This window comes from Phyllobates terribilis, unplaced genomic scaffold (genome assembly GCF_046119375.1).
Source record: "Phyllobates terribilis strain yellow unplaced genomic scaffold, ASM4611937v1 Scaffold_5__5_contigs__length_657084704, whole genome shotgun sequence".
NCBI lineage: Eukaryota > Metazoa > Chordata > Amphibia > Anura > Dendrobatidae > Phyllobates > Phyllobates terribilis.
Genome location: NW_027362765.1, coordinates 139,080,226 through 139,368,583, shown reverse-complemented (window position 1 = coordinate 139,368,583; position 288,358 = coordinate 139,080,226). Strand labels below are relative to the sequence as shown.

General features: G+C 49.0%; 1 long non-coding RNA gene across 1 annotated transcript; it reads left to right on the top strand.

The window, feature by feature from the left end:
• The first annotated feature begins 102,115 nt into the window (after positions 1 to 102,115).
• On the top strand, positions 102,116 to 267,175 carry LOC141270958 (uncharacterized). Its single transcript, XR_012321781.1, has 3 exons — positions 102,116 to 102,251; positions 106,832 to 106,921; positions 266,430 to 267,175. It is a non-coding gene; the product is annotated as an uncharacterized lncRNA (long non-coding RNA).
• The last annotated feature ends 21,183 nt before the right edge of the window (positions 267,176 to 288,358 follow it).

Sequence of the window (288,358 nt, the reverse complement as noted above, 5' to 3'; positions counted from 1 at the left end):
CCATTGATAGTGCAAGTGTAAGCTATTTTACTTCATTTACAATGGGCAAGGCGCGTGGCAAGGGACGTGGAACTGGATGTTCTGGTGATGGTGTGTGCAGAGGATGGGGCCGTGACCAAGGTAAAAATGTGCCACAACCAACAGACACATCTTCTCGCTTCCAGTTCTTGACCGAATTACTAGGGAAGCACACAACAACACCACTATTGCTAACTGATTAGTGTGAACAGGTTATTAATTGGATAGCAGATAATACTTCCAGTCACCTGGGCCCCACCACCTCCGGTCTGTCTTCCACACGGTCAAGTCTTAGTAGCCATGAGTCTCGACCGCATACTCCTCCTCACTCTGATGCTCCTTCCTCCCACCATGTCGATTGTCGTCAGACAGCAACTGATCCCACAGTTGGACACTCTGAAGAGCTGTTCACTGGTCCATTTCCATACTTGGGCCCCTCACCTGCTCCGCTTGAAGTGGTGGAAGAGGTGATCCCATGTAGCGATGGCCAAATATTTGAACAGCCATGGCCACAGGAAGGCGACGCTGGCAATTTGTCACAAGAGGTGGACGATGACGAGACACAATTGCCACGAAGTGAGGAGGAGGACCGTGGCACGGAAGTGGAAGAGGAGGAGGTGGTGGATGAGCTAGTAACTGACCCAACATGGCAGGAGGACACACAGAGCGAGGCCAGCAGCACACAGGGGGGGGGGAGGCAGAGTACCCCAACAGGCAGGAAGAAGCAGTGTGGTGGCCGCAGACAGAAGGCGAGCAACCGTTCCCCGTAACACCAACATGAGGGACGTTGCCAGTACAACCGGTAGGTCTTCCAGAGTCTGGAATTTTTTTAAAGACTCTGCTGATAACCCCAAAAAGGCCATTTGTACCACCTGCCAGGCCAGCATCAGCAGGGGTGACAAAACTACCAGCCTGACCACCACCAGCATGATCAGGCACATGTCAGCAAAGCACCCGACTTTGTGGGGCGAACCCCAGGGTCCACGACCAGTGTCAGCAGGTGTCACTACTGCTTCTTCCACTGTTGTGCGTGTAAGAGAACCCCCTGTTGTGTGTGCAACGCAATCCCCTGTTCATACTGCATGCAAAGATGCCCTCTCCTCTCAGTCTTCACTTGTTATGGCAGTTTCTCAAGAAACAGCATCAACGTCCACGTCCACGTCCCACCGCAGCGTTCAATTGTCCATATCCCAGACCTTTGAACGAAAGCGCAAATTCGCAGACAATGCCCCACAGGCCACAGTCCTAAATTGGCACATTTCACGACTGCTTGCGTTGGAAATGCTGCCTTTTAGGCTGGTGGAGACGGAAACCTTCCACAACCTTATGGCGGTGGCCGTCCCTCGGTACTCGGTCCCCAGCCGACAATATTTTGCCCGGTGTGCCATCCCCGCACTACACAAGCACGTGTCCCAAAACATCTGACGTGCCCTCAATAACGCAGTTACTGGGAGAGTCCACCTGACAACGGACACATGGACAAGTGCTTGTGGCCAGGGACGGTACAACTCGCTGACGGCACACTGGGTAAACATAGTGGAAGCCGGGACCCAGTCGGACCTTGGGACGGAACACATCCTCCCCACACCGAGGATTGCGAGCCCTATGTCAGTCAGAGTTGCCCCCACAGTGTACAGCTCCTGCGGATCATCCTCCTCCTCCTCCTCATGTTCAGCCTCCATCTCAGATATCACCACATCAGATACAAGCTGGAAGCACTGCAGTACTGCTTCAGCCAAGCGGCAACAGGCTGTGCTGAAACTCATAAGCTTAGGTGATAAACCTCACACTGCTTGTGAGTTGTGGACAGCTTTGAAAGAGCACGCAGATCTGTGGCTGAGACCGCTGAACCTACATCCAGGCATGGTCGTGTGTGACAATGGCCGTTACCTGGTGGCGGCTCTGAGGTGAGGCGAGATCACACACGTACCATGCCTGGCTCATGTGCTTAACCTCGTGGTTCAGCAGTTTCTTAAATCGTACCCCGAGTTGCCAGATCTTCTCATCAAAGTACGTGTTATGATCTGCAACATAAACTAAGGAAAGAATGGGAAAAGCTGTCCCTGCAATAAGACTAAGCTGAATCCCTACGATGTAGCGGGCAGCCTGTTCCTTGTGAACAGACCCGCCTTCGTCCTCGGCTAGTCTGAACAGAGACCTATAGAATAAAGGGAGGGGTCCCTAAAAGAACTAAGGACTGGGACAAAATTGGGACACCTCCTAACAGAAGTTGTTGCAGAGCAAAAAGACAAACTGACAAAAGTACTAGAGGTCCAGAGGACCAAGCAAACTAGACAGAGATAGGCACCGAAGCACCTGGCTAGAGAGACAGGCAAAAAACACTGAAGACCAGCAAAGCCAGAAGGGCGGAGCTGGAATATATAGGCAGCTGGTCACGTGACCGCAAAACACAAGATAGCAAAAACTAACAGGAGGGTTCTAACAGTACCCCCTCTTCTATGAGGATCCTCCGGATCCTCCAGGCCCAGGCCTATCAGGAAACCTCCTGTGGAAAGCTTTAACAAGTCTAGGAGCAGAGACATCATCCGTCCTTACCCAGGAGTTGTCTTCGGGACCGAAGCCCTTCCAGGAGACAAGATACTGTAATATCCCTCTATGCCATCTGGAATTAATTTCACGAAAATCCAGACATGGACGTAAACCGCCGTCCTTTTTTTTAACAAAGAAGAATCCAACTGCCACAGGCGACTTAGAAGGTCTAATGTGACCAGCAGCCAGGCTAGTCTCTATGTACTCCTCCAAAGCCTTTCTTTCAGGGATAGTAAGATTAAACAAGCGACTTTTGGGAAGAGTAGCACCTGGAACAAACTCAATGGCGCAATCATAATCCCTATGAGGAGGTAAAACTTGCGACTCCTCCTCCGAAAAAAACCTCCAAAAATCTTGAATAGGTACTGGTAATTCCCCTTTTTCCACAGCCGCAATGCGACCATTACAACATTTATCATAGCACTTAGGACTCCAAGACTTAATCACATTAGTAGACCAGTCCAACAAAGGATTGTGCAGTTTTAACCAAGGAAATCCTAGAACAACTGGAGAAGGCAAATTATCCAAAACAACCAAGCCCAAAATTTCTTGGTGAACACCATTGATAGTGAGAGGAAATACAGCAGTCTTGTGAGTAATACATTTCAAAGGAGTGTTATCAATTGCAACCACAGAAATAGGAGATGACCAAGGTTTGGATTTCAATTTAGGTTTTTCCAAAAACCCTTTATCAATCACATTAAGTGTTGAACCACAATCAACAAATACCTGAAATTCAATCAAATCTCCCTGCAGAGTAGTACACCCAGAAAGGAACACTCCTGCAGAGCATAAACAAGCTATACGGGCGTAACTGACCTTTTTTTTTTCTTTACTTAAACGACGCTCACAATACTTAATCAAATGATCATCTTTACCACAATAAAGACACAAACCTTCGGCGAATCTCCGATCTATTTCTTGAGAGCTGAGTGACATCGCCCCAACCTCCATTGGTTCTCCGCTATCAGAGCAGATTTTCTGGAAACTAGGACCTGAAGTTACAGGAGTTTTTACATCATTGACCCTGGACCTTATTCTCCTGTCCACACGAACAGCTAACTGCATAGCTTCATGCAGAGTCTCAGGTGCAGGGAATGCAATTAGCAAATCCTTAACCCTTTCACTCAGACCAGCAAGAAATAAACTTTTCATCGTCGAATCATTCCACTTAACTTCTGAAGCCCATCGCCTGAAGTGTGTACAATAAATTTCAATATGATCTGACCCCTGATTCAAACGTCTAAGTTCTGATTCAGCAGATGAGATTCGATCAGGATCATCATATAATAGCCCCATAGCAGAAAAAAATTCCTCAACAGAACTTAAACACAGATCATTAGGTTGGAGAGAAAAGGCCCACCCCTGTGGTTCTTTGCGCAAAAGTGACATAATAAAAGCAATGCGCTGTGATTCATTCCCAGAGGACCTCGGTCTCAAACGAAAATATAACAAACAAGCATTTTTAAAGGAAAAAAAATCTTGCTGTTTACCATAAAAAATATCGGGCAGTCCTACCTTCGGTTCCACAAAATGCACTCCAGGACAGTTATTCACGTGTTGCTGAAGCTCGGCCACCTCCAGAGACAATCCCTGCAGGTGTTGAGCCAACTCCTGGACGGAAACCATACTAATCCCCGAATTTCTCTCCTTTTAGGTTTTTTTTTGGGCTGGACTTACTGTTATGATCTGCAACATAAACTAAGGAAAGAATGGGAAAAGCTGTTCCTACAATAAGACTAAGCTGAATCCCTACGATGTAGCGGGCAGCCTGTTCCTTATGAACAGACCCGCCTTCATCCTCGGCTAGTCTGAACGGAGACCTATAGAATAAAGGGAGGGGTCCCTAAAAGAACTATGGACTGGGACAAAAATGGGACACCTCCTAACAGAAGTTGTTGCAGAGCAAAAAGACAAACTGACAAAAGTACTAGAGGTCCAGAGGACCAAGCAAACTAGACAGAGATAGGCACCGAAGCACCTGGCTAGAGAAACAGGCAAAAAACACTGAAGTCCAGCAAAGCCAGAAGAGCGGAGCTGGAATATATAGGCAGCTGGTCACGTGACCGCAAAACACAAGATAGCAAAAACTAACAGGAGGGATCTAACAGTACGCCGCCTGTCAGCTAATTTTCGCAAGTCGGCTACAGCTTCCACCGCCCTTGCTCTGTTGCAGCAGCGTTTGCAGCTTCCGGCACACCGACTGGTGTGTGATGTCCCCACATGTTGGAATGCTACCCTCCACATATTGCAAAGGATTTGTGAGCAGAAGAGAGCAGTTGTGGAGTACCAGCTGCAACAAGGCCGTCGATATTCAGGTCAGATTAAACACATAAGACCTCAGGAGTGGACCTGGATGTCTGACATATGTACCATCCTGACAAACTTTGAGGAGTCCACCAAGATGGCGAGTGGCGATGACGCCATCATTAGAGTCAGCATCCCACTTGTCTGTCTTTTGCAACGCTCTCTGCAGAGAATTAAAGAGGAGGCATTGCAGCCAGAGTATGATGAGATGGATCAAGAAGCCATAGCGGGCGATTACACACAGCCTAGCCTCATCTCATCCCAACGTGCATTGTGGGACAATGAGGGAGAGGAGGAGGAGGAAGAAAAGGAGCTGGTATCATGCGCTGTAGACGGTAGTACCTGTAAAACTGTCATACCGTCGGTTCAGCGTGGGTGGCCTGAGGACAGGGGGGAGGAGGAGGAGGAGAGCATGGTCAGTCATCATCTTGGTGAGGACACGGAAGTCTTGCCCGTTACCAGTCTGGCACGCATGGCTGACTTTATGTTACACTGCCTTAACTGTGACCCTCGCGTTGTCAAAATGTTGGGTGACAGTCATTACTGGTTGGTGACACTTTTAGACCCCCGCTACAAGGAGAACTTTCACTCTCTTATTCCTGAGGCGGAGAGGTCTACAAAAATGGGGCAGTACCAGAAGGCCCTTGCTGCAGAACTGTTAAAAAAATTCCCATCTGAACACGCAAGCGGCAGAGGTCACAGTTCGTTGCCCAACCAAGGCGTACAGGCGAGAGAGACGCAACTTCAATCCAGCAGAGGCAGGGGAACACTGTCAATGTTCTGGGACAGTTTTCAGAGACCCGCCCAGCTTACAGGCCCTGAGGCGTGGGGTACTCTCACAAGGAGTGGAAAGTTTCAAAAGATGGTGAGGGAGTACCTTGCCGACCGTACTAGCATCCTCTGTGATTCCTCTGTGCCTTTTAATTATTGGGTATCCAAGCTGGACACTTGGAATGAACTCGCTCTGTATGCCTTGGAGGTCCTGGCCTGCCCTGCCGCTAGCGTGTTATCGGAGCGTGTTTTTAGTGCCGCTGGGGGAATTATAACTGATAAGCGCACTCGCCTGTCAACTGACAATGCTGACAAGCTGACCCTTATCAAAATGAATAAGGGCTGGATTGGGCCAGACTTCTCATCACCACCAAATGAAAGCAGAGTAATATAAAGTCAAATCCACTGTGTCATTTTTGGAGGTGTATTCCCATGCACCGCTTCACACCCACACATGGGTATACGCTTCCTCATTTCAGCTGTTTTTTGCTCTTCTCCTTATCCTCAGCCTCCACCACCACTATACCACCAGGATGACCGTGGTCCGTGTTGCCTGCATTGCAAGTTTCTCCGTCCTAATTTTTGGCAGCTTTTAATTGGAAGGCATAGGCAAATACATGGTAGACCCACTCCCCAATAATGGGAATAATGTTTTTAATATGCTATACTGCATGGCTCTTGTAAGGGGCATTGCAAGTTCCTCCGTCCTAATTTTTGGCAGCTTTTGCTTGTAAGGCATAGGCAAATACATGGTAGACCCACTCCCCAATAATGGGAATAATGTTTTTAATATGCTGTACTGCATGGCTCTTGTAAGGGGCATTGCAATTTCTTCCGTCCTAATTTTTGGCAGCTTTTGCTTGGAAGGCTTAGGCAAAGACTATGGGAGACCCACTCCCCAATAATGGGAATAATGTTTTTAATATGCTGTACTGCATGGCTCTTGTAAGGGGCATTGCAAGTTCCTCCGTCCTAATTTTTGGCAGCTTTTGCTTGAAAGGCATAGGTAAAGACTATGGGAGACCCACTCCCCAATAATGGGAATAATGTTTTTAATATGCTGTACTGCATGGCTCTTGTAAGGGGCATTGCAAGTTCCTCCGTCCTAATTTTTGGCAGCTTTTGCTTAGAAGGCATAGGCAAAGACTATGGGAGACCCACTCCCCAATAATGGGAATAATGTTTTTAATATGCTGTACTGCATGGCTCTTGTAAGGGGCATTGCAAGTTCCTCCGTTCTAATTTTTGGCAGCTTTTGCTTGGAAGGCATAGGCAAAGACTATGGGAGACCCACTCCCCAATAATGGGAATAATTTTTTTACAATTCTGTACTGCATGGCTCTTGTAAGGGGCATTAAAATCATCTTGTTAAGCTACTGTGACCTCCATGTCTCTTCCAATGGTCATTGATATTGTCTTTTTATTCCACTGTGACCTCCACGTCTCTTCCAAGGGCATTGATATTGTCTTTTTATTCCACTGCGACCTCGACCACTTTTCCAAGGGGCAATAAAACCGTCTTGTTTAGCTACTGTGACCTCCACGTCTCTTCCACAGGGCATTGATATTGTCTTTTTATTCCACTGTAACCTCCACCACTCTTCCAAGGGGCATTAAAACCGTCTTGTTAAGCTACTGTGACCTCTACGTCTCTTCCAATGGGCATTAAAACCGTCTTGTTAAACCACTCTGAACTCCACAGCTCTTCCAAGGGGCATTGAAATGTTGTTTTTAATTACCTCTAACCTCCACGACTCTTCCAACGGGCATTGAATTTCCTCCTAATTTTAGTCAGCTTTTGCTTTTCAATGCATAGGCGAACACTAAGGGAGACCCACTCCCCAATAATGGGTAGAAGGTTTTAGTACGCTGTAATGCACGTCTATTTCAAGGGGCATTGCAGTTCCTCATAATTTTTGGAAAGCCTTCCATTCATTGCTTAGGCCAACAGTGTACAGGAGACCCAGTTGCTATAAATGGAAAAAACGGTTTAGTTAAGGCCCTCTGACGTCCACGTCACTTCCAAGGGGCATTGGAGTGCCTCGAAATTTTTGGTAGGCATTGCACTCACAGTATGCCTTATAACTGTGTAGTTGAACCACTCCTTTTGGTACAGAAACATATCCTACAAGACATGTGTGGTTGACTGGCCTGATATTGATGTGAATGGTCCCACTTCCTCCTCTTTCTCCTTTGCCACCACCTCATCCATCATTCATCACCTGAAGCTTTGTTTTAACGGGAGTCATAGAACTGGGATAGTAGCAGGAAAACATCCAGCAATCCTCGGAGGAGGACCACCTCAGGCCTAGCCGCTACTACATACATGCGCTTGCATTCCAAGGAACAGAAAGCTAAGGAGATGGATGGCCTCATGATCATGAATAATTTACTCGTTGTGTAGGAGGCCGACCACTGCTGCTGTCTACCTTCTGAACTTTGTGTTGAAGCCTGATTGACCCACGACCCGCAATCCTCTATGTCTGGAGGACGTGTTGCATCCCAGTGCACAACTGTGTCCCGGCTTCCACAATATTAACCCAGTGTGAAGGCGTAAGTGAGATGGACCATCCCTGGCCACATTCACTTGTCCACGTGTTTGTGGTTAGGCTGTCCTTCCCACTAAATGCATAATGGAGGGCACATGTAATGTTTTGGTATGCGCACTTGTGTATAAGGCGCACCGGGACAAATAGGGGCGGCTAGGGACTGAGTATGGATACCAGGCCGCCGACGCAGCCATGACATGGTGGCCGGCGTCTGCCTCCACAAGCCTAAAAGGCCTCATTTCAAGTGCAAGCAAGCTAGCAGTATGGTATTACAGCTTGGGGGTGGGTGGGTGGCAGGCTGCACACTTACGTTTGCATTTCAAGAAAACAAAGCAGATGCTAACTTCTATCATCATCATCATGCTCCTCACCTTGGCACTTTCAACTCCCTTGATGGAGAAGCCAGGGCCCACCGGAGGAGTCTGGTTGTCTGGTGGGCTCGTCCAATGCTGCCCTAAATCAGGACAGGCTAAGAAAAGTGTGGGGAAGGTTACCGGGACAAATAGTGGTGGCTGGGGACTGAGTATGGAGACCTCGCTGCCAAAGCAGCCATGAGGTAGTGGCCAGCTTCGGCCTCCTCCAAACTAAAAGGCCCCATTTCAAGTGCAAGCTAGCAGTATGGTATTGCAGCCTGGGGGTGGGTGGATGGCAGGCTGCACACTTACGCTTGCATTTCAAGAAAACAAAGCAGATGCTAAATTCTATCATCATCATCATGCTCCTCACCTTGGCACTCTCAACTCCCCTGATGGAGAAGCCAGGGCCCACCGGAGGAGTCTCTGGTTGTCTGCTGGGCTCGTCCAATGCTGCCCTAATGCAGGCCAGGCTAAGAAAAGTGTGGGGAAGGTTACCGGAACAAATAGTGGCGGCTGGGGACTGAGTATGGAGACCTCGCAGCCCACGCAGCCATGAGGTAGTGGCCAGCTTCGGTCTCCTCCAAACTAAAAGGCCCCATTTCAAGTGCAAGCTAGCAGTATAGTATTGCAGCCTGCGGGTGGGTGGGTGGTTGGCTGCATATTTGTGCTTGCATTGCAAGGAATGGGGGAGGTACAATTGAACACTGCCCGGGACAAGGACTTGCACGGGGATAGTTGCAAGTCTGCATCTTCTGATGCGGCAAGGATCAATTCTGATGGGCACACTTTTAGGCAGTGACCTGGGTGTCAGAGATGCTTCCAGGGGTCTTCCCCATGCTGTTCCCATGTCTTTTCAGCACTGTATGCATGTGTCACACAGCACATGGCCAGATAAGGTTGTAAAATGTTAAAATGACATTTCTCGGTGAATGCATTTGTCACAGTTGAAAGCAATACAAAAGTGCAAAAACGCATAAAAAATGCTACTTGTGAACATAGCCCAAGGTGTGGAGGAGTAATTTTGTTTTTGGTTATTTATTTTACCTTATACACAAGTCTTTACCCTGGAAAGGAAGTTCCTTAACATATTTCACAGGAAAACAGTTTCAGTTTTGTTTTTGTATGTTTTATTGTAAGCCCGTAAAAGTGGCTTAATACCTCTGACCACGTTGTTAACAGCAGTGACCTGGGGGTCAGAAATGCTTCCTGGGGCGATGCCCATGCTGTCCCCATGTCATTTGAGCACTGTCACTATCGTTTTGGGCACTTTTTAGGCTTTCTACATACTGCCGGGGGTGCCGCCGCAAAAATGCTCGGGTCTCCCATAGACTAACATTAGGCTCGTTGCTCAGGTCGAGCACCCGAGTATCACGGTGAGCTCGGCCCAAGCTTCGAGCACCCGAGCATTTTAGTGCTCGCTCAACACTAATTCTGATTCAAATGGTGGATCCTGCTTTTTCAGCTGTGTACAGAGGTATTATCTGCCATTATGATCCTGCCTCTGATAAGGAGCCTTCTATAAACTCTTCCTGGAAGGACAGGAAGTACAAGTCAAAAAAGCCTGTTTGAAAATTGCAATATTACTATTTTTTTTAATAAAGATTGGTTGGAAATGTATAAAAATAATAAAATAAGCATTACAAATTTATTCAATCTAGCGCTGCTACTCTGGTAGCGCACATCAATCCTGCAGCGATGACATCACATCATAATTAACAAGATCCCTGCTAAAAATTACTGACTTCAGCATTCCCATGTCAGACGTCATCGCTGAGGCCAGTAATTGGCTGCAGTGGTCACAAGATCAATGGACTGTAAGGCCAGGAGGGACCATAAGAGTGTCAGTGTTAGAGCAGAATTAAAACATTTAGGCTTCCTTTAGTGGTGGCTGCAGACTATCACACTTGAACATGTGATTGTATATCAGTAAAACCAAGTTCAATTATATTGGTACATTACAATGATATATTGAGACATAAATAATCAAAGAATTTGGATTTATTCAGGCCCCATTGATTTCCAATGCAAAGTCCTAATCTACCAAGTTATCTGTAAACAGAGAGATTGTGAGGGAATATTTAGCTAACATAAGTGAGTTCAAGTCTCCAGGTCCAGATGAATTACACCCCAGAGTACTGAAGGAGATCGTAGAAGAAATTTTAGAACCACTCTCCATAATTTTTGAAAATTCTTGGAGAACAGGAGAAGTCCCAGAAGACTGGAGAAGAGCAAATGTTGTTCCTATCTTCAAAAAGGGGAAGAAGGTGGACCAAGGGAACTATAGGCCGGTGAGTCTGACTTCTATACCAGGAAAGATCTTTGAACAAATTATTAAACAACATGTATGTAAGTACCTGGATAAGAATGAAGTGATTAACCAGAGTCAGCATGGGTTTGTAACAAACAAGTCATGTCAAACTAACTTAATTTCCTTCTATGACAGAATCACTGACTGGGTGGATCAGGGAAATGCATAGATATAGTATATCTTGACTTCAGCAAAGCATTTGACAAAGTATCTCACACCATCCTTATTGAAAAAATGACCAAGTATGGAATGGACAAGGCAACTGTTAGGTGGATTCATAACTGGCTTAGTGATCGGACTCAAAGAGTGGTCGTAAATGGCTTCACATCCAGCTGGATGAATGTCTCAAGTGGGGTACCACAGGGCTCTGTCCTGGGACCTGTATTGTTCAACATCTTTATCAATGATTTAGATGAAGGAATTGAGGGTAAACTGATTAAATTTGCTGATGACACAAAGCTAAGAGGGATAGCTAATACTAGAGAAGAGAGAGAGAGGATTCAAAAAGACCTAAATAAACTGGAGCAGTGGGCAGTAACTAACAGAATGGTTTTTAACAGGGAAAAATGCAAAGTACTACATCTGGGCAATAAAAATGAAAAAAACATATACAAAATGGGAGGAATAGAGCTAAGCAACAGTACATGTGAAAAAGACTTAGGTATACTAATTAGATCATAGTCTGAACATGAGTCAACAGTGTGATGCAGCAGCAAAAAAGGCAAATACAATTCTGGGATGTATTAACAGAAGCATACAGTCTAGATCACGTGAAGTCATTATTGGACTTTACTCCTCTTTGGTCAGACCTCATCTGACCGGATCCCAAGTTGGTGGAGGAGAAACTACCCTCAGCCAAAGACCGGACGTCGTGATCATTTATTGGTGCGACACCTCATCAAACCTGCTAGGAAGGCACCATATAGGACAGCGGGGAACGGGGCCCACGTTTACCCGCGCAGATCCGCGGCAGCTGGACAAAAGTGGGTCACTGGTGAGGCAGGCCAGAGAAAGGACAAAAGGGGGTCCTGAGCCAGACTTCTGAACTGCCTGGGAGTTGACCGAGCCCCACACCTGGTGGACGCAGCACGGCTCGGGCGGTCACTACCTGTACAGAAGTGACCCGGAGCACATGAACTGTGAGTAAAAGACATTGGATTGCAGTACGTTGTCTGTGTACTTTCTCGCTTCTCCAGCACTACCGGTACTGGTACTCCCTGCACCATCACCCCCATCATCCATTGCACAACCCTGGGGCTACACTCTTCCCGTGGGGAGTTAAACAACCTCAGCTGCGTACACCATCAGCCTCAGGGGATTACCTTGCAGCGGCGGTTCATAATAGCCGCAATCCACGGGTGGCGTAGTCGGACAACAAGAACAGCACATAGCAGTCTACCATTGGTCTGACCACCCTGAGTCACGGAACAGGGTTGCCACCTCTACCCCCATCGTTCCCCTATTGCCCGGATCCGAGTGCCCCACGGCCCAGGGGGCGAGTCACTAACACCCTACAGTGGATAGAGAGAAAAAGGACCCTGCTAACCATAAGAACTTACACCCTACAAGAGATAGAGAGAGAGGACCATGCTGACCATAAGAGCTATAAGAGCTTACACCCTACGGGAGAGAGAGAGGACCAACTGACCATAAGAGCTTACACCCTACAGGAAATTGAGAGGACCCCGCTGATCATAATAGCTTACACCCTTCAGGTGATAGAGAGAGACAGGACCCTGCTAACCATAAGAGCTTATACCCTACAGGAGATAGAGAGAGAGGACCCTGCTGACCATAAGAGCCATAAGAGCTTACATCCTACAGGAGATAGAGAGAGATGACACCGCTGACCATAAGAGCTATAAGAGCTTACACCATACAGGAGATAGAGAGGACCCAATGACCATAAGATCTTACACCCTACGTGGGATAGAGAGAGAGAGGACCCTCTCTGACCATAAAAGCTTACACCCTACAGGAGATAGAGAGAGGACCCTGCTATCCATAAGAGCTTATACCCTACAGGAGATAGAGAGGACCCACTGACCATAAGAGCTTAGACGCTACAGGAAATAGAGAGGACCTTGCTGACCATAAGAGCTTATACCTACAGGAGATAGAGAGAGAGGACCATGCTGACCATAAGATCTTACACCATGGAGGTGATAGAGAGAGAGAGGACCCTGCTAACCATAAGAGCTTGTACTCTATAGGAGAAAGGGAGAGAGAGGGAACCCTGATTATAAGAGCTTATAATATTCAGGCGAGAGAGGACCCTGCTGACCATAAACGCTTACACTCTACAGGCGAGAGGAGATGGAAAATGACTCTACTGTTCAAACTGTGCTCCACTGGGAACAGTTGATCTGTGATGGCCCTAGTAATGACCACCGCTATACAAGGTATGATAATCCATAAAATGTTATAGCTGCATGGCCACACAAAATGACATTAGCCCTCTCTGTTATGCTTCAAGGTTTTGGGAAATGATGTCTGGCAAGGGTATTTTTGGCAAACATGAATTGAATCTCTAAGTGTTCGATTTTGTGTGAAACTGCGAATTTCAGGAAATTCATTGGAGCTCTATCCTCCTCTGATCGATCCGCTCATCTCTACCCATTTGATCTAATGACCATATTTTCGATCCAAGTGTAATCCCATAAAATACCGTATTGCACTTGGACCAATGTTATTCTATAGGCCCTTGCAAATGTCTGATTTTTTTCCTCAGACTGAGCATGTCTGAGGAAAAAATTGCGGCATGCTCAATTTGCAGCCGATATTTGGATCACACTCGGCCATGCAAGTCCATGGCAGAAATCGGACTGCACTTGGATGACATCTGAGTGCAGTTCAATTTCCACGGACTGACAGAATGGAGAAGAAGGAGAATTTTTTTTTTACATCTTCTCCTTTTCCGAGAAAATTGGATCACATTATGCTGACACTCTGATCAAACTCTGATCAGAGTGTCATGAGCATAATTAACGCAGTTCTCTCCGATGAGAGAGAGTACTGTCTTGGACCACGGCCTCAGGCTCAGCTTATCAAGGTTTTTACTTCACACTTTCATCCGCCAGTCTAAATCTAAACACCCTGACTAAGGCCTCATTCAAACGTCCGTACTTCAATTATGTATTCTATCCATGTTTTTCATGGAAGCAACACGTACCTGTGGCGCCCTGCTGCGCATTGGTGCCACAGAACCCAGAAGGGTGCATGGATGGACTTCTCCACAAGAGGCCCTCACACATTCACACACCTCCACCCTACCACCTCAGACTAGCAGAGGGAGCCCGTTAGGGATATATAAAGGGAGGGTGGAGCCAGGCAGCTCAGTGAAGTGTTTAGACACAGAAAGGGATAGAGCTCAGAGGTGAGCTGAGAGCGTGCTGACGCTCAGAGAGCAGCGAAGAGGCAGCACGCTGGCTGCCGTGCTTAGGCGAGCCAAGGCCTACAGCACAAGTGAAAGCCTAGTGAGGGCCTTTAGTGTGGCCTGAAGGCAAGAGGAGAAGGAAGAAGTAACAAGGGGGCAGAGGAGCATACCAGGTTCACCCCGAGATATATACCGGACACCGGGTCCGCGCCTACAGGGACTCTTTACACCCAGTAGGGACCACCGGAACCCCTGGAGGACTACAGGTCCCAGGTTTACCAAACGCTGACTACTGTACCAGGGCTAGGAATCACGGAGGCCCCAGCGACCAGGGAGAGTGATCTCCAAAGAGAAGGCCCTACCACCAGGTCAGCAGGTGCAAGGGAGAGAGAGACAGTAACCAAGCTAGGCCTAGTTCCAGGCAGGCCAGAAGCTTAACGAGAAAAGCCACGGATCAGGAGGCCCTATACCCGCTCACTGGGGAGAGTCCAAAAGTGCACCCTTCGCCCGGAGTACCCTGGACCGTGCCTGCAACATCACCAGTAAAGGTACTGAAGCTTACCCCCGTATGAGTGTCCGTCTTTCCTCTGAGACCGTCCTGCCATCTCTCCCCTGCACCACCATCTACCCCTACACTGCCCTGGAGCTAGCTCTACCTATGGAGAGCCACACCATCCCTGCTGCCGTAATACCCGCTCCAGAGGACTGCTCCGCAGCGGCGGCTCCCTTTAGCCGCATTCCACAGGTGGCATCACAAACTTTCCAAATCCCCTATAAATATTCCCCTTTTCACTGACCGCCCTGGGTCACGGACCGGGCCAGCCACCGTGATACTCCCCCACCGGCATACGCAGAGGCCTAGACTCCGAGTACCCCACGGCCCTGGGGGCGAGTCAGCTTTGGAGTCACGAACAGGATTGCGTGCCCGTTGCCACCGGGTACTGTGCGCCTTTAAAAGACTGTGATACTCACTGTGGTGAAGGTTTCCCGCCATTCCCGAGATTTCCCACCATTGTCTGCCATTTTCCTGTCGCCGCGCGGGAAGAGGAGGGGCGTAACCGCGGGAATCGGAGAGGCGTAAGTCTAAGACACGCCCCGCCCCTGACGTCGAACCAGGAAGCATCAGGTCCTGGAAGGAGTACAGAGGACGCTCTGACGTCAGACGCAAGCGACGCAAGGTCCTAGAAGAAGACCGTCGCCCGCTGAACTGCGGCCTACCTGAAAAAGAAAGTGAAGAACGTAGGCTCTGGTTCACTAGGGGGGCGCAACCATGGCCGACGACCAGCAAGCCGCCGGAGCATCAGTTAACGCTCCTGATGCCCAACTTGCGCCCGGCGCTGCACAGGCCGGAGCGGCCGCTCCACCAGCAGGGGTCATGACTCCGTTGATACCCATGGCCCTGCCGTATATCCCTGGAGCGAAATGGCTACCCCAGTATAATGGCAAACCAGACACCCTGTCCGGATTCAAGAGAAAAATATGCGGTGTGCTAGACATGTATTCTATCACTGGTAAGCAGAGAGCTGCTGTTGTGCTGGGACAATTGACTGGTGCCGCAGAGCGGGAAGTTGAAACCTGGCCAGCCGCAGACCAGGAATCAGTATCCATCATCTTTAAGAGACTGCAAACTGTGTTTGAAAACCGCACTGAGACAGATCTCCGGATGAGGTTCTACCACTGTGTCCAGAAACCTGAGGACAGCGTCCGGGACTACGCCTGGCGCTTACAGGAAGCCCTGCGGGCCCTGAAACAGGTTCATCCAGCCAGCATACAAAATGAAAATAAAATGCTGACGGAACAGTTCATCCGGGGGTTGAGGTCCCAGGAGGAGAGCAGAACTGTACGGAGGTGGGCCTTAGATCATCCAGATGCCACCTTTGACACCCTTAAGGACATGGCTATAAAGGGTCTGCAGCCCCTGGAAACAACAGATACGGCTATCCAACGTTACCAGGGTGGGGCGACCCCAGTGCCCACAGCACCCACTGCTCCTTCATTAACGGCTGAAACAAAGATGCAAACAGTGCCTCCTAGCGAGCTGGACAGCCTACGCTCTGAAGTGCGCCAGTTAAGTAAAAACCTGGCCACTATCCTGAGCACCCTGCAGCTACAGACGGAGCCTGAGCCGGAAGAAAGGATCCTACTGGCCGACAGCCCTGAGGACGTCCCCTGGATGAGGAGAAAAAGGAGGACAACGCAACCCCGTAGGAGGAAAACGCCGCCCCGGAGGAGGACAACGCCACCCCGTGGGAGGACCAACAACCAACGTCACCCTCCAGGAGAGTTCATCTGCTACCGCTGCCAGAAAGCAGGCCACACAGCGCGGAACTGTCCTTTAAACGAGCAAACCCTGGGGCCGAGGGCCGACACCCAGGAGTAGATCAAGCAGGCCCATCAGGCTGGTACCATCGGTTCGTGGGAGGAAGACCTTTCCTGTCCATTGTGCTGGATGGCATCGCGACACCTGCCCTGCTGGACACTGGATCTCAGGTAACCATCATGCCTGATGTCCTCTACAAAAGGTTCTGGTCCATAGACGAACTTCACCCGCCAGCTCCACATCTTTCCGTGTATGCCTCCAATGGCTTTCCCCTTAACCTAGAGGTGGGAAGAGTGGAACTGAAGGACCAGGGACTAATTGTGGTAGAGACTAATCCTGATGATACAGACTTGTACATGATACTTGGTACTAATGTTGTTGGTAACTGTTTGGGATAAGTGTTGTTCTTGCTCCAACAGATGGCTGACACTGCCAAGCCAGGGCAGAGGAGGATGCTCCAGAAAGAGATCCGAGCCCTTATCTACCAGCAACAGGTAAAGCTAACAGGTGGTGAGATTGGTAATGTACGGGTGACAGATCCGATACCCATTGTGATTCCCCCGATGAGTGAAATGCTGATTTGGTGTAGAGCAGCAATAGGTCTCAGAGGACAGAGCTACCAGGCGGTAGTAGAGCCCCTTAGCTCGGAACTAGAGATGAGCGTTGTTCTACTCGAACTGTTCGCCAATCTCAAATTCGAGCTGTTTTGGGCGGTGTTCGAGCCGTTCGGCGAACACGAACAATTTGAGAAAAATTCGGCTGTTCGAGGTTATGTTCGATAACTGTTCGTGCACCAAAATCATAACTGGATTTTTTCTCAGTAATGATGAAAATTAATGTTAATACGCAGTTTGAGTGTACAGCGGGGTGGGGGGAGGGGCAGGGGATGGATCTCTGCAGGAACAATGAAGATCTCCATTTTTTTTTCTCTTTCCCGCATTTACAGTGGGGAGGTGCAATCTGTCAGCCTATCAGCAGCGCACACACGGAGCGAAGTGCTTTTTTTCACACAAGCAAGGGCATGTGTCATTGGCAGTGTATGTCACATGTCCTTGCCCTATAAGACCAAGCCATTTTCCCCGTCGCCACCATTTTCTCACTGCTGCAGCTGCGTGTTAGACGGCACCGCTGTTGCTGTGTGCGCTATACCTTGTTAATTTCAAGCCAATTTTCGCACAAATATACAGATAGCTTGGGAGTAGGGAATAGTTGTGATTGCAGTCCTTTTAAGGACTAGGTTACAGCATTTCCTACGACTTTTATCAGGCAGGTGTGTGCTCTTAAATAGATAGGTTGTGGGAGTAAAGACTAATTGTAATTTGAGTCCTTTTCAGGACTAGGTTACATCAGTTCCTATCAGTTTTTGCCAGGCAGGTCTGTGCCAGTGCTGTGCAAGTTTTTTTCACAGCATTTGGCTGAATCTAGCAAAGCTAATCCTTTTTGGCCTATTGCAGAGTGTGTTAGTCAGTGGAGTAGCCTATCTGTGTTGCAAGATATACCACCTGTGTATAGAATACCAATTTTTTTACTGCACCTAGTGAAGTAAAATCTTTTGGGCATAGCATCATTCTATTAGTCCATCTATACTGACCTCCATCAGGTTGCAAACTGAATCTAATTTTTTTCTGCATCTAGCTCTGAAAAAATATTGGGCTTCTAGCTGTGTGTGGGTCTTGTTCTATTAATCCATCTATACTGACCTCCATCAGGTTGCAAACTGAATATAATTTTTTTCTGCATCTAGCTCTGAAAAAATATTGGGCTTCTAGCTGTGTGTGGGTCTTGTTCTATTAATCCATCTATACTGACCTCCATCAGGTTGCAAACTGAATATAATTTTTTTCTGCATCTAGCTCTGAAAAAATATTGGGCTTCTAGCTGTGTGTGGGTCTTGTTCTATTAATCCATCTATACTGACCTCCATCAGGTTGCAAACTGAATATAATTTTTTTCTGCATCTAGCTCTGAAAAAATATTGGGCTTCTAGCTGTGTGTGGGTCTTGTTCTATTAATCCATCTATACTGACCTCCATCAGGTTGCAAACTGAATATAATTTTTTCTGCATCTAGCTCTGAAAAAATATTGGCCTTCTATCAGTGTCTGGGACTTGTTCTATTAGTCCACCTATACTGACCTCCATCAGGTTGCAAACTGAATATATTTTTTTCTGCATCTACCTCTGAAAAAATATTGGGCTTCTAGCTGTGTGTGGGACTTGTTGTATTAGTCCATCTATACTGACCTCCATCAGGTTGCAAACTGAATATATTTTTTTCTGCATCTACCTCTGAAAAAATATTGGGCTTCTAGCTGTGTGTGGGACTTGTTGTATTAGTCCATCTATACTGACCTCCATCAGGTTGCAAATTGAATATAATTTTTTTCTGCATCTAACCCAGCCAATAGTTTTGGCCTAATACCACAGTTTGGCCACTCAGCTCTGCTCGGTTACCATCCATTGTTTTTTTGTGCAAACAACTCCAGAGTTGTGAATTAGTTAACCACCAAAATGAGTGGAAAAAGGCCTGCTGCTGGTGGAAAGGGGAATAGGCGTGTTGGGAAGGGGAAAAAAGGTTGTGTCCGTGGGGTAGGTGTTAAAGCAACAGTAACATCTGCAGAAGAAAGACCATCTTCCAGCCAAACTAAAATGTCTACTTCTTTTAGCGGACAATGTGATAAGATCCCTTTCTTACGGCCACGCCAATCGCTACAAATTCCAGATGAGGTACAAAAACAGCAGGTGCTTCAACGGATATCAAGTGCTCCTTTAAGTGGGCTCTCCTCCACATCAACTTCAACATCACAAATACTCCAGTCCTCAAAGGTGTCACCCAAATCGCACTTGCTTCCTCACAGCTCCCAAATCTCCAGCTGCCCGTCTGAGTATGAGGTAGAACAGATGGTTGAGTCTGCAGAGCTGTTTACTCATACTATAGCCTGGGAATCAGAGGTCGACTCCAGCGCTTCTGTGAATCCAGACGAGGAAATGATCTGCACTGATGCCCAGAATCTTTATGAGTCGGATCCAGGACCAGACGCAGAAGGTTCTGACCATAATGTAGACCCTCATTCCCAAACTGTAACTCCTGTTGGTGGAGACAATGAGGAAGACGATGATAAGACTCAAATACCTGATTGGAGCGACAACTTTAGTTTTTTGTCAGGGCAGGAACAGGTTGGCTCTGAGGACGACGGGTGTGATAACACACAGGGTGATGATGATGAGGTTGGAGATCCCACTTACTGTCAACCCACAGTCAGCCAAGAGATGAGGTCAGCAGAGGAGGTGGAGGAAGATGCTAGTGACGACGAGGTCAGGTTGCGCCTTCCTGGACAGAGACGTAGTACTGGAAGCACGTCAACAACTGCATCCTCAAACACAACTCTGCCTCTCACCACAAGTCGTGGTGGCTCTTCAGGTCGCATGGGTGCTAAGCCTTGCATAGCCTGGGCATTTTTTCAGATCGATAAAGATGACCCAACTCGTGTTATCTGTAACATTTGTCAGCAAAAGCTAAGTAGAGGCCAAAAAATACATAGTTTGAGTACTTCATGCATGAACCGGCACATGGACATGAAGCATAAGTTGCAGTGGGAAGCTCAGTGTGCTACAATGCGGCCTAGCCGGCCGGGCCAACCACCGTCTGCCATATCTTGTGCATCCGCGGCCTCTTCATCCTCTGTGACTGGGGGGACAGCAGTCACACCTGTTTTGGGGCGCAGACCTGCCAAATCTTTACCCGCAACAGCCAGCGTGATTGGCAGGTCATCATTTTCTTTGGAGGTGGGAACACCAGCTGGTGTTGAGCGCTGTCCGACATCGATAGCACCACCTTTGGATCAAGGCAACCTAACATGTCCGCCTGCATCTTCCTCACAGACCGGCAGTTTGCCGGGGACACCCTTATCAACCCCGTCTAAGCACAATAGCCAGCCCTCGGTCCCTCAGATGTGGACAAGTAAAAGACCATTTCCTCCTAGCCATGAGAAAGCTAAGAGGTTGAATTTCACCATCTGCAAGCTCTTGGCTACAGAAATGCTGCCTTTCCGCCTGGTGGACACAAAGGATTTTCGAGACCTTATGTCCGTCGCAGTGCCCCAGTACCAGATGCCCAGTCGGCACTACTTCTCAAAGAAAGGTGTGCCTGCGCTCCACCAGCATGTCGCACACAACATCACCGCTTCTTTGAGAAACTCTGTGTGTGACAGGGTGCATTTCACCACAGACACTTGGACGAGTAGGCATGGACAGGGGCGTTACATGTCGCTGACTGGGCACTGGGTAACTATGGTGACAGCAGGACAAGGGGCTGCTGTCCAAGTCTTGCCGTCCCCACGAGTTGTGCGTCAATCCTCTTTATGTCAAAGTTCCCCCACTGCTTCTGCCTCCTCAACCTCTCTCGGTCTTCCACCTGCACCCAAAGCCTGTCTGGTCATGCCACAAGCTTTCTAACTGCGCAGAAGGGATCCTGCACACCTCCTTACTATGCTGGCAGTAGGGCTCAACGTCATCAGGCGGTTTTTACATTGAAATGTCTGGGAAATGTGAGTCACACAGCTGAGGAGTTGTGGTCAGCTCTGGAGAACCAATTTCATGAATGGTTGTCTCCACTGGACCTGAAACCAGGGAAGGCCGTGTGCGACAATGCTGCAAACCTGGGTGCGGCCCTTCGCCGGGGCAATGTCACACACGTGCCTTGTATGGCTCACGTGTTGAACCTGGTTGTCCAGCAATTTTTAGCCCACTATCCCAGACTAGATGGCCTTCTGCAGAGGGCACGGTCGCTGTGTGCTCACTTCCGCCGTTCGCATCCCGCAGCTCAGCGACTTACATCTCTACAGAAGTCGTTGGGCCTGCCACTTCACCGGCTAAAATGCGATGTGCCTACCCGGTGGAATTCAACTCTGCACATGTTGCAGCGACTGTGGCAGCACCAACAAGCCCTGGTGCAATACGTTCTGACGTATAGCCTGGGCCAACGAGATTCAGAGGTGGGGCAAATCACGCTGGAGGAGTGGTCTCAGATCAGGGACCTATGCACCCTTCTGCACAGTTTTGAAATGGCGACGAAGATGTTTAGTGCTGACGATGCCATTATCAGCATGACTATTCCGGTGATTTACATGCTGGAGCACATGTTAAACAGAATTCGGAGTCAGGTGGTGGCACAAGAGGAGGTGGAGGAAGTAGAGGAGGAGGAGTTGTATGTGGAAGGGCTAACATCTGCAAGGTCCAGACGGTCGGCAGCACCAAGGCGGCAGGCATGTGAGGGTGGGGGAGATGGTTTTACCAGGGCGCATGGTAGCAGCCAAACTAGTGAGGAAGGTGCAGGAGCCCAGGAAGAAGTGGAGGACGAACTGATGGAAGACTCATCAGATGAGGGAGACCTTGATCACATTTCTGTTGTGCGAGGTTGGGGGGAGAGGACAGAGGAAGGAAGCATGATTGTTACCTCGCCACCAACACAACAGGGACTTAGTGCTCCTGGATGCGCAACACACATGAGTGCCTTCTTGCTGCACTACCTGCAACATGACCCTCGAATTGTGAGAATTAGAAATAATCCTGACTACTGGGTTGCCACACTGTTAGATCCCCGGTACAAAAGTAAATTTGCAGAAATTATTCCTGCCATAGAAAGGGATGCACGCATGCAGGAGTATCAGCAGAGACGGTTGCAGAATCTTACATGTGCTTTTCCACAAAATACCAGTGGTGCACGTAGTGAATCTCACAGTTCCAACTTGCCAACCGTGGGACCGTCAAGTGTTCAGCACTCAAACCGTAACAGAACCACAGTATCTGCTGGTAACATCAATTTTGCGGAATCATTTCACCACTTTTTTAGCCCATCCTTTGCAAGGCCACAGGAGACAAGAAGTCTGACACATAGTCAACGCCTAGAGACGATGGTACAGGAGTATCTCCAAGTAAACATTGAAGCCACGACTGTGTCACTGGACCCTTGCTCTTTTTGGGCTTCCAATCTGGATAAATGGCCGGAGCTAGCCACTTACGCCTTGGAGATCTTGTCATGCCCCGCAGCCAGCGTTCTGTCTGAACGTGTGTTCAGCGCTGCTGGTGGTGTGCTGACAGATAAGCGCACGCGGCTCTCCACTGATAATGTAGACAGACTCACGTTCATAAAGATGAACAAATCATGGATCCGAAACGACTTTTCTACCCCTGTGTCATCCTGGGGAGAGTAAAAGCTTGATGATTGGTTAAAATCACCCTACCAACCGTTTTAAGCTTTCAAATTACTAATCATGTTTATCTGTATCTTGACTGGAAAATAATTTGGGCTTTGTAGCAGTGTGCAGCACTGATCCTATTAGGCCATCTATACTAAAGCTTCACCAGATTTAAAATTTAAAATAATTTTTAGCTGCATCTAGCCCGGAAAATAATTTTGGGGCTCCGAGATGCGCAAGACACATAAGTGCCTTCTTGCTGCACTACCTGCAGCATGACCCTCATATTGTCAGAATTCGAAGTAATCATGACTACTGGGTTGCCACACTCTTAGATCCCCCAAACTTTTCGATCAACCTTTTCATTTTAATAAAGACCAAAAAAATGGTCATTTTTGAAATTATAAGCATTAGCAGGTTGTTAGAAACTGAAATCAAACAGTTTTCAACTCAAAACTTTATTGTAGGTGATGTTACATTTTCACATAGGACCCCTTGTTCGAAAGGAGCTTCTGAACTCTCTCGTCCATTGAATTTGTCAGGTTTTGGATGGTTTCTGCTTCAATTGTTTTGCATGAGGACAGAATACCCTCCCAGAGCTGTTGCTTAGATGTGAACTGCCTCCCGCCATCATAGACACTCCTTTTAATGATGCTCCAAAGATTCTGAATGGGGTAGAGGTCAGGGGAGCATGGGGGTCACACCATAAGTTTGTCCCCTTTTATGCCCATATCAGCCAGAGATGCAGATGTTTTATGTGCAGCATGAGATGGTGCATTATCATGCAGAAAAATGATCTTGCTGTGAAATACACGGTTCTTCTTCTTGAACCATGGCAGGAAGTGCTGTTTGAGAAAATCCACATACATTATGGAGTTCATCTTTAGCGCCTTCAGGGATCCTAAAGGGGCCGACAATCTCTCTCCCCATGATTCCAGCCCAAAACATTACTCCACCTCCTCCTTGTTGGCGCTGTAGCCGTGTTTGCGTGGGGTGTCCATCAACCAGCCATCCTCCACTCCATCCATCTGGACCATCGAGCGCTGCACGGCACTCATCCGTGAACAAAACTGTTTTGAAATCAGTCTTCATGTAATGTTTGGCCCACTGGAGCCGTTTATGCTTGTGTGAAGTGGATAGAGGAGGTCGACAGGATGGCGTATGCACAGCTGCAAACCTCTGAAGGACCCTGCATCTTGTTGTTCGGGGGACGCTGGAGGCACAAGCAGCTTCAAAAACTTGTCTGCTGCTATGACAAGGCTTTTTGGCCGCTGCTCTTTCAACCTGACGTAATTGCCTGTAGGAAAGAGTCCTCAATTTGCCCTTATCAGCACGCACACGTGTGTACTGTGAATCAGCTACATACTTCTTGATTGCCAAGACACTTCATCCTGATCATCGCACAATGTTGATTGTAGTCATGCCTTGACCTAAACACTCCACAATTTGTTGCTTCTCAGCAGCCGACACATCCTTTTTCTTTCCCATTTTGGCAGAAAATGTAGGCTGCTTAATAATGTGAGAGAGCCTTCTTAAGTAGTCTTGCCTTTCATTGGACACACCTGCCAAACTAATTAGCACACGTGTCTGCAATTGCTTACAGTGATATAAAGAGCCCTGACACACATCACCATCAATGAGTTTAACTGACAAACAAACAAATTCTTCCCTTATCACTCCTAAACACTTTTTGCATAATAATTTGGAACGCAGTGTACATGTGCTTTTCCACAAAACACCAGCGGTTCACGTAGTGAATCTTACAGTTCTAACTTGCCAACCGTGGTCTGTATGGAGTTGTTCAATAAAGGGCCCAAAATTAAGATAACATAGATGGGAGAGGTCTCTATGAATAGGAATTCCTAAGTATTTGATACCCTGTGAGGGACAGGCAAAGGGAAAGTTGGACTGGATGGAATCCTATATGGATTTGGGGAGGGAGACATCGAGGGCCTCAGACTTCGCTGCATTGATTTTAAAATTTGACCATGTAACAAAGTGATCTATTTCAGCCATAACAGCAGGGATGGATATATGTGATTGAGTGATATATACTAGGACATCATCAGCAAATAGAGAGCACTTGTACTCGGTGCCTCCCACCTCAATCCACCTAATATTGGGGTTATGGCGAATTGATGAGAGCAGGTGCTCCGTCACTAGGATGTATAAGAGAGGGGACAGAGAACATCCCTGCCTTGTCCCATTGGTGATTGTGAAAGGTGATGAAAATGTTCTGACGCGCCCCCTGGGCCTTGGGACACCCGGAGCCGGACCCTTTTTGGTGGATGCTGGTGGTTGTAGTCTCCGTGGCGGCAACCTGGTTCCGTGGCTCAGGGCGGTCAAACCAGTGGCGGAACTATTTATGTGGTTTTGATGTTTAAATGTCCGACTACGCCACCCGTGGATTGCGGTCAGAGTGAACCGCCGCTCCAGGGCAGACCGCTGAGGCTGGTGTTGTGGGTGCAGCAGAGCGTAGCATAACTCCCCACGGGAGGAGTATAGCCTCAGGGCAGTGTATGCGGAGGATGGGGGTGATGGTGCAGGGCAGCAGCAGTAACGACACGGAGTCAGTGATGCAGTCCAGGGCCTTTACTCACAGTTCTTATTATCCAGACCACGTCTGCAGGTAACGGCTGCCCACGTCGTACTGTGCTCACCAGGTGAGGGGCTCAGACAACTCCCAGATAACTTTGGAGCACTTCACAGGACCCCCTTTGTGTGTCCTTTGTCTGGCCTTTCTTACCAACACTTCTGTCCGGCTGCCTCGGGCCTCCTCTTGGTAAACTTGGCGCCAGTTTCCCTGACCCTATGTGGTGCCTTCCTAGTGGGTGTAGCGAGGGGCTGCGCCACATAAAATGTCAGAGCCTCCGGTTTCTAGCTGAGGGTCGTTTCCTGCCTCCACTAGTTCAGGGACCGGTCTCCCCCTTTGGTCTGACCCCTCCACGCAGGTGGATTCGGGCGTGCGGTGGCGACTCGCCCGTCCGCACCCCTGGGATCCCTTCATTCCTCGTTCCTGGAGCCTTCTCCGCTCCTCTTCCTTCCTTCTCCCTCTTCCAGGCCTGGGCCTCTGTTACTAGGCCCGCCTCCGGAGCAGAGCTCATGCAGAGCCCCTGCTCCCTGCCACTTCTGCTCAGACTTCTCTGCACTGAACTAAGATGGTGCCCACCTTTTATACTCCCTTCTCAATGCACCCAGGAACTGCTTCCTCCCTGCTCCTGCACTACAGGGTTCCCCTTCCTCAGTGTTCCCTCCCCCCACTCCAGCCAGGGACAGGGACTGTCGTGCCCATCTCAGGGGCATATTGGTCGCCCTGCCCCACGGCAATGTGGTGTAATGCATGCAGGTGTCGGGTCCTGATCCACACTCCATCCTTACCTGAGAGTGAGATATCACACCTCTGGGTGAGGTGCAATACGTCTGTAGCAACCGAGCCCTCAGGGTGCTACAGTTCCATTTATCTTCAGCCTAGGTGACGTATTGCGATACAGGGCCGTGATTTTGGCTATAAAAGGGTCCCCTAGACCCCTACCCCAAGCTTTTTAAGAGAATCATATATGGCGTGCCAGGAGACTCTATGGAATGCTTTCTCAGCATCCAACGAGAGTATCTAATTACAAATTTTTAACTGCATCTAGCCCAGAAAATACTTTGTGCCTAGTAGCAGTGTCTGCTAGTCAGCGGATTATCCCGGCTGTTAAGCAAGCTACACCACCTGTAGTTTAGACACTTAATTTTTTCAAAGGAAATGATTCGGGACCATGGGATACTTAGTGAAGAGCATCAGGAGGCACCCCAAGGCATAGGGGCTGGGACTGGCATTAGGATGCCTTGCGGTGGACAGCCGAGCTCGATCCTTATAAAAGCTTTTTAACTGCAGCAGCTTTAGTGGACGCTACTGGAGCTGGAATTACGCGGCTGCTGGCATGAGACTTGCCCTCCAATAGATCCTTGTAAATGGATTTAAAGTGTATTCATTCAAATTAGAGAGACAATTTAAATTAAAAAGCTTAGAGCTGCCTCCACCACAGGGGGGCTCGCTCGACCCACCAGCGGACAGGCACCAGTATTGGGAGAGGGGGGCTGGCCGTCAGGGTTCACCGCGGCTCTGGCACAAACCCGGCGACACGGAGGTGGCACGGGCAGGAGCGGACTGGCCGTGTCGGCTTCTCACTTTTTGGATTTTAGAAGGGCATGACATGCCTATATCTGTGTCTCCCCCTCCTTTTACTCCTCCACCTCTTTTATTTTCGCATGACTATATGTACTTGTCACTTTTCCATGTGTTAGTTATGTCTTCTGAGCAGTTTGTCAGCTTTTGGACACCTTTGAAGGTGTTTTCTATGTGTTTCTATGTGTTTTTGTTTGCCTGCCATTGTTTTTAACAGTGTTCGAAGGTGTTCGACGAACAGTTCGACGAACAGTTCGGCGAACACACGGGTGTTCGACGAACCGAACCGAACTCGAACACTACGGGGGTGGCTCAACACTACTCGGAACATATACCTACACTAACATGTTTAGGCAAATAAATTTAATGGAAGGGTGAAATATGCCAGAGGGGTAGTGGATGTACGCAATGGGAGGGTGCCCGTACGCCTCCTAAACTATGGAGAGGATGAAGTCAAATTACCACGATATGCCACTGTTGCCAGATTGTACACTGTAAATAACAACGCTATCCACACAGTGGAGTCCTTAACCTCACCAGACAGAGTGGAGGATAACGACTCGGAAACCCAGATGGGGGATTGGTGTCAACAGCTCCATGTTGGGACTGACGCCACTCCTGTGCATCAGAAACAGGGTGTACACCGGGTGGTTCAGGAATACGAGGGAGTATTCAGCAAACACCCACTTGATTTTGGGAGGATTAAAGGGGTACAACACCATATACCCACAGGTGACCATCCACCCATCAAAGAACGTTACAGGCCCATACCACCCGCACACTACCAGAAAGCGAAGGAAATGTTGCATGACATGAAGAAGGCAGGGGTAATAAGAGATAGCTGTAGCCCCTGGGCAGCTCCCCTGGTCCTGGTCAGGAAAAAGGATGGAAGCATGAGGATGTGTGTAGATTACAGACAAGTAAATCGCATAACACACAAGGATGCATACCCTTTGCCCCGTATAGAGGAATCCCTGGCTGCACTAAAGTCTGCAAGTAGCAGTTGCTGAGGAGGACCGGGAGAAAACTGCCTTCACTACCCGGATGGGACTCTGCGAGTTCAACAGTATGCCGTTCGGACTCTGCAATGCCGCTGGAACATTCCAGAGATTGATGGAGTGCTGTTTGGGACACCGTAACTTCGAAACCATGCTGCTATACCTGGATGACGTTATAGTGTACTCCAAGACGTATGAGGACCATTTGAAGCACCTGGCGGAGGTATTTGAGTCGTTATCCCGGTATGGGATGAAATTGAAGCCTTCCAAGTGCCACCTGCTCAAAAGGAAGGTTCAGTACCTGGGGCACATCGTCAGTCCAGAAGGAGTAGCACCAGACCCGGAGAAGGTCACTGCCATCCAGAAATGGCCGGAACCGAAGAATCTCAAGGAGGTACGTCAGTTCCTGGGACTGGTCGGATATTACCAGAGATTTGTGAAGGACTACACCAAGAAGGCCGCGCCTTTGCAAGATCTCCTGGTAGGACAGTCCAACAGAGGCAAGAACCCCCCCTTCCAGTGGGGTAAAGAGCAGGCTGAGTCCTTTGCAGTGATGAAAGAGATCCTGACCGGCGAAGAAATCCTGGCCTACCCTGACTACAGCCAACCTTTCCTGCTGTACACTGATGCCAGCAACGAGGGACTAGGAGCTGTGTTGAGTCAGAAGCAGTATGGCAAGGAGAAGGTGATTGCCTATGCTAGCAGGAAGCTTCGTCCAACCGAGAGGAATCCGGAAAACTATAGCTCCTTCAAGTTAGAGTTCCTGGCCTTGGTCTGGGCCATCACTGAACGATTCAAGCACTACTTGGCCTCCAGTAAGTTCACGGCCTATACTGACAACAACCCCTTGACACATCTAGAGACAGCCAAGTTGGGAGCCATGGAACAGCGTTGGATGGCCCGGCTGTCAAACCATCAGTTCACCATCAAGTACCGGGCAGGCCACAAGAACGCCAATGCCGATGCCCTATCCAGAAAGCCTCACCAGTCGGACACTGAAGAAGAAGTGGATGACCTGGAAGAAATTGAACTACCTGCCTTCCACAAGAATGGGATGGTCCACGAGCAGCGCACCTCCAGGAGGTATCGTGGTAAGACATTAAACCCTTTACCTCATCACAGTTGGAAGGAGACCCAGGACAGCGACCCGGTTGTCAGCCATATCAAAGAACTGATAACCCAGGAAGGCTCCTCCCTGGAGAAGGACACTCCTCCCCAAGCCGGCTGTTCATCTATAGAGAGAAGCTGTGCCAAAGGTATGTGTAATGCACACGCCCGGACTGACTGGCGTGTGCGTGTTTAGTGGTTCCACTGTGCCATGAACCGGAGAGTGCCTAGAGGGGCGTAACTAAGTATCTGCTCGATCCGACCAAGGTCGCACGACGGCATATGACGCCAGTGCACCAGGGAGGAACCGAGCAGAGGGACCAGGGTCTACTCCAGGTCAGACTCCGGACACGGCTGTTGACCCACACCGGGGAATACAGGAACAGGCAGGCTAGAGCGCAAGCTGGGTAGGGTCCAGTACAGACTGGGAGACGAGTTCAGAGCCGCAGATGCGGTAATCAAACAGAGCAGAGCGAAACCACAGACGCGGTAGACAAGGCTGAGCAGAGCGAAACTGCAGACAAAGCTGAGCAGAGCAAAACCGCAGACGCGGTAGACAAGGCTGAGCAAAGTGAAACCACAGACGCGGTGGACAAGGCTGAGCAAAGCGAAACCGCAGACGCGGTGGACAGGGCTGAGCAAAGCGAAACCGCAGACGCGGTAGACAAGGCTGAGCAGAGCGAAACCGCAGACGCGGTGGACAAAGCTGAGCAGAGCGAAACCGCAGACGCGGTGGACAATGCAGAGCAGAGCGAAACCGCAGACGCGGTGGACAAGGCTGAGCAGAGCGAAACCGCAGACGCGGTGGACAAGGCTGAGCAGAGCGAAACCGCAGATGCGGTGGACAAGGCTGAGCAAAGCGAAACCGCAGACACGGTGGACAGGGCTGAGATAAATCGCCGAAGGGGTAAACAAAGACAAAGCAAAGGGGATAGGGCTATGTTCACAAGGAACAGAAAGAAAGGCAGAACCAGATACACACTAGATACTTGCAAAGAAGTAGCGAGAGGACTCCAAATCACAAACGGAAGTACAGCGACAATGAGAAGGAGTTAGGTGCAGGTTCAGACAACGCAGGAAAAGGGAAGGGACGGACATAGAGACGAAACAGGTAAAAGGTAAGGAGACAGTTCAGACAGGAACTGCAACAAAATACAGGAACGAGCCAAGGCAAAGCCAAGTGCTGGTTTAGACAAAGCAGGAGAAAGGGAAGGTACATACATAGAAAGAAACAGGAAGCAGGTTAGGAGACAGTTCAGACAGGAACTGTACTGCAACAAATACAGGAGCGAGTCTGGGTATGAGGCCCCCAGAGGGCAAGACGAACAGGCTAAGAGCGTGTTCAGACTGGTCTGGAAATACAGCCTCCAAGAAGGCAGACTGACAACAGGTTAGAGTGCACAGATAGGACACAGTTCAGACACGGGAACTGATACTGATAGACAGGACCTGGCATGTCAGCGACCAGAAGCCAACTGACAGAACAAGATGCTCAGGCAAGGATTCCAAGGAGGAGCTGGGTTAAATACCAGGTGACAGACAGTAATAGGCTGAGGACGCATCAGGGGAGTGTCAGCAGCAGCTACAAGAAACAGGAAGTTCAGCGGGCGTCGTCCTAAGCAGCAAGAGCAAAGCAAAGCAGACAACATGGAAAGAAGCCAGAGCGGCAGTCTGGACTGGAGATCAAGTGCGCGCTCTTGCACAGTGGGAGATGGACCACTATGCAAGGACGTCGCCAGGTATGTTACAGTATGTCAACCCTAGGACCCATGAGATGGTATGGCAGATCGTAGTGCCCAGGACAGACATCCAGATGGTATTGGAGGCCTACCATGATCAAGCAGGGCACTTTGGCTGGAAGAAGCTGGAAACCCTCCTGAAGAATTGGTTTTATTGGATTGGAATGCGGAGTTCCATAGAGAGGTGGTGACGGAATTGTGGACCCTGTAGCCTCAGAAGAAAAGACTACAGCAGCCAGAAGGCACCCCTGCACTCCATCAAGACAACCCAGCCCCTGTAGATCGTCGCTCTGGACCACATCAAGCTGTCACCTAGCAGGTCAGGCTACTCGTATGCCCTGACCATGGTGGATCACTACTCCCGGTTCCTGGTGGTAGCCCCCGACAAGGATCTGACGGCAGAAACTGCAGCAAGGACCTTTCAAGCATACTTCTGCAGGCCCCATGGATACCCGGATAAGGTGCTGACGGATCAAGGCCCTGCCTTTGAAGCCGAGTTGTTCAAAGAGTTTTGCTATCTGTACGGGTGTAAGAAGATCCGGACTACAACGTACCACCCCCAAACCAATGGGTTATGTGAACAGATGAATAACATAGTCATCGACCTGTTGAAGACCTTACCTCTAGAAGAAAGAAACCAGTGGCCAGACAAACTACCTGACCTGGTAGATCTGTACAATCACATACCTGTGAGTTCCACCAATTGTACTCCAGCATACCTCATGAGAGCAAGACCCGGAAAGTTGCCCATGGACCTGGAGCTTGGATTGGTAGAGCCAGAAGCAGATATGTCCACTGAAGACTTGGATGCGATTCGACAGGAGCAGTACAAGAGAGTACAGGCCTGTGTCGAAGACAGTCTAAGTAGGGTGAGAGATAAGCAGGAAGCACAGTACAACAAGAGTGCACCAGCCGAACCCTTGACACCTGGAGAAGTTGTGCTGAAACGAAAGAGAAGGAGCCATAAACTTAACGACCAGTGGGAAAGAGAACCTTACACCGTGTTGAATTCCAGATTCGATAATACGAAAACCTGTCTAATTAGCAAAGATGGAGGAAGAACAACTGCAACGGTATCAAGAGACCATCTAAAGTTGTGCCCAAGTCTGTTGGAGCCCCAGGAGGAAGTGCCTCTCACTGTACCGGAGGAGCCTAAAGAAGAAGTACTCCACACTGACTTAGGAGATTTCCCGGCAGATTGGCCTCAACTAGGTGGAGCAGTAATAATATCTGTGATACACTTCTACCAACAGCCAGAAGACTCTCCACTGCAAGTAAGACCTGTAAGTGCCCCGGAAGAGCTTGCTCAGGAAGAATCCCCGGAAGAAGGATCACCGGTAGAAGCAGAGCCAGTAGGCCCAGTAACCAGTGTACTTGCCAGTCCCGTAGAGAGATTAGGGCAATTTTGCAGTCCACCAACACATAGAGCTGATAGAGCGGAAAATAGCGCAAGCATCCACACTACACGCATCCCCGTACTACTTAGGTCATCGCGTAGCACAAAAGGCCAGACCCCTGTCAGGTATAAGGAGTAAGTTAAAAATACCTGCAGTATAAAAAGTTACCCAGTAGGGTATTGCATAATGTTTATTGTATAAACTGAAATATATGTGTTTATTTAGGAACCCGTAAGGGTACAAGGACTCGGTGGCTGAGGACTGTGAGCAGCCCAAACACTGTTCATGTACATAGTTGCACTCCCTGGAGTGCCCCTTAAGTGACCACGGAACAAAAACCCGTTTGGCGTGGCCGAAGACGTGGTCCAGCACCTGGCTCACCTATGACCTGTAGCCACGCCCAGGGCCTACGTTGAGGGTTTTCAGGCGGGTCCCTCATGTTCCTTCATCGGTGAAATGGACACCATTTACTTGAAAAACTCTGAACTTGTTTCATATATATATTTATTGTGTTAATAATGTTCCTGTAACGTTCAAGAAAAGTGCCTCCCATAAAGGGAAGAAATGTTATTGTTAACCTGTTTTGAAAAAAAATGCTTCAGTCCAGGAGTACTGAGTTTTACTAGGGGGGAATGTGGCGCCCTGCTGCGCATTGGTGCCACAGAACCCAGAAGGGTGCATGGATGGACTTCTCCACAAGAGGCCCTCACACATTCACACACCTCCACCCTACCACCTCAGACCAGCAGAGGGAGCCTGTTAGGGATATATAAAGGGAGGGTGGAGCCAGGCAGCTCAGTGAAGTGTTTAGACACAGAAAGGGACAGAGCTCAGAGGTGAGCAGAGAGCGTGCTGATGTTCAGAGAGCAGCGAAGAGGCAGCACGCTGGCTGCCGTGCTTAGGCGAGCCAAGGCCTACAGCACAAGTCAAAGCCTAGTGAGGGCCTTGAGTGTGGCCGAAGGCGAGAGGAGAAGGAAGAAGTAACAAGGGGGCAGAGGAGCATACCAGGCTCACCCCGAGATATATATCGGACACCGGGTCCGCTCCTACAGGGACTCTTTACACCCAGTAGGGACCACCGGAGCCCCTGGAGGACTACAGGTCCCAGGTTTACCAAACGCTGACTACTGTACCAGGGCTAGGAATCACGGAGGCCCCAGCGACCAGGGAGAGTGATCTCCAAAGAGAAGGCCCTACCACCAGGTCAGCAGGTGCAAGGGAGAGAGAGACAGTAACCAAGCTAGGCCTAGTTCCAGGCAGGCCAGAAGCTTAACGAGAAAAGCCCTGGATCAGGAGGCCCTATACCAGCTCACTGGGGAGAGTCCAAAAGTGCACCCTTCACCCGGAGTACCCTGGACCGTGCCTGCAACATCACCAGTAAAGATACTGAAGCTTACCCCCGTTTGAGTGTCCGTCTTTCCTCTGGGACCGTGCTGCCGTCTTTCCCCTGCACCACCATCTACCCCTACACTGCCCTGGAGCTAGCTCTACCTATGGAGAGCCACACCATCCCTGCTGCCATAATACCCGCTCCAGAGGACTGCTCCTCAGCGGCGGCACCCCTTAGCCGCATTCCACAGGTGGCGTCACGAACTTTCCAAATGCCCTATAAATATCCCCCTTTTCACTGACCGCGGTGGGTCACAGACCGGGCCAGCCACCGTGATACTCCCCCACCGGCATACGCAGAGGCCCGGACTCCGAGTACCCCACAGCCCTGGGGGCGAGTCATACCCATTACAATGTATTGGGATGTTTAAATGTCCATTTTTTTTTATTGTGTGTCCATGCAAAAATCACGCCAACATGTCCATTTTTTACCTGCAGCAAGGATGAAAAATGCCAGTACAAGTCTATGGGTCTATGAAAAATACAGACAGCTGACGGATAGCATCCGTTTGTGATCCATGCATAGTATAGGAGATGTTTTGTAATTTGGTTATTTATTTATCGATCCATGAAAAAAACTGATGACACCAATACCCTTTTTTTGCGCATGTGAAAAATAATGATGTCTGAATGAAACATACAGTGGACCATATGATATTTCAGTTTTTATTTTTTAATAAATTTGCAAAAATTTCTACATTTCTGTTTTTTTTCAGTCAAGATGGGGTGCAGTGTGTACATTAATGAGGAAAAAAATTAACTTTTTAGAATTTACCAAATGGCTGCAATGAAACAAAGAGTGAAACATTTAAAGGGGTCTGAATACTTTCCGTACCCATTGTAAGTAAGGCCACGTGCACACGTTGGGTATTTGGTGAGTTTTTTTACCTCAGAATTTATAAGCCAAAATCAGGAGTGGAACAGTGAGAGGAAAAGTATAATAGAAACACGTCACCACTTCTGTATTTATCACCTACTCCTGGTTTTGGCTTACAGATACTGAGGTAAAATACTGACCAAATACTGAACGTGTGAACATGGCCTTAGAGTAGGTTATTGCTTCACTCCCTCTTTCCCGGGCACATAGCCCAACAACCTCCCATTCCCAGATAAATCATCCGATGACAGAGAGACTAAAAATGACAACGAAAACCCCTTCAACACCCTAGACCTGGAGGAATATTTCAATGAATCCCCTTAATAGTAACTGTCGTTTTAGTTTTTTCTTCATAACTCAATATTACATGTAAAAATAAGAAACTTTGTAATATATTGTATTATCGAAATCCACTGCTTTCTCCTCCTGGACTGATCATTCATTCTCAAAATGTTCAATTCACAGGTAAAATCTGTATTCAATGAAGATTGATTTTCCCATTACTTAGATAGGAGATGGCAGTTGATTCTCATAAAGTTCTATGGAGGAATATTAAAATTCATTTCTGAACCACACTAGGTCATCAACTAGATCACCTTAGACAATTAGAGCTCATACACTGCTCAAAAAAATAAAGTCAACACTTAAACAACAGAATATAACTCAAAGTACATCAAACTTCTGTGAAATCAAACTGTCCACTTAGGAAGCAACACTGATTGACAATCAATTTCACATGCTGTTGTGCAAATGGAATAGACAATAGATGGAAATTATTGGAAATTATCAAGACACACTCAATAAAGGAGTGGTTCTGCAGGTGGGGACCACAGACCACATCTCATTACTGTAACGGGTCTGGGAGGTGGAACCTCTGAGCAACTATACAAGGGGGCAGTCCTTGTAAGGAAGCGGGTGGCTCCCAGGGAAGGCGGGCAGGTAGTCACGGCTAGTTACGGGGACAGTCTCTGGGTAGAAGGGCAGGAGGTCACGGCAAGTGACGGCAGAGCCTCCAGGTAGGCTAGCAGGCAGGTATCAGGTGGACGCTCCCAGGTGAGCGGGCAAGAGTCTCTGGACAGGCAGGTGGTCACAGCACGTGACGGCGGAGCCTCCAGGTAGGCTAGCAGACAGGTAGTAGGTGAGTGCTCCCAGGTGAGCGGGCAGGCTGGTCCATAGACAGACTGACAGGTGTCGGAAGGCAGACCGTCGGACCGCAGGCTTGCAAGCAGGAAAGCGGATATCAGGCAGGTATCAAGCAGGAATCTGGCAGGTGACTGGCAGGTAACAGGCAGGAATCTGGCAGGTGACTGGCAGGTAACTGGTAACGGGACCTGAGGGCTGAAGCAGAGTGAAGGCTTTGCAACAACATTGCTCGGGCACCTCCATTTTGGAGGAGGTGCCTTATATATGGGAGGTCCTCCGGCAATTGGCCGGGGACTCCTTAGGACGGCGCGCGCGGTCCCTTTAAGAGAGGGGGAGCGCGCGCGCCTTAAGCACACTGCCGGGAAGGAGCGCGTGCCGGAAGCAGCGGGGAGAGAAGCGCTGGAGGACGCCGCGCCAGGAACGGGGAGGTGAGAGGGACGGCGTCTCTGCCTAGTACGGGGCAGAGACGCCGATGCTACAATTACCAATGCTTTCCGGCTGATGTTTTGGTCACTTTTGAATGTTGGTTGTGCTTTCACACTCATGGTAGCATGAGACGGACTCTACAGAACCTCAGGTAGTGCAGCTCATTCAGGTTGGCACATCAATGCGAGCTATGGCAAGAAGGTTAGCTGTGTCTGTCAGCGTAGTGTCCAGAGGCTGGAGGCGCTACAAGGAGACAGGCCAGTACACCAGGAGACATGGAGGGGACCGTAGGAGGGCAACAACCCAGCAGCAGGATCGCTACCTCCACCTTTGTGCAAAGAGGAACAGGAGGAGCACTGCCAGAGCCCTGCAAAATTACCTCCAGCAGGCCACAAATGTGCATATGTCTGCACAAACGGTTAGAAACAGACTCCATGAGGGTAGTATGAGGGCTCTATATCCACAGATGGGGGTTGTGCTCACAGCCCAACACTGTGCATGATGCTTGGCATTTGCCACAGAACACCAGGATTGGCAAAGTCGCCACTGGCGCCCTGTGCTCTTCACAGATTAAAGCAGGTTCACACTGAGCACATGTGACAGACGTGACAGTCTGGAGATGCCATGGAGAGCGATCTGCTGCCTGCAACATCCTTCAGCATGACCGGTTTGGTAGTGGGTCAGTAATGGTGTGGGGTGGCATTTCTTTGGAGGGCCGCACAGCCCTCCATGTGCTCGCCAGAGGTAGCCTGACTGCCATTAGGTACCGAGATGAGATCCTCAGACCCCTTGTGAGAGCATATGCTGGTGCGGTTGGCCCTGGGTTCCTCCTAATGCAGGACAATGCCAGACCTCATGTGGCTGGAGTGTGTCAGCAGTTCCTGCAAGATGAAGGCATTGAAGCTATGGACTGGCCCGCCCATTCCCCAGACCTGAATCCGATTGAGCACATCTGGGACATCATGTCTCGCTCCATCCACCAACGTCTCGTTGCACCACAGACTGTCCAGGAGTTGGCGGATTCTTTAGTCCAGGTCTGGGAGGAGATCCCACAGGAGACCATCCACAACCTCATCAGGAGCATGCCCAGGCGTTGTAGGGAGGTCATACAGGCACGTGGAGGCCACACACAATACTGAGCCTCATTTTGACTTGTTTTAAGGACATTACATCAAAGTTGGATCAGCCTGTAGTGTGTTTTTCCACTTTAATTTTGGGGGTGACTCCAAATCCAGGCCTCCATTGGTTAATAAATTTGATTTCCATTGATGATTTTTGTGTGATTTTGTTGTCAGCACATTCAACTTTGTACAGAACAAAGTATTCAATGAGAATATTTCATTCATTCAGATCTAGGATGTGTTATTTGAGTGTTCCCTTTATTTTTTTGAACAGTGTATATACTAACCCCTAAACCACCGCCTATCACCAGGAAAATTCAGTACCATCTATTTATTCAGCCTTTAGATATTTTAGGCATTAATGTTGTTTCGTCAAATGTTTACTGTAAATGCGTCATGATAGATTCCTACTATCTTTTATCCTAAGCACTGCAGGTAAAACAATATTACCTGCTCATCTCCCCGCAGGCAGACACATTACAGCAATCACTTTATATAAACCTTTTATGACATATTTTACAGATTAACGCAGAGATGTGGATTTACTATATTTGCTTCCAATAACTGTAAAAAGCAGGTATAATTGGAGATGGCTTATTATAGACTTCATATAGCAAAGCTGTGCAAATTTACACAACCTCAGGAATGTCATTATTTCCGGCTGTTGGGAAAAGCACATCTGCTCAATGTTTGGTTTGGAATTATCTGGAAATAGATCTGGATGAAAATGAATAATCAAATACCATAAATGTTTCTGTGTAGTTGGCACTGAGCTAGCTGGTCCCATGGTTGTGCCCCTCCTCAGTAAAAACTTCATGACCCCGATTCATCAAGACGGCCTATTTTCACCCCAATATTGATGAGGGGCATGCTGGAGTCAGACTCTCCTATTCCATTTAGAAGTACACACCTCTTAATGAACCAGGAGCATCTGATAAATGGCGAGCAACTCCGTGTGCCTTGCCACAAATCTTACTCCAGTCAGGGACCAGAGTAAGAATTCTGGTGTAAGGAATGCCATAGCTCATCATGAATTAGATGAGCTGTGGCATCACGCCCCTAATGCTCCCCCCATCCCGCACCAGCTCTTCCTATTTTACTGGAGCTTGGAGAAACTGGCATGACAATGGCAAACAACGAAAAATGTTTGCGCCAATCCCAGGTGTGCAAAGACTTTGTGACTTTTCAAAGAAATTTATTCTAAAATTGCTTTAATAGGAACTATTGTCTCAAAGATTAAGAGGTTTTCCACACCTTAAAAGTTAAACTAAGGGTATGTGCACATAATGTCTTTTCAGGTGGATTCTGCTCCAAAAACCACTTGAAAAAGTGCTGGAAAAAACACCAAAAGGAATGAACATATGCACAGCAATGCAAAAACATTTTGCTGTGCACATGTTCTTAAGTAAATTATTTTAACTGTTTCAGGCTCTGAAAGCCGTAAGCGACTAAAAGAGATGACCAATTCATTCTTCTGGTGGATTCCAAGCCGCTACCACTATGTTATATATGGAATTAAAAAAAAAAAGGCACCACAAAAGACCACAAAGATGTCAGAAAGAACGCTTCACCGTGTTCTGCTTCAAAAACGATGCGCGTATGCCAGACTCTAAAACATGTCGTGGGCAAATTCCCACAATGATTCCAAGTGAAGCAGGAAAAAAACTTTTCCCATCTCCATCACTGCTCTTCTGCACTCAGTAATGAATCCCCAGTCTGCTGGCATCAATGACTGGTGGCGAATATCAAGTGACCACTGCAGTCAATCAGCATCCATTGATTATCTTCAGCCTTCAAATCTCATCCAAATAGTAAGAAACATCTCGCTTCCTGGACGAACGGAAAGCCTTATCCAGATGGGATTATCCCTTTTGAAGCGCAGTAAAGAAATATTCTGCATGTAAAGAAATATTTATAAAAGTATGTTCGCACAGAGCTTTTTTTTCTGAGGCTGCAAAATCTGATGTGGTTTTCAAGATAAATCTACATCATGAATAAATAGGTGTTTTGATGTGGCTTTCAGCTCTGACGCAGTATTTGAAGCCCCACGGAAGAGATTTTTGAAAGTTATGGAATTGTTTTTTTTTTTTAACCAGACACTGTCAACTTTGGTGCTGATTTCACAAGGATTCTGCATCAAAGAAGTAACAAATTGCTTCTATTTTTTTCCACTGCTGGCTTCTCAAAAACTCAGCAGAAAAACTCACAAAAAAACTCACTGTACAAACAGCAGTGCAGATTTCAAGAGTATTTGAAAGGATTTTTCATGTGGATTATGTGGTGGATCTGCTTTGAAATCCACCCTAGTAAACTATATTTGCACGCAAGTTAACACAGAATTTTATTTATTTGGATTATTCTGTCTAATAAAAAGTTTTTTTGTGCAGGTTTTGACATTTTTTTTTCTACTCAAAAGTGTATTTTTTTCCAGGCAGAAATGAATTAAGAATTTGTTTATATACCATCCTGAAAACAAAGTGGAAAAAGCATCATGTGAACTATAGGCAATTTCTTACAGTGAAGTCAATCAGAATTCTAATACAATGTGTTTTTTTATGTGGATTTTGAAGCAAAGCCGTCTCTAAAATGTATGTAAAAACGTGGTGTGAACATCCCCTAAGATGAGCTCGTGATATTATACACATGCATGTATGTAAGTGTGGCGCCCCTGAGGGTTCGGTCGCCACAAGGGGGGATACTGCAGCCTGTCAGCAGGTGTAGTGTCTCCTCACCCAGGTAAGGAAGGTGCACTGGTTCAGGACCCTGAATCTACATTCAACACTACACATTCCTGACCTATGGGAGGCAAGTATGCACCATAGTGCTGCCTCAGCAGGATCACAAGTGAGGAGAACCAAAAGTTAGAGGAACCATGTAGTGGGTGAAGGGTAGAACCAGGGCCGGCGTCAGCACCCGGCGCACCCGGGCAAATGCCGGGGCCCTGAGCAGGCAGAGGGGCCCACTGGCGGTCGCGCACCCCGCTGGGCTATGGGCGGAGGAGAGCGGTGTCAGCGTCCGCCCTTCTCCGCCGCTTGCTCAGGGCCCCGGCAGCCCGATACTTACCTCTCCCCGTGCCTCCGCAGATCCGCTGTCTTCCTGCTCTGCGCTCCCTGTGACGTCACCGCGCCCTCCCCTGAGCCGTCACAGGGAGCGCTGAGCGGGAAGACGCCGACAACGCTGGAGTTCGGAGCCGAGCAGCGAGCAGCGAGCGGAGGGCAGCGGGCAGCAGGCAGCGGGCAGCAGGCAGCAGGTGAGGAGAAGGGAGGTGAGTATTTGATTTTTTTTTTTTAATGTATGGAGGCATGGGGCAGTATAAAGAGGGGGGGGGACATCCTGCATGGGGCATTATATAGAGGGGGGGGCAGCCTGCATGGGGCATTATAAAGGGGGGGACGACATCCTGCATGGGGCATTATAAAGGGGGGGCAGCCTGCATAGTGCATTATGTGGGGGTGAACAGCCTGCATGGAGCATTATAAGGGGGGGCAGCCTGTATGGGGCATTATGTGGGGGGTATCAGCCTGCATGGAGCATTAAAAGGGGAGGGCCTGTATGGGGCATTATGTGGGGGGTAACAGCCTGCATGGAGCATTAAAAGGGGGGGGCCTGTATGGGGCATTATGTGGGGGGTAACAGCCTGCATGGAGCATTATAAGGGGGGGACAGCCTGTATGGGGCATTATGTGGGGGGTAACAGCCTGCATGCAGCATTATATGGGGGCCAGTATCCTGTATGGAGAGTTGTAAGGGGACCGGTATCCTGTATGGAGCGTTATAAGGGGACCGGTATCCTGTATGGAGCGTTATATGGGGGCCAGTATCCTGTATGGAGTTTTATAAGGGGACCAGTATCCTGTATGGAGCGTTATATGGGGGCCAGTATCCTGTATGGAGCTTTATAAGGGGACCAGTATCCTGTATGGAGCGTTATATGGGGGCCAGTATTCCGTATGGAGCCTTATATGGGGGCCAGTATTCCATATGGAGCCTTATATGGAGGCCAGTATTCCGTATGGAGCCTTATATGGGGGCCAGTATTCCGTATGAAGCGTTATATGGGGGCCAGTATTCCGTATGGAGCCTTATATGGGGGCCAGTATTCTGTGTGGAGCGTTATATGGGGGCCAGTATCCTCTATGGAGCGTTATATGGGGGCCAGTATTCTGTGTGGAGCGTTATATGGGGGCCAGTATCCTGTATGAAGCGTTATATGGGGGTCAGTATTCCGTATGGAGCCTTATATGGGGGCCAGTATTCTGTGTGGAGCGTTATATGGGGGCCAGTATCCTGTATGGAGCGTTATATGGGGGCCAGTATTCTGTGTGGAGCGTTATATGGGGGCCAGTATCCTGTATGAAGCGTTATATGGGGGCCAGTATTCCGTATGGAGCCTTATATGGGGGCCAGTATTCTGTGTGGAGCGATTCACCGGTTTCTGAGCTATTGTGGAATTTACAATAGATATCACTCATGTAATGTAAGAAGTGAAATCTTTGCATTGTACTATATATATATATATATATATATATATATATATATATATATATATATATATATATATATATATATATATTCCTCCGCTGTATCTCTGCATCATGAATCGTGGTATGTGTTAAAGGGGCCCACTGAGACTCTTTCGCCCGGGGCCCAGAAAAACCTGGAGCCGGCCCTGGGTAGAACACAGTTTTAGTTTACACACATAATTTAATCTACTATATAATTGTCTTATCCCGTCTGTCTGTCTGTCTGTCTTTCTGTCTGTCTGTCCTGGAAATCCCGGGTCGCTGATTGGTCCGGCCGCGGCCAATCAGCAATGCGGCATTTCTGAAAAACATGGCGGCCGTTAGCGGCTCATGTGTGGCACGGAGGTCAGCGGCGATGCAGCCGGGAGATGCAACCGGCTACTCGCAGCATAAGTCCCCTGACCGCAGGCGCCGCTGACCTACATGCGGCTATCGTCGGGAGATCAGCGGCTACGGCTGCTTATCTCCCGAGGACAAGTGTGACGCCCCTCTCCTCTCCTCCCGTCCCTCCCCCCGCTCGATCAGGACCCCGGCACCGGCGCCATACTTACCCCTCCCCGTGCCTCCGCAGCAGCTCCTGTGTCTTCCGCTGATGCTCTGTGACGTCTCAGGTCAGAGGGCGCGGTGACGTCTTTACACCGCGCTCTCTCCTGACCGGTCACAGCGCACAGCGTCAACATGCGGGCTACGCAGGAGTCCAGAGAAGCAGCTGAGAAGGGAGGTGAGTATTGGATTTTTTTTTTTTGTATGGGGCCATAGGGGAACTGCATGGGGCACTATGGGGGGATGGATATACAGGGGATATGACTTCCTGCATGGGGCATTATATGGGGGGGAGAGGTGACATCCTACATGGGGCATTATATGGGGGGGAGAGGTGACATCCTACATGGGGCATTATATGGGGGATAGGTGACATCCTACATGGGTCATTATATGGGGGGAGAGGTCACATCCTGCATGGGGCATTATATGGGGGAGAGGTGACATCCTGCATGGGACATTATATGGGGGGGAGAGGTCACATCCTGCATGGGGCATTATATGGGGGGAGAGGTCACATCCTACATGGGGCATTATATGGGGGAGAGGTGATATCCTGCATGGGGCATTATATACGGGGGATGTGACTTCCTGCATGGGGCATTATAAAGGAGGGTCGGGAGACATATGCTAGAATACCCGATGCGTTAGAATCGGGCCACCATCTAGTATATAATAGCCAGCCATCTTGAGCACAAGGTTCTTGGTTCTTGATTCTCAGTTCTTTGATTGGGATCTTCACAGCTGGCAGCGGCCTTGTGTAGGAGCCTGCAGTGTGCTGAAGATGTACAGTCCTCGTGCTCTGACCTTGACACGAGGAGCGGGTATGAGTTAACAGTGTCTCTACCCCGGTCAAGTTCCCTTGCTTAAGAAGGTCGGGAGCTATAGTGACAGCTCCACAAGCAAAAGGATCCCAGGGAGCACGGACGGAGCGGCGTACGCCACCTGTACTCTCCATTCTGGCCTGGCCAGAGGGACTCCTGCTGCAAGAGGGGTACCGGCCCCCGATATCTGACTTTGCCACTTCACGTCTCTGTCAGAGAAGCCCGGTAGGCTACAGTGGATCCCGTCGGGTGACGGGCGGAACGGAATTGCCGCCTTACCCTATATCTGTGCATAGTCCAGAGGGAGACCCAGCCTTTGCATGTACACGGACAGGAGAGGTTGAGAGGGACAGTTTAGGTCCTGATCGATGTGCCTGAATTTCCTGGGTGTGCTGAGCCCTCGTCTCTGGTGGCCGCAGAGCGCCGTGAGGAGCAGGGAGAAGCCTTGCTGCTGCTTACCAAAACCGTGAGTAAAGATGTGGAAGACTATCCCTAAGGCCTCCGGACTCTTATTATTACACCGCACCGCACAGCACCAGAACTTTCTCACTACTACCTCCTCCATCCGCACCTCTGCCCTGAGGCCCAGCTCCGCCTGTGGGGAGTTATACCATCGCCTGCTGCCACAACAACCAGCCTCAGAGGACTGCTAGCAGCGCTGGTGGCGCATCACCAGGCACCACAGGTGGCGTAGTCGATAAATACCACTCAACCCTGAAAGCCCTTACATCCTTTTTAATGTGACGGCCGTCCCGTCCCGTGTCCAGGCAACGACTGCATCCCCTTGACATCTGACCCGGCTCCGAGTACCCCCATCTTCCCAGGGCAGGGCTGTGAGCGTCACATAAGTTTCTGAAGATTTTTTTAATCTAATTTAAGCTAAATACTTGTGCGATAAAGATATGGTTATTGGAGTAGCCAACGGTGTACATGGGTGCAACAGTTAGCACAGTAATTACTGTGGGGCAGGGAAGCAACGGCCTGGTATTACTGTCACTCAGAATCAGTTTATTTAACCGTAATTCCAGTTACATAAATTAAAATGTTTCCATTACTCCACTCCTCCTTCTCACACGCGGCAGAGTATTAGGGCATCATTACAAAGTGGACACTTTAAGAAGAAATCATTACTGAGTGAGGGCACAAAGGGTATGTGCACACGGTGTGGATTTGCTGCGGTTTTGACGCTGCAGAATTTCTGCACCATTTCAGCACCTAATATGCAAATTAGGCTTCTTGCGTTTTTTGATGCGCTTTTTATGCATGCGTTTTTCATGTCTTCATGTTGAAATTAGAGAATACGTTTTTTTTAAACAAACTTTATTGATCATCATGTAGCGGAAAGGCACACAAAACACACATGCGGTTTTTACGCATGTGGATTTTCCTCATCTAATGCAAGTCTATGGGGAAAATCCGCATGCGTTTCCGCAAAAGAAATAGACATGCTGCGGATCTGAAAAACGCACCTCATGTCAGTTTCCGCAGGTGCACAAAAAATCTAGAAATCCCATCCACTATGCTGTAACATCTGGCCGCTGCGGTTTTGACGCTGCATAAAAACTCAGCAAATCCGCACCGTGTGCACATACCCTAGGGGGCCTAATTACTGAGCAGTGGGAACAAAGGAGCATCCTGAGTGGGGATACACTATTAATGAGTTGTGGAAACTATTACACTGTGGAGGGCACTATGTTGGCACCAATACTGTAGGAAAGGGCACTTTTACTGTGTGGGAGCATTATTACTGCAGGGGGGCGCACCATTACTGTGTGGATGGCATCATTATCGCGTAGAGATAACAGGGGCTGCCATTAATATGTGAGAGGGTATTATAACTGTGTGCAAGGTACTTAAGGGCCCATTGACAAAAAAAGGAGCAGAGGCCGAACATGCACATGGTATTATACTGCATATTAACCATTCTTCCAAAAACCTATTATTACCATAACTCAATAAACATAACACACGTAAATTTGGTTGGAAAAATTTTATGGTCACGGCCTTTATTAAAATCTTTACATCTTAAAAAAACATAACTCTAATAAAACTCTTATAACACCGCAGCATAGCCATAAACTCAAGCCCGTTTACCTTACTAACCTGCTGTCCATCCAGTCTCCTGAACGACTAACCCCAAGGCTGTGACGAATATATGCACATTGTGAGGCAGTGACTGGGATCATATACGAGTGATGTTATATATCCCCAGAATGTGTACAGAGACCTATTAAACCCGTTGGAGTGCATTGCAGTCACAGACACACCTGCGGCTGCAATGCAGGAATGAAGGTGAGCATTGACCTGGTCAGGCTATCTGGCTAAGGCAGATTAGTAAAACCGGCAGGGCCTTCATTTCTTGGAGGAGGCTACAGGAAGGCAGTGGGGTGGCCTCCTCCTCCAACCCGGGTTTTCCAGTGGCACTTGCCACAGGTCCTTTAAAAAACCCTGTATTAAGGATTAGCGTTGTTGAGTGTTGGGACCTGCTAGAAGCATAGCAGGAAAGCTTGGCGGGCCTGTGTGTAGCTGAACCTACGTCTGGGAAGGCTCTGCACCCATCTGGCTCTGAGCGGTCCGGCGCGGCTGTTGCCCACGGCAACCGTTGTTTATGGACTTATGTTAACCCGGCTGCGAACCGGAGTGTAACATCCCTGGCGGCATGCTTGCATAGTGCACCATCTCCCACTATGCAAGATCACAATCTTACCTTTCAGTCCAGCTTGCAAATCTTGCTCCTGTTCATATTGTGTGTATGCCTCTGTTCTTACTGCTTAGGGCGGAGGCCCGGTTACTTCCTGATTCTTGTAGCTGCTGTGGGCACACCCCTAATGCGTCCCCAGCCTATTGCTGTGGTTTACTGGATATTTAAACCTCCTTCTCCCAGAAGAAGGTGCCTGAGCAACTCTTACCTTCAGGGGGCTCCTTGCCTCTGATGTGCCAGGTCCCGTTCTATCTCCTAGCCTGTTTGTCCGCCTCTCTGGGGGCCGTATACCCAGACTCGCTCCTGTATCTTGTTGCAGTGTCAGTTCCTGTCTGAACACTCTCCTAGCCTGTTTGTCCGCCTCTCTGGGGGCCGTATACCCAGACTCGCTCCTGTATCTTGTAGCAGTGTCAGTTCCTGTCTGAACACTCTCCTAGCCTGTTTGTCCGCCTCTCTGGGGCCGTATACCCAGACTCGCTCCTGTATCTTGTTGCAGTGTCTGTTCCTGTCTGAACACTCTCCTAGCCTGTTTGTCTCTGTGTCCGTACCTTCCCTTTTCCTGCAGTCCCTGAACCTGCACCTAACTCCTACTCAATGTCTCTGTACTTCTGTTGTGAGTTTAGAGTCCACTCGCTACTTCATTACAAGTACCTTGTGTGTATCTGGTTCTGCTTGTCCCTTCCAGTCTGTTCAGTGTGAACAGAGCCCTGTCCTCCTGCTCTGCCTTGCTCACCGCTCCGGCGGTTCCTTCCTGCTCTGCCTTGCTCACCGCTCTGGCGGTTCCTTCCTGCTCTGCCTTGCTCACCGCTCCGGTGGTTCCTCTCTGCTTTGCCTTGCTCACCACTCCGGCGGTTCCTCTCTGCTCTGCCTTGCTCACCGCTCCGGCGGTTCCTCTCTGCTCTGCCTTGTTCACCACTCTGGCGGTTCCTCTCTGCTCTGCCTTGCCCACCGCTTCAGCAGTTCCTCTCTGCTCTGCTTGTCTACCGCATCTGTTCCTGAATCCCAGTCTGTACTGGACCCTATCCAGCCTGCGCTCCAACCTGCTAGTGCCCCCCTGTCTGCACTCCAGCCGTGCTTGCCAGTATCCTCCTGCTTGCTCTCCAGCCGTGCCTGCCAATACCCACCTGTCTGTATGCCAGCCTAACATGCTTGTTCCTGCATTCCCCGGTGTGGGTCAACAGCTGTGACCGGGGTCAGACCTGGAGTAGCACCTGGTCCCTCTGCTCGGTTCCTCCTTGGTTCACGGAGTCGTTAGCCGCCGTGCGACCTTTGTCGGATCGGGTAGATACTTAGTTACGCCCCTCCAGGCACTCCTCGGTTCATGGTACAGTGGGATCACTTATCACGCTGACACCAGTCAGTCCGGGCGCGAGCGTAACACGGAGGACTTTCTGTTTACCCGTAAGTTGCTGAATAAAAGCTGTTTATGTTGGACTTGCTTGGGTCACTGCCTCAGTTACTGCACGGTGTGAACACCGCCACCTTACAGCTTGGTGGAGGTTGCGGGCAATGTGACTGAGGCATACCTCACCGGCGGCTGCATGACCACAATCCGGCCTGCCACCTTTCAGCCCAAACCTGTGGACAAAAAGGAGGAGCTGTTAAGGCAATTGGTCCACACGCAGCAGCAGCAACAGCAAACCAATGAGCCCCGGAACGTCGAGAGGCCCGGGACAAGGTTCGCTCCGCGTTGAGGAAGATGGGACTGGAGGACGACGAGGAAGCCTTCCTGACCATTTATGAGCGCACAGCGGGAAAACCTACCAGCCGGCCAGTGGGCAGAAGTGGTGGCTCCGTTTTTGGTTGGCGATGCCCAGAAGGCCTACTTTGACCTTAGTCGGGAGGACACCCAGGACTACCAGAGGCTCAAAGGTGAGATCCTTGCCCAGCTGGGGTTCAATATGTATGTGAGGGCTCAGCGCGTGTTTTCATGGGCCTTTGTGGAGATCCGACCCGCCCGGTCTCAGGCTTATGACCTTTTGCAGCTGGTCAAGAGGTGGCTCCAGCCTGAGTCTTTGACTCCAACCCAGATGGTGGAGAGGGTGGTGGTCAACCGACTGGTGAGGACTCTGCCGGCCACTATCAAATGTTGGGTGGAGCAAGGGGACCCCAGCACCCTCGACCAAGCGGTTGGACTGATCGAGCGGTACTCGGCCACTCAGGACTTTATACAGGACTCTGCCCCCTCGCGGCTGTCACGCCGGACCCTGCCAGCCCAGGAACTGGGAAAGGGTTCGCGACCCTCTGCTGAGGACAGTCAGCACTGTACCCAGGCTGAAGGGGAACCCCGGAGTGAGAGTGGCAAGAGACCGGTTCCCTCCCAAAAAGTCACAAGATATAACAGTACCTTCGTCATTAGGAACACAGAACGATAACTGTTAAATACAATTAAACAGGAGAAAAGGCAAGTATATTGGCATACAAAAGTTTATTATAATTTCATGTTAAAAAATCCATATATAGATGGTAAAACAGTAAGATGCAGACAAACAGATCCAAAAGAAAAATAATAATCCAGATAATCAAAAAGAAATAGAGATAACAGTAGAGTGGAGCAGAGTAAGAAATAATGTGACACTTAGTATATGGGGATCACATATACCGTAGTCCTGTACAGTAACTCCATTGCTACAGTGCATATCATGTACATGGTATAGGTAACTCACCCCAGAGTGTCACACGTAGCTAGGGACAGGTAAGGGCCGGTGTCTGTCAGGGAGGGCAGCCTCGACGTGCATTTCGCGGGTGCTTTTTCGAGAGGCGTAAATGGCAAGGGCACAAGGACCTTTTTTAAATGTATAGCTCCGCCCCCTATAGGCATCACGTGTAAGGTCATGTGATAATTCAGGATGGCCGTCAGCGGAGAGGTACAGGCGGCGCATACATTGGGAGAGTCAGCGCCCCCCGGAGTCCCGCACCGCCCATCATGACGCGGGCGCGACCCGGAAGTGTCAAGGGAACAACATTCGGGAAGAGCGCCAGCGCCATGGAGATGGGCGACGCGAGAGCAGGGGGAGCGAGTCGCCCAGCGCATGCGTACAGTAGAACCCCAAAGACGGTTCCCTATATGACGCTGCAGAGAAATACAGCTCCGTGCTGATAGGGGCTGTCATGCAGTGTAAAGATATAGGGGGATATGAATAGACAGGGGAATACAGCAGAATAATTGGGGACAAGAAATAATGAAGACAAGAAATAATGAATAATAATAGCAAAAATATATATATATATATATATATATATATATATATATATATATATATATATATATATAAACATAAGAGAAGGGGAATAGAAAAAGGGGCAGGGGGCAAAGAGAAAAGATGGTGCAATACATACATATAAATAAGACACATGAAACAAAGACAAATAACAACAACACCATGGTGAACAGACAGATATATTGTTGCTAATCACTCCTCCAAGAGATATATATATTAATTAATCGTTGTTGGGAGAGTTCTGACACATCTGGTATCTGGACATCAGGGAAGAAATCCAATAAGGTCCTTTGAGAATAAATCACAAAGAAGAAGAAAATTGTTAAATACAATGCAGTAAAACAAATGTAAAAATACATTTCTACCCATATAAATGACAGGAGTTGTCAGGGAGTGGAACGCCATCCTGACCACCCTCATAGCTACATTTAGGATGAGACTACAGAGAGTCTCAGTCTTGGGATCACTGGGGGGTCCCAGTGGTTGGAACTCCAGTGTTCAGCAAGTTATCCCCACCCTATAGCTAGCAGATAACTTACTTTTGTTTTTTTGGGGGAATAACCCTTTAAGTGCTAAAAGACAACGCCTTTATTCTAGTCACAGTTGTGAACATTAAAAATACAATAAACTTATAGACTCGGTTATGGTTCATTTGCACTATGGTAGTAATTGCACCCTTTATATCAAGAATTCATGTAATATTCATTGTACATCACAAATGAAAACAGAAATATTAATTCTATTACTCTGCACTCTTCTATGTTTTGTTTTCGGGCACTTGCATAATTCAGCAGTGGTCTGAAGCGTGTCGCTTTTACAAGCCAATGCTCAGTTCTCATTGTCTTCTCCTTTGATTAGAAGAATATTTAGCATCGTTTGCGGAAGGTTTTCAAGAAAAGAAGCGTACGTGATGAAGCACAACCTTCATGCATACAGTCAGTTGTACAGGGTATACGATAACAAACTGTTGGCAGCAGATCATTCAGGATACTCTCAAAGCGTGTTGACAACAGAACAAAGCTTTAATTAGCTATAAACAGGTACAGATATGATAGGCTTTGTGGAATCAGGAATATACATGTCTTAAGTGTCTCTGCAGCATCAGCAGCTGCTTCTCCTCTCATGCACAGACACAGGAAATTGAACACAGTCACATGGTCTTTTCTGTGTGTGAGCCTCTGGGAGTTTTTTTTTTAAAACTTTATAGACAATACACAAACCTAGCAATAGAACACTTACATACACAGGAATGGAGTTGTTGCGCTAAACATATTCCAACACCCCCACTCAACAACTACTTATCCTGTTAGTCCCATTGCGGTTCTGAAATCCTCAAACTTGGCTTTTAGCAATGGTTTTGTCATACCATCAGCTAACATCTTGTCAGACTCGCAATAAACAAACTCTAGTACACCACATTCTACTAAGTCACGTAAGTGGTGATGTTTAACGTCGATGTGTTTAGTCCTTGCACTAATCTTCTCACTGCTGGCAAGTTTAATACATCCTTGGTTGTCCTCATAGTTAACTGTTGGCTGAGCTAGTGGCTTTCCGAAATCTTCCAAAAGTTGTTTCAACCAAATAACTTATTGACTTGCATAAGCAGCTGACACATATTCTGCTTCTTGTGGACAGGCAGTTTTTGCATCTCTTGCCATGACTGTGGCTCTGGCTCAGGAAGTGTTCTGACCATATAAGAAAGGCGTCGAGCTGGGATACCTTTGTTTAGTCTTTCTGATCTCCTGAGGTTGACTTGGTTCTTCTGTTTCTTGCTGGCTTCAGAGCTTATCCAGACTTCAGTGTTTTTCTTTTTCAGTGTCTGGGTTTGGTGATTGAGATTCTTGTTTCTTGGCTTGAATGACTGGTGTAACTTCATGGAATTTGAGTGAAACTGAGTTCTCATCAATCACTAAGTCTCTGCTGATTGTTGCTGTGTTGGTCTCTGGGTGCAAGATTCTGTATCCCTTTTGAGTTTCGCTATAGCCCACCAGAACTCCTTGCTTTGCATGTGATTCCCACTTGGAACGTTTTTCTTTGGGAACATACACAAACGTTTTGCTTCCAAATATCCTTAGGTGCTTCAGGTTAGGCTAATAATAATAATAATAATCATTTTTATTTATATAGCGCCAACATATTCCGCAGCACTTTACAATTAAGCGGGGACATGTACAGACAATAAATTCAATACAAGGTAAGACAGTCTAAACAGTTACATCAGGAGTGAGGTCCCTGCTCGCAAGCTTTCAATCTACAAGGAAAAGGGGGGACACAATAGGTGAAAAGTGCTTGTTCTCACAATTCCATAGCTCATATGGAGTTTTATTTGGGGCTTTACCTGGCAGTCTGTTTTGAAGATAGCAAGCTGTCGTGATGGCTTCTCCCCAATACGTTGTAGGTAGATTCACATCAAACAACATACTTCTTTCACTTTCACAGAGAGTGCAGTTCTTTCTCTCTGCAATGCCATTCTGTTCTGGGTTGCAAAATGGTTTGCACCTTACCACTTGTATATTCAGTCCCATTATCTGCACGCAGGGCTTTTGGCATTCTTCCAAATTTGTTAAATACTACGGCAAGATATTCTTCAAGTTTCTGTGGAACTTCATCCTTACTGTGAAGCAGGTAGGCGACTGTATATCTGCAGTACTAGTCATCAATAAATGTGAGAAAGTATCTCTTCTTGCTTGGAGTTTGAACACTCATTGAACCGCTAACATCTGTGTATCAAATCCAGTGGCTGTGCAGATCTAGTGGTACTTACTTTAGGAAAGGATTTTCTGGACATTTTCCCTTTAAGACAGCTAGTGCACTTCACCATTTGACTACATTGCTTGATTTCCACACCATTTGCAAGTTGACCTAGCTTCCTTATTGCTTCTGGGTCTCTGTGCCCAAGACGACTGTGCCATATATGGATACAGTTCTTTGTTTGATATAATGCAGCTGTTTTCTTTAAAGGTAACTACATTCCCTTTTTGCGTAAGCTTCTTTACTGATAGAAGATTGCTTTCAAGACTGGGAACATAAAGAACATCCTTTACTGGGATCTTTCTGCTTTGTGCTGAGGAAACTGGACAGTGGAGGTAGCCGTCTCCTACTCTTTCTGAAGTCATATATTGACCATTAGCTAAGATGACCTTTTCTGACTTGCTTTCATCAAGGTCAGTGAAGAAATCCTTGTTATTCGTCATATAGCTGCTAGCACCAGAGTCTATACACCACATATGCTTTGCAGATAAGCCTGTACTGGTATTAAATGCAGTTTCAACACATGCAGATGTGGCACCCCAGGGGTCTGGTTGCCACAGTAATAGAAATATTATGTCTGAGAGCAAGTGGGAGGTTTCTCTGGTCAGGAGCCCAAAGCATGCAACACTGCCCGCCCAGACCTGGGAGGGGAGGAATCAGCCCTTATAAACTGGGTCTGGGGCGGGATTAGGTGAGTCAGAGCTTGGAGAGGGAAAGATACAGCAGGAGCTCTGTAGGAGCAGGAGTGAGTGCCAGAGGCTGGAAGCTAGATAGCTCGCCTTGGCTGAAGACACTAAACCCGGACACGGAGTCCGAGGCTGTGGGGACATCCAGGTCCAGCAGCAGAATCCACGGTCACAAGCAAGGGACCAGCACTGCCGTCGTGGAGCGGAGGCTAACAGAAGGCCCCAAGTCTCCGGCCATACGGGTGAGCACCACACGGTATACTCAGGGACGTGGGCTACTTCTACCCACATAGAGCAAGGTAGCCAAGAAAGAGTGCAGATAGACGGGGAGGCCTACAACTCCACCTGGCCAGGGGGAGATCCTGCTTGCTCACAGACTGACCAGGCCTCTACTGCTAAACAGTACTCCCAGGAGGGTCTGCTTTAGACCATCAGTAAAGACCCTGAACTGCACCACACGTCTCTGTGTTTCATCGCTGCACCAGCACCATTAGTACTGGGACGCTCACACCATCACTCCCATCATCCACACTAGCAGCCCTGAGGCAATACTTCTCCCGTGGGGAGTTATCCCATACTTGGCTGCGCTTACAACATCAGCCTCAGCGGCCTGCAGCGCAGCGGCGGTCCCCACTGACCGCAATCCACGGGTGGCGCAGTCGGACAGTTGTTATTACACTAAGAGTGCCACTGGTTTGACCACCCTGAGCCACGGACTGGGTCGCCGCCACACTGAGACTACCACCCCCAGCATCCCACCAGAGGCCCGGTTCCGGGTTCCCCACGCTACCCAGGGGGCGAGTCAACCTTGGCGTAGTCGGCAGGATTTCGTGCCCGCAACCACCGGGTACTGCGTGCCTGAAAAAGACTTTCGTACTTACCTGTGGCGAAGTTTCCCGCCGTCCGGAGTCGTTTCCCGCCATCGGACGCCATCTTGGGTCGTTTCCCGCCATCTTCTGCCGTCTTCCCGCCATCTGCAGCCGCTTTCCGCCATCGGACGCCATCTTCGGGACGCCGCACGGGAAGAAGAGGGGCGTGGACGCCGAAAGCGCGCGAGATCCGAAGCTCCACCCCACGCACTGACGCTGCGCAAGGTCCTGGAAGGGAGGAAGAGCGACGCTGACGTCATCGGAGCGCGACGCCAGGTCCTCTACCCCGACGATTGACTGCGGAGCCGCGGCCTACGGAAGAAGAGCATCGCAAGGTAGGCCACGGTCCACTAGGGGGGTAGAAGGATGTCGGATACCTAGGGGAGCTCCACCGCCACACCGGCCGCCAGCGCAACCACGGGGGAGTCACATACCCTAAGTGATTTCAGGGAAAGATTGGATAGCCTCTTCCAGGTATACCCCCTCACAGAAGAGCAAAAAGTAAGCATCCTGGTGGCCCAGTTAATCGGGGCAGCCCAAAGGGAGGTAAAGTCCTGGTCACCTGGGAAGAAGAGGACTGTCAGAGAAATACTAGCCCGGCTGAAAGACACATTTGATACCCGAACCTCAGCCCAAATAAAGCTCAGATTTTACGGGTGCAAACAACGGGCACATGAAAGTATAAGAGACTATGCTCTAAACCTACAAGAGGCCCTGAGAGCCATTAAGCAGGCAGACCCTGACAGCGTGGGAAATGAAGACAAGCTGTTGACCGAACAATTTATTGAGGGTCTACTGTGCAATGCCCACCGAACCCAGTTGCGGGCAATGGCCTTACAGGACCCTGACCTGGACTTTGCACAGTTCAAGGACAGAGCCATCCGGGTGCTCCGAGAACCGGCGCCAGGTGGCGCTGTGACCCACAGGCGCCCTGCTATCACTTATCACCAGGACGCGGCACCCTTGTCTGCAGGGCCTGTGGGAGCTGATGCGCAGGCTTTGAACAATAACCCGGCTACAGACCTGCACCATCAGGTCCAAGAGCTGACTAAGAGCGTTGCCGCGCTAACCAGAACTGTGCAGTCTTTACAGGTCTCTTCTCCAGGAAAGATCCAGCTGGCATCCGGACTGGAGGACGTCCCATGGCGCCGACTGAGGAGGACCCCACCGACCAGAGGAAGACCCAGCGACAGGTACAACGAGGACGGACGACCCATCTGCCACCGCTGCAATCAACCCGGACATATGGCAAGGTACTGTCATTTAAATGGGCACAACCTGGGGTAGAGGGCCAACCCCCAGGCCTAAGATCATCAGGCCCATCGAACTGGCGTGACAAGTATGTAGGGGGATGTCCGGTCTTGCCTGTGGTACTGGACAACATTCCTATGAGTGCCCTACTGGACACCGGGTCACAGGTCACCACCATCCCGTACGTGCTCTTCAAGCGGTACTGGAATGACTCGGACATAATCCGCTACCCAGATGATGACCTGAGCATTATCGCCAGCAATGGTCAGCCCGTGCCACAGATAGGATTTAGAGAAGTGACCATCAAGGTCGGTAAACATGAACTGCCGGCACAAGGACTGATCATTGTGGACATTGACTGTCGCGAGAGTCACCCAAAAATAACTCTAGGTACTAAAGTAATTGAAAACTGTCTTGCAGAGGTGATTCTTATTTTGCAGCAGGTTGCCAAGAACGCCAGTTCCAGCCAGCAGCGTGTGCTCCAAAAAGAGATCCGGGCAATGATGAAGCGGCAACAAGTGGAACTATCTGGTGGTGAGATAGGTAGCGTGAGAATGTGTGACCCGTTCCCTATTGCCATGCCCCCAAAAAGTGAGATGATGATTTGGAGCCGGGCAGCTATTGGTCTAAGAGGAAGAGACTACCAAGCAATGGTAGAACCCGTCTACTCAGACAGTAGGCCCACCATTTTGACAGCACGGGGGGTGGTCGATGTACGTCATGGGAGGGTGCCCGTCCGCATCATAAATATCGGGGAGAGAGAAGTATACCTGCCCCGGTATGCCACGCTAGCCAAATTGTTCACCATAAACCAGAACTCTGTACAGGCCGTGGAACCCTTGCCTCCATCTCAACCAGAGGAAGGTAACGGCTCTAAGAAACCAATGGAGGACTGGTGTCAGCAACTGCATTTGGGTACTGACTCCACTCCCTCACACCAAAAACAGGGAGTCTACCGGGTGGTTCAGGAGTACGAGAGAGTGTTTAGCAAACACCCGCTAGACTTTGGGCGAGTGAAGGGGGTGGAACATCACATCCCAACGGGAGACCATCCTCCCATAAAGGAGAGATACCAACCCGTACCCCCTGCACACTATCAGCACGCCAAGGGGATGTTAAAGGACATGAAGGAGGCTGGGGTAATTAGGGACAGCTGTAGCCCCTGGGCAGCTCCACTAGTCTTAGTGAAAAAGAAAGACAACACCATGAGAATGTGTGTAGACTACAGGAAGGTCAACCGTATCACACACAAAGATGCGTACCCGTTACCAAGGATATAAGAGTCCCTAGCTGCATTAAAATCTGCTAACTTCTTCTCTACTGTGGACCTCACTAGCGGGTACTGGCAGGTTCCTGTAGCAGAGGCGGACCGGGAGAAGACCGCATTCACCACCCCGATGGGTCTCAGTGAATTTAACTGTATGCCGTTCGGGCTCTGCAACGCACCAGGAACCTTCCAACGGTTGACGGAATGCTTTCTGGGACACCGGAATTTCGAGACGGTCCTGTTATACCTGGACGATGTCATCGTTTATTCCAAGACTTACGAGGACCACCTGAAACACCTGGCAGAAGTGTTTGACGCCCTGGCAAGCTACGGCCTAAAGGTGAAACCCTTCAAGTGTCTCCTCCTGAAACCAAAGGTGCAATACCTGGGACACGTAGTGAGTGCTGACGGAGTGGCTCCCGACCCCGATAAGATCACCGTGATCAAAGACTGGCCAAGACCCTCCAGCATAAAGGAAGTGAGGCAGTTCCTCGGGTTGGTAGGCTACTACCGAAGATTCATTCCCGGTTTCACCAAAATGGCAGCCCCTATGCAGGACCTCCTGATAGGTCAATCTCGGAAAGCTAAAAATCAGAAGCCGCCCTTCAGGTGGGAAAAGCTGGAAGAGGAGTCCTTCTGCCAGCTGAAGATGGCCCTCACGGGGGATGAAATCCTGGCGTACCCTGATTACAGCCAGCCCTTTATCCTCCACACGGACGCAAGCAACATCGGGCTAGGAGCCGTACTGTCCCAGATCCAGCAGGGGAAAGAACAGGTAATCGCTTACGCCAGCCGAAAGCTACGGCCCACGGAGAGGAACCCTGAGAATTATAGCTCATTCAAGCTGGAGTTCCTGGCAGTGGTGTGGGCAGTGACCGAACGTTTCAAGCATTACTTTGCCTCTTCCAAGTTCACCGTGTACACGGATAACAACCCGTTGACACACCTGGACACTGCAAGGCTCGGTGCCCTGGAGCAGAGATGGATGGCCCGCCTGTCCAACTATGAATTCACCATCAAATACCGGGCGGGACGCTCAAATGCCAACGCGGATGCCCTGTCTAGAATGCCAAACTTACCGGACGTAGGGGAAGATCCAGAAGATCTGGAAGAAGTTGAGCTCCCTGCGTTCCACCGTCATGGGAGTACCCTGTATTCCCACCGTGTGAAGGACAGGCGCTCTGTGACGTTCAATCCCTTGCCCCACTACAGCTGGGCGGAAACGCAAGACAGTGATCCCGCAGTCCGTCTGGTGAAGGAAATGCTGACATAGGCCGATGCCCGTCTTGACCCAGACGCTCCGGAGGAGACCAAGCAACTGTGGAAGGAGAAAAGTAAACTGTTCCTCTACAGGGAGAAGCTGTGCCGGAGAATGGTTAACTCTCGAACTCATGAGTTGACCTGGCAGGTAGTGGTCCCAAGACGAGACGCAGCTATGGTTCTGGAGGTATACCACAACGGAGCAGGACATTTTGGATGGAAGAAGCTGGAGTACTTGTTGCGTGAACGGTTCTACTGGGTAGGCATGAGAGGAGCCATCGAGAGGTGGTGCAGAGACTGTGGCCCGTGCAACCTAAGAAGAAAGGACCGTGCCAGCCAGAAGACTCCCCTGCAGCCCATCATCACCAGACAGCCACTGGAACTGGTAGCCCTGGACCATGTGAAACTGGCTCCGAGCAGATCTGGGTATGTCTACGCCCTTACAATCGTAGATCACTAATCCCGGTTCCTGGTGGTGGTTCCCGTCAAGGACTTAACGGCTCAAACAGCAGCTAGAGCCTTCCAGCAGCACTTCTGCCGTCCACATGGGTACCCGGAGCAAGTGTTGACAGACCAAGGACCAGCCTTCGAAGCAGAGGTCTTCCAGGAGTTCTGCAACCTGTATGGCTGCAAGAAGATAAGAACAACGCCCTATCACCCGCAGACCAACGGACTCTGCGAAAAGATGAACCAGGTGGTGATAGATCTGCTAAAAACATTGCCCCTGGAAGAACGCAGCCTGTGGCCTGAGAAACTGCCCGATCTGGTGGACCTGTGCAACCACATCCCGGTAGGTTCCACCAACTGTACCCCGGCTTACCTAATGAGAGCAAGACCTGGTAAGCTGCCTATCGACCTGGATATGGGAGTCCTGACACCTGAGGACACCTCGCCAGAGGCAGACTGGGATACAGAACGGCAGCAGCAGTACCGGAAAGTACAGGAGAGCATCAAGCGAAGTCTCTGTCAATCAAAAGAAAGGCAGGAGAGGACTTATAACCAACATGCTCCCGCTGTTCCCCTGGTACCTGGAGAGCAGGTCTTGAAAAGAAAAAGGCGGCTCCATAAGTTGGACGACCAGTGGGAAAAGGACCCGTACACCGTACTGCCCTCAAGCCACAATAATCCAAAGGTGTACGTCATCAGCAAGGATGGAGGAGAGACCACAGCCACTGTCTCCAGAGACCACCTGAAAAAGTGCCCCGAGAAGTTGCAAAGCACGGATGAAGATCAGGAAGACCCTCAACCCGTAGAAGAAAAGGAGGAAATGATCAGCACCGTACTCGGAGACTTTCCCCGGTCCTGGACACAAGTAAACAACGCTATCGTGGTGCCCGTCCTCACCTTTCTCTAGCCAGCCCCTCAAGTGCCTACAGAAGACCAGGTAGAGCTGGAAGAGCAGCCGGCCCAGGAGGCAGAAGAGTCCACACCAGCAGCGCAGGAGGATCAACCCTCTGCTAGTAGTGAGCCTGCCGTGCCCCTAGTGAGCCAAAGAGTGCGCAGACAGCTGCCCAGCTTACCCATAACACCTCCTACACCCTGTAGTGCAGGACCAGTTAGTGAGCTCCGTAGGTCCACTAGAGTCACTAGAGGTCAGATGCCCGCTCGCTGGAGAATATAAAGTGATGCACTGTAAATTTACCTGTTTCTTGAAAATGTTTATGTTTTTTTGTTGTTGCCTGTTATTAATTATGTTTCTCAGTTACCCTTCAGGTTTATTTGGACTAACAGGTTATGGACGCTGGATAACCGGAACAATCTTGTAGATAGTTACACATTGTGCCTCTTGTGAAGATGGCCGTGGAAGAGAAAACCTGTCTGGCGTGGCCTCCTTGCGGCCCAAAGTAGATAGCTTCAGCCTTGCAGCCACGCCCAAGGCCAACGCAAGGGGTTTGCTTTGGACAGGTCCCCTACTTCGCTTAAAGCTTCACTTTGGGTGACATGGACACCCTCTTGTTTCACAAACTTCACCTTGGGTGATATGGACACCCGGTTGCGGACACGCCGTGACCTTTAAAGAACTAAAGCTTCTTGTAAATATGTTATTGTATTATCGTTTATACTCTTGTATTTATGTTTCTTTAAAAATGTGTTTAGTCCCGGAGTACTAAAATTTACTAGGGGGGAATGGGACACCCCAGGGGTCTGGTTGCCACAGTAATAGAAATATTATGTCTGAGAGCAAGTGGGAGGTTTCTCTGGTCAGGAGCCCTAAGCATGCAACACTGCCCGCCCAGACCTGGGAGGGGAGGTATCAGCCCTTATAAACTGGGTCTGGGGCGGGATTAGGTGAGTCAGAGCTTGGAGAGGGAAAGATACAGTAGGAGCTCTGTAGGAGCAGGAGTGAGTGCCAGAGGCTGGAAGCTAGATAGCTCGCCTTGGCTGAAGACACTAAACCCGGACACGGAGTCCGAGGCTGTGGGGACATCCAGGTCCAGCAGCAGAATCCAACCGGCAGGGGATTCCAGGTCCTCTGGCCTTAGAAGCCCGGAGGCACGGTCACAAGCAAAGGACCAGCACTGCCGTCGTGGAGCGGAGGCTAACAGAAGGCCCCAAGTCACCGGCCATACGGGTGAGCACCACACGGTATACTCAGGGACGTGGGCTACTTCTACTCGCATAGAGCAAGGTAGCCAAGAAAGAGTGCAGATAGACGGGGAGGCCTACAACTCCACCTGGCCAGGGGGAGATCCTGCTTGCTCACAGACTGACCAGGCCTCTACTGCTAAACAGTACTCCCGGGAGGGTCTGCTTTAGACCATCAGTAAAGACCCTGAACTGCACCACACGTCTCTGTGTTTCATCGCCGCACCAGCACCATTAGTACTGGGATGCTCACACCATCACTCCCATCATCCACACTAGCTGCCCTGAAGCAATACTTCTCCCGTGGGGAGTTATCCCATACTTGGCTGCGCTTACAACATCAGCCTCAGCGGCCTGCAGCGCAGCGGCGTTCCCCACTGACCGCAATCCATGGGTGGCGTAGTCGGACATTTGTTATTCCACTAAGACAGCCACTAGTTTGACCACCCTGAGCCACGGACTGGGTCGCCGCCACACTGAGACTACCACCCCCAGCATCCCACCATAGGCCCGGTTCCGGGTTCCCCACGCGGCCCAGGGGGCGAGTCACAGACTTTTCCTCTACAGCTGTTTTCACATTTTGATCACTGTTCTGCTTTCTAAGCTGACTCATTCTTGCTTTCCAAATTTTGCAGTCGGCTTTATGGTGGCTGGGCTTTCTACAGACAAAACATTCACGAGTTTCCCTTAGATCGCTCTTATTTTTTAGGAAAGTCCTGTGTCTTTAATGCTGTTTCTGTTCTAGATTCATTACAGCTGCTTACATTGTGTTTTTTTTTTCTTGAATTCATCTACAAGCTTGCCTTTGACATATTCTAGTGTGAGCTCATCATCTGGCCGTGCATCTAGTGCAGTGACAAGTGTGTCATAATTTTCTGGAAGACCACTTAATAGTAGTGCAGCAACATGAAAGTCTTTAATTTCTTCTCCAATGCCCCTCTCCACAATCTCTAGGGTGTTTCTTATAGAGTCTTACATATTCTGTCCATCACTTAGCTTAGACTGATACAGTTTTCTCATGAGATAAAGCTTATTGGTGAGATTTGATCTTTAATGCACTTTCTGTAATTCATCCCACATCTCTTTTGCAGTTGCACATTTGCATATATGCACAATCTGATCATCATCTACACTGAGGGAGATCATCTGGTAATGGATGAGGCACTTGTTCCTGTGTATATTTCCACGTACCTTCTCTTATAAGCAGCATTGTCACCTTAAATTTCCAAGATTGATAATTCTGATTGGTGAGACTTTGCACTGAGAACTTGCAGTGATCCCTGCTTGTGGACATCTTCTCTGTTGCTCTGTGCGGCTTTTGCTTTGGACTTCTGTTGCTGTATTACTCTTCTGCGTCACTCATGGGGTTCTGTGTCACGCTGGGGTTCTGTGTCACGCTGGGCCCATAACCTGTTGTCAGCGGATAATTCAGGATACTCTCAAAGCGTGTTGACAACAGAACAAAGCTTTAATTAGCTATAAACAGGTACAGATATGATAGGCTTTGTGGAATCAGGAATATACATATCTTAAGTGTATCTGTGCAGCATCAGCAGGCTGCTTCTCCTCTCATGCACAGACACAGGAAACTGAACACAGTCACATGGTCTTTTCTGTGTGTGAGCCTCTGGGAGTTTTTTTTTTTTTTTAAACTTTATAGACAATACACAAACCTAGCAATAGAACATTTACATACACAAGAATGGAGTTGTTGCACTAAACATATTCCATCACAAACACTGCACTTCCGGGTATACTTCGGTGCACAAGTAGAACCCCAATCCTTTAGACAGTATAAGAAAGATTTGGCACTCGTTTCTTCAAACAAACTGTATTATTTTATTGTTCATAGAAATACCAGATTTAATAAAGACGTTTTGGTCAGTCAGACCTTCATCAGTCTATCTGGCAAGAAAAAACAAAATTGAATACAAAATATACAGTACATTCAGTGGTTACAGAAAGTATTCAGACCCCTTTAAATTTTTTCACTCTTTGTTTCATTGCATCCATTTGGTAAATTCTAAAAAGTTAATTTTTTTTTCTCATTAAAGTACACTCTGCACCCCATGTTGACTTAAAAAAGCAGAAATGTAGAAATTTTTGCAAATTTATTAAAAAAGAAAAACTGAAATATCACATAATCATAAGTATTCAGACCCTTTGCTCAGACACTCATATTTAAGTCACATGCTGTCCATTTCCTTGTGATCCTCCTTGAGATGGTTCTACTCCTTCATTGGAGTCCAGCTGTGTTTAATTAAACTGATAGGACTTGATTTGGAAAGGCACACACCTGTCTATATAAGACCTAACAGCTCACAGTGCATGTCAGACCAAATGAGAATCATGAGCTCAAAGGAACTGCCCAAGGACCTCAGAGACAGAATTTCTACATTTCTTTTTTTTTTTCAGTCAAGATGGGGTGCAGAGTTAATTCGAAAAAAAATTAACTTTTTAGAATTTACCAAATGCCTGCAATGAAACAAAGAGTGAAAAATTTAAAGGGGTCTGAATACTTTCTGTACCCACTGTATTTGTAAAATCAGAATTATACAGACAAATATAAAAATTGGAAGTCGTCATATAGAACCATTGTAAGAGGAGACACCTTATGATACCAAGGTCCGACCAGGAGGAGCTCCTCTTCATTATAGCCCATCCAAATAGAATAATCAGGAAGGAAAAAAAGAATAAAGGAAAGGGAAAGAAAAAGAAGGGTAAAAGAACTGAGAAGAAGGGGAGAAAGAGAGGGAAGGAGGCAGGGGAGAGGACGGAAAAGAAAAGATGGAAAGAAACAGTAAGAAAAACCAGAATGAAATGGGAAAACAAGAGGGGAGAGAAAGAAGAGGAAATGAGAGGAGAGGAGAAAAAGAAAAAAAGAAAAGATGGAGGAGGAAAGAGGGAAAAGGAATAAAAAGAGGATGAGAGGGTTCCTCTCTTTCACTGTCTAACAGGTAGAGGCATGAAATCTGAAGGGAAAATAGCAATAACTTTCAGACAGACACCAGGGAAGTATCAGGTGACCCAGTAGGGGAAGGAGACACATAAAGCATGATGTAAATATGTCAGTGGAGATAGCCACTAACATAGAGTGAAAACAAAATCGTGTGCTATATCAGACAGGTGACAGCGTTCAGTCAAAACAAGAAACAAATGAGCACAATAAGGAAACATAGGGATAAAAATCCCAGGTGCATACCATCTGGAAGGTGATTACACTGCAGCAGGCAGCGCTAAAAAGGTGTCTGTGGTATCCACCGCTCAGACATGTGGCACTGCTGCAAATGAGGAAGCCCCGGTTTAAAAAGACCGGGCAAGTGAAGGGGTGTGCGGTCCGCCATCCAATCAGACACTCTTGAGCGTGCCTAAGTGGGAGCATGAAGGAGAGAGGTGTGTAGATAGCCGAACTAAGCTGAATTAGTCTGGTTCTGTCTCCAGACCAGTCACACATAATTATATTTATGGCTCTCCCCCTGACCTGGTGTCATGACTCCATGCTTTTTGCATATAAGATCAAGATTTTTTATGTAATCTTGATGACTTTGTCCCGACACTTGACCAGGTGTATTGAAAATTACACAAGTGTCTTCAGTGCTCCATAATGACATTGGTGACATTTCTGGCCTTTGTATACTAATAACAAGGCAATTATAAGTTTCCAAGAGACAACACAGGATATTAAGACAAATCCCTGGATATATATTTGCCTGTAAGTTAAAAAATCAGACACATAACGATGGGGTAAATCATGAGGACTTAATCTAGATGCCATCTATTTAGCTTCCCATGTGTAGGTTTCTGAACAGTCAGACTTCTGCTCTGCTCTGCCCTTATCTACATTGAGGCCAGCTAACACAAGGTAAGGTTTTAATACTAGAGGCAGGATAGGACCTTGTGACTGTGGGATGTTTTTTTTTACACATTTTTGATCAAAATAGTGTTAACTAAGTGACCTATGTTATTTATATGTACTATTACTATTTACTTATAAACTTACTACAGGGTATATGCTTATTTTGTTTTTTTTCTTGGTTTTAGTCTGAAATGACCACAATGTGACGTGCTCTTACTAGTGTTGAGCATTCCGATACTGTAATATCGGGTATCGGCCGATATTCGCGGTATCGGAATTCCGATACTTAATTCCGATACTTTTACAATATCGGATACCGGAATCGGAAGTTCCCATAATGCCTGCGCTCTGTAGTGTCTGTGAAGGATGACAAGTTGGATGGCAGCGCGATCCAGCCTGTCATCAGAATGCCATCCCAGCGGGGGAGAATTCTCCTGATTGTTTAAAAGCCGGCGGGCGGTATAAAGCCGCCGGCTTTTAAACAATCACACAGCCCCATACTGCTTCCCCGCAGCCTCCCACCCCGATCCTCCGCTCCCCTCGCCACCTCCCATCCCGATCGTAAGTTAGGACCGGGCGGGGAGCGCAGCTCCAAGGAGCGGGGAGTGAAGGACCCGGGCGGGGAAGCCGGCAGTGAAAAGACTTCACCGCCGGCTTTCCCGTTCTGTGCTTTCCCGCCGGTTATTTCAAATGAACAGCTGAGGTATCAGGTGATGCCGATCAGCTGTTCATTTGAAGTCGCCGCGGTGCCCTCAGAGGGTTCATGTGAGTTCATGCTTGACTGCATGAACTCACATGAACTTTCCCACGGCCGCACAGGTCAGCCTCACCTCCCAGACCCGTCATGATTAGTGTGTGTGCGGGGTGTGTGCGCGATGTTTGTGCGGGTGTGCGCGGTGTCTGTGCGATGTGTGCGGGGTGTGTGTGCGGGGTGTCTGTGCGATGTGTGCGGGTGTGTGCGGTGTCTGTGCGTGCAGGCAGACATAGGCCGATGTGACACTACTACTCCCATCGGCCTATGTCTGTCCCCCGTCCACTCCTGCCAGCAGGATCAGCTCAATGGGAGCAGTAGTTCCCATCAGACTGATCCTGCTATTTAAATTGCCCTACTGTGTCCCCAATAAATGTTAAATACACGTCATTGGTGGCCAGTGGTTACCTAAAAGAAATTAGTTCATACATTACCTGTCCCCGCCGATCGCCACCTAAAATAAAGTAAAAAATAAAAAACTACACCTATACTCACCAAGACACCTAATTCCCCGAAGCCATCGATCTCCTGTAATAAAATATAAAATAATAAACCACAACCTTATCCTTACCCCTCCGTAGTAGTCCACGAGTGTCCCACGAAGATCTCCAGTTCAGAGCAGCCACATAGAATGTGACCGCTCTGAACCGCTGCCGCCGCTAGAATGACAGCATAAGCGGGTTCACCGGAGTTCAGGCAGCGCTGCTCCGGTTAGCTGCTTTACGGCCCTGCTGTATAGTGAGAAATTCCCACGGTACAGCAGTGCCGTAAAGGAGGTCTCCGGAGCTGCGCTGACTGAATGCACTCCGGTGACCTCAGTCAGTGGCTCCCGCTGCCGGGAGCGGACGTGTTCCCGGCAGCGTGAGCTTACAGCAGCCATGCACAGCTGTCACCATCTCCAGATGTGACAGCTGTGCATGGGAGATCAGCGCAGGAACGTGGACAGGTAACTATTATTTTTAGTAAACTAAGAATTAAATAAAATTGTGTGTTTTATTTCAAATAAATTATTTTTTTCTGGGTGTAGTGTGTGTTTTTTCTTTTTAACACTTTGTAGGTTAGTAATGGGGGTGTCTTATAGACGCCCATCATTACTAACCTGGGCTTCATGGCAGCTGGCGCTGACATGAACCCCACCACTATTACCCCCTGCCACCGCACCAGGGCAGCGTGGAAGAGCGAGGCTAAGTGCCAGAGTTGGCGCATCCTATGGATGCGCCATTTCTGGGGCGGCTGACGACTGGTGTTTCTAGCCTGGGAGGGGGCCAATATTCATGGCACCCTTCCTGGGCTATTAATATCAGCCCCCAGCTGTCTGCCTAGCCTTTGCTAGCTATTAAAATAGGGGGGACCCCACGTCATTTTTTTTGGGGGGGTCCCCCATTTTAATAGCTAGTAAAGGCTAGGTATTCAGCTGGGGGCTGATATTAGTAGCCTGGGAAGCTCCGTGGGTTTTACCCCCTTCCCAGGCTTCAAACATCTGCCCCAGCCGTCTGCTTAACCTCCGCTAGAGACTAAAATTATGGGGGATCCCACGCCATTTTTTTTTTAAATAAATCCATTATTTTAACACTAAATGACATTTGAGGAGTTAATAAAGATGCAGTCCCTAAATTATTATTTATTTTTTAATTAATTTTTCCCAAAACTTTTGACGTGGGCTTCGCCATATTTTTGTATGCCAGCCAGGTACAGCATCCAGCTTCTATGAACGCGCCATTTTCCGGGGCGGCTGCGGACTGCAATTTTCAGCGGGGGGCAGAAAGCTTGGGCCTCCCTGCGCTGCAGATTCCATCCCCCAGCTGCCTAGTTGTACCTGGCTGGACACAAAAATAGGGAGAAGCTCCACGTTTTTTTTTTTTTAATTATTTCATGAAATTCATGGAATAATTAAGAAAAAAAGGGCTTCCCTATATTGTTGTGTCCAACCAGGTATAAATAGGCAGCTGGTGGTTGGGGGCAGCCCGTTCATGCCTGCTGTACCTGGCTGGACCCAAATATAGTGCAAAGCCCCACGTCAATTTTTTTTAAATTATTTCAGGAAATTCATGAAATAATTAAAAAAAAATTATGTGGGGCTTCGCCCTATATTTGTGTCCAGTCAGGTACAGCAGGCAGGAAAGGGCTGCCCCCAACCACCAGCTGCCTATTTGTACCTAGCCGGACACAACAATATAGGGAAGCCCTTTTTTTCTTAATTATTCCATGAATTTCATGAAATAATTAAAAAAAAAAAATACGTGGGGCTTCGCCCTATTTTTGTGTCCAGCCGGGTACAACAAGGCAGCTGGGGGCTGGAATCCGCAGCGCAGGGAGGCCCAAGCTTTCCGGGCCCCACCCGCTGCAAATTGCAGTCCGCAGCCGCCCCGGAAAATGGCGCGTTCATAGAAGCGCCATCTTCTGGCGCTGTACCCAACTCATCCAGGGCCCTGGTGCGGTGGCTCACTGGGTAATAAAGGGGTTAAGGCCAGCTTGGCATTATCAGCTGGCCCTAAGCCCGAAATTCATGGGGTCACGCCAATATTAGACATGACCACCATGAATTTCTAGTAAAGTATTTAAAAAAAACACAAACACCCAGAAAAAAGTCCTTTAATTGAAATAAAGACACAATTCTTTATTGTTCTAAATTAAACCATACTTACAGTCACGCCCATTCCAGCTGAAGCCAACGATCTCCTGCAATAAAAGTAAAATAATAAAGCAACCTCATCCTTACCTTTCCATGGTTCCCAGGACAGCTTCAGCTCTGCTACATCGAGATGACAGGCTGGACCGCAGCAGAACGCTGCCATCCAGCCTGTCATCCCGCAGACACTGAGAAGCGCAGGCATGCTTGCGCTCCTCAGTGTCTCGCTGTGACGGCATCCAGATGAGCGGAGGTCATGTCCAATGAACTCAGCTCACCTCATGCACGTCACTGACAGCGTGGGAAAATTCTCCTGCACTCAGCGCTTCAGCGTGAGAATTTTCCCACGCTGTCAGTGACGTGCATGAGGTGCGCCGAGTTCATTGGACATGACCTCACCTCATGCACGTCACTGACAGCGTGGGAAAATTCTCACGCTGAAGCGCTGAGTGCAGGAGAATTCTCCCACGCTGTCAGTGACGTACATGAGGTGAGCCGAGTTCATTGTCGGCTCATCTGGATGCCGTCACAGCCAGACACTGAGGAGTGGAAGTATGCCTGCGCTTCTCAGTGTCTGCGGGATGACAGGCTGGATGGCAGCGTTCTGCTGCGGTCCAGCCTGTCATCTCGATGTAGCAGAGCTGGAGCCGTCGTGGGAGCCATGGAAAGGTAAGGATGAGGTTGGTTTATTATTTTTCTTTTATTGCAGGAGATCGTTGGCTTCAGCTGGAATGGGCGTGATGGTAAGTATGGTTTAATTTAGAACAATAAAGAATTGTGTGTTTATTTCAATTAAAGGACTTTTTTCTGGGTGTTTGTGTTTTTTTTAAATACTTTACTAGAAATTCATGGTGGTCATGTCTAATATTGGCGTGACCCCATGAATTTCGGGCTTAGGGCCAGCTGATAATGCCAAGCTGGCCTTAACCCCTTTATTACCCAGTGAGCCACCGCACCAGGGCCCTGGATGAGTTGGGTACAGCGCCAGAAGATGGCGCTTCTATGAACGCGCCATTTTCCGGGGCGGCTGCGGACTGCAATTTGCAGCGGGTGGGGCCCAGAAAGCTTGGGCCTCCCTGCGCTGCAGATTCCAGCCCCCAGCTGCCTAGTTGTACCTGGCTGGACACAAAAATAGGGCGAAGCTCCACGTTTTTTTTTTTAAATTCATGAAATTCATGGAATAATTAAGAAAAAAAGGGCTTCCCTATATTGTTGTGTCCGGCTAGGTACAAATAGGCAGCTGGTGGTTGGGGGCAGCCCGTTCCTGCCTGCTGTACCTGACTGGACACAAATATAGGGCGAAGCCCCACATCAATTTTTTTTAATTATTTCATGAATTTCCTGAAATGATTTAAAAAAAATTGACGTGGGGCTTCGCACTATATTTGTGTCCAGCCAGGTACAGCAGGCAGGAACGGGCTGCCCCCAACCACCAGCTGCCTATTTGTACCTGGTTGGACACAACAATATAGGGAAGCCCTTTTTTTCTTAATTATTTCATGAATTTCATGAAATAATTAAAAAAAAAAATACTTGAAGCTTCTCCCTATTTTTGTGTCCAGCCAGGTACAACTAGGCAGCTGGGGGATGGAATCTGCAGCGCAGGGAGGCCCAAGCTTTCTGCCCCCCCCCCCCCCGCTGAAAATTGCAGTCCGCAGCCACCCCGGAAAATGGCGCGTTCATAGAAGCTGGATGCTGTACCTGGCTGGCATACAAAAATATGGCGAAGCCCACGTCAAAAGTTTTGGGAAAAATTAATTAAAAAATAAATAATAATTTAGGGACTGCATCTTTATTAACTCCTCAAATGTCATTTAGTGTTAAAATAAAGGATTTATTTTAAAAAAAATTGACGTGGGGCTTCGCCCTATATTTGTGTCCAGCCAGGTACAGCAGGCAGGAACAGGCTGCCCCCAACCACCAGCTGCCTATTTGTACCTGGCCGGACACAACAATATAGGGAAGCCCTTTTTTAAAAAAATTATTTCATGAAATAATTAAAAAAAAATTGACGTGGGGCTTCGCACTATATTTGTGTCCAGCCAGGTACAGCAGGCAGGAATGGGCTGCCCCCAACCACCAGCTGCCTATTTGTACCTGGTTGGACACAACAATATAGGGAAGCCCTTTTTTTCTTAATTATTCCATGAATTTCATGAAATAATTTAAAAAAAAAATGCGTGGGGCTTCGCCCTATTTTTGTGCCCAGCCAGATACAACTAGGCAGCTGGGGGCTGGAATCCGCAGCGCAGGGAGACCCAAGCTTTCTGGGCCACCCCCGCTGCAAATTACAGTCCGCAGCCGCCCCAGAAAATGGCGCGTTCATAGAAGCGCCATCTTCTGGCGCTGTACCCAACTCATCCAGGGCCCTGGTGCGGTGGCTCACTGGGTAATAAAGGGGTTAAGGCCAGCTTGGCATTATCAGCTGGCCCTAAGCCCGAAATTCATGGGGTCACGCCAATATTAGACATGACCACCATGAATTTCTAGTAAAGTATTTAAAAAAACACAACACCCAGAAAAAAGTCCTTTAATTGAAATAAAGACACAATTCTTTATTGTTCTAAATTAAACCATACTTACCATCACGCCCATTCCAGCTGAAGCCAACGATCTCCTGCAATAAAAGTAAAATAATAAAGCAACATCATCCTTACCTTTCCATGGCTCCCACGACAGCTTCAGCTCTGCTACATTGAGATGACAGGCTGGACCGCAGCAGAACGCTGCCATCCATCCTGTCATCCCGCAGACACTGAGAAGCGCAGGCATACTTCCACTCCTCAGTGTCTGGCTGTGACGGCATCCAGATGAGCCGAGGTCATGTCCAATGAACTCAGCTCACCTCATGTACGTCACTGACAGCGTGGGAAAATTCTCCTGCACTCAGCACTTCAGCATGAGAATTTTCCCACGCTGTCAGTGACGTGCATGAGGTGAGCTGAGTTCATTGGACATGAACTCGTCTCATCTTTATGCCGTCACAGCCAGACACTGCAGAGCGCAAGCATGCCTGCGCTTCTCAGTGTCTGCGGGATGACAGGCTGGATGGCAGCGTTCTGCTGCGGTCCAGCCTGTCATCTCGATGTAGCAGAGCTGAAGCTGTCGTGGGAACCATGGAAAGGTAAGGATGAGGTTGCTTTATTATTTTACTTTTATTGCAGGAGATCGTTGGCTTCAGCTGGAATGGGCGTGATGGTAAGTATGGTTTAATTTAGAACAATAAAGGATTGTGTCTTTATTTCAATTAAAGGACTTTATTCTGGGTGTTGTGTTTTCTTTTAACTTTGACTATGGGGTTAGTAATGGGGGTGTCTTATAGACGCCTCTCCATTAGTAACCTGGGCTTGATGTCAGCTGGCATTATAAGCTGACATCAACCCCAGCCCTATTACCCCCTGCCACCGCACCAGGGCAGCGTGGAAGAGCGAGGCTAAGTGCCAGAATTGGCGCATCCTATGGATGCGCCATTTCTGGGGCGGCTGACGGCTGGTGTTTCTAGCCTGGGAGGGGGCCAATATTCATGGCACCCTTCCTGGGCTATTAATATCAGCCCCCAGCTGTCTGCCTAGCCTGTGCTAGCTATTAAATTAGGGGGGACCCCACGTTATTTTTTTTGGGGGGTTCCCCCATTTTAATAGCTAGTAAAGGCTAGGTATTCAGCTGGGGGCTGATATTAGTAGCCTGGGAAGCTCCGTGGGTATTACCCCCTTCCCAGGCTTCAAACATTTGCCCCAGCTGTCTGCTTAACCTCCGCTAGAGCCTAAAATTAAGGGGAACCCCACGCCAATTTTTTTTTAAATAAATCCTTTATTTTAACACTAAATGACAAGTACAGTAATCAACACTATCACTGTACTTCATATATATGTGACTGACATGTTTCTATCTATCTAATCTATGTGTGATTCTCTATTCTTTCTATTCTAAATTGTCGGGTACAGATGCTGAATTGCCGGCCGGCTTTCTTAAAGAGACGGTGCATGAAAACACTATTATTTTTTTAAATAAATCCTTTACACTAAATGACAAGTACAGTAAGCAACACTGTCACTGTACTTCTTATATATGTGGCTGACATGTTTCTATCTATCTAATCTATGTGTGAAGCTATATTCTGTCTGTTATAAATTGTCGGGTACCGCTGCTGAATTGCCGGCCGGCTTTTTTAAAGAGACGGTGCACGAAAACACTAATATTTTTTTAAATAAATCCTTTACACTAAATGACAAGTACAGTAAGCAGCACTGTCACTGTACTTCATATATATGTGACTGACATGTTTCTATCTATCTAATCTATGTGTGATGCTCTATTCTTTCTGTTGTAAATTGTCGGGTACCGGTGTATGCCGCTGATGAATTGCCGGCTTTTCATGTCATTCTACATTATTCTTAGTTGTTTTACTTCATGTAGAATTAACCTACAAGGAAAGAAAGGGTTTATTTTCATTCCGATATTTGTGTCCCATTGACTTGCATTGGTTTCCGGTATCGGAATCGGCGATATCCGATACTTTTTGGGTATCGGCCCGATCCAATCCGATACGATATTTCCTGATATCGGAAGGTATCGCTCAACACTAGCTCTTACACATTGCACATATACCAACTTATGCTCCGGCTCATTTCTTTGGTTTAGCTTGAGTATTGAGATAGAAATGTTCTCTGCTACCGGTACTTTCCAGGAGTTGAGCTACACTTCCACTTGGCTCTGCTCAAGCTAGGTGTCTGATTATCTGCAATCTTGCAACCCACTTACAATCATAGAATGCTATAGTTGGAAAAGACTTCCAGGGTCATTGTATCTGCCCCCACTGCTCAATGCAGGATACACTAAACCATCTCAGACAGATGTCTGTCTGGCCTCAGTTTGAAGACTTCCATTGAAGAACTCACCACCTCTCATGGCAGCCTGTTCCACTCATGGATCACCCTCATTGTCAAAAAGTTTTTTCGAATATCTAATCTATATCTTCTTCCTTTCAGTTTAATTCCATTGCTGGTCTTGTTTCAATTTGCAAATGAGAATAAGGATGATCCCTCTACACTGTGACATCCAATCAGATATTTGTAGGCAGCTATTAAGTCTCCTCTTAGCCTTCTTTTTTGCAACCTAAACATTCCCAGATCCTTTAACCGTTACTCATAGGACATAGTTTGCAGTCAGCTCATCATCCTTGTAGCTCTTCTGAACTTGCTCCAGTTTTTCAATGTCTTTTTTTAAAATGTGGTGCCCAAAACTGGACACACTATTCCAGGTGAGGTCTGACCCATATACTGTACATCCCAAACCTGTGTTTGCCTTTTTTGCTGCTGCATCACAATGTTGACTCATGTGTAGTCTGTGATCTATTGGGTATACTAAGTCTTTTTCACAAGTACTGTTGCTTAGTTCTGTGCCTCCCATTCTGTAGATGTAATTTTTGTTTTTCTTGCCCAGATGTAGAATCTTGCATTTCTACTACTGTGCTGCCTAATAACAAACTCATCTCCGCTATACTGGTTGTACCGCATCTGCAATTTAGCTTCACTTAACAAATCTTAATGGTTATCCTTATGAGAGCAAGATTTATATTTTATCTATCTTGACTTTATTTTAGATATTCTTTCCTGCTTTCCAAGGTGGAGTTTGAGCCAATATGTGTGTTTTGTGATAGGGAGTCCCTTAGGAATGTCTAACGGACTTAGGTTTCATTTCCCAATTATGTCTTCTCTAAGTGAGAGGCACACCTAGACAGTTCAGCAGGGTGTAGACAGAATTACCTTTAGCCATTGAGATGTATGTATACTAATGCCAGTACATATTTAGAGAGCAGTTGAGCCAATTATATTGTTACCATGTATGACTATTAAATACTAGTGATGAGCGAGCACTAAAGTGCTCGGATACTCGTTGCTCGGGCTGAGCAAATTGGAATACTCAAGTGCTCGACCCGAGCAACGAGCCCAATGTAAGTCTATGGGAAGCCCGAGCATTTTTCAGGCGGCTCCCCCCGGTGGTCTGCAGAGGGCCTAAAAATTGCCCAAATCAATGGGAACAGTGTTCAAATGACATGGGAACAGCATGGGGAAGAACCCTGGAAAAATTTCTGACTCCAAGGTCACTGCTGTCAACAACGTTGTCAGAGTATTATGCCACTTTTACTGTTTCACAATAAAGCATAGAAAAATAAAACCAAAATGGATTTTCCTGGGAAATATATTAAGGAACATCCTTTCCAGGGTAATGACTTGTATATAAGGTAAAATAAATAACCAAAACCAAAAATACTCCTCCACACTTTGGGCTATGTTCACATTTAGCGTTTTTGATGTGTTTTTGCACTTTTGCATTGCTTTCAGCAAAGACAAATGCATTCACTGGGAAATGTAATTTTAACATTTTACAACCTTACCTGGCCATGTGGTGTGTGACACATCATCAGACACATGTATACAGTGCTGAAAAGACATGGGAACAGCATGGGGAAGACCTCTGGAAGCATTTCTGACTCCCAGGTCACTGCCTAAAAGTGTGCCCATCATAAGTGATCCTTGGCACATGCGAAGATGCCTCCCGCTATGCACCTGTCGCTGCAGACTTGCAACAATCACCATTCACGTCCTTGTCCCAGTGCAGCTTTCATTTGTCCCTACCCCATTCCTTGGAATGCAAGCGCAAGTATGCAGCCAGCCACCCATCCACCCACAGGCTGCAATACTATACTGCCAATTTTTTGACAGCTGCTTGCACTTGAAATGTGGCCTTTTAGGCTTGTGGAGGTGGAAGCTTTTCATAACCTCATGCCGGCGGTGGCCGGGTGCCCATACTCGGTCCCCAGCAGCCACTGTTTCTCCCGTGTCTGCCTTCCACAAGCACGGGTCCCACAACATTACCCGTGCCCTCCCCAGTGCACTTACTGGGAAGGACCACCTAACCACAAACACGTGGAGAGGTGAATGTGGCCAGGGACGGTACGGAGCCAGTCCACAGCTTTTTTTTCTGAGTTGTATTGCACCACAGCTATATTCTTTAGCTTGGTGAAAGGACTTGGGAAACCATATCTACCCAGCTGTCATATCTCCCAGGAAGTCCTCTAAAGCTTCTTTCACTTGATATGTGGACTTTTAGGCTCGTGGAGGCGGAAGCTTTTCATAACCTCATGCCGGCGCCGGCCGGATGAAATGCAAACGCAAGTATGCAGCCAGCCACCTACCCACAGGCCGCAATAGTAAACTGCCAGATTTCTGGGCAGCTGGTCGCACTTGAAATATGGCCTCTTAGGCTCGTGGAGGCGGAAGCTTTTCACAACCTCATGCAGGCGGCCGGGTGTCCATACTCTGTCCCCAGCCACCACTATTTCTCCCGGTATCGTCTCCACCTTCCACAAACACGGGTCCCACAACATTACCTGTGCCCTCCCCAGTGCACTTACTGGGAAGGACCGCCTAACCACAAACACGTGGACAGGTGAATGTAGCCAGGGACGGTACGGAGCCAGTCCACAGCTTTTTTTTGCTGAGAGTTGTATTTAGCTCAGTGAAAGGACTGGCATAGAGGGAAACTGTATCTACCCTGAGTGTCATTTCTCTCAGGAAGTCCTCTAATGCAGCTTGTTGCAGAAGCAATGGCAGCCCGTCCAACATCAACTCGCACTTGTCGGTGGTGTTTTGACAGACACATATCTTTCTTTGCGCATTTAATGTCATGAATACAGAGTTGGACAATGGCCTGATCTGCAATGCGGTTTAAGAAATAACATGCATAAGCATGTCCAATCCACATTAAAAAAGCAGCCATAGAGTGTCCAGGAACCTTTCCCCACACTTTTCTTAGCCAGGGCTGCTTCTCAGCAGGGTTGTATGGACCCACCAGAGAACTGGAGACTCCTCCGGTGGGCCCTGGCTTCTCCTTCAGGAGAGTTCATAGTGCCGAGGTGAGGCCATGATGATGATAGAGGCCACCATCTGCTTAGTTTTCTGTTACTTGGAATGCAAGCACAAGTATGCAGCCACCCACCCACCCACAGGCTGCAACACTAAACTGCCAGATTTCTGGGCAGCTGCTTGCACTTGAAATGTGGCCTTTTAGGCTCGAGGAGGCGGAAGCTGTCCACAATCTTATGGCGGCAATGACCCGGTATCATTACTCGGTCCCAAGCCGCCATTATTTTTCCCGGTATCGTCTCTGCCTTCCACAAGCACGGTCCCACAACATTACCCATGCCCTCCCCAGTGCACTTACTGGGAAGGACCGCCTACCCACAAAAATGTGGACAGGTGAATGTGGCCAGGGACGGTACGGAGCCAGTCCACAGCTTTTTTTGCTGAGAGTTGTATTTAGCTTGGTGAAAGGACTGGCATAGAGGGAAACCGTATCTACTCCAGCTGTCATTTCTCCGTCACCAGGTTCCGCCCATTGTCACACACGACCATGCCTGGCTGTATGTTCAGCTGTGAGAGTCACAGATCAGACTGCTGTGTTACAGCTTTCAACAACTCTGCAGCACTGGGCGGTTTGTCAATTAAGCATTAAGCATGTTATCTTCAGCAAAGCCTGTTGCCGCTTGGCCAAAGGAGTGCTGCAGTGCTGTCAGCTTGTGACTGATGTGGTCATTTCGGAGATGGAGGAGGAGGTGCAGGAGCTGAACAATGTGATTACATTGAGGTTAAATTGATGACACTGTTTTTTATACTAAAGAAAGATCCTATTGTTTTGTTTTTTTCACATTATTTTTTAAGACAAATGCATTCACCGGGAAATGTCATTTTAACATTTTACAACCTTATCTGGCAATGTGGTGTGTGACACATCATCAGAAACATCCTGTTTTATTTATGATGGAGGGACTCTAAAAGTAATAAAGCCTATTTTTATAGGGCCATAAGACAGCCCTTACTATTCTTAAAAGGCCAGCAGTCGGCCCTCGCTATTGTTAGAGAGCCATCAGCCGACTATGCTTTGTTGTTCCCATTATTAAAAAGTGTATCTCCTATACTGTTATTGCGTATCCAGTGACTGCAAGGGCTGCCAAAAATTTGGACGCCACCCAATACCCCTTTGAAGAGACATAGAGGAGGGTCTCAGTAAAAAAAAATGATCCCATTATAAAGGAGCAGGTCTCCTATAGTGGTAATGCCCATGCTTTGACTGCAAGGGCTGCCAAAATTTGGGAAAAACCCCACTAAGAATTTAAAGACACATAGAGCAAGGCCACAGTAACGACAAATTCCATTTAGAAAGGAGAGAGTCTGCTATACAGTTATAGGGATGCAGGGAGTCCAACAGCTGACCAATTTTAGGAAAAACCCCACTAAGAATTTAACCCCTTTACAGCCTGGGACGTATTAGTACGCACCAGGCTGTAACCCCCGGTTCAGTGAGGGCTACGGCGCTGAGCCCGCACTGAACCGGGCACATGTCAGCTGATTATTACAGCTGACATGTGCCCGCAACAGCCGAGGGCGGAATTGCGATCCACCCGCGGCTTTTAACATGAAGCGCGTCACTTACCCCGCCCATCGGTGACCCCATCACGTGATCGCGGGTCACCGATGGGTGGTCATGACAACCCTGGGTCTGCAGCAGACTCCAGTGGTTGTCATGAGCTGATCGCTATGAGCGCCACCTAGTGGTCGGCGCTCATAGCGCAGGAGCATTTCTGCTGCATACAGGGGATCTACTCGTCCCCTGTATGTAGCAGAGACGATCAGACAAGTGCTGCTTCTAGTCTCCTATGGAGACTATAGAAGCAAGCAAAAAGTGAAAAAAAAATGGTTTTAAAAATATTAAAAAAATTAAAAAAATATAAAAGTTTAAATCACCCCCCTTTCGCCCCATTCAAAATAAAAAAATACTAAAAAAAACCACATACACATATTTGATATCGCCGCATTCAGAATCGCCCTATCTATCAATATAAAAAAGAATTAATCCGATCGGTAAACGGCGTAATGAGAAAAAAATTCTAAACGTCAGAATTACGTTTTTTGGTCGCCGCAAAATTGCAATAACGGGCGATCAAACATCGAATCTATCCCAAAATTATATCAATAAAAACTTCAGCTCGGAACGCAAAAAATAAACCCTCACCCGGCCCCAGATCCCGAAAAATGGAGACGCTACTTGGAAAATGGTGCCATTTTTTTTTTTTTTTTAAGCAAACTTTGGAATTGTTTTTCACCACTTAAATAACAAAGAACCTATACATGTTTGGTATCTACAAGCTCATAATGACCTGGAGAATAATAATGGCACGTCAGTTTTAGTAGCATTCAGTGAACGTGGTAAAAAAAAATAAAAAAAAAACATCTGTGGTATTGCACTTTTTTTGCAATTTCACCGCACTTGGAATTTTTTTCTCGTACACGATATGGTAAAGCCAGTAATGTCATTCCAAAGTACAACTCGTCCCGCAAAAAATAAGCCCTCACACGGCCATATTGACCAAAAAATAAAAACGCTATGGCTCTGGGAACATAGGGAGCAAAAAACGAAAATGCAAAAACGGAAAATCCCAGGGTTGCGAAAGGGTTAAAGACACATAGAGCAGGGTGACAGTAACAAGGTACGACATGTTCCCATTAGAAAGGAGAGAGTCGGCTGTACAGTTATAGGGTATGTGGTGAGTCCAACGGCTGACCAATTTTAGGAAAAACCCCACTAAGGCTATGTGCCCACTATGCAAAAATGAAGCTGAAAATTTCTGCTTCATTTCTGCATCTCCTTGCCCGGAAAAACGCGTGCGGAATTTGACACGCGTTTTTCGCGCATTTTGCAAAAGCGGAATTGCCATGCGTTTTCTAATGTATTGTAGATGGCAATTCCGCATGCATAAACGCACAAATAATGGACATGCTGCGGATTTTTGAGCGCATCAAAAACGCTGCGGAAAAATCCGCAGCATGGGCATTAAAAGTGTGGAATTTCATTGGGGACCATGAAGGAAGGATTACCAAGTGTTTCCCAAGCGTTTACTCTGCAAAAATTCCGCAGCATGAACGCTTGAAAAACGCATCGTGGTCACGGACCCTAAGAATTTAAAGACACATAGAGCAGAGCCACAGTAACAAGGTACGACCTGTTCCCATTAGAAAGGAGAGGGTCTGCTATACAGTTATAGGGTATGCAGTGAGTCCAACGGCTGACCAATTTTAGGAAAAACCCCACTAAGAATTTAAAGACACACAGAGCAGGGCCACAGTAACAAGGTACGACATGTTCTCATAAGAAAGGAGAGAGTTTGCTATACAGTTATAGGGTATGCAGTGAGTCCAACAGCTGACCAATTTTAGGAAAAACCCCACTAACAATTTAAAGAGACATAGAGCAGGGCCACAGTAACGACAAATTCCCATTAGAAAGAAGAGAGTCTCCCATAGTGTTGGCCTATGCAGTGAATGCAAGGGCTGCCAAAAATTTGGAGGCATTTCAATGCCCGTTGGAAGAGACGTGGAGGAGGGCCTCATAAAAAATGTTCCCATTAGAAAGGAGCGGCCCTCCTATACTTGTAATGCCCATGCACTAAGTGTATGGGCTGACAAACATTTACCCCTGGGGGGTACACATGAACATACTGTATAAAAAAAATTTTTTACGGGCATCATAAACACCCTTAAAAAAATTAGGTGGGTCTTGCATCACGGACCACAGCAGCCCTGGTGATATGGTGGTGGAGGAGGATGAGGAGAAGGAGGAGGACAAGAGCAAATAGCCAAAATCAGGAAGCGTATACCCATGTGTGGGTGTGAAAAGGTGCATGGGAATACACCTCCCAAGAAAAGAGACTGGATTGGAGTTTGTTACGCTGCTATCATTCGGTAGTGTTGAGAAGTCTGGCCCAATTCAGCCCTTGTTCATTTTAATAAGAGTCAGCCAGTCAGCATTTTCAGTTGACAGGCGGATGCGCTTATCAGTTATAATTCCACCAGCGGCACTAAAAACCCGCTCTAATAAAACGCAGGCCAGGACCTCCAAGGCATAGAGAGGCAGTTCATTCTACGTATCCAGCTTGGATACCAAATAATTATAAAGCACAGAGGAATCACGGAGGACGTTGGTACGGTCGGCAAGGTACTCCCTCAGCATCTTCCCAAACTTTGCACTCCTTGTGAGAGTACCCCGCGCCTCAGGGCCTGTGTGATGGGAGGGTCTGAGAAAACTCTCCCAGAACTTTGACAATGTTCCCCTGCCTCTGCTGGATTGAACTTGTGTCTCTCTCACCTGTACTCCTTGGTTGTCCAATGAAGTGTGTCCTCTGCCGCCAGCGTTTTAAGATGGGAATTTTTTTAATAGTTCCTCAACAAGGGCCTTCTGGTACAGCCCCATTTTTGTAGACCTGTCCGCCTCAGGAATAAGAGATATAAAGTTCTTCTTGTAGCATGGGTCTAGAAGTGTCACCAACCAGTAATGACTGTCAACCAAAATTTTGAGAACACTAGGGTCATGAGAAAGGCAGCGTAACATAAACTCAGCCATGCGTGCCAGACTACTAACAGGCAAGACTTCAGTGTCCTCACCAAGAGGATGACTGACCATGCTCTCCTCCTCCTCCTCTCTGTCCTCTGGCCATCCACGCTGAACAGACGGTATGACAGCTGTGCAGGTAGTACCGTCTATAGTGCATGAAACTAGCTCCTGTCCTTCCTCCTCCTCCTCATTGTCACCCAATCCACATTGGGATGAGATGAGGCTTGGCTGTGTGTAATCACGTTGGGATGAGATGAGGCTTGGCTGTGTATAATCTCCCTGTATGGTTCCTTGCTCCATCTCATCGAGCTCCGCTTGCAATGCATCCTCTTTGATTGTGAGCAGAATGCGTTTCAGAAGACAGAGAAGCAGAATGGTGGCGCTAATTATGGCGTCATCGCCGCTCACCATCTTGGTGGAGCCCTCAAAGTTTTGGAGGATGGTACATGTCTGACATCCATGTCCACTCCTGAGGTCTTATGTGTGGAGTCTGAACTGAATACCGACAGCCTTGTTGATGCTGGTACTCAACAACTGCCCTCTTCTGCTCACAAATCCTTCCCAACATCTGCAGTGTAGAGTTCCAATGCGTGGGGACATCACACACCAGTCTGTGAGCCGGAAGCTGCAAACGTTGCTGAAACACGGCAAGGGCGGCGGAAGCTGTAGCTGACTTTCTAAAATGGGCACACAGGCGGCGTACTTTAACAAGCAGATCCGGCAGCTCCTGGTAGGATTTGAGAAACCGCTGAACCACGAGGTTAAGCACATGGGCCAGGCATGGTACGTGTGTGAGCTCGCCTCGCCTCAGAGCCGCCACCAGGTTCCGGCCATTGTCACACATGACCATGCCTGGCTGTAGGTTCAGCGGTGTGAGCCACAGATCTCCCTGCTCTTTCAGAGCTGTCCACAACTCTTCAGCATTGTGCGGTTTGTCACCTAAGCATATTAGCTTCAGCACAGCCTATTGGCGCTTGGCTGAGGCAGTGCTGCAGTGCTTCCAACATGTGACTGATGTGGTCATTTCGGAGATGGAGGCTGAAGAGGAGGAGGAGGCTGAGGAGGATGAGGTGCAGATGCTGTAGACCGCAGGGGCAACCCTGATTGACCTAGGGCCTGCAATCCTTAGCGTCGGAAGGACGTGTTCCATCCCAAGGTCCGACTGGGTCCCGGCTTCCACTATGTTAACCGTCAGCGAGATGTACCGTGCCTGCCCACAAGCACTTGTCCACGTGTCCGTGGTTAGGTGGACTTTCCCGGTAACTGCATTGTTGAGGGCACAGCTAATGTTTTGGGACACGTGCTTGTGTAATGCGGGGACGGCACACCAGGAGAAATAGTGGCGGCTGGGGACTGAGTACCGAGGGACGGCCGCCGCCATCAGGTTGCGGAATGCTTCCGTCTCCCCGAGCCTAAAAGGCAACATTTCGAGCGCAAGCAGTCATGAAATGTAAGAATTTAGTAGTGTGGCCTGTAAGGCGTTGACTGCATATTTGAACTTGCGTTAAAAGGACTGGGGTATGGACAACTTAACGCTGCACTGGGACAAGGACATGGACGTGTTTCCTGATGCTGCTACTTGAGAGTGCGCGACGACAGGTGCAGGGCAGGAGGCATCTTTGCATCCACCATGGACAGGGGATTGGCTTGCATGCACAACAGCGGAAGAAGCAATGGTGCCACCTGCAGACACTGTTCCTGGACCCTGGGGTTCGGCCCACAAAGTCGGATGCTTTGCTGCCATGTTCCGGATCATGCTGGTGGTGGTCAGGCTGCTATTTTTGCCACCCTTGCTGATGCTGGCCTGGCAGGTGGTTCAAATGGCTTTTTTGGGGTTATCGGCAGAGTCTTTAAAAAACAACCAGACTCGGGAAGACCTAACAGTTGTACTGGCAACTTCCTTCGTGTTGGTGTTACGGGGAACGGTTGCCTGCCTTCTGTCTGCGGCCACCACACTGCTTCTTCCTGCTTGTTGGGTTGCTCTGCCTCCCTCAAATATTTGGGCATCGCTACACGCGATCTCCTCTTGGCCCGCTTCAAGTGGACTGGGCGAGAGGCCCGAATCTATAAATGGAAAAGTGAACAGCTCTTCAGAGTGTCCAAGTGTGGGATCAGTTGTCTCTGGGTACTTGGCATGGTGAGAGGAAGGAGAATCAGGGTGAGGAATATGCAGTCCAGACTCACGGCTACTGAGATTTGACCGTGTGAAAGACAGGGTGGTGGTGGTGGCTAAGTGACTGGAAGCAACCAACAACCTTTTGACACTGCTCTTGGTTCAATAGTGGTGTGCTGCGGTCCCCTAGGAATTGGGACAGGAAGGTCAAGCGAGAAGATGTGGGTGTTTGTTGTGGCACAATTTCAGCTTGCCCACGGCCTTGTCCTCTACCTCTGTATGCACCATCACCATCACGTCCAGTTCCCCGTCCCTTGCCATGTGCCTTGCCCATTTTAAATGGAGGACAGTATCTTCCACGCTCACTACAAATGACTGAGTTTGGAGTGAACTTATATGTGATCAGTGTGACGGAGAAAGCAGAGTTTTAAATACCTGGCCTGTAGGTAAGTAGTTTGAACAGCAAACTGCGGTGAATTGCTTCATTGACACACTAAAGGAAATTTTTAATGGAGGCCAGAAATGGCAGTATTTTCTGACAACGTATATGTGACCCTTTTTACGGAGAAAACACAGTTTTCAATAGCTGGATTTCTAGCGCTGTAATATGAAAAGGACCTGGCTGTATTCTGCAGTGCCAACAAGCAAATGGCGCAGAAAAACCATGTTCTCTGGATTGCTTTTTAAGCAAATAATGAGGATTAAGATCCAAAAAAAGTATTCCTGGCCCCTGAGACCTGGGCCTTTGTATAGAAATGTCTAACAGCAGCAGAAGGCAGAATTGGAAAGGAGCCTCTTGTGCTATATGCACTGCAGTCTGCTATATACCCTGCCTGCCTGCCTATATACACTGCCTGCCTGATATCTCTGCAGATGGATTAGTTAGTCCTCAAAAGAACTGTTTGTTAAGATGGATATGTGTAATGTACGGTTTTTCTCCCTACACTACCTAATACCCAAGCAAATCTCTCCCTGACGCAGCAGCACCTCTCCCTACACTGTCTGATTCTGGAGTGACTGTGACGAGCATGGTGGCACCAAGTCTGATATAGACATGATGACGCTGTGCGGCCAGCCAATCACTGTAATGCCACAACCAACATGGCTACGGCATTACAGTGAGTGGCAGGCAACTAGTGATGAACGAGTATGCTTTGTTAACCCTTTCGCCGAGTATGGTCGGCCTTGATCACTGAGTATTTATAGCGTGCTCGGTGATATGTTTGAATCACTCCCGTGTGCATGATTTGCGACGGTTTGACAGTTTTAACACATGTGAGGAATGTGTAAGAAGCAGAAATTCCTCACATGTATCAAGGCTGTCAAATAGTCGCAAATCATGCACACGGGAGTGATTCAAATACATCACCGAGCAGCTGTAACTACCTTGTGCTCGGCCGAGTATACTCGGCGAAAGGGTTAACAAAATATACTCGCTCATCACTACAGGCAATCCCTGCATGTTGATTGGCGCTCTAAAGAGCGCCAAAAATGCAGGGAGGGGACCCGAGCTCCCGACGAGCAACCCCGGAAATACTCGGCGAGCGCCGAGCATCTTGAGCAGTGAGATGCTTGGACGAGCACCGAGCAGTAGCGAGCATGCTCACTCGTCACTCTTAAATACCTATATAAGATAATACCATGCTGAAAAATAAAGAGACCTGCCCTGATGCTCAATGTATCAGCATAGTTCTACCGTGCATGCATTTGGATTTTACTATTTATTTTGGAGCAGGCTGTCACGCTAGGTGTTAGTGCAACACAGAGGAAAAAGGAAAGGGAGCCCAGACTCTAGGGAAAAGGGGAAATGGAGACCTCCTAGTTTGGTCTAGCGTCACCCTGTCTCAACTACTGTCCCTATATTGCCTCTTCAGCAATCGCCGCATACGTGCCTCGCCCAACTTTCCCTGGCGTATGGCTACGGCTAGGGATGGAAGGACATGAGCACTAGTCAACCTCCACTAAACACTATAGACAACAAGGGAAGACAAAACAGGGGGAAATTGCATACCTTTAGATGACTCCAAATATGCACACGGCCTCAAGCTCCAGAGAGGACGAAGTATTGCTCCTGCTAAGCCTCTCAAGTAGAAATTAATGTAGCCGGCAACTCCCTCTCAGACACACCAGGTATATATACACCCAGGCCAGAGAGCTAATTAGCAAGAAAGAGGTATCCGCTCGGTCCTAAAGACAGCCTCTTATCTAAGAAGCTGTCTGCAATGCCAAATGTAGAGATTTCCTGCAACCAACTGCAGGGCGACTCTCTGTCACCTCTGATACACCCGTGACAGTACCCCCCACCTCTACGAGTGGCCTCGAAACACTCAGGACCGGGTTTCTCAGGAAAAGAGGTGTGGAATGAGCAAACCAATCTGGGAGCGTTCACCTCTGACGCTGAAACCCACATCCTCTACTCTGGACCGTAGCCTTTCCAGTGCACCAAGTATTGTAGAGAACGACGTTGGAGTTGAGAATCTACAATCCTCGAAATCTGGGACTCCAGATTACCATCAACCATTACTGGGGGCGGTGGTAGAGGTAAGGGCTCAAGAGGTTCCACATACTTTTTGAGTAAGGACCTGTGGAACACATTGTGGACCTTAAGGGCCTGAGGAAGTTCAAGACGAAACGCTGTTGGGTTAATGATGGCGGTTATTTTATAGGGACCAATAAACCCAGGTGCCAGCTTCCAAGAAGGAACTTTCAATCTTATATTTCTGGTAGACAACCACACAAAGTCATTCACATTTAGGTCCGGACCTGGCAAGCGTTTTATGTAAGCCATATGTTTATACCTGTCTCCCATGGTCTTTAAATTACACAGAACACCCTGCCATACCCAGGAGAGAGATGAAGCAAACCATTCCTCCTCAGGAACTCCTGAAGATCCTCCCCACTGAAGGTATGAAACTGTGGATGATAACCATATGCACCTGAAGAACGGTGACCTGCCAGTGGATTCTTGACGATGATTATTGATGGAAAATTCTGCCAGCGGTAAGTAGGATGCCCAATCCTCCTGATTTTCGGAGATGAAACACCTGAGGTATATCTCCAAGTTCTGATTGACACGCTCAGTCTGACCATTCGACTGAGGGTGGAAGGCAGAAGAAAATGACAGCTTCACTCCCAGTCAAGAACAGAATGCCTTCCAGAGCTTGGAAACAAACTGGGTCCCCCAATCAGACACCACATTGGAGGAAACCCCGTGAAGCTTCACAATCTCATTTATGAACACCTGAGCAAGTGTCTTGGCATTGGGAAGTGCAGGTAATGCGAATAAGTGAACCATTTTACTGAACCTATCTACTACCACCAAAACAACCATTTTTCCTGCAGAAACCGGTAGGTCAGTAATAAAATCCATGGACAAGTGTGTCCATGGCCTACTAGGGATAGGTAGTGGAAGAAGAGTACCAGACGGACAGATATGCGAAACCTTAGAACGCGTGCAAAGACTACAAGCAGCTACATCCCGATGCAACCCCGGCCACCAAAAATGACGAGAGAGGAGGTCCGCGGTTGCCTTACCACCTGAATGCCCAGCAAGTACAGAGTTATGATGTTCCTTGATTACTTTGCGGCACAGATCAGATGGTACAAATAACTTTACTGAAGGGCAGGGGGCAGGGGCGTCCCCTTGAGCCTCCAACATCTCACCCTCCAGTTCAGGATAAAAAGCCAAAATGACTACCCCTTTCTGTAATATCGGGGCAGGGTTCTGATGGTCACCACCACCAGGTAAGCTCCTTTACAAAGCATCAGCCTTGACATTTTTGACTCCTGGACGAAAAGTGACAACAAAATTGAATCTATTAAAAAACAGGGACCATCTGGCTTGCCTAGGGTTGAGACATGTAGCTGAATGGAGATATGACAAGTTCTTATGGTCAGTAATAACAGTAATAGGATGGATAGCCCACTCCAACCAATGTCGCCATTGCTCAAATGCCAATTTGATCGCCAAAAGTTCCCTATTACCCACGTCATAATTTCTCTCAGCCGAAGACAATTTTTTAGAAAAGAAGGCGCATGGATGCCATTTACCAGGGGACGAACCCTGAGACAACACAGTCCCAACCCCGACATCCGAAACATCGACCTCCACAATAAAGGGTTGAGAAACATTGGGTTGACTGAGTATAGGTGCAGTGGCAAAATGATTCTATAAGGAAGAAAAAGCCTGGAGGGAAGCATCCAACCATTTGGAAAAATCAGACCCCTTCTTAGTCATGTCAGTAAAGGATTTCACTATAACAGAGTAATTTTGGATGAATTTCCTGTAAAAATTAGTAAAGCACAGAAAACGTTGTAGAGCCTTTAGGTTCTCAGGACGCTCCCAGTCAAGAACTGCATGGATCTTCTCCGGATCCATCCGAAAACCTGAAGATGATGTTATAGCAGAAGATGAGGTCCCCATCTATGCTGTATAAGTCTGACGGTTACCTTAGGTCAAAAACAACAACAACTAAATGTTCCTTCCTTGTATCAATAGAAACTAACATGTCCTTGCTAGTCATCAGAAGTGTCTGATTAAATGTGTCTGATTAAATGTGTCTGAATAAATGTTTCAACTACAAACCTAGGTGTCATGAGAACAGAAACCAGCTTTTGTTTGCACAGCTAAATTGTATGATCGGACCATATATGGTAAATCCGTTTCTGCCTCCAGGGTGTATATAAACCCTATGCTTTGTAATAAAGTTAGAGTCGATTGACACATACTACCTGTCTTGTGTCTTATTCTCTCCAGGCCTGTATACTAAAGGATAGAAGAACCAGAAAGCAGTGACCACAGCCGGCGCCTCGAACAGGGACCTGAGTTAATCTGCCCAGGGGTGCTCGACCGGTCCGAGATGTGGGACGAGTGAAGCTCTCTGTTGGTGATATATACAGCGCTGAGGTAAGAATAACTGTTATATTCTACCTAAATTATATCACTACATAGAAGAGACTCCCTCACCCCCGAGCGGTCGGCTCCCAGGTAATTCACAGATTGTTGTCTGGCTCAGGTCCCTTTGAACCAGTAGAATCCCCTCAGATAAATTGTCAGTCCTGCCTTCTATCCTTTGGAAAAACTTAAGAATGAAAGTATGGATCCGATGATTGTGTTGTGGGTGTGTCTCGGGATCGGTGTTTTTGGTCTGTTTTTCTGGTTGGCGTATAAGTCCTAGAGGGCAAGTAGTGGCGTGGCTCAGAAATCTTTGTGGCCCATTGTCTAAGTGATTAAGGAGTCTACTCTGAGTGAGGAGAACCGAAAAAAATGGGGAACCAAAATGACAAAGAAGGCGTTACAGCCAAAGACTTAGTAGTACGCAGAGAAGGGAAACAGGCGCTGATTGGAATTGACAAAATATTGTGTAAGGCGGGAATGAATGAAAATGGAGAGATAAACGGAGAGAAATGGAAATCCTTCTTTAACTCCTATCATGGATGGCTGAAAGATAAGGGTCTGTTGGAGACAGTGGATGTATGGATGAATGCATGCGCTCATTTTGAAGGAAGAATTGAAGAATTAGGAAACGGATGTTACAGACTGACAAAAACCGGAATGACAGATTTTCCTCCCTATCTGCCCCTGACGTCACTCCCACCCCAGTACCAGAATTCCCAGGAACCCAATTACTGGGTTTGCCCCAGATGTGGGCAGCAGAATCCCTTGACTGTAGATATCTGTGTGGCATGCGGAGGACCAAGACCCCACCCAGCTAGACTATTCCCAATGAGGACGGTAGTTGTGCCAGGAGCACCGGGTGCAGCAGCAGCAGCAGTAGGGGACACAGTTGTTCCAGGTCAAGAAGCCCGTACAATGTTAATATATAGACCATGGAGTCCTGTTCACAACAGCATTGGTAAAAGCATGTAAAGACAGGCAGGGAGAAAGGCAGGTTACACTAGAAGACCGAGTTCAGGGTAAGGAAGAGGACCCCAGAGATTACTTTTGGGCTCTAAGGAGGACTTGGTCGGAAATGGGGTTCGTTCCTGAAAATAAGACTAGTGAGAGGGTATTAGCAAGTGCTTTCATGAACGAACTAAAGAAAGAGATTGCAGAAAAGGTAAAAGCAAGTAGACCAGAGTGGAGGTCAGTAAAGGCAGAGGATTTGGCCAGGATAGCTCAAGGGGCACAGCATGACATAGTACAGGCAAAGAGAGCTGCCAGAATACATATAGTAGAGATGACCCCCAGAAACAACAGAGGCAGAGGACGGACTACAGGAGGGGGACAGAGACTATGTTACGGATGTAGAAAGCCAGGACATTTTAGAAAGGACTGTAGGACCAACCCGTATCCAGATCCTTACCCCCAACTCCCAGTTGTATAGTGCAGGTGAACCTACCAGGGGGACATGAAATCGATTTCCAAGTAGATACGGGGGCCGACAATTCAGGTGATTGGCCATACACTGACACTGATTTTTCACATCATGTCATTGCCACCCCTTTCAATTCCCCGTCTGTCCTGCTCCCTGTCACTAAAAAAATTCCCCTGCAAATTCAAGGAGCTACTGTACATAGCCAGCTCATGGTATCGCCCCGAGGCCAATGTAACCTTTTGGGAAACGATGTATTGTCTCAATTACAAGCACATATCGAATATCATCCTGATGGCACCGTCACCATGACTCCAGGTTTAAAACCAAGCACCCTTTGCAAAATTATGTCACTAGATATTGCCAGCATAGAAGAGACAAACGATTTTCCCCTGATATTGGAGCAGGCTGTACCCTACAACTTTTGGGCCTCAGATAACACAGATGTTGGTAGGTTAAGAGTTCAACCAGTAATGGTGAATCGAAAACCAGGAGCCATCTTGCCTCAACAGAAGCAGTATCCCCTTAGCTCGGCTCAGGAGAATGCCATAGCCCAGCAAGTCCAAAAATTACTACACAGGGGAGTCCTAGTCAAAACCCAGTCCCCTTGCAACACTCCCCTGTTCCCAGTAAAGAAAAAGAGCGTGCCAGGACAACCAGCCGCATATAGAGTGGTCCATGACCTCCGGTTGGTTAACAAAGCCACAAAACTTCTAACACCAGTTGTGCCCAACCCGCATACTCTTCTGTCACAGATACCTTCTAACTCTCTTTGTTTTTCAGTGGTCGATTTGGCAAATGCATTTTTCAGTGTACCATTACATCCTGACTGCCAGTACCTGTTTGCTTTCACATTCCAGGGCAGTCAATATACATGGACAGTGTTGCCACAGGGTGCCCTGAATTCACCCACAATGTACACTGCAAGTCTGCAGGAAATACTGGAGGGATGGTCTGAACCACATATCGTTGCTCTGCAATATGTCGATGACTTGCTCATTTGTGCCCCCTCCAGGAAACAATGTCATAATGCAACTATATCGCTTACGTTGTTTCTCTATCACGCTGGCTGCAAGGCGTCGAAAGATAAGCTTCAGTTTTGTAAATCTTCAGTCACCTTTTTGGGACATTGCATTACACCAGGAGCCCGCCATTTGACAAATGCACGTAAACTAGCAGTACAGGCATTCATCGTCCCCATTAATGTTGCAGCCCTCAGAACTTTTCTTGGACTTGTTTCCTATTGCAGACAGTGGATTCATTCCGTCTCTGTTTTAATGCAGCCCCTCTATGACTCTCTTACCCCAACACCTTTTGTACTAACACCAGAGGCAATAGACTGTTTTTATTCTCTCAAAAACCGTATTTTGGCCGCTCCAGCTTTGGGTACACCTAATTATGAGCTCCCATTTACTCTGTACCTTCACGAGCAAGCTGGACATGCAGCAGGAGTTTTAACTCAATCACATGGTGACAATCAGAGACCTGTTGCCTATTTTATTGGCAGATTGGATGCGGTAGCCAGAGGTGCACCACTGTGTACGTGCTCTGCATGCTGTTGGACTGCTACTCCACAAATCTGCAGACATTGTTCTAGATCATCCGCTCACCGTGCTAACACCTCATGATGTCTATACTATATTGAATCAAGTGCAACCCGCTCACCTCTCAGCAGCACGTCATCTCAGGTTACAATGTGCACTGTTAATGCCTCCCAATGTTTCTTTACAGAGGTGTACTACTTTGAACCCAGCAACTTTGTTACCTCTCTCGGATCTGAAGGAGGGGTCAGGTACTGTGCTTTTTAAGGAAGATCCAAGAGAGGATGTTCCTCATGACTGTGTACAAATGATGGCACAAGAAACGGCAGGTTTACCTACTGCATTTGAACATGAATTAGAAAATGCAGATTTTGAATTTTTTGTAGATGGATCCCGTCATCAGGACGATTCAGGTACTTTCCATACTGGATATGCAGTTGTCTCCCTCAATGCAGTAATCAAGGCAGAACCAATGCTCCCACACCAATCGGCTCAAGAGGCCGAACTTAGGGCCCTAACCGAGGCCTGTAAATTAGCAGAAGGTAGTGTTGTTAACATTTACACGGATTCTAGATACGCATTCGGTATAGCGCATGATTTTGGACCAATGTGGAAATCAAGAGGTTTCCTGACGGCAGCAGGACACCCCATAAAGAATGCTGATGCGGTCCAGCAGTTAATTGATGCGCTACAATTACCCAAACAAGTAGCTGTCATAAAGGTAAGAGCACATACCAGACGCACCGACCAGGTAAGCAGAGGTAATGCGATGGCAGATGCAGCAGCAAAAACAGCAGCCTGCAAGCCGCAACAAGGGTCAACAGTACGTCAGATAAGTGCCCCTAAAAACCCCTTTGTGTCGAAGGACATCTTATCCCAAATGCAAGCTCAGGCTCTGAAGGAGGAGGTTGATAAGTGGTTGAAGGAAGGTGCATGCCTGAATGAAGCAAATGGGGTATGGGGGAAAGGGACACGATGATGCCTTCCAAGGGCACTGTACCCAGCGGCTGCCCAGATGCTACATGGGCCGGTACACCAATCTAAAACGGCTATGATGAATGTGATGCAGAAACATTGGGTGGCACCAGGATTTTCCACCTGTATTGAACGACTGATAAAAGGGTGCATGATATGTGCTACACATAATCAGGGTAGAGTAGTTAAAACACCCCCCAAACACACCCCCCGGCCCCTCTATCCATTCCAGAGACTGCAAATTGATTATATTCAGCTGCCGAAGTCAGGATCATGGGAATACGTGTTGGTCTGTATTGATTTGTTCTCAGGATGGCCAGAGGCTTTCCCGATTGCCAAAGCCACGGCTGCGGCAACCGCAAAGAAACTGCTTGCGGAGGTGGTCTGCAGGTATGGGGTATCAGAGGTAATTGAGAGTGACAGAGGTACACACTTCACAGGTGAAATAATGAATGAAGTCATGTCAGCTCTAGGAATTCAACAAGCATTCCATACCCCATATCACCCACAAAGTAGTGGTAAAGTGGAAAGACTGAATGGGACATTGAAATTAAAAATTCAGAAAGCCATGGCTGAGACAGGAAAATCATGGCCGGATTGTTTACCGCTTGCTCTGTTTTCAGTAAGATTCACGCCCAATAAAAAGACTGGACTCTCTCCATATGAGATATTGTTTGGCAACGTACCCAGCCTAGGGTGTTTCTATCCGCAAGCATTAGAAATGAACAACCATGTGCTAAGTTCCTACATAAGGGCTTTACACAAAAAGATCAAGCAAATACATGATAATGTTTTCAGTTCTCTTCCAGATCCAGATCAAGACTCTAGCAGCCATACACTGTAACCTGGAGACTGGGTGGTTATAAAAAGACACTTGAGGAAAAGCCTAGATCCACGGTTTGACGGACCCTTTCAAGTTCTGCTGACCACAAGCACAGCCGTTAAGCTAGAGGGAAAAGAGGCCTGGATCCACGCATCCCATTGCAAAAAGATACTAAGAGACCTAGCGGACAAAGAATGAAGACATTGTTTATACTTACCTGCATCCTTGCGACCACAGGTGCATGGACTACGTTAGGCACCACAGATGGAGATGACAATAGATTCATTAAACACCATCTTGCTCTAATCGATGGACTAAAGGATAGAAGAACCAGAAAGCAGTGACCACAATGACAACAAGTACCCCAAAAACTGCTTCTCCTGAACAGCGAAAACATATTTTTCTAGTTTGGCATGAAGCTTGTTATTCCTTTAGTATCTGGAGCACCTGCTTAACATGCCCCCGATGAGTCTTAAAATCAGGTGAATAAACCAAAATATCATCCAGATAGACCACCACAAACCTCCCCACCAAATGATGGAAAATATAATTTATGAAATGCTGGAATACCGCAGGTGCTTTGGCCAAACCAAAAGGCGTAACCAGACTCTAGAAATGTCATTCCGGGGTACTAAACGCTGTCTTCCATTCGTCCCCTTCTCTGATTCTAACCAGATTGTAGGCTCCCCTTAAATCCAAATTGGAGAATACCTTAGCTCCTACAACCTGGCTGAACAAATCAGGAATCAGAGGAAGAGGGTATGGATCACGGATGGTAATTTGATTTAATTCATGGAAATCTAAATAGGGACGTAGACCACCATCTTTTTTCTTCACAAAGAAGAACCCTGCCACCACGGGCGAAGATGAGGGTCTGATATGTCCCGTCTCCAGACTTTCCGCAATTAAATCCTTCATGGCTTGTCTCTCAGGGCCAGAAAGATTATATAGTCTGGACTTCGCTAGTTTAGCTCTGAGGGTCAGGTTAATTGAACAGTTATAAGCATGATAAGGAGACAAATCCTGACACCCCTTCTCAGAAAAAGCATCCTCAAAATCAGACAGAAAAGCAGATAATATTTCTGTAGAGACAGTAGCTATGGAAATATCTAGACAGTCCTCATGGCAGTAATCTCCCCATTCAATAATCTCCCCAGCTTGCCAATCCACCAACAGATTATGTTTAACAAGCCAAGGTATACCCAAGACAATCGGAGTGGGAAGATTGTCCAGAACATAGCAAGGAATGATTTCACAATGAACTGACCCCACCCTCAGTTTTACCTTATGAGTAAATTCTTTCTGTGCAAGTGGTGCTGAGTCAATGGCAAAGATGGAAATAGGTTCAGCTAAAGCACAGCAAGCAAGATCATGAGTTTTCACAAACTCGGCATCAACCATGCTGACTCCGGCTCTACTGTCAACAAACAGAAATTTTTTCGGTCTTGCCCTCTACCACCACTTCTGCTGTCAAGACAAAGCAGGAACTGCAGTTTGGCCACAAATGCACCCCTTGTTTTTCCAACTCCAGACTACCAAGAGTTAATCGAGTCTCCTTTTGTTTAGGAATTGAAGGACAGGTCCCAACAAAATGTCCCTTTTTCCCACAAAAAAACATGCGCCTTTTTTCTTGAGAATCTCTGGGGAGATGTATGATGTAGAGCCACCTTCTAACTGCATGGGTTCCTCCACCTCCCCCAGTACTGATTCACCCCCAGACCGCTGCCCTGGCAGAGGTACAGAACCCCGACAAGAAGGCCCCAGAGAAGGTGGTTGCACTCGTCTATCCCGAAGGCGTCTATCAAGACGTATGGCCAAAAACATGGCAGCGTCCAAGGAGTGAGGGGTTTCATATACAGCTAAGGCATCTTTCAACCTTTCAGTAAGCCCCTCACAAAATTTACTTCTTAGGGCCGAGTCATTCCATTTGGAATCCGTTACCCATCTATGGAATTCCGAACTGTATGTTTCCACTGACCAAATCCCCTGCGGAAGGTGATGCAGCCTAGACTCAGCCAAGGCGACTCGGTCAGGGTCATCATAGATGAGGGCCAGAGCTCCCAAAAAAAACTCCTCAGACTGGAGACAAACCGAGTCCTGCGATAACGAAAATGCCCAAGACTGTGGATCGCCCTGCAACAGAGAGATCACAATACCAACCCATTGCTCCTCATTAGGAGGAGTAGGGACGAAGTTTGAAATACAATTTGCATACCTCCTTAAATACAAAAAACTTGTCCCTACCTCCTAAAAACCTGTCCGGGAGGGCAACCTTGTGTTCAGGCTCGACAGGCCTACTTGCAGAGACCCCCGTATTGGCGACCTGTAGCTATTGATGCTGCTGCTGTACCCCACCACGGAGGTCAGTCACCTTCAGAGACAGCCTGTGTAGCCGCTCTGCAACTGATACCAAAGGGAGAAAGGGAAAAAAAAAGGTGCACGCCCAAAAACACACAAAGAAAAAAAAAAAGCCAGCTTTTTTTTTTTTTTTTTTCCTTTTCAAAACGTGCTCGGCCAGCTATAATGTCACGCCAGGTGTTAGTGCAACACAGAGGGAAAAGGGAAAGGGAGCCCAGACACTAGGGAAAGGGGGAAGTGGAAACCTCCTAGTCTGGTCTAGCGTCACTCTGTTTCAGCTACCATTCCTATATTGCCTCTTCAGCAATCGCCGCACGCGTGCCTCGCCCTACTTTCCCTGGCGTATGGCTATGGCTAGGGATGGAAGAAGATGAGCACTAGTCAACCTCCACTAAACATTATAGACAACAAGGGAAGACAAAACAGGGGGAAATTGCTTAGCTTTAGATGACTCCAAATATGCACACGGCCTCAAGCTCCCGAGAGGACGAAGTAATGCTCCTGCTAAGCCTCACAAGTAAAAATTAATATAGCCGGCAACTCCCTCTCAGACACACCAGGTATATATACACCCAGGTCAGAGAGCTAATTGTCAAGAGGGAGGTAGTCACTCGGTCCTAAAGACAGCCTCTTATTTAAGAAGCTGTCTGCAATGCCAAATGTAGAGATCTCCTGCAACCAACTGCAGTGAGACTGTCTGTCACCTCTGACACACCCGTGACACAGGCACAATGTCTCAGAACGTCCCACATTATGTGGCAATGATAAAACCTGGCCAAATGAACAGGGACCCGCTAATGCAAAAGACTGCTAACCCAACCAATTTGTTGGATCCCAGACAGATGGATAACTCGGGTCAGCTGCAGCAATTGGTAAGAAGTTTTATTCTTACACTACCTGAATTGGTCCCTCTGTTTTGGTGGCTTCGGTGTGTGTTCAGTGTCTGGTTGTCCACCGGGTTGCAGATTTGATGAAGGTTGCTGGAAATGTGAAGTGACCGCGGGCAAGGCCGCGCATTGGTATCTATGATCTGGCCCAGCAAGATCCCCACACACAGACTCTATCTTGATAACCGTATCTTTACTCGTATACATTTTTAACACAGCAAAGAAAAACAATAAATGACAACCGTAAATATGCACAGTAATAACGTGTACTGATAAGCTGACCCTCACTGTCCCTACTCACACGTTACCAGTCCTTTACTCCAGAAGGATGTGTCCCCCGTTGCAGGCCTGTCTGTCTTTGCAGGAGGGCGTCCCAGACGGAAAAAAAAACAGGAACAGCAGAATTCGCGGAAAGAAAGGAAGGGATACTTCGGCCTCTCGCCAGAGGTCCCACTTACAGTCTCTCTGATCCGGATAGAAGCTCTGGTGGGTCCCCTTATGTAGTCCACACTCCAGTAGCAGGGAGTGTAATAGCTGTATCCTTCAGCAGTGCAGAAGCTGGGGAAGGCTCCGAGGATATGGTGTTAGATAGAAGAAATCACGTTGAGAGTCTGTCCTGCACCACACACGAGGGCCTGCACACCGTCCTGGCTCTTTTCACAGACCACAGCCGACTCTTCGCGCGCTTTTTCCTGCTTCCCACTTTGGTCACGTGACTCTCTAGGGCGGGACACAGGAGGCTCAGTCTTTTTCTCTGTCATCACACCCTGCGCAGATGCAACCTCTGGCCACAAGGTGGCAACATCATCCTGTGTAATCACTTCTGTAACAGGCTCTATATCAAATATCACAGAACAGCCAGAGCCGGCCAGCTCACTACACGCCCCCCCACTCAAAGGTTGGCAGTCCTTGCCAACGACCGGCTCCAGGGCGGCGATGGCTGTGGATGTGACAGGGGGCGGCTGGGAAGAGGGCCACACATATTGGTCTCTGTAGGATTGTCCTGGAGGTACCCCTGCAGTGGTCCTCGTTGTCCGCCTAACGGGTTGGATCCCCTCTCTCCTATCAGTCACCCCACTCTCTTTCCCAGTCGACATGTCAGTAGAGGAGGTAATCGGTTCAAGTGCGTCAGTCGGACGGACAGGGGTAGGCATGCATTCAGTCTCTACATCCCCGGGGTCAGTGTCTCCGACAGTATTAGTGATATCCATCTCTCTAGGTATCACAGTAGGGGAGTCAGGCTGGGAACGGCAGGGGCGCAACATATTACGGTGCAAAGTTCGGATGCTGCCGCTGTCTTCGCCCTGCACTTGATAGACGGGGCCACCGGGGTACGGCTGTCCAATTACTCGATAGACTTCGGTCTCCCACTTGGGCCGGAGTTTCCCTTGTGGCTTCTTTATTCAGACTAGGACCAGTTGACCTACATTCAGTGGGTCTTCTTGTACCGAAGTGGGTCAGCGTGCACTTGATCCTGAATTTGTCGGCCTACTAGCCGGTAGACAGTCTCCATTCTCTGGTGGTGTGTTTATAGCCAGGAAGGATAGGTACCACAGGTATCTTCTTCAGAGCTAGACAGTTGCAACTCATGGATGTCTTTGCCTGGACGGCCAAAGAGAAGGGTGTATGGGGTGTATCCGGTGACGGAATGGACCTGATTATTATAGGCCCACAGCAGTTCTGGGAGGAATCGAGGCCAGTCGGGCTTTTTGTCTTCAGCCAAAGTCCGGATCAGTTGTAAGAGGGTCCGGTTAAAGCGTTCACACGCGCCATTCCCTTGTGGATGGTAAGGGGTGGTCCTGGACTTCTTGATTCCATACATCCGTTGGAGTTCTTCAATGACTCGCCCTTCGAAACAAGCCCCCTGATCAGAGTGTAGCCACTCCGGACACCCGTAGACCCGAACGAATTGCTGACAGATAGCCTGTGCAGCTGATTCAGCAGTCTGATCTTTGGTAGCAACAGCGACAGCGAATTTCGTGAAGTGGTCCACCATCACCAGACAGTACTGGTAGCCACTATTCGCCGTTCCGATCAACAGATAGTCCACCATCAACAGCTCGAGGGGCCTCGACGTCTTAATAGTCTGGACGGGGGCACGCTGCTCCGCGGACTTGTGGAATTCACAGGTACGGCATGCTTGACAGACGTTTTCAACCAACTTACGGAGCCCCGGACAAAAAATGAACTGCTGGGTCCACCGGAGGGTCTTGTCTATGCCGAAGTGGCCGTTCCTCCTGTGAGCTTCGCCCACCATCTCATGGGCCAACTGCACCGGGACGACAATCTGCAAACACTCCTCCAGCATATGGGATAAAAGGTCCCTGCGACACAGGACTCAATCTTTCACGATCAGCCGATCCCACTGGGCAAGCAGAGCCAAGGCTCCGGTCGATAGTCGGGCTCTCACTTCGGAGGGCGGTTTCTCTTGTTTATTCACATACTGTTTCAGTAAGACGTGCTCGGGATCTCGATCTTGAAGCTTGGCCCATTCTTGCTGGGACAGAGGAGATCCCACTACGGCTTCAATCCCTCCTACCGCATACTGGCGGCTATCTTCTATTTGCTTTGCGAGCCGGGCAAAGTCAGGCAACTCATCTTCCTCCAACTCTTCGTCCCAGTCCCCCACTGGCGGGGATGATGTCACTCTAGACAGGCTGTCAGCATTCTGATTCTCGTTCCCCGCTCTGTATTAAATTTTGTACTGGAATCTAGAGAGCCTGGCCATCCAGCGCTGTTCCATTGCCCCTAGTTTGGCATTCTATAGGTGGGCAAGAGGATTTTTGTCCGTCATGACCAGCACCTCCGCTCCTGTCAGATAGCCGGCAAATTTCTCCATCATAGCCCAAGTCAGAGCCAAGAGTTCCAAGCGGAAGGAGCTGTAGTTGACGGGATTCTTTTCGGTGTCACGGAGAGACCTACTGGCATAGGCTATCACGCGTTCTTTATTATCTTGAACTTGAGAGAGGACCGCCCCTAGACCTTGAAGGCTGGCGTCGGTGTGCAACTGAAACGGTAATGTGTAGTCTGCATATGCCAGAACAGGGGGTGATGTTAGAGCAGCCTTAAGTGCCTGAAAGGATTTTTCTCGGTCAGGCCCCCAACTGATGCGGCGTCCTCTGGGGCTGTTCGCGGTCCCTCGGAGAACCTCATGCAGTGGTTCAGCAAGCCGAGCAAAGTCCTTGACAAACCGACGGTAGTAGCCTGCCAGCCCCAGAAAAGCCCGGACTTCTTTGACGGTAGTTGGCTGCGGCCACTCTTGAACGGCTGCTATTTTCTCCGGAGAGGGCTGGACACCTTCGGCCGAGATCCGGTGGCCCAAGTAGTCTATTTCCTGCTGGAACAGACGGCACTTGCTGGGCTTCAACTTCAAGCCGTGTCTCCTCAAGCGCTGGAACACTTGGCCAAGCTTATGAAGATGATCCTCAAAGGTCTCAGAATATACCACGATGTCGTCAAGGTATATCAGCGTAAACTCAAAGTTGAAGTCTCCCAGACAGCGTTCCATTAGTCTCTGAAAGGTCCCCGGTGCGTTATTCAAGCCGAACGGCATCCGGTCGAACTCATACAGGCCCATGGGAAGGATGAAGGCGGTCTTTTCCCTGTCCTTCTCACTCATTGGAACCTGCCAATGTCCACTGGCCAGGTCTAGGGACGAAAAATATTTGGCCTTCTTCAGGGCGGTCAGTGACTCTTCGATCCGAGGAAGTGGATATGAGTCCCGGATAGTGCAAGCGTTCAGCCTACGGTAGTCCACGCAAAACCTTAGGGAACCATCTTTCTTTTTGACTATCACCACGGGTGCAGCCCACGGGCTCTGGCTTTCACGTACCGCTCCGGCGTGTAGCATAGATTCTAACAGGCTTTTCACCTCCTGGTATTGCTGAGGTGGTATCTGCCGGTACCTCTCGCGGATAGGGGGGGTATCGCCCGTGGGTATCTCGTGCTGGATACTGGTGGTACACCCAAAGTCTGTGTCATGCTTTGCAAAGGAGTCTTGGTGTTCCCGCAGGAGTTCCTCCACTTGAGACACTTCTTGTTTGGTGTACTGAGACGTGTCTAGCTGCACTTTTTCCCGTAGTTTTCGCCCAATGTCTTCATCGTCTACTTGAGCGTTTATGGCTGAGATGGTTACCGTCCAGTCGCCTTCTGTAGATGGTGTGAATTCTAGGGGCCCAATGGGATTCACTTCCGTGGGTAGAGCATATACCCGGGCAAGTTGAGTGCCGGCTTCAAGGGCTAGGCCTACGTCTGCGGTGTTGTTTAGCCTGACAGGGACTCTCCCGTTCCTCACGACGGCTAGAGTGCGAGCAACTAGTGGGTTTAGCTTACCCCCACTTGGGGTCCTCGGCTCGATCAACACTTCAACCCCCTCAAGTTGTCAGTGGGTGTTAAGGGGTAAGGAAATGACTGTCTCTTTTTCAGCGGGCAAAGTAATCCGAGTACGGCGTGGCACCGTAATGGCGGCTAGGGGTAGTTGTTCCTCTGCCATCTGTTGAAGTCCAACGGTCCGGATTACGCGCTGGAACGCCAGACGAGTCGGCTTATGTTTGGTGACTTTCTGCCAGTATTTGGGTCCTTTTCTTGTCAGCAGCATAAGATCTAGGTCCTTCAAGATGTTCATTCCAACTATCACTGGGGTCTCGGAGCCGAAACCTTCCTTGACGATAACGATCCATAGTTTTCCTAAGTCCTGTCCGCAGGCCTTTGTGTCCATCCAAGCAACTCCGGTCACTGGAATGGGTAGATTATTAGCCACAATAATCTTAATGGAGGTGTCTGGGTCATGAGCAGTTCTTGGTTTGAGGTAATTTTCGTAAAACTGTTCAGAGATCGTGGTCACTTGTGACCCGGTGTCCATCAGTCCCTGTACGGCAATTCCTTCCAGGACAACTTCAAGTGTCGGGCTATTCGCGGCAAGAGCACTCCGCCATAGGCTCTGTTTTTCCACACCCCTCTCCTTGGCCTCCCCTGCTGCGCGAGCCTCAGCTGCAGGGGTGTCTAGTTTAACGGCGGCCATTGTGGTGAGGCCCGGCGTGGTAGCTCTGCTTGTGGATATGGCTGGGGTTCCATTCGCTGGTCTGATCGAAATACCCTTCGCTGGGGTGACTGAGGGTTTGTTCGTTGGTGCGACGGAGGTTGTTGCGGAGGGAAGTGTTGAGGACAACGATTTGCCCTATGGCGAGGATCACCGCATGACCAACACTGTCCCACGGGACGACTAGGCTGTCTTCGCTGGTCTCCCTGTCGGTCTAATGTTAACTGTAATATCTGTCTCTGTAAGTCTGCTACCATCTGTTTCAGGTCTTCTGTGTCACTGTTCGGATTTTTAATGTCAGATATGGATCTGCACGCAGCACCTTGAATCCCCACATCCATGACGGGTCCCCTTGAAGGTTCCATGGCTTCCTGTTTGACTTCAGCAAAAGTAAGAGCCGGCATCATCCGGATCAAGTCCTGTAACGTGCGGTTAAGATACTGGTCTCTCAGTCCTATTACAAATTGGTCTCTCAGTACCAGGTCACGAGAAGCCATACCAGCTAGTTGCTCCCCTTTTCCACAGGTTTGTTCAAGGAGTACCTGAAGGGCGTTCGCATATTGGGGAATATCCTCCCATTCAAGCTGCGTCCGTCTAAAGAACATGTGTCGCAGTGTTCCCTGGTATGTGGTCGGCCCATAGGTGTTCTCCAGCACCCGCACCAAATCATCTACTGTACGCTGGCCCCTGACCGTCTCCAGTCTGACTGTCGTCCATGCCTCCCCCTCTAGCGTCAGTATCGCCATTTCTGCCAAGGTCTTAGGGTCAATATTATACATTTCCCCCAGTATCCGGACTTGTTCCGCCCACTCTGGTACAGGGTAGTTTCGTCCGCCAAATTTCCTGACCTGATTCACAATAGACACCGGCGGGGGTTTCTGACTGTACACATGGCCTGGGTGGGAATCCTGTTGGTCACAGATCCTGCCGACTACGCCAGATGAAGTGACCGCGGGCAAGGCCGCGCATTGGTTTCTATGATCTGGCCCAGCAAGATCCCCACACACAGACTCTATCTTGATAACCGTATCTTTACTCGTATACATTTTTAACACAGCAAAGAAAAACAATAAATGACAACCGTAAATATGCACAGTAATAACGTGTACTGATAAGCTGACCCTCACTGTCCCTACTCACACGTTACCAGTCCTTTACTCCAGAAGGATGTGTCCCCCGTCGCAGGCCTGTCTGTCTTTGCAGGAGGGCGTCCCAGACGGAAAAAAAAACAGGAACAGCAGAATTCGCGGAAAGAAAGGAAGGGATACTTCGGCCTCTCACCAGAGGTCCCGCTTACAGTCTCTCTGATCCGGATAGAAGCTCTGGTGGGTCCCCTTATGTAGTCCACACTCCAGTAGCAGGGAGTGTAACAGCTGAATCCTTCAGCAGTGCAGAAGCTGGGGAAGGCTCCGAGGATATGGTGTTAGATAGAAGAAATCACGTTGAGAGTCTGTCCTGCACCACACACGAGGGCCTGCACACCGTCCTGGCTCTTTTCACAGACCACAGCCGACTCTTCGTGCGCTTTTTCCTGCTTCCCACTTTGGTCACGTGACTCTCTAGGGCGGGACACAGGAGGCTCAGTCTTTTTCTCTGTCATCACACCCTGCGCAGATGCAACCTCTGGCCACAAGGTGGCAACATCATCCTGTGTAATCACTTCTGTAACAGGCTCTATATCAAATATCACAGAACAGCCAGAGCCGGCCAGCTCACTACAAATGTATTGGAGGAACAGCAAGGTTATTTAAATGATGCTGGCTTATAAGACCAGGCGAAGATATGGTGGAAAAACTCTAAATGTGTAACTATAGGCGAGTTGAAGAAAGAAAAACATGATGATAAGATTTTGTATGTAAAAAAAAAAAGATGGCATTGATCCTCCTGCCGCTCCCAGTTTGACTCCACCCCCATACATTGTCCCTGAAGGATGGACATGTTGTGTGTGCAGGAATCAGAATCCAGATTGGGTGGAGGCCTATTGTGTATGTGGTGCCCCCTGTTGGCACATAGGAACCATTAAACCTCCTACTCCTAAGCAATGATTCCACTCTTTTTGTTAACGCCCCACAATCCATTTGTATAGTGTGCCCCAAGTATTGTGCCCCAACAAGTCTTGGCCATGCCCCCAACATCATACCTGCACGGGATGGGACCAACATCCCTTCAGAACCTGCCCTGCCCTCCAGCTCCTCACCTGACACAACCATATGAATACTGCAGTTATACAACAGTCTTTTGCTGCAATCCAAGGCTCATGAGGACAATTACTCAGTCAGGGTGGGCAGCTCATCTCACACCCCAGTCTGGGCGTCCCAATACTGTAGAGCCTCAGGAGGGTTTATGGCGTCCCTAGAATCCGAGTGAAATGCTGGCTATGATGAGTAGAATGCCAGACCCTGAAAATGTTTCCAATGCCATTTGTTAGAGAGATAGAGAAAATTAGAAAGGTTTTCTCCTGTTTTTGATGGGATTTGGAGGATCTGGTATCAGCAGAGACAGAGGATACCTTCTACCCCCTTGAGACATTGGAAATAAGGGCCCCACTTGTGGATAACACTTCACTAGATTCGGGGAAGCAGTAAAACTCACCCAATGGGGCCAGGACAGGTTAGCTTCCCAGTCAGCCACTCTTCATTATATCCAACAGGATGGCAGAGTCAGTAGAAAAATATTATACCCGCTCTGGCAGAGATGGCAGGACTTATGAGAACACGTCCGAGGTCCACACCCGTTACTGTCCTGTGCCTCTGTTGAAGGCTGTGATTAAAGAGCCACTAATAGCGTCCCACCCGGAGTACTGGACTATGTCCCAGGCTGTTATACAAAGTAGCCAAGGGTGTGGAAGCAACAAATGCACTGGATAACAAGGCAAAACCCCGATCCAGAGCCCCTTTTATGTATGACTAGTCCAGGTAAGGATGAAAAAATTTCACATGTTGTAATTGTGAAAAGCTTGGACACAGAAACTGCAGTCTCCCTCCTAGACTCATAATAACCCCCCTTCCTCCCCCTTCTCCAGCGAGGGAGTCAGGGTCTCACTAAGCCATAAATGCTGTACAGCTTCTCCTGCATAAGTCTGCTGGAATTGTTCTAACTTTCTCCCTCACTGTTTTTGTCTCTCATGATGTTACTGCCATTCTTTCTCAGTACTACTGAACATCTCAGAATTTAATGTGCCCTCTTTATGCCTGATAACATCACCATTCACCTTAGCACTAATCTGAATCCAGCCACATTGTTGCCTCTGGAGGGGGAAGGTGTGGTAGTGGTAACATGGGGGATCTGCTATTTGAGCCACAACAGGACTATGACTGTGTACAAATAATGTCCCACGGGGGTTTCAGTCGTGTTACCGATGTCCCACTAGATAGCCCAGACCATGAGCTCTTTGAGGATGGATGGTGGTATGGCGTGGATGGCCAGTTCTACACTAAATATGCTGTTTCCCTCCATGAAACCATAAAAGCAGAATCGCTGCCCCCCATACATGTCCGCCCAGGAAGCTGAACTCCGTGCCCTAGAAGAAGCCTGCAGACATGCTAAAGATCAGGGGTGCCTGAGACCATAGCGAGTGACAGAGGCACCCACTTTACCGGAGGAGAAATGCAAGAAATAATTTCCACCCTGGGAGTGGAAAAGGTCTTTCATACTATGTACCATCCACAGAGTAGCGGCAGAGTAGAGAGATTGAATGAGACCCTGAAACTGAAAATCCAGAAATACATGGCTGAAACGGGCAGACCATGGACAGAATGCTTGCCCCTTGCACTCTTCTCAATCAGGTATACTCCCAACACAAAGACAGACCTCAGCCCATATGAGGTGTTATTTGGGTCAACCCCTAGGCTAGGGTTGTATTTTCCACAGCAGATCCAGATGCAACATGATAGGCTATCTTCTTATGTTATTGCACTTACAAAACACTTGTCTAACATATACTCTCAAGTTTACCCTTCCTTTCCAGATCCAGATTCTGTGGAAGTGTGCCACCCCCTGCAACCCAGAGATTAGGTGGTGGTCAAAAGACGTCATAAGAGCCCTTGAGCCTCGATTTGGTGTGCCCTTCCAAATCCTGCCGACAACTGAGACGGCATTAAAGTTTGAGAGAAAGCCCAACTAGATCCACGCCTCACACTGCAGGAAGACACCTGAGCCCAAGAAAGCCACAGAGTGATGTGCACGCACACCCTGTGCCTTATCCTTTTACTTTGATAAATGGGGGCTCATCGAGGACTATGTCCCAAGGGAGAAAGAATGGAGAGCTAGTTCCCACTTTCTGGTTTAATACCTTAGACCCTGTCATGAGCTACAAATTTGACCTGTGTAACATGGTCTCCTGCCCTAGGGTGGAGTGGCAGTGTGGAGACATCTATAGACTCACCCAAAAGTATATATGTGTCACCACCGCCAATACTGGCTATGGGTTTGATTGTGAGTCCTGGAGTATGGTGGGGTGGAACACTGGGGAAAACTGGGTCTACAACCCTTCCGGAGCGTGAGAAAAGACAGACAGCAAGGGTAGAAGCCTACTTGCTAGAATAAATCTGCTAAAACCAGAATAAGAGTCGAAATGTTGTACTGTAGGGTCCTGTCTTACTTGTAAGTCTGACAACTGTCTTCCCCTATATTTGATTCCCCTGTTACGGACGCAGGACTATATATGTGATAGGCATAAATATCCCGAGGCACACTGACCAATTAGGACACTTATCTTAAGGATATCAGAGACCAATCTATTCTAAATAAGACTGAGACCCCACAACCTAATACTTCCAAATACTCATTCCTGTTGCCCGTCCCTATAAGCAACCAAACAAACCCCATTGCTTTCTCATGCCTAATTCAGCTATTTTCTGCTATAGAAGGGGAAAATACTTCTGAGCGTAATCTGCTCCAGCTGTTATATCCCCTTATAAACCCTAAAAACGTAAAGCCCAATGGACCCGGGAATAACACTTGTTTCCAGAGTTTAACATGTACCATTGACCTAAAACATTTAAGTTCCTCCTACTGCAGTCCCAATACCACCACTAACTTGGTATGAGGCCGTGTCCTCCTGAATCAGATAGTAGCTAGGTATGACTTCTGATGGATGTGTGGAAATGGTGACTTTTATCCAATACTGCCAGTGGGATGGGAGAGTACATGTGCTATTGATAAATTCCTGATACCACTCCAGATTGTGACTGTGAATACAGACAAGGGTGACACCAGCATTCCTACTTCTTTCGACTCTCACGTGTACATCGACGCTATTGAAGTCCCAAGAGGAGTACCAAACGAGTTCAAAATCAAAAATCAAGTAGCAGTGGGACTTGAATCGAAATTCCCCATCGTTACAGCGAATAAAAATATGGACTGGAGAATTTCTATCTACTATGACAAACTGTTGTGTGCTAACTCTGACCAGCACATGAATGTGGCACCCGTATAGTTCCCTTGCTTGTTGTGGCTTGTGTGTATGTGTGTCTATCCGATGGTGTGACAGGCTGACCGATCTGGAGAATCCAGTGAAGTAGTGTAGGAAGACCGGCTTCTTCTATTAGTGGAGGAGAATGTAAGAATGTATCTGGGGGAGTCTGTAGACGGGCACTTCAGCTGGAACAGCCACCCACTCAGGGGCGGAACTACCGCCCGTGCAGCCGGTTCATTGAACGGGGGCCCCGAGGGAGAGGGGGCCCCTCCAGCCTCCAGCAGGGCCGCCATCAGGGCATGACTGCCCTGACTCCAGTATGGGGCCCGGCCGGTAGGGGCCCCCTCGGGGGCCCCCCTCTTGTGCGTCTCTCTCCTCATGGGGCCCCCGGCCCCATGCTATGCGCCGGGTCCGGGACATTTCAGCGCTGAGCTGCGCTGTTGCAGCAGCGCCTTCATGATTCCCCTGACTTCCGGTCATGTGACGGTGCCGTCACATGGCCGGAAGTCAGGAGAACCTGCTGTCAGCGATTTGGACGAGCGCCAGGATTCTGCAGGGATCGCATGGGGGTAAGTATAACAAGTTTTATTTTTTTTAAAATACAATTAACTAGGAGTGGAGAGATGGGAGAAGCACATGTGTGTGTGTGTGTGTGTATGTGTGTGTGGGGGGGGGGATGGGAGATGCACATGTGTGTGTGTGGGGGGGGAGATGGGAGATGCACATGTGTGTGTGTGGGGGGGGGAGATGGGAGATGCACATGTGTGTGGGGGGGGGAGATGGGAGATGCACATGTGTGTGTGTGTGTGGGGGGGGAGATGGGAGATGCACATGTGTGTGGGGGGGGAGATGGGAGATGCACATGTGTGTGGGGGGGGGAGATGGGAGATGCACATGTGTGTGGGGGGGGGATGGGAGATGCACGTGTGTGGGGGGGGGAGATGCACGTGTGTGGGGGGGGGAGATGCACGTGTGTGGGGGGGAGATGGGAGATGCACATGTGTGTGGGGGGGGAGATGGGAGATGCACATGTATGTGGGGGGGGAGATGGGAGATGCACATGTGTGTGGGGGGGGGAGATGGGAGATGCACATGTGTGTAGGGGGGGGAGATGGGAGATGCACATGTGTGTGTGGGGGGGATGGGAGATGCACATGTGTGTGTGGGGGGGATGGGAGATGCACATGTGTGTGGGGGGGGATGGGAGATGCACATGTGGGGGGGGATGGGAGATGCACATGTGGGGGGGGGATGGGAGATGCACATGTGTGTGGGGGGGGGAGATGGGAGATGCACGTGTGTGTGGGGGGGGATGGGAGATGCACATGTGTGTGGGGGGGGAGATGGGAGATGCACGTGTGTGTGGGGGGGGGAGATGGGAGATGCACATGTGTGGGGGAGATGGGAGATGCACATGTGTGGGGGGAGATGGGAGATGCACATGTGTGGGGGGGGAGATGGGAGATGCACATGTGGGGGGAGATGAGAGAGGTGCACATGTGGTGGAGGGGGATGAGAGAGGGGCACATGTGGGGGAGGGGGATGAGAGAGGGGCACATGTGGGGGAGGGGGATGAGAGAGGGGCACATGTGGGGGGGAGGGGGTGAGAGAGGGGCACATGGAGGGGGATGAGAGCTGCACATGGGGGGGTTTGAGAGCTGCACATGGGGGAATTGGGAGTAGGGGGATAATGAGCTGCACATAACGAATGTGGGGTGGGGGAGAGTAAATGATAAATGATGATGGGGTGGGGAGAGCACGGACATGATATAATGAATTGGGGCAGGGGGTGCATGTAAATATTGAATGCGGGGAGCAGGAAGTATAGAGTAGGGGGCGTTGCGGATGCAGGAGTGTGACTGGTAACAAATTGGCGGAAAGAGTAGAGGTTCTAATTAAATTATATATTAAGTGCCTATTTACAGTTAATGGGGGCACAGTGGTGGATTACAATTTATATTTGGAATGGTAGGTTGCCTAATAACTAACCATATATTGATGGTGGATGCACGTCTGTATTCAGCTGCGTAATGTAGAAGTTGGGGAATGTGCTCTAGATAACTGTGTTATTTTATGCAGAGACGAGTCCTGGCTGGAAGACGTGATGGCGGTCTGTGCTGGATGAAGGAGAAAAGCGAAGATGAAGGACTTCACCTAGAGACGTCACCGGTGAGTCAGTCTATTACATGTACACTGTGTATAATGTCACTGGTGATCACTGTATTACCTGTACACTGACACTATATACAGAGCTCCTGTGTATAATGTCACTGGTGATCACTGTATTACCTGTACACTGACACTATATACAGAGCTCCTGTGTATAATTTCACTGGTGATCACTGTATTACCTGTACACTGACACTATATACAGAGCTCCTGTGTATAATGTCACTGGTGATCCCTGTATTACCTGTACACTGACACTATATACAGAGCTCCTGTGTATAATGTCACTGATGATCACTGTATTACCTGTACACTATATACAGAGCTCCTGTGTATAATGTCACTGTATTACCTGTACACTGACACTATATACAGAGCTCCTGTGTATAATTTCACTGGTGATCACTAGATTACCTGGACACTTACGTTATACATACCATGTATAGAGCTCCCGTGTATAATGACACTTATGGTAATATTAGTAATGTGGTGGTAATATTAGTAATGTAGTGGTAATATGTGGTCTGGTCATGGTGTGGCAGTTTTTCTCCCTTCTGTGTGGTATTATTTGGTCACTATGTTGTGGTAATATGTGGTCTGGTCATGGTGTGGCGGTATTCCCTGTATGTGGTATTATTGGTCATTTAAAAAAAAAATGTATATGACACATTCCCTTAAAGAAAACTAAATAAAAATATATCTAAAAAGAGTATTGGATATTTTAAGAAAATTTTAATAGGTTAGAGTAGGGCCCGCCCAGAAGAGTCTACCTTATCGTGGTGGCGGCTTTAAAAATCTTTTGGCCAAAACAAAAGCTGATGGCTATGTATGTGGCGCCGTCACATGGCCGAACGTCAGGAGAACCTGGTGGCAGCGACGTGGACGAGCGCCAGGATTCTGCAGGGATTGCATGGGGGTAAGTATAACAAGTTTTATTTTTTTTAAATACAATTAATTAACTAGGAGTGGGGGGAATCAGAGATGTACGGGGGGGATGAGAGATGCACATGGGGGGGGTGAGAGATGCACATGGGGGGGTGAGAGATGCACATGGGGGGGTGAGAGATGCACATGGGGGGGTGAGAGATGCACATGGGGGGGATGAGAGATGCACATGGGGGGATGAGAGATGCACATGGGGGGGATGAGAGATGCACATGGGGGGATGAGAGATGCACATGGGGGGGATGAGAGATGCACATGGGGGGGATGAGAGATGCACATGGGGGGGATGAGAGATGCACGGGGGGTGAGAGCTGCACATGGGTGGGTGAGAGATGCACATGGGGGGTTATGTTTACATAACTTTGTTGCCTTATGAAGGGCAGGGGGGGCCCCCCAAAATTTCTTGCACAGGGGCCCACTACAGTCTGTGTCCGCCCCTGCACCCACTGCCACATGAGAAGGGAATTGTGAGAGCAGGATTTATATTTTATCTGTCTTTACTTTATTTTGGATATTCTCTCCTGCTTTCCAAGATGAAGTTTAAGCCAGTATGTGTGTTTTGTGATAACGAGTCCCTTAGGAATGTCTTTGCCTAACGGACTTAGGTTTCATTTCTCAATTATGTCTTCCCTAAGTGAGAGGCACACCTAGAAATTCCAGTAGGGTGTAGACAGAATTACTTTTAGCCAATGAGATGTATGTATGCTAATGTCAGCACATATTTAGAGATAAGCTGAGCCAATTATATTGTTCCCATGTATGACTATTAAATATCTACATAAGATGATGTTATGCTGAAAAATAAAGAGAGACCTGCCCTGATGCTCAATGTATCAGTGTGGCTCTACCGTGCACATGTAGCACCCTGAGGATTCGGCTGCTACAGGGGTATTGCACCTCAACCCAGAGGTGTGATATTCCACTCCCGGGTAAGGAAGGAGTGTGGAACTGAGCTCGGTAGGCTGCATGCACTACATACATCCCATTTCCGAGGAACAGGCCGACGGTACTCCCACTTAGAAATGTGCAGGTACGACCGAGTCTGTTCCTGGCTGGAGTGGGAGGGGGGTGGTACATCCCAAGTAGTGTAGGGGCAGATAGGGGGAGCAGCCTGGGTAAAGATAGGAGCTCATTGGGTGCTGGTCACCTGAGCTCACACATAGAGGGTGTATATAAGGTGGGCACCAACTAAGAACAGGGTCAGATGCAGAGAACAAGTCAGCGAGCAGAGGAGAAGAAAGACCCTGAGTGAGAGAGGAGAAGAGAAAGGAGTACCCAGAGGGGAAAACAGAGAGGACCCAAGAACCCAAATTAAAGCACCGGGTGAGGAGTCGGCACAGGGTACCGGATCCCAAGCTGGTGGGGGCAGAAAACACACCCCAGCCAGAGACCGGAGGCCGTGGGCAGCGTCTGCCACGGCCACCCATCACATCCACCCCGAAGGCACACCACATGAAGGGTCAGGGAACCCAAGGCCAAGGGTGTCCCAACAGAAGGCCCGAGGGAGCTGGACCTAGGTGGATCACTGGTGGGGACGGCCAGAGAACGGGACAGAAGGAGAGCTCAGGGCCACGCTCTGGACTTGTTTGGGGGTTGGCTGGATCCAGGACCTGGTGGACGCAGCACGGCTCGGGTGGTCACTCGAAGCTGGAGTGACCAGTACAACATCTGCAGTAAGTAAACACCCTTAACTGCACAACCCGACTCTGTCTTCATTGCCGTCTGCACTGCACCACCACAACCCCCATCCTCTGCACCTGTCCCCCCTGAGGCTATACCCCTCCCGTTGGGGGTTATCCCACCAAGCTGCGCACCCACCATCAGCCTCAGCGGACCCTGCTGCAGCGGCGGCCACAGTGACTGCATCACAACGGGTGGCGTAGTCGACACAAAAGAACTCTTAATAACATCTGTAGGACTGCCACACAACACTGAGCTTGACGCCCTGGGCACGGGCCGGGTCACAGCCACTCGGAGACTACAACCCCCCATCTGATCCGGTGCCGGGTATTCCCCTCAAAAAAGGAATATGTCCCAGGGGGCGCGTCAACTTTGGCGTAGTCGGCAGGATTACGTGCCCGCAACACCCGGGTACTGCGTGCCTGAAGAAAAGTGCAAGTTTACCTCAGAAAGAAGTCTCCCGCCGGTTCTGGAGGGTCCACGCCATCGGACCCCATCACAGGTCGTTTCCCGCCGATTGTCCGCCATTTCCAGCTTGTTCCCGCCACCTGCAGAGTTTCCCGCCACTGGGCGACGCTTCCCGCCAAATCCGAAGATTTCCCGCCTTGGAAGAGCAGCGGACGCCATTATGGGCGTGCCAAAGGAGGGCAAGAGGCCGCCTCCCATCGTGGGCCAGGACAGAAAATGGCGCCAAAAGTGGAAACCGCCCCCACCAACAGAGACTGTGATGCTGGAGGTGTCTGTCAGCGTGAAAGAACTGCCCCTGGAGCTGACAGTCACCGAGTTGCCCCGGGACCGCCCTCTAAGTGGGAGGAGACGAAAGAAAAGAACGAAGATGGGTGCCGCCTGGAGCAGTCTGGAGCGAGCGCACCCGGAGGCAAGAAGTCTAACGAGGAGTAGCGGAGGAGCTTACCCGGATATGGAGAGAAAGCAGAACAGCACCGGCCCGCTGGCCAGGAGTCTGCTAGAGACCGAGGAAGGAGAGCAGAGCAGCACCGGCCCGCTGGCCAGGAGCCTGCTGGAAGAAGAGCAGAGCAGCACCGACCCGTTGGTCAGGAGCCTGCTAGACACCACGACCCCACTAGGCCTAGTGGAGGTCCTAGCACAGCTCCCCCGAGACCGGGAGTGTGCACAGACCGCTCTGGAGGGCCTCGCATGGAGGATGGCCCGGGTACAGCGCGAGATATTGGCGGAATGGAGCCGGGAGATGGCCCAGCAAGCTGAGACCAGTCAACGGAGCACGCTACCCTGGAAGAGGAAGCAGACCGCCTCTGAGGATGGCGCGGGAGGACCAAAGGCTGAAGACGGCGCCGAGAAGGGAGCCGAACGCATGGAGGCAGGTAAAGGGGACGCCTATACCCCAAGCCGGGAAACCGCCCACCTGCCCCAGCTCCCCGTCGCAGAGCCCGAAAGTCCCCCTGCTGTGCCCGTAGCTGCCATGTCACCGCTATGGACTAGGCCCCGACCGGAAGCCGCCGAAGCGACCCCTGTGACGTCACGCGCCTCGACCCGGAGCGTGACAAAGCAGGAAATACCACCAGCCTGGTCGCAAGGCCTAGTACCCCCGGGCGCCGCATCACCAACAGCGCCCCCTACCTCCGCGGAGCCTCCGGCCTGGTCGCAAGGCCAGGTAGCCCAGGGCGCCACCGTCCTAACGGTGCCCTTCACCTTCCAGGTGCCCCAGGCCTGGCCGCAAGGCCTGGGCAACCCGGGCGCCACCACCACCGCGCCCGCGCCCGTAAAACCAAGGGTGCCACACCTGGGGGAGGACTTGTTCAGCCAGCTCACATGGCCGGACGGGCGGCCCTTCATCTGGCCCGAAGAATACCATGAGCTGGAACGGCAGCAGAGACTAAGACCCCTGGATGAACCCCTGATTCCGGCTCCGAAGCCCGTGGCACGGATCTCGCCCCCCGCTAGCGGAAGCACAGTTTGAGTGGGACCCCACCGGAGAAGATCTAATGGGGTTCACTCAGGAAACTAGGGCAGCTGCAGCAGAGCGCGCTGAGTGTTGCCGACAGCAGCTCGAAGAGTTCGCGAGGGAGCGGAGAGAGAGGCGGGTCCGGGAACAGCAGGCCCAAGTACGGAGTGCCGAGCAGAAGAGCCGGACCAGGAGGGACCCCCGTGCAGCGCATTGTCCCCGCACCATCGGGACAGTGATCAAGTTCAACCAGCAGCATGGGTGGGGCTTCATTCGAGACAACAACACCCCCGGCGACGTCTTTGTCACGCGCAGAGACGTGGAGTCCCATCTGCCGGAGGGGCACAGAGGTCGTGACCTCTACATCGGAGACGAGGTCACCTTCACCCGGCACAAGTGTGCCAAAGGACCTTACGCCCTCCACGTACACCGCCTGACGGAGGAGGAGTTGCAGTGCGAGGAGGAGGAGCAAGAGGACCCGGACGGGTCTGAAGTTACAACCAGCTTTAAGCAAAGAGCAGGAGGAAGACGCCGTTGAGTGCGGCAGAGCAGTGGATGTAAATAGTTACCCGACCGGGTACCAAAGAAACTGTTGCTACATATATATAGTCCCCGTTGGGACCAGCATGAGTGAACTGTGTACCCGTTATTCCGTATCCATACCAGGCTGAGGACTGTGAGCAGCCATTCCCTTCCCTTTACCTGGCCGAGGACTGAGAGCGGCCAACTTCCCCTGTATATAGTTGCGCTTCCTAAAGCGCCCCCTACTGGTTTTATAGGAAAACCAGTTTTCCAAGAGAGACTGTCGCACTTTACCCGGTCACACGTTGCACAGTGACCGGAGGAGGAGCCAGAGGCGACGAGAAAGTTTTATATATATAATGTTTTATATATTTTATATGTTTATGAAAATTTTGTATGTTATGTGATGTTTTTGTCTTACAGCCCGAGGACGTGCTGTGATTTACCAGGGGGGAATGTAGCACCCTGAGGATTCGGCTGCTACAGGGGTATTGCACCTCAACCCAGAGGTGTGATATTCCACTCCCGGGTAAGGAAGGAGTGTGGAACTGAGCTCGGTAGGCTGCATGCACTACATACATCCCATTTCCGAGGAACAGGCCGACGGTACTCCCACTTAGAAATGTGCAGGTACGACCGAGTCTGTTCCTGGCTGGAGTGGGAGGGGGGTGGTACATCCCAAGTAGTGTAGGGGCAGATAGGGGGAGCAGCCTGGGTAAAGATAGGAGCTCATTGGGTGCTGGTCACCTGAGCTCACACATAGAGGGTGTATATAAGGTGGGCACCAACTAAGAACAGGGTCAGATGCAGAGAACAAGTCAGCGAGCAGAGGAGAAGAAAGACCCTGAGTGAGAGAGGAGAAGAGAAAGGAGTACCCAGAGGGGAAAACAGAGAGGACCCAAGAACCCAAATTAAAGCACCGGGTGAGGAGTCGGCACAGGGTACCGGATCCCAAGCTGGTGGGGGCAGAAAACACACCCCAGCCAGAGACCGGAGGCCGTGGGCAGCGTCTGCCACGGCCACCCATCACATCCACCCCGAAGGCACACCACATGAAGGGTCAGGGAACCCAAGGCCAAGGGTGTCCCAACAGAAGGCCCGAGGGAGCTGGACCTAGGTGGATCACTGGTGGGGACGGCCAGAGAACGGGACAGAAGGAGAGCTCAGGGCCACGCTCTGGACTTGTTTGGGGGTTGGCTGGATCCAGGACCTGGTGGACGCAGCACGGCTCGGGTGGTCACTCGAAGCTGGAGTGACCAGTACAACATCTGCAGTAAGTAAACACCCTTAACTGCACAACCCGACTCTGTCTTCATTGCCGTCTGCACTGCACCACCACAACCCCCATCCTCTGCACCTGTCCCCCCTGAGGCTATACCCCTCCCGTTGGGGGTTATCCCACCAAGCTGCGCACCCACCATCAGCCTCAGCGGACCCTGCTGCAGCGGCGGCCACAGTGACTGCATCACAACGGGTGGCGTAGTCGACACAAAAGAACTCTTAATAACATCTGTAGGACTGCCACACAACACTGAGCTTGACGCCCTGGGCACGGGCCGGGTCACAGCCGCTCGGAGACTACAACCCCCCATCTGATCCGGTGCCGGGTATTCCCCTCAAAAAAGGAATATGTCCCAGGGGGCGCGTCACACATATTTTGATTTCACTATTTAATTTGGAGCAGGCACAATGTCTCAGAATGTCCCACATTATGTGATGATGACATCCTTACAAGAGACAATCATACATTACAGTTGAATACTACAGTCTAGTTCCACGCCAATTGTAGTCATATATATTGAAGATGGTTGGCTCCAAAAATCATTATATTACTCCCTGCAAAGGATATAAACAACATTATAAGTCCCTCTGGCCACATTACTGTCTGTGTCCTGACAGTCAATGTATTAAGGACTTTAAGGACTTGTGCACACAACCAATTTTGAGTGCTGTTGTGGTTCCACGGATAGCACTTGTACATATGATATTCTAGGGGACTGTACACATGTCTGATTTTTTTTCCTCGGACTAAGTGGTCTGCGGAAAAATTCAGAGACATGTCCCCAATTTTGATCCAAGGATCAGGTTAAAATTGGCAGTTACAGTCTGTGAGAAAAATCGGACCGCACTCAAATGACATCCAAGTGCAGACCGATTTTCACGGGCATGATAGAATGGAGCAGGTGGAGATACTTTTTATACAAGCTGCATTTTTACCTATCTAGGTCTACAAAAGTTTTGAGAGGGTAACAGCTTCTCGGCAGCATTCTAGCACTGTATTACACTAGCTACTTTGGTTTGCAAGAGCAGGCCCAAAGCTCAGGATCCCTCTCTTTTTGAATTCTTCTTCCACTTGTACTGGGCTAGCAGGGCAATCAATGTAGTTGTGCTGCACTGTGAATATATTACTTAGCAGGGATGGATTCTAAGAACAAAGGGTCCTCTTCGCTTAAAGGGGTCTTCTAATTCAAATTGTTTTTATGACAAATGCTTTCTGTTTGTAAAAATAACAAGATCACATCATCTGCTCTTACCCCTGCTACTCCAGTGCCAACTCTATGCTGAAACCCCGGCCTTTGTTGTTTTGGCTGCAGTCACAGTATTATAATGTGACTTCTGCTATCAGCCAATGGACTTGGTGGTGATGCCAATACGGATAGCACGAGACATCCCATAAGATGACAACAGTATTATAAATGACACATAATAGGTGGTGAACCTGTTACAGATTTTGCATTGAAGGAAAGACAGTTCAATTTATCCTCTATGCATTAAAGGGTTACCTTCACCTGGTGGCTCTATGGTTGTAGATCTGTATATTGTAAACATTCTGTACATGATAGACATTGTACTTTGGACAAATGTGGACATGAAACAACCTTAAATTCCATAGTGCCCATTGCACACCTACCCAACCTAAAGCCACCCAACCACAGATACTGCAGCTACAAGTAGGCATTTCAATGGGGTTCAGATACCTTCAGAGCAAGTAGAGACCAACCAATGCACATACTCAGTCTGGAGGATGGATGAGGACAGAAAAAGCTAATTATTTCAGCTTGAACAAATGGACTGTGGTAGAGATTGTCCTGGAGAAGATGTAAAGTCAATATCTTAAAAACTGCTGGCAAAAGTCAAAATGGTTATTAAAACCTTTTCCAAACAGTTGTAGATGTGTATGTGTGCTTATCTCTTTATAAAAAGCCTATGAGTGGAGAGGCATGAACACATAACTCTTGGTTTTATTCTGGCATCAGTATAGGTTAAAAGTACAAAAGTACAAACAAGTATTTTGAAACACTTCTTTCTGGACAATGTCTATTCTCTATCATGCCCTTGCTAAAGTGATTCTTAAGAGCTCCTTAAATGCATTTCCTTCAGCCTACAGAAAACACTCCAGATCTTCTCTGCTTCATAGACATTTGTATACAAGCCACTTGTTGCTGAAGACTTTATTAATGCATCTCGACTTTCTCCTCTGCATCTCAGTTTGCTCTTATTTATTCTTTATTCAAGAATGTATTATTGAGCAGGAAACATTATTTTTCATGTTTGTTATAAAGAGAAATAAAGAGAAAGATGGGATCCATAACAGATGCTGTATAGGTTTTTAAGGCAGGCACTATCAGGACACTGTTGACAGGCATAATAGAGGAATCTGTGACAGGTCGCTACATCTGTGGCAGGCAGGATAGAAGCATTTGTCAAGCTTTATGGAAAGATCTATGGAATGTATAGATTGATCAGTGAGCCAGGTACTAGAGGATCATCAGAAATAAGCACTAATGGGTTTATCTGAGGCACTTTTAGGGACATTTGCAACTGAAGCACTGTAAGGACAATTTTCTCATACAAGTGCTATTGTGATTTTCATGGATAGCACTCGTACCTATGATATTCTAGGGGGCTGTACACATGTCTGATTTTTTTCCTCGGAAAAAATTGGAAACATGTCCCCGACTTTAATCCGAGGGCCAGATTAAAATCTGTAATTCAAGTCTATAGGTCCATGAGGAAAATTGGACCGCACTTGGATGACATCCAAGTGCAGTCTGATTTTCACAAGCATGATAGAATGGAGATGCTTTTTCTTCTCTCCATATCCAAGAAAAACTGATGCCACTCTGATCAAGGCCTGATCAGAGTAAATGGAACTTTTTCTTGGATGTGCAGAAAATGGTAGTGTGACCCTACCCTGGGGTTAACCAGTCATCAGATTCATGGTGACCGAACCAAGAGTAGCATGAATTGGACACTGGTCATATGATTGCATCTATGTATGTTTTACACTGAACTGCTGCAGGGTTTAAGATAAAATATCCTTTGATAAGCCTGGGACTCAGCTGACTAACTAGTCCGAGGCCAATTCCCAGAAGAGACTTGGCAGTCAACTGAAGTAGGGCGGACTGCTCAGCCAAAATGCATAGTCCCCACTTGGTATTTCAAGGTATGTTTTTTCTAAAACACTGCAGTCCTTCAGAATAAAACATATCTGACTGCAGTAGTACAGTCATGGTCTGCTTCATGCTGCCTGTGTTCAGGCAGCATGAATGTGATGACAGATCCCCTTTAGAGGACATACCTGTGGCTTTATTTAAGGAGCAGTGGGTCTAAACTCCGAATGAACTACTATTTTTTTTCCAACCAGGGACAGAAAGGGCTATACCAATTTTCCACTTTCCAATCTTGTAGGATATCGGTCTCCAGAGAATAAGAACAGTCTATTACAACATGTTGGCAGCTCCACAATAGAATTAATGCTACCAATGAGGACGGGATCCCATGTGTGTATATATACTAAAGATGACAATAGCGGAATAAATAGATACATCAGCTATTCCTCTACATGATAATTTTGTAAGTCGCTATTATCTGCATCCTAAATGAATGGTTTAATATCTTTACAACTTTAAGCTGTACAGTAATTTTACTTGTCAGTTGTCAAATTTCCATGCAAACAGCTAAAGCAGAGGTCTGAAAAGACCTGGGCCGCCTGCCAAGCAACTAAGTGCATGGAGGACGGGAGGAAAGAGAAGAACAAGGTTTTTTGGCAAAAGAATGGATGATCCCATGAGAAAATACAAACAGCAGGAAGTTACTGCGAGATTTGAAGTCACATTGCTCCATGCAAAATAAAATACAACATAAGAAATAATTGAGCTAAAGGGTTTCTTAAAGCTGCAAATTACCTTAATGTGTTTACGTTCAAAAGACCACCTATTGGAGAAAACCGCCCCAAGGTGTATTTTGGGATGACCGCCCTTCTAGAAGAATAATTTTAATTGAGGTTGCTAATCTCAATGAGACTTAATTTTAAATATAACAGGGTAGTGCTGATTCCTTTTAAATGGAATGGTTCATCAGAAAAGTACTTTTTTGTAACGTTTTTCTTTACATATGACAATCTTTATTAAAAATTAGAAATCTTGCAATTTTTACACTGGCCGCTGGGAGTTCTTTTAGACTCCAATTTTCTGTTGTTTCTGGGAATTTACATGCACATTAGCAGCAATGAATAGTCTCGCACCTTATCTTTTGCACTGAAGCACCTAATGAGCGTGTGCAAAAGTCATTGTGAAGGGAGGAGAAGCAGGGTCAGCTGTGACATCGCCTATTGTGATTGGTGGATCCTGTGTTATCAGCTGTGTAGAGATATTACCTATCATTGTAATCCTGCCTTTGATGATAATTAGTCTGGTGAAAACTCTTACTGAAAGGATAGCAAATATGAGTTTAAAATAATCTGAGCGGTCAGTGTAAAAATTGTAATATTACTAATTCTGTTTCTTTAGTTTAATAAATAACTAAAAGAACATAATAAAAAAATACACGTAACACAAAAACCTGATTTGAACAATAAGTCATTTTCTGATGACAAATTCCCTTTAAAGGGAAACTGTAATGTTGTAAATACAGTCTGATCTGTCGATAGAAGAGAGAAAAATGATATACAGGTTTGTTGGAATATATACAGTATAACTTGTATTTTAAGTAATTGAATCCGGGTGTTTGTATACCTGTGAGTCCAGTGGGTGGTCGTACTAGTGATTGACAGCAATCTCGGCATGCACAGTAAAAGTAAGACTGTGAACCATTGGATTGGACCTCCCACTGAACTCGTATGAAGACAAACACCAGAAATTTCAATAAATAAAATTCAAGGTTTTCTGAAACTTTTCCCCCAAAGAAGTCTAATAATCTGACCAGTTCATCCCGCTCCATAACATCCTGCCTGCAGATCAGATGCCATTGTCACCATGACAGGTTTCCTTTAAATGACCTTAATGTCATTTCCTTTCTCAGATAATTATCTTCCATGAAATAGCTGATTATGAGAGGTTTCACTGCAAATTGCTATAGTTTGTTCATAAAGTAAAGTAAAACCAATGCTGACAGATTACCAGTTTCAAGTTATCTTGGTTATATTAGCCTCTTCTTTCACAAGGCTAACTTTCTTGAAGACCATTTTTGAATGGGGTAGTCATCACTAGTGTTCAGCAAGTATGTTCTATTAACCCTTTCGCCGAGTATGCTCGGGCGAGCTCCGAGTATTTACAGCTGCTCGGTGATATGGTTGAATCGCACCCGTGTGCATGATTTGCAACTGTTTGACAGTTTTATTACATGTGAGGAATGTGTAAGAAATAGAAATTCCTCACATGTAATAAAGCTGTCAAACAGTCGCAAATCATGCACACGGGAGCGATTCAACCATATCACCGAGCAGCTGTAAATACTCTGAGCTCGGACCAAGCATACTTGGACAGAACATACTCGCTCAACACTAGTCATCACAAATAGGTTTTACTGTAGATATAGTGGAGTAGCTCTGGCACAGGATCTCAGCTGACTTCTGATTAAAGTTTATTGCAGAACAGAACCCCTTGCTTTATCCAACATCAGTGTTTCTGCTATCTTACAAATCGTGCTATCTTAACAGATTTTACCTCTCTACAACTGTCTCCTATGTAGACTTATGTTTCACCATTCTATGGGGTCTAAGGGGTAATGTTTCTCCTTATGTGCCACCTATTGGAAGTAACAATCCTAAAAGTCAATATCAACCCCTTAACGAGCCTTGCCACATGCCTTAGGATAAAAGGCAAACCAGAATCTCACTTTGTAGGTACGTGTTTCGGGGTGTTGCCCCCTCCTCAGTGCAAAGCATGAGATCTGATTTGCAAATTTCCAAGTAAGTATAGTTATATGCCAGATTAACATCAAAGCATGGCCATGGTGGTTTAATGTGTAACTAAGAACATAATTATATTGCTCTCAACAGTTTTGTTTGTACACCAAACTAGCCTAAAACATGAGATGGAATGTTTTTTTGTCATAATGTTCGAGACGCTAAGACCCTACATATTCAAGCTAAATTTCTGGGTGTGCCCCTGGTTACAGACTATAAATAAACCCTGTGTACTATGACCCTGCAGCCTGTATCTGACTTTCTACTTACCAAATACATAGATAAGCATGAAAATGTGAAGTATGACTGCAGGACAGACAAGTGGTGGACATATCATTGATGCAGCCGCACAGGGACCCAGGAGGTAAGGGGACTCACTATCACTTCCAAAGTAGCAATAAGCTTCTGTCATAGACCCATTATTGGACTGCAAAAGGCCCATATACAGTACTGTTCTTGCACAGGGGCCCTCTTCTGTATGTGTCCACTCATGGGACTGACCATAAAGAATTTGTTTAAAGTCTATTACTCTGGAGACACACAAGGCTCCATAGGAACGGTAGACACAAAAATTGTATGATATTTTTCGTTGAAACTGCTTGTAAAGCTTTTTTCTTCATTACATATAATAAAATCATCAAAAATGATAGTGACTCGCCCCCTGGGCCGTGGGGTACCCAGAGCCGGGCTTCTGTACGATGCTGATGGTAGTAGTGGCAACCCGATCCCGTGGCTAAGGGTGGTCAGACCAAATTGTGGCAGTCTATTTATCAGTGTTTTGAATGTCCGACTACGCCACCCGTGGATTGCGGTCAGGGATAACCGCCGCTGCAAGGCAGACCGCTGAGGCTGGTGTTGGTGTGCAGCACATGGGGAGGAGCGTAGCCTCAGGGCAGCGTGTAGGGAGGATGGGAGTGATGGTACAGGCTCAGCAATAATCACACAGAGTCCAATGATGCAGTCCAGGGTCTTTTACTCACAGTTGTTATCCAGGTCACTTCTGTCAGCAAGGACTGCCCGAGCCGTGCTGCGCTCACCAGGTGAGGGGCTCGATCAACCTCCAGGTAATTTAGAAGCGCTTCACAGGACCCCCTTTATGTGTCCTTTCTCTGGCCTCTCACACCCCACCAGTGACCTCACTTCTGTCCGGCTGCCTCGGACCTTGTCGGGTCAACGTGCCGGCCGTTTTCCCTGGGCCCTATGTGGTGCCTTCCTAGCAGGTTTAGCAGGGGGCTGCACCAATGAATGGTCGCAACCTCCGGTTCTTGGCTGAGTGTAGTTTCTCCTCCACCAATTTAGGGATCCGGTTCCCCTTCTGCGGCCTGACCCCTCCACTCAGGTGAATTCGGGCGTGCAGTGGCTACTGACCATTCTGCACCCCTGGGGTCCCTCCTTCCTCCGTGTTCCTGGAGCCTCCCTGCTCCCCTTCTTTCTTCTCTCAGGCTCCGGCCTCTGTGCTAGGCCTGCCCAGGGAGCAGAGCCCATGCAGCAGTTCTGCTCCCTGCCTTCTCCTCTCACAGAACTCCCTCCTAAGATGACCCCCACCTTTTTATACTCCTCTCTCTGTGCATCCAGGAACTGCTTCCTCTCTGCTCCTGCACTACTGGGTTCCCCCTGTCCTGGGTGTTCCCTCCCTCCCACTCCAGCCAGGGACATGGTCTGTCGTGCTCGCTGCTGGGAGCACCGTCGAGCTGTCCCCCGGAAATGTGGTGTAATGCATGCAGCTGTCAGGGTCCTGATCCACACTCCATCCTTACCTGGAAGTGAGATACCACAACTCTAACTGAGATGCGATACCTCTGCAGCAACCGAGCCCTCGGGGTGCTACATTCCCCCCTGGTAAATCACAGCACGTCCGCGGGCTGGAATAAAGTAAAAAGCATTTTTCCTCAAGACATGCAAAAACTTTTTAAATGCAAACATGTAAAATCAATTCAACTTTTCTTTCCCTTTATGGGAAACAACCTTCTTATCTCAACATCATCAGCCTTACTTTCACTATATGCGTAAAATTTTCATTTTAAATATAACTCTTGGTACGCCAATGGAAAACAGTTCTTCAGATATACAACATGAAACAAATTTCAGTAGCAACTTTCACGACGGAGTCCTCCAGTAGGTTACGGCTCCCGTTGCGACCAGGCGTCCATGTCACCGTAACAGAGTGCAATTATAAGTGCAACAAACACCTTTAGGCATCTCTTGAGGTAGATGTATATAAAACCAGTAGAGGGCACTTTAAGAAATGCAACTATTTACAAAGTTGACCGCTCTCAGTCCTCGGCCGGATAGTTCATAAAAAGTGGCTGCTCCCAGTCCTCAGCCGGATATAAACAAAGAGTTGGCTGCTCCCAGTCCTCAGCCGGCTATTCAAACAACATACAGGCAACAGTCAGGCAACAGTCTCCATCCGGGGTAAACTTTCTCAAAACTTGCACAATTTCCAACGGGGCATAACTGGAAACTTTAAACTTATCTCATACCCTTACGGGTAAGTATGTACAGTCTGCGGTGCTCTTTCCTAGTAGCGGTGTCCTCCTGGTGGTTCCTGCTGGTAATCATCTTCAGACCCGTCCGGGTCCTCAGCAGTGTGACTCTCTGCGCCCACCCGGTGGATGTTGAGGGCATACCAGCCCCTTGCGCCGCGGTGCAGTAGGCCTTGCGGCGGGGCCTGGAGAGGGCCGCTGTGGATGACGCCCGGGATCGGCGGCTCTACCAGGGGGCCCGGGAGCAGGCTGACGCTGGCAGCGTCCGGGATAGGGAGACTCCTCTTACCTGCTCCCGCGACCGCTCCTGCGTCACGCGTCTTCTCCTGTCGCTGGTCGGGACCGGCGACGGCTGGGGCACTGCCGATGCTGGGCAGCTTAGTCTGCTGCCGGTCCGCCATCTTGCCCTCCATTCCTGATGTCTTCCTCCCCCCTGGTTAACCGTGGCCTACCTTCCAGCGATCCTCTTCTGTAGGCCGCGGCTCCGCTGGCGATGCTCTGGGCGAGGACCTTGCGTCGCGTGCTGGTGACATCGGCGTCTGCTGGAGCTCCTTCCAGGACCCTGCGCGGCGTCAGTGCGTAAGGCGGGTCTTCGGCTCTCGCGCGCTTTCGTCGTCCACGCCCCTCTTCTTCCCGCTCGGCGTCCCTAAGATTGTTCCCGATGGCGGGAAAATGGCCGCGGATGGCGGGAAACGGCGGCGGATGGCGGGAAACTCCACAAGGTAAGTATTACAGTCTTTCTTCAGGCACGCAATACCCGCTGGTGGCAGGTTGGTCACGATCCTGCCGACTACGCCAAAGCTGAATCGCCCCCTGGGCCGTGGGGTACCCGAAACCGGGCTTCTGTACGATGCTGGGGGTAGTAGTGGCAACCCGATCCCGTGGCTCAGGGTGGTCAGACAAAATTGTGGCAGTCTATTTATCAGTGCTTTGAATGTCCGACTACGCCACCCGTGGATAGCGGTCAGGGATAACCGCCGCTGCAAGGCAGACCGCTGAGGCTGGTGTTGGTGTGCAGCACAGGGGTAGGATAACTCCCCACGGGAGGAGCGTAGCCTCAGGGCAGCGTGTAGGGAGGATGGGAGTGATGGTACAGGCGCAGCAGTAATCACAGAGTCCAATGATGCAGTCCAGGGTCTTTTACTAACAGTTGTTATCCAGGTCACTTCTGCCCGAGCCGTGCTGCGCTCACCAGGTGAGGGGCTCGATCAACCTCCAGGTAATTTAGAAGCGCTTCACAGGACCCCCTTTATGTGTCCTTTCTCTGGCCTCTCACACCCCACCAGTGACCTCACTTCTGTCCGGCTGCCTCGGACCTTGTCGGGTCAACGTGCCGGCCGTTTTCCTTGGGCCCTATGTGGTGCCTTCCTAGCAGGTTTAGCAGGGGGCTGCACCAATGAATGGTCGCAACCTCCGGTTCTTGGCTGAGTGTAGTTTCTCCTCCACCAATTTAGGGATCCGGTTCCCCTTCTGCGGCCTGACCCCTCCACTCAGGTAAATTCGGGCGTGCAGTGGCTACTGACCGTTCTGCACCCCTGGGGTCCCTCCTTCCTCCGTGTTCCTGGAGCCTCCCTGCTCCCCTTCTTTCTTCCCTCAGGCTCTGGCCTCTGTGCTAGGCCTGCGCAGGGAGCAGAGCCCATGCAGCAGCTCTGCTCCCTGCTTTCTCCACTCACAGAACTCCCTCCTAGGATGGCCCCCACCTTTTTATACTCCTCTCTCTGTGCATCCAGGAACTGCTTCCTCTCTGCTCCTGCACTACTGGGTTCCCCCTGTTCTGGGTGTTCCCTCCCTCCCACTCCAGCCAGGGACATGGTCTGTCGTGCTCGCTGCTGGGAGCACCGTCGAGCTGTCCCCCGGAAATGTGGTGTAATGCATGCAGCTGTCAAGGTCCTGATCCACACTCCATCCTTACCTGCAAGTGAGATACCACACCTCTAACTGAGATGTGATACCTCTGCAGCAACCGAGCCCTCGGGGTGCTACAATAGGACATACCCTAACAGTGATTTCACCACATTCAGTTTAATGATGTATTTAATCCAGTTCAAGAGCCACCTTAGTTCTCCTAAACCTTGTAACCACCAACCACTTGCAAACAGCATCTAACTAATGCTACCACTTGTCAGCCGTAGATTTTATGCCTCAGGTATCCTGTGCAGATCTCTCTCAGAGTATGCATAAGACATGAATCCACCATGCATTCTGTATTTTGATATTAACAATCCCAGACATATGTAGTGGTCTGATACATATTTGTCTGATTTCTAAAATGTTCAACAAAACTCTTGGGTAATGTCTTAATTCAGATATAAATCCAAAAGCTTGTATGGCAGAAGGTTTACTAATGGGAGGGAATCCTTGAGGAAAGTCTGTCCATATATATTAGTCTATTTATGATCATAGTTTTATGTGAGCAACAGACTCATTTTTTAAACATTGCAGTTGAAAGTGGTGGTGGCATCTGGAATATTAATACAAGTCTAGTTGTAGGCCCTAACAGTTAATTAACTAGGGGAAGAGGTGAAGGTGGTTGTGTAAGGAGTAGTGATGAGCGAGCATTAAAATGCTCGAGTACTCGTTGCTCTGGTCGAGCAAATTGGAATACTCGGGTGCTCGACCCGAGCAACGAGCCCAATGTAAGTCTATGGGAAACTCGAGCATTTTTTAGGCGGCTCCCCCCGGCGTCTGCAGAGGGCCTAAAAATTGCCCAAATCGATGGGAACAGTGCTCAAATGACATAGGAACAGCATAGGGAAGACCCCTGGAAGCATTTCTGACCCCCCGGTCACTGCTGTCAACAACGTGGTCAGAGTATTACGCCATTTTTACGAACTCACAATAAAACATATAAAAACGAAACCAAAATGGATTTTCCTGGGAAATATGTTAAGGAACATCCTTTCCAGGGTAATGACTTGTATAGAAGGCAAAATAAATAACCAAAAACAAAAATACTCCTCCACACCTTGGGCTATGTTCACACGTAGCGTTTTTGATGCATTTTTGCACTTTTGTATTGCTTTCGACCAAGACAAATGCATTCACCAGGAAATGTCATTTTAACGTTTTACAACCTTACAACCTTATCTGGCCATGTGGTGTGTGACACACAGGGCCGGCTCCAGGCTTTCCTGGGCCCTGGGCGAAAGAGTCTCAGTGGGCCCCTTTCACACATACCACGATTCATGATGCACAGATACCGCAGAGAAATATATATACTGTATAGTACAATGCCAAAGATTTCACTTCTTACATTACATGAGTGATATCTATTGTAAATTCCACAATAGATCAGAAACCGGCGAATCGCTCCACACAGTATACTGGCCCCCATAAAATGCTCCATACGGAATACTGGCTCCCATATAACGCTCCATACGGAATACTGGCCCCCATATAATGCTCCATACGGAATACTGGCCCCCATATAACGCTCCATACAGAATACTGGCCCCCATATAACGCTCCATACGGAATACTTTCCCCCATATAACGCTCCATACAGAATACTGGCCCCCATATAACGCTCCATACTGGCCGCCATATAACGATCCGTACAGGATACTGGCCCCCATATAACGCTCTGTACAGGATACTGGCCCCCATATAACGCTCCTTACAGGATAATGGTTCCCTTATAATGCTCCATACAGGATACTGGCCCCCACATAATGCTCCATGCAGGCTGTTCCCCCCACATAATGCCCCATGCAGACTGTTCCCCCCCTTATAATGCCCCATGCAGGCTGTTCCCTCCCTTATAATGCCCCATTCAGGATGTCACCCCCCATATAATGCACCATGCAGGATGTCACCCCCATATAGTGCCCCATGTAGGATGTCACTTCTCCCCCCCCATATAATGCCCCATGCAGGATGTTCCTCCCCCCCATATAATGCCCCATGCAGGATGTCACTTGTTCCCCTCCATATAATGCCCCATGCGGGATGTCACTTGTTCCCCCCCGTATAATGCCCCATGCAGGATGTCCCTTTCCCCCTATATAATGCCCCATGCAGCATGTCACTTGTTACCCCCCCATATAATGCCCGATGCAGGATGTCACTTGTTCCCCCCCATATAATGCCCTATGCAAGATTACCCTCCCCCCCCCATATAATGCCCCACGCAGGATGTCACCTCCCCCCTTATAATGCCCCATGCATGATGTCATCCCCCCTCTTTATAATGCCCCAGGCAGGATGTTACCCCCCATATAATGCCCCATGCAGGATGTCACCCCCCCCCCCCATATAAAGCTCCATACGGAATACTGGCCCACATATAACTGTTCATATGGAATACTGGCCTCCATATAACTCTCCATACGGAATACTGGCCCCCATATAATGATCCGTACAGGATACTGGCCCCCATATAACGCTCCGTACAGGATACTGGCCCCCATATAACGCTCCTTACAGGATAATGGTTCCCTTATAATGATCCATACAGGATACTGGCCCCCACATAATGCTCCATGCAGGCTGTTCCCCCCACATAATGCCCCATGCAGGCTGTTCCCCCCCTTATAATGCCCCATGCAGGCTGTTCCCTCCCTTATAATGCCCCATTCAGGATGTCACCCCCCATATAATGCACCATGCAGGATGTCACCCCCATATAGTGCCCCATGTAAGATGTCACTCCCCCCCCCCATATACTGCCCCATGCAGGATGTTCCTCCCCCCCATATAATGCCCCATGCAGGATGTCACTTGTTCCCCTCCATATAATGCCCCATGCGGGATGTCACTTGTTAACCCCCGTATAATGCCCCATGCAGGATGTCCCTTTCCCCCTATATAATGCCCCATGCAGCATGTCACTTGTTACCCCCCCATATAATGCCCGATGCAGGATGTCACTTGTTCCCCCCCATATAATGCCCCATGCAAGATTACCCTCCCCCCCCATATAATGCCCCACGCAGGATGTCACCTCCCCCCTTATAATGCCCCATGCATAATGTCATCCCCCCTCTTTATAATGCCCCAGGCAGGATGTTACCCCCCATATAATGCCCCATACAGGATGTCACCCCTTCCCCCATATAAATCTCCATACGGAATACTGGCCCACATATAACTGTCCATACGGAATACTGGCCCCCATATAACTCTCCATACGGAATACTGGCCCCCATATAACGATCCGTACAGGATACTGGCCCCCATATAACGCTCCGTACAGGATACTGGACCCCATATAACGCTCCATACAGGATACTGGTCCCCTTATAACGCTCCATACAGGATACTAGCCCCCACATAATGCTCCATGCAGGCTGTTCCCCCCACAAAATGCCCCATGCAGGCTGTTCCCCCCCTTATAATGCCCCATGCAGGCTATTCCCCTCCTTATAATGCCCCATGCAGGATGTCACCCCCCATATAATGCCCCATGCAGGATGTCACCCTCCATATAATGCCCCATGCAGGATGTCACTTCTCCCCCCATATAATGCCCCATGCAGGATGTCCCTCCCCCCCATATAATTCCCCATGCAGGATGTCACTTCTCCCCCCCATATAATGCCCCATGCAGGATGTCCCTCCCCCCATATAATTCCCCATGCAGGATGTCACTTCTCCCCCCCGTATAATGCCCCATGCAGGATGTCCCTTCCCCCCCCATATAATGCCCCATGCAGGATGTCACTTGTTCCCCCCCATATAATGCCCCATGCAGGATGTCACCCCCCCTTATAATGCTCCATGCAGGATGTCACCCCGCCTCTTTATAATGCCCCATGCAGGATGTCAACCCCCCTCTTTATAATTCCCCATGCAGGATGTCACCCCCCATATAATGCCCCATGCAGGATGTCACTCCTCCATATAATGCCCCAGGCCTCCCTACATTAAAAAAAATAAATCAAAAACTCACCTCACTCACCTGCTGCCGCTGCTCAGGTCCGGACTCCAGCATCGCTGGCGTCTACCCGCTCTGCGATGCCTGTGACAGCTCAGGGGAGGGCGCGGTGGAAAGACGTCACCGCACCCTCTGACCTGAGACGTCACAGGGAGCGCACAGGAGGAAGATAGCGGATCTGCGGAGGCATGGGGACAGGTAAGTATCTGGCTGCCCGGGCCCTGAGCAAGCAGGGGGGCAGGCAGGTGCTGGCACCTTTCTCCTCCACCCATAGTCTGGTGTCGGACCGCGAGTGGGCCCCCCCGCCTGCTGAGGGCCCCGCCACTTGCCCGAGTGCGCCGGGTGCTGATGCCGGCCCTGGTGACACATCATCAGACACATGCATACAGTGCTGAAAAGACATGGGAACTGCATGGGGAAGACGCCTGGAAGCATCTCTGACTCCCAGGTCACTGCCTAAAAGTATGCCCATCATAAGTGATCCTTGGAGCATGCAAAGATGCCTCCTGCCATGCACTTGTCGTTGCAGACTTTCAACAATCACCGTCCACGTCCTTGTCCCAGCGCAACGTTCAGTTGACCGTACCCCATTCCTTGACATGCAAACACAAGTATGCAGCCAGCCACCCACCCACAGGCCGCAATAGTAAACTGCCAGATTTATGGGCAGCAGCTTGCACTTGAAATGTGGCCTCTTAGGCTCGTGGAGGCGGAAACTGGCCACAACCTCATGGCGGCGGCGGCCTGGTGCCCATACTCGGTTCCCAGCCGCCACTATTTCTCCCGGTGTTGTCTTCGCCTTCCACAAGCGCGGGTCCCACAACATTACCTGTGCCCTCCCCAGTGCACTTATTGGGAAGGACCGCCTAACCACAAACATGTGGACGGATGAATGTGACCAGGGATGGTACGGAGCCAGTCCATAGTAAAAATGCAGCCAAAGAGTGTCTGGGAACCTTCCCACACACTTTTCTTAGCCAGGGCTGCTGCTCGGCAGGGTTGGACAGGCCCACCAGAAACCGGAGACTCCTCCAGTGGGCCCTGGCTTCACCTTCTGAAGAGTTCATAGTGCCGAGGTGAGGCCATGATGATGATAGAGGCCACCATTTGCTTAGTTTTCTGTTACATGGAATGTAAGCGCAAGTATGCAGCCAACTACCCACCCACAGGCCGCAATAGTAAACTGCCAGATTTCTGTGCAGCTGCTTGCACTTGAAATGTGGCCTTTTAGGCTCGTGGAGGCAGAAGCTGTCCACAACCTCATGGCGGCGGCGGCCTGGTGTCCATACTCGGTCCCCAGCCGCCACTATTTCTCCCGGTGTTGTCTTTGCCTTCCACAAGCGCAGGTCCCACAACATTACCCGTGCCCTCCCCAGTGCACTTACTGGGAAGTACCGCCTAACCACAAACACGTGGACAGGTGAATGTGGCCAGGGACGGTACGGAGCCAGTCCATAGCTTTTTTTTCTGAGTTGTATTTCACCACAGCCATATTCTTAAGCTTGGTGAAAGGACTTGGGAAACCATATCTACCCAGCTATCTGCCCAGCAGGTCCACATTATAATTGCAGCCATAGAGTGTCCGGTAATCTTCCCACACACTTTTCTTAGCCAGGGCTGCTTCTCGGCAGAAATAGATGTGCCCACCAGAGAATTCCCGAGTGGGCCCTGGCTTATCCATCAGGAGAGTTCATGATAGGCGCAAACTTTGCAGCTGCTATGGGGCTCTAGAGCGGGGGGAGAAAGGTGAGCCCTCAGAATCAAATCCTCTGGTGGGCCCAATGTTTTTCATTCTGACACTGCTTCTCAGTGAGAGTTGTATTTCACCACAGCCATATTCTTTATCTCAGTGAAAGGACTGGTATAGAGGGAAACCATATCTACTCTGGCTGTCATTTCTCTGTCACCAGGTTCCGCCCATTGTCACACAGGACCATGCTTGGCTGTTTGTTCAGCGGTGAGAGCCATAGATCAGGCTGCTGTGTTACAGCTTTCAACAACTCTTCAGCGGTGTGCGGTTTCTCACCTAAGCATTAAGCATGTTATCTTCAGCACAGCCTGTCGCCTCTTGGTCAAGGCAGTGCTGCAGTGCTTTCAGCTTGTGACTGATGTGGTCATTTTGGAGATGGAGGCCGAACTGGAGGAGGAGATGCAGGAGCTGAAAAATCTGATAACATTGTGGTTACATTGGCTTTTTATACTAAAGAAAGATCCTATTGTGTTTTTATTTTTATTTTTTTTGCGGTATGACAAATGCATTCACCCGGAAATGTCATTTTAACATTTTACAACCTTATCTGGCCATGTGGTGTGTGACTAGTGTTGAGTGATACCTTCCGATATTGAGAAATATCGGATCGGATTGTATCGGACCGATACCCAAAAAATATCGGATATCGTCGATTCCGATACCGGAAACCAATGCAAGTCAATGGGACACAAATATCGGAATTAAAATAAACCCTTTCTTTCCTTGTAGGTTAATTCTGCATGAAGAAAAACAACTAAGAATAATGTAGAATGTATTGGGGGAGGTGGGGGAGACAATAAAGGCATAGAGGTTTAGCCCAATCAAATGGAATAGCAGGAATTAATATTTTTTTTTAAGACGTTCTGAGTTACAGAAATATTGACTATGTTACTTTTTTTATATTTTGTCAGATATTTATGTTTCACTACTTCCATGCTCTTCACCTTCTTTTTTACTTCTCCCACACTTTCTACTTCATCATCCTCAGCATCAGCATCTTTTTCATCAACTTCTTCTTCACCTTCTTCATCTTCTTCTTCTTCACCTTCTTCGTATTATTCTTTTTTTTTACATTCTTCATATTCTTCTTATTCAACTATTATTCTTCTTCATATTCTACTTCTTCATCTTCTTCATATTCTTCTTCTTCATCATATTCTTATTTGTGACAGGCATTCCTGTAGTTGTTATCTATAGAAGTTTGAACATTACACCTTTCATTCTGCCCGTCACAAAAGGTTTACAACAGGATTTGTCCGCGTTCAGTTTGGCCTGCAGCAGCAGGTCTTTTCCGGGGGCACCACGAGGAGGAACGGACTCACCCCCATACACTGCTTAGTCTTCTTCTGCTTATAATTTAGATAATATCTTTTGCTCTGATTTTTAGAATTATGCTTAATGTTCTTCCGCTTTTTGTTCTGCAGCTTCTTGTACTTCTGTTTCTTGGTTTTCTGTCTCTTGTTCTTCTGTATCTTGGTGATTGTCTTCTTGTCCTTTGTCCTCTTGGTCATCTTCTTCAGGGTCATCTTCTTGGTCTTCTTCGGGGTGGTCTTCAGGGTCGTCGTCTTCAGGGTCATTCTCTTCGGGGTCCTCGTCTTCTTCGGGGTGGTCTTCAGGGTCCTCGTCTTCAGCGTCGTCGTCTTCAGGGTCCTCGTCTTCTTCGGGGTGGTCTTCAGGGTCCTCGTCTTCAGGGTCCTCATCTTCGGGGTCCTCGTCTTCTTCGGGGTGGTCTTCAGGGTCCTCGTCTTCAGGGTCGTCATCTTCGGGGTCCTCGTCTTCTTCGGGGTGGTCTTCAGGGTCCTCGTCTTCAGGGTCGTCGTCTTCGGGGTCCTCGTCTTCTTCAGGGTGGTCTTCAGGGTCCTCGTCTTCAGGGTCGTCGTCTTCGGGGTCCTTGTCTTCTTCGGGGTGGTCTTCAGGGTCCTCGTCTTCAGGGTCCTCGTCTTCGGGGTCCTCGTCTTCTTCGGGGTGGTCTTCAGGGTCCTCGTCAGGGAGATCCAGAGTGATTACCAAGAACCATTTCAAAAAGCTTGAGCTTGGAAATGTAGCAAAAGGTACAAGAAGGCTGACGAACTACCGAGGACCAGCTGACGGTACTGGAACCCGGATGGGTAGCAGAAGGTAAAAGAGCCAATGGAACTACCGAGAACCAGCTGACGGTACTGGAACTCGGTTACTAAGCAGGAGGTACCTGTGCCAGAAAGCACTACCAAGGACCAGCAGACGTTGGTGGAACTTGGATACCGAGAAGGAGGCACCTAAGCCAAAGGCACTGCCGAGAACCAGCTGACGGTACTGGAACCCGGGTGGCTAGCAGAAGGTACAAGAGCAAATGGAACTACCGAGGACCAGCTGACGGTACTGGAAGCCGGTTACTAAGCAGGAGGTACCTGTGCCAGAAAGCACTACCAAGCACCAGCAGACGTTGGTGGAACTTGGATACCGAGAAGGAGGCACCTAAGCCAAAGGCACTGCCGAGAACCAGCTGATGGTACTGGAACCCGGATGGGTGGCAGAAGGTACAAGAGCCAATGGAACTACCGAGAACCAGCTGATGGTACTGGAACTCGGTTACTAAGCAGGAGGTACCTGTGCCAGAAAGCACTACCAAGGACCAGCAGACGTTGGTGGAACTTGGATACCGAGAAGGAGGCACCTAAGCCAAAGGCACTGCCGAGAACCAGCTGACAGTACTGGAACCCAGATGGGTAGCAGAAGGTACAAGAGCCAATGGAACTACCGAGGACCAGCTGACGGTACTGGAACCCGGTTACTAAGCAGGAGGTACCTGTGCCAGAAAGCACTACCAAGGACCAGCAGACGTTGGTGGAACTTGGATACCGAGAAGGAAGCACCTAAGCCAAAGGCACTGCCGAGAACCAGCTGACGGTACTGGAACTCGGATGGGTAACAGAAGGTACCCATGAAAAAAAAAGTTTCAAGGCCGTGAGCCGGCCGCAGTTACCGAAACCCACAGTCCTACAGGGGGTGCTTGTCCTATTGGCACTATGAAACCAGCCTTCATTGCCAGATCTCGCAGCCCACATAGGAGTCACCTAAACTGCAGGCACCATAGAGTCGGCTAACCCGACTGCAACACGACAGGACAACGCATTGGTGGCAAAGTGTCGTTGACACTACCCGGAAACAGCTGGCTTGCGGGAACCAGGCTGGGTAGGAGGGAGTACCCGTGCCAAAGACATTGCTGGGAAACAGCTGGTGGTGCTGGACCCCAGGTAAATACTAAAAACAGAGTGGAGCCAGAGGCCTAATTGGAGCAACTTTAAAATCAGTAGTTGACTAGTAGTGTGAATGTGGACAGAGCAGGAGAAATTGCCGTACGCACAGCAGGGGAACAGCTGACGTTATTGAACCCCAATAACACGGCAGCAAGTGTTGACTGTGCAGACGGCACTTCTGAGCGCCAACTGGCGGTGTTGGAGCTCAGGGCTAATACTGAAAACAGAGGAGCCAGAGGTGCATTTGGTGCAACTTTAAAATCTGTAGTAGTGTGAATGTGGACAGAGTAGGAGAAATTGCCATACGCACAGCAGGGGAACAGATGACGTTACTGAACCCCAATAACACGGCAGCAAGTGTTGACTGCGCAGACGGCACTTCTGAGCGCCAACTGGCGGTGTTGGAGCTCAGGGATAATACTGAAAACAGAGGAGCCAGAGGTGTAATTGGAGCAACTTTAAAATCTGTAGTAGTGTGAATGTGGACAGAGCAGGAGAAATTGCCATACGCACAGCAGGCGAACAGATGACGTTACTGAACCCCAATAACACGGCAGCAAGTGTCGACTGCGCAGACGGCACTTCTGAGCGCCAACTGGCGGTGTTGGAGCTCAGGGATAATACTGAAAACAGAGGAGCCAGAGGTGTAATTGGAGCAACTTTAAAATCTGTAGTAGTGTGAATGTGGACAGAGCAGGAGAAATTGCCGTACGCACAGCAGGGGAACAGCTGACGTTACTGAACCCCAATAACACGGCAGCAAGTGTTGACTGTGCAGACGGCACTTCTGAGCACCAACTGGCGGTGTTGGAGCTCAGGGATAATACTGAAAACAGAGGAGCAAGAGGTGTAATTGGAGCAAGTTTTAAATTAGTAGTACAGTGGATGTGGACAGAGCAGGAGAATTTGCCGTACGCACAGCAGGGGATCAGCTGACGTTACTGAACCCCAATAATATGGCAGCAAGTGTTGACTGTGCAGACGTCACTTCTGAGCGCCAACTGGCGGTGTTGGAGCTCAGGGATAATACTGAAAACAGAGGAGCCAGGGGTGTAATTGGAGCAACTTTAAAATCTGTAGTAGTGTGAATGTGGACAAAGCAGGAGAAATTGCCGTACGCACAGCAGGGGAACAGCTGATGTTACTGAACCCCAATAACACGGCAGCTAGTGTTGACTGTGCAGACGGCACTTCTGAGCGCCAACTGGCGGTGTTGGAGCTCAGGGATAATGCTGAAAAAAGAGGAGCCAGAGGTGTAATTGGAGCAATTTTAAATTAGTAGCAGAGTGGATGTGGACAGAGCAGGAGAAATTGCAGGACACACAGCAGGGGATCAACTGACGTTACTGAACCCCAATAACACGGCAGCAAGTGTTGACTGTGCAGACGGCACTTCTGAGCGCAAACTGGCGGTGTTAGAGCTCAGGGATAATACTGAAAACAGAGGAGCCAGAGGTGTAATTGGAGCAACTTTAAAATCTGTAGTAGTGTGAATGTGGACAGAGCAGGAGAAATTGCAGTACGCACAGCAGGGGCACAGCTGACGTTACTGAACCCCAATAACACGGCAGCAAGTGTTGACTGTGCAGACGGCACTTCTGAGCGCCAACTGGCGGTGTTGGAGCTCAGGGATAATACTGAAAACAGAGGAGTCACAGGTGTAATTGGAGTAACTTTAAAATCTGTAGTAGTGTGAATGTGGACAGAGCAGGAGAAATTGCCGTACGCACAGCAGGGGAACAGCTGACCCCAATAACACGGCAGCAAGTGTTGACTGTGCAGACGGCACTTCTGAGCGCCAACTGGCGGAGTTGGAGCTCAGGGTTAATGCTGAAAACAGAGGAGCCAGAGGTCTAATTGGAGCAAGTTTTAAATTAGTAGTACAGTGGATGTGGACAGAGCAGGAGAATTTGCCGGACACACAGCAGGGGATCAGCTGACGTTACTGAACCCCAATAACACGGCAGCAAGTGTTGACTGTGCAGACGGCACCTCTGAGCGCCAACTGGTGGTGTTGGAGCTCAGGGATAATACTGAAAACAGAGGAGCCAGAGGTGTAATTGGAGCAACTTTAAAATCTGTAGTAGTGTGAATGTGGAAAGAGCAGGAGAAATTGCTGTACGCACAGCAGGGGAACAGATGACGTTACTGAACACCCCAATAACACGACAGCAAGTGTTGACTGTGCAGACGGCACTTCTGAGCGCCAACTGGCGGTGTTGGAGCTCAGGGATAATGCTGAAAACAGAGGAGCCAGAGGTGTAATTGGAGCAAGTTTTAAATTAGTAGCAGAGTGGATGTGGACAGAGCAGGAGAAATTGCCGGACACACAGCAGGGGATCAGCTGACGTTACTGAACCCCAATAACATGGCAGCAAGTGTTGACTGTGCAGACTGCACTTCTGAGCGCCAACTGGCGGTGTTGGAGCTCAGGGATAATACTGAAAACAGAGGAGCCAGAGGTGTAATTGGAGCAAGTTTTAAATTAGTAGTACAGTGGATGTGGACAGAGCAGGAGAATTTGCAGGACACACAGCAGGGGATCAGCTGACATTACTGAACCCCAATAACACGGCAGCAAGCGTTGACCGTGCAGACGGCACTTTTGAGTGCCAACTGGCGGTGTTGGAGCTCAGGGATAATACTGAAAACAGAGGAGCCAGAGGTGTAATTGGAGCAACTTTAAAATCTGTAGTACTGTGAATGTGGACAGAGCAGGAGAAATTACCGTACGCACAGCAGGGGAACAGCTGACGTTACTGTACCCCAATAACACGACAGCAAGTGTTGACTGTGCAGACGGCACTTCTGAGCGCCAACTGGCGGTGTTGGAGCTCAGGGATAATACTGAAAACAGAGGAGCCAGAGGTGTAATTGGAGCAACTTTAAAATCTGTAATAGTGTGAATGTGGACAGAGCAGGAGAAATTGCCGTACGCACAGCAGGGGAACAGCTGACGTTACTGAACCCCAATAACACGGCAGCAAGTGTTGACTGTGCAGACGGCACTTCTGAGCGCCAACTGGCGGTGTTGGAGCTCAGGGATAATACTGAAAACAGAGGAGTCACAGGTGTAATTGGACTAACTTTAAAATCTGTAGTAGTGTGAATGTGGACAGAGCAGGAGAAATTGCCGTATGCACAGCAGGGGAACAGCTGACATTACTGAACCCCAATAACACGGCAGCAAGTGTTGACTGTGCAGACGGCACTTCTGAGCACCAACTGGCGGTCTTGGGGCTCAGGGATAATACTGAAAACAGAGGAGCCAGAGGTGTAATTGGAGCAACTTTAAAATCTGTAGTAGTGTGAATGTGGACAGAGCAGGAGAAATTGCCGTACGCACAGCAGGGGAACAGCTGACCCCAATAACACGGCAGCAAGTGTTGACTGTGCAGACGGCACTTCTGAGCGCCAACTGGCGGTGTTGGAGCTCAGGGTTAATGCTGAAAACAGAGGAGCCAGAGGTGTAATTGGAGCAAGTTTTAAATTAGTAGTACAGTGGATGTGGACAGAGCAGGAGAATTTGCCGGACACACAGCAGGGGATCAGCTGACGTTACTGAACCCCAATAACACGGCAGCAAGTGTTGACTGTGCAGACGGCACTTCTGAGCGCCAACTGGTGGTGTTGGAGCTCAGGGATAATACTGAAAAGAGAGGAGCCAGAGGTGTAATTGGAGCAAGTTTTAAATTAGTAGTACAGTGGATGTGGACAGAGCAGGAGAATTTGCTGGACACACAGCAGAAGATCAGCTGACATTACTGAACCCCAATAACACGGCAGCAAGCGTTGACTGTGCAGACGGCACTTCTGAGCAGCAACTAGCGGTGTTGGAGCCCAGGGTAAATACTAAAACAGAGGAGCCAGAGGTGTAATTGGAGCAAGTTTTAAATTAGTAGTAGAGTGGATGTGGACAGAGCTGAAGAATCTGCCGGACACACAGCAGGGGATCAGCTGACGTTACTGAACCCCAATAACACGGCAGCAAGTATTGACTGTGCAGACGGCACTTCTGAGCGCCAACTGGAGGTGTTGGAGCTCAGGGATAATACTGAAAACAGAGGAGCCAGAGTTGTAATTGGAGCAACTTTAAAATCTGTAGTAGTGTGAATGTGGACAGTGCAGAAGAAATTTCCGTACGCACAGCAGGGGAACAGCTGACGTTACTGAACCCCAATAACACAGCAGCAAGTGTTGACTGTGCAGAGGGCACTTCTGAGCGCCAACTGGCGGTGTTGGAGCTCAGGGATAATACTGAAAACAGAGGAGCCAGAGGTGTAATTGGAGCAAATTTTAAATTAGTAGTAGAGTGGATGTGGACTGAGCAGGAGAAATTGCCGGACACACAGCAGGGGATCAGCTGACGTTACTGAACCCCAATAACACGGCAGCAAGTGTTGACTGTGCAGACGGCACTTCTGAGCACCAACTGGCGGTGTTGGAGCTCAGGGATAATACTGAAAACAGAGGAGCCAGAGGTGTAATTGGAGCAACTTTAAAATCTGCAGTAGTGTGAATGTGGACAGAGCAGGAGAAATTGCCGTACGCACAGCAGGGGAACAGCTGACGTTACTGAACCCCAATAACACGGCAGCAAGTGTTGACTGTGCAGACGGCACTTCTGAGCACCAACTGGCGGTGTTGGAGCTCAGGGATAATACTGAAAACAGAGGAGCCATAGGTGTAATTGGTGCAAGTTTTAAATTAGTAGCACAGTGGATGTGGACAGAGCAGGAGAATTTGCCGGACACACAGCAGGGGATTAGCTGACGTTACTGAACCCCAATAACACGGCAGCAAGTGTTGACTGTGCAGAGGGCACTTCTGAGCGCCAACTGGCGGTGTTGGAGCTCAGGGATAATACTGAAAACAGAGGAGCCAGAGGTGTAATTGGAGCAAATTTTAAATTAGTAGTAGAGTGGATGTGGACTGAGCAGGAGAAATTGCCGGACACACAGCAGGGGATCAGCTGACGTTACTGAACCCCAATAACACGGCAGCAAGTGTTGACTGTGCAGACGGCACTTCTGAGCGCCAACTGGCGGTGTTGGAGCTCAGGGATAATACTGAAAACTGAGGAGCCAGAGGTGTAATTGTAGCAACTTTAAAATCTGTAGTAGTGTGAATGTGGACAGAGCAGGAGATATTGCCGTACTTACAGCAGGGGAACAGCTGACGTTACTGAACCCCAATAACACGGCAGCAATTGTTCACTGTGCAGACGGCACTTCTGAGCGCCAACTGGCGGTGTTGGAGCTCAGAAATAATACTGAAAACAGAGGAGTCAGAGGTGTAATTGGAGCAACTTTAAAATCCGTAGTAGTGTGAATGTGGACAGAGCAGGAGAAATTGCCGTACGCACAGCAGGGGAACAGCTGACGTTACTGAACCCCAATAACACGGCAGCAAATGTTGACTGTGCAGACGGCACTTCTGAGCACCAACTGGCGGTGTTGGAGCTCAGGGATAATACTGAAAACAGAGGAGCCAGAGGTGTAATTGGAGCAACTTTAAAATCTGCAGTAGTGTGAATGTGGACAGAGCAGGAGAAATTGCCGTACGCACAGCAGGGGAACAGCTGACGTTACTGAACCCCAATAACACGGCAGCAAGTGTTGACTGTGCAGACGGCACTTCTGAGCACCAACTGGCGGTGTTGGAGCTCAGGGATAATACTGAAAACAGAGGAGCCATAGGTGTAATTGGTGCAAGTTTTAAATTAGTAGCACAGTGGATGTGGACAGAGCAGGAGAATTTGCCGGACACACAGCAGGGGATTAGCTGACGTTACTGAACCCCAATAACACGGCAGCAAGTGTTGACTGTGCAGACGGCACTTCTGAGCACCAACTGGCGGTGTTGGAGCTCAGGGATAATACTGAAAACAGAGGAGCCAGAGGTGTAATTGGAGCAACTTTAAAATCTGTAGTACTGTGAATGTGGACACAGCAGGAGAAATTGCCGTACGCACAGCAGGGGAACAGCTGACGTTACTGAACCCCAATAACACGGCAGCAAGTGTTGACTGTGCAGACGGCACTTCTGAGCAGCAACTAGCGGTGGTGGAGCCCAGGGTAAATACTAAAAACAGAGGAGCCAGAAGTGTAATTGGAGCAAGTTTTAAATTAGTAGTACAGTGGATGTGGACAGAGCAGGAGAATTTGCCGGACACACAGCAGGGGATCAGCTGACCTTACTGAACCCCAATAACACGGCAGCAAGCGTTGACTGTGCAGACGGCACTTCTGAGCAGCAACTAGCGGTGTTGGAGCCCAGGGTAAATACTAAAACAGAGGAGCCAGAGGTGTAATTGGAGCAAGTTTTAAATTAGTAGTAGAGTGGATGTGGACAGAGCAGGAGAATCTGCCGGACACACAGCAGGGGATCAGCTGACGTTACTGAACCCCAATAACATGGCAGCAAGTATTGACTGTGCAGACGGCACTTCTGAGCGCCAACTGGAGGTGTTGGAGCTCAGGGATAATACTGAAAACAGAGGAGCCAGAGGTGTAATTGGAGCAACTTTAAAATCTGTAGTAGTGTGAATGTGGACAGTGCAGAAGAAATTTCCGTACGCACAGCAGGGGAACAGCTGACGTTACTGAACCCCAATAACACAGCAGCAAGTGTTGACTGTGCAGACGGCACTTCTGAGCGCCAACTGGCGGTGTTGGAGCTCAGGGATAATACTGAAAACAGAGGAGCCAGCGGTGTAATTGGAGCAAATTTTAAATTAGTAGTAGAGTGGATGTGGACTGAGCAGGAGAAATTGCCGGACACACAGCAGGGGATCAGCTGACGTTACTGAACCCCAATAACACGGCAGAAAGTGTTGACTGCGCAGACGGCACTTCTGAGCGCCAACTGGCGGTGTTGGAGCTCAGGGATAATACTGAAAACAGTGAAGCCAGAGGTGTAATTGGAGCAGCTTTAAAATCTGTAGTACTGTGAATGTGGACAGAGCAGGAGAAATTGCCGTACGCACAGCAGGGGAACAGCTGACGTTACTGAACCCCAATAACACGGCAGCAAGTGTTGACTGCGCAGACGGCACTTCTGAGCGCCAACTGGCGGTGTTGGAGCTCAGGGATAATACTGAAAACTGAGGAGCCAGCGGTGTAATTGTAGCAACTTTAAAATCTGTAGTAGTGTGAATGTGGACAGAGCAGGAGAAATTGCCGTAATTACAGCAGGGGAACAGCTGACATTACTGAACCCCAATAACACGGCAGCAAGTGTTGACTGTGCAGACGGCACTTCTGAGCGCCAACTGGCGGTGTTGGAGCTCAGGAATAATACTGAAAACAGAGGAGCCAGAGGTGTAATTGGAGCAACTTTAAAATCCGTAGTAGTGTGAATGTGGACAGAGCAGGAGAAATTGCCGTACGCACAGCAGGCGAACAGCTGACGTTACTGAACCCCAATAACACGGCAGCAAGTGTTGACTGTGCAGACGGCACTTCTGAGCACCAACTGGCGGTGTTGGAGCTCAGGGATAATTCTGAAAACAGAGGAGCCAGAGGTGTAATTGGAGCAACTTTAAAATCTGCAGTAGTGTGAATGTGGACAGAGCAGGAGAAATTGCCGTACGCACAGCAGGGGAACAGCTGACGTTACTGAACCCCAATAACACGGCAGCAAGTGTTGACTGTGCAGACGGCACTTCTGAGCGCCAACTGGCGGTGTTGGAGCTCAGGGATAATACTGAAAACAGAGGAGCCAGAGGTGTAATTGGAGCAAGTTTTAAATTAGTAGTACAGTGGATGTGGACAGAGCAGGAGAATTTGCCGGACACACAGCAGGGGATTAGCTGACGTTACTGAACCCCAATAACATGGCAGCAAGTGTTGACTGTGCAGACGGCACTTCTGAGCACCAACTGGCAGTGTTGGAGCTCAGGGATAATACTGAAAACAGAGGAGCCAGAGGTGTAATTGGAGCAAGTTTTAAATTAGTAGTACAGTGGATGTGGACAGAGCAGGAGAATTTGCCGGACACACAGCAGGGGATTAGCTGACGTTACTGAACCCCAATAACACGGCAGCAAGTGTTGACTGTGCAGACGGCACTTCTGAGCACCAACTGGCGGTGTTGGAGCTCAGGGATAATACTGAAAACACAGGAGCCAGAGGTGTAATTGGAGCAACTTTAAAATCTGTAGTAGTGTGAATGTGGACAGTGCAGAAGAAATTTCCGTACGCACAGCAGGGGAACAGCTGACGTTACTGAACCCCAATAACACAGCAGCAAGTGTTGACTGTGCAGACGGCACTTCTGAGCGCCAACTGGCGGTGTTGGAGCTCAGGGATAATACTGAAAACAGAGGAGCCAGAGGTGTAATTGGAGCAAATTTTAAATTAGTAGTAGAGTGGATGTGGACTGAGCAGGAGAAATTGCCGGACACACAGCAGGGGATCATCTGACATTACTGAACCCCAATAACACGGCAGCAAGTGTTGACTGCGCAGACGGCACTTCTGAGCGCCAACTGGCGGTGTTGGAGCTCAGGGATAATACTGAAAACTGAGGAGCCAGAGGTGCAATTGTAGCAACTTTAAAATCTGTAGTAGTGTCAATGTGGACAGAGCAGGAGAAATTGCCGTACGCACAGCAGGGGAACAGCTGACGTTACTGAACCCCAATAACACGGCAGCAAATGTTGACTGTACAGACGGCACTTCTGAGCACCAACTGGCGGTGTTGGAGCTCAGGGATAATACTGAAAACAGAGGAGCCAGAGGTGTAATTGGAGCAACTTTAAAATCTGCAGTAGTGTGAATGTGGACAGAGCAGGAGAAATTGCCGTACGCACAGCAGGGGAACAGCTGACGTTACTGAACCCCAATAACACGGCAGCAAGTGTTGACTGTGCAGACGGCACTTCTGAGCGCCAACTGGCGGTGTTGGAGCTCAGGGATAATACTGAAAACAGAGGAGCCAGAGGTGTAATTGGAGCAAGTTTTAAATTAGTAGTACAGTGGATGTGGACAGAGCAGGAGAATTTGCCGGACACACAGCAGGGGATTAGCTGACGTTACTGAACCCCAATAACACGGCAGCAAGTGTTGACTGTGCAGACGGCACTTCTGAGCACCAACTGGCGGTGTTGGAGCTCAGGGATAATACTGAAAACAGAGGAGCCAGAGGTTTAATTGGAGCAAATTTTAAATTAGTAGTAGAGTGGATGTGGACTGAGCAGGAGAAATTGCCGGACACACAGCAGGGGATCATCTGACATTACTGAACCCCAATAACACGGCAGCAAGTGTTGACTGCGCAAACGGCACTTCTGAGCGCCAACTGGCGGTGTTGGAGCTCAGGGATAATACTGAAAACAGAGGAGCCAGAGGTGTAATTGGAGCAAGTTTTAAATTAGTAGTACAGTGGATGTGGACAGAGCAGGAGAATTTGCCGGACACACAGCAGGGGATTAGCTGACGTTACTGAACCCCAATAACATGTCAGCAAGTGTTGACTGTGCAGACGGCACTTCTGAGCACCAACTGGCAGTGTTGGAGCTCAGGGATAATACTGAAAACAGAGGAGCCAGAGGTGTAATTGGAGCAAGTTTTAAATTAGTAGTACAGTGGATGTGGACAGAGCAGGAGAATTTGCCGGACACACAGCAGGGGATTAGCTGACGTTACTGAACCCCAATAACACGGCAGCAAGTGTTGACTGTGCAGACGGCACTTCTGAGCACCAACTGGCGGTGTTGGAGCTCAGGGATAATACTGAAAACACAGGAGCCAGAGGTGTAATTGGAGCAACTTTAAAATCTGTAGTAGTGTGAATGTGGACAGTGCAGAAGAAATTTCCGTACGCACAGCAGGGGAACAGCTGACGTTACTGAACCCCAATAACACAGCAGCAAGTGTTGACTGTGCAGACGGCACTTCTGAGCGCCAACTGGCGGTGTTGGAGCTCAGGGATAATACTGAAAACAGAGGAGCCAGAGGTGTAATTGGAGCAAATTTTAAATTAGTAGTAGAGTGGATGTGGACTGAGCAGGAGAAATTGCCGGACACACAGAAGGGGATCATCTGACATTACTGAACCCCAATAACACGGCAGCAAGTGTTGACTGCACAGACGGCACTTCTGAGCGCCAACTGGCGGTGTTGGAGCTCAGGGATAATACTGAAAACTGAGGAGCCAGAGGTGCAATTGTAGCAACTTTAAAATCTGTAGTAGTGTCAATGTGGACAGAGCAGGAGAAATTGCCGTACGCACAGCAGGGGAACAGCTGACGTTACTGAACCCCAATAACACGGCAGCAAATGTTGACTGTACAGACGGCACTTCTGAGCACCAACTGGCGGTGTTGGAGCTCAGGGATAATACTGAAAACAGAGGAGCCAGAGGTGTAATTGGAGCAACTTTAAAATCTGCAGTAGTGTGAATGTGGACAGAGCAGGAGAAATTGCCGTACGCACAGCAGGGGAACAGCTGACGTTACTGAACCCCAATAACACGGCAGCAAGTGTTGACTGTGCAGACGGCACTTCTGAGCGCCAACTGGCGGTGTTGGAGCTCAGGGATAATACTGAAAACAGAGGAGCCAGAGGTGTAATTGGAGCAAGTTTTAAATTAGTAGTACAGTGGATGTGGACAGAGCAGGAGAATTTGCCGGACACACAGCAGGGGATTAGCTGACGTTACTGAACCCCAATAACACGGCAGCAAGTGTTGACTGTGCAGACGGCACTTCTGAGCACCAACTGGCGGTGTTGGAGCTCAGGGATAATACTGAAAACAGAGGAGCCAGAGGTGTAATTGGAGCAAATTTTAAATTAGTAGTAGAGTGGATGTGGACTGAGCAGGAGAAATTGCCGGACACACAGCAGGGGATCATCTGACATTACTGAACCCCAATAACACGGCAGCAAGTGTTGACTGCGCAGACGGCACTTCTGAGCGCCAACTGGCGGTGTTGGAGCTCAGGGATAATACTGAAAACTGAGGAGCCAGAGGTGCAATTGTAGCAACTTTAAAATCTGTAGTAGTGTCAATGTGGACAGAGCAGGAGAAATTGCCGTACGCACAGCAGGGGAACAGCTGACGTTACTGAACCCCAATAACACGGCAGCAAGTGTTGACTGTGCAGACGGCTCTTCTGAGCGCCAACTGGCGGTGTTGGAGCTCAGGAATAATACTGAAAACAGAGGAGCCAGAGGTGTAATTGGAGCAACTTTAAAATCTGCAGTAGTGTGAATGTGGACAGAGCAGGAGAAATTGCCGTACGCACAGCAGGGGAACAGCTGACGTTACTGAACCCCAATAACACGGCTACAAGTGTTGACTGTGCAGACGGCACTTCTGAGCGCCAACTGGCGGTGTTGGAGCTCAGGGATAATACTGAAAACAGAGGAGCCAGAGGTGTAATTGGAGCAAGTTTTAAATTAGTAGTACAGTGGATGTGGACAGAGCAGGAGAATTTGCCGGACACACAGCAGGGGATTAGCTGACGTTACTGAACCCCAATAACATGGCAGCAAGTGTTGACTGTGCAGACGGCACTTCTGAGCACCAACTGGCGGTGTTGGAGCTCAGGGATAATACTGAAAACAGAGGAGCCAGAGGTGTAATTGGAGCAGCTTTAAAATCTGTAGTACTGTGAATGTGGACAGAGCAGGAGAAATTGCCGTACGCACAGCAGGGGAACAGCTGACGTTACTGAACCCCAATAACACGGCAGCAAGTGTTGACTGCGCAGACAGCACTTCTGAATGCCAACTGGCGGTGTTGGAGCTCAGGGATAATACTGAAAACTGAGGAGCCAGAGGTGTAATTGTAGCAACTTTAAAATCTGTAGTAGTGTGAATGTGGACAGAGCAGGAGAAATTGCCGTACTTACAGCAGGGGAACAGCTGACGTTACTGAACCCCAATAACACGGCAGCAAGTGTTGACTGTGCAGACGGCACTTCTGAGCACCAACTGGCGGTGTTGGAGCTCAGGGATAATACTGAAAACAGAGGAGCCAGAGGTGTAATTGGAGCAACTTTAAAATCTGCAGTAGTGTGAATGTGGACAGAGCAGGAGAAATTGCCGTACGCACAGCAGGGGAACAGCTGACGTTACTGAACCCCAATAACACGGCAGCAAGTGTTGACTGTGCAGACGGCACTTCTGAGCGCCAACTGGCGGTGTTGGAGCTCAGAGATAATACTGAAAACAGAGGAGCCAGAGGTGTAATTGGAGCAAGTTTTAAATTAGTAGTACAGTGGATGTGGACAGAGCAGGAGAATTTGCCGGACACACAGCAGGGGATTAGCTGACGTTACTGAACCCCAATAACACGGCAGCAAGTGTTGACTGTGCAGACGGCACTTCTGAGCACCAACTGGCGGTGTTGGAGCTCAGGGATAATACTGAAAACAGAGGAGCCAGAGGTGTAATTGGAGCAACTTTAAAATCTGTAGTACTGTGAATGTGGACACAGCAGGAGAAATTGCCGTACGCACAGCAGGGGAACAGCTGATGTTACTGAACCCCAATAACACGGCAGCAAGTGTTGACTGTGCAGACGGCACTTCTGAGCAGCAACTAGCGGTGTTGGAGCCCAGGGTAAATACTAAAAACAGAGGAGCCAGAAGTGTAATTGGAGCAAGTTTTAAATTAGTAGTACAGTGGATGTGGACAGAGCAGGAGAATTTGCCGGACACACAGCAGGGGATCAGCTGACGTTACTGAACCCCAATAACACGGCAGCAAGCGTTGACTGTGCAGACGGCACTTCTGATCAGCAACTAGCGGTGTTGGAGCTCAGGGATAATACTGAAAACAGAGGAGCCAGAGGTGTAATTGGAGCAACTTTAAAATCTGTAGTAGTGTGAATGTGGACAGTGCAGAAGAAATTTCCGTACGCACAGCAGGGGAACAGCTGACGTTACTGAACCCCAATAACACAGCAGCAAGTGTTGACTGTGCAGACGGCACTTCTGAGCGCCAACTGGCGGTGTTGGAGCTCAGGGATAATACTGAAAACAGAGGAGCCAGAGGTGTAATTGAAGCAAATTTTAAATTAGTAGGAGAGTGGATGTGGACTGAGCAGGAGAAATTGCCGGACACACAGCAGGGGATCAGCTGACGTTACTGAACCCCAATAACACGGCAGCAAGTGTTGACTGCGCAGACGGCACTTCTGAGCGCCAACTGGCGGTGTTGGAGCTCAGGGATAATACTGAAAACAGAGGAGCCATAGGTGTAATCGGAGCAGCTTTAAAATCTGTAGTACTGTGAATGTGGACAGAGCAGGAGAAATTGCCGTACGCACAGCAGGGGAAAAGCTGACGTTACTGAACCCCAATAACACGGCAGCAAGTGTTGACTGCGCAGACGGCACTTCTGAGCGCCAACTGGCGGTGTTGGAGCTCAGGGATAATACTGAAAACTGAGGAGCCAGAGGTGTAATTGTAGCAACTTTAAAATCTGTAGTAGTGTGAATGTGGACAGAGCAGGAGAAATTGCCGTACTTACAGCAGGGGAACAGCTGACGTTACTGATCCCCAATAACACGGCAGCAAGTGTTGACTGTGCAGACGGCACTTCTGAGCGCCAACTGGCGGTGTTGGAGCTCAGGAATAATACTGAAAACAGAGGAGCCAGAGGTGTAATTGGAGCAACTTTAAAATCTGTAGTAGTGTGAATGTGGACAGAGCAGGAGAAATTGCCGTACTTACAGCAGGGGAACAGCTGACATTACTGAACCCCAATAACACGGCAGCAAGTGTTGACTGTGCAGACGGCACTTCTGAGCGCCAACTGGCGGTGTTGGAGCTCAGGAATAATACTGAAAACAGAGGAGCCAGAGGTGTAACTGGAGCAACTTTAAAATCCGTAGTAGTGTGAATGTGGACAGAGCAGGAGAAATTGCCGTACGCACAGCAGGCGAACAGCTGACGTTACTGAACCCCAATAACACGGCAGCAAGTGTTGACTGTGCAGACGGCACTTCTGAGCACCAACTGGCGGTGTTGGAGCTCAGGGATAATACTGAAAACAGAGGAGCCAGAGGTGTAATTGGAGCAACTTTAAAATCTGCAGTAGTGTGAATGTGGACAGAGCAGGAGAAATTGCCGTACGCACAGCAGGGGAACAGCTGACGTTACTGAACCCCAATAACACGGCAGCAAGTGTTGACTGTGCAGACGGCACTTCTGAGCGCCAACTGGCGGTGTTGGAGCTCAGGGATAATACTGAAAACAGAGGAGCCAGAGGTGTAATTGGAGCAAGTTTTAAATTAGTAGTACAGTGGATGTGGACAGAGCAGGAGAATTTGCCGGACACACAGCAGGGGATTAGCTGACGTTACTGAACCCCAATAACATGGCAGCAAGTGTTGACTGTGCAGACGGCACTTCTGAGCACCAACTGGCGGTGTTGGAGCTCAGGGATAATACTGAAAACAGAGGAGCCAGAGGTGTAATTGGAGCAAGTTTTAAATTAGTAGTACAGTGGATGTGGACAGAGCAGGAGAATTTGCCGGACACACAGCAGGGGATTCGCTGACGTTACTGAACCCCAATAACACGGCAGCAAGTGTTGACTGTGCAGACGGCACTTCTGAGCACCAACTGGCGGTGTTGGAGCTCAGGGATAATACTGAAAACACAGGAGCCAGAGGTATAATTGGAGCAACTTTAAAATCTGTAGTAGTGTGAATGTGGACAGTGCAGAAGAAATTTCCGTACGCACAGCAGGGGAACAGCTGACGTTACTGAACCCCAATAACACAGCAGCAAGTGTTGACTGTGCAGACGGCACTTCTGAGCGCCAACTGGCGGTGTTGGAGCTCAGGGATAATGCTGAAAACAGAGGAGCCAGAGGTGTAATTGGAGCAAATTTTAAATTAGTAGTAGAGTGGATGTGGACTGAGCAGGAGAAATTGCCGGACACACAGCAGGGGATCATCTGACATTACTGAACCCCAATAACACGGCAGCAAGTGTTGACTGCGCAGACGGCACTTCTGAGCGCCAACTGGCGGTGTTGGAGCTCAGGGATAATACTGAAAACTGAGGAGCCAGAGGTGCAATTGTAGCAACTTTAAAATCTGTAGTAGTGTCAATGTGGACAGAGCAGGAGAAATTGCCGTACGCACAGCAGGGGAACAGCTGACGTTACTGAACCCCAATAACACGGCAGCAAGTGTTGACTGTGCAGACGGCTCTTCTGAGCGCCAACTGGCGGTGTTGGAGCTCAGGAATAATACTGAAAACAGAGGAGCCAGAGGTGTAATTGGAGCAACTTTAAAATCTGTAGTAGTGTGAATGTGGACAGAGCAGGAGAAATTGCCGTACGCACAGCAGGGGAACAGCTGACGTTACTGAACCCCAATAACACGGCAGCAAATGTTGACTGTACAGACGGCACTTCTGAGCACCAACTGGCGGTGTTGGAGCTCAAGGATAATACTGAAAACAGAGGAGCCAGAGGTGTAATTGGAGCAACTTTAAAATCTGCAGTAGTGTGAATGTGGACAGAGCAGGAGAAATTGCCGTACGCACAGCAGGGGAACAGCTGATGTTACTGAACCCCAATAACACGGCAGCAAGTGTTGACTGTGCAGACGGCACTTCTGAGCGCCAACTGGCGGTGTTGGAGCTCAGGGATAATACTGAAAACAGAGGAGCCAGAGGTGTAATTGGAGCAAGATTTAAATTAGTAGTACAGTGGATGTGGACAGAGCAGGAGAATTTGCCGGACACACAGCAGGGGATTAGCTGACGTTACTGAACCCCAATAACACGGCAGCAAGTGTTGACTGTGCAGACGGCACTTCTGAGCACCAACTGGCGGTGTTGGAGCTCAGGAATAATACTGAAAACAGAGGAGCCAGAGGTGTAATTGGAGCAACTTTAAAATCTGTAGTAGTGTGAATGTGGACAGAGCAGGAGAAATTGCCATACGCACAGCAGGGGAACAGCTGACGTTACTGAACCCCAATAACACGGCAGCAAGTGTTGACTGTGCAGACGGCACTTCTGAGCACCAACTGGCGGTGTTGGAGCTCAGGGATGATACTGAAAACAGAGGAGCCAGAGGTGTAATTGGAGCAACTTTAAAATCTGCAGTAGTGTGAATGTGAACAGAGCAGGAGAAATTGCCGTACGCACAGCAGGGGAACAGCTGACGTTACTGAACCCCAATAACACGGCAGCAAGTGTTGACTGCGCAGACGGCACTTCTGAGCGCCAACTGGCGGTGTTGGAGCTCAGGGATAATACTGAAAACTGAGGAGCCAGAGGTGTAATTGTAGCAACATTAAAATCTGTAGTAGTGTGAATGTGGACAGAGCAGGAGAAATTGCCGTACTTACAGCAGGGGAACAGCTGACGTTACTGATCCCCAATAACACGGCAGCAAGTGTTGACTGTGCAGACGGCACTTCTGAGCGCCAACTGGCGGTGTTGGAGCTCAGGAATAATACTGAAAACAGAGGAGCCAGAGGTGTAATTGGAGCAAGTTTTAAATTAGTAGTACAGTGGATGTGGACAGAGCAGGAGAATTTGCCGGACACACAGCAGGGGATTAGCTGACGTTACTGAACCCCAATAACACGGCAGCAAGTGTTGACTGTGCAGACGGCACTTCTGAGCACCAACTGGCGGTGTTGGAGCTCAGGGATAATACTGAAAACAGAGGAGCCAGAGGCGTAATTGGAGCAACTTTAAAATCTGTAGTACTGTGAATGTGGACACAGCAGGAGAAATTGCTGTACGCACAACAGGGGAACAGCTGACGTTACTGAACCACAATAACACGGCAGCAAGTGTTGACTGTGCAGACGGCACTTCTGAGCAGCAACTAGCGGTGTTGGAGCCCAGGGTAAATACTAAAAACAGAGGAGCCAGAAGTGTAATTGGAGCAAGTTTTAAATTAGTAGTACAGTGGATGTGGACAGAGCAGGAGAATTTGCCGGACACACAGCAGGGGATCAGCTGACGTTACTGAACCCCAATAACACGGCAGCAAGCGTTGACTGTGCAGACGGCACTTCTGAGCAGCAACTAGCGGTGTTGGAGCCCAGCGTAAATACTAAAACAGAGGAGCCAGAGGTGTAATTGGAGCAAGTTTTAAATTAGTAGTAGAGTGGATGTGGACAGAGCAGGAGAATCTGCCGGACACACAGCAGGGGATCAGATGACGTTACTGAACGCCAATAACACGGCAGCAAGTGTTGACTGTGCAGACGGCACTTCTGAGCACCAACTGGCTGTGTTGGAGCTCAGGGATAATACTGAAAACAGAGGAGCCAGAGGTGTAATTGGAGCAACTTTAAAATCTGCAGTAGTGTGAATGTGGACAGAGCAGGAGAAATTGCCGTACGCACAGCAGGAGAACAGCTGACGTTACTGAACCCCAATAACACGGCAGCAAGTGTTGACTGTGCAGACGGCACTTTTGAGCGCCAACTGGCGGTGTTGGAGCTCAGGGATAATACTGAAAACAGAGGAGCCAGAGGTGTAATTGGAGCAAGTTTTAAATTAGTAGTACAGTGGATGTGGACAGTGCAGGAGAATTTGCTGGACACACAGCAGGGGATTAACTGATGTTACTGAACCCCAATAACACGGCAGCAAGTGTTGACTGTGCAGACGGCACTTCTGAGCACCAACTGGCGGTGTTGGAGCTCAGGGATAATACTGAAAACAGAGGAGCCAGAGGTGTAATTGGAGCAAGTTTAAAATCTGTAGTACAGTGAATGTGGACAGAGCAGGAGAAATTGCCGTACGCACAGCAGGGGAACAGCTGACGTTACTGAACCCCAATAACACGGCAGCAAATGTTGACTGTGCAGACGGCACTTCTGAGCGCCAACTGGCGGTGTTGGAGTACAGGGTTAATACTGAAAACAGAGGAGCCAGAGGTGTAATTGGAGCAAGTTTTAAATTAGTAGTACAGTGGATGTGGACAGAGCAGGAGAATTTGCCGGACACACAGCAGGGGATCAGCTGACGTTACTGAACCCCAATAACACTGGAGCAAGCGTTGACTGTGCAGATGGCTCTTCGGAGCAGCAACTAGCGGTGTTGGAGCCCAGGGTAAATACTAAAAACAGAGGAGCCAGAGGTGTAATTGGAGCAAGTTTTAAATTAGTAGTAGAGTGGATGTGGACAGAGCAGGAGAATTTGCCGGACACACAGCAGGGGATCAGCTGACTTTACTGAACCACAATAACACGGCAGCAAGTGTTTACTGCGCAGACGGCACTTCTGAGCGCCAAATGGCGGTGTTGGAGCTCAGGGATAATACTGAAAACTGAGGAGCATGAGGTGTAATTGTAGCAACTTTAAAATCTGTAGTAGTGTGAATGTGGACAGAGCAGGAGAAATTGCCGTACGCACAGCAGGGGAACAGCTGACGTTACTGAACCCCGATAACACGGCAGCAAGTGTTGACTGTGCAGACGGCACTTCTGAGCGCCAACTGGCAGTGTTGGAGCTCAGGGATAATACTGAAAACAGAGGAGCCAGAGGCGTAATTGGAGCAAGTTTTAAATTAGTAGTACAGTGGATGTGGACTGAGCAGGAGAATTTACCGGACACACAGCAGGGGATTAGCTGACTTTACTGAACCCCAATAACACGGCAGCAAGTGTTGACTGTGCAGACGGCACTTCTGAGCACCAACTGGCGGTGTTGGAGCTCAGGGATAATACTGAAAACAGAGGAGCCAGAGGTGTAATTGGAGCAAGTTTTAAATCTGTAGTAGTGTGAATGTGGACAGAGCAGGAGAAATTGCCGTACGCACAGCAGGGGAACTGCTGACGTTACTGAACCCCAATAACACGGCAGCAAGTGTTGACTGTGCAGACGGCACTTCTGAGCGCCAACTGGCGGTGTTGGAGCTCAGGGATAATGCTGAAAACAGAGGAGCCAGAGGTGTAATTGGAGCAAGTTTTAAATTAGTAGCAGAGTGGATGTGGACAGAGCAGGAGAATCTGCCGGACACACAGCAGGGGATCAGCTGACGTTACTGAACCCCAATAACACGGCAGCAAGTGTTGACTGTGCAGACGGCACTTCTGAGCACCAACTGGCGGTGTTGGAGCTCAGGGATAATACTGAAAACAGAGGAGCCAGAGGTGTAATTGGAGCAAGTTTTAAATCTGTAGTAGTGTGAATGTGGACAGAGCAGGAGAAATTGCCGTACGCACAGCAGGGGAACTGCTGACGTTACTGAACCCCAATAACACGGCAGCAAGTGTTGACTGTGCAGACGGCACTTCTGAGCGCCAACTGGCGGTGTTGGAGCTCAGGGATAATGCTGAAAACAGAGGAGCCAGAGGTGTAATTGGAGCAAGTTTTAAATTAGTAGCAGAGTGGATGTGGACAGAGCAGGAGAATCTGCCGGACACACAGCAGGGGATCAGCTGACGTTACTGAACCCCAATAACAAGGCAGCAAGTGTTGACTGTGCAGACGGCACTTCTGAGCGCCAACTGGCCGTGTTGGAGCTCAGGGATAATACTGAAAACAGAGGAGCCAGAGGTGTAATTGAAGCAAATTTTAAATTAGTAGGAGAGTGGATGTGGACTGAGCAGGAGAAATTGCCGGACACACAGCAGGGGATCAGCTGACGTTACTGAACCCCAATAACACGGCAGCAAGTGTTGACTGCGCAGACGGCACTTCTGAGCGCCAACTGGCGGTGTTGGAGCTCAGGGATAATACTGAAAACAGAGGAGCCAGAGGTGTAATTGGAGCAGCTTTAAAATCTGTAGTACTGTGAATGTGGACAGAGCAGGAGAAATTGCCGTACGCACAGCAGGGGAAAAGCTGACGTTACTGAACCCCAATAACACGGCAGCAAGTGTTCACTGCGCAGACGGCACTTCTGAGCGCCAACTGGCGGTGTTGGAGCTCAGGGATAATACTGAAAACTGAGGAGCCAGAGGTGTAATTGTAGCAACTTTAAAATCTCTAGTAGTGTGAATGTGGACAGAGCAGGAGAAATTGCCGTACTTACAGCAGGGGAACAGCTGACGTTACTGATCCCCAATAACACGGCAGCAAGTGTTGACTGTGCAGACGGCACTTCTGAGCGCCAACTGGCGGTGTTGGAGCTCAGGAATAATACTGAAAACAGAGGAGCCAGAGGTGTAATTGGAGCAACTTTAAAATCTGTAGTAGTGTGAATGTGGACAGAGCAGGAGAAATTGCCGTACGCACAGCAGGGGAACAGCTGACGTTACTGAACCCCAATAACACGGCAGCAAGTGTTGACTGTGCAGACGGCACTTCTGAGCACCAACTGGCGGTGTTGGAGCTCAGGGATAATGCTGAAAACAGAGGAGCCAGAGGTGTAATTGGAGCAACTTTAAAATCTGCAGTAGTGTGAATGTGGACAGAGCAGGAGAAATTGCCGTACGCACAGCAGGGGAACAGCTGACGTTACTGAACCCCAATAACACGGCAGCAAGTGTTGACTGCGCAGACGGCACTTCTGAGCGCCAACTGGCGGTGTTGGAGCTCAGGGATAATACTGAAAACTGAGGAGCCAGCGGTGTAATTGTAGCAACTTTAAAATCTGTAGTAGTGTGAATGTGGACAGAGCAGGAGAAATTGCCGTACTTACAGCAGGGGAACAGCTGACATTACTGAACCCCAATAACACGGCAGCAAGTGTTGACTGTGCAGACGGCACTTCTGAGCGCCAACTGGCGGTGTTGGAGCTCAGGAATAATACTGAAAACAGAGGAGCCAGAGGTGTAATTGGAGCAACTTTAAAATCCGTAGTAGTGTGAATGTGGACAGAGCAGGAGAAATTGCCGTACGCACAGCAGGCGAACAGCTGACGTTACTGAACCCCAATAACACGGCAGCAAGTGTTGACTGTGCAGACGGCACTTCTGAGCACCAACTGGCGGTGTTGGAGCTCAGGGATAATACTGAAAACAGAGGAGCCAGAGGTGTAATTGGAGCAACTTTAAAATCTGCAGTAGTGTGAATGTGGACAGAGCAGGAGAAATTGCCGTACGCACAGCAGGGGAACAGCTGACGTTACTGAACCCCAATAACACGGCAGCAAGTGTTGACTGTGCAGACCGCACTTCTGAACGCCAACTGGCGGTGTTGGAGCTCAGGGATAATACTGAAAACAGAGGAGCCAGAGGTGTAATTGGAGCAAGTTTTAAATTAGTAGTACAGTGGATGTGGACAGAGCAGGAGAATTTGCCGGACACACAGCAGGGGATTAGCTGACGTTACTGAACCCCAATAACATGGCAGCAAGTGTTGACTGTGCAGACGGCACTTCTGAGCACCAACTGGCGGTGTTGGAGCTCAGGGATAATACTGAAAACAGAGGAGCCAGAGGTGTAATTGGAGCAAGTTTTAAATTAGTAGTACAGTGGATGTGGACAGAGCAGGAGAATTTGCCGGACACACAGCAGGGGATTAGCTGACGTTACTGAACCCCAATAACACGGCAGCAAGTGTTGACTGTGCAGACGGCACTTCTGAGCACCAACTGGCGGTGTTGGAGCTCAGGGATAATACTGAAAACACAGGAGCCAGAGGTATAATTGGAGCAACTTTAAAATCTGTAGTAGTGTGAATGTGGACAGTGCAGAAGAAATTTCCGTACGCACAGCAGGGGAACAGCTGACGTTACTGAACCCCAATAACACAGCAGCAAGTGTTGACTGTGCAGACGGCACTTCTGAGCGCCAACTGGCGGTGTTGGAGCTCAGGGATAATGCTGAAAACAGAGGAGCCAGAGGTGTAATTGGAGCAAATTTTAAATTAGTAGTAGAGTGGATGTGGACTGAGCAGGAGAAATTGCCGGACACACAGCAGGGGATCATCTGACATTACTGAACCCCAATAACACGGCAGCAAGTGTTGACTGCGCAGACGGCACTTCTGAGCGCCAACTGGCGGTGTTGGAGCTCAGGGATAATACTGAAAACTGAGGAGCCAGAGGTGCAATTGTAGCAACTTTAAAATCTGTAGTAGTGTCAATGTGGACAGAGCAGGAGAAATTGCCGTACGCACAGCAGGGGAACAGCTGACGTTACTGAACCCCAATAACACGGCAGCAAGTGTTGACTGTGCAGACGGCTCTTCTGAGCGCCAACTGGCGGTGATGGAGCTCAGGAATAATACTGAAAACAGAGGAGCCAGAGGTGTAATTGGAGCAACTTTAAAATCTGTAGTAGTGTGAATGTGGACAGAGCAGGAGAAATTGCCGTACGCACAGCAGGGGAACAGCTGACGTTACTGAACCCCAATAACACGGCAGCAAATGTTGACTGTACAGACGGCACTTCTGAGCACCAACTGGCGGTGTTGGAGCTCAGGGATAATACTGAAAACAGAGGAGCCAGAGGTGTTATTGGAGCAACTTTAAAATCTGCAATAGTGTGAATGTGGACAGAGCAGGAGAAATTGCCGTACGCACAGAAGGGGAACAGCTGACGTTACTGAACCCCAATAACACGGCAGCAAGTGTTGACTGTGCAGACGGCACTTCTGAGCGCCAACTGGCGGTGTTGGAGCTCAGGGATAATACTGAAAAAAGAGGAGCCAGAGGTGTAATTGGAGCAAGTTTTAAATTAGTAGTACAGTGGATGTGGACAGAGCAAGAGAATTTGCCGGACACACAGCAGGGGATTAGCTGACGTTACTGAACCCCAATAACACGGCAGCAAGTGTTGACTGTGCAGACGGCACTTCTGAGCACCAACTGGCGGTGTTGGAGCTCAGGGATAATACTGAAAACAGAGGAGCCAGAGGTGTAATTGGAGCAGCTTTAAAATCTGTAGTAGTGTGAATGTGGACAGAGCAGAATAAATTGCCGTACGCACAGCAGGGGAACAGCTGACGTTACTGAACCCCAATAACACGGCAGCAAGTGTTGACTGTGCAGACGGCACTTCTGAGCGCCAACTGGCGGTGTTGGAGCTCAGGAATAATACTGAAAACAGAGGAGCCAGAGGTGTAATTGGAGCAACTTTAAAATCTGTAGTAGTGTGAATGTGGACAGAGCAGGAGAAATTGCCGTACGCACAGCAGGGGAACAGCTGACGTTACTGAACCCCAATAACACGGCAGCAACTGTTGACTGTGCAGACGGCACTTCTGAGCACCAACTGGCGGTGTTGGAGCTCAGGGATAATACTGAAAACGGAGGAGCCAGAGGTGTAATTGGAGCAACTTTAAAATCTGCAGTAGTGTGAATGTGGACAGAGCATGAGAAATTGCCGTACACACAGCAGGGGAACAGCTGACGTTACTGAACCCCAATAACACGGCAGCAAGTGTTGACTGCGCAGACGGCACTTCTGAGCGCCAACTGGTGGTGTTGGAGCTCAGGGATAATACTGAAAACTGAGGAGCCAGAGGTGTAATTGTAGCAACATTAAAATCTGTAGTAGTGTGAATGTGGACAGAGCAGGAGAAATTGCCGTACTTACAGCAGGGGAACAGCTGACGTTACTGATCCCCAATAACACGGCAGCAAGTGTTCACTGTGCAGACGGCACTTCTGAGCGCCAACTGGCGGTGTTGGAGCTCAGGAATAATACTGAAAACAGAGGAGCCAGAGGTGTAATTGGAGCAAGTTTTAAATTAGTAGTACAATGGATGTGGACAGAGCAGGAGAATTTGCCGGACACACAGCAGGGGATTAGCTGACGTTACTGAACCCCAATAACACGGCAGCAAGTGTTGACTGTGCAGACGGCACTTCTGAGCACCAACTGGCGGTGTTGGAGCTCAGGGATAATACTGAAAACAGAGGAGCCAGAGGTGTAATTGGAGCAACTTTAAAATCTGTAGTACTGTGAATGTGGACACAGCAGGAGAAATTGCCGTACGCACAGCAGGGGAACAGCTGACGTTACTGAACCCCAATAACACGGCAGCAAGTGTTGACTGTGCAGACGGCACTTCTGAGCAGCAACTAGCGGTGTTGGAGCCCAGGGTAAATACTAAAAACAGAGGAGCCAGAAGTGTAATTGGAGCAAGTTTTAAATTAGTAGTACAGTGGATGTGGACAGAGCAGGAGAATTTGCCGGACACACAGCAGGGGATCAGCTGACGTTACTGAACCCCAATAACACGGCAGCAAGCGTTAACTGTGCAGACGGCACTTCTGAGCAGCAACTAGCGGTGTTGGAGCCCAGCGTAAATACTAAAACAGAGGAGCCAGAGGTGTAATTGGAGCAAGTTTTAAATTAGTAGTAGAGTGGATGTGGACAGAGCAGGAGAATCTGCCGGACACACAGCAGGGGATCAGATGACGTTACTGAACGCCAATAACACGGCAGCAAGTATTGACTGTGCAGACGGCACTTCTGAGCACCAACTGGCTGTGTTGGAGCTCAGGGATAATACTGAAAACAGAGGAGCCAGAGGTGTAATTGGAGCAACTTTAAAATCTGCAGTAGTGTGAATGTGGACAGAGCAGGAGAAATTGCCGTACGCACAGCAGGGGAACAGCTGACGTTACTGAACCCCAATAACACGGCAGCAAGTGTTGACTGTGCAGACGGCACTTTTGAGCGCCAACTGGCGGTGTTGGAGCTCAGGGATAATACTGAAAACAGAGGAGCCAGAGGTGTAATTGGAGCAAGTTTTAAATTAGTAGTACAGTGGATGTGGACAGAGCAGGAGAATTTGCTGGACACACAGCAGGGGATTAGCTGATGTTACTGAACCCCAATAACACGGCAGCAAGTGTTGACTGTGCAGACGGCACTTCTGAGCACCAACTGGCGGTGTTGGAGCTCAGGGATAATACTGAAAACAGAGGAGCCAGAGGTGTAATTGGAGCAAGTTTAAAATCTGTAGTACTGTGAATGTGGACAGAGCAGGAGAAATTGCCGTACGCACAGCAGGGGAACAGCTGACGTTACTGAACCCCAATAACACGGCAGCAAATGTTGACTGTGCAGACGGCACTTCTGAGCGCCAACTGGCGGTGTTGGATTTCAGGGTTAATACTGAAAACAGAAGAGCCAGAGGTGTAATTGGAGCAAGTTTTAAATTAGTAGTACAGTGGATGTGGACACAGCAGGAGAATTTGCCGGACACACAGCAGGGGATCAGCTGACGTTACTGAACCCCAATAACACTGGAGCAAGCGTTGACTGTGCAGATGGCTCTTCGGAGCAGCAACTAGCGGTGTTGGAGCCCAGGGTAAATACTAAAAACAGAGGAGCCAGAGGTGTAATTGGAGCAAGTTTTAAATTAGTAGTAGAGTGGATGTGGACAGAGCAGGAGAATTTGCCGGACACACAGCAGGGGATCAGCTGACTTTACTGAACCCCAATAACACGGCAGCAAGTGTTGACTGCGCAGATGGCACTTCTGAGCGCCAAATGGCGGTGTTGGAGCTCAGGGATAATACTGAAAACTGAGGAGCCAGAGGTGTAATTGTAGCAACTTTAAAATCTGTAGTAGTGTGAATGTGGACAGAGCAGGAGAAATTGCCGTACGCACAGCAGGGGAACAGCTGACGTTACTGAACCCCGATAACACGGCAGCAAGTGTTGACTGTGCAGACGGCACTTCTGAGCGCCAACTGGCAGTGTTGGAGCTCAGGGATAATACTGAAAACAGAGGAGCCAGAGGCGTAATTGGAGCAAGTTTTAAATTATTAGTACAGTGGATGTGGACTGAGCAGGAGAATTTGCCGGACACACAGCAGGGGATTAACTGACTTTACTGAACCCCAATAACACGGCAGCAAGTGTTGACTGTGCAGACGGCACTTCTGAGCACCAACTGGCGGTGTTGGAGCTCAGGGATAATACTGAAAACAGAGGAGCCAGAGGTGTAATTGGAGCAAGTTTTAAATCTGTAGTAGTGTGAATGTGGACAGAGCAGGAGAAATTGCCGTACGCACAGCAGGGGAACAGCTGACGTTACTGAACCCCAATAACACGGCAGCAAGTGTTGACTGTGCAGAGAGCACTTCTGAGCGCCAACTGGCGGTGTTGGAGCTCGGGGATAATGCTGAAAACAGAGGAGCCAGAGGTGTAATTGGAGCAACTTTAAAATCTGTAGTAGTGTGAATGTGGACAGAGCAGGAGAAATTGCCGTACGCACAGCAGGGGAACAGCTGACCCCAATAACACGGCAGCAAGTGTTGACTGTGCAGACTTCACTTCTGAGCGCCAACTGGCGGTGTTGGAGCTCAGGGTTAATGTTGAAAACAGAGGAGCCAGAGGTGTAATTGGAGCAAGTTTTAAATTAGTAGTACAGTGGATGTGGACAGAGCAGGAGAATTTGCCGGACACACAGCAGGGGATCAGCTGACGTTACTGAACCCCAATAACACGGCAGCAAGTGTTGACTGTGCAGACGGCACTTCTGATTGCCAACTGGTGGTGTTGGAGCTCAGGGATAATACTGAAAACAGAGGAGCCAGAGGTGTAATTGGAGCAACTTTAAAATCTGTAGTAGTGTGAATGTGGACAGAGCAGGAGAAATTGCTCGACGCACGGCAGGGAAACAGCTGACGTTACTGAACCCCAGTAACACGGCAGCAAGTGTTGACTGTGCAGACGGCACTTCTGAGCGCCAACTGGCGGTGTTGGAGCTCAGGGATAATGCTGAAAACAGAGGAGCCAGAGGTGTAATTGGAGCAAGTTTTAAATTAGTAGCAGAGTGGATGTGGACAGAGCAGGAGAAATTGCCGGACACACAGCAGGTGATCAGCTGACGTTACTGAACCCCAATAACATGGCAGCAAATGTTGACTGTGCAAACGGCACTTCTGAGCGCCAACTGGCGGTGTTGGAGCTCAGGGATAATACTGAAAACAGAGGAGCCAGAGGTGTAATTGGAGCAAGTTTTAAATTAGTAGTAGAGTGGATGTGGACAGAGCAGGAGAATTTGCCGGACACACAGCTGGGGATCAGCTGACGTTACTGAACCCCAATAACACTGGAGCAAGCGTTGACTGTGCAGACGGCACTTCCGAGCAGCAACTAGCGGTGTTGGAGCCCAGGGTAAATATTAAAAACAGAGGAACCAGAAGTGTAATTGGAGCAAGTTTTAAATTAGTAGTACAGTGGATGTGGACAGAGCAGGAGAATTTGCCGGACACACAGCAGGGGATCAGCTGACGTTACTGAACCCCAATAACACTGGAGCAAGCGTTGATTGTGCAGACGGCACTTCTGAGCAGCAACTAGCGGTGTTGGAGCCCAGGGTAAATAATAAAACAGAGGAGCCAGAGGTGTAATTGGAGCAAGTTTTAAATTAGTAGTAGAGTGGATGTGGACAGAGCAGGAGAATCTGCCGGACACACAGCAGGGGAGCAGCTGACGTTACTGAACCCCAATAACACGGCAGCAAGTATTGACTGTGCAGACGGCACTTCTGAGCGCCAACTGGCGGTGTTGGAGCTCAGGGATAATCCTGAAAACAGAAGAGCCAGAGGTGTAATTGGAGCAACTTTAAAATCTGTAGTAATGTGAATGTGGACAGTGCAGAAGAAATTTCCGTACGCACAGCAGGGGAACAGCTGACGTTACTGAACCCCAATAACACGGCAGCAAGTGTTGACTGTGCAGGCGGCACTTCTGAGCGCCAACTGGCAGTGTTGGAGCTCAGGGATAATACTGAAAACAGAGGAGCCAGAGGTGTAATTGGAGCAAATTTTATATTAGTAGTACAGTGGATGTGGACTGAGCAGGAAAAATTGCCGGACACACAGCAGGGGATCAGCTGACGTTACTGAACCCCAATAACACGGCAGCAAGTGTTGACTGCGCAGACGGCATTTCTGAGCGCCAACTGGCGGTGTTGGAGCACAGGGATAATACTGAAAACTGAGGAGCCAGAGGTGTAATTGTAGCAACTTTAAAATCTGTAGTAGTGTGAATGTGGACAGATCAGGAGAAATTGCCGTACGCACAGCAGGGGTACACCTGACGTTACTGAACCCCATTAACACGGCAGCAAGTGTTGACTGTGCAGACGGCACTTCTGAGCACCAACTGGCGGTGTTGGAGCTCAGGGATAATACTGAAAACAGAGGAGCCAGAGGTGTAATTGGAGCAACTTTAAAATCTGTAGTACTGTGAATGTGGACAGAGCAGGAGAAATTGCCGTACGCACAGCAGGGGAACAGCTGACGTTACTGAACCCCAATAACACGGCAGCAAGTGTTGACTGTGCAGACGGCACTTCTTAGCGGCAACTGGCGGTGTTGGAGCTCAGGGTTAATACTGAAAACAGAGGAGCCAGAGGTGTAATTGGAGCAAGTTTTAAATTAGTAGTACAGTGGATGTGGACAGAGCAGGAAAATTTGCCGGACACACAGCAGGGGATCAGCTGACGTTACTGAACCCCAATAACACTGGAGCAAGTGTTCACTGTGCAGACGGCTCTTCGGAGCAGCATCTAGCGGTGTTGGAGCCCAGGGTAAATACTAAAAACAGAGGAGCCAGAGGTGTAATTGGAGCAAGTTTTAAATTAGTAGTAGAGTGGATGTGGACAGAGCAGGAGAATCTGCCGGACACACAGCAGGGGATCAGCTGACGTTACTGAACCCCAATAACACGGCAGCAAGTATTGACTGTGCAGACGGCACTTCTGAGCGCCAACTGGCGGTGTTGGAGCTCAGGGATAATCCTGAAAACAGAAGAGGCAGAGGTGTAATTGGAACAACTTTAAAATCTGTAGTAATGTGAATGTGGACAGTGCAGAAGAAATTTCCGTACGCACAGCAGGGGAACAGCTGACGTTACTGAACCCCAATAACACGGCAGCAAGTGTTGACTGTGCAGATGGCACTTCTGAGCGCCAACTGGCAGTGTTGGAGCTCAGGGATAATACTGAAAACAGAGGAGCCAGAGGTGTAATTGGAGCAAATTTTATATTAGTAGTACAGTGGATGTGGACTGAGCAGGAAAAATTGCCGGACACACAGCAGGGGATCAGCTGACGTTACTGAACCCCAATAACACGGCAGCAAGTGTTGACTGCGCAGACGGCATTTCTGAGCGCCAACTGGCGGTGTTGGAGCACAGGGATAATACTGAAAACTGAGGAGCCAGAGGTGTAATTGTAGCAACTTTAAAATCTGTAGTAGTGTGAATGTGGACAGATCAGGAGAAATTGCCGTACGCACAGCAGGGGTACACCTGACGTTACTGAACCCCAATAACACGGCAGCAAGTGTTGACTGTGCAGACGGCACTTCTGAGCACCAACTGGCGGTGTTGGAGCTCAGGGATAATACTGAAAACAGAGGAGCCAGAGGTGTAATTGGAGCAACTTTAAAATCTGTAGTACTGTGAATGTGGACAGAGCAGGAGAAATTGCCGTACGCACAGCAGGGGAACAGCTGACGTTACTGAACCCCAATAACACGGCAGCAAGTGTTGACTGTGCAGACGGCACTTCTTAGCGGCAACTGGCGGTGTTGGAGCTCAGGGTTAATACTGAAAACAGAGGAGCCAGAGGTGTAATTGGAGCAAGTTTTAAATTAGTAGTACAGTGGATGTGGACAGAGCAGGAAAATTTGCCGGACACACAGCAGGGGATCAGCTGACGTTACTGAACCCCAATAACACTGGAGCAAGTGTTCACTGTGCAGACGGCTCTTCGGAGCAGCATCTAGCGGTGTTGGAGCCCAGGGTAAATACTAAAAACAGAGGAGCCAGAGGTGTAATTGGAGCAAGTTTTAAATTAGTAGTAGAGTGGATGTGGACAGAGCAGGAGAATCTGCCGGACACACAGCAGGGGATCAGCTGACGTTACTGAACCCCAATAACACGGCAGCAAGTATTGACTGTGCAGACGGCACTTCTGAGCGCCAACTGGCGGTGTTGGAGCTCAGGGATAATCCTGAAAACAGAAGAGCCAGAGGTGTAATTGGAGCAACTTTAAAATCTGTAGTAATGTGAATGTGGACAGTGCAGAAGAAATTTCCGTACGCACAGCAGGGGAACAGCTGACGTTACTGAACCCCAATAACACGGCAGCAAGTGTTGACTGTGCAGACGGCACTTCTGAGCGCCAACTGGCAGTGTTGGAGCTCAGGGATAATACTGAAAACAGAGGAGCCAGAGGTGTAATTGGAGCAAATTTTATATTAGTAGTACAGTGGATGTGGACTGAGCAGGAAAAATTGCCGGACACACAGCAGGGGATCAGCTGACGTTACTGAACCCCAATAACACGGCAGCAAGTGTTGACTGCGCAGACGGCATTTCTGAGCGCCAACTGGCGGTGTTGGAGCACAGGGATAATACTGAAAACTGAGGAGCCAGAGGTGTAATTGTAGCAACTTTAAAATCTGTAGTAGTGTGAATGTGGACAGATCAGGAGAAATTGCCGTACGCACAGCAGGGGTACACCTGACGTTACTGAACCCCAATAACACGGCAGCAAGTGTTGACTGTGCAGACGGCACTTCTGAGCACCAACTGGCGGTGTTGGAGCTCAGGGATAATACTGAAAACAGAGGAGCCAGAGGTGTAATTGGAGCAACTTTAAAATCTGTAGTACTGTGAATGTGGACAGAGCAGGAGAAATTGCCGTACGCACAGCAGGGGAACAGCTGACGTTACTGAACCCCAATAACACGGCAGCAAGTGTTGACTGTGCAGACGGCACTTCTTAGCGGCAACTGGCGGTGTTGGAGCTCAGGGTTAATACTGAAAACAGAGGAGCCAGAGGTGTAATTGGAGCAAGTTTTAAATTAGTAGTACAGTGGATGTGGACAGAGCAGGAAAATTTGCCGGACACACAGCAGAGGATCAGCTGACGTTACTGAACCCCAATAACACTGGAGCAAGTGTTCACTGTGCAGACGGCTCTTCGGAGCAGCATCTAGCGGTGTTGGAGCCCAGGGTAAATACTAAGAACAGAGGAGCCAGAGGTGTAATTGGAGCAAGTTTTAAATTAGTAGTAGAGTGGATGTGGACAGAGCAGGAGAATTTGCTGGACACACAGCAGGGGATCAGCTGACTTTACTGAACCCCAATAACACGGCAGCAAGTGTTGACTGCGCAGACGGCACTTCTGAGCGCCAACTGGCGGTGTTGGAGCTCAGGGATAATACTGAAAACAGAGGAGCCAGAGGTGTAATTGGAGCAAGTTTTAAATCTGTAGTAGTGTGAATGTGGACAGAGCAGGAGAAATTGCCGTACGCACAGCAGGGGAACAGCTGACGTTACTGAACCCCAATAACACGGCAGCAAGTGTTGACTGTGCAGACGGCACTTCTTAGCGCCAACTGGCGGTGTTGGAGCTCAGGGTTAATACTGAAAACAGAAGAGCCAGAGGTGTAATTGGAGCAAGTTTTAAATTAGTAGTACAGTGGATGTTGACAGAGCAGGAGAATTTGCCGGACACACAGCAGGGGATCAGCTGACATTACTGAACCCCAATAACACTGGAGCAAGCGTTGAATGTGCAGACGGCTCTTCGGAGCAGCAACTAGCGGTGTTGGAGCTCAGGGTAAATACTAAAAACAGAGGAGCCAGAGGTGTAATTGGAGCAAGTTTTAAATTAGTAGTAGAGTGGATGTGGACAGAGCAGGAGAATTTGCCGGACACACAGCAGGGGATCAGCTGACTTTACTGAACCCCAATAACACGGCAGCAAGTGTTGACTGCGCAAACGGCACTTCTGAGCGCCAACTGGTGGTGTTGGAGCTCAGGGATAATACTGAAAACTGAGGAGCCAGAGGTATAATTGTAGCAACTTTAAAATTTGTAGTAGTGTGAATGTGAACAGAGCAGGAGAAATTGCCGTACACACAGCAGGGGTTCAGCTGACGTTACTGAACCCCAATAACACTGGAGCAAGCGTTGACTGTGCAGACGGCACTTCTGAGCAGCAACTAGCGGTGTTGGAGCCCAGGGTAAATACTAAAAACAGAGGAGCCAGAGGTGTAATTGGAGCAAGTTTTAAAATAGTAGTAGAGTGGATGTGGACAGAGCAGGAGAATTTGCCGCACACACATTAGGGGATCAGCTGACGTTACTGAACCCCAGTAACACGGCAGCAAGTTTTGACTGTGCAGACGGCACTTCTGAGCGCCACCTGGCGGTGTTGGAGCTCAGGGATAATACTGAAAACAGAAGAGCCAGAGGTGTAATTGGAGCAAGTTTTAAATTAGTAGTAGAGTGGATGTGGACAGAGCAGGAGAATTTGCCGGACACACAGCTGGGGATCAGCTGACGTTACTGAACCCCAATAACACTGGAGCAAGCGTTGACTGTGCAGACGGCACTTCTGAGCAGCAAATAGCGGTGTTGGAGCCCAGGGTAAATGCTAAAAACAGAGGAGCCAGAGGTGTAATTGGAGCAAGTTTTAAATTAGTAGTAGAGTGGATGTGGACAGAGCAGGAGAATTTGCCGTACACACAGCAGGGGATCAGCTGATGTTACTGAACCACAATAACACGACAGCAAGTGTTGACTGTGCAGACGGCACTTCTGAGCACCAACTGGCGGTGTTGGAGCTCAGGGATAATACTGAAAACAGAGGAGCCAGAGGTGTAATTGGAGCAACTTTAAAATCTGTAGTAGTGTGAATGTGGACAGAGCAGGAGAAATTGCCGTACGCACAGCAGGAGAACAGCTGACGTTACTGAACCCCAATAACACGGCAGCAAGTGTTGACTGTGCAGACGGCACTTCTGAGCGCCAACTGACTGTGTTGGAGCTCAGGGATAATGCTGAAAACAGTGGAGCCAGAGGTGTAATTGGAGCAAGTTTTAAATTAGTAGCAGAGTGGATGTGGACAGAGCAGGAGAAATTGCCGGACACACAGCAGGGGATCAGCTGACGTTACTGAACCCCAATAACACGGCAGCAAGTGTTGACTGTGCAGACGGCACTTCTGAGCGCCAACTGGCGGTGTTGGAGCTCAGGGATAATACTGAAAACAGAGGAGCCAGAGGTGTAATTGGAGCAAGTTTTAAATTAGTAGTAGAGTGGATGTGGACAGAGCAGGAGAATTTGCTGGACACACAGCAGGGGATCAGCTGACGTTACTGAACCCCAATAACACTGGAGCAAGCGTTGACTGTGCAGACGGCACTTCTGAGCAGCAACTAGCGGTGCTGGAGCCCAGGGTAAATGGTAAAAACAGAGGAGCCAGAGGTGTAATTGGACCAAGTTTTAAATTAGTAGTAGAGTGGATGTGGACAGAGCAGGAGAATTTGCCGTACACACAGCAGGGGATCAGTTGATGTTACTGAACCCCAATAACACGACAGCAAGTGTTGACTATGCAGACGGCACTTCTGAGCGCCAACTGGCGGTGTTGGAGCTCAGGGATAATACTGAAAACAGAGGAGCCAGAGGTGTAATTGGAGCAAGCTTTAAATTAGTAGTAGAGTGGATGTGGACAGAGCAGGAGAATTTGCCGGACACACAGCTGGGGATCAGCTGACGTTACTGAACCCCAATAACACTAGAGCAAGCGTTGACTGTGCAGACGGCACTTCTGAGCAGCAATTAGCGGTGTTGGAGCCCAGGGTAAATACTAAAAACAGAGGAGCCAGAGGTGTAATTGGAGCTAGTTTTAAATTAGTAGTAGAGTACATGTGTACAGAGCAGGAGAATTTGCCGGACACACAGCAGGGGATCAGCTGACGTTACTGAACCCCAATAACACGGCAGCAAGTGTTCACTGTGCAGACGGCACTTCTGAGCGCCAACTGGCGGTGTTGGCGCTCAAGGATAATACTGAAAACAGAGGAGCCAGAGGTGTAATTGGAGCAAGTTTTAAATTAGTAGTAGCGTGGATGTGGACAGAGCAGGAGAATTTGCCGGACACACAGCAGGGGATCAGCTGACGTTACTGAACCCCAATAACATTGGAGCAAGTGTTGACTGTGCAGACGGCACTTCTGAGCAGCAACTAGCGGTGTTGGAGCCCAGGGTAAATACTAAAAACAGAGGAGCCAGAGGTGTAATTGGAGCAAGTTTTAAATTAGTAGTAGAGTGGATGTGGACAGAGCAGGAGAATCTGCCGGACACACAGCAGGGGATCAGCTGACGTTACTGAACCCCAATAACACGGCAGCAAGTATTGACTGTGCAGACGGCACTTCTGAGCGCCAACTGGCGGTGTTGGAGCTCAGGGATAATCCTGAAAACAGAAGAGCCAGAGGTGTAATTGGAGCAACTTTAAAATCTGTAGTAATGTGAATGTGGACAGTGCAGAAGAAATTTCCGTACGCACAGCAGGGGAACAGCTGACGTTACTGAACCCCAATAACACGGCAGCAAGTGTTGACTGTGCAGACGGCACTTCTGAGCGCCAACTGGCAGTGTTGGAGCTCAGGGATAATACTGAAAACAGAGGAGCCAGAGGTGTAATTGGAGCAAATTTTATATTAGTAGTACAGTGGATGTGGACTGAGCAGGAAAAATTGCCGGACACACAGCAGGGGATCAGCTGACGTTACTGAACCCCAATAACACGGCAGCAAGTGTTGACTGCGCAGACGGCATTTCTGAGCGCCAACTGGCGGTGTTGGAGCACAGGGATAATACTGAAAACTGAGGAGCCAGAGGTGTAATTGTAGCAACTTTAAAATCTGTAGTAGTGTGAATGTGGACAGATCAGGAGAAATTGCCGTACGCACAGCAGGGGTACACCTGACGTTACTGAACCCCAATAACACGGCAGCAAGTGTTGACTGTGCAGACGGCACTTCTGAGCACCAACTGGCGGTGTTGGAGCTCAGGGATAATACTGAAAACAGAGGAGCCAGAGGTGTAATTGGAGCAACTTTAAAATCTGTAGTACTGTGAATGTGGACAGAGCAGGAGAAATTGCCGTACGCACAGCAGGGGAACAGCTGACGTTACTGAACCCCAATAACACGGCAGCAAGTGTTGACTGTGCAGACGGCACTTCTTAGCGGCAACTGGCGGTGTTGGAGCTCAGGGTTAATACTGAAAACAGAGGAGCCAGAGGTGTAATTGGAGCAAGTTTTAAATTAGTAGTACAGTGGATGTGGACAGAGCAGGAAAATTTGCCGGACACACAGCAGAGGATCAGCTGACGTTACTGAACCCCAATAACACTGGAGCAAGTGTTCACTGTGCAGACGGCTCTTCGGAGCAGCATCTAGCGGTGTTGGAGCCCAGGGTAAATACTAAGAACAGAGGAGCCAGAGGTGTAATTGGAGCAAGTTTTAAATTAGTAGTAGAGTGGATGTGGACAGAGCAGGAGAATTTGCTGGACACACAGCAGGGGATCAGCTGACTTTACTGAACCCCAATAACACGGCAGCAAGTGTTGACTGCGCAGACGGCACTTCTGAGCGCCAACTGGCGGTGTTGGAGCTCAGGGATAATACTGAAAACAGAGGAGCCAGAGGTGTAATTGGAGCAAGTTTTAAATCTGTAGTAGTGTGAATGTGGACAGAGCAGGAGAAATTGCCGTACGCACAGCAGGGGAACAGCTGACGTTACTGAACCCCAATAACACGGCAGCAAGTGTTGACTGTGCAGACGGCACTTCTTAGCGCCAACTGGCGGTGTTGGAGCTCAGGGTTAATACTGAAAACAGAAGAGCCAGAGGTGTAATTGGAGCAAGTTTTAAATTAGTAGTACAGTGGATGTTGACAGAGCAGGAGAATTTGCCGGACACACAGCAGGGGATCAGCTGACATTACTGAACCCCAATAACACTGGAGCAAGCGTTGAATGTGCAGACGGCTCTTCGGAGCAGCAACTAGCGGTGTTGGAGCTCAGGGTAAATACTAAAAACAGAGGAGCCAGAGGTGTAATTGGAGCAAGTTTTAAATTAGTAGTAGAGTGGATGTGGACAGAGCAGGAGAATTTGCCGGACACACAGCAGGGGATCAGCTGACTTTACTGAACCCCAATAACACGGCAGCAAGTGTTGACTGCGCAAACGGCACTTCTGAGCGCCAACTGGTGGTGTTGGAGCTCAGGGATAATACTGAAAACTGAGGAGCCAGAGGTATAATTGTAGCAACTTTAAAATTTGTAGTAGTGTGAATGTGAACAGAGCAGGAGAAATTGCCGTACACACAGCAGGGGTTCAGCTGACGTTACTGAACCCCAATAACACTGGAGCAAGCGTTGACTGTGCAGACGGCACTTCTGAGCAGCAACTAGCGGTGTTGGAGCCCAGGGTAAATACTAAAAACAGAGGAGCCAGAGGTGTAATTGGAGCAAGTTTTAAAATAGTAGTAGAGTGGATGTGGACAGAGCAGGAGAATTTGCCGCACACACATTAGGGGATCAGCTGACGTTACTGAACCCCAGTAACACGGCAGCAAGTTTTGACTGTGCAGACGGCACTTCTGAGCGCCACCTGGCGGTGTTGGAGCTCAGGGATAATACTGAAAACAGAAGAGCCAGAGGTGTAATTGGAGCAAGTTTTAAATTAGTAGTAGAGTGGATGTGGACAGAGCAGGAGAATTTGCCGGACACACAGCTGGGGATCAGCTGACGTTACTGAACCCCAATAACACTGGAGCAAGCGTTGACTGTGCAGACGGCACTTCTGAGCAGCAAATAGCGGTGTTGGAGCCCAGGGTAAATGCTAAAAACAGAGGAGCCAGAGGTGTAATTGGAGCAAGTTTTAAATTAGTAGTAGAGTGGATGTGGACAGAGCAGGAGAATTTGCCGTACACACAGCAGGGGATCAGCTGATGTTACTGAACCACAATAACACGACAGCAAGTGTTGACTGTGCAGACGGCACTTCTGAGCACCAACTGGCGGTGTTGGAGCTCAGGGATAATACTGAAAACAGAGGAGCCAGAGGTGTAATTGGAGCAACTTTAAAATCTGTAGTAGTGTGAATGTGGACAGAGCAGGAGAAATTGCCGTACGCACAGCAGGAGAACAGCTGACGTTACTGAACCCCAATAACACGGCAGCAAGTGTTGACTGTGCAGACGGCACTTCTGAGCGCCAACTGACTGTGTTGGAGCTCAGGGATAATGCTGAAAACAGTGGAGCCAGAGGTGTAATTGGAGCAAGTTTTAAATTAGTAGCAGAGTGGATGTGGACAGAGCAGGAGAAATTGCCGGACACACAGCAGGGGATCAGCTGACGTTACTGAACCCCAATAACACGGCAGCAAGTGTTGACTGTGCAGACGGCACTTCTGAGCGCCAACTGGCGGTGTTGGAGCTCAGGGATAATACTGAAAACAGAGGAGCCAGAGGTGTAATTGGAGCAAGTTTTAAATTAGTAGTAGAGTGGATGTGGACAGAGCAGGAGAATTTGCTGGACACACAGCAGGGGATCAGCTGACGTTACTGAACCCCAATAACACTGGAGCAAGCGTTGACTGTGCAGACGGCACTTCTGAGCAGCAACTAGCGGTGCTGGAGCCCAGGGTAAATGGTAAAAACAGAGGAGCCAGAGGTGTAATTGGACCAAGTTTTAAATTAGTAGTAGAGTGGATGTGGACAGAGCAGGAGAATTTGCCGTACACACAGCAGGGGATCAGTTGATGTTACTGAACCCCAATAACACGACAGCAAGTGTTGACTATGCAGACGGCACTTCTGAGCGCCAACTGGCGGTGTTGGAGCTCAGGGATAATACTGAAAACAGAGGAGCCAGAGGTGTAATTGGAGCAAGCTTTAAATTAGTAGTAGAGTGGATGTGGACAGAGCAGGAGAATTTGCCGGACACACAGCTGGGGATCAGCTGACGTTACTGAACCCCAATAACACTAGAGCAAGCGTTGACTGTGCAGACGGCACTTCTGAGCAGCAATTAGCGGTGTTGGAGCCCAGGGTAAATACTAAAAACAGAGGAGCCAGAGGTGTAATTGGAGCTAGTTTTAAATTAGTAGTAGAGTACATGTGTACAGAGCAGGAGAATTTGCCGGACACACAGCAGGGGATCAGCTGACGTTACTGAACCCCAATAACACGGCAGCAAGTGTTCACTGTGCAGACGGCACTTCTGAGCGCCAACTGGCGGTGTTGGCGCTCAAGGATAATACTGAAAACAGAGGAGCCAGAGGTGTAATTGGAGCAAGTTTTAAATTAGTAGTAGCGTGGATGTGGACAGAGCAGGAGAATTTGCCGGACACACAGCAGGGGATCAGCTGACGTTACTGAACCCCAATAACATTGGAGCAAGTGTTGACTGTGCAGACGGCACTTCTGAGCAGCAACTAGCGGTGTTGGAGCCCAGGGTAAATACTAAAAACAGAGGAGCCAGAGGTGTAATTGGAGCAAGTTTTAAATTAGTAGTAGAGTGGATGTGGACAGAGCAGGAGAATCTGCCGTACACACAGCAGGGGATCAGCTGATGTTACTGAACCCCAATAACACGACAGCAAGTGTTGACTGTGCAGACGGCACTTCTGAGCACCAACTGGCGGTGTTGGAGCTCAGGGATAATACTGAAAACAGAGGAGCCAGAGGTGTAATTGGAGCAACTTTAAGATCTGTAGTAGTGTGAATGTGGACAGAGCAGGAGAAATTGCCGTACGCACAGCAGGGGAACAGCTGACGTTACTGAACCCCAATAACACGGCAGCAAGTGTTGACTGTGCAGACGGCACTTCTGAGCGCCAACTGACTGTGTTGGAGCTCAGGGATAATGCTGAAAACAGTGGAGCCAGAGGTGTAATTGGAGCAAGTTTTAAATTAGTAGCAGAGTGGATGTGGACAGAGCAGGAGAAATTGCCGGACACACAGCAGGGGATCAGCTGACGTTACTGAACCCCAATAACACGGCAGCAAGTGTTGACTGTGCAGACGGCACTTCTGAGCGCCAACTGGCGGTGTTGGAGCTCAGGGATAATACTGAAAACCGAGGAGCCAGAGGTGTAATTGGAGCAACTTTAAAATCTGTAGTAGTGTGAATGTGGACAGAGCAGGATAAATTGCCGTACGCACAGCAGGGGAACAGCTGACGTTACTGAACCCCAATAACACGGCAGCAAGTGTTGACTGTGCAGACGGCACTTCTGAGCGCCAACTGGCGGTGTTGGAGCTCAGGGATAATACTGAAAACAGAGGAGCCAGAGGTGTAATTGGAGCAAGTTTTAAATTAGTAGTAGAGTGGATGTGGACAGAGCAGGAGAAATAGCCGGACACACAGCAGGGGATCAGCTGACGTTACTGAACCCCAATAACACGGCAGCAAGTGTTGACTGTGCAGACCGCACTTCTGAGCGCCAACTGGCGGTGTTGGCGCTCAAGGATAATACTGAAAACAGAGGAGCCAGAGGTGTAATTGGAGCAAGTTTTAAACTAATAGTAGAGTGGATGTGGACAGAGCAGGAGAATTTGCCGGACACACAGCAGGGGATCAGCTGACGTTACTGAACCCCAATTACACTGGAGCAAGTGTTGACTGTGCAGACGGCACTTCTGAGCAGCAACTAGCGGTGTTGGAGCCCAGGGTAAATACTAAAAACAGAGGAGCCAGAGGTGTAATTGGAGCAAGTTTTAAATTAGTATTAGAGTGGATGTGGACAGAGCAGTAGAATCTGCCAGACACACAGCAGGGGATCAGCTGACGTTACTGAACCCCAATAACACGGCAGCAAGTGTTGACTGCGCAGACGGCACTTCTGAGCGCCAACTGGCGGTGTTGGAGCTCAGTGATAATACTGAAAACTGAGGAGCCAGATGTGTAATTGTAGCAACTTTAAAATCTGTAGTAGTGTGAATGTGGACAGAGCAGGAGAAATTGCCGTACGCACAGCAGGGGAACAGCTGACGTTACTGAACCCCAATAACACGGCAGCAAGTGTTGACTGTGCAGACGGCACTTCTGAGCACCAGCTGGCGGTGTTGGAGCTCAGGGATAATACTGAAAACAGAGGAGCCAGAGGTGTAATTGGAGCAACTTTAAAATCTGTAGTAGTGTGAATGTGGACAGAGCAGGAGAAATTGCCGTACGCACAGCAGGGGAACAGCTGACGTTACTGAACCCCAATAACACGGCAGCAAGTGTTGACTGTGCAGACGGCACTTCTGAGCGCCAACTGGCGGTGTTGGCGCTCAAGAATAATACGGAAAACAGAGGAGCCAGAGGTGTAATTGGAGCAAGTTTTAAATTAGTAGTAGAGTGGATGTAGACAGAGCAGGAGAATTTGCCGGACACACAGCAGGGGATCAGCTGACGTTACTGAACCCCAATAACACTGGAGCAAGTGTTGACTGTGCAGATTGCACTTCTGAGCAGCAACTAGCGGTGTTGGAGCCCAGGGTAAATACTAAAAGCAGAGGAGCCAGAGGTGTAATTGGAGCAAGTTTTAAATTAGTATTAGAGTGGATGTGGACAGAGCAGGAGAATCTGCCGGACACACAGCAGGGGATCAGCTGACGTTACTGAACCCCAATAACACGGCAGCAAGTGTTGACTGCGCAGACGGCACTTCTGAGCGCCAACTGGCGGTGTTGGAGCTCAGGGATAATACTGAAAACTGAGGAGCCAGATGTGTAATTGTAGCAACTTTAAAATCTGTAGTAGTGTGAATGTGGACAGAGCAGGAGAAATTGCCGTACGCACAGCAGGGGAACAGCTGACGTTACTGAACCCCAATAACACGGCAGCAAGTGTTGACTGTGCAGACGGCACTTCTGAGCACCAACTGGCGGTGTTGGAGCTCAGGGATAATACTGAACACAGAGGAGCCAGAGGTGTAATTGGAGCAACTTTAAAATCTGTAGTAGTGTGAATGTGGACAGAGCAGGAGAAATTGCCATACGCACAGCAGGGGAACAGCTGACGTTACTGAACCCCAATAACACGGCAGCAAGTGTTGACTGTGCAGACGGCACTTCTGAGCGCCAACTGGCGGTGTTGGAGCTCAGGGAAAATACTGAAAACAGTGGAGCCAGAGGTGTAATTGGAGCAAGTTTTAAATTAGTAGTACAGTGGATGTGGACAGAGCAGGAGAATTTGCCGGACACACAGCAGGGGATTAGCTGACGTTACTGAACCCCAATAACACGGCAGCAAGTGTTGACTGTGCAGACGGCACTCCTGAGCACCAACTGGCGGTGTTGGAGCTCAGGGATAATACTGAAAACAGAGGAGCCAGATGTGTAATTGGAGCAAGTTTTAAATCTGTAGTAGTGTGAATGTGGACAGAGCAGGAGAAATTGCCGTACGCACAGCAGGGGAACAGCTGACGTTACTGAACCCCAATAACACGGCAGCAAGTGTTGACTGTGCAGACGGCACTTCTGAGCGCCAACTGGCGGTGTTGGAGCTCAGGGATAATGCTGAAAACCGTGGAGCCAGAGGTGTAATTGGAGCAAGTTTTAAATTAGTAGCAGAGTGGATGTGGACAGAGCAGGAGAAATTGCCGGACACACAGCAGGGGATCAGCTGACGTTACTGAACCCCAATAACACGGCAGCAAGTGTTGACTGTGCAGACGGTACTTCTGAGCACCAACTGGCGGTGTTGGAGCTCAGGGAAAATACTGAAAACAGAGGAGCCAGAGGTGTAATTGGAGCAAGTTTTAAATCTGTAGTAGTGTGAATGTGGACAGAGCAGGAGAAATTGCCGTACGCACAGCAGGGGAACAGCTGACGTTACTGAACCCCAATAACACGGCAGCAAGTGTTGACTGTGCAGACGGCACTTCTGAGCGCCAACTGGCGGTGTTGGAGCTCAGGGATAATTCTGAAAACAGTGGAGCCAGAGGTGTAACTGGAGCAAGTTTTAAATTAGTAGCAGAGTGGATGTGGACAGAGCAGGAGAAATTGCCGGACACACAGCAGGGGATCAGCTGACGTTACTGAACCCCAATAACACGGCAGCAAGTGTTCACTGTGCAGACGGCACTTCTGAGCGCCAACTGGCGGTGTTGGAGCTCAGGGAAAATACTGAAAACAGAGGAGCCAGAGGTGTAATTGGAGCAAGTTTTAAATTAGTAGTAGAGTGGATGTGGACAGAGCAGGAGAAATTGCCGGACACACAGCAGGGGATCAGCTGACGTTACTGAACCCCAATAACACAGGAGCAAGCGTTGACTGTGCAGACGGCACTTCTGAGCAGCAACTAGCGGTGTTGGAGCCCAGGGTAAATACTAAAAACAGAGGAGCCAGAGGTGTAATTGGAGCAAGTTTTAAATTAGTAGTAGAGTGGATGTGGACAGAGCAGGAGAATTTGCCGCACACACATCAGGGGAACAGCTGACGTTACTGAACCCCAATAACACGGCAGCAAGTGTTGACTGCGCAGACGGCACTTCTGAGCGCCAACTGGCGGTGTTGGAGCTCAGGGATAATACTGAAAACTGAGGAGCCAGATGTGTAATTGTAGCAACTTTAAAATCTGTAGTAGTGTGAATGTGGACAGAGCAGGAGAAATTGCCGTACGCACAGCAGGGGAACAGCTGACGTTACTGAACCCCAATAACACGGCAGCAAGTGTTGACTGTGCAGACGGCACTTCTGAGCACCAACTGGCGGTGTTGGAGCTCAGGGATAATACTGAAAACAGAGGAGCCAGAGGTGTAATTGGAGCAACTTTAAAATCTGTAGTAGTGTGAATGTGGACAGAGCAGGAGAAATTGCCGTACGCACAGCAGGGGAACAGCTGACGTTACTGAACCCCAATAACACGGCAGCAAGTGTTGACTGTGCAGACGGCACTTCTGAGCGCCAACTGGCGGTGTTGGAGCTCAGGGAAAATACTGAAAACACAGGAGCCAGAGGTGTAATTGGAGCAAGTTTTAAATTAGTAGTACAGTGGATGTGGACAGAGCAGGAGAATTTGCCGGACACACAGCAGGGGATTAGCTGACGTTACTGAACCCCAATAACACGGCAGCAAGTGTTGACTGTACAGACGGCACTCCTGAGCACCAACTGGCGGTGTTGGAGCTCAGGGATAATACTGAAAACAGAGGAGCCAGAGGTGTAATTGGAGCAAGTTTTAAATCTGTAGTAGTGTGAATGTGGACAGAGCAGGAGAAATTGCCGTAAGCACAGCAGGGGAACAGCTGACGTTACTGAATCCCAATAACACGGCAGCAAGTGTTGACTGTGCAGACGGCACTTCTGAGCGCCAACTGGCGGTGTTGGAGCTCAGGGATAATGCTGAAAACCGTGGAGCCAGAGGTGTAATTGGAGCAAGTTTTAAATTAGTAGCAGAGTGGATGTGGACCGAGCAGGAGAAATTGCCGGACACACAGCAGGGGATCAGCTGACGTTACTGAACCCCAATAACACGGCAGCAAGTGTTCACTGTGCAGACGGCACTTCTGAGCGCCAACTAGCGGTGTTGGAGCCCAGGGTAAATACTAAAAACAGAGGAGCCAGAGGTGTAATTGGAGCAAGTTTAAATTAGTAGCAGAGTGGATGTGGACAGAGCAGGAGAATCTGCTGGACACACAGCAGGGGATCAGATGACGTTACTGAACCCCAATAACAAGGCAGCAAGTGTTGACTGTGCAGACGACACTTCTGAGCGCCAACTGGCGGTGTTGGAGCTCAGGGATAATACTGAAAACAGAGGAGCCAGAGGTGTAATTGGAGCAAGTTTTAAATTAGTAGTACAGTGGATGTGGACAGAGCAGGAGAATTTGCCGGACACACAGCAGGGGATTAGCTGACGTTACTGAACCCCAATAACACGGCAGCAAGTGTTGACTGTGCAGACGGCACTTCTGAGCACCAACTGGCAGTGTTGGAGCTCAGGGATAATACTGAAAACAGAGGAGCCAGAGGTGTAATTGGAGCAAGTTTTAAATCTGTAGTAGTGTGAATGTGGACAGAGCAGGAGAAAATGCCGCACGCACAGCAGGGGAACAGCTGACGTTACTGAACCCCAATAACATGGCAGCAAGTGTTGACTGTGCAGACGGCACTTCTGAGCGCCAACTGGCGGTGTTGGAGCTCAGGGATAATGCTGAAAACAGTGGAGCCAGAGGTGTAATTGGAGCAAGTTTTAAATTAGTAGCAGAGTGGATGTGGACCGAGCAGGAGAAATTGCCGGACACACAGCAGGGGATCAGCTGACGTTACTGAACCCCAATAACACGGCAGCAAGTGTTCACTGTGCAGACGGCACTTCTGAGCGCCAACTGGCGGTGTTGGAACTCAGGGATTATACTGAAAACAGAGGAGCCAGAGGTGTAATTGGAGCAAGTTTTAAATTAGTAGTAGAGTGGATGTGGACAGAGCAGGAGAAATTGCCGGACACACAGCAGGGGATCAGCTGACGTTACTGAACCCCAATAACACAGGAGCAAGCATTGATTGTGCAGACGGCACTTCTGAGCAGCAACTAGCGGTGTTGGAGCCCAGGGTAAATAGTAAAAACAGAGGAGCCAGAGGTGTAATTGGAGCAAGTTTTAAATTAGTAGTAGAGTGGATGTGGACAGAGCAGGAGAATTTGCCGCACACACATCAGGGGATCAGCTGACGTTACTGAACCCCAATAACACGGCAGCAAGTGTTGACTGTGCAGACGGCACTTCTGAGCGCCACCTGGCTGTGTTGGAGCTCAGGAATAATACTGAAAACAGAAGAGCCAGAGGTGTAATTGGAGCAAGTTTTAAATTAGTAGTAGAGTGGATGTGGACAGAGCAGGAGAATTTGCCGGACACACAGCTGGGGATCAGCTGACGTTACTGAACCCCAATAACACTGGAGCAAGAGTTGACTGTGCAGACGGCACTTCTGAGCAGCAACTAGCGGTGTTGGAGCCCAGGGTAAATGCTAAAAACAGAGGAGCCAGAGGTGTAATTGGAGCAAGTTTTAAATTAGTAGTAGAGTGGATGTGGACAGAGCAGGAGAATTTGCCGTACACACAGCAGGGGATCAGCTGACGTTACTGAACCCCAAGAACACGAAGGCAAGTGTTGACTATGCAGACAGCACTTCTGAGCGCCAACTGGTGGTGTTGGAGCTCAGGGATAATACTGAAAACAGAGGAGCCAGAGGTGTAATTGGAGCAAGCTTTAAATTAGTAGTAGAGTGGATGTGGACAGAGCAGGAGAATTTGCCGGACACAAAGCTAGTGATCAGCTGACGTTACTGAACCCCAATAACACTGGAGCAAGCGTTGACTGTGCAGACGGCACTTCTGAGCAGCAACTAGCGGTGTTGGAGCCCAGTGTAAATACCAAAAACAGAGGAGCCAGAGGTGTAATTGGAGCAAGTTTTAAATTAGTAGTAGAGTACATGTGGACAGAGCAAGAGAATTTGCCGGACACACAGCAGGGGATCAGCTGACGTTACTGAACCCCAATAACACGGCAGCAAGTGTTGACTGTGCAGACGGCACTTCTGAGTGCCAACTGGCGGTGTTGGAGCTCAAGGATAATACTGAAAACAGAGGAGCCAGAGGTGTAATTGGAGCAAGTTTTAAATTAGTAGTACAGTGGATGTGGACAGAGCAGGAGAATTTGCCGGACACACAGCAGGGGATTAGCTGACGTTACTGAACCCCAATAACACGGCAGCAAGTGTTGACTGTGCAGACGGCACTTCTGAGCACCAACTGGCGGTGTTGGAGCTCAGGGATAATACTGAAAACAGAGGAGCCAGAGGTGTAATTGGAGCAAGTTTTAAATCTGTAGTAGTGTGAATGTGGACAGAGCAGGAGAAATTGCCGCACGCACAGCAGGGGAACAGCTGACGTTACTGAACCCCAATAACATGGCAGCAAGTGTTGACTGTGCAGACGGCACTTCTGAGCGCCAACTGGCGGTGTTGGAGCTCAGGGATAATGCTGAAAACAGTGGAGCCAGAGGTGTAATTGGAGCAAGTTTTAAATTAGTAGCAGAGTGGATGTGGACCGAGCAGGAGAAATTGCCGGACACACAGCAGGGGATCAGCTAACGTTACTGAACCCCAATAACACGGCAGCAAGTGTTCACTGTGCAGACGGCACTTCTGAGCGCCAACTGGCGGTGTTGGAACTCAGGGATTATACTGAAAACAGAGGAGCCAGAGGTGTAATTGGAGCAAGTTTTAAATTAGTAGTAGAGTGGATGTGGACAGAGCAGGAGAAATTGCCGGACACACAGCAGGGGATCAGCTGACGTTACTGAACCCCAATAACACAGGAGCAAGCATTGATTGTGCAGACGGCACTTCTGAGCAGCAACTAGCGGTGTTGGAGCCCAGGGTAAATAGTAAAAACAGAGGAGCCAGAGGTGTAATTGGAGCAAGTTTTAAATTAGTAGTAGAGTGGATGTGGACAGAGCAGGAGAATTTGCCGCACACACATCAGGGGATCAGCTGACGTTACTGAACCCCAATAACACGGCAGCAAGTGTTGACTGTGCAGACGGCACTTCTGAGCGCCACCTGGCTGTGTTGGAGCTCAGGGATAATACTGAAAACAGAAGAGCCAGAGGTGTAATTGGAGCAAGTTTTAAATTAGTAGTAGAGTGGATGTGGACAGAGCAGAAGAATTTGCCGGACACACAGCTGGGGATCAGCTGACGTTACTGAACCCCAATAACACTGGAGCAAGAGTTGACTGTGCAGACGGCACTTCTGAGCAGCAACTAGCGGTGTTGGAGCCCAGGGTAAATGCTAAAAACAGAGGAGCCAGAGGTGTAATTGGAGCAAGTTTTAAATTAGTAGTAGAGTGGATGTGGACAGAGCAGGAGAATTTGCCGTACACACAGCAGGGAATCAGCTGACGTTACTGAACCCCAAGAACACGAAGGCAAGTGTTGACTATGCAGACAGCACTTCTGAGCGCCAACTGGTGGTGTTGGAGCTCAGGGATAATACTGAAAACAGAGGAGCCAGAGGTGTAATTGGAGCAAGCTTTAAATTAGTAGTAGAGTGGATGTGGACAGAGCAGGAGAATTTGCCGGACACACAGCTAGTGATCAGCTGACGTTACTGAACCCCAATAACACTGGAGCAAGCGTTGACTGTGCAGACGGCACTTCTGAGCAGCAACTAGCGGTGTTGGAGCCCAGTGTAAATACCAAAAACAGAGGAGCCAGAGGTGTAATTGGAGCAAGTTTTAAATTAGTAGTAGAGTACATGTGGACAGAGCAAGAGAATTTGCCGGACACACAGCAGGGGATCAGCTGACGTTACTGAACCCCAATAACACGGCAGCAAGTGTTGACTGTGCAGACGGCACTTCTGAGTGCCAACTGGCGGTGTTGGAGCTCAAGGATAATACTGAAAACAGAGGAGCCAGAGGTGTAATTGGAGCAAGTTTTAAATTAGTAGTAGAGAGGATGTGGACAGAGCAGGAGAATTTGCCGGACACACAGCAGGGGATCAGCTGACGTTACTGAACCCCAATAACACTGGAGCAAGTGTTGACTGTGCAGACGGCACTTCTGAGCAGCAACTAGCGGTGTTGGAGCCCAGGGTAAATACTAAAAACAGAGGAGCCAGAGGTGTAATTGGAGCAAGTTTTAAATTAGTATTAGAGTGGATGTGGACAGAGCAGGAGAATCTGCCGGACACACAGCAGGGGATCAGCTGACGTTACTGAACCCCAATAACACGGCAGCAAGTGTTGACTGCGCAGATGGCACTTCTGAGCGCCAACTGGCGGTGTTGGAGCTCAGCGATAATACTGAAAACTGAGGAGCCAGAGGTGTAATTGTAGCAACTTTAAAATCTGTAGTAGTGTGAATGTGGACAGAGCAGGAGAAATTACCGTACGCACAGCAGGGGAACAGCTGACGTTACTGAACCCCAATAACACGGCAGCAAGTGTTGACTGTGCAGACGGCACTTCTGAGCACCAACTGGCGGTGTTGGAGCTCAGGGATAATACTGAAAACAGAGGAGCCAGAGGTGTAATTGGAGCACCTTTAAAATCTGTAGTAGTGTGAATGTGGACAGAGCAGGAGAAATTGCCGTACGCTCAGCAGGGGAACAGCTGACGTTACTGAACCCTAATAACACGGCAGCAAGTGTTGACTGTGCAGACGGCACTTCTGAGCGCCAACTGGCGGTGTTGCAGCTCAGGGATAATACTGAAAACATAGGAGCCAGAGGTGTAATTGGAGCAAGTTTTAAATTAGTAGTAGAGTGGATGTGGACAGAGCAGGAGAAATTGCCGGACACAGCAGGGGATCAGCTGACGTTACTGAACCCCAATAACACTGGAGCAAGCGTTGACTGTGCAGACGGCACTTCTGAGCAGCAACTGGCGGTGTTGGAGCCCAGGGTAAATACTAAAAACAGAGGAGCCAGAGGTGTAATTGGAGCAAGTTTTAAATTAGTAGTAGAGTAGATGTGGACAGAGCAGGAGAATTTGCCAGACACACAGCAGGGGATCAGCTGACGTTACTGAACCCCAATAACATGGCAGCAAGTGTTGACTGCGCAGACGGCACTTCTGAGCGCCAACTGGCGGTGTTGGAGCTCAGGGATAATACTGAAAGCTGAGGAGCCAGAGGTGTAATTGTAGCAACTTTAAAATCTGTAGTAGTGTGAATGTGGACAGAGCAGGAGAAATTGCCGTACGCACAGCAGTGGAACAGCTGACGTTACTGAACCCCAATAACACGGCAGCAAGTGTTGACTGTGCAGACGGCACTTCTGAGCACCAACTGGCGGTGTTGGAGCTCAGGGATAATACTGAAAACAGAGGAGCCAGAGGTGTAATTGGAGCAACTTTAAAACCTGTAGTAGTGTGAATGTGGACAGAGCAGGAGAAATTGCCGTACGCACAGCAGGGGAACAGCTGACGTTACTGAACCCCAATAACACGGCAGCAAGTGTTGACTGTGCAGACGGCACTTCTGAGCGCCAACGGGCAGTGTTGGAGCTCAGGGATAATACTGAAAACAGAGGAGCCAGAGGTGTAATTGGAGCAAGTTTTAAATTAGTAGTACAGTGGATGTGGACAGAGCAGGAGAACTTGCCGGACACACAGCAGGGGATTAGCTGACGTTACTGAACCCCAATAACACGGCAGCAAGTGTTGACTGTGCAGACGGCACTTCTGAGCACCAACTGGCGGTGTTGGAGCTCAGGGATAATACTGAAAACAGAGGAGCCAGAGGTGTAATTGGAGCAAGTTTTAAATCTGTAGTAGTGTGAATGTGGACAGAGCAGGAGAAATTGCCGTACGCACAGCAGGGGAACAGCTGACGTTACTGAACCCTAATAACACGGCAGCAAGTGTTGACTGTGCAGACAGCACTTCTGAGCGCCAACTGGTGGTGTTGGAGCTCAGGGATAATGCTGAAAACAGAGGAGCCAGAGGTGTAATTGGAGCAAGTTTTAAATTAGTAGCAGAGTGGATGTGGACAGAGCAGGAGAAATTGCCGGACACACAGCAGGGGATCAGCTGACGTTACTGAACCCCAATAACACGGCAGCAAGTGTTGACTGTGCAGACGGCACTTCTGAGCGCCAACTGGCGGTGTTGGAGCTCAGGGATAATAGTGAAAACAGAGGAGCCAGAGGTGTAATTGGAGCAAGTTTTAAATTAGTAGTAGAGTGGATGTGGACAGAGCAGGAGAATTTGCCGGACACACAGCAGGGGATCAGCTGACGTTACTGAACCCCAATAACACTGGAGCAAGCGTTGACTGTCCAGACGGCACTTCGGAGCAGCAACTAGCGGTGTTGGAGCCCAGGGTAAATACTAAAAACAGAGGAGCCAGAGGTGCAATTGGAGCAAGTTTTAAATTAGTAGTAGAGTGGATGTGGACAGAGCAGGAGAATTTGCCGGACACACAGCAGGGGATCAGCTGACTTTACTAAACCCCAATAACACGGCAGCAAGTGTTGACTGCGCAGACGGCACTTCTGAGCGCCAACTGGCGGTGTTGGAGCTCAGGGATAATACTGAAAACAGAGGAGCCAGAGGTGTAATTGTAGCAACTTTAAAATCTGTAGTAGTGTGAATGTGGACAGAGCAGGAGAAATTGCCGTATGCACAGCAGGGGAACAGCTGACGTTACTGAACCCCAATAACACGGCAACAAGTGTTGACTGTGCAGATGGCACTTCTGAGCACCAACTGGCGGTGTTGGAGCTCAGGGATAATACTGAAAACAGAGGAGCCAGAGGTGTAATTGGAGCAAGTTTTAAATTAGTAGTAGAGTGGATGTGGACAGAGCAGGAGAATTTGCCGGACACACAGCAGGGGATCAGCTGACGTTACTGAACCCCAATAACACTGGAGCAAGTGTTGACTGTGCAGACGGCACTTCTGAGCAGCAACTAGCGGTGTTGGAGCCGAGGGTAAATACTAAAAACAGAGGAGCCAGAGGTGTAATTGGAGCAAGTTTTAAATTAGTATTAGAGTGGATGTGGACAGAGCAGGAGAATCTGCCGGACGCACAGCAGGGGATCAGCTGACGTTACTGAACCCCAATAACAAGGCAGCAAGTGTTGACTGTGCAGACGGCACTTCTGAGCGCCAACTGGCGGTGTTGGAGCTCAGGGATAATACTGAAAACAGAGGAGCCAGAGGTGTAATTGGAGCAACTTTAAAATCTGTAGTAGTGTGAATGTGGACAGAGCAGAATAAATTGCCGTACGCACAGCAGGGGAACAGCTGACGTTACTGAACCCCAATAACACGGCAGCAAGTGTTGACTGTGCAGACGTCACTTCTGAGCGCCAACTGGCGGTGTTGGAGCTCAGGGATAATACTGAAAACAGAGGAGCCAGAGGTGTAATTGGAGCAAGTTTTAAATTAGTAGTAGAGTGGATGTGGACAGAGCAGGCGAAATTGCCGGACACACAGCAGGGGATCAGCTGACGTTACTGAACCCCAATAACACTGGAGCAAGCGTTGACTGTGCAGACGGCACTTCTGAGCAGCAACTAGCGGTGTTGGAGCCCAGGGTAAATACTAAAAACAGAGGAGCCAGAGGTGTAATTGGAGCAAGTTTTAAATTAGTACTAGAGTGGATGTGGACAGAGCAGGAGAATTTGCCGGACACACAGCAGGGGATCAGCTGACTTTACTAAACCCCAATAACACGGCAGCAAGTGTTGACTGCGCAGACGGCACTTCTGAGCGCCAACTGGCGGTGTTGGAGCTCAGGGATAATACTGAAAACTGAGGAGCCAGAGGTGTAATTGTAGCAACTTTAAAATCTGTAGTAGTGTGAATGTGGACAGAGCAGGAGAAATTGCCGTTTGCACAGCAGGGGAACAGCTGACGTTACTGAACCCCAATAACACAGCAACAAGTGTTGACTGTGCAGATGGCACTTCTGAGCACCAACTGGCGGTGTTGGAGCTCAGGGATAATACTGAAAACAGAGGAGCCAGAGGTGTAATTGGAGCAAGTTTTAAATTAGTAGTAGAGTGGATGTGGACAGAGCAGGAGAATTTGCCGGACACACAGCAGGGGATCAGCTGACGTTACTGAACCCCAATAACACTGGAGCAAGTGTTGACTGTGCAGACGGCACTTCTGAGCAGCAACTAGCGGTGTTGGAGCCGAGGGTAAATACTAAAAACAGAGGAGCCAGAGGTGTAATTGGAGCAAGTTTTAAATTAGTATTAGAGTGGATGTGGACAGAGCAGGAGAATCTGCCGGACGCACAGCAGGGGATCAGCTGACGTTACTGAACCCCAATAACAAGGCAGCAAGTGTTGACTGTGCAGACGGCACTTCTGAGCGCCAACTGGCGGTGTTGGAGCTCAGGGATAATACTGAAAACAGAGGAGCCAGAGGTGTAATTGGAGCAACTTTAAAATCTGTAGTAGTGTGAATGTGGACAGAGCAGAATAAATTGCCGTACGCACAGCAGGGGAACAGCTGACGTTACTGAACCCCAATAACACGGCAGCAAGTGTTGACTGTGCAGACGTCACTTCTGAGCGCCAACTGGCGGTGTTGGAGCTCAGGGATAATACTGAAAACAGAGGAGCCAGAGGTGTAATTGGAGCAAGCTTTAAATTAGTAGTAGAGTGGATGTGGACAGAGCAGGAGAATTTGCCGGACACACAGCTAGTGATCAGCTGACGTTACTGAACCCCAATAACACTGGAGCAAGCGTTGACTGTGCAGACGGCACTTCTGAGCAGCAACTAGCGGTGTTGGAGCCCAGGGTAAATACTAAAAACAGAGGAGCCAGAGGTGTAATTGGAGCAAGTTTTAAATTAGTAGTAGAGTACATGTGGACAGAGCAAGAGAATTTGCCGGACACACAGCAGGGGATCAGCTGACGTTACTGAACCCCAATAACACGGCAGCAAGTGTTGACTGTGCAGACGGCACTTCTGAGTGCCAACTGGCGGTGTTGGAGCTCAAGGATAATACTGAAAACAGAGGAGCCAGAGGTGTAATTGGAGCAAGTTTTAAATTAGTAGTAGAGTGGATGTGGACAGAGCAGGAGAATTTGCCGGACACACAGCAGGGGATCAGCTGACGTTACTGAACCCCAATAACACTGGAGCAAGTGTTGACTGTGCAGATGGCACATCTGAGCAGCAATTAGCGGTGTTGGAGCTCAGGGTAAATACTAAAAACAGAGGAGCCAGAGGTGTAATTGGAGCAAGTTTTAAATTAGTATTAGAGTGGATGTGGACAGAGCAGGAGAATCTGCCGGACACACAGCAGGGGATCAGCTGACGTTACTGAACCCCAATAACACGGCAGCAAGTGTTGACTGCGCAGACGGCACTTCTGAGCGCCAACTGGCGGTGTTGGAGCTCAGGGATAATACTGAAAACTGAGGAGCCAGAGGTGTAATTGTAGCAACTTTAAAATCTGTAGTAGTGTGAATGTGGACAGAGCAGGAGAAATAACCGTACGCACAGCAGGGGAACAGCTGACGTTACTGAACCCCAATAACACGGCAGCAAGTGTTGACTGTGCAGATGGCACTTCTGAGCACCAACTGGCGGTGTTGGAGCTCAGGGATAATACTGAAAACAGAGGAGCCAGAGGTGTAATTGGAGCAACTTTAAAATCTGTAGTAGTGTGAATGTGGACAGTGCAGGAGAAATTGCCGTACGCACAGCAGGGGAACAGCTGACGTTACTGAACCCTAATAACACGGCAGCAAGTGTTGACTGTGCAGACGGCACTTCTGAGCGCCAACTGGCGGTGTTGCAGCTCAGGGATAATACTGAAAACATAGGAGCCAGAGGTGTAATTGGAGCAAGTTTTAAATTAGTAGTAGAGTGGATGTGGACAGAGCAGGAGAAATTGCCGGACACAGCAGGGGATCAGCTGACGTTACTGAACCCCAATAACACTGGAGCAAGCGTTGACTGTGCAGACGGCACTTCTGAGCAGCAACTGGCGGTGTTGGAGCCCAGGGTAAATACTAAAAACAGAGAAGCCAGAGGTGTAATTGGAGCAAGTTTTAAATTAGTAGTAGAGTAGATGTGGACAGAGCAGGAGAATTTGCCAGACACACAGCAGGGGATCAGCTGACGTTACTGAACCCCAATAACACGGCAGCAAGTGTTGACTGCGCAGACGGCACTTCTGAGCGCCAACTGGCGGTGTTGGAGCTCAGGGATAATACTGAAAACTGAGGAGCCAGAGGTGTAATTGTAGCAACTTTAAAATCTGTAGTAGTGTGAATGTGGACAGAGCAGGAGAAATTGCCGTACGCACAGCAGTGGAACAGCTGACGTTACTGAACCCCAATAACACGGCAGCAAGTGTTGACTGTGCAGACGGCACTTCTGAGCACCAACTGGCGGTGTTGGAGCTCAGGGATAATACTGAAAACAGAGGAGCCAGAGGTGTAATTGGAGCAAGTTTTAAATCTGTAGTAGTGTGAATGTGGACAGAGCAGGAGAAATTGCCGTACGCACAGCAGGGGAACAGCTGACGTTACTGAACCCTAATAACACGGCAGCAAGTGTTGACTGTGCAGACATCACTTCTGAGCGCCAACTGGTGGTGTTGGAGCTCAGGGATAATGCTGAAAACAGAGGAGCCAGAGGTGTAATTGGAGCAAGTTTTAAATTAGTAGCAGAGTGGATGTGGACAGAGCAGGAGAAATTGCCGGACACACAGCAGGGGATCAGCTGACGTTACTGAACCCCAATAACACGGCAGCAAGTGTTGACTGTGCAGACGGCACTTCTGAGCGCCAACTGGCGGTGTTGGAGCTCAGTGATAATACTGAAAACAGAGGAGCCAGAGGTGTAATTGGAGCAAGTTTTAAATTAGTAGTAGAGTGGATGTGGACAGAGCAGGAGAATTTGCCGGACACACAGCAGGGGATCAGCTGACGTTACTGAACCCCAATAACACTGGAGCAAGTGTTGACTGTGCAGACGGCACTTCTGAGCAGCAACTAGCGGTGTTGGAGCCGAGGGTAAATACTAAAAACAGAGGAGCCAGAGGTGTAATTGGAGCAAGTTTTAAATTAGTATTAGAGTGGATGTGGACAGAGCAGGAGAATCTGCCGGACGCACAGCAGGGGATCAGCTGACGTTACTGAACCCCAATAACAAGGCAGCAAGTATTGACTGTGCAGACGGCACTTCTGAGCGCCAACTGGCGGTGTTGGAGCTCAGGGATAATATTGAAAACAGAGGAGCCAGAGGTGTAATTGGAGCAACTTTAAAATCTGTAGTAGTGTGAATGTGGACAGAGCAGAATAAATTGCCGTACGCACAGCAGGGGAACAGCTGACGTTACTGAACCCCAATAACACGGCAGCAAGTGTTGACTGTGCAGACGGCACTTCTGAGCGCCAACTGGCGGTGTTGGAGCTCAGGGATAATACTGAAAACAGAGGAGCCAGAGGTGTAATTGGAGCAAGTTTTAAATTAGTAGTAGAGTGGATGTGGACAGAGCAGGAGAAATTGCCGGACACACAGCAGGGGATCAGCTGACGTAACTGAACCCCAATAACACTGGAGCAAGCGTTGACTGTGCAGACGGCACTTCTGAGCAGCAACTAGCGGTGTTGGAGCCCAGGGTAAATACTAAAAACAGAGGAGCCAGAGGTGTAATTGGATCAAGTTTTAAATTAGTAGTAGAGTGGATGTGGACAGAGCAGGAGAAATTGCCGGACACAGCAGGGGATCAGCTGACGTTACTGAACCCCAATAACACTGGAGCAAGCGTTGACTGTGCAGACGGCACTTCTGAGCAGCAACTGGCGGTGTTGGAGCCCAGGGTAAGTACTAAAAACAGAGAAGCCAGAGGTGTAATTGGAGCAAGTTTTAAATTAGTAGTAGAGTAGATGTGGACAGAGCAGGAGAATTTGCCAGACACACAGCAGGGGATCAGCTGACGTTACTGAACCCCAATAACACGGCAGCAAGTGTTGACTGTGCAGACGACACTTCTGAGCGCCAACTGGCGGTGGTGGAGCTCAGGGATAATACTGAAAACAGAGGAGCCAGAGGTGTAATTGGAGCAACTTTAAAATCTGTAGTAGTGTGAATGTGGACAGAGCAGGAGAAATTGCCGTACGCACAGCAGTGGAACAGCTGACGTTACTGAACCCCAATAACACGGCAGCAAGTGTTGACTGTGCAGACGGCACTTCTGAGCACCAACTGGCGGTGTTGGAGCTCAGGGATAATACTGAAAACAGAGGAGCCAGAGGTGTAATTGGAGCAACTTTAAAATCTGTAGTAGTGTGAATGTGGACAGAGCAGGAGAAATTGCCGTACGCACAGCAGGGGAACAGCTGACTTTACTGAACCCCAATAACACGGCAGCAAGTGTTGACTGTGCAGACGGCACTTCTGAGCGCCAACTGGCGGTGTTGGAGCTCAGGGATAATACTGAAAACAGAGGAGCCAGAGGTGTAATTGGAGCAAGTTTTAAATTAGTAGTACAGTGGATGTGGACAGAGCAGGAGAATTTGCCGGACACACAGCAGGGGATTAGCTGACGTTACTGAACCCCAATAACACGGCAGCAAGTGTTGACTGTGCAGACGGCACTTCTGAGCACCAACTGGCGGTGTTGGAGCTCAGGGATAATACTGAAAACAGAGGAGCCAGAGGTGTAATTGGAGCAAGTTTTAAATCTGTAGTAGTGTGAATGTGGACAGAGCAGGAGAAATTGCCGTACGCACAGCAGGGGAACAGCTGACGTTACTGAACCCTAATAACACGGCAGCAAGTGTTGACTGTGCAGACAGCACTTCTGAGCGCCAACTGGTGGTGTTGGAGCTCAGGGATAATGCTGAAAACAGAGGAGCCAGAGGTGTAATTGGAGCAAGTTTTAAATTAGTAGCAGAGTGGATGTGGACAGAGCAGGAGAAATTGCCGGACACACAGCAGGGGATCAGCTGACGTTACTGAACCCCAATAACACGGCAGCAAGTGTTGACTGTGCAGACGGCACTTCTGAGCGCCAACTGGCGGTGTTGGAGCTCAGTGATAATACTGAAAACAGAGGAGCCAGAGGTGTAATTGGAGCAAGTTTTAAATTAGTAGTAGAGTGGATGTGGACAGAGCAGGAGAATTTGCCGGACACACAGCAGGGGATCAGCTGACGTTACTGAACCCCAATAACACTGGAGCAAGTGTTGACTGTGCAGACGGCACTTCTGAGCAGCAACTAGCGGTGTTGGAGCCGAGGGTAAATACTAAAAACAGAGGAGCCAGAGGTGTAATTGGAGCAAGTTTTAAATTAGTATTAGAGTGGATGTGGACAGAGCAGGAGAATCTGCCGGACGCACAGCAGGGGATCAGCTGACGTTACTGAACCCCAATAACAAGGCAGCAAGTATTGACTGTGCAGACGGCACTTCTGAGCGCCAACTGGCGGTGTTGGAGCTCAGGGATAATACTGAAAACAGAGGAGCCAGAGGTGTAATTGGAGCAACTTTAAAATCTGTAGTAGTGTGAATGTGGACAGAGCAGAATAAATTGCCGTACGCACAGCAGGGGAACAGCTGACGTTACTGAACCCCAATAACACGGCAACAAGTGTTGACTGTGCAGACGGCACTTCTGAGCGCCAACTGGCGGTGTTGGAGCTCAGGGATAATACTGAAAACAGAGGAGCCAGAGGTGTAATTGGAGCAAGTTTTAAATTAGTAGTAGAGTGGATGTGGACAGAGCAGGAGAAATTGCCGGACACACAGCAGGGGATCAGCTGACGTTACTGAACCCCAATAACACTGGAGCAAGCGTTGACTGTGCAGACGGCACTTCTGAGCAGCAACTAGCGGTGTTGGAGCCCAGGGTAAATACTAAAAACAGAGGAGCCAGAGGTGTAATTGGAGCAAGTTTTAAATTAGTAGTAGAGTGGATGTGGACAGAGCAGGAGAATTTGCCGCACACACATCAGGGGATCAGCTGACGTTACTGAACCCCAATAACACGGCAGCAAGTGTTGACTGTGCAGACGGCACTTCTGAGCGCCACCTGGCGGTGTGGGAGCTCAGGGATAATACTGAAAACAGAAGAGCCAGAGGTGTAATTGGAGCAACTTTAAAATCTGTAGTACTGTGAAAGTGGACAGAGCAGGAGAAATTGCCGCACACACATCAGGGGATCAGCTGACGTTACTGAACCCCAATAACACGGCAGCAAGTGTTAACTGTGCAGACGGCACTTCTGAGCGCCACCTGGCGGTGTGGGAGCTCAGGGATAATACTGAAAACAGAGGAGCCAGAGGTGTAATTGGAGCAACTTTAAAATCTGTAGTACTGTGAAAGTGGACAGAGCAGGAGAAATTGCCGTACGCACAGCAGGGGAACAGCTGACGTTACTGAACCCCAATAACAGGGCAGCAAGTGTTGACTGTGCAGACGGCACTTCTGAGCGCCAACTGGCGGTGTTGGAGCTCAGGGTTAATACTGAAAACAGAGGAGCCAGAGGTGTAATTGGAGCAAGTTTTAAATTAGTAGTACAGTGGATGTGGAAAGAGCAGGAGAATTTGCCGGACACACAGCAGGGGATCAGCTGACGTTACTGAACCCCAATAACACTGGAGCAAGCGTTGACTGTCCAGACGGCACTTCGGAGCAGCAACTAGCGGTGTTGGAGCCCAGGGTAAATACTAAAAACAGAGGAGCCAGAGGTGTAATTGGAGCAAGTTTTAAATTAGTAGTAGAGTGGATGTGGACAGAGCAGGAGAATTTGCCGGACACACAGCAGGGGATCAGCTGACTTTACTAAACCCCAAAAACACGGCAGCAAGTGTTGACTGCGCAGACGGCACTTCTGAGCGCCAACTGGCGGTGTTGGAGCTCAGGGATAATACTGAAAACTGAGGAGCCAGAGGTGTAATTGTAGCAACTTTAAAATCTGTAGTAGTGTGAATGTGGACAGAGCAGGAGAAATTGCTGTACGCACAGCAGGGGAACAGCTGACGTTACTGAACCTGAATAACACGGCAGCAAGTGTTGACTGTGCAGATGGCACTTCTGAGCACCAACTGGCGGTGTTGGAGCTCAGGGATAATACTGAAAACAGAGGAGCCAGAGGTGTAATTGGAGCAACTTTAAAATCTGTAGTAGTGTGAATGTGGACAGAGCAGGAGAAATTGCCGTACGCACAGCAGGGGAACAGCTGACGTTACTGAACCCCAATAACACGGCAGCAAGTGTTGACTGTGCAGACGGCACTTATGAGCGCCAACTGGCGGTGTTGGAGCTCAGGAATAATTCTGAAAACAGAGGAGCCAGAGGTGTAATTGGAGCAAGTTTTAAATTAGTAGTACAGTGGATGTGGACAGAGCAGGAGAATTTGCCGGACACACAGCAGGGGATTAGCTGACGTTACTGAACCCCAATAACACGGCAGCAAGTGTAGACTGTGCAGACGGCACTTCTGAGCACCAACTGGTGGTGTTGGAGCTCAGGGATAATACTGAAAACAGAGGAGCCAGAGGTGTAGTTGGAGCAAGTTTTAAATCTGTAGTAGTGTGAATGTGGGCAGAGCAGGAGAAATTGCCGTACGCACAGCAGGGGAACAGCTGACGTTACTGAACCCAAATAACACGGTAGCAAGTATTGACTGTGCAGACGGCACTTCTGAGCGCCAACTGGAGGTGTTGGAGCTCAGGGATAATGCTGAAAACAGAGGTGGCAGAGGTGTAATTGGAGCAAGTTTTAAATTAGTAGCAGAGTGGATGTGGACAGAGCAGGAGAAATTGCCGGACACACAGCAGGCGATCAGCTGACGTTACTGAACCCCAATAACACGGCAGCAAGTGTTGACTGTGCAGACGGCACTTCTGAGCGCCAACTGGCGGTGTTGGAGCTCAGGGATAATACTGAAAACAGAGGAGCCAGAGGTGTAATTGGAGCAAGTTTTAAATTAGTAGTAGAGTGGATGTGGACAGAGCAGGAGAATTTACCGGACACACAGCAGGGGATCAGCTGACGTTACTGAACCCCAATAACACTGGAGCAAGTGTTGACTGTGCAGACGGCACTTCTGAGCAGCAACTAGCGGTGTTGGAGCCCAGGGTAAATACTAAAAACAGAGGAGCCAGAGGTGTAATTGGAGCAAGTTTTAAATTAGTATCAGAGTGGATGTGGACAGAGCAGGAGAATCTGCCGGACACACAGCTGGGGATCAGCTGACGTTACTGAACCCCAATAACAAGGCAGCAAGTGTTGACTGTGCAGACGGCACTTCTGAGCGCCAACTGGCGGTGTTGGAGCTCAGGGATAATACTGAAAACAGAGGAGCCAGAGGTGTAATTGGAGCAACTTTAAAATCTGTAGTAGTGTGAATGTGGACAGAGCAGAATAAATTGCCGTACGCACAGCAGGGGAACAGCTGACGTTACTGAACCCCAATAACACGGCAGCAAGTGTTGACTGTGCAGACGGCACTTCTGAGCGCCAACTGGCGGTGTTGGAGCTCAGGGATAATACTGAAAACAGAGGAGCCAGAGGTGTAATTGGAGCAAGTTTTAAATTAGTAGTAGAGTGGATGTGGACAGAGCAGGAGAAATTGCCGGACACACAGCTGGGGATCAGCTGACGTTACTGAACCCCAATAACACGGCAGCAAGCGTTGACTGTGCAGACGGCACTTCTGAGCGCCAACTGGCGGTGTTGGAGCTCAGGGATAATACTGAAAGCAGAGGAGCCAGAGGTGTAATTGGAGCAACTTTAAAATCTGTAATAGTGTGAATGTGGACAGAGCAGGAGAAATTGCCGTACACACAGCAGGGGAACAGCTGACGTTACTGAACCCCAATAACACGGTAGCAAGTGTTAACTGTGCAGACGGCACTTCTGAGCGCCAACTGGCGGTGTTGGAGCTCAGGGATAATACTGAAAACAGAGGAGTCAGAGGTGTAATTGGAGCAACTTTAAAATCTGTAGTAGTGTGAATGTGGACAGAGCAGGAGAAATTGCTGTATGCACAGCAGGGGAACAGCTGACGTTACTGAACCCCAATAACACGGCAGCAAGTGTTGACTGTGTAGACGGCACTTCTAAGCACCAACTGGCGGTGTTGGAGCTCAGGGATAATACTGAAAACAGAGGAGCCAGAGGTGTAATTGGAGCAATTTTAAAATCTGTAGTAGTGTGAATGTGGACAGAGCAGGAGAAATTGCCGTACGCACAGCAGGGGAACAGCTGACCCCAATAACACAGCAGCAAGTGTTGACTGTGCAGACGGCACTTCTGAGCGCCAACTGGCGGTGTTGGAACTAAGGGTTACTGCTGAAAACAGAGGAGCCAGAGGTGCAATTGGAGCAAGTTTTAAATTAGTAGTACAGTGGATGTGGACAGAGCAGGAGAATTTGCCGGACACACAGCAGGGGATCAGCTGACATTACTGAACCCCAATAACACGGCAGCAAGTGTTGACTGTGCAGACGGCACTTCTGAGTGCCAACTGGTGGTGTTGGAGCTCAGGAATAATATTGAAAACAGAGAAGCCAGAGGTGTAATTGGAGCAATTTTAAAATCTGTAGTAGTGTGAATGTGGACAGAGCAGGAGAAATTGCCGTACGCACAGCAGGGGAACAGCTGACCCCAATAACACAGCAGCAAGTGTTGACTGTGCAGACGGCACTTCTGAGCACCAACTGGCGGTGTTGGAACTAAGGGTTACTGCTGAAAACAGAGGAGCCAGAGGTGCAATTGGAGCAAGTTTTAAATTAGTAGTACAGTGGATGTGGACAGAGCAGGAGAATTTGCCGGACACACAGCAGGGGATCAGCTGACATTACTGAACCCCAATAACACGGCAGCAAGTGTTGACTGTGCAGACGGCACTTCTGAGTGCCAACTGGTGGTGTTGGAGCTCAGGAATAATACTGAAAACAGAGAAGCCAGAGGTGTAATTGGAGCAACTTTAAAATCTGTAGTAGTGTGAATGTTGACAGAGCAGGAGAAATTGCCGCACGCACAGCAGGGGAACAGCTGACGTTACTGAACCCCAATAACATGGTAGCAAGTGTTGACTGTGCAGACGGCACTTCTGAGTGCCAACTGGCGGTGTTGGAGCTCAGGGATAATACTGAAAACAGAGGAGCCAGAGGTGTAATTGGAGCAAGTTTTAAATTAGTAGTAGAGTGGATGTGGACAGAGCAGGAGAATTTGCCGGACACACAGCTGGGGATCAGCTGACGTTAATGAACCCCAATAACACTGGAGCAAGCGTTGACTGTGCAGACGGCACTTCTGAGCAGCAACTAGGGGTGTTGGAGCCCAGGGTAAATACTAAAAACAGAGGAGCCAGAAGTGTAATTGGAGCAAGTTTTAAATTAGTAGTACAGTGGATGTGGACAGAGCAGGAGAATCTACCGGACACACAGCAGGGGATCAGCTGACGTTACTGAACCCCAATAACACGGCAGCAAGTATTGACTGTGCAGACGGCACTTCTGAGCGCCAACTGGAGGTGTTGGAGCTCAGGGATAATACTGAAAACAGAGGAGCCAGACGTGTAATTAGAGCAACTTTAAAATCTGTAGTAGTGTGAATGTGGACAGAGCAGGAGAAATTGCCGTACGCACAGCAGGGGAACAGCTGACGTTACTGAACCCCAATAACACGGCAGCAAGTGTTGACTGTGCAGACGGCACTTATGAGCGCCAACTGGCGGTGTTGGAGCTCAGGAATAATTCTGAAAACAGAGGAGCCAGAGGTGTAATTGGAGCAAGTTTTAAATTAGTAGTACAGTGGATGTGGACAGAGCAGGAGAATTTGCCGGACACACAGCAGGGGATTAGCTGACGTTACTGAACCCCAATAACACGGCAGCAAGTGTAGACTGTGCAGACGGCACTTCTGAGCACCAACTGGTGGTGTTGGAGCTCAGGGATAATACTGAAAACAGAGGAGCCAGAGGTGTAGTTGGAGCAAGTTTTAAATCTGTAGTAGTGTGAATGTGGGCAGAGCAGGAGAAATTGCCGTACGCACAGCAGGGGAACAGCTGACGTTACTGAACCCAAATAACACGGTAGCAAGTATTGACTGTGCAGACGGCACTTCTGAGCGCCAACTGGAGGTGTTGGAGCTCAGGGATAATGCTGAAAACAGAGGTGGCAGAGGTGTAATTGGAGCAAGTTTTAAATTAGTAGCAGAGTGGATGTGGACAGAGCAGGAGAAATTGCCGGACACACAGCAGGGGATCAGCTGACGTTACTGAACCCCAATAACACGGCAGCAAGTGTTGACTGTGCAGACGGCACTTCTGAGCGCCAACTGGCGGTGTTGGAGCTCAGGGATAATACTGAAAACAGAGGAGCCAGAGGTGTAATTGGAGCAAGTTTTAAATTAGTAGTAGAGTGGATGTGGACAGAGCAGGAGAATTTACCGGACACACAGCAGGGGATCAGCTGACGTTACTGAACCCCAATAACACTGGAGCAAGTGTTGACTGTGCAGACGGCACTTCTGAGCAGCAACTAGCGGTGTTGGAGCCCAGGGTAAATACTAAAAACAGAGGAGCCAGAGGTGTAATTGGAGCAAGTTTTAAATTAGTATCAGAGTGGATGTGGACAGAGCAGGAGAATCTGCCGGACACACAGCTGGGGATCAGCTGACGTTACTGAACCCCAATAACAAGGCAGCAAGTGTTGACTGTGCAGACGGCACTTCTGAGCGCCAACTGGCGGTGTTGGAGCTCAGGGATAATACTGAAAACAGAGGAGCCAGAGGTGTAATTGGAGCAACTTTAAAATCTATAGTAGTGTGAATGTGGACAGAGCAGAATAAATTGCCGTACGCACAGCAGGGGAACAGCTGACGTTACTGAACCCCAATAACACGGCAGCAAGTGTTGACTGTGCAGACGGCACTTCTGAGCGCCAACTGGCGGTGTTGGAGCTCAGGGATAATACTGAAAACAGAGGAGCCAGAGGTGTAATTGGATCAAGTTTTAAATTAGTAGTAGAGTGGATGTGGACAGAGCAGGAGAAATTGCCGGACACACAGCTGGGGATCAGCTGACGTTACTGAACCCCAATAACACGGCAGCAAGCGTTGACTGTGCAGACGGCACTTCTGAGCGCCAACTGGCGGTGTTGGAGCTCAGGGATAATACTGAAAGCAGAGGAGCCAGAGGTGTAATTGGAGCAACTTTAAAATCTGTAATAGTGTGAATGTGGACAGAGCAGGAGAAATTGCCGTACACACAGCAGGGGAACAGCTGACGTTACTGAACCCCAATAACACGGTAGCATGTGTTAACTGTGCAGACGGCACTTCTGAGCGCCAACTGGCGGTGTTGGAGCTCAGGGATAATACTGAAAACAGAGGAGTCAGAGGTGTAATTGGAGCAACTTTAAAATCTGTAGTAGTGTGAATGTGGACAGAGCAGGAGAAATTGCCGTATGCACAGCAGGGGAACAGCTGACGTTACTGAACCCCAATAACACGGCAGCAAGTGTTGACTGTGTAGACGGCACTTCTGAGCACCAACTGGCGGTGTTGGAGCTCAGGGATAATACTGAAAACAGAGGAGCCAGAGGTGTAATTGGAGCAATTTTAAAATCTGTAGTAGTGTGAATGTGGACAGAGCAGGAGAAATTGCCGTACGCACAGCAGGGGAACAGCTGACCCCAATAACACAGCAGCAAGTGTTGACTGTGCAGACGGCACTTCTGAGCGCCAACTGGCGGTGTTGGAACTAAGGGTTACTGCTGAAAACAGAGGAGCCAGAGGTGCAATTGGAGCAAGTTTTAAATTAGTAGTACAGTGGATGTGGACAGAGCAGGAGAATTTGCCGGACACACAGCAGGGGATCAGCTGACATTACTGAACCCCAATAACACGGCAGCAAGTGTTGACTGTGCAGACGGCACTTCTGAGTGCCAACTGGTGGTGTTGGAGCTCAGGAATAATACTGAAAACAGAGAAGCCAGAGGTGTAATTGGAGCAATTTTAAAATCTGTAGTAGTGTGAATGTGGACAGAGCAGGAGAAATTGCCGTACGCACAGCAGGGGAACAGCTGACCCCAATAACACAGCAGCAAGTGTTGACTGTGCAGACGGCACTTCTGAGCGCCAACTGGCGGTGTTGGAACTAAGGGTTACTGCTGAAAACAGAGGAGCCAGAGGTGCAATTGGAGCAAGTTTTAAATTAGTAGTACAGTGGATGTGGACAGAGCAGGAGAATTTGCCGGACACACAGCAGGGGATCAGCTGACATTACTGAACCCCAATAACACGGCAGCAAGTGTTGACTGTGCAGACGGCACTTCTGAGTGCCAACTGGTGGTGTTGGAGCTCAGGAATAATACTGAAAACAGAGAAGCCAGAGGTGTAATTGGAGCAACTTTAAAATCTGTAGTAGTGTGAATGTTGACAGAGCAGGAGAAATTGCCGCACGCACAGCAGGGGAACAGCTGACGTTACTGAACCCCAATAACATGGTAGCAAGTGTTGACTGTGCAGACGGCACTTCTGAGTGCCAACTGGCGGTGTTGGAGCTCAGGGATAATACTGAAAACAGAGGAGCCAGAGGTGTAATTGGAGCATGTTTTAAATTAGTAGTAGAGTGGATGTGGACAGAGCAGGAGAATTTGCCGGACACACAGCTGGGGATCAGCTGACGTTAATGAACCCCAATAACACTGGAGCAAGCGTTGACTGTGCAGACGGCACTTCTGAGCAGCAACTAGGGGTGTTGGAGCCCAGGGTAAATACTAAAAACAGAGGAGCCAGAAGTGTAATTGGAGCAAGTTTTAAATTAGTAGTACAGTGGATGTGGACAGAGCAGGAGAATCTGCCGGACACACAGCAGGGGATCAGCTGACGTTACTGAACCCCAATAACACGGCAGCAAGTATTGACTGTGCAGACGGCACTTCTGAGCGCCAACTGGAAGTGTTGGAGCTCAGGGATAATACTGAAAACAGAGGAGCCAGACGTGTAATTGGAGCAACTTTAAAATCTGTAGTAGTGTGAATGTGGACAATGCAGAAGAAATTTCCGTACGCACAGCAGGGGAACAGCTGACGTTACTGAACCCCAATAACACGGCAGCAAGTGTTGACTGTGCAGACGGCACTTCTGAGCGCCAACTGGCGGTGTTGGAGCTCAGGGATAATACTGAAAACAGAGGAGCCAGAGGTGTAATTGGAGCAAATTTTAAATTAGTAGTAGAGTGCATGTGGACTGAGCAGGAGAAATTGCCGGACACACAGCAGGGGATTAGCTGACGTTACTGAACCCCAATAACACGGCAGCAAGTGTTGACTGTGCAGACGGCACTTCTGAGCACCAACTGGCGGTGTTGGAGCTCAGGGATAATTCTGAAAACAGAGGAGCCAGAGGTGTAATTGGAGCAACTTTAAAATCTGTAGTACTGTGAATGTGGACAGAGCAGGAGAAATTGCCGTACGCACAGCAGGGGAACAGCTGACGTTACTGAACCCCAATAACACGGCAGCAAATGTTGATTGTGCAGACGGCACTTCTGAGCGCCAACTGGCGTTGTTGGAGCTCAGGGTTAATACTGAAAACAGAGGAGCCAGAGGTGTAATTGGAGCAAGTTTAAAATTAGTAGTACAGTGGATGTGGACAGAGCAGGAGAATTTGCCGGACACACAGCAGGGGATCAGCTGACGTTACTGAACCCCAATAACACTGGAGAAAGCGTTGACTGTGCAAACGGCACTTCGGAGCAGCAACTATGGGTGTTGGAGCCCAGGGTAAATACTAAAAACAGAGGAGCCAGAGGTGTAATTGGAGCAAGTTTTAAATTAGTAGTAGAGTGGATGTGGACAGAGAAGGAGAATTTGCCGGACACACAGCAGGGGATCAGCTGACTTTACTGAACCCCAATAACACCGCAGCAAGTGTTGACTGTGCAGACGGCACTTCTGAGCACCAACTGGCGGTGTTGGAGCTCAGGGATAATACTGAAAACAGAGGAGCCAGAGGTGAAATTGGAGCAAGTTTTAAATCTGTAGTAGTGTGAATGTGGATAGAGCAGGAGAAATTGCCGTACGCACAGCAGGGGAACAGCTGACGTTACTGAACCCCAATAACACGGCAGCAAGTGTTGACTGTGCAGACGGCACTTATGAGCGCCAACGCGGTGTTGGAGCTCAGAGATAATGCTGAAAACTGTGGAGCCAGATGTGTAATTGGAGCAAGTTTTAAACTAGTAGCAGAGTGGATGTGGACAGAGCAGGAGAAATTGCCGGACACACAGCAGGGGATCAGCTGACGTTACTGAACCCCAATAACATGGCAGCAAGTGTTGACTGTGCAGACGGCACTTCTGAGCGCCAACTGGCGGTGTTGGAGCTCAGGGATAATACTGAAAACAGAGGAGCCAGAGGTGTAATTGGAGCAAGTTTTAAATTAGTAGTAGAGAGGATGTGGACAGAGCAGGAGAATTTGCCGGACACACAGCAGGGGATCAGCTGACGTTACTGAACCCCAATAACACTGGAGCAAGTGTTGACTGTGCAGACGGCACTTCTGAGCAGCAACTAGCGGTGTTGGAGCCCAGGGTAAATACTAAAAACAGAGGAGCCAGAGGTGTAATTGGAGCAAGTTTTAAATTAGTATTAGAGTGGATGTGGACAGAGCAGGAGAATCTGCCGGACACAGAGCAGGGGATCAGCTGACATTACAGAACCCCAATAACACGGCAGCAAGTGTTGACTGTGCAGACGACACTTCTGAGCACCAACTGGCGGTGTTGGAGCTCAGGGATAATACTGAAAACAGAGGAGACAGAGGTGTAATTGGAGCAACTTTAAAATCTGTAGTAGTGTGAATGTGGACAGAGCAGAATAAATTGCCGTACGCACAGCAGGGGAACAGCTGACGTTACTGAACCCCAATAACACGGCAGCAAGTGTTGACTGTGCAGACGGCACTTCTGAGCGCCAACTGGCGGTGTTGGAGCTCAGGGATAAAATTGAAAACAGAAGATCCAGAGGTGTAATTGGAGCAAGTTTTAAATTAGTAGTAGAGTGGATGTGGACAGAGCAGGAGAATTTGCCGGACACACAGCTGGGGATCAGCTGACGTTACTGAACCCCAATAACACTGGAGCAAGCGTTGACTGTGCAAACGGCACTTCTGAGCAGCAATAAGCGGTGTTGGAGCCCAGGGTAAATACTAAAAACAGAGGAGCCAGAGGTGTAATTGGAGCAAGTTTTAAATTAGTAGCAGAGTGGATGTGGACAGAGCAGGAGAATTTGCCGTACACACAGCAGGGGAACAGCTGACGTTACCGAACCCCAATAACACGACAGCAAGTGTTGACTGTGCAGACGGCACTTCTGAGCGCCAACTGGCGGTGTTGGAGCTCAGGGATAATACTGAAAACAGAGGAGCCAGAGGTGTAATTGGAGCAAGCTTTAAATTAGTAGTAGAGTGGATGTGGACAGAGCAGGAGAATTTGCCGGACACACAGCTGGGGATCAGCTGACGTTACTGAACCCCAATAACACTGGAGCAAGCGTTGACTGTGCAGACGGCACTTCTGAGCAGCAACTAGCGGTGTTGGAGCCCAGGGTAAATACTAAAAACAGAGGAGCCAGAGGTGTAATTGGAGCAAGTTTTAAATTAGTAGTAGAGTATAATGTGGACAGAGCAGGAGAATTTGCCGGACACACAGCAGGGGATCAGCTGACATTACTGAACCCCAATAACACGGCAGCAAGTGTTGTCTGTGCAGACGGCACTTCTGAGCGCCAACTGGCAGTGTTGGAGCTCAAGGATAATACTGAAAACAGAGGAGCCAGAGGTGTAATTGGAGCAAGTTTTAAATTAGTAGTAGATTGGATGTGGACAGAGCAGGAGAATTTGCCGGACACACAGCTGGGAATCAGCTGACGTTACTGAACCCCAATAACACTGGAGCAAGCGTTGACTGTGCAGACGGCACTTCTGAGCAGCAACTAGCGGTGTTGGAGCCCAGCGTAAATACTAAAAACAGAGGAGCCAGAGGTGTAATTGGAGCAAGTTTTAAATTAGTAGTAGAGTAGATGTGGACAGAGCAGGAGAATTTGCCGGACACACAACAGGGGATCAGCTGACGTTACTGAACCCCAATAACACGGCAGCAAGTGTTGACTGTGCAGACGGCACTTCTGAGCGCCAACTGGCGGTGTTGGAGCTCAGGGATAATACTGAAAACAGAGGAGCCAGAGGTGTAATTGGAGCAAGTTTTAAATTAGTAGTAGAGTGGATGTGGACAGAGCAGGAGAAATTGCCGGACACACAGCAGGGGATCAGCTGACGTTACTGAACCCCAATAACACTGGAGCAAGCGTTGACTGTGCAGACGGCACTTCGGAGCAGCAACTAGCGGTGTTGGAGCCCAGGGTAAATATTAAAAACAGATGAGCCAGAGGTGTAATTGGAGCAAGTTTTAAATTAGTAGTAGAGTGGATGTGGACAGAGCAGGAGAATTTGCCGGACACACAGCAGGGGATCAGCTGACTTTACTGAACCCCAATAACACGGCAGCAAGTGTTGACTGCGCAGACGGCACTTCTGAGTGCCAACTGGCGTGTTGGAGCTCAGGGATAATACTGAAAACTGAGGAGCCAGAGGTGTAATTGTAGCAACTTTAAAATCTGTAGTAGTGTGAATGTGGACAGAGCAGGAGAAATTGCCGTACGCACAGCAGGGGACCAGCTGACGTTACTGAACCCCAATAACACGGCAGCAAGTGTTGACTGTGCAAACGGCACTTCTGAGCACCAACTGGCAGTGTTGGAGCTCAGGGATAATACTGAAAACAGAGGAGCCAGAGGTGTAATTGGAGCAACTTTAAAATCTGTAGTAGTGTGAATGTGGACAGAGCAGGAGAAATTGCCGTACGCACAGCAGGGGAACAGCTGACGTTACTGAACCCCAATAACACGGCAGCAAGTGTTGACTGTGCAGACGGCACTTCTGAGCGCCAACTGGCGGTGTTGGAGCTCAGGGATAATGCTGAAAACAGAGGAGCCAGAGGTGTAATTGGAGCAAGTTTTAAATTAGTAGCAGAGTGGATGTGGACAGAGCAGGAGAAATTGCCGGACACACAGCAGGGGATCAGCTGACGTTACTGAACCCCAATAACACGGCAGCAAGTGTTGACTGTGCAGACGGCACTTCTGAGCGCCAACTGGCGGTGTTGGAGCTCAGGGATAATACTGAAAACAGAGGAGCCAGAGGTGTAATTGGAGCAAGTTTTAAATTAGTAGTAGAGTGGATGTGGACAGAGCAGGAGAATTTGCCGGACACACAGCAGGGGATCAGCTGACGTTACTGAACCCCAATAACACTGGAGCAAGTGTTGACTGTGCAGACGGCACTTCTGAGCAGCAACTAGCGGTGTTGGAGCCCAGGGTAAATACTAAAAACAGAGGAGCCAGAGGTGTAATTGGAGCAAGTTTTAAATTAGTAGTAGAGTGGATGTGGACAGAGCAGGAGAATCTGCCGGACGTACAGCAGGCGATCAGCTGACGTTACTGAACCCCAATAACAAGGCAGCAAGTGTTGACTGTGCAGACGGCACTTCTGAGCGCCAACTGGCGGTGTTGGAGCTCAGGGATAATATTGAAAACAGAGGAGCCAGAGGTGTAATTGGAGCAACTTTAAAATCTGTAGTAGTGTGAATGTGGACAGAGCAGAATAAATTGCCGTACGCACAGCAGGGGAACAGCTGACGTTACTGAACCCCAATAACATGGCAGCAAGTGTTGACTGTGCAGACGGCACTTCTGAGCGCCAACTGGCGGTGTTGGAGCTCAGGGATAATACTGAAAACAGAGGAGCCAGAGGTGTAATTGGAGCAAGTTTTAAATTAGTAGTAGAGTGGATGTGGACAGAGCAGGAGAAATTGCCGGACACACAGCAGGGGATCAGCTGACGTTACTGAACCCCAATAACACTGGAGCAAGCGTTGACTGTGCAGTCGGCACTTCTGAGCAGCAACTAGCGGTGTTGGAGCCCAGGGTAAATACTAAAAACAGTGGAGCCAGAGGTGTAATTGGAGCAAGTTTTAAATTAGTAGTAGAGTGGATGTGGACAGAGCAGGAGAATTTGCCGTACACACAGCAGGGGATCAGCTGACGTTATTGAACCCCAATAACACGACAGCAAGTGTTGACTGTGCAGACGGCACTTCTGAGCGCCAACTGGCAGTGTTGGAGCTCAGGGATAATACTGAAAACAGAGGAGCCAGAGGTGTAATTGGAGCAAGCTTTAAATTAGTAGTAGAGTGGATGTGGACAGAGCAGGAGAATTTTCCGGACACACAGCTGGGGATCAGCTGACGTTACTGAACCCCAATAACACTGGAGCAAGCGTTGACTGTGCAGGCGGCACTTCTGAGCAGCAACTAGCGGTGTTGGAGCTCAGGGTAAATACTAAAAACAGAGGAGCCAGATGTGTAATTGGAGCAAGTTTTAACTTAGTAGTAGAGTACATGTGGACAGAGCAGGAGAATTTGCCGGACACACAGCAGGTGATCAGCTGACGTTATTGAACCCCAATAACACGGCAGCAAGTGTTGACTGTGCAGACGGCACTTCTGAGCGCCAACTGGCGGTGTTGGAGCTCAGGGATAATACTGAAAACAGAGGAACCAGAGGTGTAATTGGAGCAAGTTTTAAATTAGTAGTAGAGTGGATGTGGACAGAGCAGGAGAATTTGCCAGACACAAAGCTGGGGATCAGCTGACGTTACTGAACCCCAATAACACTGGAACAAGCGTTGACTGTGCAGACGGCACTTCTGAGCAGCAACAAGCGGTGTTGGAGCCCAGGGTAAATACTAAAAACAGAGGAGCCAGAGGTGTAATTGGAGCAAGTTTTAAATTAGTAGTAGAGTGGATGTGGACAGAGCCGGAGAATTTGCCGGACACACAGCAGGGGATCAGCTGACGTTACTGAACCCCAATAACACTGGAGCAAGCGTTGACTGTGCAGACGACACTTCTGAGCAGCGACTAGTGGTGTTGGAGCCCAGGGTAAATACTAAAAACAGAGGAGCCAGAGGTGTAATTGGAGCAAGTTTTAAATTAGTAGTACAGTGGATTTGGACAGAGCAGGAGAATTTGCCCGACACACAGCTGGGGTTCAGCTGACGGTACTAATCTCCAATAACACTGGAGCAAGCGTTGACTGTGCAGACGGCACTTCTGAGCAGCGACTAGCGGTGTTGGAGCCCAGGGTAAATACTAAAAACAGAGGAGCCAGAGGTGTAATTGGAGCAAGTTTTAAATTAGTAGTACAGTGGATGTGGACAGAGCAGGAGAATTTGCGGACACACAGCTGGGGATCAGCTGACGTTGCTGAACCCCAATAACACTGGAGCAAGCGTTGACTGTGCAGACGGCACTTCTGAGCAGCAACTGGCGTTGTTGGAGCTCAGGGATTACAGTTCAGGTGGTAGAAACATGAACACAACAGGAGACCTGGATACTGTTGCCAACAAATTATTTATTCTGAAAGAGGACTGGCAAATTCATGCGAGATCCAGGCCTTGTTCATTTTCAGAAAAGTAAGCCGGTCAACGTTATCGGAGGATAGGCGCATGCGACGGTCTGTTAGTACACCACCTGCGGCACTAAAGACGCGTTCCGATAATACACTAGCAGCAGGGCAAGCCAGCACCTCCAATGGATACTAGCTAAGCTCTGGCCATGTATCCTGCTTAGAGACCCAAAACTTGAAGGGGGAAGAGCCGTCTGGGAGTACACTGAGAGGGCAAGATATGTAGTCTGTCACCATCTGACGGAAACGTTGCCTCCTGCTGACTGGAGCCGTCTGTGATGGTGTAGACATTTGTGGCGGCGGGGACACAAAACTTTGCCACATTTGGGCCATACTGGTCTTGCCTTGTGCTGAGGCGCTGCTTTTGCTCCCTTTTTGTGCAGAGCTTCCTCCACTGCCTCGACGCACTGAGCTGCTTTGTAAAGCACTAGCAGCACTGCTCTCGGTTGGAATGGAGAACATGATGGAATGCACCAGTGCGTCTTGGTACTCCCGCATTTTACGCTCCCGGTTCAACGGTGTTATGAGGCTTTGTAAGTTGTCCCGGTAGCGAGGATCTAGGAGGGTGGACACCCAATAATCAGCCGTGTTGAGAATGTGGGCGATGGGCGACCATGTGCTGCAGACTGCCAACTGGCCAAGAAACGCTGTCCCCTGCTTGAGGCGTGATCTCTGCCTGCTCTGCATCACCCCACCCTTGCTCTAGATACTGACTACTAGAGCACTGTGTACCTTCCTCCTCTGGACAGATGTCTTCCTCATCCATTGACTCCTCCTCATCCTCCTCACAAAGTGTCCCCTGCCTAGGCCTTTGTGAGGAACCACGTTGCGCAGACTGTACAGAAGCAGATGGCATTTGTTACTCCTCATCCTCCACCTCTTCCAAAACCTCCTCCCTTAGTGCTTGCAGTGTTTTTTCAAGCAGGCTGATAAGGGGGATAGTCATGCTGACTAGTGCATCATCTGCACTCGCCATCCGCGTGGAATAATCGAAGGCATGCAAAACGTGGCAAATGTCCTTCATAGAGGCCCACTCAGTGGTGGTGAAGTGTGAACAGCGCGCACTGCGACTTGTTTGCGCCTGCTGCAGCTGGTACTCCATTACTGCTGCCTGCTGCTCACACAACCTCTCCAACATATGTAACGTTGAATTCCACCTGGTGGGTAGGTCACATATGATGCGATGTTCCGGAAGACGTAATCGGTGCTGCAGAGCTGCAATGCGTGATCTTGCATTGCTGGAACGCCGCAAGAGAGCACACTCTATGCGGACCTTGTGAAGCAGTGCATCAAGATCTGGATAGTCCCTCAAAAAACTCTGCACGACCAAGTTGAGCACATGTGCCAGACATGGGATGTGAGTGAGGTTGCCTAGGCCCAGAGCTGCCATCAGATTTCGGCCATTGTCACACACTACCATGCCTGGCTGGAGATTAGCTGGCACAAACCACACGCCGCTCTGCTGCTTGATGGCATTCCAGAGCTCCTGCGCTGTGTGGCTTCGATTCCCAAAAGAAATTAATTTTAATACGGCCTGTTGACGTTTGGCCACGGCTGTGCTCATATCGGTCATCATAACAGGTAACCGTTCACGGGTCGATGTGGAGGTAGACCGTGACGGCTCCTGCAGCGCTGATTCAGAGGAACTGGAGTATGAGGAGGAGTCAATGTGTACAGACTGGATTCCTGCAATCCTTGGAGTTGGCAGAACACGTACAGCGCCACTCTCAAGATCTGTACCCGGCTCCACAACATTTACCCAATGGGCAGTGAGAGAAAGGTATCGTCCCTGTCCATGCTTACTGGTCCATGCATCGGTGGTCAGGTGGACCTTGCTACTGACGGCGTTTTGTAGCGCATGTTTAATTTTTCCCTCCACATGCTGTTGCAGGGCAGGGACGGCTTGCCTGCTGAAAAAAAAGCGGATGGGCACGTTGTATTGTGGGACTGCCAATGCCATAAAGTTAGGGAAGGTGTCAGTCTCCACCAGCCTGAATGATAGCATTTCAAGGGCCAGTAGTTTTGCAATGCCAGCATTCAGAACCTGTTCTCGGGGGTGGTTTGCCGAGGCCGAGTATGGGCGCCTTTTCTCCCATGCCTGTGCTAACGATGGCTGTAGACTGGCCTGGGAGTGTGAGGATGACAGGGAAAGTGGTGCTGTGGGTGGAATTACACTGTGTCTCTGTAAAACAGTGCCAGAGGTTCTTCCATGGCGATCCTGTGAGGAAGCCGAACCAGCTGTGTGTGAGCTGGAGGAAGAGGCTACAACACGAGCTGAAGAGGTGGTAGGTGGCGCTGTAGGTTGGCCTAGGTCTTCAGTGTGTTTTTGTAACTCCACCACATGCTTGGTCTGCACATGTTTCCACATATTTGTGGTATTGAGGTTGATGACACTTTTCCCTCTTTTCACCTTCTGATTACACAGCTTGCATTTGACAAAGCAAATGTCATCTGTAACTGTGTCAAAAAAGGACCAGGCACTGCAAGTCTTGGGAGCGCCCGCTTTGGATTTTGGAAGACCCATGCTCCTAATGGGTGCCAAAGTGGAGGCTACAGTCAACCAAGTCTGCCCCCTCCCTCTCCCTCCTTTTTGGGCCGTTCGGGGAATCTCTTCCTCACAGCTGCTCCCACTACCTTCCTGTCCCTCACGCCATGATGGGTCAAGGACCTCATCATCTACACCACCCTCTTCAAACAACTGCTTCTCCTGGGTAGTCTCGACAGCACAGTACGCACCAGAAAGTGGCACCTGAGTCTCATCATCAGATGCGTACTGAGGTGTGCTGCTGACCATAGGCACTGGCCCACCTGCCTGTTCAGATTCAGAGAGACAAAACGGTTGCGCATCACTGCATACTACCTCTTCTTCAAATTCTCGAATTCTGCTTGGTTGGCCCCCTCTTTCCAAGCCAAGAGATTCAGAGAACAGAAGTAGAGATGGCTCCTGTCCAGGGCTCTCTGACTGCCTGGGCAATTTGGCAGGTGGTGAAGAGACAGATGGGTGCTCTTCAGTGCTCAGGACCTGAGAGGATCTGGAACTAAATGAAGTCGATGCGTTAGCTGCCATCCATCCGACAACGGCTTCAATTTGGTCCTCCCGCAGCAGTGGGGTACGGCTAGCTCCTACAAAGCTGCGCATAAAGGACTGTTCCCTGGTAAAACTGGGGGATGCTGAGTCACTGGTGCCCGCAGCAGGCACAGAATCCCCACGTCCTCTCCCTGCAGGCACAGAATCCTCACGTCCTCTCCCTGCAGAAACTCCACGCCCACGACCACGACCACATGCCTTACTCCCTGCCTTCTTCATCTTGGTAGACTGATAAAGATAGGCAGAAAAGTACTAAGGGCTTAGTGTGCTTATTCCTGAACAGCTGCGAACAGGTATAAGAAACACTAATTTTATAAAATGTGGACTAGACTTTAATATGAGCTAATGTGGCCTACACTACTGTAAAGTGGAGTGTTTGGTGAACTTTATTTAGGTTTTTTTTGTCACAAAAAGACACTGGATGTGCCCAAAGATGTAATACCGATAGTATCACAAACTTTTTGTAGCTATTACAATGCAGGAAGGTAACCTACAATGCAATAGATGAGGCTACAAAAAATAGGCTAATACTAATCTGGCTGGGGCTGCAGGGCACAATGCTGCAGAAAGGCTCCTCTATCTACTCCTATATAGTATGTTTGGAACCAATGTAGCTGAATACGGATGGAACCACCACACTAATAGGAGAAATCAGGAAAAATGATCAATTAGCAAAAAAGGACAAAGTATGAGGCAGTGATGCACACTGAGCGCACTACAACCAGACGTGGCTGAAGCACACACTATAGCGTGAGCTGCACTCACACACAGAGACCTTGCAGACAGGCGTGAACAGTGCAGATGCAGAGCACTGTGCACTAGCGCTGCAAGACAAAAAAAAGATTCTCTATCTACTCCTATATAGTGTGTTTGGAACCAATTTATCTGAATACGGATGGAACCACCACACTAATAAGAGAAATCAGGAAAAATGATCAATTAGCAAAAAAGGACAATGTATGAGGCAGTGACGCACGCTGAGCACACTACAACCAGACGTGGCTGAAGCACACACTACAGCGTGAGCTGCACTTGACGCGCCCTCTGGGCCGTGTGTGTGTGGGGAAACCTGGAACCGGACCTGTTGTGGATGCTGGGGGTTGTAGTCTCCATGGCAGCGACCCGGTCCGTGCCCAGGGCGGTCAAACCAAATGGCAGTCTATATGCTGAATGTCCGACTATGCCACCCGTCGATTGCGGTCAGAGTGAACCGCCGCTGCAGAGCAGACCACTGAGGCTGGTGTTGAGGGTGCAGCAGAGGGTAGTATAACTCCCCACGGGAGGAGTATAGACTCAGGGCTGAAGTCTGGATGTTGGGGGTGATGGCGCGCGGGAGCAGCAGTAACGACACAGAGTCCTGTAATGCAGTCCAGGGTATTTACTCACAGTTCTTTATCCACGTTACTACAGCTGGTCATAACGTCCCACGTCGCACTGTGTTCACCAGGTGAGGGGCTCGGCCAACTCCCAGATAATTTTGGAGCGTTTCACAGGACCCCCTTTGTGTGTCCTTTCTCTGGCCTGTCATACCCCGCCAGTGACCTCGCTTCTGTCCAGCTGCCTCGGGCCTTCTCTGGTAAACCTTGGCGCCGTTTCCCTGACCCTAGCGGGTGTAGCGAGGGGCTGCGCCACATAAAATGTCACAGCCTCCGGTTTCTAGCTGAGGGTAGTTCCCCGCCTCCACTAGTTTCGGGGACCGGTCTCCCCCTTTGGCCTGACCCCCCTACGCAGGTAGATTCGGGCGTGTGGTGGCGACTCGCCGGTCCACACTCCTGGGGTCCCTTCATTCCTTGTTCCTGGAGCCTCCTCCGCTCCTCTTCCTTCCTTCTCCTTCCTCCAGGCTCCGGCCGCTCTCTCAGGCCAGCCTGCGGAGCAGAGCTCAGTCTGAGCCTCTGCTCCCTGTCTTCTCCTCTTACTCTCAACCCTCTCTCCTTGCTCTTTCAGTGCTGGCTGGGCCTCACAGGCTAGGCTCGCCTCCGGAGCAGAGCCCCATGCAGATGCCCTTACTCTGTCACTTCTTCTCTCTGACTGAACACAGAACTAAGATGGTGCCCACCTTTTATACCTCCCTCTCAATGCACCCAGGAACTGCCCTCTCCCTCCTATGCACTACAGGTCCCCCCTTCCTCGATGTTCCCTCCCCCCACTCCAGCCAGGGACAGGGACTGTCCTGCTCTACTTGGAGCATATCGGTCGCCCTGCCCCCCGGAAATGTGGTGTAATGCATGCAGGTGTCGGGGTCCTGATCCACACTCCATCCTTACCTGGAAGTGAGATATCGCACATCTGGATGAGATGCAATACCTCTGTAGCGGCCGAACCCTCGGGGCGCTACACACTCACACACAGAGACCTTGCAGACAGGCGTGAACAGTGCAGATGCAGAGCACTGTGCACTAGCGCTGCAAGACAAAAAAAAAATTTCTATCTACTCCTATATAGTGTGTTTGGAACCAATTTAGCTGAATACGGATGGAACCACCACACTAATAGGAGAAATCAGGAAAAATTATCAATTATCAAAAAAAGACAATGTATGAGGCAGTGACGCACGCTGAGCGCACTACAACCAGACTTGGCTGAAGCACACACTACAGCGTGAGCTGCACTCACACACAGAGACCTTGCAGACAGCGGTGAACAGCACAGAGAACTGTGCACTAGCGCTGCAAGACACAGCGATTTATAAAGTAGCTTGGGTAAAGCAGAATAGAGCAAATAGGTAACTAAAACTGTCCCTCAGAACAATAGCGTCCTATCCCTAACTGAATTCACAGCAGAGTGAGCTCAAAATGGCGGCGGCGGCTTTTATAGTGCATCATGACATCATTTCAGCAGCCAATCACAGCCATGCCATTAGTTAACATGCCTACATGCCTAACAGAATGTGCCCACACTTCTTAGGATCCTCATTGGCTGAATAAAATGAAACTGGCTCATTGCATTATGGGAACTTCCGATTCCGGTATGCGATATTCTAAAAGTATCGGAATTAAGTATCGGAATTCCGATACTGCGAATATCGGCCGATACCCGATATTTCAGTATTGGAATGCTCAACACTATGTGTCACACATCATCAGACACATCCTGTTTCATATATGATGGAGGGACTCTGAAAGTCACAAAGCCTATTTTTATAGGGCCATCAGGCGGCCCTTACAATTCTTAAAGGGCCAGCAGTCGGCCCTCGCTATTGATAGAGAGCCATCAGCCGCCCATGCTTTGTTGTTCCCATTATTAACGAGTGGGTCTCCTATACTGTTATTGCATATGCAGTGACTGCAAGGGCTGACGAAAATTTTGACGCAACCCAATACACCTTTGAAGAAACATAGAGGAAGGTCTCAGTAAAAAAAAATGTTCCCATTATAAAGAAGCAGGTCTCCCACAGTGGAAATGCCTATGCTGTGACTGCAAGGGCTGCCAAAATTAGTGAAAAATCCCACTAACAATTTAAAGAGATGGGCCACATAAACAAGTACAACATGTTCCCATTAGAAAGGAGAGGGTCTGCTATTCAGTTATACGGTATGCAGTGAGTGCAACAGCTGCCAAAATTTAGGAAAAACCCTACTCACAATTTAAAGCCACATAGAGCTGGGCCACAGTAATGACATGTTCTCATTAGAAAGGAGAGGGTCTGCTATACAGTTAAATAGTATGCAGTGAATACAACGGCTGCCAAAAATTTGGAGGAACTCCAATGCCCCTTGCAAGAGACGTAGAGTTCGGAGGGCCTCTTGCAAAAAATGCTCTCATTATTAGGAAGTGGGTCTTCCATACTGTTTGCCTATGCAGTGAAGCAACGGCTGCCAAAAATTTGAAGGAACTCCAATGTCCCACGCAAGAGACAGAGCGGTCGGAGGGCCTCCTGAAAACAATGTTCACATTATTAGGAAGTGTGTCTACAGTCATGGCCAAAAGTATTGAGAATGAGACAAATAGTAATTTTTCCAAAGTTTACTGCTTCATTTTTTGTAATGGCAATTTGCATATACTCCTGAATGTCAAAGAGTGATCAGCTTAACAGCAATTACTGTACTTGCAAAGTCAATATTTGCCCAGAAAATGAACTTTAACCCCCAAAACACATTTCAACATCATTGCAGTCCTGCCTTAAAAGGAGCAGCTAACATCGTTTTAGTGATTGATCCATTAACACAGGTGTGGATGTTGATGAGGACAGGGCTGGCGATCAATCAGTCATGATTAAGTAAGAATGACATCACTGGACACTTTAAAAGGAGGCTGGTTCTTGGTATCATTGTTTCTCTTCAGTTAACCATGGTTATCTCTAAAGAAACACGTGCAGCCATCATTGCACTGCACAAAAATGGCCTAACAGGGAAGAGTATCGCAGCTACAAAGATTGCACCTTAGTCAACAATCTATCGCATCATCAAGAACTTCAAGGAGAGAGCTTCCATTGTTGTCAAAAAGGCTCCAGGGCGCCCAAGAAAGACCAGCAAGCACCAGGACCGCATCTTAATACTGTTGCAGCTGCGGGATCGGACTACCAGCAGTGCCGAGCTTGCTCAGGAATGGCAGCAGGCTGGTGTGAGTGCTTCTGCACGCACTGTGAGGCGGAGACTCTTTGAGCAAGGGATGGTTTCAAGGAGGGCAGCAAAGAAGCCACTTCTCTCCAGAAAAAACATCAGGGACCGACTGATGTTCTGCAAAAGGTACAGGGAGTGGACTGCTGAGGACTGGGGCAAAGTCATTTTCTCTGATGAATCCCCTTTTCGATTGTTGGGACATCTGGAAAACAGCTTATTCGGAGAAGAAGAGGTGAGCGCTACCACCAGTCTTGTCTCATGCCAACTGTAAAGCATCCTGAAACCATTCATGTGTGGGGTTGCTTCTCAGCCAAGGGAATCGGCTCACTCACAGTCTTGCCTAAAAACACAGCCATGAATAAAGAATGATACCAGAATGTCCTCCAAGAGCAACTTCTCCCAACCGTCCAAGAGCAGTTTGGCGCCCAACAATGCCTTTTCCAGCATGATGGAGTACCTTGCCATAAAGCAAAGGTGATAACTAAATGGCTCATGGAGCAAAACATAGAGATTTTGGGTCCATGGCCTGGAAACTCCCCAGATCTTAATCCAATTGAGAACTTGTGGTCAATCATCAAGAGACGGGTGGACAAACAAAAACCAACAAATTCTGGCAAAATGCAAGCATTGATTATGCAAGAATGGACTGCTATCCGTCAGGATTTGGTCCAAAAGTTGATTGAGAGCATGCCAGGGAGAATTACAGAGGTCTTGAAGAAGAAGGGGCAACACTGCAAATATTGACTTGCTGCATTAACTCATTCTAACTGTCAATATAACCTATTGGTACTCATAATATGATTGCAATTATATTTCTGTATGTGATATAAACATCAGACAAACACTAATAAAAACCAGAGGCCAGCAGATCATGTGAAAATATAATTTTGGTGTCATTCTCAAAACTTTTGGCCATGACTGTACCATACTGTTTGCCTATGCAGTGAAGCAATAGCTGCCAAAAATTTGGAGGAACTCCAATGTACCTTGCAGGAGACGTAGATATGTTGATCTGGTACATATGGTGGTGATATGGTGGTGGGGGATGAGGATGCGGAGAAGGAGGAGGACAAGAGCAAATAGACAAAATCAGGAAGCGTATACCCATGTCTGGGTATGAAGACAGAGGTGCATGGGTATAGAGTTAGACCTCCCAAAAAAAGACACTGTATTTGAGTTTATTTTACGCTGCTATCATTCGGTGGTGTTGAGAAGTCTGGCCCAATCCAGCCCTTGTTCATTTTTATAAGAGTCAGCCTCTCAGCATTTTCAGTTGACAGGCGGATGCGCCTATTGGTTATAATTCCATCAGCGGCACTAAAAACCCGCTCTGACAAAACGCTAGCGGCAGGGCAGGCCAGGACCTCAAAGGCGTAGAGAGCCAGTTCATGCCATGTGTTCAGCTTGGATACCCAATAATTATAAGGCACGGAGGAATCACAGAGGACATTGGTACAGTCGGCAAGATACTCCCTCACCATCTTTTGAAACTTTTCATTCCTTGAGAGAGTACCCCGAGCATCAGGGCTTGTGTGATGGGAGTGTCTGAGAAAACTGTCCCAGAACTTTGACAGTGTTCCTCTGCCTCTGCTGGATTGCATGCATTTGTGTCTTTCTCGCCTGTACTCTTTGGTTGTCTGATTCCGGAGTGAAAGTGACGAGCACAGCGGCGCCAGGTCTGATATAGACCTGATGATGCTGTGCGGCCATCCAATCACTGTAATGCCACAACCACAATGGCTGCGGCATTACAATGAGTGGCAGGCAATCCCTGCATGTTGATTGGTGCTCTAAAGAAATACTCGGCGAAAGCCGAGCATCTCGAGCAGTGAGATGCTCGGGCGAGCACCGAGCAGTAGCGAGCATGCTCGCTCATCACTATTGGTAACTGAGTAACTAGTGATGAGCGAGTATGTTTTGTTAACCCTTTCGCCAAGTATGCTTGGCCGAGCACTGAGTATTTATAGCGTGCTCGGTGATATGTTTGAATCACTCTCGTGTGCATAATTTGCGACGGTTTGACAGCTTTAATACATGTGAGGATTGTGTAAGAAGCAGACATTCCTCACATGTATCAAAGCTGTCAAAAAGTCGCAAATCATGCACACGGGAGTGATTCAAACATATCACCGAGCACGCTATAAATACTTGGCGCTCGGCCGAGTATACTTGGCGAAAGGGTTAACAAAACATGGCGCCGCTGTTCTCGTCACAGTCACTCTGGAATAAGGCAGAGTAGGGAGAGGTGCTGCTGCGTCAGGGAGAGATTAGCTTGTGTATTAGGTAGTGTAGGGAGAAAAACCGTACATTACACATATCCATCTTAACAAACAGTCCTTTTGAGGACTAACTAATCCATCTGCAGAGATATCAGGCAGGCAGTGTATATAGGCAGGCAGGCAGGGTATAAAGCAGACTGCAGTGCATATAGCACAAGAGACTCCATTCCAATTCTGCCTTCTGCTGCTGTTAAATATTTCTATACAAAGGCCCATGTCTCATGGGCCAAGAATACTTTTTTTTGGATCTTAATCCTCATTATTTGCTTATAAATCAATCCAGAGAACACCGTTTTTCTGCGCCATTTGCTTGTTGGCACTGCAGAATACAGCCAGGTCCTTTCCATATTACAGCGCTAGAAATCCAGCTATTTAAAACTGTGTTTTCTCCATCACATATACATTTTCAGAAAATACTGCCATTTTTGGCCTCCATTCCAATATTTTTCACTCTGTCAGCAACATTTTTGACACCGGTTTGCTGTTCAAACTAGTTACCTACAGGCCAGGTATTTAAAACTCTGTTTTCTCCGTCACACGGATCACATATATGTTATCAGAAAATACTGCCATTTCTGGCTTCCATTAAAAATTTCTTTCAGTGTGTCGGTGAAGCAATTCATACCAATTTGCTATTCAAACTAGTTACCTACAGGCCAGGTATTTAAAACTCTGTTTTCTCCGTCACACGGATCACATATACGTTGTCAGAAAATACTGCCATTTCTGGCCTCCATTAAAAATTTCCTTTAGTGTGTCAGTGAAGCAATTCACACCAGTTTGCTGTTCAAACTACTTACCTACAGGCCAGGTATTTAAAACTCTGTTTTCTCCGTCACACGGATCACATATAAGTTCGCTCCAAACTCAGTCATTTGCAGTGAGCGTGGAAGATACTGTCCTCCATTTAAAATGGGCAAGGCACGTGGCAAGGGACGGGGTACTCGAAGTGATGGTGATAGTGCATGCAGAGGCGGAGGACAAGGCCGTGGGCAAGCTGAAATTGTGCCACAACAAACACCCACATCTTCTCGCCCGACCTTCCTGTCCCAATTTCTAAGGGACCGCAGCACACCACTATTGAACCCAGAGCAGTGTCAAAAGGTTGTTGATTAGATAGCGGAAAATGCTTCCAGTCACTTAGCCACCACCACCCTGTCTTCCACACGGTCAAGTCTCAGTAGCCGTGAGTCTGGACCGCATATTCCTCACCCTGATCCTCCTTCCTCCCACCATGCCGAGTGCCAGGAGACAACTGATTCTACACTTGGACACCCTGAAGAGCTGTTCCACTTTTCCACTTGAAGCAGGGCAAGAGGAGAACGCGTGTAGCGATGCCCAAATATTTGAGAAGCCACGGTCACACGAAGGCGACGGTGGGAAAGTGTCACAAGAGGTGGACGATGATGAGACACAATTGCCAGAAAGTCAGGAGGAGGACCAGGGTGCGGAAGTGGAAGACGAGGTGGTGGATGATATAGTAACTGACTCAATCTGGCAGGAGGACATGTAGAGCGAGGACAGCAGCACACAGGCGGAGGGAGGCAGAGCACCCCAACAGGCAGGAAGAAGCAGTGTGGTGGCCGCAGACAGAAGGCAGGCAACCGTTCCCCGTAACACCAACACAAAGGAAGTTGCCAGTACAACTGTTAGGTCTTCCCGAGTCTGGTTGTTTTTTAATGACTCTGCCGATAACCCCAAAAAGGCCATTTGCACCACCTGCCAGGCCAGCATCAGCAAGGGTGGCAAAATGACCAGCCTGACCACCACCAGCATGATCAGGCATATGGCAGCAAAGCACCTGACTTTGTGGGCCAAACCCCAGGGTCCAGGAATAGTGTCTGCAGGTGGCACCATTGCTTCTTCCGCTGTTGTGCATGCAAGCCTATCCCCTCTCCATGGTGCATGCAAAGATGCCTCCTGCCCTGCACCTGTCGTTGCGCACTCTCAAGTAGCAGCATCAGGAAGCACGTCCATGTCCTTGTCCTAGCGCAGCATTCAGTTGTCCATACCCCAGTCCTTGGAACGCAAGTGCAAATATGCAGCCAACGCCCTGCAGGCCACACTACTTAATTCTCACATTTCACGACTGCTTGCGCTCGAAATGTTGCCTTTTAGGCTTGTGGAGACGGAAGCATTCCGCAACCTGAGGGCGGCGGCCGTCCCTCGGTACTCGGTCCCCAGCCGCCACTATTTCTCCCGGTGTGCCATCCCCGCATTACACAAGCACGTGTCCGAAAACATTAGCCGTGCCCTCAACAACGCAGTTACTGGGAAAGTCCACCTAACAACCAACACATGGACAAGTGCTTGTGGACAAGGACGGTACATCTCACTGACGGCACACTGGGTTAACATAGTGGAAGCCGGGACCCAGTCAGACCTTGGGACGGAACACGTCCTCCCAACGCCAAGGATAGCGGGCCGTAGGTCAATCAGGGTTTCCCCCACGGTCTACAGCTCCTGCACCTCATCCTCCTCAGCCTCCTCTTCCTCTTCAGCCTCCATCTTCGAAATGACCACATCAGTCACAAGCTGGAAGCACTGCTGCACTGCCTCGGCCAAGCGGCAACAGGCTGTGCTGAAGCTAATATGCTTAGGTGAAAAACCGCACAATGCTGAAGAGTTGTGGACAGCTCTGAAAGAGCAGGCAGATCTGTGGCTCACACTGCTGAACCTACAGCCAGGCATGGTTGTGTGTGACAATGGCCGGAACCTGGTGGTGGCTCTGAGGCGAGGCGAACTCACACATGTACCATGCCTGGCCCATGTACTTAACCTCGTGGTTCAGCAGTTTCTCAAATCCTACCCGGAGCTGCCAGATCTGCTTGTTAAAGTACTCCCCTGTGTGCCCATTTTAGAAAGTCAGCTACAGCTTCCGCTGCCCTTGCCGTGTTTCAGCAGCGTTTGCAGCTTCCGGCTCACAGACTGGTGTGTGATGTCCCCACGCGTTGGAACCCTACTCTGCAGATATTGGGAAGGATTTGTGAGCAGAAGAGGGCAGTTGTTGACTACCAGCATCAACAAGGCCATCGGTATTCAGTTCAAACTCCACACATAAGACCTCAGGAGTGGACATGGATGTCAGACATATGTACCATCCTCCAAAACTTTGAGGACTCCACCAAGATTGTGAGCGGCGATGATGCCATAATTAGCGTCACCGTCCCGCTTCTCTGTCTTCTGAAATGCTCTCTGCTCACAATCAAAGAGGATGCAATGCAGGCGGAGCACAATGAGATGGAGCAAGGAACCATACAGGGTGATTACACACAGCCAAGCCTCATCTCATCCCAACGTGGATTGGGTGACAATGAGGAAGAGGAGGAGGAAGGACAGAAGCTAGTTTCATGCACTATAGACGGCACTACCTGCACAGCTGTCATACCGTCTGTTCAGCGTGGATGGCCAGAGGACAGAGAGGAGGAGGAGGAGGAGGAGAGCATGGTCTGTCATCCTCTTGGTGAGGACACGGAAGTCTTGCCTGTTAGTAGTCTGGCACGAATGGCTGAGTTTATGTTACGCTGCCTTGCCCATGACCCTCGCGTTCTCAAAATTTTGGGTGACAGTCATTACTGGTTGGTGACACTTCTAGACCCACGCTACAAGGAGAACTAAATATCTATTATTATTCCTGAGGCGGACAGGTCTACAAAAATGGGGCTGTACCAGAAGGCCCTTGTTGCAGAACTATTAAAAAAAGTTCCCATCTGAAAAGGCTGGAGGCAGAGGGCACACTTCGTTGAACAACCAAGGAGTAAAAGCGAGAGAGACACAACTTCAATCCAGCAGAGGCAGGGGAACACTGTCAAAGTTCTGGGAGAGTTTTCACAGTCCCTCCCATCGCACAGGCCCTGAGGCGCGGGGTACTCTCACAAGGAGTGCAAAGTTTGGGAGGATGCTGAGGGAGTACCTTGCCGACCGTACCAACGTCCTCCGTGATTCCTCTCTGCCTTATAATTATTGGGTATCCAAGCTGGATACGTGGAATGAACTGGTTCTCTATGCCTTGGAGGTCCTGGCCTGCCCTGCCGCCAGCGTTTTATCAGAGCGGGTTTTTAGTGCCACTGGTGGAATTATAACTGATAAGCGCATCCGCCTGTCAACTGAAAATGCTGACAGGCTGACTCTTATTAAAATGAACAAGGGATGGATTGGGCCAGACTTCTCAACACCACCGAATAATAGCAACATAACATAAACTCAAATCCAGTGTCTTTTCTTGGGAGGTGTATTCCCATGCACCTTTTCACACCCAGACATGGGTATACGCTTCCTGATTTTGGCTATTTGCTCTTGTGCTCCTCTTTCTCCTCATCCTTATCCTCTATCACCAGGGTGACCGTGGTCCATGATGCAACACCCACATAATTTTTTTAAAGGGTGTTTATGATGCCCGTAAAAAAAATTTTTTATACAGTATGTTCATGTATAGCCCCCAGGGGTAAATGTTTGTCAGCCCATACACAGTGCATGGGCATTACAAGTATAGGAGGCCTGCTCCTTTCTAATGGGAACATTTTTTTATGAGGCCCTCCTCCACGTCTCTTCCAAGGAGCATTGAAGTGCCTCCAAAGTTTTGGCAGCCCCTGCATTAACTGCTTAGGCCAACACTATGGGGGACTTTCTCCTTTCTAATGGGAATTTGTCATTACTGTGGCCCTGCTCTATGTCTCTTTAAATTGTTAGTGGGGTTTTTCCTAAATTTGGTCAGCCGTTAGATTCACTGCATACCCTATAACTGTATAGCAGACTCTCTCCTTTCTAATGGAAATTTGTCGTTACTGTGGCCCTGCTCTATGTCTCTTTAAATTGCAAGTGGGGTTTTTCCTAAATTTGGTCAGCCGTTAGACTCACTGCATACCCTATAACTGTTTAGCAGACTCTCTCCTTTCTAATGGGAATTTGTCGTTACTGTGGCCCTGCTCTATGTCTCTTTAAATTGTTAGTGGGGTTTTTCCTAAATTTGGTCAGATGTTGGACTCACTGCATACCCTATAACTGTATAGCAGACTCTCTCGTTTCTAATGGGAACATGTCGTACTTGTTACTGTGGCCCTGCTCTATGTGTCTTTAATTTCTTAGTGGGGTTTTTCCTAAATTTGGTCAGCTGTTAGATTCACTGCATACCCTATAACTGTATAGCAGACTCTCTCCTTTCTAATGGGAATTTGTCGTTACTGTGGCCCTGCTCTATGTGTCTTTAATTTCTTAGTGGGGGTTTTCCTAAATTTGGTCAGCTGTTGGACTCACTGCATACCCTATAGCGGTATAGTAGACTCTCTCCTTTCTAATGGGAATTTGTCATTACTGTGGCCCTGCTCTATGTGTCTTTAATTTCTTAGTGGGGTTTTTCTCAAATTTGGTCAGCCGTTGGACTCACTGGATACCCTATATAACTGTATAGCAGACTCTCTCCTTTCTAAATGGAATTTGTCATTACTGTGGCCCTGCTTTATGTGTCTTTAATTTCTTAGTGGAGTTTTTCCTAAATTTGGTCAGCCGTTGGACTCACTGCATACCCTATAACTGCATAGCAGACTCTCTCCTTTCTAATGGGAACATGTCGTACTCGTTACTGTGGCCCTGCTCTATGTGTCTTTCAGAGTCCCTCCATCATCAATGAAACAGGATGTGTCTGATGATGTGTCACACACCACATTGCCAGATAAGGTTGTAAAATGTTACAATGAAATTTCCCAGTGAATGCATTTGCCTTAAAAAATAACGTAAAAAAAAAAAAAAACGCTGAACATGCAGCCAGGCATGGTCGTGTGTGACATTGGGCGGAACCTGGTGACAGAGAAATGACAGCCGGAGTAGATACGGTTTCCCTCTATGCCAGTCCTTTCACCGAGCTAAAGAATATGGCTGTGGTGAAATACAACTCCCACTGAGAAGCTGTTTCAGATTGAAAAACATTGTGCCCACCAGAGGATTTGATTCTGAGGGCTCACCTTTCTCCCCCGCTCAAGAGCCCCATAGTAGCTGCAAAGTTAGCGCTATCATGAACTCTCCTGATGGAGAAGCCAGCGCACACTAGAGGATTCTCTGGTGGGACCGTCCAACCCTGCCGAGAAGCAGTCCTGACTAAGAAAAGTGTGTGGGAAGGTTCCCGGACACTCTATGGCTGCTTTTTTACTGAGGTGGAAACCCACGCAAACATGGGGAGAACATACAATGTCCTTGCAGATGTTCTCCTTGCTGGGATTTGAACCCAGGATCCCAGCGCTGCAAGGCTTCAGTACTAACCACTGATCCAATGTGCTGCCGTTCACCCGTAAAATATCTAACAGGCTGGAGAACTTTCACCTACTGCCACTCTATCTTCAGCTCCTATGTGAGAAAATAATGTATTTGAGCAGCCACTCAGTCTACCAAATAAAATTCCTGAGAAGGAAATTGGGGATGGCTTCACTACTGTTACTGGGGGCAGTGCTAATACCATGGCGTCATACCATAGTTTACTGGAAATATTCCAGGCTGGTAGGAAGCAAGCAAATTCCCACAGAAAAGTACCAGCAGTAATGTTCAGGGACCCGCGCTTGTAGAAGGCGGAGACAACACCGTGAGAAATAGTGACGGCTGGGGACCGAGTATGGTCACGAGGCATGAGGCATGAGGTTGTGAAAAGCTTCCGCCTCTACGAGCCTAAAAGGCCACATTTCAAGTGCAAGCAGCTGCCCAGAAATCTGACAGTTTAGTATTGCAGCCTGTGGGTGGGTGGCTGGCTGCATACTTGCGCTTGCATTCCAAGTAACAGAAAACTAAGCAGATGGTGGCCTCTATCATCATCATGGCCTCACCTTGGCACTGTGAACTCTCCTGAAGGAGAAGCCAGGGCCCACCGGAGGAGTCTCCGGTTTTCTGGTGGGTCCGTCCAACCCTGCCGAGAAGCAGCCCTGGCTAAGAAAAGTGTGGGTGAAGGTTCCCGGACACTCTATGGCTGTTTTTATAATGTGGATCGGACGTGCTTATACATGTTATTTCTCAAACCGGATTGCTGATCAGGCCATTGCCCAAGTCTGTAGTCATGAAATTAAATGCGCAAAGAAAGATGTTTGTGTGTCAAAGCACCACCGAGAAGTGCGAGTTGATGTTGGATGGGCTGCCATTAGTGTTGAGCGATACCTTCCGATATCGGGAAATATCGGATCGGATTGGATCGGACCGATACCGAAAAAGTATCGGATATCGCCGATTCCGATACCGGAAACCAATGCAAGTCAATGGGACATAAATATCGGAATTAAAATAAACCCTTTCTTTCCTTGTAGGTTATTTCTACATGAAGGAAAACAACTAAGAATAATGTAGAATGTATTGGGGGAGGTGGGGGAGACAATAAAGGCATAGAGGTTTAGCCCAGTCAAATGGAATAGCAGGAATTACTATTTTTTTATTATGTTCTGAGTTACGGAAATATTAACTATGTTAAGTATTTTTATATTTTGTCAGATATTTATGTTTCACTACTTCCATGCTCTTCACCTTCTTTTTTACTTCTCCCACACTTTCTCCTTCATCATCCTCAGCATCTTTTTCATCCACTTCTTCTTCACCTTCTTCTTCTTCACCTTCTTCGTATTATTCTTTTTTTTACATTCTTCATATTCTACTTCTTCATCTTCTTCATATTCTTCTTCTTCATCATATTCTTATTTGTGACAGGCATTCCTGTAGTTGTTATCTATAAAAGGTTGGACATTACACCTTTCGTTCTGCCCGTCACAAAAGATTTACAACAGGATTTGTCCGCGTTCAGTTTGGCCTGCAGAAGCAGGTCTTTTCCAGGGGCACCACGAGGAGGAACGGACTCACCCCCATACACTGCTTAGTCATCTTCTGTTTATAATTTAGATATTATCTTTTGCTCTGATTTTTAGTCTTATGCTTAATGTTCTTCCGCTTTTTGTTCTGCAGCTTCTTGTATCTCTGCTTCTTGGTTTTCTGTCTCTTGTTCTTCTGTATCTTGGTGCTTGTCTTCTCTTCTTTGTCTTCTTGGTCAACTTCTTCAGGGTCATCTTCTTGGTCTTCTTCGGGGTGGTCTTCAGGGTCGTCGTCTTCGGGGGTCCTCATCTTCGGGGTCCTCGTCTTCTTCGGGTTGGTCTTCTGGGTCCTCGTCTTCGGGGTCCTCGTCTTCTTCGGGGTGGTCTTCAGGGTCCTCGTCTTCTTCGGGGTGGTCTTCAGGGTCCTCGTCTTCAGGGTCATTGTCTTCGGGGTCCTCGTCTTCTTAGGGTTGGTCTTCAGGGTCCTCGTCTTCAGGGACCTCGTCAGGGAGATCCAGAGTGATTACCAAGAACCATTTCGAAAAGCTTGAACTTGGAAATGTAGCAGAAGGTACAAGAAAGCTGAGGAACTACCGAGGACCAGCTGACGGTACTGGAACCCGGATGGGTAGCAGAAGGTACAAGAGCCAATGGAACTACCGAGGACCAGCTGATGTTACTGGAACTCGGTTACTAAGCAGGAGGTACCTGTGCCAGAAAGCACTACCAAGGACCAGCAGACGTTGGTGGAACTTGGATACCGAGAAGGAGGCACCTAATCCAAAGGCACTGCCGAGAACCAGCTGACGGTACTGGAACCCGGATGGGTAGCAGAAGGTACCCATGTAAAAAAAAAGTTCAAGGCCGCGAGCCGGCCGCAGTTACCAAAACCCACAGTCCTACAGGGGGTGCTTGTCCTATTGGCACTATGGAACCAGCCTTCATTGCCAGATCCCGCAGCCCACATAGGAGTCACCTAAACTGCAGGCACCATAGAGTCGGCTAACCCGACCGCAACACGACAGGACAACGCATTGGAGGCAAAGTGACGTTGACACTACCCGGAAACAGCTGGCGTGCTGGAACCAGGCTGGGCAGGAGGGAGTACCCGTGCCAAAGACACTGCCGAGAACCAGCTGACGGTACTGGAACCCGGATGGGTAGCAGAAGATACAAGAGCAAATGGAACTACCGAGGACCAGCTGACGGTACTGGAACCCGGATGGGTAGCAGAAGGTACAAGAGCCAATGGAACTGCCGAGAACCAGCTGGCGGTGCTGGAGCCCAGGGTAAATACTAAAAACAGAGGAGCCAGAGGTGTATTTGGAGGAGGTTTTAAATCCGTAGTACAGTGGATGTGGACAAAGCAGGAGAATTTGCCGGACACACAGCTGGGGATCAGCTGACGTTACTGAACCCCATTAACACTGGAGCAAGCGTTGACTGTGCAGACGGCACTTCTGAGCAGCAACTAGCGGTATTGAAGCCCAGGGTAAATACTAAAAACGGAGGAGCCAGAGGTGTAATTGGAGCAAGTTTTAAATAAGTAGCACAGTGAATATGGACAGAGCAGGAGAAATTGCCGTGAACACAGCAGGGGAACAGCTGACGTTACCGAACCCCAATAACACCGCAGCAAGTGTTGACTGTGCAGACGGCACTTCCGAGCGCCAACTGGCGGTGCTGGAGCCCAGGGATAAGAATGAAAACAGAGGAGCCAGAGGTGTAATTGGAGCAACTTTAAAATGTGTAGTACAGTGGATGTGGACAAAGCAGGAGAAATTGCCGTCCGTACAGCAGGGGAACAGCTGACGTTACCGAACCCCAATAACACGGCAGCAAGTGTTGACTGTGCAGACAGCACTTCCGAGCGCCAACTGGCGGTGCTGGAGCCCAGGGATAAGAATAAAAATAGAGAGGAGCCAGAGGTGTAATTGGAGCAAGTTTTAAATAAGTAGCACAGTGAATATGGACAGAGCAGGAGAAATTGCCGTGAACACAGCAGGGGAACAGCTGACGTTACCGAACCCCAATAACACGGCAGCAAGTGTTGACTGTGCAGACGGCACTTCCGAGCGCCAACTGGCGGTGTTGGAGCTCAGGGATTACAGTTCAGGTGGTAGAAACATGAACAGAACAGGAGACCTGGATACTGTTGCCAACCAATTATTTATTCTGGAAGAGGACTGGCAAATTCATGAGAGATCCAGGCCTTGTTCATTTTGAGAAAAGTAAGCCGGTCAACGTTATCGGAGGATAGTCGCATGCGACGGTCTGTTAGTACACCACCTGCGGCACTAAAGACGCGTTCCGATAATACACTAGCAGCAGGGCAAGCTAGCACCTCCAGTGCATACTGACTAAGCTCTGGCCATGTATCCAGCTTACAGACCCAAAACTTGAAGGGAGAAGAGCCGTCTGGGAGTACACTAAGAGGGCAAGACATGTAGTCTGTCACCATCTGACGGAAACGTTGCCTCCTGCTGACTGGAGCCGTCTGTGATGGTGTAGACATTTGTGGCGGCGGGGACACAAAACTTTGCCACATTTCGGCCATACTGGTCTTGCCTTGTGCTGAGGCGCTGCTTCTGCTCCCTCTTTGTGCAGAGCTTCCTCCACTGCCTCGACGCACTGAGCTGCTTTGTAAAGCACTAGCAGCACTGCTCTCGGTTGGAATGGAGAACATGATGGAATGCACCAGTGCGTCTTGGTACTCCCGCATTTTACGCTCCCGGTTCAACGGTGTTATGAGGCTTTGTAAGTTGTCCCGGTAGCGAGGATCTACGAGGGTGGACACCCAATAATCAGCCGTGTTGAGAATGTGGGCGATGCGGCGGTCGTTTCTCAGGCACTGCAGCATGAAATCAACCATGTGCTGCAGACTGCCAACTGGCCAAGAAACGCTGTCCCCTGCTTGAGGCGTGATCTCTGCCTGCTCTGCATCACCCCACCCTCGCTCTAGATACTGACTACTAGAGCATTGTGTACCTCCCTCCTCTGGACAGATGTCTTCCTCATCCATTGACTCCTCCTCATCCTCCTCACAAAGTGTCCCCTGCCTAGGCCTTTGTGAGGAACCACGTTGCGCAGACTGTAGAGAAGCAGATGGCATTTGTGACTCCTCATCCTCCACCTCTTCCAAAACCTCGTCCCTTAGTGCTTGCAGTGTTTTTTCAAGCAGGCAGATAAGGGGGATAGTCATGCTGACTAGTGCATCATCTGCACTCGCCATCCGCGTGGAATAATCGAAGGCACGCAAAACGTGGCAAATGTCCTTCATAGAGGCCCACTCAGTGGTGGTGAAGTGTGAACGGCGCGCACTGCGACTTGTTTGCGCCTGCTGCAGCTGGTACTCCATTACTGCTGCCTGCTGCTCACACAACCTCTCCAACATATGTAACGTTGAATTCCACCTGGTGGGTAGGTCACATATGATGCGATGTTCCGGAAGACATAATCGGCGCTGCAGAGCTGCAATGCGTGATCTTGCATTGCTGGAACGCCGCAAGTGAGCACACTCTATGCGGACCTTGTGAAGCAGTGCATCAAGATCCGGATAGTCCCTCAAAAAACTCTGCACGACCAAGTTGAGCACATGTGCCAGACATGGGATGTGAGTGAGGTTGCCTAGGCCCAGAGCTGCCACCAGATTTCGGCCATTGTCACACACTACCATGCCTGGCTGGAGATTCGCTGGCACAAACCACACGTCACTCTGCTGCTTGATGGCATTCCAGAGCTCCTGCGCTGTGTGGCTTCGATTCCCCAAAGAAATTAATTTTAATACGGCCTGTTGACGTTTGGCCACGGCTGTGCTCATATCGGTCATCATAACAGGTAACCGTTCACGGGTCGATGTGGAGGTAGACCGTGACGGCTCCTGCAGCGCTGATTCAGAGGAACTGGAGTATGAGGAGGAGTCAATGTGTACAGACTGGATTCCTGCAATCCTTGGAGTTGGCAGAACACGTACAGCGCCACTCTCAAGATCTGTACCCGGCTCCACAACATTTACCCAATGGGCAGTGAGGGAAAGGTATCGTCCCTGTCCATGCTTACTGGTCCACGCATCAGTGGTCAGGTGGACCTTGCTACTGACGGCGTTTTGTAGCGCATGTTTAATTTTTCCCTCCACATGATGTTGCAGGGCAGGGACGGCTTGCCTGCTGAAATAAAAGCGGCTGGGCACGTTGTATTGTGGGACTGCCAATGCCATAAAGTTACGGAATGTGTCAGTCTCCACCAGCCTGAATGATAGCATTTCAAGGGCCAGTAGTTTAGCAATGCCAGCATTCAGAGCCTGTGCTCGGGGGTGGTTTGCCGAGTATGGGCGCCTTTTCTCCCATGCCTGTGCTAACGATGGCTGTAGACTGGCCTGGGAGTGTGAGGATGACTGGGAAAGTGGTGCTGTGGGTGGAATTACACTGTGTCTCTGTACAACAGTGCCAGAGATTCTTCCATGGCGATCCTGTGAGGAAGCCGAACCAGCTGTGTGTGAGCTGGAGGAAGAGGCTACAACACGAGCTGAAGAGGTGGTAGGTGGCGCTGTAGGTTGGCCTAGGTCTTCAGTGTGTTTGTGTAACTCCACCACGTGCTTGGTCCGCACATGTTTCCACATATTTGTGGTATTGAGGTTGCTGACACTTTTCCCTCTTTTCACCTTCTGATTACACAGCTTGCATTTGACAAAGCAAATGTCATCTGCAACTGTGTCAAAAAAGGACCAGGCACTGCAAGTCTTGGGAGCGCCCGCTTTGGATTTTGGAAGAGCCATGCTCCTAATGGGTGCCGAAGTGGAGGCTACAGGCAACCAAGTCTGCCCCCTCCCTCTCCCTCCTTTTTGGGTCGTTCGGGGAATCTCTTCCTCAGAGCTGCTCCCACCACCTTCCTGTCCCTCACGCCATGATGGGTCAAGGACCTCATCATCTACACCACCCTCTTCAAACAACTGCTTCTCCTGGGTAGTCTCGACAGCACAGTACGCACCAGAAAGTGGCACCTGAGTCTCATCATCAGATGCGTACTGAGGTGTGCTGCTGACCATAGGCACTGGCCCACCCGCCTCTTCAGATTCAGAGAGACAAAACGGTTGCGCATCACTGCATACTACCTCTTCTTCAAATTCTCGAATTCTGCTTGACTGGCCCCCTCTTTCCAAGCCAAGAGATTCAGAGAACAGAAGTAGAGATGGCTCCTGTCCAGGGCTCTCTGACTGCCTGGGCAATTTGGCAGGTGGTGAAGAGACAGATGGGTGCTCTTCAGTGCTCAGGACCTGAGAGGATCTGGAACTAATTGAAGTCGATGCGTTAGCTGCCATCCATCCGACAACGGCTTCAATTTGGTCCTCGCGCAGCAGTGGGGTACGGCTAGCTCCTACAAAGCTGCGCATAAAGGACTGTTCCCTGGTAAAACTGGGGGATGCTGAGTCACTGGTGCCCGCAGCAGGCACAGAATCCCCACGTCCTCTCCCTGCAGGCACAGAATCCTCACGTCCTCTCCCTGCAGAAACTCCACGCCCACGCCCACGACCACATGCCTTACTCCCTGCCTTCTTCATCTTGGTAGACTGATAAAGATAGGCAGAAAAGTACTAAGGGCTTAGTGTGCTTATTCCTGAACAGCTGCTAACAGGTATAAGAAACACTAATTTTATAAAGTGTGGACTAGACTTTAATATGAGCTAATGTGGCCTACACAACTGTAAAGTGGAGTGTTTGGTGAACTTTATTTAGGTTTTTTTTTGTCACAAAAAGACACTGGATGTGCCTAAAGATGTAATAACAATAGTATCACAAACTTTTTGTAGCTATTACAATGTAGGAAGGTAACCTACAATGCAATAGATGAGGCTGCAAAAAATAGGCTAATACTAATCTGGCTGGGGCTGCAGGGCCCAAGGCTGCAGAAAGGCTCCTCTATCTACTCCTATATAGTGTGTTTGGAATCAATTTAGCTGAATACGGATGGAACCACCACACTAATAGGAGATATCAGGAAAAATTATGAATTGGCAATAAAGGACAATGTATGAGGCAGTGACACACACTGAGTGCACTACAACCAGACGGGGTTGAAGCACACACTACAGGGTGAGCTGCACTCACACACCAGACCTTGCAGACAGCGGTGAACAGTACAGATGCAGAGCACTGTGCACTAGCGCTGCAAGACCAAAAAAATTTCTCTATCTACTCCTATATAGTGTGTTTGGAACCAATTTAGCTGAATACGGATGGAACCACCACACTAATAGGAGATATCAGGAAAAATTATGAATTGGCAAAAAAGGACAATGTATGAGGCAGTGACACACACTGAGTGCACTACAACCAGACGGGGTTGAAGCACACACTACAGGGTGAGCTGCACTCACACACCAGACCTTGCAGACAGCGGTGAACAGTACAGATGCAGAGCACTGTGCACTAGCGCTGCAAGACGGAAAAAAATTTCTCTATCTACTCCTATATAGTGTGTTTGGAACCAATTTAGCTGAATACAGATGGAACCACCACACTAATAGGAGATATCAGGAAAAATTATGAATTGGCAAGAAACGACAATGTATGAGGCAGTGACACACACTGAGTGCACTACAACCAGACGGGGTTGAAGCACACACTACAGGGTGAGCTGCACTCACACACCAGACCTTGCAGACAGCGGTGAACAGTACAGATGCAGAGCACTGTGCACTAGTGCTGCAAGACGGAAAAAAATGTCTCTATCTACTCCTATATAGTGTGTTTGGAACCAATTTAGCTGAATACGGATGGAACCACCACACTAATAGGAGATATCAGGAAAAATTATGAATTGGCAAAAAAGGACAATGTATGAGGCAGTGACACACACTGAGTGCACTACAACCAGACGGGGTTGAAGCACACACTACAGGGTGAGCTGCACTCACACACCAGACCTTGCAGACAGCGGTGAACAGTACAGATGCAGAGCACTGTGCATTAGCGCTGCAAGACGGAAAAAAATGTCTCTATCTACTCCTATATAGTGTGTTTGGAACCAATTTAGCTGAATACAGATGGAACCACCACACTAATAGGAGATATCAGGAAAAATTATGAATTGGCAAAAAAGGACAATGTATGAGGCAGTGACACACACTGAGTGCACTACAACCAGACTTGGCTGAAGCACACACTACAGGGTGAGCTGCACTCACACACACAGACCTTGCAGACAGCGGTGAACAGCACAGGGAACTGTGCACTAGCACTGCAAGGCACAGTGATTTAGAAAGTAGCTTGGGTAAAGCAGTATAGAGCAAATAGGTAGCTAAAACTGTCCCTCAGAACAACAGCGTCCTATCCCTAACTGAATTCACAGCAGAGTGAGCTCAAAATGGCGGCGGTGGCTTTTATAGTGCATCATGACTAGTGTTGAGCCACCCCCGTAGTGTTCGAGTTCGGTTCGGTTCGTCGAACACCCGTGTGTTCGCCGAACTGTTCGTCGAACTGTTCGTCGAACACCTTCGAACACCGTTAAAACCAATGGCAGGCAAACAAAAACACATAGAAACACATAGAAAACACCTTCAAAGGTGTCCAAAAGCTGACAAACTGCTCAGAAGACACAACTAACACATGGAAAAGTGACAAGTACATATAGTCATGCGAAAAGAAAAGAGGTGGAGGAGTAAAAGGAGGGGGAGACACAGATATAGGCATGTCATGCCCTTCTAAAATCCAAAAAGTGAGAAGCCGAGACGGCCAGTCCGCTCCTGCCCGTGCCACCTCCGTGTCGCCGGGTTTGTGCCAGAGCCGCGGTGAACCCTGACGGCCAGCCCCCCTCTCCCAATACTGGTGCCTGTCCGCTGGTGGGTCGAGAGAGCCCCCCTGTGGTGGAGGCAGCTCTAAGCTTTTTAATTTAAATTGTCCCTCTAATTTAAATGAATACACTTTAAATCCATTTACAAAGATCTATTGGAGGGCAAGTCTCATGCCAGCAGCCGCGTAATTCCAGCTCCAGTAGCGTCCACTAAAGCTGCTGCAGTTAAAAAGCTTTTATAAGGATCGAGCTCGGCTGTCCACCGCAAGGCATCCTAGTGCCAGTCCCAGCCCCTATGCCTTGGGGTGCCTCCTGATGCTCTTCACTAAGTATCCCGTGGTCCCGAAGCATTTCCTTTGAAAAAATTAAGTGTCCAAACTACAGGTGGTGTAGCTTGCTTAACAGCCGGGATAATCCGCTGACTAGCAGACACTGCTACTAGGCACAAAGTATTTCCTGGGCTAGATGCAGTTAAAAATTTGTAAGTAGATACTCTCGTTGGATGCTGAGAAAGCATTCCATAGAGTCTCCTGGCACGCCATATATGATTCTCTTAAAAAGCTTGGGGTAGGGGTCTAGGGGACCCTTTTATAGCCAAAATCACGGCCCTGTATCACAATACGTCACCTAGGCTGAAGATAAATGGAACTGTAGCACCGAGGGCTCGGTTGCTACAGACGTATTGCACCTCACCCAGAGGTGTGATATCTCACTCTCAGATAAGGATGGAGTGTGGATCAGGACCCGACACCTGCATGCATTACACCACATTGCCGTGGGGCAGGGCGACCAATATGCCCCTGAGATGGGCACGACAGTCCCTGTCCCTGGCTGGAGTGGGGGGAGGGAACACTGAGGAAGGGGAACCCTGCAGTGCAGGAGCAGGGAGGAAGCAGTTCCTGGGTGCATTGAGAAGGGAGTATAAAAGGTGGGCACCATCTTAGTTCAGTGCAGAGAAGTCTGAGCAGAAGTGGCAGGGAGCAGGGGCTCTGCATGAGCTCTGCTCCGGAGGCGGGCCTAGTAACAGAGGCCCAGGCCTGCAAGAGGGAGAAGGAAGGAAGAGGAGCGGAGAAGGCTCCAGGAACGAGGAATGAAGGGATCCCTGGGGTGCGGACGGGCGAGTCGCCACCGCACGCCCGAATCCACCTGCATGGAGGGGTCAGGCCAAAGGGGGAGACCGGTCCCCGAACTAGTGGAGGCAGGAAACGACCCTCAGCTAGAAACCGGAGGCTCTGACATTTTATGTGGCGCAGCCCCTTGCTCCACCCGCTAAGAAGGCACCACATAGGGTCAGGGAAACTGGCGCCAAGTTTACCAAGAGGAGGCCCGAGGCAGCCGGACAGAAGTGTTGGTAAGAAAGGCCAGACAAAGGACACACAAAGGGGGTCCTGTGAAGCGCTCCAAAGTTATCTGGGAGTTGTCTGAGCCCCTCACCTGGTGAGCACAGTACGACGTGGGCAGCCGTTACCTGCAGACGTGGTCTGGATAATAAGAACTGTGAGTAAAGGCCCTGAACTGCATCACTGACTCCGTGTCGTTACTGCTGCTGCCCTGCACCATCACCCCCATCCTCCGCATACACTGACCTGAGGCTATACTCCTCCCGTGGGGAGTTATGCTACGCTCTGCTGCACCCACAACACCAGCCTTAGCGGTCTGCCCTGTAGCGGCGGTTCACTCTGACCGCAATCCACGGGTGGCGTAGTCAGACATTTAAACATCAAAACCACATAAATAGTTCCGCCACTGGTTTGACCGCCCTGAGCCACGGAACCGGATCGCCGCCACGAAGACTACAACCACCAGCATCCACCAAAAAGGGTCCGGCTCCGGGTGTCCCAAGGCCCAGGGGGTGCGTCAGAACATTTTCATCACCTTTCACAATCACCAATGGGACAAGGCAGGGATGTCCTCTGTCCCCTCTCTTATACATCCTAGTGACGGAGCACCTGCTCTCATCAATTCGCCATAACCCCAATATTAGGTGGATTGAGGTGGGAGGCACCGAGTACAAGTGCTCTCTATTTGCTGATGATGTCCTAGTATATATCACTCAATCACATATATCCATCCCTGCTGTTATGGCTGAAATAGATCACTTTGTTACATGGTAAAATTTTAAAATCAATGCAGCGAAGTCTGAGGCCCTCGATGTGTCCCTCCCCAAATCCATATAGGATTCCATCCAGTCCAACTTTCCCTTTGCCTGGCCCTCACAGGGTATCAAATACTTAGGAATTCCTATTCATAGAGACCTCTCCCATCTATGTTATCTTAATTTTGGGCCCTTTATTGAACAATTCCATACAGACCACGGTTGGCAAGTTAGAACTGTAAGATTCACTACGTGAACCACTGGTGTTTTGTGGAAAAGCACATGTACACCGCGTTCCAAATTATTATGCAAAAAGTGTTTAGGAGTGATAAGGGAAGAATTTGTTTGTTTGTCAGTTAAACTCATTGATGGTGATGTGTGTCAGGGCTCTTTATATCACTGTAAGCAATTGCAGACACCTGTGCTAATTAGTTTGGCAGGTGTGTCCAATGAAAGGCAAGACTACTTAAGAAGGCTCTCTCACATTATTAAGCAGCCTACATTTTCTGCCAAAATGGGAAAGAAAAAGGATGTGTCGGCTGCTGAGAAGCAACAAATTGTGGAGTGTTTAGGTCAAGGCATGACTACAATCAACATTGTGCGATGATCAGGATGAAGTGTCTTGGCAATCAAGAAGTATGTAGCTGATTCACAGTACACACGTGTGCGTGCTGATAAGGGCAAATTGAGGACTCTTTCCTACAGGCAATTACGTCAGGTTGAAACAGCAGCGGCAAAAAAGCCTTGTCATAGCAGCAGACAAGTTTTTGAAGCTGCTTGTGCCTCCAACGTCCCCCGAACAACAAGATGCAGGGTCCTTCAGAGGTTTGCAACTGTGCATATGCCATCCTGTCGACCTCCTCTATCCACTTCACACAAGCAGAAACGGCTCCAGTGGGCCAAACATTACATGAAGACTGATTTCAAAACTGTTTTGTTCACGGATGAGTGCCGTGCAGCGCTCGATGGTCCAGATGAATGGAGTGGAGGATGGCTGGTTGATGGACACCCCACGCAAACACGGCTACAGCGCCAACAAGGAGGAGGTGGAGTAATGTTTTGGGCTGGAATCATGGGGAGAGAGATTGTCGGCCCCTTTAGGATCCCTGAAGGCGCTAAAGATGAACTCCATAATGTATGTGGATTTTCTCAAACAGCACTTCCTGCCATGGTTCAAGAAGAAGAACCGTGTATTTCACAGCAAGATCATTTTTCTGCATGATAATGCACCATCTCATGCTGCACATAAAACATCTGCATCTCTGGCTGATATGGGCATAAAAGGGGACAAACTTATGGTGTGACCCCCATGCTCCCCTGACCTCTACCCCATTCAGAACCTTTGGAGCATCATTAAAAGGAGTGTCTATGATGGCGGGAGGCAGTTCACATCTAAGCAACAGCTCTGGGAGGGTATTCTGTCCTCATGCAAAACAATTGAAGCAGAAACCATCCAAAACCTGACAAATTCAATGGACGAGAGAGTTCAGAAGCTCCTTTCGAACAAGGGGTCCTATGTGAAAATGTAACATCACCTAGAATAAAGTTTTGAGTTGAAAACTGTTTGATTTCAGTTTCTAACAACCTGCTAATGCTTATAATTTCAAAAATGACCATTTTTTTGGTCTTTATTAAAATGAAAAGGTTGATCGAAAAGTTTGGGGGATCTAAGAGTGTGGCAACCCAGTAGTCATGATTACTTCGAATTCTGACAATATGAGGGTCATGCTGCAGGTAGTGCAGCAAGAAGGCACTTATGTGTCTTGCGCATCTCGGAGCCCCAAAATTATTTTCCGGGCTAGATGCAGCTAAAAATTATTTTTAATTTTAAATCTGGTGAAGCTTATTATAGATGGCCTAATAGGATCAGTGCTGCACACTGCTACAAAGCCCAAATTATTTTCCAGTCAAGATACAGATAAACATGATTAGTAATTTGAAAGCTTAAAACGGTTGGTAGGGTGATTTTAACCAATCATCAAGCTTTTACTCTCCCCAGGATGACACAGGGGTAGAAAAGTCGTTTCGGATCCATGATTTGTTCATCTTTATGAACGTGAGTCTGTCTACATTATCAGTGGAGAGCCGCGTGCGCTTATCTGTCAGCACACCACCAGCAGCGCTGAACACACGTTCAGACAGAACGCTGGCTGCGGGGCATGACAAGATCTCCAAGGCGTAAGTGGCTAGCTCCGGCCATTTATCCAGATTGGAAGCCCAAAAAGAGCAAGGGTCCAGTGACACAGTCGTGGCTTCAATGTTTACTTGGAGATACTCCTGTACCATCGTCTCTAGGCGTTGACTATGTGTCAGACTTCTTGTCTCCTGTGGCCTTGCAAAGGATGGGCTAAAAAAGTGGTGAAATGATTCCGCAAAATTGATGTTACCAGCAGATACTGTGGTTCTGTTACGGTTTGAGTGCTGAACACTTGACGGTCCCACGGTTGGCAAGTTGGAACTGTGAGATTCACTACGTGCACCACTGGTATTTTGTGGAAAAGCACAAGTAAGATTCTGCAACAGTCTCTGCTGATACTCCTGCATGCGTGCATCCCTTTCTATGGCAGGAATAATTTCTGCAAATTTACTTTTGTACCGGGGATCTAACAGTGTGGCAACCCAGTAGTCAGGATTATTTCTAATTCTCACAATTCGAGGGTCATGTTGCAGGTAGTGCAGCAAGAAGGCACTCATGTGTGTTGCGCATCCAGGAGCACCAAGTCCCTGTTGTGTTGGTGGCGAGGTAGCAATCATGCTTCCTTCCTCTGTCCTCTCCCCCCAACCTCGCACAACAGAAATGTGATCAAGGTCTCCCTCATCTGATGAGTCTTCCATCAGTTCGTCCTCCACTTCTTCCTGGGCTCCTGCACCTTCCTCACTAGTTTGGCTGCTACCATGCGCCCTGGTAAAATCATCTCCCCCACCCTCACATGCCTGCCGCCTTGGTGCTGCCGACCGTCTGGACCTTGCAGATGTTAGCCCTTCCGCATACAACTCCTCCTCCTCTACTTCCTCCACCTCCTCTTGTGCCACCACCTGACTCCGAATTCTGTTTAACATGTGCTCCAGCATGTAAATCACCGGAATAGTCATGCTGATAATGGCATCGTCAGCACTAAACATCTTCGTCGCCATTTCAAAACTGTGCAGAAGGGTGCATAGGTCCCTGATCTGAGACCACTCCTCCAGCGTGATTTGCCCCACCTCTGAATCTCGTTGGCCCAGGCTATACGTCAGAACGTATTGCACCAGGGCTTGTCGGTGCTGCCACAGTCGCTGCAACATGTGCAGAGTTGAATTCCACCGGGTAGGCACATCGCATTTTAGCCGGTGAAGTGGCAGGCCCAACGACTTCTGTAGAGATGTAAGTCGCTGAGCTGCGGGATGCGAACGGCGGAAGTGAGCACACAGCGACCGTGCCCTCTGCAGAAGGCCATCTAGTCTGGGATAGTGGGCTAAAAATTGCTGGACAACCAGGTTCAACACGTGAGCCATACAAGGCACGTGTGTGACATTGCCCCGGCGAAGGGCCGCACCCAGGTTTGCAGCATTGTCGCACACGGCCTTCCCTGGTTTCAGGTCCAGTGGAGACAACCATTCATGAAATTGGTTCTCCAGAGCTGACCACAACTCCTCAGCTGTGTGACTCACATTTCCCAGACATTTCAATGTAAAAACCGCCTGATGACGTTGAGCCCTACTGCCAGCATAGTAAGGAGGTGTGCAGGATCCCTTCTGCGCAGTTAGAAAGCTTGTGGCATGACCAGACAGGCTTTGGGTGCAGGTGGAAGACCGAGAGGAGGTTGAGGAGGCAGAAGCAGTGGAGGAAAAATGACATAAAGAGGATTGACGCACAACTCGTGGGGACGGCAAGACTTGGACAGCAGCCCCTTGTCCTGCTGTCACCATAGTTACCCAGTGCCCAGTCAGCGACATGTAACGCCCCTGTCCATGCCTACTCGTCCAAGTGTCTGTGGTGAAATGCACCCTGTCACACACAGAGTTTCTCAAAGAAGCGGTGATGTTGTGTGCGACATGCTGGTGGAGCGCAGGCACACCTTTCTTTGAGAAGTAGTGCCGACTGGGCATCTGGTACTGGGGCACTGCGACGGACATAAGGTCTCGAAAATCCTCTGTGTCCACCAGGCGGAAAGGCAGCATTTCTGTAGCCAAGAGCTTGCAGATGGTGAAATTCAACCTCTTAGCTTTCTCATGGCTAGGAGGAAATGGTCTTTTACTTGTCCACATCTGAGGGACCGAGGGCTGGCTATTGTGCTTAGACGGGGTTGATAAGGGTGTCCCCGGCAAACTGCCGGTCTGTGAGGAAGATGCAGGCGGACATGTTAGGTTGCCTTGATCCAAAGGTGGTGCTATCGATGTCGGACAGCGCTCAAGACCAGCTGGTGTTACCACCTCCAAAGAAAATGATGACCTGCCAATCACGCTGGCTGTTGCGGGTAAAGAGGTGGCAGGTCTGCGCCCCAAAACAGGTGTGACTGCTGTCCCCCCAGTCACAGAGGATGAAGAGGCCGCGGATGCACAAGATATGGCAGACGGTGGTTGGCCCGGCCGGCTAGACCGCATTGTAGCACACTGAGCTTCCCACTGCAACTTATGCTTCATGTCCATGTGCCGGTTCATGCATGAAGTACTCAAACTATGTATTTTTTGGCCTCTACTTAGCTTTTGCTGACAAATGTTACAGATAACACGAGTTGGGTCATCTTTATCGATCTGAAAAAATGCCCAGGCTATGCAAGGCTTAGCACCCATGCGACCTGAAGAGCCACCACGACTTGTGGTGAGAGGCAGAGTTGTGTTTGAGGATGCAGTTGTTGACGTGCTTCCAGTACTACGTCTCTGTCCAGGAAGGCGCAACCTGACCTCGTCGTCACTAGCATCTTCCTCCACCTCCTCTGCTGACCTCATCTCTTGGCTGACTGTGGGTTGACAGTAAGTGGGATCTCCGACCTCATCATCATCACCCTGTGCGTTATCACACCCGTCGTCCTCAGAGCCAACCTGTTCCTGCCCTGACAAAAAACTAAAGTTGTCGCTCCAATCAGGTATTTGAGTCTTATCATCGTCTTCCTCATTGTCTCCACCAACAGGAGTTACAGTTTGGGAATGAGGGTCTACATTATGGTCAGAACCTTCTGCGTCTGGTCCTGGATCCGACTCATAAAGATTCTGGGCATCAGTGCAGATCATTTCCTCGTCTGGATTCACAGAAGCGCTGGAGTCGACCTCTGATTCCCAGGCTATAGTGACGCGCCCCCTGGGACATATTCCTTTTTGAGGGGAATACCCAGCACCGGATCAGATGGGGGGTTGTAGTCTCCGAGCGGCTGCGACCCGGCCCGTGCCCAGGGCGTCAAACTCAGTGTTATGTGGCAGTCCTACAGATGTTATTAAGAGTTCTTTTGTGTCGACTACGCCACCCGTTGTGATGCGGTCACTGTGGCCGCCGCTGCAGCAGGGTCCGCTGAGGCTGATGGTGGGTGCGCAGCTTGGTGAAATAACCCCCAACGGGAGGGGTATAGCCTCAGGGGGGACAGGTGCAGAGGATGGGGGTTGTGGTGGTGCAGTGCAGACGGCAGTGAAGACAGAGTCGGGTTGTGCAGTTAAGGGTGTTTACTTACTGCAGATGTTGTACTGGTCACTCCAGCTTCGAGTGACCACCCGAGCCGTGCTGCGTCCACCAGGTCCTGGATCCAGCCAACCCCCAAACAAGTCCGGAGCGTGGCCCTGAGCTCTCCTTCTGTCCCGTTCTCTGGCCGTCCCCACCAGTGATCCACCTAGGTCCAGCTCCCTCGGGCCTTCTGTTGGGACACCCTTGGCCTTGGGTTCCCTGACCCTTCATGTGGTGTGCCTTCGGGGTGGATGTGGTGGGTGACCGTGGCAAACGCTGCCCACGGTCTCCGGTCTCTGGCTGGGGAATGTTTTTACCCCCACCAGCTTGGGTTCCGGTACCCTGATGCCGACTCTTCACCCGGGGATTTAAGTTGGGATCTTGGAGTCCTTTTCTGCTGTTTCCCCCTCTGGGTCTCTCTCTCTTCTCCTCTCTCACTCTGGGTCTCTCTTCTCCTCTGCTCCTGACTTTCTCTCTGCAACTGACCCTGTTCTTAGTTGGTGCCCACCTTATATACACCCTCTATGTGTGAGCTCAGGTGACCAGCACCCAATGAGCTCCTAACTTTACCCAGGCTGCTCCCCCTATCTGCCCCTACACTACTTGGGATGTACCACCCCCCTCCCACTCCAGCCAGGAACAGACTCGGTCGTACCTGCACATTTCTAAGTGGGAGTACCGTCGGTCTGCTCCTCGGAAATGGGATGTGTGTAGTGCATGCAGCCTACCGAGCTCAGTTCCACACTCCATCCTTACCCGGGAGTGGAATATCACACCTCTGGGTTGAGGTGCAATACCCCTGTAGCAGCCGAATCCTCAGGGTGCTACATTCCCCCCTGGTAAATCACAGCACGTCCTCGGGCTGTAAGACATAACACCAAAAACATACAAATTTTTGCATAAACATATAAGACATATAAAACAACATATATTAGCAGATAAAACATTCTTTCTTATAAAACATTCTTGTCGCCTCTGGCTCCTCCTCCGGTCACTGTGCAACGTGTGACCGGGTAAAGTGCGACAGTCTCTCTGGAAAACTGGTTTCCCTATAAAACCGGTAGGGGGCGCTTTAGGACGCGCAACTATATACAGGGATAGTGGCCGCTCTCAGTCCTCGGCCAGGTAATGGGAATAGGGATGACCGCTCTCAGTCCTCGGTCAGTGGGATTTAGGGGTTAAACGGGTAACAGTTCACACTTGCTGGTCCCAACGGGGACTATATTATCAACAGCAACAGTTTCAGTTTATGGTGCCCCGACGGGCAACTATATACAGCTCCTGCTTCGCTGTCACGAAGACGTCGCCTAGGGTGCGGTGGTCTCGGATGAAGCCCCACCCATGCTGCATATTAAACTTTATCACAGTCCCGGTGGTGCGGGGACTATGCGCTGCACGGGGGTCTCTCCTGGCCCGGCTCTTCTGCTCCGCGCTCCTTACTTGAGCTTGCTGTTCCCGGACCCGCCTCTCTCTCCGCTCCCTCTCAAAGTCCTCGAGCTGTTGGCGGCAGCACTCAGCACGCTCCGCTGCAGCTGCCCTGGTTTCCTGAGTGAACCCCATTAGGTCTTCTCCGGTGGGGTCCCACTCAAATTGGGCTTCTTCCAGAGGAGGCGAGACCCGTGCCACGGGCTTCGGAGCCGGAATCAGGGGCTCACACAAGGGCCCTAGTCTCTGCTGCCGTTCCAGCTCATGGAATTCTTCGGGCCAGATGAAGGGCCGCCCGTCCGGCCATGTGAGCTGGCTAAACAAGTCCTCCCCCAGGTGTGGCACCCTTGGTTTTACGGGCGCGGGCGCGGTGGTGGTGGCGCCCGGATTGCCCAGGCCTTGCGGCCAGGCCTGGGGCACCTGGAAGGTGAAGGGCACCGTTAATACGGCGGCGCCCTGGGCTACCTGGCCTTGCGACCAGGCCGGAGGCTCCGCGGAGGTAGGGGGCGCTGTTGGTGATGCGGCGCCCGGGGGTACTAGGCCTTGCGACCAGGCTGGTGGTATTTCCTGCTTTGTCACGCTCCGGGTCGAGGCGCGTGACGTCACAGGGGTCGCTGCGGCGGCTTCCGGTCGGGGCCTAGTCCATAGCGGTGACATGGCGGCTATGGGCACAGCAGGGGGACTTTCGGGCTCTGCGACGGGGAGCTGGGGCAGGTGGGCGGTTTCCCGGCTTGGGGTATAGGCGTCCCCTTTACCTGCCTCCTTGCGTCCGGCTCCCTTCTCGGCGCCGTCTCCGGCCTTTGGTCCTCCCGCGCCATCCTCAGAGGCGGTCTGTTTCCTCTTCCAGGGTAGCGTGCTCCGTTGACTGGTCTCAGCTTGCTGGGCCATCTCCCGGCTCCATTCCGCCAATATCTCGCGCTGTACCCGGGCCATCCTCCGTGCGAGGCCCTCCAGGGCAGTCTGTGCACACTCCCGGTCTCGGGGGAGCTGTGCAAGGACCTCCACTAGGCCTAGTGGGGTCGTGGTGTCTAGCAGGCTCCTGACCAACGGGTCGGTGCTGCTCTGCTCTTCTTCCAGCAGGCTCCTGGCCAGCGGGCCGGTGCTGCTCCGCTCTCCTTCCTCGGTCTCTAGCAGACTCCTGGCCAGCGGGCCGGTGCTGTTCTGCTTTCTCTCCATCTCCGGGTAAGCTCCTCCGCTACTCCTCTCCAGGCTTCTTGCCTCCGGGTGCGCTCGCTCCAGACTGCTCCAGGCGGCACCCATCTTCGTTCTTTTCTTTCGTCTCCTCCCCCTTCGAGGGCGGTCCCGGGGCAACTCGGTGACTGTCAGCTCCAGGGGTAGTTCTTTCACGCTGACAGACACCTCCAGCATCACAGTCTCTGTTGGTGGGGGCGGTTTCCACTTTTGGCGCCATTTTCTGTCCTGGCCCACGATGGGAGGCGGCCTCTTGCCCTCCTTTGGCACGCCCATAATGGCGTCCGCTGCTCTTCCAAGGCGGGAAATCTTCGGATTTGGCGGGAAGCGTCGCCCAGTGGCGGGAAACTCTGCAGATGGCGGGAACAAGCTGGAAATGGCGGACAATCGGCGGGAAACGACCTGTGATGGGGTCCGATGGCGTGAACCCTCCGGAACCGGCGGGAGACTTCTTTCTGAGGTAAACTTGCACTTTTCTTCAGGCACGCAGTACCCGGGTGTTGCGGGCACGTAATCCTGCCGACTACGCCAAAGTTGACGCGCCCCCTGGGACATATTCCTTTTTGAGGGGAATACCTGGCACCGGATCAGATGGGGGGTTGTAGTCTCCGAGCGGCTGCGACCCGGCCCGTGCCCAGGGCGTCAAACTCAGTGTTATGTGGCAGTCCTACAGATGTTATTAAGAGTTCTTTTGTGTCGACTACGCCACCCGTTGTGATGCGGTCACTGTGGCCGCCGCTGCAGCAGGGTCCGCTGAGGCTGATGGTGGGTGCGCAGCTTGGTGAAATAACCCCCAACGGGAGGGGTATAGCCTCAGGGGGGACAGGTGCAGAGGATGGGGGTTGTGGTGGTGCAGTGCAGACGGCAGTGAAGACAGAGTCGGGTTGTGCAGTTAAGGGTGTTTACTTACTGCAGATGTTGTACTGGTCACTCCAGCTTCGAGTGACCACCCGAGCCGTGCTGCGTCCACCAGGTCCTGGATCCAGCCAACCCCCAAACAAGTCCGGAGCGTGGCCCTGAGCTCTCCTTCTGTCCCGTTCTCTGGCCGTCCCCACCAGTGATCCACCTAGGTCCAGCTCCCTCGGGCCTTCTGTTGGGACACCCTTGGCCTTGGGTTCCCTGACCCTTCATGTGGTGTGCCTTCGGGGTGGATGTGGTGGGTGACCGTGGCAAACGCTGCCCACGGTCTCCGGTCTCTGGCTGGGGAATGTTTTTACCCCCACCAGCTTGGGTTCCGGTACCCTGATGCCGACTCTTCACCCGGGGATTTAAGTTGGGATCTTGGAGTCCTTTTCTGCTGTTTCCCCCTCTGGGTCTCTCTCTCTTCTCCTCTCTCACTCTGGGTCTCTCTTCTCCTCTGCTCCTGACTTTCTCTCTGCAACTGACCCTGTTCTTAGTTGGTGCCCACCTTATATACACCCTCTATGTGTGAGCTCAGGTGACCAGCACCCAATGAGCTCCTAACTTTACCCAGGCTGCTCCCCCTATCTGCCCCTACACTACTTGGGATGTACCACCCCCCTCCCACTCCAGCCAGGAACAGACTCGGTCGTACCTGCACATTTCTAAGTGGGAGTACCGTCGGTCTGCTCCTCGGAAATGGGATGTGTGTAGTGCATGCAGCCTACCGAGCTCAGTTCCACACTCCATCCTTACCCGGGAGTGGAATATCACACCTCTGGGTTGAGGTGCAATACCCCTGTAGCAGCCGAATCCTCAGGGTGCTACAATAGTATGAGTAAACAGCTCTGCAGACTCAACCATCTGTTCTACCTCATACTCAGACGGGCAGCTGGAGATTTGGGAGCTGTGAGGAAGCAAGTGCGATTTGGGTGACACCTTTGAGGACTGGAGTATTTGTGATGTTGAAGTTGATGTGGAGGAGAGCCCACTTAAAGGAGCACTTGATATCCGTTGAAGCACCTGCTGTTTTTGTGCCTCATCTGGAATTTGTAGCGATTGGCGTGGCCGTAAGAAAGGGATCTTATCACATTGTCCGCTAAAAGAAGTAGACATTTTAGTTTGGCTGGAAGATGGTCTTTCTTCTGCACCTACCCCACGGACACAACCTTTTTTCCCCTTCCCAACACGCCTATTCCCCTTTCCACCAGCAGCAGGCCTTTTTCCACTCATTTTGGTGGTTAACTAATTCACAACTCTGGAGTTGTTTGCACAAAAAAACAATGGATGGTAACCGAGCAGAGCTGAGTGGCCAAACTGTGGTATTAGGCCAAAACTATTGGCTGGGTTAGATGCAGAAAAAAATTATTTTTAATTTGCAACCTGATGGAGGTCAGTATAGATGGACTAATAGACCAAGTCCCACACACCGCTAGAAGCCCAAATATTTTTTCAGAGCTAGATGCAGAAAATTTTTTTATTCAATTTGCAACCTGATGAAGGTCAGTATAGATGGACTAATAGACCAAGTCCCACACACTGCTAGAAGCCCAAATATTTTTTCAGAGCTAGATGCAGAAAAAAATTATTTTTAATTTGCAACCTGATGGAGGTCAGTATAGATGGACTAATAGACCAAGTCCCACACACCGCTAGAAGCCCAAATATTTTTTCAGAGCTAGATGCAGAAAATTTTTTTATTCAATTTGCAACCTGATGGAGGTCAGTATAGATGGACTAATAGACCAAGTCCCACACACTGCTAGAAGCCCAAATATTTTTTCAGAGCTAGATGCAGAAAAAAATTATTTTTAATTTGCAACCTGATGGAGGTCAGTATAGATGGACTAATAGAACAAGTCCCACACGCTGCTAGAAGCCCAAATATTTTTTCAGAGATAAATGAAGAAAAAAATTATTTTTAATTTGCAACCTGATGGAGGTCAGTATAGATGGACTAATAGACCAAGTCCCACACACTGCTAGAAGCCCAAATATTTTTTCAGAGCTAGATGCAGAAAAAAATTATTTTTAATTTGCAACCTGATGGAGGTCAGTATAGATGGACTAATAGACCAAGTCCCACACACCGCTAGAAGCCCAAATATTTTTTCAGAGCTAGATGCAGAAAATTTTTTTATTCAATTTGCAACCTGATGGAGGTCAGTATAGATGGACTAATAGACCAAGTCCCACACACTGCTAGAAGCCCAAATATTTTTTCAGAGATAAATGAAGAAAAAAATTATTTTTAATTTGCAACCTGATGGAGGTCAGTATAGATGGACTAATAGACCAAGTCCCACACACCGCTAGAAGCCCAAATATTTTTTCAGAGCTAGATGCAGAAATTTTTTTTATTCAATTTGCAACCTGATGGAGGTCAGTATAGATGGACTAATAGACCAAGTCCCACACACTGCTAGAAGCCCAAATATTTTTTCAGAGCTAGATGCAGAAAAAAATTATTTTTAATTTGCAACCTGATGGAGGTCAGTATAGATGGACTAATAGAACAAGTCCCACACGCTGCTAGAAGCCCAAATATTTTTTCAGAGATAAATGAAGAAAAAAATTATTTTTAATTTGCAACCTGATGGAGGTCAGTATAGATGGACTAATAGACCAAGTCCCACACACTGCTAGAAGCCCAAATATTTTTTCAGAGCTAGATGCAGAAAAAAATTATTTTTAATTTGCAACCTGATGGAGGTCAGTATAGATGGACTAATAGACCAAGTCCCACACACCGCTAGAAGCCCAAATATTTTTTCAGAGCTAGATGCAGAAAATTTTTTTATTCAATTTGCAACCTGATGGAGGTCAGTATAGATGGACTAATAGACCAAGTCCCACACACTGCTAGAAGCCCAAATATTTTTTCAGAGCTAGATGCAGAAAAAAATTATTTTTAATTTGCAACCTGATGGAGGTCAGTATAGATGGACTAATAGAACAAGTCCCACACGCTGCTAGAAGCCCAAATATTTTTTCAGAGATAAATGAAGAAAAAAATTATTTTTAATTTGCAACCTGATGGAGGTCAGTATAGATGGACTAATAGACCAAGTCCCACACACTGCTAGAAGCCCAAATATTTTTTCAGAGCTAGATGCAGAAAAAAATTATTTTTAATTTGCAACCTGATGGAGGTCAGTATAGATGGACTAATAGACCAAGTCCCACACACCGCTAGAAGCCCAAATATTTTTTCAGAGCTAGATGCAGAAAAAAATTATATTCAATTTGCAACCTGCTGGAGGTCAGTATAGAAGGACTAATAGAACAAGTCCCACACACTGCTAGAAGCCCAAATATTTTTTCAGAGCTAAATGAAGAAAAAAATTATTTTTAATTTGCAACCTGATGGAGGTCAGTATAGATGGACTAATAGACCAAGTCCCACACACTGCTAGAAGCCCAAATATTTTTTCAGAGCTAGATGCAGAAAAAAATTATATTCAGTTTGCAACCTGATGGAGGTCAGTATAGATGGACTAATAGAATGATGCTATGCCCAAAAGATTTTACTTCACTAGGTGCAGTAAAAAAATTGGTATTCTATACACAGGTGGTATATCTTGCAACACAGATAGGCTACTCCACTGACTAACACACTCTGCAATAGGCCAAAAAGGATTAGCTTTGCTAGATTCAGCCAAATGCTGTGAAAAAAACTTGCACAGCACTGGCACAGACCTGCCTGGCAAAAACTGATAGGAACTGATGTAACCTAGTCCTGAAAAGGACTCCAATTACAATTAGTCTTTACTCCCACAATCTATCTATTTAAGAGCACAGACCTGCCTGATAAAAGTCGTAGGAAATGCTGTAACCTAGTCCTTAAAAGGACTGCAATCACAACTATTCCCTACTCCCAAGCTATCTGTATATTTGTGCGAAAATTGGCTTGAAATTAACAAGGTATAGCGCACACAGCAACAGCGGTGCCGTCTAACACGCAGCTGCAGCAGTGAGAAAATGGTGGCGACGGGGAAAATGGCTTGGTCTTATAGGGCAAGGACATGTGACATACACTGCCAATGACACATGCCCTTGCTTGTGTGAAAAAAAGCACTTCGCTCCGTGTGTGCGCTGCTGATAGGCTGACAGATTACACCTCCCCACTGCAAATGCGGGAAAGAGAAAAAAAAATGGAGATCTTCATTGTTCCTGCAGAGATCCATCCCCTGCCCCTCCCCCCGCCCCGCTGTACACTCAAACTGCGTATTAACATTAATTTTCATCATTACTGAGAAAAAATCCAGTTATGATTTTGGTGCACGAACAGTTATCGAACATAACCTCGAACAGCCGAATTTTTCTCAAATTGTTCGTGTTCGCCGATCGGCTCGAACACCGCCCAAAACAGCTCGAATTTGAGATTGGCGAACAGTTCGAGTAGAACAACGCTCATCTCTAATCATGACATCATTTCAGCAGCCAATCACAGCCATGCCATTAGTTAAGATGCCTACATGCCTAACAGGATGTGCCCACACTTCTTAGGATCCTCATTGGCTGAATAAAATGAAAATGTCTCATTGCATTATGGGAACTTCCGATTCCGGTATACGATATTGCAAAAGTATCGGAATTAAGTATCGGAATTCCGATACCGCGAATATCGGCCGATACCCGATATTTCAGTATCGGAATGCTCAACACTAGCTGCCATTGATTCTGCAAAAGCTGCTTTAGAGTACTTCCTGGGAGAAATGACACGCAGAGTAGATACGGTTTCCCTCTATGCCAGTCCTTTCACCAAGCTAAAGAATATGGCTGTGGTGAAATACAACTCTCAGCAAAAAAAGCTGTGGACTGGCTCCATACCATCCCTGGCCATGATCACCCGTCTACGTGTTTGTGGTTAGGCAGTCCTTCCCAGTAAGTGCACTGGGGAGGACACGGGTAATGTTGTGGGACCCGTGCTTGTGGAAGGCGGAGACGACACCGGGAGAAACAGTGGCGGCTGGGGACCGAGTATGGACACCCGGCCGCCGCCGGCATGAGGTTATGAAAAGCTTCCACCTCCACGAGCATAAAAGGCCACATTTCAAGTGAAAGCAGCTTTAGAGGACTTCCTGGGAGAAATGACAGCTGGGTAGATATGGTTTCCCAAGTCCTTTCACCAAGCTAAAGAATATGGCTGTGGTGAAATACAACTCAGCAAAAAAAGCTGTGGACTGGCTCCGTACCGTCCCTGGCCACATTCACCTGTCCACGTGTTTGTGGTTAGGCACTCCTTCCCAGTAAGTGCACTGGGGAGGGCACGGGTAATGTTGTGGGACCCGTGCTTGTGGAAGGCGGAGATGACACCGGGAGAAACAGTGGCGGCTGGGGACCGAGTTTGGACACCCGGCTGCCGCCAGCATGAGGTTATGAAAAGCTTCCGCCTCCACGAGCCTAAAAGGCCACATTTCAAGTGCAAGAAACTGTCAAAAATTTGGCAGCGTAGTATTGCAGCTTGTGGGTTGGTGGGTGGCTGGCTTCATACTTGCGCTTGCATTCCAAGGAATGGGGTAGGGACAACTGAACGCTGCACTGGGATAAGCACGTGGACGGTGATTGTTGCAAGTCTGCAACGACAGGTGCATGGCGGGAGGCATCTTCTCATGCGCCAAGGATCACTTATGATGGGCACACTTTTAGGCAGTGACCTGGGAGTCAGAGATGCTTCCAGGGGTTTTCTCCAGGCTGTTCCCATGTCTTTTCAGCACTGTATGCATGTGTCTGATGATGTCACACACCACATGGCCAGATAAGGTTGTAAAATGTTAAAATGACATTTCCTGGTGAATGCATTTATTTTGGTTGAAAGCAATGCAAAAGTGCAAAAACGCATCAAAACGCTACGTGTGAACATAGCCCAAGGTGTGGAGGAGTATTTTTGTTTTTGGTTATTTATTTTGCCTTATATACAAGTCATTACCCTGGAAAGGATGTTCCTTGACATATTTCCCAGTAAAATCCATTTTGGTTTCATTTTTGTATGTTTTATTATGAGTCCGTAAAAGTTGGGTAATACTCTGACGTTGTTGACAGCAGTGATCTGGGAGTCAGAGATGTTTCCAGGAGTGTTCCCCATGCTGTTCCCATGTCATTTGAGCACTGTTGAGAGCAGGAAAAAAAGAGAGGGCAAAGCAGGCACCAAGCATACAAAATCATGAGATATAGAAACAGAGTGTTGAAAAATATTTGGAAATTTTATTATGACTGGGACAAACATCACCGCTAACTAAAAACATGCTAAAAAACATATATGACAAAGACAAGTGAGAATATGACTCCTTAAAGAATTTTAAATATAAATAGCCAATAAATATTAAATAAATAAATAATGAATAAATATTAGTTCATATATCCAAAATATTGCACAGGTATGGTATATAGAGATTAGATTTTGCTCCTAATAGTATAAATATACATAAGTAGAGTATACTTTCCAAATGTATCACAGGAAAGCCAAAGATATACTGATATTCTCCCTAACATGGACAAGTGCCCAATAAAAGATAGTAAGAAAGAAAGGAAAGCATATAGATCAATTACAAAAAGGACAAAGTATACCAACCATGTGAGAGTCATAAATAAAGCAAAGGGGATATCCAAAAAATGCCTGACCCTACGCGTTATGCCATTAGATTCTGGCTTCCTCAGGGGTATAGAGTCAGTGTCCCAAGTGTCCAACATATATATCCCAAAACACACCCAAAATCCATTGGTCAAACAAGAGAGCCTGAATATACAACCCGGACCAGGAGGAGGCATTCCTCCTGTATAGTGGATCTATTCTATGTTCAGTAGAGAGAACAGTGGTATTCCAGATACCAGGTTTTACACAGCTTCATCCCAGCCTGAATCTAGCACAAGGTGAAACATGTGTGTGGTCAGCGTGCGTGTTACCTTGGAGCATACCGTTAGTGATCCAAATACCACAGTATAATCTATATGTAGAGAAGCAGTGTGCGTATCACGCTGGAACGCACCACCGGAAATACGAAAAACCGGAAATAGATGTCTAAGGGAGAGAGTTCCCTCCCCCAAGTATTCCAATGTGCTCGACCCGAGCAACGAGTACCCGAGCATTTTAGTGTTCACTCATCACTAGTCACCAACCAATAATGACTGTCACCCAAAATTTGGACAACGCGAGGGTCACCAGAAAGGCAGTGTAACATAAACTCAGCCATGTGTGCCAGACTGCAAAGAGGCAAGACTTCCGTGTCCTCACCAAGAGTACGACTGACCATGCTCTCCTCCTCATCCTCTTCCTCCTCCTCCCTGTCCTCAGGCCATCCACGCTGAACAGACGGTATGACAGTTGTGCAGGTAGTAACGTCTATAGCGCAGGAAACTAGCTCCTGTTCTTCCTCCTCCTCCTCTTCCTCATTGTTACCCAATCCATGTTGGGATGCGATGAGGCAGGGTTGTGTAATCACCCTGTATTGTGTCTTGCTCTATTTCATCCTGCTCTGCCTGCAACGCATCCTCTTTAATTGTGAGCAGAGAGCGTTTCAGAAGACAGAGAAGCGGGACGGTGACGCTAATTATGGAGTCATCGCCGCTCACCATCTTGATGGAGTCCTCAAATTTTTGGAGGATGGTACATATGTCTGACATCCATGTCCACTCCTGAGGTCTTATGTGTGGAGTCTGACCTGACGGCCTTGTTGATGCTGGTAGTCAACAACTGCCCTCTTCTGCTCACAAATCCTTCCCAACATCTACAATGTAGAGTTTCAACGTGTGGGGACATCGCAGATCAGTCGGTGAGCGGGAAGCTTCAAATGCTGCTGAAGCAGGGCAAGGGCAGCGGAAACTGTAGCTGACTTTCTAAAATGGGCACACAAGCGGCGTACTTTGACAAAAAAATCTGAAAGATCCGGGTAGGTTTTGATAAACCCCTGAACCACGAGGTTAAGACATGGTACGTGTCTGAGGTCGCCTCAGAGCAGCCACCAGGTTCCGGCCATTGTCACACACGACCATGCCTGGCTGTAGGTTCAGCAATGTCAACCACAGATCTGCCTGCTGTTTCAGAGCTGTCCTCTTCAGCGTTGTGCGGTTTGTCACCTAAGCATATCAGCTTCAGCATAACCTGTTGCCGCTTGGCCGAGGCAGTGCTGCAGTGCTTCCAGCTTGCAACTGATGTGGTCATTTTGGAGATGGAGGCTGAAGAGGAGGAGGAGGAGGTGCAGGAGCTGTAGAATGTGGGGGCAACCCTGACTGACCCAAGGTCCACAATCCTCGGCGTCGGAAGGACATTTTCCGTCCCAAGGTCCGACTGGGTCCCGGCTTCCACTATATTAACCCAGTGTGCCATCAGCAAGATGTACCGTTCCTGCCCACAAGCACTTGTCCATGTGTCCATGGTTAGGTGGACTTTCCCAGTAACTGCGTTGTTGAGGGCACGTATAATGTTGTGGGACACATGCTCGAGTAATGCGGGGACGGCACACCAGGAGAAATATTGGCGGCTGGGGACCGAGTACCAAGGGACGACCACGGCCATCAGGCTGCGCAAAGCTTCCGTCTCCACGAGCCTAAAAGGCAACATTTCGAGCACCAGCATTCACAAAATGAGTGCATTTAGTAGTGTGGCCTGTGGGGCGTTGGCTGCGTATTTGCACTTGCATTCCAAGGACTGGGGTAGGGACAACTGAACGCTGCGCTGGGACAAGGACATGGACGTGCTTGCTGATGGTGCTAGTTGAGAGTGTGCAACGACAGGTGCAGGGTGGGAGGCATCTTGGCATGCGCCATGGAGAGGGGATTGTCGTGCACGCACAACAGAGAAACGGGCAGTGGTGTCACCCGCAGACACTGTTGATGGACTCTGGGGTTCGGCCCACTTAGTCGGGTGCTTTGCTGCCATGTGCCTGATCATGCTGGTGGTAGTCAGGCTGCTAGTTTTGCTACCCCTGCTGATGCTGGCCTGGCAAGTGATGCAAATGGCCTCTTTGGGGTTATCTGCAGAGTCTTTAAAAAATAACCAGACTCGGGAAGAACTAACAGTTGTACTGGCAACTTCCGTCGTGTTGGCGTTACGAGGAACGCTTTCCCACCTTGTGTCTGCAGCCACCACGCTGCTTCTCCCTGCCTGTTGTGGTGCTCTGCCTCTCCCTGTGTGCTGCTGTACTCGCTCTGTATGTCCCCCTGCCAGGTTGGGTCAGTTACTATATGATCCACCACCTCGTCTTCCACTTCCACACCCTGGTCCTCCTTCTGATTTTCTGGCAATTGTGTATCATCATCATCCACCTCTTGCGACAGTAATTGCACTTTCTCACCGTTGCCTTCATTTGACCGTGGCTGCTCCAATATTTTGGCATCGCTACACGCGTTCTCCTCTTGACTCGCTTGAAGCTGGCCGGGCAAGAGGTCCGAATCTACAAATTGAAAAAGTGAACAGCTCCTCTGAGTGTCCAAGTGTGGGATCAGTTGTCTCCGGGCACTCGGCATGGTGGGAGGAAGGAGGATCAGGGTGAGGAATATGCGGCCCAAATTCACGGCTACTGAGACTTGACCGTGTGGAAGACAGGGTGGTGGTGGTGGTTAAGTGACTGGAAGCATTATCTGCTATCCAACCAATAACCTTTTGACACTGCTCTGGGTTCAATAGTGGTGTTCTGCGGTCCCCTATTAATTGGGACAGGAAGGTCGAGCGACAAGATGTGGGTGTTTGTTGTGGCACAATTTCATCTTGCCCACGGCCACGTCCTCTGCATGCACCATCACCGTCATGTCCACTCCCCCGCCCCTTTCCATGCACCTTGTCCATTTTTAATGGAGGACAATATTTTCCATGTACACGAGAAATGGCTGATTTTGGAATGCAGTTATATGTGATATGTCTGACAGAGAACCACGGTTTTAAATAGTAGGCCTGTAATTTACTAAAATTATTCTACACAGAGACCTAGTGTGAATAGCTTCACCGACACACTGCAACGGAATGAAAATGGAAGAAATGTCTGATTTTTGAACAGTCTTATAGGTGATATGTCTGACAGAGAACCACTGTTTTAAATAGTAGGCCTGTAATTGACTGACAACCTTAAAGACTGCCAAACTGCTTAATTTAGGATACTTGTTACGGGTCCGGGTGGTGGAACCTCTGTGCTGTAATGCAAGTGTAGTGCCGGCGTCCCTGCCCTCTGCTAGGCAGGGACGCTGCTCCTCTCACCGCTCTGCTCCGTTCCCGGCGTCCTCCTCCTGCTCTGCTCTCAGCGCGCGCTCCTTCCCGGCCCCTGTGCTTAGGGCGCGCGCGCGCGCGCTCCCCTCCTCTTAAAGGGGCCGCGCGCGCCGCCCTAAAGAGTTCCCGGCCAATGGCCGGAGGACTTCATCATATATAAGGCACCTCCTCCAAAATGGAGGTGCCCGAGCAATGTTGTTTGCACCTGTGTCTCACCTGTGCTTCAGCCCTCAGGTCCCGTTGCCAGTTACCTGCCAGTTACCTGCCAGTTTCCTGCCAGTTTCCTGCTAGTTACCTGCTTGATTCCTGCCTGAATACTTGTTACCTGTCTGCCAGCCTGAGGTCCGACGGTCTGCCTTACTACTCCTGTCAGTCTGTCTAAAGGACCAGCCTGCCCGCTCACCTGGGAGCGCATATCAGCTACCTGCCTGCTTGCCTGAGGTCCGACGGTCTGCCTTACTACTCCGGTCAGTCTGTCTATGGACCAGCTTGCCCGCTCACCTGGGAGCGCTTCTCCGTTATCTGCCTGCTTGCCAGCCCGGAGGCTCCGTTGTCACGTGCTGTGACCACCAGCTATCTCAGAGACTCTTGCCCGCTCACCTGGGAGCGCATCTCCGTTACCTGCCTGCTTGCCAGCCCGGAGGTCCCGTTGTCACGTGCGGTGACCACCAGCTATTCCAGAGACTCTTGCCCGCTCACCTGGGAGCGCTTCTCCGTTACCTACCTGCCTGCCAGCCCGGAGGTTCCGCCGTCACGTGCCGTGACCACCTGCTATTCCAGAGACTCTCGCTTGCTCACCTGGGAGCACACATCTACCATCTGCCTGCTAGCCTACCCGGAGGCTCTGCCATCACAGGTCGTACCTACCCCTTACCCAGAGACTGCCCTGATCGCTTGCCGTATCTCCCTGTCCGTTCACCCAGAGACTGCCACCCGCTCCCTTACAAGGGCCGCCCCCTTGTATAGTAGCTCAGAGGTTCCGCCTCCCGGACCCGTTACAGTTTGCTCGGGCCATGGAACCCGGTGGCACCCAAGCTCCCTCGCTCTCGGACCTCTGTCTTGAACTGTCCCGTCAGAGGTCCCAACAGGAGGCCATCCTGGGTCACCTGCGGAATGTTAATACTCGCCTGAACACTCTGTCTGATCCACCAACAACCTCCGCCAGTGCCATATCTTGCAATCCGGCAGCTCCGCTGCCCACTAATACTATGGTATCCTACCCCGGACCCCGGCTCTCTGCACCTCCTCGCTTCGGAGGCGACCCCGTCCAGGCTCGGGGCTTCATAAATCAGTGCACCCTGCACTTTGAACTTTTGTCCCATCAGTTTAATTCCGACCGGGCCAAAATTGCCTTTATCATGTCCCATCTCACCGGGGAGGCCCTGGCCTGGCTAAATCCTCTATGGGAGAGAGGAGACCCCCTGGTGTCCAACTTGCCTGCTTTTCTCTCGGCTTTCCGGAAAGTCTTCGACGAACCCGGACGGAAGACCTCATCCGCATCCTCTCTGCTACGCCTCCGTCAGGAGGGTCTCACCGTGGGCCAATATGCCATACAGTTCCGCACCCTTGCCTCGGAGCTGGCCTGGGATAACGACGCTCTGGTATCCGTCTTCTGGGAGGGTCTGTCCGGTCGTATTAAAGATGAACTTGCTGGTCGGGACATTCCTACCTCTCTCGATGATCTAATAACCCTTGCCACCCGGATTGACCTACGGTTCCAAGAGCGTGCCAAAGAGGTCACCCGTGAGAGAAGGATTCCACGTTTAGCTCCTACTTTCCAGAAACCCGTCATTCCCTCCGTCTCTCCCCAGGTACACTCTCCTGAGCCTATGCAGGTCGACCAGACCAAGATGGTCAAAACCCGTCAGGACTCACGCCGTGCCGAGGGGAGCTGCTTCTACTGTGGCAGTAAGGAGCACCGGATCCGTGCCTGCCCGGAGAGGTCGGGAAACGCCTGTGTCTAGGTTCGCTCAGAGAGGTCCACCTAGACAAGAATAAATCCTCTCCATCCCTGCTGTTGTCTGTTTCGATCATCTACGGGGAGAACCGTTATTTCGAACTAGCCCAACTTGACTCTGGAGCAGCCGGGAACCTTATTTCACAGTCCCTGGTTGAGAAATACCGCATCCCCACCAAACCTCTGGCTGTACCCTTGTCTGTCGCTGCCGTGGATGGGGGCCTCTTACCTCGCCCCATTCAACTCATCACCGAATCCATTACCGTGCAGGTGGGAATGCTGCATTCTGAAAGTATCTCCTTTCATGTTCTGCCTGGACTCTCTCACGCCCTCTTGCTAGGTCTGCCCTGGCTCCAGAGACATGCACCCGTGCTAGACTGGCAAACCGGAGAGGTCCTTCGCTGGGGACAAGACTGTCATAAAACCTGCCTGGTTCCCGTCCATCCCGTCCGTCCTTCTCCTACCCCAGCTAATCTACCTGGACTTCCGATTCCTTATTGGTCTTATGCAGATGTCTTTAATAAAAAGGAGGCAGAGACATTACCACCACATAGACCATACGACTGTCCCATCGATCTGCTACCCGGTACTACTCCTCCCCGTGGGCGTATCTATCCTTTATCCGCTGCTGAGACCCGGTCAATGTCCGAATATATTGAGGAGAATCTGGCCAGAGGATTCATCCGGAAATCTACCTCCCCGGCGGGAGCAGGCTTCTTTTTCGTCAAAAAGAAGGACGGCTCTCTCCGTCCCTGTATAGACTATAGAGGCCTAAACCTGATCACGGTGAAGAATAAGTACCCCCTTCCGCTCATTCCAGAATTATTTGATCGTCTGAGGGGAGCTAGGATCTTCACCAAACTGGACCTTCGTGGGGCGTACAACCTGGTTCGTATTCGTCAGGGGGATGAATGGAAGACGGCATTCAACACCCGGGACGGCCACTATGAATACCTGGTAATGCCCTTTGGTCTCTGTAACGCTCCTGCCGTCTTTCAAGAGTTGGTCAATGACATCTTCCGGGACCTTCTCTACTCCTGCGTAGTGGTGTACCTGGACGACATCTTGGTCTTCTCTCCGGATCTCCAGACTCACCGGAGGGACGTTCGTCAGGTCCTGCTCAGGCTAAGGCAGAACCATCTCTACGCTAAATTTGAGAAGTGCCTCTTTGAGCAGACCTCGCTTCCGTTTCTGGGCTACATTATCTCTCAGACCGGCCTACAAATGGATCCTGAGAAACTGTCTGCCATCGAGAAATGGCCCCGACCGGAGGGGTTGAAGGCCATTCAGCGATTCCTGGGCTTCGCCAACTACTACCGCCTCTTCATACCACACTTCTCTTCCCGGACGGCCCCAATTTCTGCGCTCACCCGTAAAGGTACTAATCCCAAAGAGTGGCCACCCGAAGCAGAGGAGGCCTTTCTTTCCCTTAAACAGGCCTTCTCTTCCGCCCCGGTGCTGCATCGCCCAGATGGCAACAAGCAGTTCTTCCTGGAAGTTGACGCCTCCTCCTCTGGAGCCGGAGCAGTACTTACTCAAAAATCATCTTCCGGGAGGATGGTAACTTGTGGCTTCTTCTCAAAACTCTTCTCCTCCTCAGAGCGCAATTATTCCATAGGAGACCGAGAGTTATTGGCCATCAAACTGGCATTGGAGGAGTGGCGTTACCTGCTCGAGGGGGCTCTTCACCCGGTAATAATTTACACTGACCACAAGAACTTGGCTTACCTCCAGCATGCCCAGAGACTTAACCCGCGCCAAGCCCGGTGGTCCTTGTTTTTTGCTCGTTTTGATTTTGTCCTTCATTTTCGCCCGGCTGACAAAAACGTCAAGGCGGACGCCTTGTCTCGATCCTTTCTGGTGTCTGATCTCGAGGAGGATCCGAAACACATCATCGATCCCGCCAGAGTAATGCAGGTGGCTCCCGTGAGTCTAAATCGTCTTCCTCCTGGTAAGACGTTCGTACCAGTACCTGATCGGGAGAAGATCCTACACTGGGGTCATTCGTCTAAACTAGCTGGCCACGCCGGTCAGAAAAAGACCCTCCAGCTTATTACCCGGCACTACTGGTGGCCTAACCTGCACAAGGATGTAATTGACTTTGTTTCTGCCTGTGTGTCCTGCGCCCGCAACAAAGTTCCGAGACACCTGCCGGCCGGCCGCCTCCTACCTCTGCCAGTACCTGCTGCCCCCTGGCAGCATATAGCGATGGACTTCATAACTGATCTGCCCGTCTCTGCCGGTTGTACGGTCATTTTGGTGGTCGCTGACCGCTTTTCCAAGATGGCTCACTTCATTCCACTGCCAGGTCTTCCGTCTGCACCCGAGCTGGCTAAAGACTTTATCCGCCACATCTTCCGTCTTCATGGCCTGCCCCGTCACATCGTGTCGGATCGAGGAGTACAGTTCACTTCCCGTTTCTGGAGAGCCACTTGTAAATTGCTGGACGTCACCCTGGACTTCTCCTCCGCTTACCACCCACAGTCTAATGGTCAAGTGGAGCGGATCAATCAGAACCTGACCAGTTACCTTCGGCACTTCGTTAATGCCCACCATTCTGACTGGGTGGATCTCCTGCCATGGGCCGAATTCTCGTACAACAATCACGAGAGCGAGTCTTCCTCCAAATCCCCGTTTTTTGTAGTCTACGGTCAGCATCCTCGGATCCCGTTTCCCGTCTCCACCTCGGTGGACAATCCGGCTGCGGAATCTCTTGTTAACAAATTTTCCTCCATATGGGAGAGTACCCGGTCCGCACTCCTTCTGTCATCCGAGCGTATGAAAAGACACGCTGACAAAAAACGTCTGGACCCTCCTCAATTCCGCCCTGGGGATAAAGTCTGGCTCTCGTCCAAATATGTCCGGCTCAAGATCCCTTCCTATAAGTTAGGGCCTCGGTTCATCGGCCCACTGGAGGTCATCAGTCAGATCAACCCGGTGGCCTATAAATTGAAACTCCCGGCCAACTTACGGATCCCTAACTCCTTCCATGTGTCTCTCCTCAAACCTGTGGTGCTTAACTCTTTTTCCAAGTCTACAGGTACGCCTCCTGCTCCGGTTTCTGCTGAGGACGAGTTTGAGGTAGAGAACATTCTTGCCACCAAAAGGGTAAGAGGAAAGACCTTTTTTCTGGTAGATTGGAAGGGGTTTGGTCCTGAGGAGAGAACGTGGGAGCCCCGGGAGAACATCCATGCCCCTCTCATCCTAGCTAAATTTCTGTCTGGCCTAAAAAAGGGGGGGCCTAAAGGGGGGGGTACTGTAGTGCCGGCGTCCCTGCCCTCTGCTAGGCAGGGACGCTGCTCCTCTCACCGCTCTGCTCCGTTCCCGGCGTCCTCCTCCTGCTCTGCTCTCAGCGCGCGCTCCTTCCCGGCCCCTGTGCTTAGGGCGCGCGCGCGCGCGCTCCCCTCCTCTTAAAGGGGCCGCGCGCGCCGCCCTAAAGAGTTCCCGGCCAATGGCCGGAGGACTTCATCATATATAAGGCACCTCCTCCAAAATGGAGGTGCCCGAGCAATGTTGTTTGCACCTGTGTCTCACCTGTGCTTCAGCCCTCAGGTCCCGTTGCCAGTTACCTGCCAGTTACCTGCCAGTTTCCTGCCAGTTTCCTGCTAGTTACCTGCTTGATTCCTGCCTGAATACTTGTTACCTGTCTGCCAGCCTGAGGTCCGACGGTCTGCCTTACTACTCCTGTCAGTCTGTCTAAAGGACCAGCCTGCCCGCTCACCTGGGAGCGCATATCAGCTACCTGCCTGCTTGCCTGAGGTCCGACGGTCTGCCTTACTACTCCGGTCAGTCTGTCTATGGACCAGCTTGCCCGCTCACCTGGGAGCGCTTCTCCGTTATCTGCCTGCTTGCCAGCCCGGAGGCTCCGTTGTCACGTGCTGTGACCACCAGCTATCTCAGAGACTCTTGCCCGCTCACCTGGGAGCGCATCTCCGTTACCTGCCTGCTTGCCAGCCCGGAGGTCCCGTTGTCACGTGCGGTGACCACCAGCTATTCCAGAGACTCTTGCCCGCTCACCTGGGAGCGCTTCTCCGTTACCTACCTGCCTGCCAGCCCGGAGGTTCCGCCGTCACGTGCCGTGACCACCTGCTATTCCAGAGACTCTCGCTTGCTCACCTGGGAGCACACATCTACCATCTGCCTGCTAGCCTACCCGGAGGCTCTGCCATCACAGGTCGTACCTACCCCTTACCCAGAGACTGCCCTGATCGCTTGCCGTATCTCCCTGTCCGTTCACCCAGAGACTGCCACCCGCTCCCTTACAAGGGCCGCCCCCTTGTATAGTAGCTCAGAGGTTCCGCCTCCCGGACCCGTTACAGCAAGGAGGGACCAGAGCGGCGTGACTAAGTGCCTACCCGGACCAACCCTGGCCACACGACAGCTTAGTCGACTCTGTGAACCAAGGAGGGAACGGGAAGGTGAACCAGGTGCCACTCTGGGACCGACCTTGTGTGAGAGCAGGCGACTCCCACGGGTCAGATGGCTGAAGCTGACAGGCACAGCAGATGAGCACGGCTGGTAAACAGGCAGGTGATGTGGGTAGGCAAGCAGGCAGGCACAGCATGTAGACAGGCAGGCGGGCACGGCTAATGGACAGGCAGGCGGGCACAGCTGATTTACAGGCAGGCACGGCTGATAGACAGGCTGGCGGGCACGGCTGATAGACAGGCTGGCGGGCACGGGTGATAGACAGGCTGGCGGGCACGGGTGATAGGCTGACAGGCATGGGTGATAGACAGGCTGGCGGGCACGGCTGATAGACAGGCTGGCGGGTACTGGAACCTGAGGGCTGAGGAGAGTGTTGGCAAACAAACAACAACCTTGCACAGGCACCTCTATTTTGGAGGAGGTGCTTAATATAGGAGTAGTTCTCCAGCAATTGGCTGAGGACTCTTTAGGACGGCACGCCCTTAAGAGGGAGGGAGCGCGCCCTAAGTACAGTGCCCAGGAAACTGCGCGTGGTGCGAGCACCCCGGGCAGAAGCAGCTGGGGAGGTGAAGGACGTCGGACCGGGACCACGGCGGTGAGGGGATCGACGTCTCTGCCCGGGAGGAGGCAGAGGCGCCGATGCTACAGTACCCCCCCTTTACGCCTCCTCTTCTTTAGGCCCGCAAGAAATTTTTCTAGAAGACGAGGGGCATGAATATTTTCCCTAGGCTCCCAAGACCTCTCCTCAGGGCCAAACCCCTTCCAATCCACAGGAAAGAAAGTCTTTCCTCTTACCCTCCTGATGGCCAAAATGTTTTCTACCTCAAAGACGTCCTCAGCAGAGACTGGAGCTGGAGTGGTACCTGGATCGTCAGAGAAAGAAATAAGGACAACCGGCTTGAGGAGAGACACGTGAAAGGAATTGGGGATCCGTAAGGAGGCCAGGAGTTTCAGCTTGTATGCCACTGAATTTATTTGGTTCAGAATCTCGAAAGGACCGATGAACCACGGACCCAACTTGTATGATGGTATCTTGAGATGGACATATTTGGAGGAAAGCCAGACCTTGTCTCCCGGATGAAATAGAGGCGGATCCAGACATCTTTTATCAGCGTGCTTCTTCTTCCGCTCGGAGGACTGAAGAAGAGCAGATCTAGTGTCTTCCCAAATCGACGAGAGACTCCACGGCAGGATTGTCCACTGAATCCGGGGGTGAAGACCGAAAACCACAAAAAACGGAGACTTAGCAGAGGACTCACTCATATGGTTATTATAAGAAAACTCGGCCCAAGGCAGGAGTTCTACCCAATCGTTATGGTGAGCGTTGACAAAGTTCCGAAGAAAACTGGTAAGAATCTGATTGATACGTTCCACCTGACCTGAGGATGATAGGCCGAGGAAAAGTCCAAAGAGACATCCAGCAGCTTGCATGTGGCTCTCCAGAAGCGAGAAGTGAACTGAACTCCTCGGTCCGAGACAATGTGGAGGGGTAAGCTGTGGAGCCGAATGATGTGACGGATAAAGTCCTTAGCTAGCATAGGTGCGGACGGGAGACCCGACAGAGGGATGAAGTGAGCCATCTTGGAGAAGCAGTCGGCGACCACCCAAATGACAGTGCAACTGGCCGATACAGGAAGATCCGTGATTAAATCCATTGCAATATCTTGCCACGGACCGGAAGGCACAGGAAGAGGAAGAAGACGACTGGCTGGGAGGTGCCTAGGTATTTTGTTACGGGCACAAGAGGAACAAGCCGCGACAAAATCCACAACATTCTTACGTAGCGTGGGCCACCAATAATATCGGGCAATGAGCAGAAGCGTCTTCCTCTGGCCGGCATGACCAGTCAGTTTGGACGAATGGCCCCAGAGTAAGACTTTCTTCCGATCCTAAGCCGCTACAAAGGTCTTAGCAGGAGGTAGATGAGACAGGTCAAACGGAGCAGCCATCATTATTCTGGAGGGGTCAATGATGTGTAGAGGCTCCTCCTCTTGGTCAGTAGACAGAAAAGAGCGGGATAGAGCATCGATTTTAATGTTCCTGTCTGACGGGCGGTAATGGATAGTGAAGCAGAATCGAGCAAAGAACAAAGACCATCTGGCCTGACGCGGGTTTAGTCTTTGGGCGGTCTGCAAATACGTGAGTTTTTTATGGTCAGTGTAGATGATCTCCGACTGCAGAGCCCCCTCAAGCAAGTAGCGCCACTCCTCCAGTGCTAATTTGATGGCCAGCAGTTCACGATGTCCTATGGAGTAATTGTGCTCGGACGAAGAGAAGAGCTTGGAGAAGAAGCCGCAGGTCACCATTCACCCGGATGAGGATTTCTGGGTGAGCACTGCTCCGGCCCCGGAGGAGGAGGCATCAACCTCCATGAAGAACTGTTTATTGCAATCAAGACGATGTAGCACTGGAGCGGAGGAGAAGACTTGCTTAAGAGAGATAAAGGCATTCTCCGCCTCAGAAGTCCATTCCCTGGGATTTGCTCCTTTACGGGTGAGAGCAGAGATGGGAGCAGTCCGGGAGGAGAAATGAGGAATGAAGAGGCAGTAATAGTTAGCGAATCACAGAAACTGCTGTATAGCCTTCAACCCCTCAGGTCGGGGCCACTTTAAAACGGCAGACACCTTCTCGGGATCCATCCGCAGTCCGGTCTTAGAGATGATATACCCCAGAAATGGTAGGGAGGTCTGCTCAAAGAAGCATTTCTCGTACTTAGCATACAGGTGATTCTTCCGAAGCCACAGTAGTACCTGACGAACATCCCTCCGGTGTGAGGGCAGATCAGGGAAGAACACCAAGATATTGTCCAGGTACACCACCACGCAGGAACAGGAGATCACGGAAGATGCCGTTTACTAACTTCTAGAAGACGGCTGGAGCATTACAGAGACCGAAGGGCATCACGCGGTACTCGTAGTGAACATCCCAAGTGTTAAATGCCGTCTTCCACTCGAATCCGGACCAGATTGTACGCCCCACGAAGATCGAGCTTAGTGGAGATCTTCGCGCCTTTTAGGCGGTCAAACAGCTCCAAGATGAGGCAAGGGGTACTTATTTTTTATGGTAATCTGGTTTAGGCCCCTATAGTCGATACAAGGATGAAGAGAGACGTCTTTCTTTTTGACGAAGAACAATACGGCTCCAGCCAGAGAGGTAGATTTCTGGATAAATCCCTTGGCAAGATTCTCTTCACTGTAGTCAGACATAGCACGGGTCTCGGCCAGCGACAAATGGTTGATTCGCCCATGAGGAGGTGAAGCACCAGGTATTAGGTCGATGGGGCAATCATACGGCCTATGAGGTGGTAGTGTCTCTGCCTCCTTTTTATCAAAGACGTCCCCATATGACCAGTAGGGTGCCGGCACGCCAAGTAGGTTAGCTGGAGTAGACGGAGGTCGAGCAGGACGGACCGGAACCAGACAGGACTTATGGCATTCCTGACCCCAACGGAGCACCTCACCCGAGCTCCAATTCAGGACGGGCTCATGTCTCTGTAACCAAGGCAGGCCAAGCAAGAGGGGATGAGAGAGACTGGACAGCACGTAAAAGGAGATCTTCTCCAAATGTGGCATTCCCACCTGAAGGCTCAGTGACAAACAAGATGGTTTCAGAGAGAAGCTTTCCATCCACAGAGGAAACCGCTAAAGTATCAGCCAGACGTCTAGTAGGAATCTGAAAATGCTCCACAATGGCCTGTTGAATGAGATTCCCTGCGGCTCCGGAATCCAGATAGGCAGTCTCAAAGAAGCGGGTCTCACTACTGGTAACTGAAACAGACAGAGTCAAGGGCGGAGAGGAAGAACTTTTGCCTAGGACGACCTCTCTGAGCGGTCCTAGACACTGGAGTTTCCCGGTCTCACCAGACAGGAGTGGATCTGATGCTCTATGCTGCCACAGTAGAAGCAACTCACCTCGGCGCGGCGGATCTCCTGGCGAGACTTGACCATCTTAACTTGGTCAATTTGCATAGACTCCGGAGAAGACACCCGGGGGAATGCTGGTTGCAAGACTGGACTTTGGAAGGTAGGAGCGAGGCGTAGAGGTCTTCTCTCATGGGTCGTCTCCTTAGTACACTCCAGAAAACAGATGTCAATCCGGGTAGCTAATGACGCCAGGTCATCCAGGGAGGGAGGTATGTCACGACCGGCTAGCTCATCCTTGATCCGTCCGGAAAGGCCCTCCCAAAAGGTGGACACCAAAGCCTCATTGTTCCAGGCAAGTTCAGATGCGAGGGTTCGGAAACGCACGGCATACTGTCCCACAGAGAGACTCCCTTGGGTGTGTCGGAGAAGAGAGGAGGCAGCAGAAGATTTTCATCCAGGCTCATCGAACACCTTCCGGAAAGCCGCGAGGAAGGCTTAGAGATCGGACACCAGAGGATCCCCCCTCTCCCACAGAGGGTTAAGCCACGCCAACGCCTCTCCGGTGAGGTGAGACATGGTGAATGCCACCTTGGCCCGGTCAGAGGTGAACTGGTGTGCCAGGAGTTCAAAGTGCAGCGTGCACTGATTTATGAAGCCTCAACATAAGGCAGGGTCACCACCAAAATGTGGAGGAGCAGAAAGCCAGGGTCCAAAACCGGGTATCACAGCGCCACTGGGTTGAGGTGCCGTTGGAGTGGGTGCCGCTCGATTAGAGGTGGACACAGTCGGGATGGACAGCGCGTCCAGGTGGGAGTTGACTGTCCACAGGTAGGACAGGATATTATCCTGTTGGGATCTCTGGTACAGGTCTGAGAGCGAAGGAGCCTGGGAGCCACCAGATTCCATGGCCTGTGCAAACTGTTACGGGTCCAGGTGGTGGAACCTCTGTGCTGTGATGCAAGGAGGGACCAGAGGGGCGTGACTAAGTGCCTACCCGGACCGACCCTGGCCACACGGCGGCTTAGTCGACTCCGTGAACCAAGGAGGGACCGGGAAGGTGAACCAGGTGCCACTCGGGGACTGACCTTGTGTGAGAGCAGGTGACTCCCACGGGTCAGATGGCTGAAACTGACAGGCACAGCAGATGAGCACGGCTGGTAGACAGGCAGGTGATGCGGGTAGGCAAGCAGGCGGGCACGGCAGGTAGACAGGCAGGCGGGCACGGCAGGTAGACAGGCAGGCTGGCACGACTGATAGACAGGCTGGCGAGCACGGCTGATAGACAGGCTGGTGGGCACGGGTGATAGACAGGCTGGTGGGCACGGCTGATAGACAGGCTGGCGGGCACGGGTGATAGACAGGCTGGCCGGTACTGGAACCTGAGGGCTGAGGAGAGTGTTAGCACACAAACAACAACCTTGCACAGGCACCTCCATTTTGGAGGAGGTGCTTAATATAGGAGTAGTCCTCCGGCCATTGGCCAGGGACTCTTTAGGACGGCGCGCGAGGCCCTTTTAAGAGGGAGGGAGCGCGCCCTAAGTACAGTGCCTTGGAAACTGTGCGTGGTGCACGCACCCCGGGCAGAAGCAGCAGGGGAGATGGAGGACGTCGGACAGGGACCGCGGCGGTGAGGGGATTGGCGTCTCTGCCCGGCAGGAGGCAGAGGTGCCGACGCTACAATACTGTTTATCTCAAGTCACAAAGGTCGCATATATAAACTTCCTGAATTCACAATATACCACACTAAAAGCTCCAGCCGAAGCAGCCCAGCTTCAAAAGGAAGATACATAAAATTGTAGGTAAAAGAGTAAATTTTATTTCCAATTTTAAAAACAACAATTAAAAAAACAGATAATTAAAAAAACAGAGACCTTCGGGTTCCATCCATCAACATGATGCATAAATAACAGAAAACACAGGTGGAAAACCCAAACGGTGTTCTCAAAGTAGATGCAAAATTAATTGTATAACATAGCCCCATGAACTATAAAGTCATCCTATACCAGCCAAGAAGTAACAAGGAAATAAGCCCAAAATTGTAAACTAAATAGCTGTGCTAAACTCGGCTACTTCTCTCAAACATAGAAGGTGCAAAGTGCATGTATCAGGGAAGTCCTCTTGTTATGGATTGAGAAAGCTAGATATAAATAAATAGATAATAGAATAGAATTATCTATTTATTTATATCTAGCTTTCTCAATCCATAACAAGGGGACTTCCCTGATATATGCACTTTGCACCTTCTATGTTTGAGAGAACTAACCAAGTTTAGCACAGCTATTTAGTTTACAATTTTGGGCTTATTTCCTTGTTACTTCTTGGCTGGTATAGGATGACTTTATAGTTCATGGGGCTATGTTATACAATTAATTTTGCATCTACTTTGAGAACACCGTTTGGGTTTTCCACCTGTGTTTTCTGTTATTTATGCATCATGTTGATGGATGGAACCCGAAGGTCTCTGTTTTTTTAATTATCTGTTTTTTTAATTGTTGTTTTTAAAATTGGAAATAAAATTTACTCTTTTACCTACAATATTGTGTATCTTCCTTTTGAAGCTGGGCTGCTTCGGCTGGCGCTTTTTGTGTGGAATACTGTTTATCTGGCTATCTTTTCCACTAATCCATATCCTCAGTAGAGTAGCTACTGCTCAGCACATCGACACGGTTAAACCCTGCGGTAGTGCAGGGAGACATGATCTCCCTGCAATACTTATTCTCAGCTCTATGTAATGCAGGTTGCTTTAAACCTGCAGTCTACAAAACTGGCTGAGGTGCTGGCGAAAGAACAGGACATGTGTGCACCAACACTGTGACATCAGCACGTTGGTCCATCGGCATTTTGCCAGAGGACTCCTCAGGATCATGGAAAGGGAGAGTATATGAGGGCATCATATAGTATGGGGGGCCCCTCATACATTGCAGAGACTTCTGTTAGGGCCCCTCATACATTGTGGCGGCCATCATACTGCATGGGAGATAATATTGTGGCCAGTATACAGCGTGGGAGCTAATATGGGGTCTATTATGCAATGTTGGAACTAATATGGGGTCCATTATACAGCATGGGAGCTAATGTTGGAGCCATTATACAGTGTGGGAGCTAATGTGGCCAGTATACAGTGTGAGAGCTAATATGGAGTCCATTATACAGCATGAGAACTAATATGGGGGCCAATATACAGCGTGGGAGCTAATATGGGAGCCGTTATACAATGTTGTAAGTAATATGGGGTCCATTATACAGCGTGGGAGCTAATGTTGGAAGCTAATGTGGGACCATTATACAGCGTGGGAGTTAATTTTGGGGCCATTATACAGCATGGGAGTTAATATTGGGGCCATTATACAGTGCAGTAGGTAATGTGGGACCGTTATACAGTGTAGGAGCTAATGTTGGAGCCATTATACTGTTGGTATATGCAACAGTTGTGGACTTCTTTGTTTGCATGAAGGAGGACTTTATACTGATCTGACAGTAGATGGCGATGTTGTGTAAAGTTTCCTTGTTTACAGCATTGTAAAAGAAAAAAGTCTCTCTTGTACTTTCTGTTTTGTTCTTACTTCCTGGTGCAGTACTGTGTGACTGTGCGTTTTTTTCCTTTACCTCATGTTCTGAGAAGTAAAAGCTTGTTATTACATGTAATCTGCTCTGTAAAGTTTCTACAACAACTGTGGGTATCCAGAAGCTGTGCAACATATACTGCATTAGAGCTAATGTGGGGCCATTATACAGCGTGGGAGCTGTGGGGGCCATTATACAGTGTAGGATAAGAAAGAGGATCTGGTAACAGCACCGGATCTGCTAATTATTGACATAGAACAAAAAAAACACGGGCTTGGTGACCGCTGCTAAGGAGAAGATGATCCAAGATGGGATCCTATTGGCCATAATGAGGTACTTAACCCATTGGGTATTTGATTGGAGGGGTCTAATAGATTTGATCCTACTGGGTGCAATATAATTCTTACAGCCAATAGGATCCTATAGTTGTGGAGGAACCAAATGCCTCCGCTGTGATATGACGAAACAGGGTTCAAAAGAATTTATATCCATGGTTACAGGAGACAGCTTTCGTATAACTTAATTTCTAAACTGTAATGCTAGTTGTGTGATTTACTCCAAAATGCGTAATCTTAATAAAATGTCTTGCTTTACTATCCTTGGATCATCTTCTCCTTAGTGGCTCTTACAGAGCCTGCGTTTTTTTTGTTCTATTTTGATAATTATACAGTTTGGTAGGTACTGTATGTGTCATTATACAGTGTGGGGGCTACCTTGGGGATCATTATACTGTGTTTTGATGGAACAGTGGTGACATTATACTGTGTTTAGGGGAGCTGTGGGCCCATCATACTGTGTATAAGGGAGCTAGCTGTGGGGGCATCATACTGTGTATAGGGGAGCTGTAGGCCCATCATACTGTGTATAGGGGAGCTTTTGTTGCATCATACTGTGTATAGGGGAGCTGTGGGCCCATCATATTGTGTATAGGGGGACTTTGGGTCCACTATACTGTGTATAGGGGAGCTATTGGTGTATCATAAATTGTATAGGGGAGCTGTGAGCCCATCATACTGTGTATAGGGGACCTGTAGGCCTATCTTAATGTGTATAAGGGAGGTGTACACGTGGGGACTCAGGGGACATTATTAAATGTTAAGTGGGCACTTAAAATGTATTATTATTATTATTATTATAGGGGCACACCGGGTATTGTGACCAAAAAGGTGCGCTTGGGGCATTATTACTTTCTTTCTAGGTGTAAAATGTGGTCACTGTTTTCTAGAGCATGTGCTCAAGGCATTAATATTTTTTAGGGGGCAATTTTACCAACTAGACAACACACAGGAGGCAGCAAGGGGCACAGTTGGTGGGCATTATTATGTGGGGCATTAAGAGAAGCACTGTTATTGTGCCAAACAACAGGTGCATTAATAGGTACAGGTTGTTTATGCAGGTTTGAAGCAGATGGGTACGCTGCTGGAAATGTGAAAAGTCAAATGTGTCTTTGTTGTAATCTCTGCAGATAAATCGTGGCTGGAAGAAGTTGGCATATCGGTCTGCCCCAAAAAGAAAAGACGGGAAAAGTGAACAACTCCATTAGAGAGAACGTCAGCTGTATGTCACCATCTATAACTGTATTATGATCACTTGTATGTTATACCACTATATCGTCACCATATGACAGTAATATCAGTGTTGGTCTTTGTATAGTGAGTTATTTTCAGTAACAGCACACTCATCTGTTGAGGTTCTCCTCCACTCATGGATAGGTTGCACCACCGTAGTTGTAATCAGGGTTATCTAATTAGGGGCCCACTCAGATCTTTCACCCCCCTTAGCTGAACCTCTAGCTATGCCTCTGCATGTCCTAATTCATTCTCTAGGACATATCCCATATTTTCAATTATGCAACACTGGAGATGACCCATCCCTCTAATATCTGACACGTTCTAAAATAATTCCAATCATAGAGAGACTGAAAACTAAAGATGAAATAAAGGGTAGAATCAAAGATAACCCTGCATGAATGATCCAGGGCTTTGTCTGAATCATAATATGAAAGGATAGTGACAATTTACAGAGAACAAGACAAGTTCTTCAGAAGAATTGACCAAACGGCCATTACTCTGAGTGACAGTTCTTCCAGAGCCGCCTATTAATAATAATGAGATTGTGTGCACTACATAAAATATCACTGAACAATAGGCACTTGATTTCTTTTTTATATTTTTCAACTCTTTCTCTATCAAACTTGTTAACTTATAAATAGCTGCCAGAACATTTGATGATTCATAGCAAAACTCATATTTTATCCAATCTTATGATGTCTTTGTATCTGTCTGTCATATTAAAAGACAACCAAACTTTTCTGAAAGTCTATCTTATCTCCGTTTGCTGTAAAGCTTTTGTTCACTATTGCCAACCATTTCAGATAGTGAAGGAGGCAAAAAATTTGGCTACCCTTAGAAGCGTATCTAGACATTCCTTCTCCATTTCCTTCAATATTCAGTTTGGAATTCAGGAATTCCCTGCAGAGCCCGCAGGCTATATCAAAGGGCTATACAATTTTTTGTGCTTGAAATGTTTTTGGTGGCCACTCAATGGCTCTGTAGCACTACAGGTATCAATAAAGGCTACAGCAGGAAGTGGTGAGTAGTGTAGCTGAGACCACAGGGAGTGCCTGGGTAGTCTGCATTACTGGGACAGCAGATTGTAGATCCGAGGGAGTCACCTGAAGTAAGCCAATATATTGATTGTTGAGGTAGAGCCCAGAGACTGCCAACGATCTTCAGGCAGAGTGAGAAATGCTGATGCAGTTGCGAATGTTGTAGACTATAATGAGCCTGCTAAGCTGTGGGCTAGATTGCCTAACAGGGTATATTTTTTATGAGGTTTTCCAGGTTCTAGACAAATATATGCAGTCGCTCTACATAAGTAGGATTTCACAAACGCTGTCCTTATTCCTCTGTATTCCCGAAGTGAGTGGGTGGTCACATGACCTCAAAAATGTGATTTGCATAGTTGTGGTCACTTTCCAACTAGATTCTCATCTGCTTCTTTCAATGTTCTATTGAGAGAAGTGGATGAGAATCTTGTTGACAGATCACTTACTGTTATGATCTGCTACAAGCACTAAGGAAAGACAGGAGATCTGTCCCTACAATAGAACTAAACTGGATCCCTACGATGTAACGGGGAAACTGATCCTGCGATCAGACCCGCTAAAGTCCTCGGCTAGTCTGTACGAAGACCTATAGATGCAAGGGAGGGATCCCTACAAGAACTAGGGACTGGGATAAAGTTGGACACCTACTAGCAGAAATTGTAGCAGTCAAAGACAAACACACAACAAAGAACATAGAGGTCCGAAGACCTAGCAAAACTAACAGAGAATGGTAACAGAGCACCAAGCTAGCTCAAGAGTAGTAAATACAATGAAGTCCAGCAAGGCCAGGAGGGAGGAGCCGGATTAAATAGGCAAAAATGGTCATGTGACCAGCAAACTAGAAAAAACCTAACAGGAGAGTTCTAACAGTACCCCCTCTTCTAAGAGGATCCTCCGGATCCCCTAGGACCGGGTTTATCAGGAATCTTCCTGTGAAACGCTCTGACAAGTCTGGAAGCAGAAACATCATCCGCCCTCACCCATGAGTTATCCTCGGGTCCGAAACCCTTCCAAGCGACGAGATACTGCAAACTCCCTCTATACCGTCTAGAATTTAGGATGCGGGAAAGTTCATATTCCCTGTCCTCCACCACCGGAGGAACAGTGGCAGAGGCGTCACCAACCGACACATCAGCTTTTTTCAACAGAGAAACATGAAACACCGGATTAATCTTCCAGGAAGTAGGAACCTCCAACCTAACAGCAGATTGGTTAACTATCTGAAGCACCTTAAAGGGCCCTACAAACTTAGGACCCAATTTTTTCGAAGGAATCCTCAATCGCAGATTCTTAGAGGACAACCAAACCATGTCACCAATAGCAAACGAAACCTCTTGCCGTTTCCTATCAAAGTACCTCTTAGATTTTTTGTTAGCCTCCTGAAGATTATCACGCACATCCGTCCAAACTCTCTCCAAATCACCGGAAAAACTCTCCTCCTCCGGCACAGCCGATACCAATTTGGAGAATGACCCAAAAGACGGATGTCTCCCAGTACAACAAAAAAAAGGCGAACACCAAGCAGAAGAGGATGTATGGTTGTTAAGAGCAAATTCAGCAAGTGGCAGAAACTCAGACCACCCCTCTTGATTGTCTGCCACAAAGCAACGCAAGAACTGCTCAACATCCTGGTTCTTTCTTTCTGTCTGGCCATTAGACTCAGGATGATATCGGGATGAAAACGACAAATGAACTCCCAACCTGTCACAAAAGGCACGCCAAAAACGAGCCACGAACTGAGGTCCCCTATCAGAAACAATGTCAGTAGGAACGCCATGTAGTCTGACAATTTCCTTGACAAAGGCCTTAGCGAGTGTCTTAGCGCAAGGCAGTTTGATGAAGGGAACCAAGTGACACATCTTGCTAAAACGGTCCACGACCACCCAGATGACCGTGAAACCTTCAGAGGGGGGAAGGTCAGTAATAAAGTCCATAGCCAGATGTGTCCAAGGTGCACTAGGAACCTCCAGAGGGCAAAGCAACCCCGCAGCAGGAGCATGCGAAGACTTAGATCTAGCACACACAGTACATTGACGCACCCACTTAATGACTTCCTTCTGCCATCCAGGCCACCAAAAACTGCGACCCACAAGTCTCTTGGTCTCAGAAATTCCTGGATGGCCTGCCAACCGAGACTCATGACACTCAACAATCAAATCTCTCCTAAAGGTCCTAGGCACAAACAACCTCCCATGGGGAGTGTTAGATGGGGCATTCTCCTGAGCTTTAAGAATCTCATCCTCCAAAACGGAGTCCAAAGCAGCAATCACAACACCTTCTTGTAAAATGCTCTCCTCCTCCTCCTCAGCACTGACCATGGGAGAAAAGCTGCGAGACAAAGCATCCGCTTTAACATTCTTGGTACCCGGGATGTAAGGAACAGAAAAATTAAACCGCGAGAAAAAAAGTGCCCACCTAGCCTGACGGGCATTCAAGAGCTTGGCAGCATCAAGATAGATCAGATTTTTATGATCAGTGAAAACCTGAATGGGAAATTCAGCACCTTCCAAGAGATGATGCCAGTGTTCAAATGCGAGTTTAATAGCCAGCAATTCCCGATTACCAATATCGTAATTAAGTTCAGTCTCAGAAAATTTTTTTGAAAAAAAGGCACAGGGATGTACTCCATCCTTGCTTTCCTGAGACAACACCGCACCAACCCCCACAGAAGAAGCATCAACCTCAACCAAAAACGGCTTAGTCACATCAGGCTGCATAAGGATGGGAGCAGAGGTGAACCTCTCCTTTAGAAACACAAAAGCTTCAATGGCCTCAGAAGTCCACTGAACCGCATTAGCACCTTTCCTAGTGAGATCGGTCAGCGGTTTGACAATAATAGAAATTTTTTTTATGAATTTTCTGTAATAATTGGAGAAACCCAAAAACCTCTGTATCGATTTCAAACCAATAGGCCTAGGCCATTCCTGCACAGCTTGAACTTTAACCGGGTCCATCTCAAAACCTTCACTGGAGATAATGTAACCCAAAAAACTAATTCTCTGTACAGCGAACTCACATTTCTCTAGCTTAGCAAAAAGCAAATTGTTCATTAATAACTGTAAAACCTCATGTACGCTCCGCCAATGAGACTCCAGATCAGGCGAATAAATCAGAATGTCATCCAAATACACAACCACATTTTTGCCGATCAAAGGTCTAAGGATGTCATTAATAAGATTCTGAAAAAATGCTGGAGCATTGGTAAGACCAAAAGGCATAACCAGATTCTCAAAATGACCCACAGGAGTGTTAAAAGCAGTCTTCCATTCATCACCCTCCTTCATGAGCAACAAATTGTATGCCCCCCGGAGTTCAATTTTAGAGAACCACTTGGCCCCCACTAACTGGTTAAACAAATCAGGAATCAATGGCAGTGGGTAAGGATTGCGTACAGTAATTTTATTAATCTCACGAAAGTCCAGACAAGGACGTAAACCGCCATCTTTTTTTTTAACAAAAAAAAATCCAACAACCACAGGAGACTTGGAAGGCCTAATGTGACCGGCGGCCAAGCTTGTCTGTATGTATTCCTCCAAAGCCTTTCTCTCAGGAATAGTAAGTTTAAATAAACGACTTTTAGGAAGAGTCGCTCCAGGGACAAATTCAATGGTACAGTCATAGTCTCTATGGGGAGGCAAAATTTGTGACTCCTCCTCACAAAAAACTCTCCAAAAATCCTGAATAGATACAGGTAATTCCCCTTTTTCCACCGCAGCAATACGTCCGTTACAACACTTGTCATAACATTTAGGGCTCCAGGACTTAATTTCATTGGTAGACCAATCCAGTACAGGATTATGCAATTTTAACCAGGTCAACCCCAATATTACTGGAGAAGGCAAATTATTCAATACTACCAAATCCAAATTCTCTTGATGAACACCATTAATAGTGAGGGGAAACTCACAGACCTTGTGAGTAACACTCTTCAAGGGAGAGCCATCAACAGAAACCACAGCAAAAGGGGATGACAAAGGTTTAGGTTTTAATGTAAGTTTTTCCAAGAATCCCCCATCAATCACATTCAGAGTAGAACCACAATCCACAAATACCCGAAATTCAATTAAATCTTCCTGAGCAGCGGTAGTAGCAGATAGGAATACTCCCTTTGTATTTAAACAGGCTATACGTGCATAACTGACCTTTTTTTTTCTTTGTTCATACGAAGCACATAGTTCTTAATAAAATGACCAGATTTTCCGCAATAGAAGCACAAACCTTCAGAAAGCCTGCGGTCTTTTTCCTGAGAGCGGGGTGTCATCGCCCCAATCTCCATCGGCTCTCCTTGGTCAGCACAGACCCTCTCAAGACTCGGAGCTGACATAGCAGAGGATTTGCTCTCATTAACCCTTGCACGCAGTCTCCTGTCCACCCGTATAGCTAATTGCATAGCCTCCTGCAAGTTTCCAGGTGTGGGATAAGCAATCAGCAAATCTTTAACCCTTTCACCTAGCCCCGCAAGAAGCAAACTTTTCAAAGCTGAATCGTTCCACCCCACCTGGGCAGACCACCGACGGAAGTGAGAACAATACTTTTCTACATTACCTGATCCTTGCCTCAAACGTCTCAATTCAGACTCAGCAGATGAGACACGATCAGGATCATCGTACAATAAACCCAAAGCAGAAAAAAAACTATGCACTGATCTAAAGCACGGATCACTAGGTTGGAGAGAAAAAGCCCATCCCTGAGGATCCTTGCGCAAAAGTGACATTATGAACCCTATGCGCTGTGATTCATCACCAGAGGATCCGGGTCTTAAACGAAAATACAATAAACAAGCATTTTTAAAAGAAAAAAAATCTTGTTGTTCACCAAAAAATAGATAAGGCAGACGTACCTTTGGCTCTACCAAATGTGCTCCAGAACAGCTACTCACGTGTTGTTGGAGCTCGGCCACCTCCAGAGAGAGTCCCTGCAAGCGTTGAGCCAAATCTTGAATCGAGACCATGATGGAAACTGGAGGTCTTTCCTTAGAGAAATTTTTTGGGCTGGACTTACTGTTATGATCTGCTACAAGCACTAAGGAAAGACAGGAGATCTGTCCCTACAGTAGAACTAAACTGGATCCCTACGTTATAACGGGGAACCTGATCCTGCGATCAGACCCGCTAAAGTCCTCAGCTAGTCTGTACGAAGACCTATAGATGCAAGGGAGGGATCCCTACAAGAACTAGGGACTGGGATAAAGTTGGACACCTCCTAGCAGAAATTGTAGCAGTCAAAGACAAACACACAACAAAGAACATAGAGGTCCGAAGACCTAGCAAAACTAACAGAGAACGGTAACAGAGCACCAAGCTAGCTCAAGAGTAGTAAATACAATGAAGTCCAGCAAGGCCAGGAGGGAGGAGCCGGATTAAATAGGCAAAAATGGTCATGTGACCAGCAAACTAGAAAAAACCTAACAGGAGAGTTCTAACACTTACTTGTGGTCATGTGACCACCCATTCGTGCTGGGAATACAAGAGGAATTTTGACAGTGTGCACAATTCAAACTCTATATGAAAGCAAACATTTGTCTAGAGCCAGGAAAACTCTGTTGTGCTGACGTTGTATGATAAGGACTGTGCTACAGGTAGTCTAAAAGGATGGTTCTGCAGAGTTCAGTCATTTCTGTGCAGAGACAACTGATACCTACTGTCACGATACTGTAACAGGATTTCCTGGGGCAATGGGCTCCTTCCCTGGCCCTCAAGCTAAGAGGACCCTAGGTTATTCCTGTATTCCAGATTACCCCTGATGGTGGAGATGCTGGGGTCTCGTACATTGCTAGGCGCCTATATACACGCTGATCTGTTTCCTCCCTCACCCAGGAGGGTATTTAACAGAAGAGACGAGCTAACAGTCCAGCATCTGTCTCTCTGCAAATTATCACCTACAGCAGAAGTGACTTAGAAAGCTATAACCTAATTAAAATTCGAGGGTCTTTCTCCCTGGCAGTGGCAGGGGATGATTAGACACAGGCTTTCGATCAATTTACATGTAGCTGTTGAAGCTTGCTTCCCAGGACGATACAATATATGGATTAGCTCAACTTCCATAATTCTGATAATAACGGGACCCATATTTTTAGTGGCAGGGTCAGCCAAGGAACAAGATGCTTATTTTTTCCTAGCTGTAAGCCCCTCCGGGGAGCTGTAGTGCAAGAGCAACAAAATAGCAGATCGCAACTACGCCATGTGTGGTCTCTGTAATCATTCCCTCCCCTGAAGCCATATATGCTACCAGAATACAGGCGTCAGCCCAGGCTTGTATTATATTTCAAATCTGGACGGTGGTGGCAGAGAATAATAATAATTGGGCTATCGTGAAGCTGACAGTGACCGTACAGTGGGTGTATACACATATTCCATGCGTTGGAATATGGAGGTGTGACGCCATACGCTCACTGGTCGCTTGCCGATGCCTACGTAGTGAGTAGTCGGGATCGTGTGCTCCAGTATCCCTGACAAAATCCTGACAGAGTGATGGCAATAGCAAGATATTGCGTGATCTCCCCGGTGTCGTCACTGTGAGAGACCCTGACAAATTGTTGGCAGCGGTGGGATACTGCGTGATCTCCCCGGTGTCACCCCTGTCGCTGTGAAACCCTGACAAATTGGTGGAATATGGTGGGATATTACAGAACATCAATGGCTGGATTGAGCAATCATCACTGAAAACTTGCACGGTTCTTGCGAGAATTCTATGCAGAGTTTTAAGAAATCAGACTCAGTGTTTTAATATTTTTTTTTTATCTGGGACATTACTGTACATGTAGCGGTTGCACCCCCTCCCATCTCTTGTTTTTCTGTTCCATCTTTTATTTGGCAATAATGGTTACACATGGAGAGCCCTGGTACCACCAGCAGTCAGAGGACACTATCACTGCTCTCTGTGAGCTGAGACAGATTGACCCCACAGGCAAAACCAAGGCCCAAATGATTGCTGAACTGTTGCAAGGTGCTACAGAGCCTGTCCGACAGCAGAGCCCTGATGATGGGGCGGCCAGCCAAGGTCCGGTGCTGTTGCAGGGGTCCCACTTATGTTTGCCAGCCTGACCCGCAGCCAGGGTAGTGTGGACCCCCACCTGCAGATGGCCTTGGAGCAGCTCGCCACAGACGATCGTGACGGACGACTGCAGCTGATCCTGCAATTCCAGGAGCAAGAGGCTAAGAGAGGCAAGCGTCAGGCCCAAGCTAACCGAGAGGCTGCTGTGCAAAAGTGGCAAGATGAGCAGCGGTACCAGCTGGAGTTAGCCCGAATCCAGCTGCCGAGATCAACCCCATCGAGCAGTGAGTCCAGCAGCACCAACGGCTTTAAACCCTGGACATATTTTTGCGAGGATTTGAAAAAAGCCTGCAGACAGTATCAGCTGCCCGTGGACCAGTGGGCCAGATATTTAACCCCAGGGCTCAGAGGAAAAGCTCTGGAGGGGTTTGCTTCTCTCCCTTGAGAACAAGATGGAGACTATGAGGCTGTCAAGCAAGCCCTGATAAAAAAGTACCAGTTGGCTCCGGAGGTTTACCGGAAAAAGTTCAGAGCACTGCAATGTGTACCACATGATAGCTACAGTGATGTGGTAGATGGGCTCAGAACCAACTTTGAGCAGTGGGTCCGAGGACTGTCAGTCACCACTTTTGAGGACCTGAAGGATCTGGTGTTGAAGGACCAGTTTCTTCGTCTTTGCCCTGTGGAAGTGCGACAGTTTATGCTGGATTGGGAGCCAAAGGAAGCCGCCAAAGCAGCCCAGATCGCAGATGCCTATGAGGCCAACCGCACACCAGAGGTGCGGGAGCCAGCTGCCGCCAGCTGGAAAGGGGGTAAGCCTACAACCATCCCCAGTATTCCAGCCAGCCGGCCCTCAGCGGGTTCTGCCCCATCTTCCAGCACCTGGACTGCATTTGACTCCCGTAAGTGCTACACTTGTGACCAAATGGGTCACATCAGCCTTGTCTGACCGGAGAGGCAGAAGATGGACCCCACACCCGAGGCCTCAGATCCTACTGCAGTCATTGTTTTTGTGGGTGGGGCGGTTGTCAGGGCCCGGGAGAACTTACAACTGGTTACTGTGGGCAACACCGTTACTGTGGGCCTTAAGGACCCTGGCGCAGAACGTACCCTCATCCGCCCTGAGTTTGTGTTACCAGAAGAACTCATTCCGGGGAACACCTTGACTGTCACCGGGTTTGGGGGTGTTCGCCTTCCCATACCGATGGCCAAAGTTTTCCTGGACTGGGGTGTGGGGAGGGGGTTAAGGGAAGTGGGGGAGTCGGAGAATCTCTCCACTAATGTGCTATTGGGATCTGATCTGGGACGGTTGTTTGCCCAATACATTCCTGACAACCCTCCCAGATCTGATATGTCATGTAATGCCACTGTCAATAATGTCAATGTGATCCATAATGAAAATGTGTGTTGTGGTAAAGGGGAACTTAGACAACTCCCCCTGTGGGGTGATGTGGCTGAGGATGCCATAAAATGAGCCAGCATAAGTGCTATGGGCAAGGGGAGCAGGCATGGGCACCAGGAAGCAGGTCATCCCGTGCAAGTGACCAGGGTCACACCAGATGGTGACATGGTCAGTGGTAGCTGCCCCATGACTAGCACGGCTCCAGGGGTAACGGGAAAGGACGGGGAGAAACACGGGGATCATAGGGAAAGTGGTCCCCTGCCGCCGACCAGTGTCACAACGGACTGTGACATGGCCAGTCGTAGCTGCCCCGTAACTAGCACAGCCCCCCCGGTAGCCATGAGCGATGGAAGGGTAGGCCCACAACCAGGCAAGGTAGAAGAAAGGTGTGTCCCCCTGTCTGTCAGGAGTATGGGAGGAAGGTACCTGTAGTCTGTCAAAGGTGTGGGGAAAATGTATCCTGAACCGGTCAGGGTGACTGGAGAACTGGATCCCCAGTCGGTCAGGGTACTGGGCGAGTTGGTCCCACGACTTGTCGAATCAGCAGGAAAAGTGGGTCAGGATCTGTAAATCAGCCCCTAAACCACCTCAAAGAGGGGGAGATGTCAGGGAGATATTGAGAAAATATGAACCATATCTCCCAAACCCCTCTTCACCCCTTCCTCATCTACCATTTGTCACAAGAGAAGAACTGACAGTCCAGCATCTGTCTCTCTGCAAATTATCACCTACAGCAGAAGTGACTTGTAAAGCTATAACCTAATTAAAATATGAGGGTCTTTCTCCCTGGCAGTGGCAGGGGATGATTAGACACAGGCTTTCGATCAATTTACATGTAGCTGTTGAAGCTTGCTTCCCAGGACGAAAAAGGGAATTTAATAGAGGGTCCCAAGACACCCGCACCGATACGAAATATGGAATAGCTCAAGTTCCATAATTCTGATAATAAGGGGACCCATATTTTTCGTGGCAGGCTCAGCCAAGGAACAAGATGCTTATGTTTTCCTACTAGTAAGCCCCTCCGAGGAGCTGTAGCGCCAGAGCAACAAAATAGCAGATCGCAACTATGCCATGTGTGGTCTCTGTAATCGTTCCCTCCCCCAAAGCCATATACACTACCAGAACACAGGCGTCCGCCCAGGCCTGTATTATATTTCAAATCTGGACGGTGGTGGCAGAGAATAATAATAATTGGGCTTTCGTTAAGCTGACAGTGACCGTACGGGGGGCTTATACACATATTCCATGAGTTGGAATCCGGAGGTGTGATGCCATACGCTCACTGGTCGCTTGCCGATACCTACGTAATGAGTGATCGTGTGCTCGCATATCCCTGACGAAATCCTGACAAAGTGACGGATATTGCGTGATCTCCCCAGTGTCATCTCTGTGAGAGACCCTGACAAATTGTTGGCAGCGGTGGGATATTGCGTGATCTCCTCGGTATCGCCCCTGTCGCTGTGAAACCCTGACATATAGGATAACACAAACCTGACAGGGGAAACAGACAGGGATAAAAATAAATACAATCATACAAATACACTCACCAAACAACCGAGTGGAAATCAAGGGAACAGTAGGAGCGGTAAACCAAATGGGTAGAGTATTAGGATAAGCCCACAATACCAAATCCCTGCAGATACCACCTGTAAACTATATCAACCGTCTGCTAATAATTCAAAACTCTCCTTCACCGCCAAACCAGGATGTTGTAACTATCACCAGCAATTCCCTAGTGCAAGAGGTGAGCATATATACCCAAGAGGAGTGGCCAACACAGAACAGCTGCGGCAATCCAGGATGGAGAGCTCCAGGAGATCAACTGAACTGATTAACCCTTGCAATATCAGAGCAAGGAAAACCTGCACTGCTAATAGGAAGGTGAAGCAGATCTAATACAAGCAGGGGCTTCTGTAACCAGATGCTGCGATCGTCTGGTCCCCATCTGTTGCAGTATCCCTTTGACACCTACCTTTTGTGCAGAGACTGCTGATAGACTACCATTTACTGATTAGAGATGATTGTGGACTGCATGCTAAGAATTGTGCCTTTTTATGAGAAACTGTACACATTTTAATTCACATTTCACAAGTAAAGGAGTTATTTTACAGCTGAAAAAGTGTATGTGACATTTTCTGTGAAAAGCATTAAACCTTGTACTACACTCCGATCATCTCACCACCTGTAATGCTGCTGTGCAGTAAAAAAAACTGGGAAAGTGTCAGAAGACCTGAAAATCTTATTTGCAGGAGGAAGGAACAAAAATTACATCCGCACCATGACCCCTTATTACCACCATATATTTACTCCATATTTACCACCAGACTGTTCCTAAATAAAAGCACTATATCATAACCAAATTTATCACTACAGAGTGACTGAATAATACATTTATACAGTTACATAATAATACAACTATATAAAAGTCAAATGACAGCACACAAGGACTACATAAAGCCACCACAAAGATTGATTCCTTATTCTTTACTGCATAAGGGGCACATGCCCTGTGTGCCCACCCAGCTACTCCATCCACTGTTATCAGCTTCTGTGGATTACCTCAAATAATCTGTACTGGCAGATAAGTATTTCTTTCTCATTTTGTGTAAATGTTTTAACTCCTACATCCCAGATGCCATAGTAAATGGAAAATGCCACAAGCACTGGCTCTTTCATGGAATGCTACAGATGCAAGTGTCCTATCGTCCTCATAAGCATTCCTGTTGTGCTCCTTGGTGAAGCTTTACAGTAAACCCCATTAAAATGTAATTAAATCCTGCTGCATTAAGGCTGCTATTTCCTGCATCTGACAAGATGATCTGTGTCCCTGTAATTGAAGTGATCACCGTTACGTGTCACAACAGCCCTTATAATTATCACAATTCAGAACGCTGAGCCCTAATACATCAAACATATAGGAAAACTAATTTAATTATATTCCATACTGAAGATACAAATATCATACCATGAAATCAGAACTAAATCATAGATTCTAATGTCACAGGATCTACTGCATAATTCACTCTTAACTGATTGAATAGTTTCCGGGAAAAGAGATCAACTTCCTCAAGCAGCCACATCACCCATACTCTGCCAGCCGTGCCTTGGAATCTCTGGGTCACAGGTTTTCATAGGTTGTTAAGGAGCTCATGTAAGCGCTGAGTTATATTTTCTGGGAGAGAACAATAGGTGGGCAGAGTAGGTGACTGCCTAGGGCACCATTGTGCAGGGGGCTGCTATTTATGGATTTAATAAAAAGATCAGATACGGACTCAATGAGGAGGAATGGCGTTGAAGTGAGCAGCCATCACATCACAACGCCTTGTCCTCTTCCTCACTGAAGCAGCTCACTACTTCCAGGTGCACCAAGTGGCAGCCGTAGACAAACAAGATCCAGGAGTCAGAATGTGCCCACAGCCACATTGTGTGCACACCCGCACTGACACTTGGAGCGTGCTACTGTGCTCCTCCAGTGTGGGTGCGCAAGTGCAGACAGGTGATCTGATGTTAGACTGTGCTCGCTCTTACCAAAGGATCACTATCAATCAAGACAAGAGACTGGCTTTAAAGGGAACCTGTCACCAGGTTTTCCTCATATACAATACAACCAGCACCTATCAACCCTCTGTTACAGCATTCTGGTATGCTGTCTGTATGTCCCCAATCTACTATGCAAGGCACAAAAAGTAGCTTTTATTATACCCACAGACAGTGCGGTCCGGTCCAATGGTTGTCTCTGGTCTTGATCCGACGTCTCCTCACTTCTTACAATCATCATCCTTCTTTCCTGCCTCGTGTGGATGATGCGTCCTATGTCATCATCACTGTGTCCCCCATTGGGCTCATGCGCAGTCGCACTTATCTTTGCCCTGCCGAGGGCAGAGCAAAGTTCAGTAGTGTGCATGCACCAGCTTTACCCACGTGCCACCAGTGCTCGTTTGCCTTTCCTAGCTCATGGACACTACAGTACTTAGCTCTGCCCTCAGCATGGCAGAAAGAAGTGCATCTGCACAGGAACGCATTTGGGAGACACTATGATGATGACATTGAACACATCCATATGAAGTAGTGAGAGGAGACCCCAGATGAAGACCATAGATGTCCATCAGACCGGACTGCATTGTCTGTGGGTATAGTAAAAGCTCTTTTTTTTTTACCTTGCATTGGAGATTGGGGACATATATACAGCTTTCAGAATGCTGTAACAGATTCAGTACATGAATGCAGCATCAGAACCAACATCAGTATGTGAAAACAGCACCACAACCACCGTCAGTACATGAATGCAGCGCCAGAACCACCATCAGTACATGAATGCAGCACCAGAAATACCGTCATTACATTAATGCAACACCAGAACCACCATCAGTACATGAAAGCAGCACCAGAACTAGGGCTGAAACCTTGCTATGTGTAACACAAGCGATCAGAAGATCCCAGCTTCAAGTCTCCTAAGGAGACTATTGAAGCATGTGAAAAGTGAAAAAAAAGGTTTTTAAAAATATTAAAAAAATAAAAAAATATGAAAGTTCAAATTTTGCCCCATTCAAAATATAACAATACAAACAAACAAACACATATTTGGTATAGCCAAATTCAGAAATGCCCGATCTATCAAAATCGAAAAAGAATTAATCTGATCTGTAAATGGCGTAGCGAGAATAAAAATCAAAATAACAGGATTATGTGTTTTTGGTCGCCGCAACATTGCAATAAAATGCAATAACGGTCGATCAAAACATCGTATGTATCCCAAAATGGTATCAATAAAAACATCAGCTCGGCGCACAAAAAATAATCCCTCACCTGGTCCCAAATCCCGAAAAATAGATGCGCTAGGGGTCTTGGAAAATGGCGCCATTTTTTTTTTTTTTTTACAAACTTTGGATTTTTTTTCACCACTTAAATAATAAATAACCTATACATGTTTGGTATCAATGGACTCGTAATGACTCCTCCTGCAAAAAACAAGCCATCAAATGGCCATATTGATGGAAAAATAAAAAAATTATTTCTCTGGGAAGAAGGGGAGCAAAACAACAAAAACACAAAAATGGAAAAACCCAAGGTAGTAAAGGGGTTAAGATAATAGGACATTTAAAGAAGTTGTTCACAACTTTTTATCACCCCCCCCCCCCCAATGTATTCCCCGGGGCCCCTGAGGGATTTTGTAATTATCTTGTGTTGCAGATACTGCCACTCACAGGCATCACATGACAAGCCACTGATGTCACATCAAGTGAGGCGTGACATAGGTGACACGGTCCCCACGGTGGATGCTGGCTTGTGGGTGGGATTACCCGCGTGTCACACCCAGCATCCACCGCACGCTTTCCCAATGAATGGGGAGAGGGAGAGCACGCTGTGGATGCTGGGAGTGACATGCGGGGTAACCCCGCTCACAACCCAGCATCCACCGGTGGAACGCAGAAGAGAGACCCCCGTCTGCATCCGGAATCATGACGTGACATCAGCAGATGTCAGAGCCGGATGCAGCCGGGGGTCACGTGATCTCTGTGAGCGACCAGTGATAGCGTCGCTCACAATCAGTAACTGCACCGCAAGGTAATTACAAAACCACTTAGGGGCCCCGGGAGAATACATTGGGGGGTAATAAAATGTAGAGAACAATCCCTTTAATCTTTGACTCCTCCAAGTAGCACTTACCATTTCCTTGCCCACTGTCTCCGCGGCATTGTCGCAACAGCAGCGGTGTGATGAGGTCACGCTATTGCACGTGAGGGCTGATAAGCGCTCTTTTGTCCCAGTCCTGGTGCTCAAGTATTCAAATATATTTGTGTCTGAAAGATGTGAATGCATTTAAATATAGATAGAAGGGAACCAGCATCTCCCGTTCCTGCGAGCTTGAGTTAAACGGTTGTTCTCATCTTCTTTAATAGCAGTACACTAACCTCCTGGCAGTTTCTGATGAGTTTCTGATAATTGACAGTTCGGACCAGCAGCATTGCTGTGCCACTGGCCCAACTGTGCGCTCTCAGATGCTACAAGCAGAGGCAGCTTTACAGTGATGTATTGGTGCTAGTACTCACTGTAGACATTAAGGCACAGGCAAGGATCTGAGAATAGCAGGGATCTGAGCTGGGATCAATGCACATTGTGCACATCATGCATGGATAAGAGCTGTAAGGTGCCCCAGCGAGGTAGCCGTGGGCGAACTGTGGCCCCTGCTAGCTGTGGCACCCTACAGACAATGTGTGTCCTCTCTCTGATGTGCTGCAATGTATGTGGTGCTTTTCACTTACTTCAGACCAGCCGGTCGCACCTGGCTCCAGTCATTTCTCTTCTGTAACCAGGACAGCAATAAATTCAGAGGACACGAGGTTCATAACCATAACTGGGACTTTCCTTGGGGAAGAGGAATATGTACAATATTTACTGTTATTTGTGTTTTCTGTGGTATGTATTGGTGTCTTCCAAGTGTTCGAATGGTCGAGGATGACCATTATTAAAGAAGGGAAGAGTGTAAGGGTGGTGGACTGTGCTGTCACTTTCCTACCGATGAAGACACCAATCGCATTATGTGTAGTATCTAATGTGAATAATGTCTTGCATCTTTGTAGATACTGTGTCATGTGCACTGTGTTAAAATATGGTATGTGGTGCAATGAATAGAGTGTGATAAGTATGGTACGTATAAAATGCATAGCATGTAGCAATGTTATCTGTAATGTTGGTAATATATAATGTAAGATAAGTAATGTAATGCATAGTGTAAGGTATAGTGTTATATGATAGGGTTAGGTAGGAGTTAATATTCAGGACTAGTCCACAGCAGGAGTTGTTAGTGTTAGTGAAATTACTGTTTTCCTGTTAGATGGGGAGATAAGGTTTGGAGTGCTTCATACTGTAAGGCTATGTGCCCACGATGCAGAAATGCTCAGGATTTTTTCCTGAGCATTTCTGCATCTCCCTGGTAGAAAAAAACGCATGCGGATTGTACATGCGTTTTCCTGCCAGGGACATGTGGAAATGGAGCGGTTACCCACTGACATTTCCGCATGCGGATTGACAAGCGCTTTCCAAGCGATTAGCATCACTTGGAAAGTGCTTGTGACAACTAGGTCACACTATATAAATCCATGCAAACAGCATGGATTTATATAGTGTGACCCGAGAGAGTGATAAAAATAAAAAAATAAATGTATACTTACCCTCCGATGGCCCCCGGTGTCCCGTCACTCCGTTCTCCCTTGCCGGCAACAGTGAATTGAAAGACCTGCCAACGTCAGCGTCACGTGACCCGTCACATGACTCTGATGTCAGCGCAGGTCCTTCAACTCACTGCAAAGTGCCGGGAACCAAACAGGAGCAGTGTGCGGGCCGACAGAAGGTAAGTATACATTTATTTTTTATTTTATTCTTTTTTTTACAGATTTTTTAATGGTACCTGGGTGTGGAGGAGAGTCTCCTCTCATCTACACCCAGGTACCATCCGCACATTAGAACGCTTGGATTACGCATCTACATATACAGTGATGCGTAATCCATGCGGTCTAATGCAAGTCAATGGCGGCGAAGACGCAGCACTTCCGCAAAATAATTGGTAGTGCTGTGTTTTTTTCCGCAATGATAATCCGCAGCGGAAATTTCCGCAGCATGTGCACAGCACATGCAGATTATCATTGGGGAAGATTGCTGCTCTTCTACCATGCGTTTTTAATGCGTTTCCGCAGCTGCAAAAACGCTTCGGAAACTCATTAAAAACGCATCGTGTGCACACAGCCTAAAGGAAACGTCCATAAGACTTTGTACCCGCTATCCCTTGTATATAACCCTTACCAAGTTATTGTTCAGTAAAGAGTTTATTTTGGAATGGTGGCCTCCCTCATTCAACTGTGAAACATCTGGTCCTGGGAAGCTCACAACATTGGCTACATGCAGGCTGCACGGGCTTAAGACCCTCACAGCACAAATACACACACCCAGCCAGGACCCACACTTTTATGTAACGGTGTCAGGGCGCTGAAGAGTGCCTAGCCTGCGGCTGCTGCCCCACGCCACATTACAATGGTATGATGAGAGCTGTAGTTTCACAACAGCAGGAGACCCATAAGTTATACCGCACTGCCTTATGTGGTGATTTATGAAGCAATAGTGTCACCTCGCTGTTCATCACAGGCATGGACAGATTTCTCTTCATTGTAGAGAGATGTCAATCAATCTCCATTGAATAGTTTTTTTTCCATAATACAATTTCCTCTACTTATGTGACTCTTCTTTGAAATGTTAATTGTTACTGAATCTTACTTTAAGATTTCCCATTTGTAATCAGCACTGCAAGACCAGTAGCTTTTATCACCAGACGTATGTGTGGCACCCCAGGGGTCTGGTTTTCCACAGTAATGTAATGTTATGTCTGAGAGCAGGTGGGAGGTCCTTTGGTCAGGGATCCTGTGCATGCCACACCTCCTGCCCAGTCTTGGGAGGGGAAGAACTTCCCCTGTATAAACCCGGGGCTGAGGCAGGGAGAGTCAGACAAGGAGAGTGGAGACAAGAAGCAGCATAGGAAACAGCAGAGTTACAAGGAGTCAGGGGCTGGCAGCTGCAGAGTTCGCCCTGACTAAGAAGATTCTTTACCGGACCCGGAGTCCGAGGCTGTGGGGACTAACTCCTACCCAGCAGCAGAATCCGTCAGGCAGGGGATTTCAGGTCCTCTGGCCCAGAAGCCCGAAGGCACGGTCACACGAGTGGGACCAGCACCGCCATCGTGGAGCGGAAGCCATTAGAAGGCCCCGAGTCACCGGCCATACGGGTGAGCACCACACGGTACACTCAGGGACGTGGGCTACTTACATCAGCTTCTAGCAAGGTAGCCAGAAGAGTACAGTCAGTTTGGGAGGCCTACAACTACGCCTGGCCAGGGGAGATCCCATCTGCTCAAAGACTGACCAGGCCCCGTTTGCTAGCAAGTACTCCGGGAGGGTCTGTCGTTGTTACCAGTAAAGACCCTGAACTACACCGTACTGTCTCTGAGTGGTTCCTGCTACCCCCATCATCCACGTCGGCTGCCCTGAGGCCATACCCCTCCCGTTGGGGGTTATACTATCACGCTGCACAATCCTACCACCGGCCTCAGCGGTCTGCCCTGCAGCAGCAGCTCCCTGGCTGCACTCAACGGGTGGCGTAGTCCTCAACTATTTACTACTAATAGACTGCCGTCTAGTTTGACTCCCTGGGCACGGACCGGGTCACCGCCACGAGACTACAACCCTCAAGAGATCCGGCTCCGGGTAGGCTCCCGCGCGCGTCAACTTTGGCGTAGTCGGCAGGATCTCGTGCCCGCAACCACCGGGTACTGCGTGCCTGAAAAGCAAAGACTGTTCAAACTTACCAGTGGTGAAGATTCCCGCTATCCGTGGAGGTTTCCCGCCATCCGGCGCCATCTTCTACCTTCTTCCCGCCATCGGTGAAGTGTCCCGCCATCCGGCGCCATCTTCGGCCTTCTTCCCGCCATCCGTGGAGTTTTCCCGCCGTTGGACGCCATCTTGGGGACGCCGCGCGGGAAGAAGAGGGGCGTGGACTCTGAAAGCGCGCGAGAACTGAAGCCCCGCCTCACGTCCGGACGTTGCGTAAGGTCCTGGAAGGAGCCCAGCAGACGCCGACGTCACAGGAGCGCGACGGAAGGTCCTCAACCCTGACGATCCACTGCGGAGCCGCGGCCTACGGAAGAGGATCATCGCAAGGTAGGCCACGGTCCACTAGGGGGGAGCAAGATGTCGGATACGGAGGAGAGCTTCACTGCCCCAACCCCCGCCAGCGCTACCGCTGCTGCAGTTATGCCCTTCACCATGCCCTATATCCCGGGAGCAGCTTGGCTACCCCAGTACTCAGGGGAGTCACATACCCTGCATGACTTTAGAGAAAAGCTGGATAGCCTCTTCCAGGTGTACCCCCTCACAGAAGAGCAAAAAGTGAGCATCCTGGTGGCCCAACTAACCGGGGCAGCCAAAAGGGAAGTAAAATCCTGGCCACCTGGGAGGAAGACTGTCGCAGGGATACTAACCCGGCTGAAGGACACCTTTGATACCCGCACCTCAGCCGAGATTAAGCTTAGATTCTACGGGTGCAAGCAGCGAGCGCATGAGAGTATAAGGGACTATGCACTAAACCTACAAGAGGCCCTGAGGGCCATAAAGCAGACCGACCCTGATGGGGTGGGAAACGAGGACAGGCTGTTGACTGAACAATTTATAGAGGGTTTATATTGCAATGCCCACCGAACCCAGTTGCGGGCAATGGCCTTACAGGATCCCCATCTGGACTTTGCACAGTTCAAGGACAGAGCCATCCGGGTGCTCCGAGAACCGGCACCAGGTGGCGTTGTGACCCACAGACGCCCCACTACCACTTACTACCAGGAGGCGGCGCCCTTGTCAGCAGGGTCTGTGGGAGCTGATGCGCAGGCTTTGGACAATGACCCGGCTCCAGACCTACACCATCAGGTCCAAGAGCTAGCTAAGAGCGTTGCTGCGCTAACCCGAACTGTGCAGTCTTTACAGGTTTCCACCCCAGGGAAGATCCAGCTGGCATCCGGACCGGAGGACATCCCGTGGCGTCGACCAAGGAGGACCCCACCGGCCAGAGGAAGACCCAGTGACCGATACAGCGAGGACGGACGACCCATCTGCCGCCGCTGCAATCAATCCGGACATATGGAAAGGTACTGTTCTTTAAACGGGCACAACCTGGGGTAGAGGGCCAACCCCCAGGAAAAAGATCACCAGGCCCATCGAACTGGCGCGACAGATATGTGGGAGGACGTCCAGTCTTGCCTGTGGTACTGGATGGCATTCCCATGAGTGCCCTACTGGATACCGGGTCACAGGTCACCACCATCCCGTACGTGCTCTTCAAGCAGTACTGGAATGACTCGGATATTACCCACTACCCTGACGACGACTTGAGTATCATCGCCAGCAATGGCCAGCCCGTGCCACAGATCGGATTTAAAGAGGTGGCCCTCAAAATCGGTAGAGTCGAACTGGCCGCACAGGGACTGATCATTGTAGATATTGATAAACATGAGAGTCACCCAAAAATAACTCTAGGAACTAACGTAATTGAAAATTGTCTTGCAGAGGTGATTTTCCTTTTACAGCAGGTTGCCAAGAACGCCAGCTCCGGCGAGCAGCGGGTGCTCCAGAAAGAGATCCGGGCACTGATGCAACGGCAACAAGTGGAACTCTCCGGCGGTGAGATTGGTAGCGTAAGAATGTGTGACCCTTTTCCTATTGCCATGCCCCCAAAAAGTGAAATGATGATTTGGTGCCGGGCAGCTATTGGTCTGAGAGGAAGAGATTACCAGGCAATGGTAGAACCAGTTTACTCAGACAGTAGGCCCACCATTTTGACAGCACGGGGGGTGGTCAATGTACGCCATGGGAGGGTGCCCATTCGCATAATAAATATCGGGGAGAGGGAAGTGTACCTGCCCCGGTATGCCACGCTAGCCAAATTATATACCACTAATCAAAATTCTATACAATCTGTGGAACCCTTGCCTCCATCTCACCCGGAGGAAGGTAACGGCTCTAAGAAAGACATGGAGGACTGGTGTCAGCAACTACATTTGGGTACTGATTCCACTCCCTCACATCAGAAACAAGGAGTCTATCGGGTGGTTCAAGAGTACGAGAGAGTGTTTAGTAAACACCCGTTAGACTTTGGGCGGGTCAAGGGGGTAGAACACCGCATCCCCACGGGAGATCATCCTCCCATAAAAGAGAGGTATCGACCCGTACCCCCTGCACACTACCAACACGCCAAGGGGATGCTTCGAGACATGAAGGAGGCTGGGGTAATCCGGGATAGCTGTAGCCCCTGGGCAGCCCCACTAGTTTTAGTCAAAAAGAAAGACAACACCATGAGGATGTGTGTAGATTACCGGAAAATCAATCGTATCACACACAAGGATGCGTACCCCTTACCAAGGATAGAGGAGTCATTGGCTGCTTTAAGATCTGCTAACTTCTTCTCTACCTTGGATCTCACTAGCGGGTACTGGCAGGTTCCTGTAGCAGAGGCGGACCGGGAGAAGACCGCATTCACCACCCCGATGGGACTTAGCGAGTTCACCTGCATGCCGTTCGGACTCTGCAACGCCCCAGGAACCTTCCAACGATTAATGGAGTGCTGTCTGGGCCACAGAAACTTCGAGACGGTCCTGTTGTACCTGGACGATGTCATCGTATACTCCAAAACTTATGAGGACCACCTGAAACACCTGGCGGAGGTGTTCGAAGCTCTGGCGAGTTACGGCCTAAAGGTGAAACCCTCCAAGTGTCACCTCCTGAAACCAAAGGTGCAATACCTGGGACACGTGGTGAGCGCTGACGGAGTGGCTCCCGACCCCGATAAGATCACCGCAATT